We start from the raw sequence: 288358 nt of genomic DNA on the forward strand, positions 1-288358 counted from the left end.
TGTCGTAAAAGTAAAATTGGTGTCTTTTTTGCAACCAAATATATAAATCACGAGAGGTATTTGTCAAGCTTAAAACTCGATTGCTGCGAAAAGCCTCTTTTGGGCTTAAAAACCTGAAAGTTTAAATTGGATCACAGGCTCACGAGATATTTTAGAAGCATAATAAATGTTTAATTTATTCACAAAGGTATGTTATTTTGTTACTTGTAATACACTTGTCGCAAAGGTCTGCTTTTAAATTTCAGCACTTTATTTACAGAAAAATGAAAGCTCATAATTTATTTTCTGCACTTAAGCCGAACTCATCTGTTATGGTTGCCACGGACGCATAACTAATTATAATAAGTGTGAACTGAAGAAGGAAATTTTATTGCAATTCTTCACGTGTTTCAACGAAAGAAACAATTCAAACTAAGTATTTAAGTCTAACAACTTGATAGAAACAGTAAAAAAGATTTAGCTAAACGCGGTGGTGTTGGTCGAGCTTTATTAGCGGCGTGAGTTCGAGCCAACTCTGCGACTGGCGATCCTGGCTCGGCAGCGAGCGCTCCGAGCTCAGTCCCTCCACAGACGTCGCCTCGGACACCCTCTACGAGCGCTACGCCGCCGCTACGCGCTACGACACTCGTCGGGTTGAATTACTAAAAACTTTTACCTAATTTGGTATTGGATAAAATGTAAATAGTGCCGTTTGTGAGTAGTGATTAGTTCAGTTCAGTTTAAGTTCAGTTATATGTGAAATAAATAAACATGTTGTTCGTAAATTTACGTACCGTGTTGAAGATTACAACGATTCATCTGTTGCTGCGAGGTACTATTTTATTTTTTTAATAAAGCGAAAAAATAATGTGAGGCATGTCTGTGCCTTTTGTTTCTTTAGGATATATATTTTTTTAATTTTCGTGTTTTATAAATAAATATTGATTACAATTAATTTATTAATTGTAAAATATTTAATTTGTGAACTGAATACATATTATTTTTAGCTTAAGTAATATATGTTTTATGGTAATTTTGTTCTATTTTTTTGTGAAAGGAATAAATAACGAAAGAAAAAAAAGAAAGAAAAGATGGTCAAAGTTATTTTACTAGACATACTGATACTTGTATTTTTTAAAGACATCTCTAATATTGACTACTTTATGTCGGGTTTTGTTCAAGTATTATATTAATTAATCTAATCTCTCATAATCTTCTTAAATGTATATGAAGTCTTGGTGGACTTCATTAATCCTTGATTTGCATGGTAGGTGACGGTGACATCCTTACAGTGGGTTGCTAATCGTGCATTTTCATTTTAAGAGATAACTCATTTTTTATGTAACTAATGCTTTTTGATGTAAGAAAAAATATAAAATAGAAAAAAAAATCACGTTTACAAATTACGTTTTACGACCAATCTTAGATTGTTGTAATACTTGAAAGTATTATATACAAGTTAAAATATAGAGATAGATGGGATAAATAAGTTAGGCACATCAGTTAAGACTCAGTATTTGTTCCGGCTTAGATAGCTAGGTGAGTGCGGTTCAAACCGATCAAAAGTTATACCGTAGCTTCAGACTTTAGTACTTTAGTAGGTATATTCAAATAACAAAGGTATCCATTGTTAGATGCAATAACATGTTGCAGTTGGTTTTAAAAATGTAACCAAATACAAGTAAGAAATAATGCAAAACGCTTGCATCCATGCATGAGATTTGGAAGGGACAACTTCATTAAAGCGAAAAATTAATATTAAAAAATATCTTAAAACAAGCGTATCAGTAATTTTGAGAAGTTGGTATTTAACTTGCAAGATTTTACTCGCACATGCACACGAACTGACAAGTTAATAAAGTTTGTAATAAATTTAACACGCATAGTCTTATGAGTATCAAGTTTTGCAGTGTCGAAAATCCATATAAGGTTTTGCCTAACCAAGAAACAAACTGAATTGCACAGTACACTGATATAAGTAACATTGCTAAATGGGTCGTAAAATCCAGCTAAATTATACACCACCGAATCTATCAAATTAATTTAACAATATTAGACGGGTCTTTATATAATAGTGCAGGAACAGTATCTAAAGAAAATTTGTATCCCTTTGAAGCAAAACAAAATAAACACTTACTAAAGTTTGCTAGTGATTCAGAAATCAAGCTTTATCAATTGAATTTTCGGTTGAATCGCAAAACTGAAACATTTCGATTGAATGATAAGGAACCCTACTGACAGCGTGGGTGTATCATGATCTTTCATTCTTCACAATTTTACATTTATTAACGTAAATAACTGATTTTCGGTCTGTCTCTAAGGACTCTCACAAATTAATAAATCTATTATTGTTAAGTTTTGTTACAGAAGGCATTTGATGATTTAAATAATCCTTACGTTTTTACAAAAATGAGTGTATTTGTTTACGTATTTGCCCATACATATCCTATCAGCGCTTCTAGCGGACTGTATCAGAACTGATTGGAAATGTATGGGAAATACGTACATAAATACAAAAACAGTCATTTTTGTAAAAAACCTAAAAACTCATACTAAAGGTACTGAAGGGAATGATAAAGATGAAAAATATGACATTTGTAAGATACTTCAGATTACCAATGCTGTTTTTGATGACTTTAATAATCATAATAATGATGTACCAAATGCATATTTACGGTACGTCAATTGCTCAGACTAGCTTAAGAATTGCGTGCAGTTCATATACAGCAGCTGAGATTGACAGTATGCGTCACCGCATACTGTCAATTCGCTATTCGCCATTTCGCCATTCGCTTGTAGTTGTGTGGACAACTACAAGCGAATGGCGCCCACATGCAGTCTATCAGCGAGAGCCCTAAGGGTTAATTTTCAGAACCATTTAACAGATTTACACCCATGATTAAAAATCAATCCAACATTTGCTTACCAGAGACCGAAATTTTACAATTATTAGGAACGGGTCAAAGTCGGCATTTTCACACAAAGATTTTCCCGTATATATCTTCCTTATAAACATGATATCCTTATATACGTAATGTTATAATAAGTGTATTGTTGGATATTTCGACATGAGCAAAATTCAAGTAATTTGCAGCAGCGTACCAACGACCATATTTCATATTCAATAGCGCATTTTAGATTTTAGGCCTATTTATAATATACTCGTATTATGATTTTAAAATATGATTTTATTATTAGGATATTATATAATTTGAACCAATTAAATGACAAAACTCTCTTAAAACATATGGTTTATATGCTAATTTATATATACTATATTTTGTAAAGTATAGCTGGCACGAGGTATTCTGAAAGCAGAGTTTTTTGTACATATATGCGACAAATTGAAAATTGAAACCATTTTTAACAGACTTCATAAAAGCAGGTTATATATATTCCTTGTATTTATTTTATACATTTTATTCTCTGTATAAAAAGCGAACAAATATGTATGTTAGTTGAAATTTTTTATAGGTACAGTCCGCTCCAGTAGTATTATAGATGAACATATTAAGGTTTTAAAAATACCTGTACACCCAAACGTTCATAAGTAGCTGAACACAATTAGCACTATAATTAGATGAACGTCGTAAAGTTTCAAATGTAGATGGAATACAGTGTCAAAAGTAGCTGAACAATGACATATCATATTAGTGACGTTAGCCATTTTGCAAATACGTTGTTCAGCTAATTTTGACGCGTTAGTTTTCATCTAATTTTGACGCTATATGATGTTCCTCTTATTATGATGCTAGGGAAGTTCAGCTATTTATGAACCCTTGGATGTAAAGGAATTTTTGAAACATTGATCTGTTCATCTACTTTTGAAGCCGATTGTATATATTTTGGGAATATATTACAATAGGCTCACTCAATTGGATAGATTTCCGCGGCTGTGCTCACCTGACAAGTACGATTAAATTAGCACACCGACTACGGTTTGCTAATTTCAGAATTGCAATGCGTTAAATATTCAACTAAATTATATGAAAGAATGGCTGGAAACGACAGGTTTGCATGCATCACGGCGCATGTGGGGCAGTGGTTATCATACTCGTTTGTAGTACAGTGTTCCCGGTTCGATTCTGGGGTAGACACCTAAGTTGTCAATTTTTATTTGAAGGTGGTAAACCCGTTTGTGGTTCGACTCCGGCGGCACCACCGCCACAACTATCTCTGTCTCATAACAGCAGCGTTAAGCGCTGCTGTGTTCTGTTTGAAGGATGTGGTAATGGAGATATACTTTTCCGAGGCATTCCAGCTTAGTCCTCAGGGGTAGCGGCGCATCTGCGGCCGACCTCAGGTAGGAATATCTAATCGTATCTGTGGTTGATTACAGATGTCCATGGGCAGTAACCACTTACCATCATGTGGACTGCATGCTCGTCTGCTACTCTATTATATAAAATATCTAATGAACTATAATATGTATGTAGACAGACATGTTAATTTTTTAAAGAGTGTTTTACTGTGGTCTGTAATTTATGTATTTGTGTGCGATATAATATGTCAAAGATACATAATTTATCCAGTTTTTAAAAATATAACCTTTAAAATGTTATACAGAATCTTTATATAATTTTATTGCGGCTTTTGTAAATGATCTTATATTTTTTGAATTATTTTGATCGTTATTTTTATGTCAAATAAATATTTTATTTTATTAAAGGTTTTAAAAGGCATTTGAACTTTAAATTCTAGCGTATATTTAAATGTTTGTGTTTGGAATACATTTTAAAAGAGTAATAAAAGCTTAATCACATAATCTCTCTGAATAGTAAATTGATGATTCAATTTTATCTCTATCTAGATTACGCGTTTGTAAAATTCAATTCAATGGTTTATTCAAATAATTCACTTGCTAAACGGTGAAGGAAAACATCGTGAGGAAATCTGCATACATGAGAGATTTAAAAAAAAAAAGTCTCAAAGGTATGTGAAGTCTACCAATACGCACTTGGCCAGCGCGGTAGACTATGGCCTAATCCTTCTCATTCTGAGAGGAGACCCGTGCCCAGCAGTGGGACAATAATGGGTTGTTGAAGACGAAGATTCAAATTTATTTGAATCTTCTTCTTCAACAGTAATTCAAATAAATAAGGTGTATACAGAAATAAAGCGGTTATGTTTCCACTCTTTGCTTTATGTGTCTATTCACACGTATAACCACAGCAGCGACAATATGTCGGCGGTCAGTGGTTACGTATGAATAGCATCGCGACAGCTTCGTGTAGCTGAGTTGTGGTACCTAAATAATCAGCCAACAACATTTTCATATATTTTTAATAATTGTTATTATAGCACCCGCTGGAAATAATGAAGCAAGTGATAATTTGAACTGTACCTATTACGTTTCAATAGATAAAGCGAAAAATATCGAGAAATAGCATTTTATTTTAGCTTTTTTATTTTTTTTGTATGTTGTTATAGCGGCCACCTTTATGGATACTCTGTAAAAAAAATTGTCTATCTATTACGTTTTAGGACATAGAGCCTTGTGACAGACGGACAGACGGCCAGACGGACAGTAATAGGGTTCCGTTTTTACGATTTGGGTACGGAACCCTAAAATGTGTTCTTGCGATGTTGCTTTATGGTTGCGATGGGGTCACTTTCGTCCGCACTGTTTTGGGAAGAAAGAATGTTGTCCGCGAAACATAACTATGCACTATAGCTTATACAATGTGGCACACGCCCACGCTCGTCGTTTGGTACATGTGAATAGAGACTAAACTTTACAAATAAAATTACATTTACATTACATTTGATAGAGTTATCAATAAGGACATCAACAGCGGATATTTTCATATTATTTTAGTACCAGAGGATTGCTGATAACATTACTATAATGTGTGTGATTTTAATTATATCTATACAAATAAATAAAATTGAAGCGTCTGTTTGTAATGTCATAGTAACAGTTTTTTTCACTAAATGTATATGCAAGTATATATATCATGATAATAAAAACAAACAAATATAAAATTTTCGTCTATGTCTCTCTTTCCACCCGCCTGTCGGCTTGTTTGTTCTGGCTAATTTCCGAATCGGCTAGACTGATTTTGACGGGATTTTCACTGATAGTTAGCTGATTCTATAAAGAGTGCTTTTAGGAAAATAATTATAATTCCGCGCAAAAAAATTAAAATCTCCAAAAGCCATGAAAATATTATTACAAACGCGGATGAAACCGTGGTACACAACACGTTCTAACATAATAATGATAAACTACTAGCCCGTCGTATAATGTACGAAGTTCGAGCGTCATTAAAATATAGTAAAAATATTCGCGATGAATAGATAACTTTTCTTTGGTGTTCCCTTTCAATTGGCTATTAAGCTTTATAAATTACGAGTTATTTGAAAATAGGAAAGACGAGGTTTAGTTGGCTAAGCTGTATTTAATTTTCTATTTCGGTCTATCCTGAAGCGCTAAGCGCTGCTGTGCTTTGATTTGGTGTGATAAAAGAGAGATAGTTGGTCGAGACGTTTTAACTTAGTCCGCAGGGCAGGGGCAGCAGGGACAGCTACACATGTGTGGCTGACCTCAGGTAGTGAAGGAATCTTATCTGGGGTTTATTTTGTCCATGGGCGGCAGTAGCCACTTACTACTCGTATTAGAAAGACTGCATACTCGTTTGCTACTTCTTTTAAAAAAATAGAAAAAGGTATGTTGCCTTCGAAATAAAAATGTCTCAATTTCTTTTAAGCCACTTACGTACAAAATGGCAATTTTAAATCGGATAAAACGTAAAATACATTAACGACATGGCAAAAATATTCGCCTCAGTCAGTTTCGGATGTTTGTGTGGCGTACGCTTTGTTATGCCTTTCCACAACTTTTCCAATTTGATTTGGTTGGCTTCTGGTTCGCAGTACTGTCGATCCCCTTAACAAATTACCTGAACTTTCGAGCGGATAGAATTTTTGAACGAACTAACTTTGAGATTACGATTCTATTAAAACGAAGCTCTACAAACTTGTTTGTGAAAACAGTGAAAAATTTCAGCAAATATGATTATGGTTTTGTTGAAAGGAGTATTTCTGAGTTCTTTTTATTTGACGGTGGAGGGTAGAGTTTTTCGAGCGTATGTATGTATGTCTCATTCTTTGACATGCCCTGCAGCCCAAACGGCTTGACCGATTTTAATATTAGTTGACAGGAAATCCTCTAAAATGAGGGTATATTTTAAAGCAGTTTTTTGTTATTTTTAACACGCTTTTATTAGCTTCGGTTGTATGTATGTATGTACGTAACAGTAACGGAATCTTTGAACCCGATTTCTATCCACTTTGAACGTTCAGTTTAATTCAAAATTTTGAAAAATTATCAAAAACCGATGACAATACACGATTTTAATAATTTCGTACCATTGTCCTTATCAACATCCTCAGGATTAACGAATTTCGAGGCGAGAGAAAGCGCCTTAGGGAGAGTTCAGGCAAAGTTACTAGATTGATTTTTAGTTTTGAAAAATAATAATGTTATTTCCCTATAAATCAAATGTACTGACACATATCTATAATGCCATCTTGTAGAATGATTTTTAGGGTTCCGTACTCAAAGGATAACAAGAAACCCTCCGCTGTCTGTTCGTGAGTCACAGGGCTTTATCTCTTAAACCGTAATAGATAGACACTTGATTTTTTACAGACGATGCATAATTATGGTCGCTATAACAACAAATACTAAAAATTAATTAAATAAATATAGTTTAAAAAAATAAAAAAACACGCTTTTATGATAAAATCAACTAAAAAGTAGAAAATTTGAATATAGGAATCAATTAAGGAACAGTAAATTTTATAATTGTGAAAAAAGCGTGGAGTGCTCCACTTATCAATTTTTGAAAAGCACCCCACACACAAGCGTGTTTTTTAGTTTTTTAAACTATATTTATATAAGTAACTATTTACATTATGTAATAGTAAAATAGATAGAAAATTTTATTACCAAATAACAAGAAATTATTAAAGCTAAAATATATACAAAACATTTCTAATTAACAATAAATACAATCAAGAGTAAAAAAGATAAAATCATAAATAAAATAAACCATCTAAAATTGCCGTGTGAGGCATGGTTCCCAAAACGCTGGCGGCGTTTCCTTGTTGAACGGCAAGGCTTAGCCTTTGAGCAAAGTAGCCGCCAGCTTTTTGGTCCCCGGAAGCAGTTACAAGCTTGGTCGACATATCTGACATGAATTTTTTCATGTCAGATGACCATGGACCCATTGTCTCTATTGCAAGCGCCGCAAACAAATAATTGTCTAATAAATTATTATATTTACGGCGCTTGAGAGTCTGGGCATGGTCGGCTGCGGCCCCCGCACACACAGATGTATTGCTTACGTGCGATGGGGCCAAGGTGTCTACGCACGTCGCGTCCCATACCAGGGGTCGTCCGAGACTCCATGGAACTAGAGTGATTCCATCGGGTCTCTTGCCATCGTCTCTAAAAAGGCCTGGAGGTTCTAACGTCGCAGGTATAGAGACGGTAGCAAGTGCCCGACGAATCAAACTGTTAAACTATTACTAAATAAATCAATTTGAAATAATATTTGATACTTTCATTTATTACTTTTTATTCAGATTTATTACTCAGTCCATTTTTTTATTTGCAGTCTTTTAGTAGACTTTAGCTGGTGCAGTGTTTATTTCTCAGCCGTGATAGATTACATCGCTTCTGAACAAATGGTCTCCTAAGTCTAATTCAAGTATTTTTCTTTAGCATCTTGCCAACTTGTCTGAAAAATGTGTCGGTTTTTCTAGAAATTGCATACATAATATATCATAAGTAATTATTTCGAAAAAGGGAATATAAAAAGGAGTCTCCTTTGGCATTAATTTTTTATATGACATTTAGAAATTGGTGAGCAATTTTCTAAAGAACTTTCCAATTTATTTAGCTTTGTATTACATTTTTTTCCCGCTGTTATACTCGTATTACTCACTATTTCAAATATTATTTAAACAAGATGCTGGATTAAAATTCGGCATAAAGGTCCCCAGGGCCCTGTTTCGACTTTTATTTGACTAGTCACAAAACAAATATTTACCTATATTAAAAAGAAAAAGAAAACAAAAGTACATATGGGATTTTATTTCATTAGTTAGATCTATATTTAACTGGCATAATTATTGTCAACTTCATTAGAATAAAATTTATGATTTAGTTTGTTTTACTCCCAATAAAGTCAGAAAGTTAATGTTCTCCGCTGATGTTTTATTTACTTTTTTGTGGGCCGAATCTATGCCCAAAAGGCCTTGCGTAGCTCAATACGTTCATATTGTACATCCAAGACACAAAACTTATTAAAGTAGATTAACATTGTACCGTCAAGCAAGTCTTCCTGCTTTTCACACGGGTCTCATAGGCATATTTTTCGCGTAAACGAATTTTTATCTTTAGATTGCGTACAAAAATATATTGCTTAAATGAATTCCGTCGACACTATCTTAAAGCCTCAGAGTGCCATTTGTTTAAACCCTAAGGCGAGCAGAGCAGTAAAAATCCCGTATAATGGCTTCATATCTGCTGGGAGTAATGATAAAGAAAAGTAATTTTAAGTAAAATACGCTGACACCATAAATATTACGTGGATGAGTTGTGTATTCAAGTGACAGGCTTATCTACTCGTTACGAATATAATACGTGTATATAATCTGAAATTAGCTTATAGATAACGATTTAATTTTAACTATAATAAAATATATATTTTATGATACATGATGATGATACACATATTATGAACAAAACCCCTTAAGGGGCGAAAGAGGTGAAAAGCTAACATTAGGTAGGTATATAATATTCCAGTAGTCCCGGGACTAGAATAGGGCTACGGTATATCTTGCTGTTATAAGAGGCGACTAAAAGGGGGCTTCTGGGGTTGCGGGCAGCAACAGTGGAAGCTTGAACCGTCCAGCAAGCGACCCCGGAAAGAACGGCGGTATGTGTTCGCATACCGTTGTAAACACGAGATCTGCGGGAGGGCCGTAAATTTCTCCTCCAGGTCAGCGCCCGACAGGGGCATTGCGTTTGGAGGACTCAGGTTGTGTTCGGTCGGAGATCCCGGAGCTCTCCACCAAACGCCGAGGACGGCCACCGGAAGGGTTTTAGTGCGGTAAAAATCCCACATTACCCTCAGATTTGACCGTCACTTGCATACGAAGTAACAAGGTAAATTAAATAAAGTTATTGTAAAAAATCTAATAGAAGGTAAAAGGTAAAAACCTTTATAATATGGAAAAAAGCAAACAGATATCTGTGGAAATTCGTAATTAATGAGATTCCAAATAACAATGTATTATTTCGCGTATTTTTATTTCCCAGTATCGACTCATAAATAACTGCAAACGAGCAATTATTTTACAAGCCCAGCTTGATAATGTCCCATTGCATTTTTAAAATGGCTAAAGTAGCTAGAAATAACATGATATAAATATATTCCAGTATCATATCTTGCCTCATTACAATACATGACGACCCACGAGGCTGGGCAGTCACCATACAGGTACATACCAGCCAATAGCTTTTCAGGATTCGTAGTTCATCATCAACCCATCACTGTCCCACTGCTGGGTACGGGTGTCCTCTCATAATGAGGATTAGGAATTAATCCTATCTGGGGTTGATTACAGATGTCCAGGGGCGGAAGTAGCTACCTACCATCAGGTGGACATGCAGTCCACCTGATAGTAGGTAGGTACTTCCGTCTGCTACTCCTATATTATAAAAAATAGTTCTCAGGAGTGGTAACACACCTGTGGTCTGCCGCATGTGGGTTCTACATGGTCACAGATGTCAATAGGCGGCAATGGCTACTTACTATCAATTTACTTACGTTAGAGACTCGTTATATACGTGGTAAATAGTTATTCGAATTGAGAGTAACTTATACATATGTACATTAGAAATGATTCTTTGTATAATATACTAGCTGACCTGGCAAACTTTGTACCGCCTCAAAATCTATTTATCAAATATATTTCATATAAAATATAGCCTATATTACTCGTGGATAATGTAGCTTTCGAAAGGTGAAAGAATTTTTAAAATCGGTCCAGTAGTTTTTGAGCCTATTCCTTACAACCAAACAAACAAACAAAGTTTTCATCTTTATAATATTAGTGTAGATTAGAAGAAACGCCATGAAATTATTTAAAAACAGCCTATAAATCAAGAACCTTTACTTCTCTAAATAAATTAACAGAATAACAACTAAACACAAATAAGTTATATTACTACAAATGTGGCAGAGTTATGTTCTTACAACGATCAAAAAACAACTAACCAGTAGGTGATCTACGGCGCTTTTTTATGTAAGCACGATTAGTTTTATGTAGCACGATCAGTATACATTCGTTTTATAAAACCATTTTCTATTCTTCACCCGTGGTTTTTAACAATACAATCACTCAGACAGGTAAAATGTTATGGTGACTCAGAAAAAAAGATTGTTTAAAAAACCTGATTTATCCCTTAAAATAAGGAATTCTATGGATTGACATAAACACGCGGAAACGCTACTTTGCCACTTAATGACTTGATCCGCTGTTAGCCGGTAATTGACAGACTGAGTGCAATTTTCTCGAGAAACGACAAGGAAAACTGTTCTTTTCTTTTCTTAAGCAATTAACAAGTAATTCATGACTATGTACATAAGAAATGTACATAGTCTTGTTACATAAGGAATGTACGTAGTCTTGTATAAAGGAGACATTGTAAGTAAAACGTATCTTTTATTTTATTTTTGTATTTATTTTTCTGTAAAGTATTTATACATAATATTTTATTTGTAAGAAGGGTGTATAGCACTGCGGTATCGACACAAAGTTGAGCAATTTTGGGTGCGCTCGGAATTGGGATGGGTGACCGTGAGTGGCAAAATTTTATGCGTGAAATCTACGATGCCCGTCAGCACCGTAGGAAATTAACGATTTAGGAGGTCTAAATAGTATAAATAGAGTATAAATGTTAGACGATTTCGAAACACTCAAAATTGGTGGCCACTAATATGCGATGCGAACCTTTACACTTATACCCTAAGGAGCAGCGTGGTCAAGTACACTTCAGACCATCTCTACTTTCGGGAAGAGTCCTGCCCAGCAGTGAGATATAAAAAACTGCAGTCAGCCATGTTACTAAGAGTAACGTGAGAAATTGGTTAAATGCATGTTTCAAATAATTATGTAAAATTCTACATCACAAACAAAACACGGAACATTGCGTGTTTTCAATTGATGTTTAGTTTATGGCAGGAGCAAGTCGGCTGGGCAACGTAATTAATTCAAACTGTTTTTTTATACTATAGGAGCAGACGAGCATGCAATCTAACTGATGGTAAGTGGCTACTGCCGCTCATATCTGTAATCCACCCCAGATAGGATTAGATATTCGTACCTGAGATCGGCCACAGATGCGCTGCTACCCCTAAGGACTAAGCTGGAACGCCTCGGAAAAGTATGTCTCCCTTAAGACACCCTTTAAAACAGAACATAGCAGCGCTTAACGCTGCTGTTATGAGGCAGAAGTAGGTGTGGCGGTGGTGCCGCCGGAGTCGAACCACAAAGGGTTCTACCACCATCAAACGTATTTAGTTAACATTGATTCATATTATTTCTTTTGCATCTTTATTATCGTTAAGCTTTGTTCTTGTACAATATTATGTATTATAGATATGAGTGTACTGGACAGGACTAAATATAACAAAATTGATGGCAGAAAAAAAAAACGCTTTCTACACTCACAGCCCCACACTAGGATTCCCTGTATCGTGGGTGCTATGGACACACACAGAGACAAATACACAAACACCCAGACCCAGAAACAGAAATCTAAATTCATCATTTAGAAATCTGTCTTGGCCGGGGATCGAACCCGGGACCCTCTGCGCGTCAGACCGGCATGGTGACCGCTCCGCCACGCGGGTCGTCAAGAAATCATCAATCATCTCCAACAACTTCTTACTGTTGTTTACGTATGAACCTTTTTCAGAAAAGTAGAAGAAATATTTGTGGTTCGACTACAGCGCCAAAGATACAACTAGATGCAATGTCTTTACTTTGATGCAGATACAGTTTAGTGAGATTGTGACACGTGAGATATAAAATTGGCAGTGATAGCCTAGTGGTTAAGAAACTCGGCCCCTCGATCGAGGGGTCCGAGGTTCAAATCCCAGGCCCGCACCTCTGATTTTTCAAAGTTATGTGCGTATTAGAAATTAATTATCACTTGCTAAACGGTGAAGGAAAACATCGTGAGGAAACCCGACTGCATACCCGAGAGATTAATAAAAAAAATCTCGAAGGTATGTGAAGTCTACCAATACGCACTTGGCCAGCGCGGTGGACTATGGCCTAATCCTTCTCATTATGAGAGGTGACCCGTGCCCAGCAGTGGGACAGTAATGGGTTGTTGATGAGATATAAAATTATCTCAATGATAGACCTTTTTTAAACCCATTGCGGAGGGTAAATTTTTTTGAGAGTATGTATGTATGTATGTCTCATTCTTTAGATTATCGTATTTTTAATAACATATGAGTTTTGGTTGGATTCGCCTCAATTGTGACATTTTTTTCTAGCAGTCTGGTTTGGTTTTTGTAATAAATATCTTTGTCCTACACATTTTGTATAGTATTTTGAAGAACTAAAAGTAAATCTCATACTCGAATATTTGAGTACATTGACGAATCGTTTTTATTATTCATCATGGTTATCAGGTTATCACAGTAAAACATCCGTATTTCGAACAAACAACGCATTTTCGTCAGTACGCAGTCCAGCGAAGCCGGCTTTCAGAGCTAATGCGACGCAGTTGTGAGGGGGTTCTGTAAGGGATTGTCTCATAATAAATGTATGGGTGTCCAAACACTCCTTTTCATAAAAGTAGAAGAAATCTTTGTGGTTCGACTGAGGCACAATATTAGTATAGATTTCGAACAAACAACGCATTTTCGTCAGTACGCAGTCCATCGAACCCGACTTTCAGAGCTGCGCAGTTGTGAGGGGGTTCTGTAAGGGATTGTCTCTTGATTAATCCACGAACACGCTCTACATTGTCTCATTCAATAAATGTATGAGTATACTGGAAAGATACATATAACAAAATTGATGGGAGAAGAAATCATCAATCATCCTCAACAACTCATTACTGCTGTCTAAGTATGAACCTTTTTCAGAAAAGTAGAAGAAAACTTTGTGGTTCGACTACAGCACCACAGATACAACTAGACGTAATGTCTTTATTTTGATTCGTGTACAATTTAGTCATTAGATTAGTTAGATTAAGAGAGATTAGTTAGATCTCAATAATAGTTCTTTTTTCCCGACTGCGAAGGGCAATGTTTTCGAGCGCATGTATGTACAAATTTTGTATGTACGTATGGTACGTATCTTTGGTACACCTTTCAGCCCATATAACTTGACGGATTGTAACATACAGTACCCTTACCATGAGTTTTTATGTTTTGACAAATATCACTGTTTGTTATTTGGTATTTGTTTACGTATTTGCCATACAAATTCCAATCAGCGCCCCAAGCGGATATTATCAGAACTATAGAGTCAGTAATGTAAAAAAATGTCTAAATTGACAACATGTCGCTTTATGTTTTGTCTCTCTTTTTTGCGAGCATGTGAGGCAGACAAAAAGACTTGAGCACTTACTTATTGTTACATTTACTCAGTCTACTGAAGCAAACGGAACAGAATAATGGATTGAGTAAACGTAACGTAAAATTGTGGGATGTTTTTAAAACTCATGGTAAGGGTACAGGTGTCGTTGGATACCTCTAAGTTGTAGAAGTGACACAGGCCACAGGCTAATCTTAGTGAAGCAGTCTGGTATTGTTTTTGAAATAACCTTACACCAAAATAATAATTCAGTATCTTGAAGAACGAAAAGTAGATCTTCTACACACATATGTCGGTAGAAGCATTGGTAAATTGTTTTTATTAACGTATATCGTCAGGTTATCACGGAAATAAGGATGTTTTATTAAACATCCTTATTTCGAATAAACAATTTCGCATTTTCGTCAGTACGCGGTCCACCCGAATCCTGCTAATGCGACGCAGTTGTCTGAGGGTATTCTGTAAGGGATTGTCTCTTGATTAATCCCACGAACACGCTCTACATTGTCTCATTCAATAAACTGGGTAATAGAACAAGGAAATTGTCTTTGCAAATTGTGCTTTATGCAATTATCGATGGAAGCTTTGTTGGTATGGATATATGTTAGTATGTATGTATGTTAAGAACTACGTGATTCTATTTTGAAATAGGAACAGTATGAGTATACGTGCGTTAAATTAATTTTAACAAAACGCTGTACTCCGTTTTTGTATTACTCAATATTAAAGAAATGAGAAGATTACTAATAACTACCTAGGATATCTATTATCACATCTTAAAAATATTATACAATGTTTTTATTAACGTTACAATAAAGTTAAATTGTTGGTAAAGCCAAAATGCTAATATCCTATTAGAAGTAAATGTAATTATTTTATATTTTTTAGAGCCTGAAGAAAGCGTTTATTTATATTTTTTTAAACCGCGTATTTGTAATATACTATTGTTCTCAAGCTAATAGACATTAACGTAATATTTTTAAAATCTAGTCGTTAAAAGTCGAACTTCCTCCTTTTGCAAAGTCAGTAATTACGTTAAGACCGATCTATTTCAATTAAAAAACGTAGATACGACCGCACTGTCACTTGCTCATGTCGCAGGGGCAATCCACTTATTCTCAATCGATATTGGGATACACTTTCATGGAATTGTTCCAATTTTTAGATTGAGATAGCCCATTTCTGTGTTAGTTTGCGTATCAGAAGAACCAGGACAAATCTCTGATTAGAAACCTTGTGGAGTTTTCAGAATTCGGAATACTGTTGTTAATGGTGAAACAAATAATTTATCTGCTTAGAGTAGTGTTCGTGTCTTTGAGTCGTTATACTATATCACCAGCTTTTTGGTAGGTCGATCTACATTGCTCCTAGTTTATCTTTCAATATAATCCATATTATTTGATATCTATTTCTCCTTATTCGCATTATGTCGTATATGACGTCTTCATCCTTAGCCTTTTTTGCCATCTCATTGTTTTGGGTCGGCGAATTTAACAATCTGCCAATTTCTTCCCAGGTTTTACATATCATTGACATTTTTATAAACAGGCTTGATAGCACTGCAAGAGTGTGACACATAATTCCAATTCTGGATACTTATTACTCAATATTCAGCAATTCATACTTATTAATAAGCAATTATTTATTTTTCTTCTTTTGAGAAATTGTCAAATTGCGGTTTTTGGTGAGCTAAATTGACGGGTTAATGGTAACCGGATAGATAAAATCATTTTCTCTTCACCAGCTACTCGTAGCTCGCTTGCAATTAAGCGCTCGCCTTACTTAGCACAGACAACAACGTATTTTTCGCCGGATAACGCCGGAGATATTGGACTGTCAAAGCAAATGAGGGGCAGTCGCTTCCTCCGGCCATTCATTAATAGACAGGGATTGCTCCGTGATTAATTTTCCTTTAATAGTAGGTAAAATTAACGGGTAAATGGTAACCGCATTGATAAAATCATTTCTTTTCTCTCTACTAGCTATTCGTAGCTCGCTTGTCATCAAGCACTCTCCTTACTTAGCACAGACTACAACGTATTTTTCGCCGGATAACGCCGGAGATATTGGACTGTCAAAGCGAATGCGGGGCAGTCGCTTCCTCCGGCCATTCCCTAATAGACAAGGATTGCTCCGTGATTAATTTGCCTTTAATGGCGAGGGTGCCAGTTGCCACGGGGCCATTGTGCCATCAGTAAATTGTCTTGAGTAAATTTGATAATGCGTAACGTCGATGTGACAGATGTTTGCAATTGTAAACTTTGGAAGCTTATCGTCAAAGAGCTATATAGGGCTATAGCGAATAAAACTTTCACCCAGCTTCACAATCCGTTTGTAATAACCAAATCTTTACGATTTTTGCCAAAGATCAAAATTGACAATTTCTAGAAAACAGAAGTTGTTAAATGTTTATATGTTGGTGGGAAAAAATTGAACGGGCGTGAAACCGCTTCTAAATAATTGATGTTTGATATAATATGAATCACCTTACTGACTGACTTACTACCAATTGGTAATAACTTGTGGATGACACTTTTTTCCATGTCCTGACCGGATATTCATACTACATAGATGAATGCGCTATGCTTACAAAAATGAAAACATTTTTTACACAAATATTACATATAATTACAATTACAATATCATTGAGACCTTGTCGGAAAGCAATATTTATTAATAAGTTGAACATATTTTTACGGGTAAGGAATAGTTACTAACTATAGTTGTTTAAATAGTACCTATAACTATACCCTTAGTATGAGTTTTTACGTTTTGACAAACATGACTGTTTTTATATTTGTTTACGTATTTCCCATACAGTTCCAATTAGTTCTAATACAGTCCGCAAGGGGCGCTGATTGGAAATGTATGAGCAAATACATAAACAAATACTAAAACAGCCATTTTTTTAAAAACGTAAAACCTTATTACTTTAAAACGTATTACTAAGGGTACTGATATTCTTTGGTATATATTTAACTGGAACTCTCGACCTCATTAAAAAGTGCATTAGGTTGTCGTCTCATATCTATTGAGTCAATAAGCTTTAGAGCTTTTTAAAAGCGTCTAATGGCTATGCTTTTCACATGTTGCACGAAGGATTAAGAAAATAATTCATAAAACTTCTTATAAAGTTCTCTCTTCACTTATCATCAGGTGGATTTCCTGATCGTTTTATAGTTCAAAGAAGAGATATCCTTACTTGAATAGATTGCTAAAAGAAAATTTCGGAGTTTACTGTAAATAGGAAAAGGCAAAAGAACAGAACCTTTTATCCTACTGAGGAGGAAAATGTTTTTCGATCGTATGTTTTATTCTTTGGCCCTACAACCCTACGGTCGTTTGTCCACCGCACCGTCACCGAGCCGATACCGAGAACGAGATTTTAATATGTCGTGGGCGATAGCTTCTCCACCGCGACCGATATCGGCGGTTTAGTTGGTTCCAGCTGTCACGCGTATGACGGCAATGTATGAACAAGTTCAAGACCACAAAATCAAAGTTCAGACCGTCAAAATCTCGGTGCCGATCTAGCGGTCGCGCCCATCTACTCGAAATATCGGCGACCAGTGTGACGGTGCTGTGAACGAACAGCCTAAGGGTTTGTTGGATTTTAACACATGAGGTGTCGATGGATTTGTGGTAAATAGGCTATATTTGAGAGTTTTTTGTCTTTTATAATAATTCTCCAGTTCTATTTTTATTTTCAAATGGCTATTGACGAGTTAGCTAACTAGCGTAGCTATTGAGCTTTTGGGTACATAAAAATTTCTCAAACTTTTAATAACGAACACGGTCGAATTTCGACCTTCTATTGTAAATTTTTTCATACTGACATAGTAACTTTTTTTACAATGAATTTGAAGGTCGTAGAACCCTTTGTGGTTTGACTCCGGCGGCACCACCGCCACACCTATTTCTGCTTAATAACAGCAGTGTTAGGCGCTGCTGTGTTCCATTTTGAAGGGTGTGGAAAGGGAGACATACTTTTCCGAGGCGTTCTAGCTTAGTCCTCAGGGGTAGCGGCGCATCTGTGGCCAATCTCAAGTAGGTAGGTATATCTAATCCTATTAGGTGTTGATTACAGATGTCTACGGGCGGTAATAGCCACTAACCATCAGGTGGACTGCACGCTCATCTGCTACTCCTATATTATAAAAAAACAAATGTAGGAGTAGCAGTCGAGCATACAGTCCACAGATGGTAAGTGGATACTGCCGCCCTTGGACATTTATAATCAACGATAAGCGGGTTTTTTAATTTCTTTTGCATGGATCGTGGTCACGGCGGTATAGTAAAATGTCTCAGATCCGCGACAATTACATACATAATACATACAATTTTAGTCTAAATTCATACATCTATAATCAACCCTAGAAAGGATAAGATTCTTACCTAAGGTCGGCCACAGATTCGCCGCTATTTCTGAGGGCTAACCTGAACGCCTCAGAAAAGTATGTGTTCCTTACCACACCCTTCAAACCAGAGCACAGCAGCGTTTAACACGGTTGTTAGTAGGTAGAAATATTACTCCGTGCATATTAATATTCTATCGCGTATCTCAACACCAACAGTACGTGACTAACTCTCGGTAGCCAGGCTTTGCTTCCACTATGTTCGTGTAACTCTATATTTTTATTTATTTTCTATTTAACATTGCTTTCAAGGGTGCCATTATGAAGTTTTGTATGGTTTGAATTTCCGGCTCTTATGTGTTCTGTGGTATGAATGTACGGCAGTTTCGTTTATCGCTGTTAGAGTGAAGAGTTAGAGTAGCATCTTCTATAAATTTATTCTTTTCAATGTATTTATTCCCCATAGATTAGTAAAGATTACTCACTCCTAACAAGAAAATGTAACCAGTGTTGAGAATTGAAATAGTTTCATAAAAAAGTTTTGCCACGTCTCCGTGCTGAAATATCCCTAAAATATTTGAAATAATTATTTATTTATTATGTAAATTACGCAGTATTAGTTATTTATTCGTAAATTTTCTCTAAAAATGTTTTTATTTGTCAAGAATTCAAAAAAATAACTTACTAATAAGCCGTATGTGGCTTCATTCAATTTCAAGGCGGCGAAGTATCTTTACTAATCTATGTTATTCCCATAATTCAAGTCAATAACATAACTATAGTTGTGATTACGGCATATCCTTACGGTGAACTTAAGACCAATGTAGGCGTGTATATAATATTAAATGCGATAGTTAATAAGTCTATGTCATGTTTATGTGATAGCGAAACATCTTCCGAAGCCATTTTAGTTTCTTTTTTTGACATTCAGAGTTCTGTATGAATCAATTTTCAATAAACGAAATTCGATTTCTTTCAATCAGACTCAAATGTAAGAAAGGACAAAGGGCATATTTTATACCGGAAAAGGTAAGTATCTCAGGGGAATGTATTTCATATAAGTAAAAAGAGAATGTAAAAAAATACAAATTGGCTCCAAGCAGTTCTAACAGTATATAGTATTTTTGATATGTATACTGTACCCTTAGTATGAGTTTTTACGTTTTTGCAAAAATTACTGTTTTGATATTTGTTTACGTATTTGCCCATACATTTCTAATCAGCGCCCCTAGCGGATTGTATTAGAACTGATTGGAATAGTATGGGAAATACGTAAAGAAGGGAGACAGACTTTTCCGAGGGGTTCCAGCTTAGTCCTCAGGGGTAGCGGCGCTTCTGTGACCGATCTCAGGTAGGATCTAATCTATATGGACGGCAGTAGCCACTTACCATCAGGTGGACTGCATGCTCGTCTGCTACTCCTAAATTATAAAAAAAAGAAATAAAAACAAAAACAGTCATTTTTGTAAAAACGTAAAAACTCATACTAAGGGTACTGATTACTGGTATAGTAATAGTAGGTCGTGGTATTTGAAAGGAGGTTATCTATAAATAAATAGGCAGAGAAAATAGTTCAGTACCTTAATCTTTTTATGTTCTATTTTGGTCACTTTGACGGGCTTTACGCTTTAGGCTTGCCACCCGTTACTAACTATCGCGTGGGAGACAGTTGTTAAAGCCACAATCGTGTGGCTTAATTTGTTGCTTGAGCGGCCGATCAACGACATATTCGATTATATTGAAAAATCTTTCAACTGTTAATTGTCTACGGGTCTTTTTAAATGCATTTTTTTTATAATATAGGAGTAGCAGACGAGCATGCAGTCCACCTGATGGTAAGTGGCTACTGCCGCCCATGGACATCTGTAATCAAACCTAGATAGGATTAGATATTCCTACCTGAGGTCGGCCACAGATGCGCCGCTACCCCTGAGGACTAAGCTGGAACGCCTCGGAAAAGTCTTTGTCTCCCTTACCACAATCTTCAAACCGGGACACAGCAGCGCCGAACACTGAGGAACGCCTCGGAAAAGTCTCTGTCTCCCTTACCACACCCTTCAAACCGGAACACAGCAGCGCCTAACACTGCTGTTATTAAGTAGAAATAGGTGTGGCGGTGGTGCCACTGGAGTCGTACCACAAAGGGTTCTACCACCTTCAAAATGCATAGCATATGCTAGTAAATAGTTGTTTGTGGTGTAAACTATTTAAGCGCTAAACTTACAAGTTAGTCAAGCGATAGTAGCAAGTACATACGGCAAAAACATCTTCTATGATTATGGTTAAATTTCAACTACTAAGTGAGTGTTACCATTATTTTATCAATTATGATAACACCACATAATTATCTATATTTCCTAGTGTATAATCTACTTAAGGGGGCGTAATATGCCGGATATATCAATTGTGCTCCACATTATAAATAGGCTGATAAAAAAATGGATGGATTAAATATTTCCTTTCATGGTAAAATGTTGGAATAATTTATTACGATTCTATTTTTTACTGTTGTTTCTATTGAGGTTTTGAGCCGTTTTGTATTTTTTCTTGGTGACTTTTTAGAAGGCTAATATAAGAGCGACTGTTTGTGTCGCCTTGCTACATCGGTGACTGTGGCCGACGGTCGACAGCGGCCACTGGGTACGGGTTGCTACATTCAGCAACGGTAAACGAATATCGTCGTCTGTCTGTGTGTCTGTGTCTGTGTGTGTGCGTGTATGTGTCTGTGTGTCTGTGTATGTGTATTGGTCGTCAATTGCTGACGACAGTAGGCGACAGTCGAAAATAGTCGCTATCGACGGACGGTCGCCAGCGTAGGCTGTCGCTGTACATGACTAGCACAAATAAAATAAAAAAAAAAAAACGTGTGGCACTCGGAGACTGCGCGGTAAACCTATTGCATAGCATTTTTATCAACTTATGCAATTACAATTATATATTTATTTTATTTATGCAGTATGCAAAAAGTCATTAACACGTCAACTGGCGTGTGCGCCCCGGGGCGCACAGATCGCTACTAAAAAGTATCACCGCTGTGCCGGTCGGGGGTGTTAGGTTTTTTTCGTTACGGAATTACTGGATTCGGTCTCCACGCTCAAGGCCTGCGATAGAAGCTATGCAATAGCTTAAAAAAATGTCAGTCGATGGTTTCTATGTCCGAAAATTATAAAGTGTACTTATATATTCGAAATTAGTGTTAATAATTTCAACAAGTAGTCTTAGCCCAGTTGTCTTAATCCAAGCGGCATTCTGCGAAGTTGGTTACACGTGTCTATGGGCGGCATTGGTTACTTACCATCATAGACTCGTCGGCGACATCACTCTTATAAATAAAGCTCGTTTACTCTTCGTGTATCACAGGTCGCCTCGCAACTCCTAATGATATTGATAGGAGCAGCTATTCAAACGGCGATTGAATCTACTTCAGATCTTTTTAATGCCTCTTAATACCGAAGGTTATTTGCGCAACAAACTAGCAAATTCAATTTGCCTCAAGTTTCAAACACTTTTTCTTTGGAATCAACTTAATTTGTTGTTTCATTCTATTTAGACGCGTCAAATAAAATTATCATTCGCTTTATTCGATTCAATTATTTATTCAAGAAAATAGCAGTACCTAAAGCAAGCATGTGAAATAAATAATTCAAAATAATTATATTTAATTAATTATATGTACAGTAATATTAAAATGTTCAATAATGCAAACTGTGGAACATACGTTATGCAATTGTCTGGGGATTATTTATTGCGTAAAATGACCTTATTTCAAAAATATATGAGAATGAATTTAATTCACGTATTTAATAAAATTTTACACGAGCTCTGAATTTATTATTTTGGAATAAGTACCTACCAGAAATTCGTTTTACCAGAAATATCAATTACGATTCCTTGTTAGGCTTCTTATGTTTTTTCACATTGGCCACGTAATAAAATGATACCTTATTCGTCGAATTTTTATTTTCATGTATTTATTAAACTAAATGAGTAAATAGCAATAGTATATCCTAGAATCCTTGGCATTTATAGTAACGAATAAAAAATGAGTCAGATTAAATGGGTCCCTACGTAACCTTAAAGGTCAAGTTTAATCTTCGAGGATAAAGGGATTATACATTGTATAGTCCTCATGCCTCGGGGAATATGAACATTTCGTAGGGAATTTAAGTTAACCCACTTCGCTTGTAATTAACATAACATAATTTAAGCACGACTGGATATTTGAATAAAATTATTAGGTAGTATTTCAAATTGTTTGTTCAGGTTCTTGACATATGTGTTGGAACCTAAATAAACGGGATTTATGTGTGTGTGAAATGTGGACGGTAGAGCGCACTTGAATACGGGAGCGAGTGAAACTTTTGATATTGTTCATTACAGAATTGCAACTCTTTTAATTATTACAAGCTTTTATTTAATTTACTTTGTTCGTTCTTGCAACAGGATTTTATGCACTCCCATGAAGTGGGTCTTCAGAGAAGAACATGAAAAACAAAATTAAAACTTTTTTCAAAAGTTTTTTTTTAATATAAATTTCTTCCATTGCTGGGTACGTGTATCTTCCCTCACAACCGGGAAAGGCCTGTAGCGTATTATATCACGCAGTTCCAAAACTGGTAGAAAGTGGTTAATGACTGTAACGGATGTTTACAAAACTTTAGCAAACGAACTTGCAATCTACCTAATGGTAAGTGGCTACTGCCGCCCATGGGAATTTAGGATCAACATCAAGTAAGATTATATTCTTACCTGAGGTCAGCCACAGACGCGTTACTATCACTGCGTCTTAAGTTGGATTGTATTGGATAAGTATGTCTGACTGACTATACCTTTCAAATCAGCACTTACGCCCACTATTATAAGATTCATTAAACTTTGTACAACAATAAAACTTTACACAAGCCGCGGGGCTCCGCGCGCTCATGTATTGAATATTTGACAGATATGGGCATTCATAGACAAGATAAACGTTCAGAATTTTGAAACTTCTTGACTAGTTGAAGAACAAACTTTCGGTGCTTCAAGTCCACTAAGTTAGGCAAGGTACCCTTAACTATGCTATAATTAGAGAACTTAGCGAGCTTAGAAACAACAGTTAAGTACATAATATTGTTGGATAAGATACTCTCAGTAAACAAATACAGAGGTATGGCAATAGTTTATAGTCTAAAGTATCGAGATATTATATTGGTTATTCATTATTTCATAGTATGCTTTTCGAAGGCAGTAGGCCGCCGGCTGTTTTACGCATCTATACTAATATTATAAAGAGGAAAACTTTGTTTGTTTGTTTGATTGTAATGAATAGGCTCAAAAACTACTGGACCGATTTTAAAAATTCTTTCACCATTCGAAAGCTACATTATCCACGAGTAACATAGGCTATATTTTATATGAAATATATTTGATAAATACATTTTGAGGCGGTACAAAGTTTGCCGGGCCAGCTAGTAATAAATAAGTTAAGTAATTAAGGTTCGAAATTCTGCCAATGGCTTGCTGTGGGCGCTGGTACCGTCCCGTGCCGGTCACGTGCCGTGCCGTGTTCGTCTCGTCTCAATGAAGAAGTCTCAATAAAGTAAAATAATTAGTTTCTCTTTAACTGAATAACATGTCAATATTAGTAGCAGAGCAAAAACGTTACCTAAACTTATTGATAGTAACTATTTATTGATAGATGTAAAGAGACGTTACATAGAGTATATAAAAAGATACAAATAATCCCGTATTGAATTTACCACGGTGACGGTCCATGCTCGAGAATTCGAGGTAGAGAGATCAATAAGGAAATAGTCGCAAATAAAGTCGTAAATATCGAGACCCGCTTTATATAGGAAACAATTTTAGGGATGATTAGGTTTTATTTTATTTCGTTTGGTAAATCAACAATTTGGTGTATTTAGGTTTTTTGGTTATGTTTGTTATTATACACTTTTTATTTTTATAGATTTAGACAGAATACTTGGAGGTCGAATGTGACTTCTATCAAATGTAGTGGTTAGTACCTATGCTTGTGTAAAAAAACGATTTCTACACTTGTATCACCTATAGTCCGATTCATAATTAGGTGTCCAAAATGTAAACAAAGGTGTTGACCTATCAAGAAAATATGTTTCAAATGGTAGTTTCTTATTTTTGACAATATTAAATTAGTTCGACGATAATAAAATAATAAACTAAATAAATTAAAATCAATTCACATTTTCCAATATTCATATTAAACCAATTTCATTTCATATAGTAATAATAATAAAAACAAGGTTTATGGTAGAAAAATTAAATTGTGATTATGGTAACACAATCGGGATGCAAAACATTTTTTGTGACGCCATTTTTAAGTTTCGTAGTTGATATTATTCATTTTCGTGATCGTGGTCGAACTCGAATGTTTTCTAGTTTTCATAGCGCGTTTTTTAAATTGTGTGCAGTAATTAAGTATTTGTTTTTTGTTGACTTTGTGAAAATTTTCGTTTCTTGTTAATTTGTTAGGGCTTGCAATACCTGTAATCGTATTTTGACATGACATTTCTTTCTTTACATTTTGGACACCTAATTATGAAACGGACTATAAATTCCTTGTGCCGTGTTTGTTGTGACAATCCCAAAATACAATAATAAAATACATAATAGTAATGTCAATTAATCATTTTATATATATGACAAATGAAAAAATACTTGCTTCTACAAAACAAAACTAATGAGGCAATAATGACGTATAATTGGACGCCTTTCTACATCATTCAGTTTATACTGAATGTTATTATTAACATTTATTTAGGAGACACAATGTGGCTTGACGCCTAAACAACTTCGTTATGGTATTAGATATCACAATAACGAAATCATTTTAATCACTTGTTTGTGAAGGATTTTTGTGACATTTATATAGATAGTGTATGAAAGTTACCTAGATATAAGGTTTCTACGAAATCCTAACGCTATTCCCAGAAACTAATTAGATACAGATCCAATTAGGTTGGTCATTTAGGATTACATATTATGAAGGATAAATAGTAACAGCGGCCCAAGGTTCAAATCCCAGGCACCAGGGAATGTTCGCATTCGAAATACAAGCTAAAATTCGTAATAACTTGCTAAAAAGGTGAAGGAAAACATCGTGAGGGAACTTCTTCTCGCATTCATTAAAAAAATCTGAAATGTGTGTGAAGCCTGCCAATATGCACTTCCTACCCCTGTGGATTATGGCCTAAATCCTTCTTATTTTTAGAGGAAGCCCGTGCCCTGGTGGGGCAGTAAAGGGTTGACGACAATGTGAAAAATTCCTCCCTGTGAGATGTTATAGTGGTATGTGTTCTTCATCGTTTCGAGTAGAAATATTAAAATATTGCTTTTACTTTTATATGTCCCGTGATATGTAACATTACAAGTGACATAACATAGATCTAGAGGGAAGATTTTAGTCCAATGGACCGTATCTATTCGCGGTATTACGATGTCCTGAGGAAGCAATTAATGACATGAATAACAAAACACGAGGAATTTATATAATTACTTCTTTCTAGGTACTGTCTGCCTGCGAGATGTGTACATGGTGGTGCCGGAGGCTGTGGAGCGAGGGTCCAAGGTGGTGATGAAGTGCATGTACGACCTGGAGAACGAGGAGTTGTACCAGGTGAAGTGGTACCGCGGGGACCGGGAGTTCTGCAGATACGCACCCAGAGATGTCCCGCCGCTCAGACTCTTCCCTATTAAGGGGATTGATGTTGTTGTAAGTATTTAAAGCATACTTTTAATATTAAAATTGATGAAATAACAAAGAATGGAATGGAATGGAATTTACCCAATGGCATGTGACCATTGACTGTCGCCTATGGAAATTTGTAATCAATAATTTTGCCACGCTTTTATTAGATAGACTTCTATGTATGTAGGTATGTATGTAACGGAAACTTCGAACTCGAGTTTTATCTACTTTGAACGGTCACTTTGATTCAAAATGTTGAACAATTATCAAAAACTGGAGACAATACACGATTATAATAATTTTGTCCTATTGTCCTTATCGGGATCATCAGGATTAACAATTTTTGAGGTGGTATTCGGGCGCCTTAGAGAAAGTGGCAAAGTTAGTGCACGATAGATTTCAACAATTATAATTTTTTAGTTTGATTAACTATAAAATTGTGGTTTTTAGTGCTTTTTTAATAATAGTACGTATTTGTATATATGAAAAAACTACGATGAACAGTCGTATTAAGTAAGGTACGATTCAGTTTTTGTGTGCTGCGTATGTCCATTCGCTTTCAAATATGTTTTAATACTGAGCTGATTAGTGTTTACGAATAGTTGGACAAATACAGTGTTCTTATTCTAATTTATATATGAATAGTGAATGATGAAATTAATATTTAACAATACGGTTATATATATATTATTGATATAGGTTCTCTATTTAAGCTTAAAAGCTTTGAAGTCCTTAGACCCGAAGATGGTGTAATATTAGTATTCGTGATGTCAGATGTCGATTTTAGCTAAGGATAGAGCGATATTACGTTCTATAGCTAAAGATTTTAATACATTGAAACAAAATATAAGCTAAGTATTAAATTTGTAAAGTAATACTTTAAATCATTGTGACCTACTTATAAGTATTGCCTAACGAGTTCCACGAAGCTCAAACTTCTGATTTAGGTACTAATGAAAATTGAATCATTAATTTAAGATTGCCACTGTGTGTATTAATCGGAATTGATGTGTTTCCGATATACCGGTGCAAAGCTACACATATTCGGTGTTGCCAGATGTGTCGAAAAAAAAACACGTTTGAGGGTTAAACATAGACGTAGAATTTTTTCGCTACGCTAACTGCCAATAAAGAAATGCGGTGCCTTGTGTATGTGTGCGTGGGTGTTCGTGCGCATTCTTCTACAAATTAGTGCCTTGTTTGTTTAAATTATATGCGAGAAATTGTTTTAATACTATTTTTGCATTTTGTTTGAAACATTGAAAAAAAACCTTTTTTAACGCCTACCTGCTTTTCGAAAATTGATAAGTGTAGCACTCCACGCTTTTTGCACAGTTATACAATTTACTGTTCCTTAATTGATTCCTAGATTGAAAATTATTTTCTACTTTTTAGTTGATTTTATCATAAAAGCGTGTTTTTTAGTTTTTTGAACTATATTTATTTTTTGTTTACGACGGGGAAACCTTCAAAAGGTACCCATTGTCGTGGGAGCGACACGGGGTTAAGTGGGATTTTCACCGCACGAAAACCCCCTCGGTGGTCATCCTCAGCGCTGCGAGGAGGACTCCGGGATCTCCAACGGAACGCAACCGGAGTCGCTTGCTGGACGGTTCGAGCTCCCAGTCTTGCTGCCCGCAAACCCGAAAGCCCCCTTTTTGTTTTAGCCCCGTAGCCCTATTTTGATCCCGGTACTAAAGGGACCAATGAAAAAAAACCTAGGAAATCAACCTACTTTCTGACAATTCTCAAATCACATAAAATAATCATAGTCTTAATCAAAGTTAATGAAGCAGTCCACGTATTTTTTGTACAGGAATTTATCATACCATGATACTTAAATACGGTGTATTTACACAAATTACTCCTTTGAATTGGGTAAAAGTAGCACTAACATTTAGCAGTCCGAATTATTAAACAATATCATAAAATAGGTCAATATTAACGTGAAAGTCTACCACTCGGGGTTCATCAATATTCTGTGAAATTATAGCGAAATATTCCAATATGGTAGGGAATCTAAATTGTGGCGAGACTAAGAGAAATTTTGCAATAGGTGTTGTAATTTCATTTTGCGCAAAGAATTTTTTCACCAAACAAAGCGAAAGAAATGCCGAATGGGTCATGGAAATGTGATGTAAATTTGGTCCCCTATTACAGTCCAGCGCGTTAGTAATGTTATATTTAAAGGTGGTTTTATTTTACCACCGTATGTCACATGTGGCGCACTATCGCTACATTACACCGATTTATTTATATTGAAGGTGCCACCCAAGGTGAACCCTTTGTGCCACAACTATTTCTGCCTAATAACAGCAATGTTAAGCGCTGTTGTGTTTCAGTTTGAAGGTTGTGGTAAGGGAGACATACTTTTCCGAAGCGTTCCAGCTTAGTCCTCAGGTGTAGCGGCGCATCGGTGGCTTACCTCTAGTAGGAATATCTAGTCCTATCTGGGGTTGATTGCAAATGTCCATAAAACAGTATTGGTCGCGTAACATTGGCAACTTCCATAGTATAAAAACGTCGTAACACGTTATCCGCTGACGATGAAACGCGTATCTTATAACGATCTAATATCCGGCACCTGGTATTGGAAATGACTGTGAAAAATTGGAAGTTTTTTGCTTAATAACGTATAGGTAGCTGCGTCTGACAGCTCTTTGTTCAATCAATCTGTGTTATGCTCCTTTGATGTTATTAAAAGTTCCGATCTAACGCTCAAGAATTAACTATACATTTCTTTGGAGAAATTCCCGTGGTGTTTTAATGGAAATTGGCAGGATAGAAATATAGTCGGAGATGAAATACAGACGACGAAAAATATATCAACATTGACTCGACCCTTTATAAGTTCGAATATAATGTACATAATTAAGTCATTTAATTTATTAATAATGCTATGTTTATATAAATTTATTTAATGACAATTTGATAATTTTATAATTAATACTCGCTGACCCGGCAAACGTTGTGTTGCCATATAAATAAAAAAATGTTAAGGGTGAACAACCCTTATCACTTTGGGGTATGAAAAATAGATAGTAGCTAATTCTCAGACCTACTGAATATGCATATAAAATTTGGTGAAAATCGGTAAAACCGTTTCGGAAGAGAACGGTAACAAACATTGTGACATGAGAATTTTATATATAAGATTATGGTAATATTTTGCATACATCTAGAGGTGGGACATAGAGGACAAATTTGTTATAACAACTGTGTTTACCTATATTCATGTAAATAAATGATTTGATTTGATTTGGTAGCGCCAAATAAGCCCCAGACAATGAACAAACCAGACACGGGTTGTAAGACAAACATATAATATTTTCTATACCATGTGTATTTCTAACATAATCGTATCGTACCGCTCGGATGCCGGCAGACCGAACTGCGTGGGCAAAATATTTATTTAATATCCGGGCACGGACTGTTTGCCGGGTGTCTGCTTTTAACGGCTTTGCGCGCATTACTTTGACAGAGAAGCGTAGCGTGCTGAGGATATAGGGGGCAGCCCGGTATAGGCAGCACTTTTTGGGTGGCAAAATCTTACAAAATATAGTATTTTTAGAAAGGCCTTTCAATTTCTAACTTATGACCTCGCGAGGATATATGGTAGTTCCAACATTTTACAAATAGATGAAAGTTTTTCGCTGACTTATTTCGATATACCATGGAATCCTATATCTCTTATTACAAAAAGTATATTTTGTTCGCAACCGTGCAACTGCAACCAAAAAGTCGGAACGAACCCACGTTATATTATAGTAATGTAGCCTGCAGATCATTTTTGTATGCGATAAATAAGTTCTGGATATGTCCGAAAATTCTCTGTAATTGTAAGGTTCTCAAATTGATACTATAGTAGGATGATATAACTATTAAATTCAATTATTTCTGATTTAAAGCCATACACAGTAAGGGTTTCTCGTGAAATGAATATTATTCAGGTCCACTTTTCGTTAAGCTCATGCGAAATCGATACCGAACATACTGCGGTGTAGGAAATGTACGAATTTCTGAACGAAACTATGGACTTTTGCGAGCAGAGTATATATCTCTTAGTTTTTTTTATCTAATCCAATTCACAAGTTTTTTTTTTATTTATTTATAATATAGGAGTAGCAGACGAGCATGCAGTCCACCTGATGGTAAGTGGCTACTGCCGCCCATTTGTAGTCAACCCCAGATAGGATTAGATATTCCTACCTGAGGTCGGCCACAGATGCGCCGCTACCCCTGAGGACTAAGCTGGAACGCCTCCGAAAAGTCTGTCTCCCTTACAAACCTTCAAACCGGAACACAGCAGCGCCTAACACTGCTGTTATTAGGTAGAAATAGGTGTGGCCGTGGTGCCGCCGGAGTCGAACCGCAAAGGGTTCTACCACATTTAAAGTTAAAAAGTTCTTCTTTGTTTGTTTGTTTCTCTATATTGGGTTAATTTTAGTATTAAAGGAACATGTATTGATTCGGTTCTACAACTTAAAACAAGTCTGTAATTTCGTTTTTGATCTCGTGTGTAAAAACAAAATTCCGATATGCCAGCCAGATTTGCGAGAAATAAATAACATAAAAATCTAAACTATTTAAAACGCATATGAGGTTTTCATCTCGGGGAGCAAGAGACTAATTCGTCAATGAATCTTTTAAATACGTTCATGTAAGGTTACCCAAGGGCAAAGTGGACCTTTGTGTATATAAGGATTATCTTAAGACTTACCTATCTACATAATATACACTTTCTTTCAATAATATATAATGAACATATTATTAGGAAAATTAGTTAGGAAATAATTTAAAAACAACGTATTAGGAAAACTTGTCAAGAATTTATTAATTAAAAACAAACGTTTATAAACCGAGAACATTTTACTTCACAACTTTACAAAGTTAACAAAATAACAATTAAGCATACAAATTATAGATTCGACAACAAAAGTGGCAGAGTAACGTTCTTTACAATAGTCGGAAAATAACTGCCTAGAAAGCGATCTACAATGCCCTTTTATACGCCCCTTTTTACTGAATACCCTCATTTTAAGATTACATTTTCTATCTTCTGTTGACGTTCCTAACACGGCCTCTCCTGACGGTGTGGCGTCCTCGACACACTCTTCTCATGCACCTGTAGACGTCTCGTAGATCCAGGAACTGCCTCGTACGCGTGCAGTAGAGGCACAGGCGCGTTGACTGTCCTGACTGAAGTAGCAGACGGAGCTGTTGCCACGGCTAGACAAGGTGGTGTAGCGTCGTCTTCAATGTCAAACTCTGTAGATGAAAGAACGATATAAAGAAAACTGACAGAATTCAACCTTCTTAATCTAATCTTACCGATACAAAGTACGCCAGAGGAACTTTGATTCGGTAATACAACTGTTTCTGATGGCGAGGCATCCTCAACCGCTTCATCACCCAACAGCGGCATGCCTCGACCAGCTGCATTCAGAGGATTAGATTGTTCACCTTCTGTAATTGAACAGACACATTTAAGGTTTCATACTTATTTGTGTGTAATGTCCTCAGATCGTTGTTTTTGAGAAAGTAATTAGAAACAAAAATTCAGAACCCTCATTACAGATGCAAGCGTGCACTCAAGCATCAGCAATAAGTAATTCAATATGAAATTTTGAAAAGAGATATAACAAAGATCTAGGATGAATGTCGTGCATATGTCTCAAACTGCGCAATTCAAAGCACAAGCATGACACCTTTACAATGGCTAGCCCGTTCAGAAAACGTTCTAACAAAGTAGCACGCTGTATTCCCAATGCTCACCGATACAATGACCATTAGCAACACATCGCTTTTGCGGTAGGAGAAGCAAAATCCGGCCGAATCCACCTCAGCCTCACCGCAAAGGATGGTAAAGTAAAGCATAAAGATGCTCACCTCTATGCAGGCCACGGCAAAAAGTTTATTCTTTAAGTCAATAAAATTGGACATAGTAATGTCTAAACTCAGCGGATATAAAACAAACAGATACGAGTACCAATCACCCGGGGCAGTTCCTGTCTACGGAGTGCACCCTCATGACTCGTTAGGGGTCTACGAATGAGACATAACTTTGCATGTGTGAATCGGTACCCATAAAAGGTTGTTCCAACCCAAACTAATAATAAAAACAAAATGTTTGCCACACGAACGTCACACACACCGTGACTCATCACAGGTGTCCGTGGGTTCACTCTGCGTGTACAGTTGCACACAGCTCCAGGACCACATGTCTGAGCGACTCCAAGACAGCGTCCGAGCACACAAAGCAAAACACAGCATTCGCTAGGGTATGTTTCATATGCACCCGCAGAGTGAACTTTACTTACGAACAAAGTCCTACACATTGTGTAGTTGAGTACACTAACTAATACGTTTACCATTATTTTTCTTATTATTTCCAACTTGCTATAAATATTACACAGTTTGTTACACTTTGTTACATGTTCAATAGAACCGCGGTAAATGTGCTAAATACTAAAAATGTCTTATTACAAGCTCAGCCAATATCGTCACGCTGTCGTCACTATTATAGCCCTAACACTCGGTACCCAGGCATTACATGGACTTAGTCCACAGAGGCCGCAGCGGGTCTTACACTGTATCCTTCCAAGTACCACAACCCGTCCCGGACAGTACCCAGGCATTACATGGTCTTAGTCCACAGAGGCCGCAGCGGGTCTTACACTGTATCATTCCAAGCACCAAAACCCGTCCTGCAACACAGTACCCAGGCATTACATGATCTTGGTCAACAGAGGCCACAGCGGGTCTTACACCTGTATCTTCCAAGTATCAAAACCCGTCCTGCAACACAGTACCCAGGCATTACATGATCTCGGTCAACAGAGGCCACGGCGGGTCTTACACCTGTATCTTCCAAGTATCAAAACCCGTCCTGTAACAGTACCCAGGCATTACATGGTATTGGTCAACAGAGGCCACGGCGGGTCTTACACTGTTTCTTCCAAGTACCAAAACCCGTCCTGTACGCACGATACCCAGGCATTACATGATTTTGGTCAACAGAGGCCACGGCGGGTCTTACACTGTGTCTTCCAAGAATCATAACCCGTCCCGTGATTGAAGTGACAGTACCCAGGCATTACGTGGGATATAGTCACCTCGAAAGCATAACAATCTTTCGAAGAGTCTTCTATACCAATCCACAACCCGTTGTTGACCTCCAGGCATTACATGAATGATCTTGGTCCTCTCGAAGTCGCGTTAGGCCTTACACGCTCCGTCTTACCAAGTCATTACAAAACCCGTATATATTGAGCTGATAGCAAACATGGTAACGAGTACGAATAATACTTGACAGAACAAATTTATTTGCACATTGTAACCAAAGTGTAACAATAATAAAATTGTAATTTAATTGAACTCACCCAGGTTCAAATTCAAATCATCCATTTTCTTACCAAGGACCAATTTAAATTCCATTTGATGTACCCTTAATGCCAGTATCGCATGGTAGACTATGCAGCACACGTTAGCACCAGCAGTGCTCGCACCGCACGGCATCGCCCGCACTGAATAACAGCGCCCGGCAACGCCTAGTAGCGCCCACAGCACGCTGCGGAGCCCGCAGAGCACGGCGGCGCCCGCACAGCGCGGCAGCGCCCGCAGACCGCAGTGACGCCCGCACAGCACAGTGGCGCCCGATAAGAGCGGCAGCGCCCGCAGAGCGCAGCACCCGCAGAGAGCCGCACCGCCCGCAGAGTGCAGCACCCGCAGAGCGCAGCAGCGCCCGCAGAGCGCAGCAACCGCAGAGAACAGCGGCGCCCGCAGAGAACGGCAGCGCCCATAGCACACAGCTGCCCAACACCATACGACGACACGCACAAGTCAGCACTGGGCTCATGCGTCAGTATTTCACCTGTACACTGAGAATAATTATTTACAACACAGTATACGTAACATGACGTAGTGCAGTGAATTTAATAAAAGTTTCATCATCATCGCTCGGCTAAACCTGACCCCGATTTACGTACATGTTAAGTCAAGGTACAGTTTTCCATCATTAGCCTTCAACGTCTTCGATCTTGTAAACTTAACTACATAGGTACATATAGGCAAAAGAGACTAAAATTAATGAGAATTCCGCGTACGGTAACTAAATTAAAATAAACGCCAAGAATATCTACGAACGAGCTATTAGCAAAATCCAAATCTAATAATTTAATAATTTTAAACGATTAAATAATTTGAGTACAAATGTTTTGAACGATTTCTAGTCATCCACTAGTTTCTCTAAACAATTTCTTTAACAACTACACAGATTGTTATTTATAAAACCAAATGAATAAAGGACTTAAAAATGTTTAAAAGATACTAACAATTTTAAAATCTTTGGTACCATTGATATACCTAATGCCAAAGGTATCTACAAGAAAGTTAATATTTTGTCTGTCTGTCACATAAACATAAAATGTTTTAAAAGTCCAACACTAAATATTAGCAATTAACTCTGAAATTAAAAGTAATAAGAAAATATTGGTTTGATCTTACCAAATTGCCAATCGTGTCTAACTTGCCAGCAATAATCTCCACCTTAGGCTCCACTAGATGCCCGAGCATTCCACCAGCAGTGAACAGACTCGAGCCGCGCCACGGTTGCCACGGTGGTGATGCACATGGTTGACGCAATATGTTCCTTTGCCGCAAGCCGCTTTTATAACGCTAAAACCTCACCAATATCGCCTCTGGAGTACAGCCACAATACTCACGACTTCCGTTGTTATTTTACCGATACACGTGGTCTGCCACTCTTCTTGCTTACTTATTTAATTATTAAGAACAAACATACAAGGGGGTGGATCAGAACGTGGGGCGGATACAATCCCACTTCTGATATTAGGAAAATTAGTTAGGAAATAATTTAAAAACAACGTATTAGGAAAACTTGTCAAGAATTTATTAATTAAAAACAAACGTTTATGAACCGAGAACATTTTACTTCACAACTTTACAAAGTTAACAAAATAACAATTAAGCATACAAATTATAGATTCGACAACAAAAGTGGCAGAGTAACGTTCTTTACAATAGTCGGAAAATAACTGCCTAGAAAGCGATCTACAATGCCCTTTTATACGCCCCTTTTTACTGAATACCCTCATTTTAAGATTACATTTTCTATCTTCTGTTGACGTTCCTAACAATATATATTATTTAGTCTATCTACATAAAAGCAATGACAAGACACAAAATACCTTAGAAAATTCTTTAGATCTTATAAGTTTCAAATAAAGTTGTACAAAACTGAATATTTTCTCAGTCCGAATGCATTCGCCGTCACATATCACTGATGTCGTGAAGCTGATAGGCAGAATACTCTGGCACTTAGACGTTTCAATTTAGACCTCAGTCGTGCCAGTCTATTTCTAGCTGACTCTAGATAGAACCATTTTATGACGTCACATATACACGACCGTACTAGAACACTAAGTATTTTAGAAATGTTTGCTAGTTGCGGTACGGTTGCGGTTGTACTCGTATGTACAAGTTCCGTCATTTTGAAAATTTTTGTTTCGGTGAACATTTATAAAATATGTGTCAAACGATACCCTAGTTATTACTAGATTAGTTTTCAGTGGTGAAATATCGTAAGCGATATACTTTCTGGAATTTTATTTAGTGATTCATGACCCATCAAAGAAAATAGTGATAGGTATCTATTTTTAGTATTCTTCACTTTCTACAGTTTCAGAATCAAAAAGTACTTAAATCCATACTGGTTCTATCACCTCACAATAACACTTTTCATATTTATGTCACAGTGGCCGGGAATCGAATCTAGAACCCGTGGCAATCAAGAAATAAAAATCACATATAAGTATTTTTATTATTTACTCAAACGGTCGTAAAATATTAATTGGCCAGAATATAATGGGAAACTTTTCCTGGAAATTTTACGGCAGCGTACCGTGTCAATCAACTTCGGACAATAAATAATTGATGATCGATTGAACCTGAATGTTGAATGTTTTAACTTAATTGAACATGAACTTTTTTACTGCTACCTTACTGTGATTTGTTTTTAAAAATCTATATAAGAATTAAAGTTTTCTTTATGTTGTGGTTGCGACGACACAAGCGACTCGTAGCCGCTTCACATCAACGACAGGTCCTCAACTGTCGCAGATTTGTTGCCTGTCGTCAGCTATTATCGATGAAAACCAACGATTGTCGCCGTCTGTCGTCAACGACCGTCGACTGACTGTTGCCGATTGTTGACGCATGTCGTCAACGACCGTTACTCATCTTCTCGACTCATCTTCTCGATCGTCACTGCCTGTTGTCACCGATATGTACAGTCGCTCGTATGTTAGTAAGTTCTCTAAGATGAAAAAATTAAGCGAGTATCAGAGTTTAGTTAATTTACTTTACTATACTTTATAGTAGAGGTGCGCATTATATATCACTGTAGTGAAAAGAGAGAGATATATCTTTTCAACTCAGTGATATATATCACTCTTTTAGCTCAGTAACTCACTTTAGCTCAGTAGCTCTGTAGAGATATAAGCGACATTTTATATCAGTATATCAGAGAATCAGATTAAAATGTTTAGACAACATTTTTGATTCCTATAATTAATACAAAACTGGCAAGAAATTATATATAAATTTCACAGCCAATACTATTTGTATATCCCTATTTTCATATTCTTAGCAAAGAAAAAAGATTTTAATTAGTGTTTAAGACGTAATGCATTTGACTCGAATCAGACTCTCTCAGTCAGTCGCTCATTTGACACATAACTCACTCGCGAGCGAGTATAAAACTGTTGAGTTGAAGAAGATCTTATATCCGGAATCGTATGGACCTATGAACTCAACCATGTGACGCGGATATAAAGATAAAATTCAAATTCGTCGGAGTTGATGAGTGATTAGCTCTTTGGTGAAGATATATATCTTTTATATCACTCACTTGCGAGCTACTCAAGTCTACTTTATAGTTGAATATGAGGATTATTTGTGTCTCTGATTTAAATAGTGGAGCAGTGGTGCTTAGATCTAGTTGAAGGTTGAATCTTGATGTGTTTCAACATATTCCACAAGTAGGTATAATGTATACTATCGTCTTCCGCAACCACATTGTTAAATCCTAATTCTTATAACATATTTTTGCGTCCAAATTGCGATCTGTACCCTTACCATAAGTTTTCAAAACATCCCACAATTTTACGTTACGTTAACTCAATCCATTATTCAGTTCCGATTGCTTCAGTAGACTGAGCAAACGTAACAATAAGTAAGTGCTCAAGTCTTTTTGTCTGCCTCACATGTTCGAAAAAAAAGAGACAAAACATACAGCGCCATTTTGTCAATTTAAACATTGAAATTTAATGTTTACTGACACATAGTTCTGATACAATCCGCTAGGGGCGCTGATTGGAATTTGTATAGACAAATACGTAAACAAATCCCAAAATAGTCATATTGGTCAAAACATAATAACTCATGGTAAAGGTACTTATTACGGCAAAATCGCCGTAGCTTCCTTAACCGTAGCGGCTACATACCGAGTTTTGAAATAAACCAAAAAGTTGCGACTGAAAATCGCGCCACGAGTTCTCACTCTAAGTCGGGCCTAATAACAATATGAAACCTTATAAGTAGCTCCTTTCACACATCTTGAGGTTGTACGTTGCTCACAAAATTTAATTATCTCGCCATAATGGAGCAGTAACAGGTTCATAACGTGTATTAACTGTTAAGTTAATGTCACAAGGTTATTAACAAGCGGGGTTTGTGTAATTAACAATAAAGGTTCTTAACAGGACAGTCCTCCGAGATAGACAACCTCCAGTTGGAAAGAAAGCACTGGCCCATAGCCCAGTGGTTGGGAAACTCGGCCTCTTTATCGACAGGTCCGAGGTTCAAATCCCAGACACGCACCGCTGATTTTTCAAAGTTATGTGCGTATTAGAAATTAATTGTGAGTTGCTTAAATGGTGAAGGAAAACATCGCGAGGAAATCTGCATACCTGAAAAATCTTTAAAAAAAAGTTTTCAAATTTATGTTAAGTCTACCAATTCGCTCTTGGCCAGCGCGTTGGACTATGGCCTAATCATTTTCATTCTAAGAGGAGACCCGTGCCCAGCAGTGGGACAGTAATAAGTTGATGATGATGATGAAAAGGAAAGGCAGCTTAAAAAGAAGAAGATGATGATATGTACGTTCTTAATGAAGGCAGATAGCCTAGGAATTGAAACTCGGTCGAAAAGTGCTAGGTTTAGGTCAATATGACGCATATCTAATAACAGCAGTGATAGGCGCTGCTGTGTGTGGCCCGTTTTGAAGGGTGTGGTAAGGGAGACATACTTTTCCGAGGCGTTCCAGCGTAGTCTTCAAGGGTGGCGGCGCATCTGTGGCTGATCTCAGGTAAGCATATCTAATCCTATCTAGGGTTGATTACAGATGTCCATGGGCGGCAGTAGCTACATACCAACAGGTGGACTGTATGCTCGTCTGCTACTCCTATATTATAAAAAATAATTGAAATTGATTAACTTGTTTTAACGATAAAGGAAAACATCGTGCAGAAACTTTACCTAAGAGATATTTTAAAAGAAGTTCTCAAAGACGTGTGACCGTGAAAGCCACCAATTCAACTTGGCCATAACGGTCTCTAACTAACTCTCACTTTCAGACCTTTTTTTTTTTTTCTTTACGAGAGGGAAGCCTTCAAATAGTACCCTATGCCGTGGGAGCGGCACGGGGTTATGTGGGATTCTTACCGCACTAAAACCCCCCCAGTTCCTCGGCGCTGTGTAGAGGACTCCGGGATCTCCAAAGGAACGCAACCGGAGTCCTCTTAGCGGGTTGCCCCATCGGGCTCTGCCCAGGTGAGCTTGACGCTCGCCACACCGTCTGGTGGGCACGACGGTATGCGACCACACATACCGCCGTCCTTCCCGGGGTCACTAGCCGGGCGGTTCGACCTCCCACTCTTGCCGCCCGCAACCTCGGAACCCCCTTTTAGTCGCCTCTGACGACAGGCAGGGGATACCGTAGCCCTATTCTGGTCCCGGAACTACAGGGACATTCAGACGACGACCTAAATTACGTTAAATATAATTGTGAGCTACGTTATGGTATACTTTGCATCCGGGGTAATAAAATAAAAGCATTCATAATATTTTTCAGGCAATCAATTCAGTTTAATTTCATGAATACTGCGTTCACGTTTGCTCATTACGATTGAGTTTGCGTACGAACTTCTATTGTTCGCTGAAGTAATATGAATGTTCTCGATAAATTCGTTTCGAAAATATTAAATAAAGCGTATTTACTATGAATAATAATGTAGGATTTTTGTTTCCGTATTTCGTAGAAGTCGGTATAAGTATGTCCGGTTATTTTGTTTTAATTTAGCTTTAAAAATGTATTAAGCGCGTAATTGGAATAAATACCTATAGAGATTCATTAAATTTTGCAAATACTAATTATATGTATTTTAGTATGATTATAATACTAGTTTTTAAAGCCATCGTTAAGCGTTGTGATCTATGAAGTCTAATCATGATTCAGTTCACGAGGTGCGAGAGTCCAGGAGTAGGTATTATCGGCACCAATTGCTACGACAAAAGTGATTACGAAAGACAAAATACTTTAACCCTATTTACAGGTACTATTTTCCTTTCTTATTCGTAGTATAAAAGGCGAATTTAATGCTAGAAGAATTGTCTACTAACTTAAATTTGAACCTAAACAGAAGACATGAGGGGCGGCATTTACGTAAATATATGCTGTATATTAAAATATACTTCTTAGTGTATTTTTTACCTTTAATTTAATCTTGGCTACTATTTGACATAATAATCATTATCATAATCTTTATTGTGTCATGTTAAATTTAGATTTTTTTGTTAAACTCTATCGAGAAAAGACCAACCATCGTTTTCTTTTTTTTTAATTTTGAAGAAGCAAAAAATCAGTCGATCATACAGTCCATCTGATGTTAAGTGTTCAGTGCCGTTCATGAACATCTGTATTTTGTACCCTTACCATGAGTTTTTACGTTTTGACAAATATGATTGTTGTGGTATTTGCTTACGTATTTGCCGATACTATTTCCAATCACCGCCCCTGGCGGATTATATCAGAACTTGGAAATTGTATAGGCCAATACGTACCCTACTGGACAGGGGTTCTACCTAAAGCCTTGAAGCCAACAAATGGATTTAGTACAAAGATGGTAGGCTCATGTATAAATCAGCTGGCATCCATGCCCTGCCACGGACAGGTATGAACTATGGTATGGTAATGGTTCTACCATCTTTCAAATTAATTTCTCTGAATTTCTAATCTACCTCAATATTTACATATTACATCTGAATTTATGTATATTTCTACAAATACAATACGAGTTTATCTCCAAACTTCGCGTCTTCTGAAACTGATTAAACAGTTAGACGTTTCATTCTAAAAACTTTTGTCATTTGCACAGGAAGTAGTGTAGTTACAAAGTTTATTCGTGTATTCAGTTTGCACAAAGTTTTCTCAATATATTTGTTGAGCGTCGATACAAATGTAATGTTTATTTAGGAACTGGAAATAAACTGGAAAATTAGTAGCAATTCGTAAATCTATATCTCGAAAAAGATACACAGATAGATAAGGTATTTTCTGAATTGAAGTACAAGTCAATATAGATTATAAAGTGAACACACACAAACATACAATTGAAAATTGACACATGTATATTAACAAGTAATATATAAATTAAAGTTACAGTAGTAATAAATGTTGTGATAACATCCGATTGAAATAACTACGATTAAAATCTTTCCGATAAGTCATTGTAATATAATTGTGATCAGGCACGGGACATATAAAGGCAAAATTCTAATATTCCTGCCCGGTGCATTTATGAACAATGAAGAACAAGCCTGTGTTATATCAAGTTTGTTTTAACTTGATCCAAGTAGACGTTGCATTAAGTCAACTTGCGTATCAAGAGGGGGGGTCATAGGGGGCTCAAGACTTCCCCCGTGAAATATACTCTGTAAAAAAATCATGTGTCTATCTATTACGTCTCAAGAGATAGAGTCATGTGACGAATGATTCTTAGTAATAGGGTTTCGTTTTTACCTTTTCGATACGGAACCCTAAAAAATCCAATGAATGTCTTATTAAGTTAAATAAGTTTATTTTATTTTATTTTAAAGTTGTTCAGGGTAAATTCTACCACTGCGACGGGCGACTAGTATGAAATGAGTAGTATGCAACATTAACCGAGCTGCAGGATAAGCTACGTTCAGTGGGAAATGTCTGTTTAATTTTAGTGACACTGAGAAAATATTAGAAGAGCTCTTACAATATATTACCGGGACGTGGTTTGGATATAAACGTCGGTCGCTCGAACTAAATTATGGGGAAAATTTAAAAGTGTTATTTTTTCATTTCAGTGTTCTTTTTTATAAACGGCATAATTATGCGAATGTAATTTTGTTCATTAGACAATCTCTTAGGTAATCTGCCGCCTACGGCAAACTACTTCGTCAGCCTACGGCGATAGACTAGTTAGCGTTATAATTAACCCCGTTATTACTAATCAATCTATCCATTGTTTACCGACTAAAGATCGAAATTTGACCATGTATAGATAGAGAAGTTACTGTTTAGCCACGGGCCTGAGTTTATTGACAAGTGATACGATTTTTGGACGCCCTTCAATTATTCCGAACTGTACCTTTAGTATGAGTTTTTACGTTAGTTCGAAAATGGTCACTATTTACGTTTTCTTTCATACGGTGCCCCCGTATACCGTACCGGAACTAAAATACGGCAGTATAAGTTGAAAAAACGGAACAATATAACAGTATATGCATTGTATTGATATTTACAAACGTAAGAACTCATACTAAGGGTACTGCGCATCGCTGTCGCTTGTCGCTTGTCCATGTGGCACGCTTCATACATTTCTATACATTTGTTTAAGCTTGTCGCCCCGCTCGCCGCTGTCTTTCATCGCGACGAGTCCGTGGCTGAGCGGTTAGTACTATACAACTAACCAACCCTTGATATTTTTTTTACCTTGTAATAATAGTGATTTAAGTTTTGAAGTGAAAACATCTTTAGCGGCGTTGTGCACTTTTTGTGATGGGTAAAAGATGTTAAACTCGCGATCACGTGTCCTGATCGAAAATTCGTAAGACGGCAAAGCAAACTGCAAAAGCCAAGAATCATCCGGAGTCAGCATAGAAAAATATTTCAATGGGGTCAGTTTCATTTTTTATTATGTTTTATCATTCAGGTTAGGTTTCGAAAGGTTTCACTACTGCCGGCACTACCGGAGTGCAACCCGTTTTTTTGTTATAATTTTTAGTGACAAATACACGTTGTGTTGTATTGTAATGTAGTCAAAAAAGATAAGTCACAAGAGATAGGTATACACGACAGAAAATCGTTTCAACTTTGCGATCTAGTTCGCCAGCTCCAGACTATCTGCCACTTTAATTATAATCTGTGTTTATAATGTTCTAACTTTGTGTCCATGTTACAGATTTATGCGTCGGAGCATGTATTTTTCCCTGAAGTTTAATTATAATGCTTGCACCACGCCGCGGCAACTTTCTGAGTCATAATAAATTATTTAAATGCGACTATAATGTCGCTGTGTAAAAGCTAAGGTAGAAACTTTGTAAAGCTAACATTTTGTTTTAGCTGTTTTCATTCATGGCGCAGAGCTATTTTTAGGGTTCCGTATCTAAAAGGTAAGAACGGAACCCTATTACTAAGCCTTCGCTGTCACAGGGCTCTTATCTTTTTAACTGTAATAGACACTTGACCTTTTTTACAGAGTATGTACGGTGCCCGTAAATTTTCACGTTCGTAAATTATCACAATGTAGTTACTTCAATGACTGCTACAATAACAAATAGGTACTAAAACAAAAAAATGAGACTTTTGGTGTACGGAACCCTCCGTGTGACAGTACTTGCACTTGGCCAATTATATTAATTTAACGAAGTTTTCTAACGCGACTTGCGGCAACAGTAGAAATCGTCACTCTGCTTGACTTTTTTCTCTCCCTACCTCTTTCTATTATAAAGGCGCGTGTGTGAGAATAGAGCAGATAAGAATCGTGCGGGGCTGGTTTTATAACTTCAATAGAAATAAGTTCTTCAATTCGCCTTCACCTGAAGTTAAAAAAGATTTAAATAAAAAACATTGAAATACTTATCATTCAGTAAGGCAATACTTATTATTTTACAGGTAAATATAGTTATTATTTTACAGGTAAAATACTAAATAAATTCATGACTTTCACAAAAGGTAACTAGAATTCATAGAAATGTTTTAATATTTATGACTTTCATACCCTTGTTTCGTGAGACACCTGTAACTAACGTAAGTAAAAAAATTACATTCCTTTGCTTTTCCTAGAATTTGTGAAAACCTAGAGCACACTATCATGAATTTCCAGTAAAAGTTTGTATTAGCGCAGTAACCAATCTGAATATTTTTTTTTATATATTTGAGCCTAACGATAAAGCAGACGTGCTACCTGATGGAAAGTAGTCAACGTCGCCTATGAACATTTGCAACACCAGGGGAGTCGCCAATGCAACGCCGGCGTTGAAGGAGAGCTCTTTTTGCACCTTTTTTGAAGAGCCCCATGTCATAGCGCTCTGGGAATACCTCAGGAGGAAGTTCACTCCAAATCTTGTTCCACAATCGTATTCTCTATGTATAAACACTATTTACATTATACATACATTGTTCTACACTAGGATTATTATATGTATGTATCAAGAGTACATAGATTTAAGAACATAAGGGATTAAGAAATAGATTTCTTATTATTTTTTTAGATTTACACTGATCGGGAATCGAACTCGCGGTTATTGCGATAACGTTTATCGAAAATATATTCGACATTTCAGCTAAGCACTTTATTATATTAAAGGATCACTGTATCTTAAATAAAATTGAATTTCTACTTAATACGCTGCTACCCAGAGATATCTATCTAATTTTCACCTACCAAAGGAAACAATGTGTGAATTTATAGTAGTTTTTTTGTAGAGACAACACCTCAGATAGATTAGTTTATTTAATAACAGGCGTAAGATGACTCTGCAACCATTATGACAGTCTTAAGATGAAAACATAAGTATCTCAAGCACTCGCTATTATGCCGAGAACTCTTCATTTTAATAAACCTTTATGGTCATTATGATCTACCTTAATGACCATTAAGACTCATTTTGCATCACGTATCATACATAGACATTAGTTAAGAAGTCTTAGGGTGTTTTCGCAATCGCGATTTTTTAACATTTCCAAAACGGCGACCTTTTAAGCCTATGAAGACCTTATTGTAAGAGAAAATAAATTAATTTTAGTATTATATTATAATATACTATATAGGCATTTTCAGTAAAAAATAGAAAGCGGCTACTGCTGTTCCATGGACATCTGTAATTATCCTCAGATAAGATCAGAGTCATATTTGAGGTTGGCACACTCACTCGCGTTGCTAGCCCTGAGGATTACGTTGCAACACCTATATATTATCTTACTAAAACCTTTAAACTAGAACACAGCAGGCGACAGTAGTGTCTTCGAAGACAAGCAACAGAATATTCCACCACCTTTTAATTATATTTTACAAATTATTATTCTGTACAACGTTTACTAAGTTCTAATTCTAATGGAATATAAAATGTCATGGAGCTTAAATATATCAATTATCTGACGATGCTGATATTTGGCATGACGAATGCAATATAACGGCACAATTGACACTTGATAACAATAAAATATTGTCAGGTATTTAGGTAGTTAGTAGGATGTCATGTCAATTGTATCTTTTTATTGTTCGCTTAGTTTCGCTTCCTAAGTGTTATCGGTACAACTATAGAATATAGTATGTTGTGTAAATTATCTCGGACTATTAGTAAATGTCGCTAAAGGATTTCTTTTTTCCCTGGTTCTTTTATATTCAAATATTTATTATAGTCATCTGACTAGTTATAGGGGACATAGGGAGGGCCAGAATCAGGGGCGGAATCGCAGTCGGCGAGAAACGAAATTGGTTGAAATGGTCCTCCTACTTGAATATTTTTTCTCACCTTATGCTAAGGTTCTCTCGTTCGAAAATATATTATGTATGGTAAGTGTGGGGTGGCTTAGGGCAGACCCTCGAAACTTTTATCTTGTATACGCTCGCCAGTAATAATAATAATAATAAACATTTATTTCAGACAATATAGACAAAGATACAAAAGTATAATTTAATACAGAGGTCCATATCATATATACCTTACAGACTAACATACGTACTAATATATATTTATAACAAAATCACGTATTTGCGGCGACGTGAGACGCGGGTCTGGTGACTTCCGGGGGTGCTCTCCTTCCGCGGTACTTCCGGAACACAACTCCCTTCGGCCACAGGTCCTCTTTTAGGAAATAGGTCTCTTTTAGTAATATAAATAAGGTTTTAGTTAAGGCTCTACACAAAAAACAGTTTCCACAATTACACTATAACTACTTTTAGTGAGTACTAGCTGTGCCCCGCCGTTTTACTCGCGTTAATAAAAGTCTACCAATTGTATATACGAACAGACATGATATATATTCTATGTTAAGTCGGAAAATGCTCCAGAATTTTTGAGTTTATTAATAACAAACGCACAAAACGCAACACTTTCTTCTTTATGATATAAGTGTAGATACAAAAAAGAAGGTGCTTAGTAACTTCTAATTTAAACTAAGCAAATTTCAAAGTTATATTTCTCGAGACACGTTAGGATACTTAATACGGAGGCTGTGCTCTCGTAGTCAATATTATCACTCGCAAAGTAAACGCGTCATGCAATTAAACTTTCTTGGAACCTAAACACGTTACTATGTGTTTACTTTTCAAGTTTTTCATTAATTTACAGTCAACGAAGATCGTTGTTACTCACGAATAAGTTGGATACTACATCAGTTTATGTATTGAGTCTGTCAGTCTCTATTGTTCTTACTCTTTCTCCCATGCATGTGTATTTGTGGGTACGTACATGTGTATGCGTGCAAATGTGCGTGCATACGTGCGTGTAGGCGTGTTTGCGAGCGTGTTTGTGTGTATTCCTTTAAATGATTTTGTTTTCATTTATTTATATTGTTATATAAGGCAAAGATAAGCTAGAGGGTATCGCTGTTTCAGTTAAACTACAGTGTTAACTTAACGTGACTAGCGTTTGGTGTACCTGACGTGGTAATATTATAATATTATTATTAACCATCGCGAGTCAAATCATCTTTACACGACTACCTCATAAAAATATTTTACTTTATACACTCATTGCCCCACACTAGATTTCCTTGTGTCGTGGTTGCTATGTATATATAAAGGAATACACAAACACCCAGACCCGGAACAAAAATATAAATTTGTGATTCAGAACTTACCGAGTATTGAACCCGGCACCCACTACTCGTCATACCGGTAACTGCTCCACAGGGGTCGTCAATACTGGTTATAGTACCCATCTATATCCATTAATACACAACGAAAACAGAGAAAAACAGTTTTTTTTGATGAGGATGCAGTCTAAAAGCCACGGAAAGTTATCTATTTTATTTGTATATAAGTATTATTACGTTTATTTATTTATTTATGACTTGTACCAACAAATTTAAAATTAATACATCTTATTGAATAGGTTAACAATTACATCTTGGTGTCACCTCAATAAAAGGTACAAATCACAATTCACGGCACAATAACGAAAACAATACACGAGCCTAAAGTGAAAATTATATGTACAATAAATAATTATAGTTTAAAAACTAAAAATCACGCTAAAATCACACATGGAAAATCGTTAATCCTGATGCCTGACGATCCTGATGAGGAGAATGGGATAAAATTATTAAAATCGTGTATTGTCATCGGTTCTTGAAATTGTTCAAAATTTTAAATTAATCGGACCGTTCAAAGTGGGTAAAAATCGAGTTCAAAGATTCCGTTACATACATACATAATTAGACACAACCCAATCTAATAAAAGCGTGGTAATTATAGTCGTAATTACGAATTTTATAGTAGGTAATAGGCGCTCTAAAAATAAAATATTAAATCTAAGTTTAAAGCAATCTGCCGGAACGAATGTTCCACTCAAGTCCTTTATGAAATTGTTTATTTTTGTTTGTGAAAGAGAATTAAAAAGAGCACTTATTCGTTTAAACGGAACTCGTTTTACTTTAGAACTTTTTAACGTTTGCGTGTATAATAACTTTGCATTCGTAAACACATTTGTTTTCGAGTAAGAGATTGTGTTAAGGGATTTGTTGTAGCGCCGACGATAATCGATAAGCGAGTAGAAAGGGCACATAAATATTGTATGTTAAGTAACCCAGTTTTTTGGTGCTGTACGGAAAGTATTACTATGTCGCTATTTGTTTAGGTGTCTCACAGACCCAGCTTTAAAGGGTGACTTTCTGAATCTAGATAGCCCGTTTACACTGGTACACGCAATGACAGACCTTTTTTTTGTTCTCGAGGGGGAAACCTTCACAAGGTACCCGACGACGTGGGTGCGACGCCGGGTTATGTCGGATTTTTTCATTAACAACCCATTACTGTCCCACTGCTGGGCACTGGTCTCCTCTCATAATGAGATGGATTAGGCCATAGTCCACCGCGCTGGCCAAGTGCGTATTGGTAGACTTTACATACCTTTGAGATTTTTTTTATAAATCTCACAGGTATGTAGGTTTCCTCAGAATGTTTTCCTTCACCGTTTAGCAAGTGATAATTAATTTCTAATACGCACATAACTTTGAAAAATCAGAGGTGCGTGCCTGGGATTTGAACCTCGGATCCCTCGACCGAGAGGCCGAGTTTCTTAACCACTAGGCTATCACTGTTACGGATTTTTTCGGATTTTTTACCACACCAAAACGCCCCCGGGGGCCCCCTCTCCCGTACACCTGGTGTTTACGACGGCAAGCGACCACAAATGCCGCCGTCTTTCCCGGGGTTGCTTGCCGGGCAGTTTGAGCTCCCACTCTTGCACCCGGAAGTCCCCTTTTAGTTGCCTCTTACGACAGGTAGGGGATACCGTAGCCCTATTCTAGGAACCCGGAACTACAGGGACAACCCAATGATAGACCTAGCAATTTTGCGGACATTTGACGGTACGCCGGATTTAGTATAATTTCATTTCCCCGCACTCAAACAAAATCCCACCATTGTATCGTATTTGTGACACTATTTTTAAGGTTTTAGAACCATTTGTGGTTCGACTCCGGCGGCACCACCGCCACACCTATTTCTGCCTCATAACAGCAGCTGTGTTCTGATTTGAAGAGTGTGGTAAAGGAAACTTGTCCGAGGCGTTGCAGCTTAGTCCTCAGGGGTAGCGGTGCAACTTTTGTCGTCCTTAGGAATATCTAGCCCTTTCTGGGGTTGTTTACAGATGTCCATGATTGGCATTAGCCACTTACCATCTGGACAGCATGCTCGTCTGCTACTCCTATATTATAAAAGAAACATCGCTGACAGTTGCTCGCTTACGGTGAAACAAGGTAATGCACACACAAAAGCAAGCCGTAACGTTACATTTTGAGTTTTGTTTCAACCTCGCGTTTCGCAACAAAGCTGATATGCGGTTAATTTTGAAAAGCTGATTACATTCCACTCGAAATAGTTCATAATTGTGTAAAATGAATATGTTACTAATTTGACGTAACACGAACACTTTAGAACATGACTAGTAGTCGACAATGTTATTCGTAATTAATGTACCCATATTTTGTGCGGATAATTTAAAAAAGTGTGGAAAGTGTTGACAGCTAATTAAGGTTATAATAAAAATTGATATGGTAACTCAAACCTAAAATTAACAATAAATACATTATAAATTACTATATGACTGAATGTAATTAGATTCTTCCCGACGTGGAATTACAAAACCAACAAACACCTTGTCCTTTTCTACTACAAACAATTAGTCCCTTTTCTACTTGATCAAGAATGAAACTTGAGCCCTGCAAAATAAATAGAATACTGTTTATCCCACAATTACAGTTGAATTAAAACAATAAGCAATCTACGGCATATATAAGGTCAATGTTATAATTAATATACGAGTAGTTCTTCTGAATAATATACTAACAAAAATTGTAATTGTATAAAGTTATATCGTTTTGTAAGTGGGGAGACCTTTGGAACTTCCTATTGGAACTGTGAGTGCCGAAATTGAATGCTTCCGTGGTCTCGACGGCCTTGGGTTTCGCAATACTGACGTAACTCCATCTTGTCATCTTGAAGGTGGTAAAACCCTTTGTCGTTCGATTCCACCGGCACCACGGACACACCTATTTCTGTCTAATAACGGCATTGTTAAGCGCTGCTGCTGAAGTGTTCTGGTTTGAAGGATGTGGTAAGGGAGACATATTTTCCGAGGTGTTCGAGCTTAGTCCTCAGGGATGGCGGCGCATCTGTGGACATCCTCAAGTAGGAATATCTGATCTTATCTAGGGTTGATCGCAGATGTCCATGGGAGGCAGTAGCCAATTATCATCAGGTGGACTGCATGCTCGTCTGTTACTCCTCTATCATAAAAAAAGCAAAAATCACAACTGTTTGGTCAGACGCATTAAATATTACTTAACTCAGTTAATGGATCTCCTTATCTCTTATAACAGGTTACAGCTGTTTGGCCTCATACAACGGCAATGCTAATAAGCTTTATGTAGACCATTGCATGTTTAAGCCGTAAATACGATTTAATGGTACTTTCTAGCAAAGCAAGCGTAGAAGGCTGTATAGGAATATATAGGGGATTGGTATGAAAGTTTCTGCGGTTAACGTGTAGCTACTTGCTTTAACCACTTTCAGAGCACACAAGCCGGCTTCGCAAAACGAAAAGTTAGCCGGAAACAGGTTTTGAACTTTTTGAAAATTTCATAGAATTAAAAATAAATTATAACGTAAATAATATGTTTTGTTTGTGTGAACTGGTTTTGTATTTTTATAGTTAGTTATTGTGGATGTTGTTGGTGCCAATAGTCCTTTACAACACTTCCTACCTTCAAACTAGTCTGTCTAGGTATAGTATTCCCATAATAAATATCCTAGAACAATCAAACCTAAACCAAAAATTTAAATTAATTTAAATGTCTATCTGACTAGGAATTGAACCTTGATCCTTTTGCATAGAAAGCCGGTTGGTCTATAAAATCAGAGGAAAAATAATAACAACGTAGTAACATTCCTATTATTACCGTATTTTCGCGATTTAAATTGATATTAAATTTAAATATAAACCTAAATATAGACTTGGAATTCAAATAAATAATCAGTATTTTATTAAACGAGAACTGATTATTAGCGGACCTGTGAAGTTTGTGAAATTTATTCAGATTTTCTTAGAAGTCTTAGACGACTCCTTACAATTCTTTTTATTATACTGTTTTGAATTAAATAATGTGGTAGGTAACTATCTTTTTAAAACTATGAATATAATTTTAAAAGTAATTCGTGATATATAAAATGCTACTCTTTTTGAATGCAATTCATATGATGGTAAGTGGTCACTGCCGCCCATGGACATCTGTAATCCCAGATAAAATTAGATTCGTACTTGTGGTCGGCCACAAACACAAACAAGTTCCAACTCCTGAAGATTAAGTTGGAACATTTTGAAAATGTATGTCTTTCTTACCACAAAACTCAGCAACGCCTAACACTCGTTAACCACAAAGGGTTCTAATTAAATATGAGAAAGTATAATTATATTTACAACCATAGAAGGAACAATGTATTCATTAAAGTATTAGTTACGGTTCGCTGGATAGCACTCGTACGTGTAAGGTCAAACATACAAAACTTTTGTGGTTAGATAGTTTAAACTTTACCAACTTGTCTGACGGGGAACTGTAGAATTTAGGATATTTTACCATTAATATAAGTAGTAAATGATGGTTAGTTTTTAGTTAAATGTGGAGGGTAATTAGTTTAGTAAGTAAAGAGGAAAAATGCCTTTGCCTTACAAAAGTATTCATATGTAAAAAATCTGTAAAATCAGCCTTATAGGGCAAAAATTCTCACTGACTGAGTAAATGTTTTTCGAGAGTATGTAAGAATGCACGTCTTTTTAACGCGGGTGAAACCGCGAGCAGTGTTACTTCTAAAATATAAGTAGCCTAAGTTACTCCTTATTACATCAGCTACCTGCCAAAAAGAGTCCCGTCAAAATTAGTCCAGCCATTTCACAGATTATCCGGAACAAACAGAAGGACAGACAAAAATTGTAAACCATGTGATTTTGGTGTATGTACCGTAATCCGTATGTATATTCATATGCATGGAGTAAAAAGCGGTTATTTCAATATTAAAAACAGACACTCAAATCTTATGCATATGTATAGATTAAAAATAATTTCTTAGTTTCATGCAATATTTCGCATATAAGCTTGGAAATGTATACCAGCAATTTGAAAATTACACACGGTAATTTCAATTTATAAAGTTGAACTCGCTTCTAAGCTCTGTGTGGCACAAGTGTTACAAGTAGAATAACAGGCGGTTCGCGTGTGTTATCAGGTTTGTAACTTGTAGGGAAGTGTTCCAATGGTGCCTTGCCACGTTATATTTTACATATACCTAAGTATATACTTGACTAGTAATAGCAGTGACAGCCTAGTGGTTAAGGAACCCGGCCTTTTGATCGAGGGTGCGAGGTCCCAGACCTTCAATTCTTCAATTTTTCAAAGTTATGTGCTTATTAGAAATTAATTATCCAAGTGATTTCTAATACGGTCTAATACGTTCTTAAAAGGTGAAGGGAAAATTCGTGAGGAAGCCTGCATATTTGAGAAAACTTAAATAATAATAAAGTTTTCAAAGGTATGTGAAGTCTACCAATACGCATTTGGCCAGCGCGGTGGACTATGCCTAATCCATCTCATTTTGAGAGGAGATCCGTGTCCAGCAGTGGGACAATAATGGCTTGACGACATTCCTCCGTAACTCCCCGATAACATACTAAATACTACTTAGGTCTTCCTTACGAAGTTTAGTGTTTGTTAAATCTAAACATTACTTACAATAAGTCGGTACCCACAGGCATGAACGCTTCATTAATTACCTCTCATCCTCTTTGTAAAGCGTAGAAAAAATAAAATAAACTATATTTTACTAGACACGGTACTGATTTTATTTTACGAAGAAATATTATTCAATCCAATTAACTGGAAATTACTGGAATAGTATATTTAGTTTAGATAAAGAAATTATAAAGGAAATAAAGGTTGAATTGTTTTACGTTCCACTAAGGCTGAGTGCGTACTGGCTACTATAATTTGAACAACAGATTGAGCGGTTAACGTCTGTTGTCAACAATCAATATATGCAATCTTTTCGAAATCGAAATTTAACCAAATACCACATTGCAAAAGATCGCAATTCCACAGATCGATGACCTTGTATAATTTCTATTATTGGTAGACAAAACATTGGGTCGATTATTTATTTTTGTAAGTGGTTAATGCGACTGTCAAAATTTTTTCGGCGGCCATTTTGTCATATAAGCTACTAAAGTCGTCGAGCAACGTTTGGCAGTCGTATGACATTGACTGTGGACATATTTTTCGAATAAAATGAAATATGAGCTTGTCCGTCGCTCAAACTACAAATTAGACAGCCCAGTGGTAGCGGATTAAGAGACTACTCTGTAGCCTATGCAACTATCGCTCGCGCAATATCACCAAGTGGGCGACCAGCCTAACTTGAGAATTAATAGAGGCATTCATTAGAATAAAGTAAATACACAATAGAAAACTCGACGGTACTGCCTCTTAAGATTCAACTGAAACAATACTTATAATTACTTTTTCTGTTATGTTGCGTACAGATGAACGTAATTGTTTTGTTTAGTGTTTAAATTAATGTAAAGATTAAATACGTTTTAGGTATACTCGAGTAATCATAATTTCTTTTCTTGGGACTAAATTATAAAACGTGTAACTTTCATTTGGAATTCAGCCTCTCTAGTCTTTCTTATCTAGGGGTCTGAGATTTCTAAGTTATATGCGTATTAGAAAAAATAGATTGATAATTGTCACTTCTTGTAGAAGCGAAATAAAATATTATGAGAATTGGCACGTGTAAGAGTTGTTTAAAAAATCAATGATATACCTATATATAATTCTGAAACTTAACAAGGATTGGGTCTTCTGAATCACGCTATCGACATTTTCTCACTGCACTGCACGCCCGCTCCCCGGGCATGATCACCTAGCCCGGTGGGAGTTCTCCCGATCCCTAAATTGCCTATTTACCTAATTGGTATATAAGCATATTACGTATTCAGTTCAAAATATTCCATTCATTTTAATTTTCATTTAAGTGATTGTTAATTATAAGTTTAAATATTAATGAAGATTTACATTAAATTATGTAATTGTTATAAAAATGTTTTAACTACCCAAGTAATAATTTACACGAAGCCATTGAATACAAATTAATGAAGCTTCAGACTTGTTTCACAAAAAGCCTAGAATGTAAATTTACTAAATGACCAACGAGGTTGCTCGTAAAAGTTTTAAAATGAATTGTAAATGCGAAAGCTTCACAAATGAATTAACTAGAAATCTTTACGTGGCTGTAGAGAACAGACAGATATTTACTAGTAATATCTTTGGTGAAGCGATGAGAGATAATTAAGCATAATTATTTAGAGTACTCAGGTATTATAAAATAATACCGTTCAATTTCATTAATGAAAATTTTAAACAATGTATTAAACAAAGAACGGAATTGATTTAGTTTCTGAAGTTTACGCAATTTTAAATTTAATATTGCACAATCTACAGTTTGAACAGCCCTTAATCTTTTTAACGCTAAAAGAAAACATCTTTTTAAAAGTAAGAAATATTGTCATCTTGTACCGGTAACAAGGTCTTGTATTTTTGCAAGACTAACTGAAAGTTAGTGTTTAAATTAGTGTGAAACGTGCTCGGTAAGGCACTCTTCCGCCTGAAAACGCTAACTTGACGAAAAACTACCTGAAACGTTTGTAAAGTTGATGCTTGTTATTGCAGGAGCTCTGAAAAAATATTTTAATAGTGTTTTCAGAAGCAGAAAAGTCAGAACGATAGTAACGATACTAAACGATACATACTATAAATCGATATCGTTTGTGTTTGGATAATTTCGTAATTACCTTTTAAAATATCGATACTTTGGATTTTAATCATCCTTACTAATATTATAAATCCGAAAGTAATTCTGTCTGTCTGTCTGTTTGTCTCGTCTTCAGGCCTGAACCACTGAACCCATTTTAATGAAATGTTGTACAAAGATAGTCTGAAACCCGAGAAAGGACGTAGGATAGTTTTTATCCCGGAAATCTCACGGGAACTAGGGATGGCGATCTAAGATCGATTATTCGGAGAATCGATCTTTTGGACCAAAAAGTCTATTATTTTAATCGATGTTAGTAAGGATTGAATCGTACACTATGCATTTTTTTCATGAGCCCACGAAGGTTTCGGAGTTGGTACGAACAATTTTCCCTAGATGACGCCACTGTCATTCCAATGAAGGTACGAATTTTCAGTTTTATGAGTTATATTATTTTCTTTTAAACGCGGGCGATGCCGCGGGCAAGAACTACTATGGAAATAAAACCGATATATATTTAAATATTTTTGCATGCGTATCTTGCCATCGAAATACAAGAAGTTTTTCACTCTTTAAAGAGGTCTAACAGTAGTACATCCTCGGCCGAAACATACTTGTTTTACCACCTTTTAACATGTATCTATCACTACCTCTGAGGACTATTAAAACTCGTGATAGCGTCGCTACGTTATAAACGCAATGATGAACAATTCATATTACTTTATTCACAATTTAAGGTGGTCGAATTTTATGTGGTTCGACTCCAGCGGCACCACGGCCACACCTATTTCTGCCTCATAACAGCAGTGTTAAGCACTGCTGTATTGTGGTTTGAAGGGTGTGGTAAGGGAGACATACTTTCCCAAGGCGTTCCAACTTAGCTGCAGCTAGCAGCGGCGCATCTTTGGCCGACCTCAAGTAGGGTTATGTAATTTTATCTGGGGTTGATTACAGTCCGTGGGCGGCAATAGCGTAATCCCTCAAGTGGGCTGCATTGTGGTCTGCTACTTCTATATTATTCTATTAAAAAGTGATGGGCAGATCAAAATTCCAAAAATACCTAAACACCCAAACGTTCATAAGTAGTTAAACACGTCTAGTATCATAATTAGATGAACATCGTAAAGCGTCAAAGTTAGATGAACACTAATGCGACAAAAGTAGCTGAATACAGTATGTGCAAAACTCACTCACTCTTCATTTTCGTCACTCTTACTTTTGACATTGTAGTCTTCACATATTGTTGAAACATTACGACGTTTGTGTGGTAAGGGAGACAGACTTTTCCGAGGCGTTCCAGCTTAGTCCTCAGGGGAAGCGGCGCATCTGTGGCCGACCTCAGGTAGGAATATCTAATCCTATCTGGGGTTGATTACAAATTTCCATGGGCGGCAGTAGCCACTTACCATCAGGTGGACTGCATGCTCGTCTGCTACTCTTATATTTAAAAAAAAACCTTCATCTAATTATGGTGCTAGTTGTGTTCAGCTACTTCATCTACTTTTGGAGCTGAATGTACATGAAATAATTTCGAGGAAATAGCACTAGTTCGATTCAAAATGGTTAAGTGGTACAATTAGGGGTACAAAAGTTTTCATAAATGGGTTTTGTGCAATTCCCAAATATTTGCCTGATAGCAACGATGTTTGCGCTATGTTGAATGACTAACAAATGACGCCTCATTTCATTGGCACACATTAGGATTTCTATTATACGGTGGACACAGACAAAAGTTATAATTGTGAAAATAGTTTAAGGCCAATTCATTTCCACGAAGTGTTTCAACCTATTTTTCGAAGGGCGTCCTTTTCGACGTCATCAAGCTATTACTGTCCAATGGTTGGTACGGGTCTCCTCTCAGAATGAGAAGGGTTTAGGGTATAGGTCACCGCGCAGGCCAAGTACCTATCGGTGGACTTTTAAGAATTCAAAGGTGTGTAGATTTTCTAACGAAGTTTTCCTTTTCGTATAGTAAATGATATTGATTACTAAGACGAACATAATGTCGAAAAAACAGAGATGCGTATCTGGGTCATAGATTAGTAAAGATAGCTCACTCCTAACAAGAAAATGTACCTAGTTTTGAGAATTGAAATAGTTGCGTAAAAAAGTTTTACCACGTCTAAGTTCTAAAATGTCCCTAAAATATTTGAAATTATTATTATAAATTATTTATTTTTTATGTAAATTACGCAGTATTAGTTATTTATTCGTAAATTTTCTCTAAAAATGTCTTTAATTGTCAAGAATTCAAATAAAGAACTTCCTAAAATAAGCCGTTTGTGGCTTCATTCAATTTCAAGGCGGCGAAGTATCTTTACTAATCTATGATCTGGGTATAGTCCGCGCCAAACTGCTAGTCCGCTCTGAAGTTGTTGCGAGCAGGTGTAGTCATACAATTTGCTATGGCGACGCCATTCATTTCTATATTCTGAGCGGACTAGCAGTTTTACGCTAACTATACGAGCCTCGAATCCTCTGACGGAGATGCCGATGCCGAGTTTCAACTACTAGGCTATCACTGCCATTCGTAACTCGTTTATTTACATTTAATTTGCGCCTGTACTGATATATAAATCATTATTAAATATTACACACGACTGGGCAGTACTTTAAACGAAGATTTAGCGTCCAAAGGCTGAAAGTAAACAAGCATAAGTAAACAGGCTCGCAATATAAGCAAAATGTAGAGTTGTAGTCTCAGGCGCCAGAAGCCAAACAAACCCTTGAATAAGGGACTTGCTGCACCATAATGTTGCGAGCGAACGAGATGAAGCGGATTCGATAAAAATAATAAGACTAGCAAGATGCGGAACCAAAATAAAAATAAAGGGTTCTAAGCGTAGAAGACACGCTTTCTACACTCATAGTCCCACACTAGGATTGCCGTTGTCGTGGGTGTCATGGCCGCGCCCAGATCCAGAAATATAAATCTAAATTCATCATTTAGATATGTTTTTTTTATAATATGAGAGTAGCAGACGAGCATGCAGTCCACCTGATGGTAAGTGGCTACTGCCGCCCATGGACATCCGTAATCAACCCCAGATAGGATTAGATATTCCTACCTGAGGTCGGCCACAGATGCGCCGCTACCCCTGAGGACTAAGCTGGAACGCCTCGGAAAAGTATATCTCCCTTACCACACCTTTCAAAACGGAACACAGCAGCGCCTAACACTGCTGTTATTAGGCAGAAATACGCCACACCTATTTGGTGCCGCCGGAGTCGAACCACAAAGGGTTCTACCACCTTCAAACATATCCTAGACATGTGTTTCTTATCCTAGACTGATATGGAGTTGATTACAGATTTCCATGGGCAGTGATGGTCGTTTGCCGTCATTGTGAAAATTTGAACGATTACGGTTCAATCGATAAAGTGAAAAACACCGAAACATTGCGCTTTCTACTAGTGCGCTCTCTAATAGTGACCCTAATTCATTTTATTTTATTTTTAGTATTTGTTACAGCGTCCATTAAAATTATTTTGTGAAAATTTCAAGTGTTTATCTATTACGGTTCTAGAGATAGAGCCCTGTGACAGACAGCGGAGGCTTTGTAATAGGGTTCCGTTTTTAGTCTTTGGGTACAGAACCCTAAAAACTTATTAAGGCCACTTACTTGTTTTATAACATTGTAAGTAAGCTATTTTTGATATATTCTTTGAGATATTGATGACTAAAAGGCAGTTAAAAATAGATTAAGACAAAGCAGATTTTAAAGAGTAGACAGGAATAAGTAACGACATCTTTCATGAAAACATTTTCACAAAGTAGTTGGTAACGAGTTTATTCCTTATTTAGATATACTTAAATAAAATTTTACGGTATATTTTATTTATGGATCAAAATATTTCGTGTGACAAAAGAAACTTAAACCTTTGTGGCCATCAGTTGGCGTTTTTCACAATTTCACATTTCAGACGTGACGCCAATATGTGAGTTACGGCTCTGCCAGACGAACTTGTAATGGCATCGGCAAATTGCGTTTTGGCTATTACATGATGCTGGATGCAGTGATAACTTTTGCCTTTTGCCACTTCAATTGCGGTATTGGAAACACACTTTTTCGTGTCTCAGAAACGTGTGAGGGGTGTAGTGTTGTTCTAAGTAAAATTTTTGAAAAGATCCTTTTACACCAAATGTTGCTACATTTTAAAGTAAATAATCTTTTACACCAAAGTGGTCAATTGACGCTGGTGGTCAATTGCTGCGACATATTTTTGATTGTTGGGAACAAGCACATGATGCTATAGGTATATTTTGTGACTTGTCTAAAGCTTTTGATTGTGTTGATTATAAAACCTTATTGTTAAAATTACAATATATTCAGGGAAATTCTCTAAAGTTGATAAATTATTATTTAAACAATAGAGTACAACGAGTGCAAGTAAATGGAACATTATCAGCAGGCTCTTATATTAAAATAGGTGTTCCTCAGGGCTCCATCCTAGGTCCACTTCTTTTTATAGTTTATATCAATGATTTGCCATATGTAGTAAAGGATTTATCTGAGGTTGTTTTGTTTGCTGATGACACTTCCTTAGTGTTTAGGTTAAAACGACAATCACAGGTTACCAACGTCATGAATGAAACTCTTTGCTTGATTCAGAACTGGTTTGATGCAAATAACCTACTCCTAAATTCTAATAAAACTAAATATATGTATTAAATTTATGCTACCAAATGTAAGGAGTACGGGGATGAATGTCGCTCTAAATGGTTCTCACCATTCTCACTTTGCAATCTCTCAATGAAACTGTTTTCTTGGGGATAACCATTGATTCGAAACTCCAGTGGGGTCCTCACATCTCTGCTTTGCACATTCCAGAAGATTTAGTACTGCAGCTTTTGCAGTCAGAAGAATTAAACAGTTAACTGACATCCCCACTGCCAGGCTTGTCTATTTCAGTTACTTTCACAACATTATGTCTTATGGCATTCTGCTGTGGGGTAGTGCTGCTGACATAGACTCTATATTTACTATTAAAAAAAGAGCAATAAGGTCAATATATAGTCTGCGACGTGGTGAGTCGCTAAGAGAACTGTTTCCCACTATTAATATATTGACGGTACATAGTCAATACATCTATGAAAATATTATGTATATAAGAAAACACACCGATATGTTTGAAAAAAATAGTAACCACCAAACCACCACAACTTTAATACTAGAAATAGAAATAAATTAGCAATTCATAAACATAGATTATGCAAGGTGGCTAGATCTTTCATGGGTAACTGTATTCGCTACTACAATAAAATACCTGACCACATTTTGAATCTCACAGAAAAAAAATTCAAACATGTCGTTAAACAAACGCTGTGTAAAAAAGCGTACTATAAACTAAATGATTATTTGACTGACAAAACGGTGTGGTCTGAAGTAGTTCCAGCTCCACATGTACCATAAGGTTAAGTTTAACATTGTAAAAAACATTTTTTTTATAAGATGTGTGTTATGGAGTTTCTTTCGCCGCTTCTTCTTCATAACGAAACACCTTGTGAAGTGGTGGTAGTTGTATTGACATTCAAAAAGTGCTCTGTAAAGAACCTATTTCGAATAAAAAAAAAATGATTTGATTTGATTTGATTTGATAACAGCAATTAGCGTCAGGCAAGCAGTTAATTTGTCAATTGCTAAATATCAAATTAATTGAAAAATTAAATTTCACAGACCTACATTACGCATTTTAATGTAGAAATATTAATTAAGTGACCCGGCAAACAATGTTGCCTTATAAATTAAAAAAATGTTAAGGGTGAACAATCCTTATCACTTAGGGGTATGAAAAATAGATAGTAGCCGATTTTCAGACCTACTGAAAATGCATATAAAATTTGGTGAAAATCGGTAAAGCCGTTTCAGAGGAGTACGGTAAGTAACATTGTGACACGAGAATTTTGTAAATAAGATTTCAAAATTATTGTAATTGTCCAACCTATATGAACATAAAATTGTCTTTAAATATAATACGTTTAATAGTTTGTGTATACGCAAATGATTGAATCGATATGTATTTTATATACAGGGAGTTTATAAAATGATACGAGTATAAAATTTAAGAAAATATTTAGGATTTCTCTTAAAATAAAAAGTATAAGTATGTGAGAGCCCGTGAGCGAGGAAAGCGAAAAAAGATAAGTACACGATATTATAAGCTCTTTCTATACTAGTATTTTAATACACTAAAAAGATAGGAAAATGTAGCATAAATTAGTATAAATGGGGTCTGAGTGCTTGCTTAACTGAAAATAGTATGTAACTTGAGTATGTGCAGTGAGTAAAAGTATATGAATTAATAATGCTATAGTGTAGGTATGTAATTATATAAAAATATTTATTTCTAAGCGTACTCGTACTCTTATTTACATTAAATTAAAAATAAAGGAAATAATCCTCTCATAAAGAGGATATTATTATTTGTTTGCAATGCTACTCGTATTTGTTTGCGCTGATGAATGAAAGGGCTCTTTCATAAAGATTTTCAAGTTTAGATATGATTACACAATGATTTAATTTAAATTAAAATGAAACCAATTAACAAATAAAATATATATCAAATTAAAATAATAATAATCAAAAAACATGTAATCAACAATACAATTAGGGTTCTTGCATGATATTTTTTAATTCGTGGAATAAACATAAACGGAGCAGCCTAGTGAATTGCTCAGTGATACGAAAACATTTAATTTCCTTTAGTTTGTCAACGTAAATTTTCCTGAATATTTCCGAATAGAGCAGGTAAAAATTCCGGGTCATATTCCTGAAAGTTTTCAAAATATATTACTATTTATATTCAATGTAGAAGAAGCAAACGAGCATGTAGACCATCTGACGATAAGTGGCTATTGAGATTTATGGAATTCTATAATCAATCCGAGATAAAATCAGATTCTGAAACCTACATGAGGTCGGGTATAGATGCGTTGTTCACCCTGAGGATTGTTGGAACATCTCAGATGAGCATCTCCTTCACCATCCAACCAAAATGTGTTCTGCAGTAAAGATGATTTTGAAGGTTGTAGAACCCTCTGTGGTTCTACAACCACATCTGCACCTATTTCTGCCTATTAACAGTAGTGTTAAGCGCTGCTGTGTTCTGGTTTGCAGGGTGTAGTAAGGGAGACATACTTTTCGAGGCATTTCAACTTAGGCTTACCTTTAGGGGTAGCGGCGAAACTCTGGCCGACTTTAGGTAAAAATCTAATCTTATTTGGGATTATCGGCAGTAGCCACTTACCATCAGGTGGACTGCATGCTCGTCTGCTACGCTTATATAATATAAAAATAGATGATTATATGGATTCTGACTGGCGTATAAAGCTTTATATCTACATACTTGTTAAGTAGGTGAGTGAATACGGCTCCGAAACCGAGTAGTTTTAAGTATCCAAATGTACTTGGTGAAATAATATTGGAGAACGTCTTCGACCTAGCTTATTTGGCATAAAGCCAGGATTGGCTGAAACCTGAGCTCAGTCTTCGTATAAAATATATGGATATTCATAGAAATTCGGAACCAGAAATATATGATAACGAGAAGTATGTTTTAAGATGTTTTTACGAGTACATAAGCTTTTTATACCGCCGTTTTATGATTCGTTGAAATATTTATTAATTTCTATTCCAAATTACCGACCTATGTTTGGATGTAGTTGTAGATATCGGTATATCTGTAAAAATACGGTTATTTTTATACGTTTGCGTCGGTGACTGATGTACAAATAACACAAAAAGGCGAAGTAATATTTTACGGGAATAAATATCATAATTTTTTACGTTTCTGAAAAATAGTAACATTCCTCTATTGGAATGTAATATGTATTTATGTTTGTATCATGTCATGATTTCAGTCAGATATTCATGACATTATCTTCACGTTTTTTTCTATTTATTATTGTTTTATATGCCCCCCCCCTGGAACAGGGTAACGTTCATAAAGTTTGAAGACCGCTCAACCATCATCTTATTGCATACATAGAAAAATCTCATTTGTTCAACTAATTCAAAAATGTGTGTACGTCTCATCATCATCATCAACCCATTTCTGTCCCACTGCTGGGCACGGGTCTCCTCTCAGAATGAGAAGGATTAGGCCATAGTCCACCGCGCTGGCCAAGTGCGAATTGGTAGACTTCACATACTTTTAAGATTTTTTTTTATAAATCTCTTAGGTATGCAGGTTTCCTCATGATGTTTTCCTTCACCGTTTAAGCAAGTGATAATTAAATTCTAATACGCGCATAAATTTGAAAATCAGAGGTGCGTGCCTGGGATTTGAACCTCGGACCCCTCGATCGAAAGGCCGCGCTTCTTAACCACTAGGCTATCACTGCTTTTACGTGTACGTCTATCTAAGTTCATCAATCTATAATTGATCTGCTTGGTATACTACAACTGTTATGAAGATAATGTCGTAAGGCTATAAACATATCAGGGCAAGTTAGTTGTATGCATTTTGTGACACAGAATGGACACTAGTCCATAATGCATCTTTTACGAGCCAAGCTAGTATAGTAGTGTCGCTGCGACCAGCCATGAGCCCCAGGGGACCTTGCTCTTAGTGAAGCGACAACGAGGTCGTATAACGCTTAACTGCTTTAGTATAAGCAAATAAACAGAGATGGAGATATATAAACAAAGAGGAGGGAGTTGTAGACTCGTGGTTGAAACTTGACCTCTCAATCGGGACGTCCGAGGTTCAAATTTTATGTACCTCTTACTTTTGAAAGTTATATTTTCATTAGAAGTTATCAATTGCTGTAAAAGAAAATATCATGAGGAAACCCTTAAGAATAAGGATTCAGACAAAGTCAGTACACTTTGCTTTACATTAATAATGTAAGTGAATAGGTCCTTACTTTCAGATAAATAACTTTGAGAGCTCTTTTTAAAAGCATGTACAAAATGTGTATACATTTATTATTCTGGAGTTTTAGTTTAGTTTTATACGAAAAAAGTAACACGTAGCAGAAAAAATATATTTAATCGGATTGGAAGTATCTAATAGAATTTACATAAGCCGTTAAATACGTTCATTTGACAATTGTATGAAATTTAAGAATTTCAGAGTAAATTTTTATGCGAACATTCATAAAGTAAGTAAAAATATTATTCAAAAGTTGTATAAATATTTCCCACACGGCGAATAAGTATTACCGCCCGAAAATTTTATGTTGGTAATACGAGGCCCCATAATGAGGTCTTTGTGGCACACGCAATACAATACAGTGCGGCGATGGTCACATGAGCCCCACACGAGCCCCTCGAGATTCCAGGGCTCACCGAGGCGATAATGAGGCCGCATATAATGAACTTGCCCCTTTAATATAACAATGTGTGTAATTCGCATAAACATGTGCTTGTAGCCTTATTATTATTTGTCCCAAGTTCCAAGTTAGGGCTGTTACTGAATTTAAAATAGAAATAGATAAGATATATAAAATATTAAATCATATTGTAAACCGATACAATATGATACAACACAATACTTTACGATATGATGAAAAACAACTAAAAATAATATGCTTTCTCATAAAATGAAAAGGTATCATTTTTATTTTATTTCTATCAGTCCTTTGAATTAGTGAAAACAAAAATAGAGAAATATTATTATGTCCATATATGTATATATTTATGCATAATTGTATGTGATGATAAGAGTACATAGTTCTTCCATAAAATAATTTTGTTAACATAAATTACTTAAATTTATGAGATGGCCGAATATATTATTTTATAGTACCAAAACTCGTGTTGACAGTTTAATGAGGTAACTTTGTACAATAACATGCAATGTGAGGTCATATATGACTCCCAAGACACTCGAGTTGGACTCAAGGAGGCAACAATAACGTCGCGTATAACGAACCTTCCGCTTTATTACACGAGAAATATTACGGTCTCAAGACGGTAGTCTGTAATGAGGTATTTGAGGCACACGTGTGGTTCAAATTCACTCTTTACGAAATATGTGTCGCTTTGAAAGCTTATTAATTATATTGCATTTTTTAAGAAGGACTGTAGCCGAAATTTGTTTTGGATAATAATTGCCTCACACGTTCGTATTTTCAGTCCGATTGACAGTATTATGAGGTGTAAAATGTAAGGTCGTAAAGGGGCTAATAATATAGAGCTATTAAAGTCCAAATACGGAGCCATGATGGTGATTTTACTACACAGTAGGGGATAATACAGTGCGAAATTCGGTCACAGATAAAATTCCCTAACCTTTTTTCCAAAGTAATAATTATAATCAAACTTCTTGACCTTTGCTTTTCTTGGCCGTTATTACTCTCGGCCGTTGTTACTCTAGGCCATATTATTTTTTTGCCATTCTTGGCCATAGATTAGTAAAGATTACTCACTCCTAACAAGAAAATGTACCCAGTTTTGAGAATTGAAATAGTTGCGTAAAAATGTTTTGCCACGTCTCCGTGCTAAAATGTCCCTAAAATATTTGAAATAATTATTTATTTATTATGTGAATTACGCAGTATTACTTATTTATTCGTAAATTTTCCCTAAAAATGTTTTTATTTGTCAAGAATTCAAAGAAAGAACTTACTAATAAGCCGTTTGTGGCTTCATTCAATTTCAAGGCGGCGAAGTATCTTTATTAATCTATGTTCTTGGCCTTTACTCTTTTGTTTAGAAAATTATTGTTAAATTTTGAACTTTTGTAGGCGTAAAATTGGTTAAGATTGATTATTATAAATGGGCTTAAGTGACATTATGAGGTTGCTTATATCAAACATCATATACAGTCCTTAAAAATCAAAACTGACTGTAATATATAACAATGGTTTACAACACCTATAAATAAGAGGCGTCTATTGTTTCCTTGGCGTCTAGTGTTCCGTCTTGTATTCCTTGTGGTTAGCAACGCATTAGTGGCCGAATAGGACTCTAATTTTATCTGGGGGTTGCTTACAATAGGTATAGTGTTAGACTAGTGGTTAAAATTGGCCTCACAATTCATCATCATCAACCCATTACTGTCCCACTATTGGGCATGGGTGTCCTCTCATAATGAGAAGGATTAGGCCATAGCCCACCACGCTGGCCAAGTGCGTATTGATAGACTTCACATGCCTTTCGAGTTTTTTTTTGTAAATCTCTCAGATATGCAGGTTTCCTAACGATGTTTTTCTTCACCGTTTTAGTAAGTGATAAATAATTTCGAAAAATCAGAGGTGCGTGCCTGGGATTTGAACCTCGGACCCCTCGATTGAGAGGCCGAGTTTCTTAACAGAAATTACAACTCATATTAGAAATTAAACATTTGCTATAACAGACAAATACATTATGAGTAAAAAAACGCCTTAATGTTCTTTAAAAAAGTTTAAAATAATTATAAAAAGTTTATGTGTTGAACCTTTCAAGAAACTTCAATGAGGTCGGTTATAATGCACACCTTGTCACATTGTTACAGTGAAAATTACGAAATGAAATTACACATGAAGCCCTCGAGGCTTTGAACTTAGTTAAGCGACAATGAGGTCGCTTATAATACGTAGCTGCTTTTTACGGTGAAAATCAAGCAAGAAAATACGACATAAACCTTCCAGGAATACATTTAGTGAGGTTGTAATGAGGAACTTATCATTATAGTAAATAAAAAAAATATTAAAGTACTTTTTATGTTATTATGGGTCGGAATGTATGTTTACACAAACACCCCGACTCAAAACAATTTGAATTCATCATTTAGATATCGAAATGGTACGTACAGTTTTAATTTTCATCAAATTTGGTCTCATGATTTCTTTCAACATTTTCCGTCATTTCTTATAGTTTTGGATTTGACCATCTACGCACACTTGAAAAATTCATATATTTATACTTGAATTTATCTGGTTAGAAGCAACTTCATTAACTATGAAGATCCTCAGCCTCATGCGCATAGAGTTCTGGATTCGATTCTCGGATGAACTTAGATTTCTAATCTTTCCCTGAGTTCTCTATCTGTGTGTATTCATAGTATCCACATTCAAATGTAGGGCTATGCGAATTGATGATTGAAAACGTGATTAATATTTATAAACGTATCATAGGATTACAAGGGATGGAACAACAAAAATTCCCAATTCCCGAACTGCTTTTGTACCAAATGTTTTAATGTTTCCGGGTACATAGGGATTTAAACAAGGTAAAACCCATTTACCGCTCACCGGTCCTCATACAGAATTCCGAACGGAAATCCCAAATAGAACAAACTCGTTCGCGTTGTGGGAACGTGTGTATTTGTTACGTACTTTTTATTTGATTTTGCAATCCAAAACGTGTTGCACATGTACATGTAGTGTTTGAGTTCTTTTACAAGCTTTTATTTGGGTTTCATGGAACTTGGCCCCTTAGGAGACTAATTTTAAAAATCACTTGTTATTGCTTATACACAGTGTTTCAAAAAGTGATAAATATTTTTCATACTGATTATAAGATTACTACTTATATACTAATTCATATATAACATCTATTCATATATAAATCTTATAATCATTACATTGATTATAAGGGTCAGGAAAGCAGAAATTACCGGTACTGTTGGTGAACTGGTGTTAAACTGCTTTGGGTTCAATGATTTAATGTTTTTCCCGGTACACAGGGATTTAAACAAAGTAAAACCCATTTACCGCTCATCGGTCCTCATACAGAATTCCGAACGGAAATCCCAAATAGAACAAACTCGATCGCGTTGTGGGAACGTGTGTATTTGTTACGTACTTTTTATTTAATTTTGCAATCCGAAACGTGTTGCACATGTATAGTGTTTTGAGTTCTTTTACAAGCTTTTATTTTGGATTTAGGGAACTTGGCCCCTTAGGGGAATAATTTTAAAAATCATGGTCACCTCATATTTAATGCCATATCTTTACAAATTGAAATCTATCTACCAAAGGGCGCAAATCAAGGCGCCTCTGATTTTCAGAAATTATGTGCATAATAGAATATATTTGTACTTGCTGAAGAACACAGATGAAATAAAAACTACATAGCCTAAAAGTTTTTTAAAAAAGTTATTAAAGGCGAGTAATGTTTTCCAATTCGCACTTGGCCAGTGCGGTGGATTATGGCCGGCTCCTACTATGAGTCGAGATTCGTATCCAAAACAGAAACAAACAAACGTATTACACGTTGTAGAAGATGAAACAAAAAAATCATACATTTACAAACCCATTTTAGGAACTACCTATATTTAAATCAAAATACTACAGCGTGAACACTGAAACTACAAGATAGAAATACTCTCAGGCATAGCGTTCCTTCAGCCGAGCCACAATTTGCCGTTTATTACCTTCCATTTGATACGTCGACTTTTGTTCGTGATTTCTGAGAAATTAGCGTTCTTGTAAGTTTTGCGAGTAATTCGGCAATTTCAATACAAAATCTTTGTACCTATAATGTTACTTTGAAACTAGCTAAAGTTTCCTTGGTATCCATTAAACAATGTTGAGTTATAGTCCGTCATTGGGTTACTGAGCTCAATAAGACTAACGATAGATCCTGGTTAATTAATGGACTCGGTAATTAGTGAATTACCAAGTCTGTGACATCGTGATAAATTTGTGGCTACCGTTGCCAGCTACAGTGAAAGGAATTCAACCATAATAATTTGTGCCATTTATTCTGCTCTTTCATTTTGTATTTTAGTGTTGAATTGTCAATGTTTTACGTTTATATAAAATCTATATTTATACTAATTGTGCCTCCGGTTTCATCTGCATAAAAATATGACATATTTTGCATATACCTAATCTAAACTATACATACATATTTCTTCAACATTTTCATATTTTTTTTTCAACATATTTACTGATTGTACTCGTAACTGACAATTACACAGTCCATTCAATACAAATAGTTAATATTTTAGTTCATATCTAAAAAGCTAAGTATTTATACACAGGGGCAACTCCTTCTTTTTTGGCACAAACAAGACTTGACATGGAGTAACTTCTGCTCGCATCTCTGGGCAGGGGCGCTAAAATACTAACTTAACCTACTTGCGTGCAGAAACTCGCAACGACCCAAGGGTCTCCGATCGGTTTGAACTTACTGTATGCCAGGCAACATAGTATCCCTTTGAATGGTTTACCAGTCTTATGATGGTGAATGTTCCGAGGAACTATTTTGAAGGTGGTAGAATGCTTTGTGTGACGGTTCGAAGGATGTGGTACTTGATCGGGCATTCCAACATATTCCTCTGGAGTATAAAGCAAGCCGACCTCAAATAGGACTCATCTGGAGTTGATTATATTCATGGGCGGCAGTAGCCACTTATCATCAGGTGGACTGTAAGCTCGTTTGCTACTTGTTATCAAAAAGGGACCTATGTTTAGCAGAAAATAATGTAATGAGTTGCATTTAACTTATATAACGAGAGGAAGCGAGCAGAGCTGCGGGCAAAAACTAAGTTACCGTTAAATTGGGTGTTTAACAAAAGTAATTTTGCAGGTGTCAGAACTCTTTCTGCAGGCTGACTGAAGGTATAACGTTTAAACGCAAAAGAACTAATTTCATTCTGACTGTAGACATTGGCACATTAAAGTTGATAAATAGATTTTATTTTCAAATAGGTTTAAATTTTTTTGTAAATATACTTAGTGATAGGGTAAAGAGGGCGAACACACATTATCGCAAGTGCCGACTACTATAGTAAATATGTAAAATACAATATACTTTATAATATTAATAGATATTATATTTAACAATATTACGTTATAAGAATAAAATATGAGAAAAAATATTTCACAATTTAAACGAGTCATACGAAATCGTACGCTAACTCCTTCAAAGTGTTTGGTCTTGCAAAAGAGTGAGACTTACATACATATCCACATATACTCGAAAAACATTACCCTCAGTCGGCTACAAACAATCAAAACATACTCCAATGTTATGTAGCATTATAACGTAATTTAGCATTGTTATGTAGATAGGCTATTTTACAAGGTTCACCAGTTTTGGTTGTTATTATGCTATATAGTCCGTTAATTCGCTACAATAACATTTAGTTTACACATAAATTACACCCAATTGTTCTTGTAAGCAGCAATAATTTTGCGGTAATTGCTCTATCTAGACTTGTAAAGCCCCTTAGGCTGACAATATGTTGTCCCTGTAGCTCCGGGACCAGAATTGTGCTACGGTATCCTCTGCCTGTCGTAAGAGGCGACTAAAAGGAGGCTTACGGGGTTGCGGACGGTAAGAGTGGGAGCTCAAACCGCCCGGTCCTGGGAAGGACAGCGGTATGTGTGGTCGCATACCGTCGTGCACACCAGACGGTGTGGCGAGCGTCAAGCTCACCTGGGCGGAGCCCGACGGGGCACCGCGCTAAGAGGACTCCGGTTGCGTTCCGTTGGAGATCTCGGAGTCCTCTAAGCAGCGCCGAGGACGGCCACCGGGTGGTTTTAGTGCGGTAAGAGTCCCACATAACCCTGTGTCGCTCCCACGGCACCGGGTACCTATTGAAGGTTTCCCCTTCGTTAAAAAAAAAGGCTGACAATATGCTTGTATTGCGATATTTGGATGGAATTAAATTAAATTACTTGGAATAAAAATGAATGAATGTTCCGAGTATGCTTGCAGTCCATCATATGGTAAGTGGTCACTTCCGCTGATGGAATTAGGATTAGTAACTTTATAGAATGGAGATCCTTCCCAAAGCCGATTACAGATTTGTTCATTTTATTATGTAACGGGTACTCACGATATGCGTTTTTTTTATTTCTTGAATTTGCTGTTAATTCAATCCAGTTGCATAGATCGTGGTAGAGATGCGTTGACTGAGGACTAAAATGGTCATCTCATATATAAGTCCACTGGGTTCCACACCTTTCCACCGAACCATGCGATATGCTTCTGTGCTAGAAATAGTTGTGGATGTTCAACCATATTGGTTTTAACATCTTTCAAAAGGTCATAAGTGTGTGCCACGCCAACGAGTCGCAGCTCTTCTATATTGCAATATTGATGTTGAATTTAAATTATTTGCTCATTATTTTATATCTATTCACCAAGCTAGCTTAACGTACCTATTTTGTTTAAAAGGACGCTTCGTAAAGCGCCTCTTTGAACAAAATATTTTCAAAAAAATAAAACTAAAGTAAGTACAACAGTACTTTTATGTGTCATGTAAAATTAAATATTTCGGCCGCCCTAGGCAGTCGTCTAGTCAGCCTTAATGGACGGCTCTATATTCATGAATTAATTATTTTATTTGTAAGTATATTTAAAGCAAACAAAATATTTTAAATGAAAACAGAAATGTGAAACAGTTTTTTTAGTGGACATTGTATAATTTGAGTGCTCTTTACCGTCGCTTACTGTCACTTTATTGGCGGGTGCCTTTATATTTATTTATTACTAGCTGTGCCCCGCGGTTTCACCGTTAAAAAGAAATCTAACAATATATTTATGACTAAAGTTCTAAAATATAAGCAGCCTAAGTTACTTCTTATTACATCAGCTACCTATCAATAAAAGTCACGTCAAAATCGGTTCAGCCATTTCAGAGATTTGCCGGAATAAACAGACAGACAAAAATTGAAAAAAATGTTATTTCGGTGTATGTACCGTATGTATATTCATATGCATGTAGTAATAAGCGGTTATTTCAATATTAAAAACAGACACTACAGACAATTTTATTTAGGTATAAGTATAGACGTCAGCTAACGAAAATTACATAGGACCATCTGACTGCGATTAGTAACTACCCCCCTTTTTTGTATGCGAGGGGGAAACCTTCAAAAGGTACCTGGTGCTGTGGGAGCGACACAGGGTTATGTGGTGCTCTTACCGCATTAAAACCCTACTGGTGGCCGTCCTTGGCGCTACGTAAAGAGCGCTTCAAAGGAACGCAACCGAAATCCTCTTAGCGCTTTGCCCTGTCAGGCTCCGCCCAGGTGAGCAACGCTCGCCACACCGTCTGACGATTACGACGGTGTGAGACCACGCATACCGTCGTCCAACCGGGTTCGCTGGTTCAAGCTCCCACTCTTGCCACTTGCAATTCGGAATCCCCCCTTTTAGTCGCCTCTTACGGCAGGCAGGGGATACCGGAGCCCTATTCTGGTACCGAAACTACAGTGATATAGTAACTACCCCCTAAAGACGTGATCACCTTGACGTCAAAATCAAATCAAATCAAACATCTTTATTTGCCAAATAAGGTACAAAACTCTGGTGAATTCTGTCCTAAGATACAAGAATCCTCTTATTTTACCATTTCAGCGTGTAAATATGGTTATAAACTTAATTAAATAATAATGGAGTCTAATGGAGGTCTAACTGTCGCCTGGCCAAAATTTTGGCTAATCCATCCTCGATATATTTCTTAACATAAAATAGCTTTCATCCATTAAACGGATAGGTGAAGGACATGTCTAATTTGAATCTTAGACCTGTCGGATCCTCTTCATTTACGTCTAATTATTACAAAGGTGCTATATTAAATTATAGGCTATCTCAGTATGTTTACACAGCTTATGATAATGGTTCTAGATCTGGGAATCGTTGTCTAGACCGTTGGGTATGCAAACACATTTGTAAAGGTTGTCAAAAGTAATATCTGCAATGGTAGTAGACGGGACCCGAAGCCGAGTACGGATGGCGAATCGTAGAATCGATCTTTTTGACGAAATAAGTCGATTATTGTATTCGATATTTTATCGTACACAATGGAAATAAGATTTTTTCTAAGTTGATAAATACAGTTGTTAAATACATGTTTCGGTGATGGATAGGTATTTCAGTGATCGTTTGGTCTTGATGACCTTTTTTCGCTAGCTTTGCTCCTAAGTAGATCGAAAGTCGATTTTTGGAGAATCGATCCTTTAGGCCTCGATTTTTTGGTAATCGATTTATCACACTTCGATTCGAATCGATTCGAGAATCCAAATTTTTCGGAAAGAATCGCCATCCCTAGAGCCGAGCCGGCGCCGTATCTACATGTATTATCTAGATTCTAGAACTTTATGTATTGCACTCGCGTATTGCATTCTGAGTATTGCGGGCGACCATTTTCTTAAAGGACTTTTAAGAAAATGGATTCTAAGAGCTTGCATTTTTAAAAAAGATATGTTGCTGCTGCTGCATGTTCTTAATAGAATTTTTATTTACAAGTAATAAACAAGTTATAAATATAACGCTTTCTACACTCACAGCTCCACACTAGAATTCCCTGTGTCGTGGGTGCCATGGACACACACATAGACAAATACACAAACACCCAGACCCAGAAACAGAAATCTAAATTCATCATTCAGACATCTGTCTGGCCGGGGATCGAACCCGGGACCCTTTGCGCGTCAGACCGGTATGGTGGCCGCTCCGCCACGCGGGTTGTCAAATTTATTTATTACGTTTACATTAACATTTAAAAGTGACATTTACATTATACTATTTATGCAAAACATATTTACGCTATATGTTATAACTATAATTACACAAAAATACATATTAATAACAATAATTACCTTAATAGAAGTAAACGATCTTATGTAAGTGATTAGACCTATTCTGGATAGGTTCTGGTTGGTAGTATATTATAGCCTAGCAATTAATATAAAATAAAATACATAATATTAAAAATAAAAATCCGGCTGCTTAAAATGCCGTATGTCACTCAAACAATTTAGACCAATCTAACGAAACCTCACATGTTGAAAACCGTCAAGTTATTTGGGCTACAGGGCGTGCCAAAGAATGAGACACACATACCCTTGAAAAACATTACTCTCCACGGGTAAAAAACTTACGTAAAATGGAGACATCTTAATGTATGACTTTGAGTTTGTAAAGAAAAAGAGACGGGTAGCTAGGGCAATTGGGTTGCGAGGGTGGTTTCCCCGGCCATTTCTCGAGGGGTAAGGACCTTTCGGAATATTTATATTATCGTATAATAAAATAGTATTTGGGGTAATATGATAACATTAATTTTACTCCGCTATTTAGTAAGAGGGGTTAGTGAAAAGATCGATATGCCAAAAAAAAAACTGTTGTTTTGTACAAGTGTAATACCATATAAATGTTACAACAAAACTAGGTGGCCTATTTCGGCCTTACAAGAGTGTAAGCTGTATTCTAGTTTAAAGAGTTTGGTAAAACGAATATGCTACGTTCAACTTAGTCCTCAGGGGTACCGATGCATGCATGATCGATCTCAGGAATAAATTATAGCTGTATTTTTGTTTCCCGCTGTCTATAAATAAAAATGTGGTAGTTTGTATGAGTGACAAGGGTTTATGCCTTCACCGTAGTTACCAAAGGAAAATCGGTAGGTACACTTCACAAACAAACTAGAACTTTGTTTAAAGGCGTGATTTTTTTTTCACTGCTAAATGAAGTATAATTGATTTATAATAGGCACATAACTTGTGCGATCCAGCTCGAAAGCCAGACCGTATTTTGTAGGTATGCGGGCACGGCCACGCAATCCTAAGGGGATATAAGTGGACTGTATGGTGTATGACTGTTAGAGGTATGAACCAATCCTCGTCTCAGCAGATGAGTAGAAAAACCACCAACCTTGCCTTCCAAGTGGATCTGCGGACTCGAATCGTGTCGGGGGTGATGCGCACGACGCTGTCACGGGGCTCAAGAAAGCAAGCATGGCCTGATCTTCCTGAGGAGTAGGCTCTGCAAAGCACACGCGGTAGCACGGCTATTCCACGTGGAAAACAGGAGCGAGAGGGCAGGTACAGAACGTCTGTAGGCTCTCGCCGAGCGCACGACGATGACTGGTCGCCCAAAGCGACATTGATAAGACAACTCTGGTGGATATTTGCATCTACCCACCTACAGTTGACAAGGTTTGAATATAACTTTTTAAAATAAGGGATGCGTGGGATCCGGCCTCATCCTATCCCTAATAGATTATAGGTGTATTTTGTCACACATATTTATAATGTGTGTGTTGCTCGCTGATTTTTGTGAAGCACTTTTATCTTAGGTGTGTGAAATCCCACAGATGCTACCTCTGAATAATAAATGAGCCTTATAAATGTTGAAAGTATTTTGCAGACAGTTTTCAATATTAACAAATCTATTTCAATGTTTTCCATTGGTGCTCGTTCAAAGTTTAAAGATGTTCATGTTTTAGTAAAAACGTGTCGCGTACGACTTAACACTAATTATATAGTAATAAGTTGTTGTGAAAAATACGTTTTTCACAACAACTTGAATTGATTGATGTTTTATCAATCAATTCAAGGGGGTTTCAATGTAAAGCGAGATGAAAAATTTTGTGTATAAACCTACATCCCTATTTTTGTCTGTATTGTCAAGTCACTGTGCTGACAAGTGCAGACTTCAAACACCTAAGCATATTAAATACCTCTCAGACGTCTCATAGATTTAATTACAATGTTTCCCTTTTCCGTTATTCATTAATCGGTCATAATTAATTCCGAGCGGGAGACATGGTCGGTTTACAGCGTAACTTAAGTCTGCAACCCCACTGTCACATTGAGGGCACTCCGGTTGATGGCGCGACGATCTCCGATGAGTGCCGCGTGGCCAAATAGCACGTTCTCGGCTAATGCACTTTACTCATGGAATATTGTATAGTGTTTATTTTGAAGCTTTACTTTTGGGGCATTTGGGAAATTGGAATGGGAATATTCGAGATTCTGTTAGTGTGGAGTTGCTAAAAAGTTTTTGAAGGAAATCTGAACAATGTCCGCTCTACAATCAACCTACCTAAATTTTGCCTCTTAAATATTGTCACTACAAAAAAGTATTAAAAGTAAAACCTATTGCATGTCAGCATCGCTAACAAGCACTTAACGAGAATTTTGAAGGTATGGCCACTGCCGTTCACGGAAAGGGTTACCATCTAGTAAAATACAAAAGCCGGACTGGGCGTTGTATTAGGCTGGACATTTTGGCTTCAAAATATACTTTATGCTCTGTCAATATCTTATTTGACTTCTGTAAGTCCTGACACGGTGGTTTGGTATCTCCGCCTTCATTCAAACTCATAATGTAGACGTTATGTATATGCATACCACGTTGACCAAAAAGTCTACTAAAAATAGGGCAATTTTATACATAAATATTTCACCGGACAGTACCGTAAAACCTGACAGATGGCAACCCTATACATGGACATCCGATACGAATAGTATCGAGGTCGAATACATAAGCGGTACCGTTCCTGAGAACTAAGTTCAAAGGCCTTATTTGAGGTTGGAGTTCGCTGCCCATAAACTTAGTTTAACGGAAAAAAATAATCTCAGTAAACGTATATGTAGAAACTTTGCCGTTTGGGTTATACGGCCTGTCAAGGTATCATTCATACATACGTACACACATACACTCATATATATACACATACACACATACATAGGCTAGATAAACGTTATTCTCCGTAATCGGGCCATAAATCAATTCTTAGCCTCTAAAAGAGAAAAAGCTGATTTACTTTCTCTAGTATTTAAGTACCTTGTAGTTGCTAAGGAAGGAACTTTCACATTTACATTTCGATACTTATGATAATCTAATCTGCAACCCTTAGCTGCTCGGTTGGCTCTCCGCCAAGTCTTGACACTGTAGGAGCCCTTCGCGAGATCTAATAGCTGACTAGGCGAGTGTTTTGTGGGAAAAAGGAACACATTTTCTCAAACTGGAACGCATGCATTTGCTTTTGTGGGTCAAATTTATTTTTTGTTACTATATACTACATGGTTTTTATAGTTACAAATTCGTCTGAGGCACTTACTACATGTTTCTTGTATGTTTTAAATGGATATGAATAGATTATTAGTGGACATTTTAGGGTCCCGCACCCAATCGGTAAAATCGGGACCCTACTAACCCTACTAAGCCTCAGTTTGTGTGACCGTGTGTCACAGGACTCTATCTACTAAACTATCTATAAATCTATAAAATTTTACAGTGTGTATTACTATTTTCCTACTATTAGCCTCTATAATAACAAATACTAGAATTAAAATTAAAATAAAGTTCCGTGTATCAACAAAAATCTGCTATTTTTGGGGTTTTTCGGTCTATCTATCGAATTGCAATAGGCAGACACTTTGAATGTTTCACAAAGGATGCACTTCCATAACAGCTGCGATTATATGAAAGACAAGCTGAGCCGGCAAACTTTGTACTGCCTCAAAATCTATTTATCAAATATATTTCATATAAAATATACCCTATGTTACTCGTGGATAATGTAGCATTCGAATGGTGAAAAAATTTTAAAATCGGTCCATTAGTTTTTGAGCCTATTCATTACAACCAAACAAACAAACAAAGTTTTCCTCTTTATAATATTAGTGTAGAAAAATAAAAAGGGTGATACGGAACCCTCCCTGCCAAGGGGCGGGAGTGACCACTTACCATCGGGTGGATTGTAAGCTTGTTTGCTATTGTAAAAATGTATTCCTTAAACTTAGGGCTAATGTCCTCACTCTTAGGATCTAAAAATGTCAATAACTTCTGGCACATTGCCAGTCAAGAAACTCCTTGATCGGCAGGTACTGCCAAAACGACGGAATTGTTTTGTCAAACTGCAAAACAGTGTACTTTGAAATTATTTTAAAACCTTCCTATCTTTAGAGTCAGAACTAACGGAGCGTTTCTGTATCCGCGGCGGACGGGGAATAGCTATTTTATTTTAAAACTCACGAGATTTTGGATTTTGTGAGGTTACGTAGTCCCTGTGTTTACGGAGGCACCCGCGAACTCAGTGGAAGACGATCGCAAAGGGGATGGAAATTGATCAATATATATATTTTTTAAATAAGAGGAGCAGACGAGCATGCAGCCCATCTGATGGTAAGTGGCTACTGACGCCCATGGACATTTGCAATCGACTCCAGGTAAGATTAGACTTCTACCTGAGGTCGACCACAGATGCGCCCCTGAGGACTAAGTTGATATGCCTCGGAAAAGTATGTTTCCCTTACCACACTCTTCAAACCAGAACAAAGCACCTTTAAACACTTACCCTTAACCACAGAGGGTTCTCCGACTTCAAATTGCCCAATCTTACAGCGAAAAATGTGCACGTAAATAAATCGCGCCGTGGCCACAACATTGTTCTCGCATGCTGCGGTTTTACGTCCGTTGCGGCGGCGGAAAAAAAACGCTCCGCGAGTTCTCTCCCTAAAGATGTCAATACCTATTGGCGCACAGCCAAGTTACTTGTTCACTATACGCATCGGTGGCAAAATTGTAAAGCGATGGAGTTACATTAAACGCGAAAAATGTAAGGGATATACTTTGTCTTTATTTTAGTTATATCTGTTATAAAAGAAATAGAATATTGTGCAATCCATGGAACAGAAAAAACAAGGTGCAATCTATTTAATTGTAAGTGATAAATGCTGTTCTTGAAAATCGAATAGCAGACTCATGAACATCAGTAATCAACCCCAGATAGAATTAGCTATTTCTACCTAAGGTCAGCCCCAGATGCGTCGCTACTCTTGAGGATTGAAACTTGAACGCCTCGGAAAAGTATGTGTCCCTTGCCACACCCTTCACACTAGAACAAAACAGCGTTTAACACTGCTGTTCCAGTGCCACTGTGCCAGAAAAAGGTATGGCGGTGGTGCCGCCGGAATCGAACCACAAAGAGTTCAACCACCTTCTTTTTTATAACATAGGAGTAGCGTACGATCACGCAGTCCATCAGATGGTAAGTGGTTACTGCCGCCTATGACCATTTGACAACGCTTAACTGTTGTTAATAGATAGAAATAGGTGTGGCGGTGTTGCCGCCGGAGTCAAATCACAAAGAGTTACCACCTTCGTAAGAACACCTCGTAAATGTATCTTTAACCCACACTGTTATTATAATCTTTATATATATATTTCTTATGTGCGTGTGTATGTCTCTGAACTCCTCCTAAATTACTGGACCGATTTAGATGAAATTTGTTGTGTGTGTTCAAGGGGACTTGAGAATGGTTTAGATTCAGAATTTAGTCCGTGGGAAAAGGTTTTTTTATTAATTTTTAATTCGTAAGTACTCGTAGTTGTTGATTTTGGAATGTTTCACATTGGATTCGACAGACTTCGCTACCATCGCAATTTCAAATATTCTATCTATTTTTCAAACCCGTAAGTGATAAGGGTTGTTCACCCTTAACATTTTTTTTATTTATATGGCAACACAACGTTTGCCGGGTCAGCTAGTACCTGTATAGATTTTTAGTCATATTACTCAATTAATGTCATTCGCATCATCGAGCTATTCACTATAGATATTGATAGGTAGGTAGGTTTGGTAGGTGGTAGAACCTTTTATGGTTCGACTCCGGCGGCACCACCGCCACACCTATTTCTACCTAATAACAGCAGTGTTAGGCGCTGCTGTGTTCCAGTTTGAAGGGTGTGGTAAGGGAGACATACTTTTCCGAGTCGTTCCAGCTTAGTCCTCAGGTGTAGCGGCGCATCTGTGGCCGACCTCAGGTAGGAATATCTAATCCTATCTGGGGTTGATTACAGATGTCCATGGGCGGCAGTAGCCACTTACCATCAGGTGGACTGCATGCTCGTCTGCTCCCCTTATATTATAAAAAAAAGGCAGGAGCTGTCGCTATCGTGGGCGTGTGACATTGCTGTCTGGTGGGTATAAGTAACATGTATCATGTTACATGTTCCTTGAATATGTAATATGGTCTTTCGACAGAATATAATATTTATGAAAAATAAATTGAAGATTCATTGAAGTAGCAGTCTCCATGAGTGGTCAGATAACTAAAGAGTAATTCATAGGATCCTTATAAAGGTTTCTGTCTTATTAGATAACACCAAAACATTATTATAATGGAAAATAACATTATTATTTTCAAAACTAAAAATCACTCTATAACAGTTATTGAAACTAAAAAGCTAATAAAAACAATAATTGTTGCAATCTAGTAACTTTGCGATGATCTTTGTCCAAGGCACTCGAACAATCTTTCCTCGAAAATCGTTAATCCTGAGGATGTTGATAAGGACAATGGTACAAAATTATTAAAATCGTGTATTGTCACCGGTTTTTGATAATTCTTTAAAATTTTGAATTAAACTGAACGTTCAAAGTGGATAGAAATCGGGTTCAAAGATTGGAAGTTGGGGTTTTTAGTTACATACATACATACATACATACAACTCAAGCTAATAAAAGCGTGTTAAAACCCGGCAAAGCGGTAACATCGCTGCACGAACTACGAAGGAATGTACCTTTTTAAAAATGTCGTCATATAATTGTTCATGTCATAAAATTAATCTATTGCCCAAATTTCATAGTTAAAACTTCAGTAGTTTAGGATTTGCGAATATTAGTTAATCGGAGGTTAAGTAAATATTCTTTCCTTTTTCCCATAAAAACATAAATGTAGAAAAATGCAATTCGCAACATTGGACTTTTACCTCAAAAAGTTTCGAGACAGAATTGCATAATATACGTTTATAGATGTTGAAATACAAGTAAACGTTATCCCAAAGTCCCAGTCATTGAAATCAATAAGTATACGACGGCAGTACGACAACGCGTTCTGTATGGTAATTTTTGCCATTACCCCCTCCCTAACGGCTCACTAGAGCTTGCAAGTTTTTATGGCTATCGAATTCTACCAACTTTTGTGTCAGCGAAAAAGCAATGTTGTAACTGAAGACTTTACGATAAGTATATATTAAAATTGAAAATTTTGTGTGCATTTAGTGGAATTCGAGGGACACTGACCGATGGTTCTCTGATTTTGCGATGTGTGATGAACTCCTGCATGAATTATAAGTGAGAAAACTTCATGAGAAATAAATATAGTGAAAGCCAAAAACCTCCATATTGTTCTTGTGTGAAAGAATGTATCCTGCGTAGTATACTTATCCGCTTTTGGGCAGCAAGTTTAAGTGAATCTATTTAACTGTTGTAACTTGGCATAATAATTATTGCTTCATGGTGAAGGAAAACATAGCGAAGAATCACCTTGAGAGTTCTTAAAAGAAAGTTCATAACGGTGTGTGAAGTCTATCAATCATACTTACCCAGTGCCTTGGACGTTAACAGCAATGGATGGACAATATACACGTAACATTTTATGTCTCCAAGGTTATGTTTGCAAATTTTGCGATCGACTGTACTATCAACACTGAACAAACACACCAAACAGCTTTGTGGTAGGCGTGACTGAATCAACAAACGTAGCGTAGCTTTTTAATTTCCAAATGTCTCCATACATCAGTGACGTTATTTTCTTTGTAGAACCGGGTCACGGACGAAGGTTTTATGCGAACTGGGACCGGGAATGCGGCGAAGAAATTGATGACTTCATACTACAGCTAATTTGCTAACGAAATTTGTTACAATGAAAGTAATATGCTATTTATAAAATAGTCGATTTTGGGTTTAGAGGAATTTATATGATTTTTATGTATTAAAGTATAAGATTGTAACCTGCTGCTGACATGTCACTGTAGCCTCATACCAGCAGCGCTTAATACTGCTGTTATATGACAGACATAGGGTTGACGGTGGTGTCGGAATCGAACAACAAAGGCTCCTACCACCATTATATCTTTAATCATTAGTAATTTGAGGTTGAATGGGGATCAATACCGCGAGCAATTTATTTAAACATAATAAAATAAAGGAATACATAACAATAAATATTCGTAAGTAGTGCTCGTAAAATAAAACAAAGTCAATAAGGTTTTAACTTAATGGTTATAGTCGATTCGAATGGAACGTCTTTGTACGAAGTCAGTTAATTCAGCCAATATTGAGAGCTGGCGAGGTATTCGAGATATTTTATATATCTCACTTGTAATTTGCTTATAAATTGAATATGCTAAAACATGCGACAAAGCATCAGTATAGCTTGAGGTATTGAAGCTTATCATAAATACAGTACATCATAATTAACACAACTAATTAAAAAGAAAAAAAAATGTTTCTTTATGTTTTACATTTTTTCCCTATTTAGCTCCCGAAGACAGACTGCATTTTTATTTTAATATTAATAAACGAACAGCACGAACGACATCGCTAATTTCAACTGCATGCAGTTAAGTGCGGTTGTAACAGACTGCACGTTGGCCATGCGTATACTTTAGCAGTTTAGGAGAAAATTACATACTAATCGAAAGTAGAAGCCTATAAAATATGCAAACGTTAGGTTGACTATTTTTACTAAAAGGGAGCTTCCGGGGTTGCAGGCGGCATGAGTGGGAGCTTGAACCGTCTAGCTAGCAACCCTGGGAAGGACGACTGTATGTGTGGTCGCTTCTCGTCGTAAAACACCATGGTGTCGTAAAACAGATGGTGTGGGAATAGCGAAAATTGCTCCCCCAGGGCAGAGCTTGATCGGGGCATCGCGCTTGGAGGACTCCGGTTGTGTTTCGTCGGAGATCCCAGAGTTCTCCACCAAGCGTTGAGAACGTTCACCGGGGGGGTATTAGTGCCGTAAACATCCCACAAAACCCGGCGTCACTCCCACGTCGTCGGTTACCTTTTGAAGGTTTCCCCTTCGTAAACAAAAAAAAAAGTAGGCAAACTTGTTTACCTGTCTATACCCGCTTACCCAAGGGTTGAGACAGGAAAAGAATAGTCAATCTAACATTTGCATATTCTATAGGCTTCATACTTTCAAGTGGTATGAAATTTGTCTATAAATCAGACCAGATAAATGATTAAGATTTTTTTTAATAGTAAAAAAATCGTCTACCCATTTGCAATATAATTATCGACATATTTAACTCGACTTAAAATACTTTTCATCCATTATCCAGCTCGGTGAAGGTCGTCTTATATCGGGATCTTAGACCATAAGCGCTTCGTTCTGTATTTAAAATGTGTGTCATTTAAGATCACACAGTCACGCAGGTCACACACATACTGACACAAGGTAGCAACGCATTTCTTGACCTTGGGGAGCATTTCAGCTCAATCTGTTGTTGAGTATAATAATTAATAACCAATTGTTTAAGGTTAGCATCAACTAAACTCCCGTCAAATTGATTTGTAGTAACGATTGTCTGAACTACAAAGATCCCTTCACAAGAAAAGGGTTGACAGTTTATTAATAGCTGGATTTTGAAGGGACGGTGTGAATATTAAAACTTATTTCAATTTATGTACGCAGAATTAATTTTCAAGGACAATGGACAATATACGACTGAAATATGAGCAATGAACTTTGTGCATGCTGCATTATGGGTTTTAAAGGATGACTCTTCAGTTAAATTCTTATCGTGATTCTTACACTTAGTCACCTCAACTCAACTTATATGGTATTTTTGTCCAGTGTGGATTTTGGGATGTGCTTGAAGATTGCCTTGTGCCGCAAACCTTTTACTGAAAAAATATAAACAAGTTTTTTAAGCAATACTATAAATTTTGAAGGTGGTAGAATCCTCTGTGGTTCGACTCGTTCATGGGCGGCAATATCTACTCACCATCAAGTGGAGTACTCATCTGGTGCTCTTCAATTATATAAAAAGGAATATTTAACAGATAAACGTGGAATTTTAAGCAAAACATACATTTTACTATACAAACATAAATAACGTACATTTTACTTGTATTTTGTGCAACTATATTCGTGCGCGGCTACGCCTTTTCTAGGTTTTCTTAGCGCTAATATCCTTAGCCTTACATTTTTGGAAAATATAAAGATTGTTTTGAGTTTCAAGACCCAGAGGTTTATCGGTTTGATAAAACAAGTAATACTAAATTAATTCCTAACATAACATCGTCGATGGTAAAGTATGGCCTGGGATTACAAGCTCCAAAATTAAAATGATATTCTTTTTTTAGGTACATACTTTGCTATGTAATTTCTTTACTTCTAATATATATCTGCTTGTTTTTTTTTATAATATAGGAGTAGCAGACAAGCATGCAGTTCACCTGATGGTAAGTAGCTACTGCCGCCCATGGACATCTGTAATCAACCCCAGATAGGATTAGATATTCCTACCTGAGGTCGGCCACAGATGCGCCGCTACGCCTGAGGACTAAGCTGTAACGCCTCGGAAAAGTATATCTCCCTTACCACACCCTTCAAACCGGAACACAGCAGTGCCTAACACTGCTGTTATTAGGTAGAAATAGGTGTGGCGGTGGTGCCGCCGGAGTCGAACCATAAAGGGTTCTACCACCTTCGAAAACTCCTTTTTTATTGTTTACTCCTTTTTTATGCGAACTCGGTACCTTCTGTGTGTGAAAACGGTATGGGGACTGCTCTACCACACAAAATATACAAAAAATACTTAACCTTTATATAAATATATCTAGAAGTTTCCCAGACTGACAGGTCAGCTGTGGTGGGCATCGAAGCCTTAATGTGTTGACGTATTAATGAGATGAACTCGTGTATCCAAATTAATTACAAATAGTCTGTGGTTAGCCCGTAATAACAAAGGGGTATTGTTGAGCCAAACTGTCAACCCTCGCCTAAAGATTAATCAGTTTGTCATGTCTGAACAGGTGGTTGTAAATGAAGATTAGAGGGTATTAGGGTTAAGGAGGGTTGCTAGTAAAATTGGTAACTTGTCTATTATTTACCCTAAGTACAAAAGGTTATGTAAATATGTATTTGGTAAATTCAGTAATAGATCGATGATGATGAATAATGAATATGATGATCATCGATCTATCATTGTCCCACTGATTGGCACTGGTCTCCTCTTAGTATGGTAAGGATTCCAAGGGAAATTTGGTTAAATTTGACCACTTTTTTCTAACGCGTTTTAAATGTAAATTTTATGTATTTATTGTTAAGTCCGTCATATCCTTGCCGCTACCCCCGCGGTAGAGATAAATCCATGCATAGTTTATCTACAAAAAAAAAACTGACCAAGAACGAGTCGGACTCGACGGTTTTGGGGGTCATGACCCTTATAACCCCCCTCCCCCCCTGGACCCCGCCTGTATTGACAGTAGTTCCATACAGATCGTACGAAAACAATCATTGATTGATGGAGTAATTATGATTAGTACTTTTTGTATAGACCTCTAATGATAAAGAATATTTATTTTAATCAAGAACGAGGAACTACCAACATTTGAATATAAAAGGTTTGAAACCAATATACGTTATGAATTCTAGGAATCTGATTGAATATTTTATTACAGGATCTTGTGTAATAATAGATATAGAATTACGAATAGGCATACTTCAAACAATGTCAAAAAGGGACCGGGTAACCCCCGTATTGTGGCACCCTTCGCCCTATAGACCAATGACCTCTAAGGGAGCATTTTGGAACATTATTAGCTCGCAGGACAAATGGAATATTTTAGGTAATATTACAATTGTTAACGTTTCAATTGGGAGACGAATTTTCGAGTTGACAACCTGATGGGTAGAAAATTCATTATATAGAATTTAATATCGCGGACAGATGACTGCAAATTATGAATGGAGTAGAAATCTCAAACTTTGTGTCAACTAGAGTTTGATGGTAATGTTCATGTGTACATAACTTTAAAACTTAGAACTAGCGTTCTTCTTTATGCTTGGATTTTTTTTGTTTTTTTTTATACGAGTAACAGACGAGTATGCAGTCCACCTGATGGTAGGTAAGTGGTTACTGTCACCTATGGACATCTGTAAGCAACCCAGATAGGATTAGATATTCACACTTGAGGTCGACTACACAAGCCCCTACCGCTGAAGACTAAGCTGGAGCGCCTCGGAAAAGTATGTCTCCCTTACCACACCAAAAATAAATAGAAAAGTCTTATTTCCCAAACATAACAACATTCTATAAAATTGTGATGATCGCATCAAATTACGTGTAATATATCAACTTTTTAAGTGACAAAATTAGTTATTCAAATCCAAAATATTTATAATACAAAAGCCTTACTTTATTCACTTTATTACGAATGAACATTATTAGAAATTCATAAAGGTGTCTTGTCGCGCATTAGTGAATAACTTTATGATCTTTAATACCCAGTGAAATTTAAATTTGCGAGTCTGGAAGTTCGGTCATTTCTTTTGAAGTGAAAAATACATCCATCAAAGTTTGTTAAGGGAGGTTAAAGGATACTTTGTTCTTGCTAAATTAGGTATATTACCGTTGTACTAAGTTCCTTCAACTTGGAAGTGTTACGGCCTATTTTACTAAATTGGCCTTTTTATTGTGTTCTGGCTAGACATGGGTCTTCCACAACGTGGAGGGTTGGTGCGTAACGCAATCATGCTTATTTAATGTGGATTTGTGAAGGAGGCACAGACTAGTGGCTAAATCATGTTGAATTATTTTTTTGCGCTCTGACGAGTAGATGGAAAACGGGGCTGTGGAGAGGGAGGAGAAAAAATGCATCCAAGCACTTATAGGCCGCGACGACGGTACCTGCGTCGTGTGGGGCTAGTAAAGGACCTCCTGAAGGGAGTACCAACCCACTAAAAACTCCTTTAAAAGCTTCGTCCAAGGGCACCGTACAGCCGACATCGGATGGCGACCTCTCGTTGTGGAACGAGAGGTGGGATCATGTCGAATGTTTTCAACCGCTTATATGGTCACCAAGAAGGTTTTACGATTATTATCCAATTACAACACCAGGGATCGATAGGTTGGCGTGTTCTTTAATGTATAGAAACGCACATGAAATTTGACCACTAACGGTCACCCATCCAATTACCGACCGCGTCCGATGTTGCTTAACTTTGGAAATAGATTGACATCTATACTTGCCGCGGGGTTCGATTCCAGGAGCAAGCAAGCCTTGTTTATTATATTTACCGTATACAAAGTTCCCTTTTAACCTTATTATAAGGGACACTTTCGTCACCGAACCATTACAGTTCCACTAGAGAGCACAAATCCTTATTGTGTGAGAAGGGTTTAATGCTAACTGTGGTGCACATATTCGGACCATAAAATTTAAGTTTCCAACAAAAACTGTTCACGAGTGTACCAAGTGTGAGTTAATGTTAAAAATTTAGATAAATATTTTTTCTAAATAGTTTTATTCGAGTTAAAGTTTCCCATTTGAGTCCATATTGCATTTAATCTGCACACGTCTGCGATATTCAATATCTAAATATATATAACTCAAAGGTGACTGACTGACGTAGTGATCTATCAACGCACAGCCCAAGCCACTGGACGGATCGGGCTGAAATTTGGCATGCAGGTAGATGTTATGACGTAGGCATCCGCTAAGAAAGGATTTTGATCAATTCTACCCCCAAGGGGATAAAATAGGGGATGAAACATTACTTCGTAACGCGAGCGAAACCGCGGGCAAAAGCTCGTATGAATATATAAACAAATATTATTATGTCTGTCGGTGTCTGACACGTCACGTGACTGACGCGCTGAATGTAGTTGTAAATGAACCCTTATCTGTTTGTTAGGAGGTACAGCATACATTGTATGGCCAAGTGAATATTGTGTGGCTATCGACAAACAAATTAATTCACTAGATTTGGCTCCCGCCTGTATACTAATTATGTCTAACATAACATGTGTTGAATATAACTCAGAGTTACTTACTAGTACTAAGATGTAAATTAAATGATAGATATAGATATCTTACCAGTATGATAGATATGTATTTAATGATAGGATAATAATGTAAGGTAGTTAATATACGGACGAGTACAAGCGAAGTCGCTGACGACAGGTGGCGACGGTCGGCGACAGTCGCCGCTGACTACTCTCTATCTTCGTCGATTGTCGTTATGTTTCCTGCAACCGCCGGCTATATACGAAGCCGTAATCGACACAAAATGTCGCGAGCTGTCACCGGCGATCGTATTTTGTTGTCGATCGCAAATAACTGTCGTCGCCTTGTCGTAAGCGACAGTCGTCAATGCGTGCTTTTACTTGTTTATTATAGTAGCGCCAAGATGAAGTAGAGACATATAGGCAATTAAATTATATTGAATACAACTCATCAATATGTAGTTAGTAAAGTAATTTTGAAGATTGATTATGAAACACTATTTGGGAAACAAGCAATGTTTTGAGCAAATATATATACTAGTATAGATACTCTCACACCGAGAATATAGATCAATCAATCGACTAATGGCTAGAAACTGATCCAGAATAATTGTCACACGTGTACCGTATGTCCAATTTAGGCATGTGTAGTCCACAGTGCGGAATGCTTAGCCTCATTGAGCATTGGCTTTGAAAAAAGCTTCGAAAATTTGAGAGGCCGAATTCAAAATAAATGTCTATGACAGTTTGAATTTTCACATCAAATGAATTGCCGCCTGGTAGCCTGAATTTCAATGGAAATCGGTTTTCGATATATGTAGAGTAGCTTGATGACGAATTTATTATCATCATCATCAACAACCTATTCCTGTCCCACTGCTGGGCACGGGTCTCCTGTCAGAATGAGAAGGATTAGACCATAATCCACCACGCTTACCTAGTGCAAATTGATAGACTTCACATACCTTTGAAAACTTTTTTTTAAGATTCCTCAGGTATGCTGATTTCCTCGCAATGTTTTCAGTCACCGTATAAGCAAGTGGTAAATAATTTCCAAAAAAAAGGTCCGAGATTCAAATCTCAGGCACGCAGCCTGGGATTTGAATCTCGGACCCCTCGAACAAAAGGCCGAATTTCTTATCCATTAAGCTATCACTACGACTTTATCACCGAATATATACAGAGATCGATGCGATCCTATCGGTGGTGTTTAGAGCCGACATAATTAATTGACAGATAACTAAGTAAACTAAACATGTAATTATCGTTGTGTCAGGAAACACCAGTTATTAACCAAATGAGACCGTTTTCAAAGGCTTTGTCGAAAGCTTATTGAGGTATTATGCGTTTGACATTGCATATGCTTTGTCAGCGCCAATCCTTGCACTGCAGAAATATTATTTAATGTCTACGCTGAAATTGTGACTGATATAATTATATATTTAGTAAGTGTACGATTGAGTGATGCGATAATATCCGACGACTATTAGGCGCGAAGACCGTTAGGTAAATTATATTTGTAGTTTATAGAAATAGTTTATACTACCAGGATTTGACAAAAATCTTTCGTGGAATGGTAGTTAGGAGTGTCAACGCGTCTGTGATCGATTTTAATTTAAAGGTAGTTAATTGGAAGGTGGTAGACGGTTCGACTCCAGCGGCACCTCCGCCACACCTACTTCTGCCTTTTAACAGTAGTATTAAGATAAGGGAAATATACTTTTCTGAGGGGTTCCAGCGTGGCTCTCAGGGGTAACGGCTCATCTGTGGCCGACCTTAGCTAGGTATCTAATTCTATCTAAGATTTATTACAGATGTCCATGGGCGGCATTCGCCACTTACCATAAGGTGTACTGCATGGTCATCTGCTACTTTCATATTATATAAAAAAACTTTGTATCATGGATACTATCTATACAAATTATCGATATTGAATAACATTTTCGAAATAAATCTGAGTACATTGAATTTTTCATATGATTATTTCCGTTTCTGTTGAACTGTTAGCTCTATTATGACTATTTCCGTTTCTGTTGAACTGTTAGCTCCAGAATAACTTGCTGGAAGTTGAAAGTGCGAAATCAGGACGGATGAGTGTTATTTTAATCTTGGAGTCGGGATGAATCAACTAATTTTATAATGCTCGGTAGTGGTTGAAAGAACGGCTTTACGAATATAGACATGGAAAGACAATGTTAGTAGGTTTGTAATAAAAAGGTAGATGAATAGGTGTCATCGTATGCCCATCGTAGACCCATTACTGTCTCACTGCTGACCACTGCTTCCTCTTAAGACGAGAGGGCTTAACGCAATTCCACCGCGCTGGCCAAATAAGAAATAATTCATACATTTTTCGTATTCATTTCGTTGTTTTATTGGCCTTCATATCTGTCAGAAGAGTCTTCAGAGATCTTTCAGAAGAGTTTCTTTAACCGATGTGCAAGTAATAATTCATTTGTAACATGTCATAACTATGCAGAGATTAATGTCTAGTATTCGTTTCTCGCACCCCCCGATTGTGATACCAAGTTTCAGCCACTAGGCTATTACTGTTACTAATATATTTTATTTTCACGATACGATTATGATTACGAGTCCTTCATTTTATTAGCTTTGTGGAAATCGTCAGTCGCTCGAAATAGAACAAGTGTCTAAAGCACTTCATATAATCTTCATATAAAATGTCGGAACGGAATTGTTCTGAAAACAATGAGGAGTGGGAATATAAGAACAGTACAACTTCGTAGTCAGAATTCATTCATTCCTGAAATTAGGTCACATATGCCCCATCTAGACATTTCAAGATTACTTGACACTTGCATATGTATTATTTAAAACTTTTTGGTATTCTGTTTTGTATAGACAATTGTAGTTTTTAAAACTATTTTTTGTGGCGACCTCCCGCTACACGTCAAAAGATGGCGCTAGGAGTATTCTGAATCACGCTATCGAAGTTTTCTAAACATCTTGCATATATACACGCTCCGAATTGAGACTGTCGGAGCATGTCCACTCCTCGGGCATGATCACCTAGCCCAGCGGGAGATTTCCCTTTGCCAAATTTTTAATCTACGTGTTGGTATAAGGCCACGGTGAAGGGTTTAGAGAGTGGTAAAACTCTTTTTGTCTATTTCTTACTAATAAAAGTAAGAAATAGACAGTGGTAAGGGTAATATGGCAAGGGAGATATACCTCTTAGAAATATGATTACTTTTATTTATTAGTGTTAACATTTTTTTGAATGGATATTTATCAACGTTATCCAATTGTGGACTTACTACTTATTAGACATGAGTCTCTCTTTAGATTGAGAAGATTTTAGGCCGTAGGCAGACCAACTAAATTTGATTACCATCGAATAGTCATGTTTGTTGGCCGTATAATTTAGACCTCCAGTTTGAGTAGGATTTTTATACTCTCGATGTTTGATGTCGAAAATAAGTTATTTTACACCTAATTTGTAATTTTACATATGTCACATTAGACAACCTATTAAACCCGCGTGACTAAGATTTTTTTAAATCAAAACTTCTTTAGCAGCGTTGTGCACGTTTTGTGATGGGTAAAAAATGTTAAACTCGCGTTAGGATCACGTGTCCTTGTCCCTGTAGTACCGGGACCAGAATAGGGCTACGGTATCCTCTGCCTGTCGTAAGAGGCTACTAAAAGGGGGCTTCCGGGGTTGCGGACGGCAAGAGTGGGAGCTCAAACAGCCCGGCCAGCGATCCCGGGAAGGACGGCGGTATGTTTCTCCCTCGTTACCAAAAAAAAGGATCACGTGTCCTGATCTAAAATTCGTAAGACAAAGCAAACCGCCAATCAATGCAATGTCATCCGGTGTCAGCATAGAAAAAATATGCCAATGGTGTCAATTTCATTTTTAGTTATATTTTATTATTTAGATTAGGTTAGGAAAGTTTTCACTTCTGCCGGCACTACCGGAGTGCAATCTATTGATTTTTTTATCTGCATAACTGCGATTCTGGGTTTTGTAATAAATAATCAAGAAATATAGTAACTTGTCTTTCTTGTGAAGTGCCCTTACAAAAGGTTACGGAGGAAGTGAGGTAATTAAAACATCCGGCAATATCAAAAGTAATTATGGCGAAAATAACAAAATTGTAGCTTCATTAATTAATGTAATTAATGTTAAATATCCTGTGCTTCATTATGTTATTAAGTTTAGAAACGAAAACCATTTTGCTCATATGATTTTGATACCGATATTTTGATAGGTGTAGGATTTTTCTATCCTTTTATTTTTTATTTTATTAAAACGTTCTGTTGTTAAACTGTTATTTATTTTTAAAATGTGTAAAAACTCCTTACGTCCTTACAGGTTTTGAGTTATTAACTTTCATAAAATATAGCGAATCAGCACAATTGCTGAGTAATACTGATTGTTATTATAATCTTATATATAAAATTCTAGTGTCAAAATGTTAGTTACCGTACTCCTCTGAAACGGCTTTATCAACAAATTTTATATGTATATTCAGTAGGTCTGAGAATCGGCTACTATCTATTTTTCATACCACTAAGTGATAAGGGTTATTTAAAAACTAGCAAAATAGGTGATCGGTTATACCGACTACAGTCAGAAGTATTATAGTATATATTATAATTGATTAAGAATATAGCAGCATTTAACAATTTTATAAAGCGCCAATAGAACTTGTGATAAACCATGAAAAGTTCTATGACTTTTTACATTTAAGCAAAGAAAGAAAAAGAGTAAATCCTCCCCATAGAGAGAAAAATTACTAACCTGCGAAACATTTATGGCTAGAGATGGGCAAAGAACCCGGTTTAAACCCTGTGCAGGGTTTAAACCCAATAAATACCCGTTTATTTCCTCCCACTGGGTATTTATCTGGGTGTTTATAAAATGAGTTAATAAAATCTACACAAAGCTTTTAAAATAGTTCAAATGTTTATTTAATAGATATACTATAGGTTTTTACTGTATTTCTAATGTTTTTACATTTTTAAATATAACATTTTTAGGGGTTCATCTATTTTTATTACATTTTTAATTATTATTTGTTTGACGAAACAAATATCGCACAACTAAAACAAATAAATATACCTCTCGTATACTATTGCACAGGTGGTGCGGGAATATGGGCATATAATGTAAAATGTAATTCTTACGTAATATCTTAATAATTATAGCTTTAAGAAAAAATATATAAACATTATTTTATAGAAAATTTTAAGTGCTACAACTTTGGTCCAAGGTACTTTTCGATAAAATTTACCGTTTTCGAGAAAAATCCAGAAAGCCGAAAATTTTGACGTTTGACCCCGAATAAGTGCCGACACACACATCGATGAGGACTTTTAGAACTCTACTTGTGATGGTAAACCCAAGGTCTCTACGGAAATTTAGCTTTATGTTATTTGATTACTATTTTTATGTCTAAATTGACCGGACTATAAAAACTCCTCTATCAAAATGTTTCAATGTCATTTTCTGTAAATTAATTAGAAAAAAGTTAAAAAAAGTCTTCCCAAAGTTTAATCTATTATTGTTATTATCGTTGTTATTTTTGGTTTAACGACAAAAAGTTATAGAACTAAAATTATAGATAAATCAATTTGAAACCATAATTGTTCTTACTAAATTTCTGTGCGACGAATAGTTTGCCTGGTAGAGCGTAAAAACGCTTAGTGCCCCTTTTTTCAAGATGGCGGCCGAGGGACAACAGTTGGGACTCCACAAATTAGGATTTAACTGTACACTAAGCCCTTTACACTAATCATTGACATCTATAAAATAAAATCGGGTCTTCGAAAATTGCAACCCAAATGTAACACATCCGAATGGACTATAACATGACTATAACAGCGTAGTTAAATGAAATATGTGCTTTTAGAGCGCATATTTAGTGAATTGTTTACAATATTATTTTAAAAATGATATTACACGAAGAAAATAAAAATATGAATGACAATAGTTTACACCCGCTGTTTGGGTGTTTATTTGGGTTTAAACCCTATTTCACCCAAAATACCCGGTTTAAACCCGTATCCACCCATTGGGTTTAAACCCTCTGCCCATCTCTATTTATGGCTTCAGCGATAAAAGAAAGTCATAACTTTAATTTAAAATTACATATTCAGAATTTATGCTCTCATTTCATAGGTGTCTTATTCAGGCTTACGTTTTAATATAAAATATCAAAAGAAGTAATTTATTTCAAAGACTAGCCTTTGTCCGTGGTCTTGTCCACATAACATGTACATTTTCTTTTTAAACGACCTCCGAGTCTAGTTTTTCGAGTGTTTTTAGTACATACATATATTTAATGTATGTTTCATTCTTTAGCATGCCCTGCAGCCCAAAAGCTTGACGGATTAACATATTAAGTGTCGTTGGATCGGTCTATATTGTAGGAGTGACATAGATAGCCTATGTTTATAGCAGTAGGTTTTGCTTTTATAATTATTCTTTAGTTAGAAGCTATTCTTAAGTTGTGGGAGTGAAAACCTAATTGTTGAAAATCGTCCTGTCGGTCGTGAATCTGAGGTGTGTGAATCACAAGCACGCACCTCTGATTTTTCAAATATATGTGCCTATTAATAAATTATCACTTGCTATAACGGTGAAGAAAAAGATCTTGAGGAAACGTAAATACATAAGCGATCTTTAAAATATGATCTCAAAAGTATGTGAAATCAGCTGGCCAGCGCGCCGGACAGTATCCTAATCCTTCTCATTCTGATAGACGATGCCTAGCAGTGGGGCAGTATTAGGTTGAAGACATGAAGCTTTAATTAACTTGCCTTGTTAGTTTGTATGTATGTGGGGATCATATATTGCAACTGGATTTTATGCCACCTAACTCTAACTGATTCAGCTTAAATTTTGCGTACATGTTTGGTTTGGATGGTATTAGCTGTGTGTCAACATTCAAAATCAAATATGTCGGTCGCCTGAAAATAGCAGACATTTTATCTTACATTTTAGGACCTGTTTACTAATATCCCCACTTCAAACAAGATCCGTAGTTTTCGAGGTAAATGCAGACCTACAAATATACATATAATTGTATAAATATTTTTTTAATACAGTACCTCAGTTGAAATCATTTAAAAGGCTCATAATCATCATCATCATCTACCTATTAGGTACACTCCGACTGCTGGACACGGGTCTCCTCTCAGATTGAGAACGATGGGGCCATAGTGCATCGCGCTAGCCAATTGCGGGTTGGTAGACTTCTCGTACCTTTGAAAACATTTTTTTTTTAATTTCTCAGATATGCAGATTTCACGATGATTCCTTTAGTGATGATTTCCTTCAGTGATAGTTAATTTCTAATACGCACATAACTTAGAGAAATCAGAGGTGTGTGCCTGCGATTTGAATCTCAGACCCCTCGATCAAGAGGCCGAGTTTCTTAACCTTTAGGCTATCACTGCTTTTTGTACATGGTATAAAAGAGGCGTTGGCATCATTTTCTTCCTTACAAATATCTCTCGAATCCGTGATCTTATTTCTATCGACAACTTCTGCCGTACTTGTACCTTCCTTAGAACCAGGGTAGCTGACAATAGGTAAACTATTGAAGTTCCGAAACACAACCCTCTTTATTTTTTGACTTGCCGAAGTTAAGGGTACGAATACGGTTCACTTGTAATCCCTAGTCAGTAAGTTCGAGAGCAGTGCCGTCGACAACAACAATAAAAAGTTATTAAGTGCTTCGATAACTTTTTAGTTTGATACGGGTTATTTGCGGAAGTGTTATTTTTGACTTTTTATTTGCTTATACATATAGTATAGTACAAAGGGTGGTAGTAAACAGTACCCTCAGTAGGAGATTTTACGTTTTTACAAAAATGACTGTTTTTGTATTTGTTTACGTATTTCCCATACGTTTTCAATCAGTTCTGATACAGTCCGCTAGGGGCGCTGAAAAGGTAAAAACTCATACTAAGGGTACAGGTGGTCCGCATTCAAACGGGACTTTGTTGCACTAAAAAGAACATGGATAGGTTACCTAAGTCGTTAACAGATACTTAAGTTTCATTATGATTATGTGTATCGTGTTTTATTTTTTAAGAATGACATATGAAACATATTTTTACTAATTTTGTGTTATGGGGCTTCTATCTAAGGATAGAAACACCTATGCCATGCTAAGGCATTGTCATGGTGGGGTCTGTATAGGCAGGTATCTATCCTCAAAGAAGAAGGTCCGCAAGAAGTCAATTTCCCCGAAATCTGTAATTATTAAGTGAATTAAAGAAATTCTTAATGTACTACAAAAGATTAAATATGTCATGGATAGGAATTAACTATGGTTTCAAAATTGAGAGGCCCTTTTAAAAAGGGAGGCATCTATCTGGATTTTACCCTAAACCAAAAAGATTTTTACACATGTGATTTTTTTGCAAATAATGTTTAATATTCTGCCGATATTGAATCTGCAGATAGGTCTTACTATGCTGGGTCACGAGTTATGAGCCTGCGCTGAAAGTTAATAACCGCATTCTATCTGTATGCCAGAATCTTGGCGTTTTACTAGGTCTGAATCTATTGATTTTTAGGTATTTTGCTTTGTAATTTGTTTAAGATGGAACTTAATAAGATAATGTTACAATTGACTGAGAGATGTACGCTCAGCGTCAGCTGAAAGCAGTCATAGCCTAGTAGTTACCTCTTTACGGTCTAAGCTTAAAATTCTAGGTAAGTTAAGCGCGTATTAGAAATTATATAACACTTGTTTAAACGGTGAAGAAAAACATCGTGAGGAAACCTATGCGCCGGAGAGTACTTCAAAAACTTCTCAAGGGAGTGTAAGGTTTACTAATCCACACTTGACCACTGTGGTGGACCATAGGCTAAATTCCTCTCACTATTAGATGAGAATCGTGTCCACAATTCTGAGAGTAATATATCGACGATAACAAAGATGCGTCATCGATTTAAAATCAATCAAAAAATATTGATATAAAAAATGTCGTAGATATTCGAGGAACATTCTCGTTTGTTAATACTTTTCGCATTGAGAAGAGACGTCACATGTAGTAACTTTCTTTTGAAGAAGAAATACTTCTCAATGCGACTAGATTTCACTGGAATATTTTGCGTTCTAACTTTTTGTTGCTCAGATGTACTAAGGGTATTGTAAATGCTACAGACTTTTGCACAAAGGGTTTAGTGTTTTATTCTTCACTTGGGTGATATCAACACAGCCTACATAGTAGCTGCATGAGGTAATTGCGGGCGGCATTCGGTCCTCTGAGATTGGTCAGCGAATAAAAGTCGTTAAGTAGACACATAAACAATGTCTGAAATTTGACAGGGAATAAAGGCCATCAAGAATACATTTTCTTTATAATCGGAAGTAACGGAGACGAAACGATCGCGAGGTTAGTTTGTAGGAAAGTCCGCGGGCCGCATGGAGAAGGTCGCGGGCCGCATCCGGCCCGCGGGCCGTTACCGATTGCTCTTTATGAGGTTATTTTGCAAAATTACAAGTACCTTTGGATCCACCATTCAGTGTAAGGTTTCGCTATTTAAATTCAGGTCGAAGTCGTGACGTCTCATACTCCTTTGTTACTGCGTTCTGAAATGCGATAGGTACACATTCGTGTAACTAAATTGAGGTCACCCACATTTCTAATCGCAACATTTTTCGCAAGATGACGTAATACGAGTGATTTAGATTGAAAGATTGGCGCACTACTTTACTTTTCTAAGATTGAAATCGTAATTGATACGAAAATGCAGGGTATATTTTTATTTGAAGTAACGTATTGCTTTAGACTGTGACGTGAGCAAAACCTCTCGTATTAGGTTCTAGGTTTTGCCTGTGACTTCGTTCACGTTATAGTAACATTTCGATTTGAGATATTTAAGTTAATAGTTGAGTAAACAACTATTAACTTAGTTAATGTTATGATACCCTTAGTAGCGTATATAGAGAAAATCTTGTAGTGTAAAATTATATTGGTTCCATCTTTCCTGTCACGCAACAGAATATATTTATGATCTGTTTTTTTACATGGGATTATAAATTAACACACTTATTATGCTTATGCCTATTACTTTTTAGAAAAGACATCTACACACTCGCTTCCCGTATGCTATACCTACAATGTAAGGGTGGTTACACACACGCGGCGGTTCCAGTATATTGTCTTTTTCATACCTAGTTCCATTTGTTTCATGAGCCATGAAACGTTTTATACTTGGGGCACCGTTGGCATATACCGAAACTTTACACATTACACATTTATTCCTTGTTATAGCTCGTTTACGCGTTCATTTTACAAAGTGGACTTAGGTTTGGTAGCTTTTACACGATATACAATTTTGTTTACTTAAAACACTTTATGAAGGCATTATGGAATTTTATTTAAGTAGATTAGACTGTTTATGGGTGAGGATTTTTTTGTATTTGTCTGTGTATGTGTCAGTGGCACCCATGACACAAGGGATCTTGGGTAGGGCTGTGATTGTAGAAAGCGTTTTCTTTTGCTGTGTTCCGCGTCGTACGGGAGACATATTTATACTATACCGTCCCAGATTTTGTGGGAGGAGCGAACGCTCCCCAGGCAGAGCTCGATCCGGGCATCGCGCTTGGAGGACTCCGGTTGTGTTCCGTCGGAGGTCCCGGAGTTCTCCAACAAGCGCTGAGGACGGCCACCGGGGGGGGTTTTAGTGCGGTAAAAATCCCACATAACCCGGCGTCGCTCCCACGACCTCGGGTACCTTTTGAAGGTTTCCCTCTCGAAAAGAAAAAAATGCATTAATAATGCATAATGCATTGTATTTGTGGTACTTTGAGTTCTGGAGTATCGATTACAGATGTCCATGGGCGGGATTAATTCTTTCCATCACATGGATTGTACCTTGATAGTTGCATTGCACCCTGAACCCTTTATTGTATTTGACATGATATTTTCTTTATCTTTGAATTTTTCAAATAAATAGAATAATCGATGAAAAGACTTATTTTTACGTTACGTGGGCTCCGAGCAAAACTTTAGTCGAACAAGTTAGCCGTCATTGACAATGTTCTTCGTTCCTTTCAATACCCGTGCCCGGTGGCTTCTGAATAAAAATAGATATCTTACAAAACAAGATTTTAAGCATTATTTAACCCAGTAAGGAGTTTGTGTTTTTTGAAACTTTGGAACGGGTATTTCATTGTTTGTAACAAGAAAGTCAGACTGATTTTTATATTGTTTGCATAAAATTCGCTGGTTTTCCAAACAATTTAACTCTCTTAGGGGTGGAATAAACAGTCAAAATATCCTTCCTTAATAGGTGTCTACAGTGTAAACAGAACGTATTGAGCAAATTTCATGTTTCTAGGTTCCGTAGTTTAGACTCCTTGATGTCATTAGGCAGGACAAGTCATCTTTTACCGACTTCCCAAAGGAAAGAGATTACTTATATAAATTTTCTGAAGAAGACGAAGTGTCTATGTGATCCATGTTAACCTAAACTTCTCTTCTAAACATAATATTTTAAGGTTTTCAAACACACAGCGCTGGACAAATACGGTCTGGTACATTTCATACACCTACATTTTAGAATAATATGGAGAACTTGAATTAGCGATGTTTTCATGTATTGAGAATTAATTCAAATTCAGAAGTTTGTATGAAATTGAAACACAAGTCATGCTATTATAATTATATTATTTCATTAATTTGTACGAGTAATGTACGTGTGCGTATTATTCAGTTGAATGTACGACGTGACGAATCAGCTGTTATTAGCATTGTAATAATTTTATATTTGCGAGTATTGAAAATAATTTTACTTTTGCATACCAACAAATAAATATAAAATATTATTACTTTTGATAAGATCTCGTAGATATGCCTTAGATAAATATATATAATAGCAAACATAACATAAGCGCAAATGTTGTTGCAAGATAAGTTTTTTTTTAATTTATTTCCGTAGCCAGGAATCGAGTTCATTTTGGAACAATACACACCCTGTATTATCGTGCTATCAAATAGTGTTGATATACCGAATTTGAGAGATTGGCTCCAAACTTCTTATATTCTTACCCTAAGACTGTTTATCCACTGCACTATCACCGAGCCGATACCGAGAACGCGATTATTTCGGGCCGATTTTAATTATGTCGTGACGGCGATAGTTTGTCCACTGCGACCGATATCGGCGGATTATTTTGTTCCAGCTGTCACTCGTGTGACGGCTGTATATGGACAAGTTCCAATGTGTTTTACATTGCCAGCACATCGGCCCGTCAAAAACTCGATGCCGATTTAGCTGTCACGCCGATCTACTCGGAATATCGGCGGCCGGGTTGACGGTGCTCGGGTGACGGACGTGCGGTGGACAAGCTGCTATAGTAAATGTATGTCCGCTACTTCGGCGCCGTCATTAATTATCGGTATCGGCTCGGTATCGATGGTTGGAGGACAAACAGCGTTAGAGCTACCTAAATATATCTTGTAAACTGTCTTTTTAAAATCAATTTCAAATTTATTCCGCCAACAAACCAGACAGATTGTCATTTGAATTGCTTGTATCTGTTTGTAAAATGTCAAAAGTATATACATTATCATGAACTTATGTGTATATACTTATACTGTACGATCATAGATATCGCATATTTCTTATCTCACTTGATAGTTATTTACTTAACTCCGTTTCCGTGTTTCGAAGGGAATATAAAGCTGTTGGATCTATATAATATTATATACTTATGATAATACAGCAGCTGTTAAGCCTTCCGGCGGTTTCAAACTTCGGACTATCGACCATTAAGGCGTTATTCTATCTCAAGGCTACCTATAATTACAGAGAAATGGCTGTTAATAAAAGCAAAGGCTTTTTATTTTAATAATGATTGGTGATTACTGAATATTGGCGATGCAGGCTGGCATTAGGGAAATAGGTTTTTATATTTTTTGTATTTAAAAGGCATAGGTATATGTATATTTCACTTCTATAAAGGAGCGCTGTTTTTCTTTAAAACCTTAAATAAAACTTTATAAATCTGTCTAGTTCGATAAGCCTTTGCCCTTTGCAACGCTGCTAGCCGCCAGTGCCCTTAGTATGAGTTTCACGTTTTTACAAAAATGACTGTTTTTGTATTAGTTTACGTATTTGCCCATATATTTTCCAATCAGGGTTCCTAGCGGACTGTATCACAATTACTCGTATATATACAACAAATTCAAATTCAACTTCGTAAATAAATATAACACTAAATAAGTAAATTGTAACGTTGGGTCGAGAATGGGTAATTAAGGGTTGCAAGAATACGAAGCTTAAGTGTAATTAACCACGAAATCCCGCCCCTTCCTCACGTGAAGGCAATTAACGTATCGTTGACTCTATTTTTAGTTGTTTGGTATAGTAGGAACAAACAATCGGCCATTAAAATAATATAGAAAAACAAACATACAATTTTCCATACAGTATTTTTAATAATACTCACAAACGACGTATTATTGTCATTAAAGTAATATATTATTTGTGCACAATTTACTTTTGATATTCCTGAATAATAAATAACAATACATCATTATATAATTCCATATTCGCAATATGGAAAATTCAGCATTTACGTAATAATAATGATGTGTAATTATTGTGTATTCGTCCGTTGAAAATAAGACACGTAATTTAAATATTTGAGCAGAATAAATGGAATTTTGAATTAAGTTATATCGTAACGACCATGATAATATATTTTGAAGGTAGTAGAACTCTCTGTTCGACTCCGGCGGTACCACCGCCACACCTATTTCTGCCTAGTAACAGCGGTGTATAGCGCTGCCGTGTTTTGGTTTTAAGGGTGTGGTAAAAGAGACATACTTTCTGAGGCGTTCCAGCTCAGTCCTCAGGAGTAGTGACGCATCAGTTGCCGACCTCAGGTAGAAATCTAACCTTATATGGGGTTGATTAAAAATGACCCTGGGCGACAGTTATCATCATAGATAGACTGTCCGTCTGGTACTCCTTAATTATTATTTTATAAAAAAAACGTATTTTTTTATAATATAAGAGTAGCAGACGAGCATGCAGTCCACCTGATGGTAAGTGGCTACTGCCGCCCATGGACATATTTAATCAACCCCAGATAGGATTAGGTATTCCTACCTGAGGTCGCCCACAGATGCGCTGCTACCCCTGAGGACTAAGCTGGAACGCCTCGGAAAAGTCTGTCTCCCTTACCACACCCTTCAAACCGGAACACAGCAGCGCCTAACACTGTTGTTATTAGGTAGAAATAGGTGTGGCGGTGTTGCCGCCGGAGTCTAACCACAAAAGGGTTCTACCACCTTTAAAATTTATGTATTTATGTAGCAAACGAGCATACGGCGTAAAAAGTCATATTCGCATTTACTATATTAAATCCATAAAGAACAGGGCTTCTTAGTCTACCTTAAGTCAATTAAAGATGGGTTGACCGCTCTTAATCTTTCTCTAAGTCTAAACCGCTCTCACTTAGAGAGGAGACCCGTGTCCAGCAATAAGTAGACGAACATTGTTTACGATTTGTTGCTTAAAAGAAACGAAAGACATAATTAAGGGCGTATACTCGTTCTAAATATTACGTGTACTTAAACAATGGTTACGGGCACAAAGTACTTAGGCCTCCGAGGCATGAGATGGAAACCCAAATGTACCTGCTACACTGGGTATAAGCCCTTCCTTCATTATTTACACGTTAACTATTTACTTAGCAATTTTCCTTTGATATGTATTGCGAATTTGTGGTACCAAAATACAAGTTTACGATGGGAATTGATAGGTTATTCTTTTCAAGAGAAACAAATCCAAATAGTGTACAAATGAAAATCTTGTGTACTCTTCTAGAGTTCAAATTATCTGTATATCAAATTTAATCACTATCGGCCCAGCGCTTTGACACTGAAAACACATAACACAGAGTTATTTTCGTGTTTCTATATTAGTATGGATCAATTATCAATATCAATTTCGATGTAACGATGTATCGATTTCTGCTTATTAACAGCAGTGTTAAGCGCTGTGTTCTGGTTTGAAGGGTGCAAGGGAGACATACTTTTCCGAAGCATTCCTGTTTAGTATTCAGGGGTAGCGGCGCATCTGTGGCTGACCTCAGGGCGGAATCTAATCTTATCTGGGGTTGACTACAAATGTCCATGGGCGGCAGTAGCCACTTACCATCAGGTGGACTGAATAATACTGCTCGTCTGCTATTCTTATACTATAAAAAAATACGTGTGGCACTCGGAGACTGCCGCGGTAAAGCTATTGCATAGCATTTTTTATGCTATGAAAACGCTCAGAAGGAATTCCAGAAATACAATATATTCTTCCATAATCATCAACATTTACATTAATACATCTTTATCCACTATTTTATCATATCTCCATTATATAAGACATTGCAAATATCAGCTGACATTTCATAACTCCAAGCAAGACTGAACATTCTAAAATATAAAATAGAAAAGTATTTAATAAGTGACATAAAGTATTAACAACCAGCAATATAAATGGATCAATGCGATGTGCCTGTGACATTTGGCCGAATGTTACAGGTACAATCGCATTTTTCATTAATAAATGCACTTTGTTTATTCATATTTAAAACACTTTGTACACAATTTATTTGTACCATAAATAGATAGATAGATAGATAGATTATTTATTTCAAGAACTTAAGCAACAACAACAAATTATAACACACAATAAACAATGAAATCCAAAAATACACAAATGGAAAATCATAATGGCGTTTTGATTTTGTGCTGTCAAGTCTGTCAGTTGTAATTGTACGTTTAAAAATAACAAACACTCTTTTACGTTATTTTTAACCGACTTCCAAAAAGGAGGAGGTTACTCAATTCGACCGTATATATTTTTTTTTATTATGTTTGTTCGGCGATTTTTTCACGATGCCGCGACCGATCGACATGATTCATACACCATTGTACGCGGCTAGTTTCACAGGGGGTCCCATTTCGAGGAAATTTGAAAATTTTCGCCAGTTTTCCCGGGAAATTGGAAAAACCCGATTTCTTACTTTTCTTTTCCGATATAAACTTCAATAACTCGAGTATTTCTTAACCAATTTCAATTTTCTTTTTTTCATATGAAAGGGTGTTTTGTTGCGGTACTTTCCTACTATAACATTAGTATGCTCTGATGATTAGAACTTAAGTAATGGGGTGGAACTCATCATCACTACCCCTGCTTTTTACATATTTTATGACAACTTACCTTCTGCTCACTCAATTCTCATGAAACTTTAAATGAACATTGAGTATCTAGATTAACATGATATGATGGAAAATTCGACCTTCAACTCTTCAACCCTGGTAATGCAGAAGTGCCTCCTGCCTCAACCATACAAGTAAGGCATTTGGAACTTATGGATATTTAATAAGGTTGATAGGTAGAGATATATGATGGAAAATTTGGCCTTCAACTCTTCAACTCTGATAATGCAGAGGTGCCTCCTGCCTAAACCATACAAGTTAGGCTTTTGGAGCTTACGAATATATGATAAGGTCTTTGAGTAGAGTTGAACTTCAATTCTTCAATCTTTATGATGCAGAGGTGCCTCCAATGTAAAGTATATAGATTAGACATTTGTTGTAATGAAGTTGGTAGACAGAGATATATGATGAAAAATTTGACCTTCAACTCCTTAGATCTGATGATGCAGAGAGGTGCCTCCAGCCTAAACCACATGAATAAGCCATTTAGTGCTTTCACACATATTTTACAGGTCCTAAGCAGGTACATGTAATGAAAAAATGACCTTCAACTCTTTCACTCTGATAATGCTGGCGTGCTTCCCAGTTAAACCTAACCTAACCTAGCAAACAATATAGAATTGCATGTAGCCTCGCCTATAGTGTTTCGTATTGAATTGGTTAGGTTATGTTGAAACATATAAGGTAATATAAAACTAAGCGAGCAGAGCGCGGAAGCGCCCTGCGAGCGGGTGGGTCCAATTCATATGAATTCAGACCTTACCTTTATTCATGATCACCTTTATACAATTTTACATAATATTAATACAAACATTAACATATCATCACTAAAAAGGGTGAAAAAAAAATTTTTAACAAAAAAATAAAACCGACTTCTACTCGTATGTCACTACAAAGTAAAAAATAATTGAAATAAGTGTTGCTTTAATACATATTTCTGAAGTCGGCGCTCATATTAGACACGCTGTTTACGCCATTATCAAACGAAATATATTGAGCGCCAACTTCAGAAATATGTATTAAAGCAACACTTATTTCAATTATTTTTTACTTTGTAGTGACATACGAGTAGAAGTCGGTTTTATTTTTTTGTTAAAATTTTTTTTATCAATCCAGAATTCAACATAGCTTATGTTGATAAAACATATTATTTGGATAATATGGTAATATAATTTTGAATTTTATAATGGGAATATAAAATATACTTCACGCAATTTTAAGATTTCTGCACGGATTATAAAAAAATGTGTATTACTGCCATCTGTGTTCAAGTTGACGAATTAAGGTTATCAAATAAAATAATCTCTTTTTCTTTTCTTCTTCTTTTTCGTCGTTTCTTCATTTCTGAAGGTCGTGCTCGTTCTGGTAAGCCTCTGTGGATGATCTGACGAGCTGCTTCCATGCTACCCTGTCTTCCGCTTGTCTGAGAGCAGTTGTAACTGGAAGTCTCATTATTTCTTTTATAGAATCCGACCATCGGCTAGGTGATCGGCCTCTAGGTCTTCTTCCATCTACCTTGCCCACCACAACCAGCTTTTCAAGGTTGTCTTGCTGTCTTCGTGCTATGTGGCCAAAGTAGGTCAGAATGCGTTGGTAGCATAGCGTGGATAACCTGGTTTTAATTTTAAGCTGTTGGAGAATCGACTTGTTGGTTCTTTTAGCCGTCCACGGTATTCGTAACATTCTCCTCCAGCACCACATTTCGAAGGCATCGATCTTCCTTCTGTCTATAGCTCGGATCGTCCAGGACTCAGATGCGTATAAGAACACCGAGAAGACCAAAGTCCGTACAATTCTTATTTTGGTGGCATTGGACACATTTCTGCTCCTCCAGATCTTTGTGAGCTTACTCATTGCATCTTTGGCCATTTGAGTTCGTCGGCGTATCTCCTTTTCACATCCTCCCTGGTTGCTGATCATGGATCCAAGGTAGACAAACTCCTTTACCGTCTGCAGGTTTGATAAAAGGCCAGTCTGTGAAAGCTGCCCAGCTCTATCGACGAACATGACTTTGGTCTTCGCCCTGTTAATCGACAGCCCCACCAGCTTGCTCTCGATCTCCACTTTCCGAAACAAATCGGCCATCTCATCCTCTGATGCCGCAAATAGTGCGGTGTCATCTGCATATCTCAGGTTGCTGATCTTTTTGCCACCAATTGTGATGCCTCCATCCCAGCCATCCAATGCTCTTCTCATGATGTACTCTCCGTAGATGTTAAAAAGGAGAGGAGATAGAATACATCCCTGGCGCACTCCTTTTTCTGGTTTCAGGGGTCCCGAGATCACATCATTAATCCTGATCATCGATTCACCATCTTCGTACAGGCTTGCGATCAATGCTGTCAGATGTGTGGGAACTCCCATTTCCTGCAGGATGCGCCATAGGCAGTCCCATCGTACACAATCAAAAGCCTTTGTGTAATCAATGAAACAGATAAGCATCGGCACGTTGAACTCTCGACTCTTCTCTATCATCTGTCGCACATTCACTATTTGCTCTCTTGTGCCGCGACCTTTGACAAAGCCAGCTTGTTCACATGGTATTTGCCATTGCAGATAAGATTGCAGTCGCCCATTGATTACATGAAGCATTACCTTGCTGGCGTGAGATATGAGAGCCACTGTTCGGTAATTTGCGCACGATTTTGTAGATCCCTTCTTATGTATCGGAACTAATACGGACTGTTTCCAATCCGTTGGCCATTTGCCTGTACGCCACACTTGGTTACACAAATCTAGCAGAAGTTTCTCACCTATATCACCGAGGCATTTTAGCTCTTCAGCGAATATTGTGTCGACGCCGGCTGATTTGTTGTTCCTAAGTTTCCTTAAAGCATTTTGTACCTCGGATTTCAATATATCAGGTTCCAAGTGGTTCTGCTCGATCAATATATTTGCGCGTTCCCAGCTCCTGTTGTCAGCGTATAAACCTTCGCAGTAAGATCTCCACCTCTCAGTAACCAGATCTATCTCCGATATAAGGTTCCCATCTGCGTCATCAATGGTCCAGGTTTTTGGCCTTACGTCCCGGATGATATTTTTCACTTTTAAAAACAAGTCCCTTGTGTGCAGGTGTTGTGCGTGATTCTCAATATCCTGACAGATGGAGTTCAGGTATTGATTATAGTCTCTTCGACACAAGCGTTGTATTCGAGCTGAAAGCAGTTTGTAATCTTCGTGTACGGCGTCAGTTTTGCCTGCAAGTAGTGCCTTTCTTTCTTTTATGGCCTTCCATGTTTCTTCTGTGATCCATGCATTCCTCGGTGTGTCCGAGTTTACAGTCCGTATTTCGTTTCGTGCTGAGAGAATTAGGTCTTTGACTGCTGTCCAGTTCGTGTCTATGTTATCGTTAAGATTCAGAGAAATCTCAGCTATCTTTCTCTCAAAGCACTCTCTAAAACTAGGCAGGTCTCTTGGGTTCGGCCTTCTCTGAGGCCTTATAGTTGTTCTGTGACACCGTTTCAGTTTTACAATCATTTCTGCCATCAAGAGTTTGTGGTCACTTCCGCAATCAGCTCCCGGGTATGTTTTGGTGTTACGAATACAGGATCTCCATCGCTTATCAATTGCAATGTAGTCGATTTGGTTTCTACATCGGTCACCGGGCATTATCCAAGTATATAGCCTCCTTGGGTGGTTTTCGAAGCATGTATTCATGATCGTGAGGGAGTTCTCAGTGCAGAATTGAAGCCACATCTCACCTCTGTCATTTCTCTCTCCTAAACCAAATTTTCCCACTACATCTCTTAAGTGGTCATCGAAACTTGTAGACCCAACCTTAGCATTTAAGTCACCCATCAGCACCGTTATTTCTCTCTTAGGAAAGCTTTTAAGTGTATCTTCGAGGTTTTGGTAGAACACGTCAATTTCATTTTCTGGCGATGCGGCTGTTGGTGCATATACTACTATTAGGTTCATGCGACATGGCTTCGTGTTTATTTTCATCGTAATGATGCGGTCGCTCACGGGGTTGTATCCCAAAATAGACTTGTTGATACGGGGTGATAAAGACAGAGCCGCTCCGTTTCTGCTTTCCTTTTCTGGGCCGGAGAAATAGAGTGTGTGACCGAACGGTGTGCTATGGAATCCCGATCCTCTCATGTGGGTTTCTGTGAGACCTAGTATATCGGCATTATGCTCCAGTTGTTCTCTTTCTATGATTTCCAACTTGCCCGGTTGGATCATTCCTCTCACGTTCCATGTCCCCAATTTAATTTTCTTGCGCAGTTGTGGTTGCGTTACATGATGTGAGGTATTCGCGCCAGTAACATTCACTCCACACTGAGCCTGGCGTGTCACTGCAGTGAGGCCAGTAGCATACTTCACACCATGCGACCTGGACTCGACATGGCGCCGGGTGGTAGCCGGATCGCATGCCATCGTTCCATCCTTTTCTTGACTTATCATTACGGGTTTCTTGGGACAAAATAGTGCAGTGGTCTCCCGTTGCCTTCTGCACCGCAGTGGTGTTAGTGTTTTGTTCAGAGCGTCCTGCTGCCAACGCCCGACAGTCCGGATTGAGTGACTTAGTCCGGACCCCCTTCTCCCATCTGCTTATCGACCTATATCTCCACCGGGGTTGGTTACCACAATCTTGACATAGGTTACTCGATGTAACAGGGTCCACCGCGAGTAGGATGGGAGTGGAGTTGGTGAGGAGAGGCTAAGTGACTATTCTTGATTTGTAGTCATGTGTTGCGCATCACTCACCCTTGAACCCCAATAAAATAATAAGGAATGTAAAATAATACTTTATTCAATTATATCCATATTTTTCTATTGACAGTCAACAACTCGGTTGCCTGGAGACTTGATATCCAACAGTCCTCCACCGCTATTTTCACTTACACCACCAGGGGCGCCGGCAGCATTTGGTCAAGGTGACGGCGCACCAGTATGCCATTTTCAGTTCTGACTTCATAATGGAGTCTACCTAATCTTCGGATGACGACTCCGAACTCCCATTTAACTCTTGGGTTGGTGTAACTGCGGACTTGTACCTTATCACCTTGTCCGAACTCCTGCGTTGGCGGTGCATTGTAATGTAATCTGGATAGTGGGGCGGATTTCTTAAATAAGGCATGCATATAGGTTCTTACCTCTCTGCCGAACATTAACTGATAAGGTGATAACTCTTTTGTATTAGGTGTACGTCTCAAGCGTGCCTTAACAGTTTATCAAATAAACTTCCGCTCTTGCTGATATAAAAGAACATTCAGGTATTAGCCGATTATTTTCTTTTTGTACATTCAAAAATTTAAATTTTAGCTTTGTATATATTTCTTCAAATTCGTACCTGTATTTTATTTCCTCTTCTAAATTTTCTTCTTCTGTAAGCCATTCAATTTTTTCTTGAATCGCGTAGAATTTGTTCAAATTTTCTTGTAAAGAATTCAGTCGTATATTTATTTCTTCAATGTAAATTTTTTCTATTCCCGAAATGTAATTTTCGGTTCGTTTCATTAACCCACGTAATGTGGCTCCTATTTCCTTATTGTTTTTTAGTTCATTCGACATCTCGTCGCCAATATCAAATAAAATAATAAGGAATGTAAAATAATACTTTATTCAATTATATCTATATTTTTCTATTGACAGTCAACAACTCGGTTGCCTGGAGACTTGATAGTTGGATATCAAGTCTCCAGGTAACCGAGTTGTTGAAAGGTGTTACTTTTTTTTTTTTTTTTTTATAATATAAGAGTAGCAGACGAGCATGCAGTCCACCTGATGGTAAGTGGCTACTGCCGCCCATGGACATCTGTAATCAACCCCAGATAGGATTAGATATTCCTACCTGAGGTCGGCCACAGATGCGCCGCTACCCCTGAGGACTAAGCTGGAACGCCTCGGAAAAGTCTGTCTCCCTTACCACACCCTTCAAACCGGAACACAGCAGCGCTTAACACTGCTGTTATTAGGTAGAAATAGGTGTGGCGGTGGTGCCGCCGGAGTCGAACCACAAAGGGTTCTACCACCTTTATTACTTATTTTCGTTACGGAATTTCTCGATTCGGTCGCCGCGCTCAAAGCCCGCGATAAAAGCTATGCAATAGCTTAAAAACTTGTTGGAGGCGTAACGCATTTTGTAGATGACCTCAGATAGAATTCCAAATTCTATTCGTCGTTGATTATAGATGTCTACAAGCGGTAGTGGCAATTTACTATCAGTTTAACAGCATGATCGCCTGTTACATCTATATTATAAATCCATCGCTTGTTCTGAGCTCAACACCGAAACGCAATATTTCTTTCTCAACACTAACAATAACTATTTTCTGACACCAAATAAAGCCTAGTGACACAGATGGACGGAGTGAGAATAGTAACTTTTTGATTAGACAACTTCTATCCAAGTCTTATTGGGCAGTGGGCAAATTTGTTTTCTCTGTTTAATTTCGATGAGTGAGAATCATCCCAGATGGGCTTTACTTCTTGCAACCTTATTATTACAAGCTTTTAAACTTGCTTTATTTGTTCACATGTACGAGTATGTGAGGTTCAAATGTTGCAATTTAATTTGAAACCAGTGAATACCGATCGATTGAGCTGGTATTTTGCATACTCGTGTGCGTTTGGTTTAGATGACAATGACATTTTTTATTCAGATGTAGATTAATTACGGATGGTGGTAGAACCCTTTGTGTTTCGACTCCGGCGGCACCACCGCCACACCTATTTCTACCTAATAATAGCAGTGTTGGGCGCTGCTGTGTTCCGTTTTGAAGGGTGTGGTAGGGGAGACAAACTTCCGAGGCGTTCCAGCTAAGTCCTCAAGGGTAGCGGCGCATCTGTGGCCGACCTCAGGTAGGAATATCTAATCCTATCTGGGGTTGATTACTGATGTCCATGGGCGGCAGTAGCCACTTATCATCAGGTGGACTGCATGCTCGTCTGCTACTCCCATATTATAAAAACAAAAATTAAGAATTGCTGAGTACAAAAATATATTGGGGTTTTGGTATCGAACATATTTTAGAACACTCGCTTTATTACGAACATACTAACTTACTTTAAATTAGTATATAGACAATATATTTTACTTATCGATAATATCTTACGATTTTGCCCTATAGAATTAAACTCGCAAGTGGAACCACAGCACATTTGAAACTTTAAGAAAAATTCAGATGATTTATGTATAATAAAAATAATAAATAGACATGCTTACACTCTGTAGTATTTTCAACAGGAGGGTTGTTCTATAAGCAGACGTGATCCATCTTCAGAGAGATCAACGTTTATACAATGTAACGTGAGCTCCTAATTCAGTTAGATTAGTATACGTAACGCAACATAACAACAGTGTTGAGAACTGCTGTGTTCTCGTTAGAAGGTTCTGGGCAACTTCAGGTAGGAGTGTAGGACTTTAATTCTATCTCGCGATGATTGTTTGACCATGGGTAGTAGTACCCACTTACATTGCATAGTTGTTTGGTGGATTGCATATTTGTTTGCTTTCATAAATTATTAAAGAACCTTTGTTATCATACCTGATGATCGGCATTGCTACTACACTATCAGTTTGGTTTTAGCTTTCTTTAAAAAAAAACTAAAGAAGAAAATTTTGCTAGCGTGATTTAGACTCGTTTGGCGCTATCTGAATTATGGAAAATCCCCAAATTCTTACTACTCTAAGTTTATACCGATTTGCATAGAATACAGACACAACAAGATGACAGATATCAGTGGTAACCTATTGGTTTGAAAATAAAACAGAGATAGCTTACTGATTTGAAAATCGGGCTTATAATACATGTTCAGAATCTCAGCCACGCATTCTCAAAGTTCTGCGTGTTAAAAATTAAAAACGTTCTGAGACAACCTACACGCCTAAACGCTGTTTGTCCACCGCACCGTCATCGAGCCGATACTGAGAACGAGATTTTGGGGCCGATTTTAATATGTCATGAACGCGATAGTTTGTCCACCGCGACCGATATCGGTGGTTTATTTTGACGGACGTGTGGTGGACAAGCGACTATAGCAAATGTATGTACGCTACTTCGGCGCCGTCATTAATTATCGGTATCGGCTCGGTGACGGTGCCGGTGGACAAACAGCGTAGAGGTCATAAGCGTCTAGAATAGAAGCCTAATTTTAATCTAGGATTTCACTTATAATTACAATAAATTCAACTCCCTCAAGATAATAACAATAAATTAAAATTTTCTTTTAAATAAGGTTTGTAAAGGTTACCCATATTTTTTAATGGGGTTTTTAAATTAATTCATTTAGTGAAGTGACTTGTTTACAGTTTCCTACTAAAATCGTAAAAAGGGCAGTTCGGAGTAACTCAAACAGAAAAGTTGTAGACTTACAAAGATCCCTCATTAGACATTTATACATTCCTTTGAAAGGATTCCTTTATTAGGTATCTGATTCGTAATGGTATTTTCTACTTAGTTTTAACTTAAAAGCTAAAAGCTAAGCATGATTTAAAGATAACCTTGTATCTTGACCGTCGTCTGAATAACATTTCAATTTCTCTTAACTTACTTTTGATAAATAAATTATGATAACACAAACGAAAGCGACATGTGCCTTTTGATTCCATGACGGTGCGTAATGTTTTTTGAGCCTATATATGTTCTGGTTGGGTTTTAATTCTTCCTTACATTATTTATACCCCCTTCCCTTCCTGGCCCCCGAATTATTGTGTGTCCGCGAGCCTCGGCATTATTTAACACTTAAGTGTTCCTTCACTTAAGTTCTGTGCCAACAATCTTAACAAAAAAACGTTTCTTTTGCAGTTAGATGAAACAGACACGCAGACACTAACGATTCGGTCGGCCACGCGAACTATGAACGGCCGGTACACGTGCGAAGTGTCAGCTGACGCCCCATCCTTCCTCACGGCCCAGGTCCACGCATCCATGTACGTCGTAGGTGAGTAACACATTAATATTGGTAAGACACAAACGTGCCAGAGTTGAAGATCCTGTCAGCCACGCGCACTATGAACGGCCGGTACACGTGCGAAGTGTCAGCTGACGCCCCATCCTTCCTCACGGCCCAAGTCCACGCATCCATGTACATCGTAGGTGAGTAACATATTAATATTGGTAAGACACAAACGTGCCAGAGTTGATGATCCGGTCAGCCACGCGCACCATGAACGGCCGGTATATCTGCGAAGTGTCAGCTGACACCCCATCCTTCCTCACGGCGCAGGTCCACGCTTCCATGTACGTTGTAGGTGAGTAACACATTAATTTAGGTGAGAGAGATAATCGTGCCAGAGCTGATGATCCGGTCAGCCACGCGCACCATGAACGGCCGGTACACTTGATAATCAAGATAATTGGGACGTTTTAACCACTAAGAAACAAACATACAAAAGCTGGTCTTGCTGAATGCATAAACAGCTATAAAACCTGGGAAAACTAGAGTGCTTCAAATTTGGCTATATTATAACATAAACCTCTGTCTTGTAACACTTACCAAATAACAAATTAACTCGTTAATTTGATAAGGATAATCAGATAGTTAACTTGACATGCTAGATGAACTGAAAGAGAAATTTAGCTAGCAGTAGACATCACTTCTAATGCTGCTATACTTAGGAATATGTAAGCGACGCCGCGGTGCCTCCAAATTAACTACTGACAAGTGATATAAAACTAAACCATTTGAATTTACATTTTCAACAGATTTACCGAAAGTCGATCCGGAAATATACGGCATGCAGCTGTTCTACAGGCCGGGCATGAAGCTAAAAGTGGAGTGTGTCAGCTACAATTCTCAGCCGCCCGCGAACCTATCCTTCTTCGTTAACAACGAACCGGTAAGCCTATTTTAGTCTGAAACACGATAAGAATTTCGGCAACCTAAATCCTGAGTGCGAGATGCATAAAACTAGTCAAATTTTGTTTATGAATATGGAATATGGAGGTATTAATTCTTATTTGGTCGTTCTATGACGGTTAGAAGTAATTAGTTAATACGAGTAATAGCTAAAGGAGCCTAATAAAAATACTCATACAGATTATAGTTTTAATTGACGTCTCTATTTTCCCATACGAATTTTTCATTTTTGGAATTTTTCAAATAAAAGTTACGAATGTTAAAACTCCCAAAAATGTAATTGGCAATTAGTACTCCTGTACTATATTATAATTTATATAATATAGCGACGGCGTGGGTTATGCTTCGTGTGATATCTCCCTTAAAGTCATACAATTTTTACCTACAAAATTTTATCTTTAGGCAATGCGAACTATCTCAATAATAATAACAGTTTATACATAAGATTACTATAGAAAAGGTAGTAATAAAGATAATAAACGAATATGGACGGGTAGTTAGTTTTCATTGTAGCAATAACGATTATAGTTTCGAGATACCTTCGGGACCGAACTGACTATTTCTGATAACAAAATCGTATGAAATAATTGATGGTTAATACTAACGAACGTAGGATTACAGTAGGATTCAGGTCTACCCAGCTGTAATAACAATACAAGTCCCAAAGGTCCTAAAATATTATATTAAATATCGTACCATAGATGGAGTTACGTAATACACTTCTTTTTTTTTTGTTTACGAGGGGGAAACCTTCAAAAGGTACCCGGCGCCGTGGGAGTGACGCAGGGTTATGTGGGATTTTTACCGCACTAAAACCCCCCCGGTGGCCGTCCTCAGCGCTGAGTAGAGGGCTCCGGGATCTCCAAAGGAACGCAACCGGAGTCCTCTTAGCGCGTTGCCCCTCGGGCTCTGCCCAGGTGAGCTTGACGCTCGCCACACCATCTGGTGCGTACGACCCTTCCCGGGGTCGCTTACCGGGCGGTTTGAGCTCCCACTCTTGCCGCCCGCAACACCGGAAGCCCCCTTTTAGTCGCCTCTTACGACAGGCAGGGGATACCGTAGCCCTATTCTGGTCCCGAAACTACAGGGACAACGTAATAGACTTCTAATAGCATTTTTCTACTACATCAGTCAAATATGTAGATCATTAGTAAAACTACTTCAATTCCACGATTCAAGCAGGTTTTATCACACCATTTTAAAAAAGTTTTTAAAATCAAACTTTTTCGTATTCTTCTCTATTTGAGAATTTCTCCTGACTCTCTCCGGGTTGAACTATAATGGTTTTAGCAACTTTCAAAATGATCACCGTCGTTTATGTACCTTGAAGCGACTATGAGGAGACCTGTCGAAGGTCTATAATAAATAAATAAACGCTTTCTACACTCACAGCCCCACACTAGGATTCCGTGTGTCGTGGGTGCTATGAAAACACACATAGACAAATACACAAACACCCAGACCCAGGAACAGAAATCTAAATTCATCATGTAGATATCTGTTTGGCCGGGGATCGAACCCGGGACCCTTCGCGCGGCAGACCGGCATGGTGACCGCTCCACCACGCGGGTCGTCGCTATCGTCCATCTTCTATATACATAATATTAGCACGGACTTATTCTCTAACCTACCATAAACTACACATAATATCAGCTCTGACATATTACATAAGTCACCAAGTTAAAAATGAGAGAGGTAGTAATATAATACTTCCAAAAAAGGGTCACATTCAGATCTAGCTACGAAATGCAATTACTTAGTCACTGTAGGTTTCTACGAAAATGTATCTGAGAAGCATGAGAGCATACTCCACATCTATTTGTGGAGAGGCATTGTGTGAGGGTTTCACATTGTACTGCACGTTTTTGGCAAATTCGATTTAAAAAACACAGTGAGAGAGATCTTCATACGGTACATTTTCGCTAAAAAAAATAGTTTACATATGTATTTTTTTATTACATAGGAGTAGCAGACGAGCATGCAGTCCACCTGATGGTAAGTGGCTACTGCCGCTCATGGATATCTGTAATAAACCCCAAATAGGATTACATATTCCTACCTTAGGTCGGCCACAGATGCGCCGCTACCATTGGTGACTAAGCTGGAAAGCCTCGGAAAAGTACGTCTCCCATACCACACCCTTCCAATTAGAACACAGCAGCGCTCAACACTGCTGTTATGAGGCAGAAATAGGTGTGGCGGTGGTGCTTCAGGAGTCGAACCACAAAGGGTTGTAGAACTCTTTGTGGTTCAAATCGACCTTTTCGACCTTTGACCTTACCTTACCTTAGTTCGCTGGCTCATGCCGTAACCTATGTCCAATATGAAAAATGAGCTCCTCATTATCTTCTGGGAACTTGGTTAAGACGTCTCTTTGTTTCATAGAATAGGGATTTATTACTAAACCTACTGTAATGTGACGTTGGTGCCGCAGTTACCACAGACTTCTACCACCTATATTTAGAACACCATTAATCGCATCGGTGTAAACAAATGTTCATTAAGGCGAACCGCCTACAGGAAATGCTTGTACATTTCTCCACATAAATTAAGATCAAGAAGTAAGATTTTGCAACAACATTTTATATTTTAAACATGCCTTTTAATTAAACTTGTATTTTATGCATTGTGCACACTGACGCAGTGACAAATGTACGTGGGCTTTTTATATTATAAAAAATCTAAATGTTTTTTATGCAATGGTAGGAGCAAATAAACCTTGTCTTACGTTATTTGAAAATGGTAAAGTAGTAATCGAGTATGCAGGTCATCTGGTGGTAAGTAGCAACTACAGCTCCTGGGATATGATTGACAAACAGGATTCCTTAGGTAGGAATCCTGTTAGTCTCTGTTGTTCCGGGACTAGAATAGGGCTACGGTATCCCCTGCCTATCGTAAGAGGCGACTAAAAGGGGGCTTCTGGGGTTGCGGGCGGCAAGAGTGGGATCGCGAACCGTCCAGTAAGCGACCCCGGGAAGGACGGCGGTATGTGTGGTCGCATACCGTCGTGAACACCAGATGGGGCATCGCGCTTGGAGGACTCCCGGAGATCCCGGAGTTCTCCAACAAGCGTTAAAGACGGTCATTTGGGGGGTTTAGTGCGGTAAAAATCCCACATAACCCGGCGTCGCTCCTACGACGTCGGGTACCTTTTGAAGGTGCCCCCCTCGTTAAGAAAAAAATAAAAAAAGGTAGGAATCCTGTTTGGGTTGGATCGGTTACATGTGCTTTATGTTACCCCATAAGACTAAGTTGGAACACCTTGTATAATCTAGTCCAAGAATAATTACAGAAGTCCATGGGCTTAGCTACTTAAAGTTAGGTGGACTTCATGCTCGTATGCTACTGCGTCAATTCGTAATTATATCTGTACCGTGTAAGATACTTTTTAAATGAAGTCTTCTTTAAAACTCATTTTATACTATTGGTAGTTAAATGCTGCTAAAGTCAAGTTTTAAAGATATTATTTTTTGTAGTACAAAATATACAGACAGTGTCCTGACTGAACGAAAAGTATTCTCCCACTGTTTCTCGTTTTGATTAAAACCTGTCAAACATCAAATGAATAATGGCTGGGGTGCCCAGAAAATATATTGACAAAAACCTTTTTCACATATAGTAAAGGCACTGTGTATTTTTTGTTATTTTTTACCATGTTTCTATTCGTTTTTGGAAAAACGCTCTCAAGGGTAATACCAAACCATATATGCATGCTGTAAATAATGTTTTATAGTTTCATATAATAATTCATGGTTAAGTTGGTTTCTTTGTTTTTACCACGCTCTTATTAGCTTGGGTTGTATCTATATATGTAACGGAATCTTTGAACCCAATTTTTAACCAATTTAAACGGTCCGATTAATTTAAAATTTTTAACAATTATCAAGAACCGATGTCAATACATGATTTTAATAATTTTATCCCATTCTCCTCATCAGGATCGTCAGGATTAACGATTTTCCTTGTGCGATATTGGCGTGGTTTTTATCTTTTAAACTATACAACTTTTAAATTATAACAGTAATATTGTTTCTTAAATGTTATGTCACGTTATGTTGAATTATGTTTTAAGCAAGTTGTATTTGCATCGAGAAAAACATTTACTTTCTTCGTTTACATATATTATTATGGTGCTATACTTGTTGTGATTATGTAATCCCATACAATAACCAATAAAAATAATTAATTATAACATAATAACAGCAGTAATCCGCTAATGTGATAATATAAAGATTAAAAACAGCACAGCGTAACAATTACATTATAATTTATTTCATTTTCATTCAATGTGAAAATATAATTGCATTTACGGTGGTCGTCGTTTCATTTCTGAAAGGAGTGCATTGAAAGGAACAATGCATTCATAATGGGATTGAGACCAACGAAGCATTGAATAAAGGAGGCGTAGCTATGGCAACACATGGGAATTTCCACGGGGATTAAGATATGGAGATGACGTGACCAACATACGTTAAAAGAAAATGAACATAAAAATATTACAATGTATTTAACGGGAGAAGGGAGAAATACTTATCCGAGGCGTTGCAACTTAGTCTTCAGAGGTAGCTACGCATCTGTGGCCAGTCTCAGTAGGAATCTAATCTTATCTGGGGTTGATAACAGATGTATGCGGTAGTAGCAATTACCATCTGGTGGACTGCACGCTCGTTTGCTATATCTTTAAAAAAAAAAACAACTGATAAATTTACCTTTCGCTAAATATTTAAGTACGTGGCCTCTTTATTTCGCCAACAAATTTCAAAAATTTTTAATTTTGTGAATTTCCTTTGGGGATTAAGACATGAAAACGAGACGTGACCAACATACATAGAAAGATGAAATGAAATCAGCCAAGTGTGAGTCTATCGCGCGTGGCGGGTTCCGTATCCCCTTGAAATAATAAACACTATAGAATAGTTTATTAAATGTCGAAATAAACCGATTTTCTTTCGTATTTTGGTATTCAAACTTATTTTTCATTATTGACATTTTTTATTTTATTATTTGTTGTTATAGCGGTCAAAAAATTTGTAAGAAAATATTTTTTTATCCATGACGGTTGTAGTGGTAGAGACCTGCTCAAACGGCTGGAACTCTTTAACTTTAAAATCATTATTAAAGTGGTAATAGGATGTATTTAATGGTGTACATTTGTAACAACAGTATAAAAAAAATATTTAGCTCTAATAAAATTAGATGACGCGATTTATTTTGTATGACTAATTGTAGCTCATTCCTCAGGCACACCATCGGAACGTATGGAAACGCGTCAGCAGCGTCGAGAACGGCAGCTTCTGGAACTCATACAGCACCATACAGTTCGTCGTTCAGAAACATCACTTCGTTCGTCACAAACTTAAGGTGAGCTCTTTTTATTTTTTAGCGTATGTATGATGTATGTATGTCTTATTTTTTAGCGCACTCTACAGCTCAAGGGCTTGACGGATTTTAATAAATGAAAGGTTACCACTAATTAAGGTATTAACGAAGGGTAGTAAATAGATTATTCCAAAAATATATACAGAGTGAAATTTTCAACTGATCCTGGATGGCAAAATACGATACTATTTGGATTAGCGAAAAGTGTTAAGAGGAAATGCCTACTTTGATAAAAAATGAAATGGCATTATAAGTTTTTTAACAAGTCCTTTTCTATGACCGTGAATCGAATGAGTTCGTTTTGAAAAAAAAACACACCTGCATAATTCCAGCATCAGATACTATTGCTTATAATTATCAAATTTTCTAAAGGAAAAGGCTCATTTTGAAGGATATTATTTTATTTCATACGGTATTAACTGTACTTTATTACATTTCTCAAGATGTCCTCGTCATCGTATATGTTTAAAGTCGTTAAGTCGTTTGGGCTGCAGAGTGTACCACATAATTAAACAAACGTACACTTGAAAAACATTACCCTCCTTTGTGCAGCGGCTTAAATAATTTTAGTTGTACCAATGAAGTAAAGTGTAAAAAAATATAATTCCATGCATAAACAAAATGTTATGTAAGAGGGTCATAATCAAGAAAGTCACAACTTCAGATATTACTAACTTCAGTGTCTGTTGCAGCTTCATTTTGAACTTCGTAAGCCACCAACGTGTTTACTGGGTGGTTTAACTTTGAACTTCAGTTTAATACAGACTGTCAACCTTATGTAAGAATTATATTTATGGTCTAAGATCCCAATATAGGTCGATCTTCACCGAGCTGGTTAATGGATGAAACGTTTTTTTATATAAAATTTAATATGTCAAAAAATTTATTGCAAATAGGTTGATTACAAAATTTTAGTCCAGAGTCCAGAGTATGTTTAAAAATTTAATTTTCTTATACATTTCACTGGTTGTTTATAGACAAATTACAATTACAATTACAACATATCAATAGAAAGTATGAAGCCTATAAAATGTTTAAATTTAATTTATATAGTACCGCGTGACTTCGTTCGCGTTAACTTTACTTTAAGTAGGTAATATGGACAGTCGAAGAAAAAAATGGTTTGCATAAAAACTTTCTCCACGAAAGGACCCTTCGATATGCCAAATGGCATGGCGATCAGTCATATTATATTGGAGTTACAGGAATGAAATGTATAGATAGATGAACCGCATACATTTAGGCTTACCACGCATCGGCCACTTTTTCTTAAACGATAGTTGCTAAAGCTACGATTTTGCCGCTTAAGCTATTGAATAGTTGCTTTAGCCGCTGCCGCTCGGACGTCTATAAGTTGCTTGAACGACCGACGACCGGCAAACGTTTGTTTTTTTTATTCTAAAAATCTGTCAGCTATCGATGGCCTATACATCTGTACAGATCCATAAAATATGAAATAGTCGCCGAACAACGTTTGACAGTCGCGTTAACCACTCGCAAAGCTACCAGTTGCTCAAGCGATAGTGCCAATGGGAAAACGACTTTAAAAGTGAACTCGGGATATAATTTACAAACGCATTCGATTGTAAACAATGTGACTTTGACCGGTGAGCCATGTATAGTAGAGTTCTGTGTTTTACACAAAAAATTCAGCTGAAAAATGGTCGACATGGTTTTATTGTTAAAAAATTTTCGACTGAATTCTTTTGAGTATAAAGTCTGACAATCCGTTTGTCAGTATAGTTCAAATGCACCAAAGTATGTTATTTGGAACTATGTAGTAAAGCCAAAAAAGTCGATGGGTAAATAGAGGACGGGAACGGGACCAAACGCGAATTGGACCAATACATTATAAAAATCTTTACTCAAAATGAGGACGAGGAAATGTATATTCCATCTAGTAGGTTTTTTTTGTTTACGAGGGGGAAACCTCCAAAAGGTACCCGATGTCGTGGGGGCGACACAGGGTTATGTGGGACTCCTACCGCACTAAAACCCCCCGGTGACCGTCCTAGGCGCTGCGTAAAGAACTCCGGGATGTCTAAAGGAAGGCAACCGGAGTCCTCTTAGCGTGTTGCCACGTCGGGCTCCACCTAGGTGAGCATGACGCTCGTCACAACGTCTGGTGTACACGACGATATACGACCATACATACCGCTGTCGTTCCCGGGGTCGCTGGCTGGGTTCGAGCTCCCCGGTTTGGTCCCGAAACATTAAGGCTCTAGTAGGGCTAATGAACTTCAAATAAGTTTTAGAATATTATTTAGACAACAGTACAGCAGGTTGCCTTAATGTTTCCAAGATTAATGCTAGTGATATTTTTTTTTGAAAAATTACGGCGGCAAATTGTCGATACATGATGTCGAACCGAGAACTTTGAAATTCATGTTACTACGTATAAGACTTTTTGAAATGTAATAAATGTTTTAATGGTTAAGGCAATATGATAATATTGTGTTAATCAATTATTTATCAATAAAATTGAACAGCTATTTAACCAGTACAGCTGTTACATCTTTCAATTTTCCCGCGGCAGAATTGTGTTTGTGTCTCGATGAGAGCGACCCTTTATTACAGGCCATTTAAAGACTGATTTACGCTGAGACAAGGTACAAACCTTGTAGGGCACCGCTCCTATTTAGGGGACACCGCTACTTAGGTTATTTTCACACAGTTCAAAAATAGGTAAAAATATAATAAATTCAATGTATTTGTGATTTCGACCAATCATCAAAATTGTAAATATTTTGTTCAAAGTAGATTCTGTTTACAATACTTTTTGCAGCTAAGCAAATAATGAGTTATAGATTCAGTGTATTTTTTTTATTAGAGAAAGATATTTTTTGGAAAAGTCGGCATACTTTCTACACTCACAGCCCCCATTCCCTGTGTTGTGGCTGCTATGAACATAGATAAATAGCCAAACACCCAGACCCAGAAATAGAAACCTAAATTCATCATTTAGATATTTGTTTGGCCGGGAATCGAACCCGGGACTCTCTGCGCGTCAGATCAGTGTGGTGATCAGCGCTTCGCCACGCGGGTCGTCATTGTTATTAGATAAGAAACGACAGCTCTCCCTTAGGCTGATTACTGAAATATAGGCACTCCTGAGAAATAAAGTGGTTGTCTCATATTTATGTCAATCGGTACGTACAACCTTCTACCGAAACTTAAGAATTGTCTCAACTAGAATTATGTATTTTGGTACCACCCCGGTCGATTCATACTAGTTACATCATCATACTAGTTTCATACTAGTTACACTCTCAGAACGAGAAGGATTAGGCCATAGTCCATCGAGCTGGCCATGTGCGTAATCACGTACTCACGGTAGACTTCACGTACATTTGAAAACTCTTTTTTAAAGATATCTCAGGTATGCAGATTTCCTCACGATGTTTTCCTTCACAATTTAAGCAAGAGATAACTAATTTCTAATACGCACAGAACTTTGAAAAAACAGCCTGGGATTTGAACCTCGGTCCCCCCGATCTAGAGTTTCTTAACTACTAGGCTATCACTGTTTACACATTTCATTATACCGCTGATTTCAAATTCTTTTAAAGGATATTCAAAGTATTTTTGACATAATATGTTTATTTACTGCCATTTTAAGATACGTTAATCGATTTATACTGGTTCTATCATATTTTTCAATTTCCACCTTCGGTTTTAAAGGTTGTTCAAAGTATTTTTGACAGGTATGCTTACTCACTGCTATTTTAAGATATTTTATTCTTTGTAAATGGAATAGAGTGCTGCTTCGAAGTCGAGAGCAATATTTCCCATTTTCAACAAATATTGCGGGTTTGAGCTCTCAGCGCTTTTGTATAAACACGTAACACGTATGAGCTGTCTCACAGCATTGAAATCAGTTGTTTATTTATTTATTACTTGAAATTAATAAATTGTAAATATAAGTAAAAATAAATAGTAGATTTGTAAACGGAATAAAGTAATGCTTTCGAAGTCGAGAGCAATATTTCCCATTTTCAACAAATATTGCGGGTCTGAGCTCTCAGCGCTGTCGTGTAAACACGTATGAGCTGTCTCACAGCATTGCATTCAGTTGTTTATTTATTTATTTCGCGAAGTTCTACTTCTTTAGGTGCATTATAGAAGAGAGAAAAGGGAACATCCGAATAAATTATATATGTCAAATAAATAAATAGTAAATGAGTTGACTAAAAAAATCAATCCAGAATAAACCATATTCTCTTTTTTTGTCGACTCATTTGCAATATATTTATTGACATATTTATTTGGTATAAAATATTTTTCATCCATGCAGCAGCAGGGCAGAGCAGCAGAGCAGGTTAGCTCGGTGAAACTCGTCCTATATTGGGATCATAGTTGCCATCACCAATAGTTTGCTTTTAATTTTTTTGTTAATATACATTATTTTTTTGTTTTTAGTGATTTCAAAACCAAGCAAAACAAGCATTCTTTAAAATATATTTGTATCGAAAGCAGTTGTTTTTTCTGACGTATTAAAATTTCAGTTGAAAAGAGCAAACAGAATTGTGTATAATTGGATCCATTTCAATGTTTTATCATAAGTTGTGGGAAATTGTACACGTGAGATATCCGTATTGATTTTGAAAACCTTATTATGTATGGATTTTCTCAGTATCTTTGTTCCAGGATTTTCCTCACAATAATTTATTAATACTATTATCCATATTCCGAGTATTTATATTTATAAATATGACTGCAATATACAGTTTAATGTAGAAGTAAACAAGCGTGCAGTCCACTTGAAGGTAAGTGGCTATTACCCTCCGTGGACATTAGTAATCAATCCAGATAAGTTTGTTCTTCCCGAGGTCGGCCACAAACATATTGCTACTGAAATGTAAGAACTGCTTCACGCTAGTAATGGGAAGGACGGTGGTACCTCTTCCATCAAGCGATACTCGCCCTACCACTAATTATGGCCTGATGGTAAGTGATCACTGACGGTCACTGGCATCTGTGTTCAACCTACGATAAAATCCTCCTACTTTAAGCCACCCACACATATTGGAATGCGTCAGATATCACATGTGTGTCTGTCACAAATGTATTTGTCTCTTACTAATTACTTACCGTTAAATTATAATTCATACTCTGTAAGTAAACTGTATCAACGAATCTTGGTGACTTTACATTTTTACATTTTATTATAGAAAACTTTTACTATATTCCTAAAGTTGACCTTTCAATTTTTGATATATCTTCCTATCTGACTAGAAGTGATAGTCTTGGCACGAGGGCCACAAAGCGAATGGCCGTAACTTCCAATTTATTGTATTACTTATACGTTCGATAATAAAGTTGTGAGAGTGTCTTTTCCCCGACAGCTTTATGTGTTCAGTGGCATATTTCTAGGAAATAATATTTATAGCGATATTTTAGTTTAGCCGTCTGTATCTAGTGTGGTGTTTTCTAAGAAAAACACTCACTCTCTTTATTGTACGATACCTGGAGGACGAAGATAAATATACATAGGGATTAAATCTATATATTCATCTCTAATTCTCTAATTAATCATTCTCTAATTTAATTTCATTTTTATGATTAAGCCCACTTTCTTAGGTTGTGGAAAAACGTTTTTCTATGAATATATTAATTAACTGTAACCACACAGTAAAGCGCTATTCAGTGACTAATAAAAGTAAACTTATATATTATGTATCTGTATCAGAGTCCGTTAGAGTTCTGCTGTCGGTAAACTAGGTCGTCTGCTGAGGGCAGCAGACATTCCTGTGTTTACATCAAGTCAACTGCCAGCTTCGGCGAGCAAAGTCGAGTGACTTTAACATTTGCCGAAAGTGCTATTGGCTACTGACAGGGAAGACAATCCGATCGTCGTTTTTCGTTTAATAACGATAGACCATCGACGGTCGATGTTCGACTGTGAACTCAAGCGTCAAAAGTCACGATAGACCATCGAGGGTCGATGTTCGACTGTGAACTCAAGCGTCAAAAGTCACGATAGACCATCGACGGTCGATATTCGACTGTGAACTCAAGCGTCAAAAGACACCATAGACCATCGACGGTCGATTTTCAGCTGTGAACTCAAGCGTCAAAAGTCACGGTAGACACTCGACGCTCGATGTTCGACTGTGAACTCAAGTGTCAAAAGTTTAGCAAACAAAAGTTTACACTGGATTTGTAGTAGCCAGCGAATTCACCTGAACACCTCACCAGGTGTTCCTCATTTACCAATGAATACACAAATACTTAGATTTGTACATTTAACTGACATCACGAATTAAATTATAAAAAAAAACATTTATAATACATACATAAAAAATATATAACAAAACCATCCCATTAATACAAGTGTACATACCTACTTGAAATTTTAAAACATCATTTAAATTAATATTTAAATATCTTATTCCAATTTATTAGAATAGTATGAAATATTTTCATACAGATTTAAATATTAAATATGTTATTAAATTGAAATTACTGAGAGTCATTTGTTCGTTTCAAAATGTTCAACAATTTTATAATTAGCATAATTGCCTACAATTAATACATGCTATATTTTAATGAATATTCGAAGTCGGCTTATTACTGCCAAGCTAGGATTCAACACGGGTCTCTTGTCAGAATAAGAGGGGGTTTTAAGCCATAATCCTATATGTTGGTCACGTGCAGGGTGCAGACAAAAATGTCTAAGTTTTTCAAAATAAAATAATTGAAAGACTCTTAGGTGTGCGTGCTTTATGATGTTTTCCTTCACATTTGAAAAATCAGAGGTCCGTATATACCTTACATTTCACCATCCGGCCCCGTTTGAAAGGCCGAGTTTCAAACCACTATCACTGTTTATTATTATATTTAAATTCCACTTAATTTGATACTGTCGGAAAATAACACAATTAAAAATAAGAGCAATATATTTAATAATTTATGAATAGCAATATCATTCATCCATCCATCCATAATTTCTCCGAGTAAAACCTAATTGATTTAAATAAGTCTAAAAGTGGAACTAATTTAGAACGTCTAACATGACTGGAGTTACAAATGAACAAATTAGTGCCATTAAATTTAATACACAGCAATCTTCCTCAAAGTCTCAATCATGTTTTATATTTTAACAATTTGTTTGCAAAACGGGAAAATATGAGAGTCATCACTTTCAGACACAATGCATAATGTGATCCGCCCTTATCCCTTATCCGTAAATGGCGTACGTCGGTCTTACTTTCCTTACTTTATTATTCTGATGCGAACAATGACATGGCAGCGCTGTCAGATAACCCTGACGTACTCAAGGACAAGCGATAAGTCATATTAGTTAATAACAGGGTAGATTATTCATATAAACATAATATAATTGACATAGATTTGTACAATATTGCTGTGGGATAATGCTGCTAGCATAGATGTCATTTTTATACTACAAAAACATGCAATTAGAGCCATTTATGGTCTTCGCCCCGTGAGTCCTTACGAGAACTGTTTAAATCTATAAATGTTTTGACAGTGCCTAGTCAATATATTTATGAAAATATCTTATATGCTCCCAAAAAATATTATTCTTTGGAAAAATATATAATAGGCATAGTCATAATACTAGAAATAAAGATAAACTGGCCATACCTCAATTTAGATTAAGCACGGTGTGTAATTCTTTTATGGGGAACTGTATTTGTTTCTACAATAAAATAGCAAAAGACATTATCGATCTATCCGAGAAAAGGTTTAAATGTATTATAAAATTAACTTTATGTAAAAAAAGCTTATTATAATGCAAATCAGTACTTAAATGATAAATCCGCATGGTATGACAACTCCAGCTCCAACATCAATAATTAATTATATGTACCACTATGTAAAATTGTATATTATTTACCTTTTAAAAGACGCAAATATGCACACGTATGGAGTTTCTTGCGCCGCTTCTTCTCCATAGCGAAATACCTTCTGAAGCGGTGGTTGTTTGTTGAGTTTTAAAAAGTATTCTATATGAATCAATTTTGAATAAATGAGATTTGAATTTGAATTTGAATAAGGTTGCTAGGCTTTTTACCTCAAACTATAACCGTTGAAACAACTGTTTAAGGTGGTAGAATCTTTCGGGGTTCGACTCCGCATGTATTATTGTCACATATATTTTTGTCTTCAAACAGTAGTATAACGCCTTTGTTGGTTTGAAGAGTGTAGCTAGGAAGATGCATGCTCATTTAATACATTTATGTTATAAAAATAGTATTGCCGATGCCACTAACTCATTGCATCCTTTTGAGCCAGATACTTTGAGGATAGTGGCTCACGCTATCTCCCAACACCTCGGATTTTTTCCACTTTTAACTCACTTATTGAAGCTTTGCATTTAAGTATCTTTGCGAATTTATAACTTAAACTGAGTGGTTAAGTTCTCAGAAATAAATTGGTTTTATTTTATTTATTAAATTTTCGATTTAACTTTGAAATAAGTAGTTTTTGTGTAGGTTATCATTAATTTAATAATTAATATTAATCGGCGAATACTACAATACGGTAATTGAATTAATAATAAATGGCTTGAATAATAATTAATAGTAAATGCATGTAAGCGGATAGTGTTTAAAGTAAGCGTTATAAAATCGATTATTGGGTAACCACAAATGGCATATATTCACGGCGATTCTTCAAAGTGGATATCATTCAGTCGGCTGTGTAATCTATCGCTCGTTATTAATAATAATCAATCTATTCAAATTGATCGACATTCATATAATTAATTTAATAATAAATGGTGTTGACAAAAACAAAGCAGTGAGCTGAATGTGAGTAAATTAATGTAAGCGGATTGTAAGTGAATTTTAAGCGAGCGTAAAACCGAAGCGAATCGTAAATCATCTGCAACATTTCCAGTGAGCGTCATAGATCCGATTATTGGGTGACCACAAATGGCATATATTCCCGGCGATTCTTCGAAGTGCATATTATGCAGTTAGTCGCGTAATATATCTCTCTTTATTAATAATTGATCTAAACCAATTGATGGACGTTCATATAATGAAATTAATAATAAATGATGTTAATGAAAATAAAGCAGTGTGATGCTGAATGTGAGTATATTAATGTAAGCGGATTGTAAGTGAATTTTAAGCGAGCGTAAAACCGAAGCGAATCGTAAATCATCTGCAACATTTCCAGTGAGCGTCATAGATCCGATTATTGGGTGACCACAAATGGCATATATTCCCGGCGATTCTTCGAAGTGCATATTATGCAGTTGGTCGCGTAATATATCGCTCTTTATTAACAATTGATCTACATCAATTGATGGACGTTCATATAATGAAATTAATAATAAATGGTTTAATTAAAATAAAGCGTTGAGGTGTTGAATATGATTGTAAATGAATGTAATCGGATTGTAAGTGAATTTTAAGCGAGCGTAAAACCGTATTGTAAACGATCAACAACATTTCCAGTGAGAGAACCGATTATTGGCTGACCACAATTGGCATATATTCACCGCAATTCTTCTAAAGGGACATTATGCAGACAGCTGTGTAATGTAGCTTATTAATATTTAATTGATTAAAATGTAGCCTACCAATGATTGACAATCATATAATTAAATAATAATAAATGATTTTAATGAACAAAAGGGTCGTGGTACTGAATGTGATTGTCAAAGCATGTAAGCGGATAGTGTTTCAAGTAAGCGTTATAACTTCGATTATTAGGTGAACACAAATGGCATATATTCACCGCAATTCTTCTAAAGGGACATTATGCAGACAGCTGTGTAATGTAGCTTATTAATATTTAATTGATTAAAATGTAGCCTACCAATGATTGACAATCATATAATTAAATAATAATAAATGATTTTAATGAACTAAAGCGTCGTTGTACTGAATGTGATTGTCAAAGCATGTAAGCGGATAGTGTTTCAAGTAGGCGTTATAAATTCGCGTATTAGGTGAACACAAATGGCATATATTCACCGCAATTCTTCGAAGTGGACAATATGCAGTCAGCTGTGTAATGTAGCGCTCGTTATTAATATTTAATCGATCTGAATTTTACTTATTATTAATTGATCGGCATTTATGTGTGATTGTAAATAAATGTAAGCGAATATTGTTTCAGGTAAGCGTTATAGATCCGATTGGGTGACCAGAAATGGCAAATGATCACGGCGATTTTCCGAAGTGTATATTATGCAGTCGGCTGTGTAATCTATCGCTCGTTATTAATAAATAAAGTATCCAAATGTTGCCTATGAAAGTTCGACATTTAACAATTTCTAGTATGTGGAAATTATATACATAGTTCGAATAAAATAATTATACATAGTTTAAAAACTAAACACCACGCTAAAATCGCACAAGAAAATCGTTAATCCTGATTCCTGATGATCCTGATGAGGAGAATGGGATAACATTATTAAAATCGTGTATTGTCATCGGTGCTTGATAATTGTTCAAAATTTTAAATTAATCGGACTTTTCAAAGTGGGTAAAAATCGAGTTCAAAGATTCCGTTACATAGATACATACATACAACCCAAGCTAATAAAAGCGTGGTAATAAAGAACGTAGTATATGTGTATATCTTTACTTACAGTTTAATATTTAATGATAACTAGCATATTCTAGAAACAAATATCAGCTCTTTTCTTTGATCAGCTGTATCGATTCCGACAGGACCTACAGAAATATTTAGGGCTTAAGTGGTCCGACAAGGGCTATAAAGGTTTTAGGGCTATAAAGTCCGACACTTTACGTGCACATCTCATTAACAATGTAGGTTTATTGTGGGAAATACTTGTATCTTTTCTGGTCATGTCACTGGAAAATACAGAACTTTGAACTTCATATTGAAGTACTGAAAATGCTATTTAGCATTAAGTCCGCCTTTTGTACCACACTGTTTTTAACATGGTTAATAAAGAGTAAATAAATAAAACTGAGAACGTTCTTAAAAACTGAGGTAATTTTACCTTTTACTAATTTTGATAACAATATGTTTTGTTCACAGATAAGATGCACGTCCATCATATACAACATCTACATCCGGAGCTACGAGAAGTGTTCTCTGGAGGAGATCATCCACACCACTCCGGAGAGCTTCCCGGAAATACGGCACGCGGTTGCCTTTCCCAGACATCGTACGGTTGGCACAAGTAGGTTTCTTAATACTAAGGAAATGTGTTTCACCGCAATCACATTTATCTTTAGGGAGGTTTCATATAAGCGACAGTGAGCAAATGTTAAGATATTGAGATAGTTCTTCTATCTCACAAAGTCCGTTCGGGTTCCGTAGATGTCATCGTAAATTAAACGCTAGCTTTCATTCTTCGGCCCTGAAACAAAAAAAAATAAATAATTTATGAGACAATATCCCTGTAAACTAATATACATGAATTATTTATTATGACTTCTTGAGATAGAAGAACTATACCAGTGAGCGTCTGCCGTCAGTGACCCGCGAACGATAAGGCTGCGATTATCGGCGATGGTTGCTCATTACACGTGGCGACAATCGGCGACGATCGTCGAAATAAACTGTCGTTCGTGTATAATCACCCTTACGATTTGATATACTAGCAACGTAACATATACAATTTAAGATTATTGAACTACCTATATGAAAATAAACGCATCATCTGCGACATCTCGTTTGTTACTCCAGAAATATTTTAAATATTTTTTTGGTTTTTAACATAGTTTTCTTTCTTTCCAGATGCTACAAAATTTCGAAGTAACGCCTCACTCGCTTTCTCAGGAATCTTCTGCAATATCAACATTCTAATAATACAATTTGTTTTAAGATAAATTAATGGTCCAATGTTTAGCTAGTTATATTATTATAATAATATTAAATTAAATAAATATGTTGTACTGAATGGGGTGTATAGTATAGTATAAGATTCTGGTGTTTCTATGACTGAAAAATTCTTCTCTATATTTGCAATGTTGATACTTTGTAGTTGTGCCAATCCGAATTTATGTGTTTCATTAAATGAAATACACAAATTGACAAAGGTTTATTTTCTTTTATTTATTGATTTAATAGTAGCAGCCGCGACGCACGGGGTTAAATAAAACATGATGTTCATATAACTGAAAATGTGTACCTTAATTGGTATGATAGTGGCGCCATCTGTCGGAAATTGGTCGTACCAACTCAGAAACTTTCGTGGGATGATGCACAACAACTTTGCTAAAGATCATCACATGATCAAATGCATAGTTTACCTACGATTCTATAAAGGGCATACAAACAAACATTCACTTTTATTTATAAAGATGTAAGCGAATAATTATGAATACACACATTTCTAATATTTGATTAACCATATCTATCTTTACATTTACTAATTTATCAATTCATTTAATTACTGCCAAAGATCGTAAGTTGCTAATTCTAATGGTTTTAGTTGTCAACTTTCGATCTTTGGTAGAAAAAACATTGGATAGATTGATTATTGATTATAGGCATAAACATATAACACAAAGTATCGTTTCTAAAAATTTAATATTTTATTTGGTTTTCTCTGACTGTATCTATTTATACTATTTATCTAAAAAGATTATCCCTATACCTTCTATCGTTTGCTTGTTTTTAAATACCAAGTACCCTATTAAGTATTGAACAAAACCCAACACAATACCTTCTTACAATCTTCTATATAATTAAAAGTAGAAACTGGAAATTTTCCGACAAGTTAGAACAACAAAACAAATGAAATCGAACACTTTAATTAGTATTAAGAGCTTGTTGCGCTGTGGGGCATAATTATGTTACAATTATTGTTATTGAAGTTTATAATTATGTTTTACTATTTGAAAAACTACAATACACATAACAACATATTTTATCTAGGTAAACACACACATCAGCAATGCGGTGAGGGTGGTAGAACCCCAGTGGCGGCCCTACTAAAAATTTTAGGTAGTCCGACATCTCAAGGTAGCGGTCCCTAGGTCCTGGCGACGTTTTTTTTAGCTTGCAACTTCTCAGGCCTTCAAGTTCCTGTCACCTTATAGTTACACCACTGAATATGTACATTGCAGCCGAGTAGCTTAAGTAGTCGTTCAATTAACAGCCTAGCCTCTTTACTAAACGGCGCCCCTCGTGTGACGGCGTCCGATGTAGTCGAATCGCTCACCTAGGACCGCAATAGGACCGCCTCTGCAGAAGCGCTGCGTGGTTCGACCACCTTTCTGCCTACTAATAAGCGCCGCCGTATTCTGCCGTAAGCAGAACTCTAATCCTATCTGAGGTTGTTTATAGATGCCCATGGGCGATAGTTGCCGCTTAGTATCATGTAGATTGCATGCTTATTTTCAATATCTACATATCCAAAAAAATCTGCCACTAATTTCGAAAAGCCTGCTACGTGAAGTTGGCGAACATGTAATTTACTTTTTAACCAGAAAATACATAACGACTTCAAACATCGCTGCTATAAGACAAAAAATTGGAACAGCAGTCGCAACCATGCATTCCTGTCATCGCTAAATCTTGGTTACCTATCACAAAAACATGATATAATTTAAGTTTATATTATTTACCTATCAATATTCTTCAATGTATGAGCGTTTCTGTGAAAATAATACGAAGTTTATTATGAATTACCAACGAACACGCGCTTCGCACGGGTAATATGAAGATATGTCCAAAACATCTACATTTTTTACCTTACTAATAACCTTCACTGTCTGTCCGTCTGTCACAGGGCTCTATCTCTAGAACCGTAATAGATAGACACTTGATTTTTTATAGGATATGTATATAAGTTACTTTAACAACAAATACTAAACTGCTATAATATATATAAAAACTGCTAGTCCGCTCTGAACATAGAAAAGAATCGCGTCGCCATAGCAAATTGTATGACTATATATACTTGGCCAATTATTTCTGTCAGTGTACTGATATATGTCAACCTGTTGCATTAAGCTTGTAGATTACATTAATGAACAATAACTGTCATAATTCAGGCAATTTACACAAAACCTTAATGGAATACACATCTAGACCTTCCTCATGAATCACTCTATATCATTATTATCAGACAGACAGAGGCATGGGACTTTATTTTATAATATTAATAGATAACAATGCGACACTTGAATGAAACATTACGTGTGTTCATGTAGCTATTATTTCATTAATTTAATAGATCTGTTACTTTAAAACACATTGAATGTTAATACCTTATCATCTAACGAGCTTTTGCCTTCGGCTTCGCTCGCGCTACGAAGTAATATTTTCATCCCCTATTTTATCTCCTTGGGGGTAGAATTGATCAAAATCCTTTCTTAACGGATGCCTACGTTTTAACATCTACCTGCATACCAAATTTCAGCCCGATCCGTCTAGTGGTTTGGGCTGTGCGTTGATAGATCACTATGTCAGTCAGTCACCTTTGAGTTATATACATATATTTAGATAATAATAATAAGGTCTACGGAATCTAATTTTGTTAATTAGGTAACTGTAAAAAATTACTAAAAAGGCATTACAAAAAAGGAAAAGAGTAATACTTACTTATTATGAAAAAAAAGACAAGCCCTCTGAGTTCCTTACCGGATCTTTTCAGAGATCGCGTTCGTGCCCAGGAGTAGTTTAAGAATAAATATTATAACTGACAATTCGTAAGTAAATTTATTTCATTTGTATGTTCTGATATAGAGCCCAGTACTTTCTTCGTGACATTAATAAAGTGATTACTACACTGCGTGTTTTAAATAGTTATGTTAATAATATTTATTAATGTAAGGATCTTTACTTAGATTAATATACTTGTAACCAGATGCTACAGTCATCGTGACAGACGCCGTGAAAGACAATGGGTAAGACTCGAAGTGTACATCGTAGTCAGAACGTTAATTAGTCTAAGTTACTTACTAGGAATAACTTCAAACAACTCGATGTAGTCAAACGCACAATAATAATTAAATAATAACAAGGTTAGCTACTTCCTGTCTCTATTTTAAAGTATTTTACAACAGCAAAATATACGATGACGACTCGCATACGATCTGACGCGCAGTGGGTCCCGGGTTCGATCCCTGGCCAGACAGACATCTAAATGAAACATTCAGGTTTCTGTTTCTGGGTCTGGGTCTGGGTGTTTGTGTATTTGTCTCTGTGTGTGTCCATAGCACCCACGGTACCGGGAATCGTATGTGGGGGCTAAGAGTGTAGAAAGCATTTTATTCATTTATTTATACTTTTTTTTATGTGTTATAGAAGTCCCGAACGAGCATGCAATCCACGTGATGTTAAGTGGCAACTGCTACCTATGGGCATTTTGTAATCAACCCCAGATAACATTCGATTCCAACCTGAAGGCGATCGCAGATGCGTTAAACTTAAGGGCTATTTTCACCTCATATAAATAAGCTCTTGCCTCTTACTACACTCATCAAATCAGAACACACTATCAGTACTACCAGGTGTTAACCAATCTCCAATCGCAGGTCTACTGGCAGAGATTTTTTTATAAATAACCACTGCCAGTTGGGTATTGATATTTTTGTGTGCATAAATAGATAATAAAACTAGAGTTTAGCGATAACGATAGTTGTTAAGATTAAAACTACTTCGCAACAATACGCTACAAATATGTATGATGGTATATATTTTTTAAACCATGCGGTATGTACCACAATCCCTCCCACAAAGGATGCGTGCAGATGCAAAAAGTTAAAAATATACACCACCATACATACCACCACCAACACGTGTTATCACATCCACGGCCACATCGGTGGTATCCGACCACGAAGGTTTTGGTGTTTGTGTAATCGTCTTTGTGTGTATTCATAGCACCCACGATACATGGAATCCTAGTGTGGGGCTATGTGTGTAGAAATGTATATATTAGGTACTATGTATGCTCAGAGTAGGTACAGCTTTACTCAATACCTTAACCCTCATTCCGTTCCTCGTAGCATACACGTGTTAAGAGCAATTTAAAGCTGCTTGTCTCAAACACCGTCTAAAACGCATTATGTGGTACCACATCCCGAGGCACTTGCGCTAAATGCACGCCTCGAACTGAAATACACGGAGAAACTGCAAATAACCTTTCACATATGAGTGGAAAGCGGCATCGAGTTCTTAATGGGTACGTTTATAGGCTTGTTGAGTTTACCTTACGCAAGGATTTCATTGTTAAGAACCTATTATTGTACTGTCGGTTTCGGTTAGGTGTCATGATAAATTAGTTGGACTTAGGGAGGTAGAGTCCACGCCAAACTTCTAGTCCGCTCTGAAGTTGTTGCGCGCAGGTGTAGTCAGAGAGCCAATGGGATCGAACACAACTACAAGCATATACTCCGTAGCAACAGTAAGGGCACATTAACGTAGCTATGTACACGTGGGCAAGAGCGGGCAACGGACGGGTGCCGGGAGGTTCCTGCGCTGTCTTCGTCCCGCTAATATCTACAATTTGCTGTTGCGACGCGACTCGTTTCTAATATTCAGAGCGGACTAGAAGTTTGGCGCGGACTCTAACATACGAGCGATAATAAGCTAATAGTCACCGACTGTCGCTAACAGTTTGTAACTAAAGGGGCGACGTCCGACTGCAATCAGCGGTCACCACCGACGGCTCACAGTAGTCGTCACCGACCGCCGGCATCTGTTGCTACCTGTCAGCTACTGCTGCGGACCGTCGATCCCAGGCCAGAGTCCATAGCCAATGTTTTTACGCAAATATAAATCTTTACCAAATGATATCAGATATAGAATTCAATTTTTTAAAATCTTGGAAATATTAAGTACACTACATTACATTTGGAATTTGAAAAGGTTCTTAAAAACCGGAAAATCGCGAGTGAATTGTTGGTAAGTAATAAACGATCATCACATTAGTATACATAGAACCTTTATGACGAAAAAATGATGAATGAAAGCGAGTCATTTCTTTCAATATCGAACAAGAAATTGAAATAATATTATGAAAGTGTAATGAATAAGTGAAGTGGAATCAATCGGACAGAGAAACTGCTTTTATTAAATCAAATATTGGATTAATACCTTTTACCTTCGTTGTAAATTGCCTTATTTTTTTACAATCTTTTTTAACTTCCCTTGTTACTTTGTATGTGTCTGAGGGTTACATATTGCACCTGAAATTTAAATTAACCTCGATTGTGCTGAAATTTTGCATACATATTTGATTTGGATGACGATGCATGATTAGCATCGTGACGTCGTTAGTGACGTCATTCTAAGAACAATGTATCCCCATGAAATGGGTTACACATGAAAAAATGTGAGGACGAAAACAAAATGACGTTGTTTAAAACCTTGTTTTTTTTCAGATTTGAGTTTAGTTGTACTATTTGTATGCCAGAGCAAACGAAGACGCTATTATAGTACTTATTCTGTTTTGCGACCCTTTCGGTGTGGATTTTTTTAAGCGCTATCCCGAAGTTTAGTTCATTGGTTCACAACAATGCACACAAAATTGCTCCGTTTACAAAACCGGCCTACATTTTCCGAACTACACTGCATAGATTCTTTATTATTTGAGAACTCACGGAGCCTTATTCTTCCACCTCCGCACGGAAGTGGCAGAGGATACTTTTGAAGGTTTTGAAAGTTACACCTATCATTTAGCAAAATGTTTATATTCTACGCGTGCGTTGTTGAAATAATTCGCCAAGTACGAGTCGAAGTCTTAGTAAAAGGGTTCCGTTTTTACCCTTTGGGTACGGAAACCTAAAAATCATTTTTGCGTCCGAACGCCTAAAGAACGCCGAAAGAAAAACGCTACGTGAATTCTAAGCCTTAGCGTGTTCATTATGTAAGTTCATTTTAGAAACAGTTATTCTATTGAGAAAATATTCTTTTAAAATATTATTATCCTATTAATATTACAAATTAAGACTGGTATTTCTAATTTAATCTTGAAGATTGTCGCAACGTAACAACTACTGAGGGCCAAAATTTTATTAAATTCCTTCTATTGTACCTCCTGCAGTCTTTATAACTCCGGGATCCGTGAACCTCACGGCCCTTATGCTATTGTGTAAGGCAACAGAAAAAAATAAGACTTTAATTAAGTCATTGTTTCTAGTTTCATTGTCATGATCTTCTAAAAACTTTGTCAGAGGTGTGTGAAGATTACCAATTCGCGTGGACTTTGGCCTAAATCTTCTTCGAGTGGAAATCCGTGCTCAACTGTGGGATAAATGAGTTGACGAAGATGCTAAATTTTTGTTCCAATGCTTAGTTCCAGAATAAGGCCTTAGGACGTAGCTTACGCCTAAGAGTTCTCTCAGCAAAAGTGTTCGAAGGTATCAGGATTTTACCAGTCTGTATTTGGCTAGCTTGGGGCACTCTGCGAGGAATAGTACGGTAGTAAATTTCCGACGACATCCATGTCCAGCTATGCCCTATTATAGGGCTGTAATTTATTTCTACCTAATAACAGCAGTGTTATGCGCTGCTGTGTTCTGTTTGGAAGGGTGTGGTAAGAGAGACAGATTTTTCCGAGGCGTTCCAGCTTAGTCCTCAGGGGTAGCGGCGCATCTGTGGCCGACCTCAGGTAGGAATATCTCGATCCTATCTGCGGTTGATTACAGATGTCCATGGGCGGCAGTAGCCAGTTAACATCAAGTGGACTGCATGCTCTTTTGCTACTGCTATATTATAAAAATAATAATAAGGTGTAGCGGTAATTCCTGAGTAGAAGCATGAGCGGTTTTACGAGTACCTTACACTTATTAAAAAAAAAAACAATTATGTACGGAACGCTATTACGCAAGCTCAAGTCGCTCTACGATTTTAATATTAGCCTACGAAGAGCGGAAAATATCTCGAGTTTACTTTATTTAATTAAGTTAATTAAAGTTACAGTAGTTAGTTCCAGTTAGATATGTTTCACTTTTAAATGTGTCTTTTCTTATATTCTGTCCTCTCATTTAAATGCATGCTCTGAACACGTTCAAAGGCTCTGTAAAAATATAAAAAGACTTGTTGAAGAATATAGAACGAATTTTGTAGCTCCGATCACAAAATAAAAGTTTGTTCAGTTTTAAGTTTAATTTATTGGAAAAATCTAAGAATTTCATATTGTGTAAAATATTTTAATTTGTCAAATAAATTTTATCGTGCTTACTTTGTTCTACTACTTGGAAATATTTAAAATCTATACTTGAGCATAAAAATATAAATAGTGCAAAATATGCAATTTTTATAAGATCGTATTATTTTTATATGTGGTCACTTCCATCCATGGACATCTGAAACCATCATCAATAGGACTAAATTGCAATCTCACATGGATAGAAGACCAAAGGCTGCTGCTTTAAGCATGTAACTCACTCAAGAAATTGCCCAGGTAAGGAGTGGTCTCTCAAGGTCCGTAGACATTGCGCCACGAGGTGAAGTCACGCTGCAGCATAGGACGACAGCTATTCTTCATGTAGCAGACAGATTACACTTGAAGCCGCGCCTATGAGCGTCGGAAAGGGGTGCAAGAGGGTGTTACAAATATTAAAGTTTGACATTGTTCCTGTTGTTATTCAAATGGTTTGAAACTCAATCAAAATTTCAATCAATTCTTATTTAAAGATAAAAATACATAATTAAATCCACTAACCTAAGAGTCCATATTGTTCTCCAAGATATGTAAGATTTTTTACAGCCACTTCGCTAATATCGTGGAATATGTGTTAAATCCTCAATGTGAAGAACCCGTGCCCAACGGTGGGAGGTTAAAGATGATCTAAAGGTGGCAGAATCCTTTGTGGTTCGTGTCCGGCGGCACACCTATTTCTGCCTAACAACAGCAGTGTTAAGCACAGCTGTGATCTGCAAGCTCGTCTGCTAGTCCTATATTATAAAAAATATAGGTCAAAACGACAGGTCCTACGTAAACTGGTGCAAGTGCGTTTTCACAACTTTACACTAGAGCGATTTGAATGTTTTAATGCGTGTAACTTTAACATTATTCACATATAATGCAGTTTCTTTTCAAAAGGATTTAGTTATACCATTTTAAAATTTTAACTATGTACGTTGAATAATGTTAGAACACACTTTACACGCATTAGAACATTCAAATCACTCAACTGTAAAGTTGTGAAAACGCACTTGCACCAGTTTACGTAGGACCCGTCGAAAAGATGTCCCAATTTTCAAAATGGCCGACCGTATTGTAGCATTGTTAGGCAGCACCTGCATAAATATCGGAAATTGCAAAGGCAATAAAACCGCCGTGATAAAACATGAAAAAGAAAACTTTATTCATACGGGTAAACTCGTGGCTAGCTCCAATAGGGTTGTCACACGAGTCTCTATTTTTATTGGATTGTTTAGTGAGATGCTTTTCTTAGACTTATAGTGGTTTAACTAATGTAGGCTATAAACATTTATTATAAAGCACCTTATTTTCTAAAAAATATCACGAGTGATTCTCTGATGGTTCTATACCAAATACGAATATGTTCTTTGCAACCAAACCAAATCCTTAGCTTTAAGTCTAACATAATAAACTACTTATTAAATTGTGTAAGCTAACTTTAATAACCCTTAATATATATTTTTAATAATACACGTGACTACGACGACTGACGGCTGTCGGAAAAAAATACAAAAAAAAAATACATTAGATCTTTTTTTTCATCTGGCAACCCTAACCATGTGAATAAAAAGACACCGATTGTAAACGGTTGGTTAACACACTCTCCGCACTGTATAAATTCGCTGAGTAAGTTTCTCGCTATATGTACCATTTGTAATATAGAGTTTTAGGTCGCTGGTTGATCCGAAATATAATTTGGAATCCTTGTGCGCTAGAAACAATAATGTAGGTGAATAAATGTATAAATACCGTAGAGTGGTGCGGTGCTTCCTTCGGCGACCGATCGACCGTGATGCACACACACTCGCGACTCTCAAATAGGTCCCCAGGACCCCGTAATAAATATAAATTATATTATACGTCCCGTGACGAAATCTGAATACCGACTGTCCGTACAATGTGTGTTATGACAGAAACGTCAACCTTTTAAATTTTGAATTTACTCCTTTTATTTCTAATCAGTATTTCGACCAGTTCTAAATACTGAACATGTAATAAATTCGGGTTTTACGACGATTTCGATTTCCCTTCCTACGAATATATTTTTATATTTTTTTTTATAAAATAGTCGTATTTTTAATATTTTGAGACGCAAAAATCTTCTATTTTGATTTTTCATTTATGCGTTGGTAGATAAAAATAACAGCAACCGCTATCACCGTTATTTTTAATTAGATGCCTAGTTTGACTTGCGGATTATATCGAAAGTGATTTAATTCTTTAAGAGATTTTTTTCACTTTTAAACACACTTTTTATATTACAAGCAGACACTTCAAATTAATTTTCTGTATCGATGCTATAGAGCGTCCTGTCAACTTGATGTTAAGACCACTGAAGCCAAGTTCAAACGAGCAAGGCGCCCCGAGCGAGTCATTAATTAGCGGCATTTATTATTAATTAAAATACTTTATTGAATAGCAAAGAGTGGGATGTCTAGTGGTTTGAAATGTTTTGCACACTTGAAGCCCGAGTTTTCAATCTCAGGTATACAGTAGGGGTACAATCGTGGATTTTCGGAAATTATGAGCACTTTGTAAATAAATGACTACTTATTTCCTTTAGCGGTGAAATCCGTACTCGACCAGCGCAATAGTCTTTTACTTATTTATTTATTTGCACGATAACAGCAGTACACACAATTCTTTCTATAAGTATTACACTACTGGTATTAGACACGTGTGCATGCCAATTATAGGTGTGCGCAACTTTTACAGTTTTTGCAACAGACATACAATATAAATTTAATAGCAAACAAAGTACATTTAGAAATGAAATGAGAGTGATACAGGTAGAGAATGCTAATTTGTTGATCGAAGGTGTTCAATTATTCTTTTTTTGAGTGTTGTTGTTCGGTCGTGATTATGTCAATATCTGCTACTTTAGAGCAGATTTTGTTGTATTCAAAGCAGATACGAGCAAGTGGGGAATGTTTTAGAACGTTTGTCCTGCTTATGGGGATATGGAAGGGTTTGGTGATAGCATATCTAGTGATACTTATGTATTTATCACTCACATAAACATAGTGGGCAGAAATGAATAGGTAATTATTGTAGTAATTGGCGAGGCGAGGCACTTAGATATATGACACGTTCTAGCTTTGTCCTCAAGGCTAGAAACGCGCAGGTTACTTTATATCCTTTGAATTACTTGACAATTGACATTTTCTTTTTATTACTTAGTATAACATTGTTTGAACCGTGTGTTGTTATATTATACCACAATTATGCTGGTTGTCAAACCTGAGGTACAATATTCAATATTTACTATTTTTTGACAACTAAAGGTCGAAATGTAACTATTATTGCGTGCAAAATGGACAAATTTAGAATTTTGGCAGGCTAAAATTGCTAACACTGATTGTTTCAATTTAGATATGCCATGAAACGTAGATAGATGTTGTAATATACGTAGGTATGTGAACAGACTAATTCTATTTGAGGTTAAGTATACGTGTCCATTTGTGGTGACCACTTAGGATTACTTAAGCATAGCATACACTTACATATGTACGGTTCATGTTTATAGATGTCCTGAATGCATGAGAATTCCAATCCCAACTCGGGGAAATCATCCCGAAGAAACTTGCATATCTGAGAGATCTTATGTGGAAAGTGGGATAAAATTATTTAAATTACGAACAGACAGCGGAGGATTCCGGTTTACCCTTTGATTACTAATTATTAAAATCGTGTATTGTCATCAGTTCTTGATAATAGTTCAAAATTTTAAATTAATCGAACCGTTCAAAGTGGGTAAAAATCGAGTTTCAAGATTCCGTTACATACATACCTAGATACAACCCATGCTAATAAAAGCGTGTTAAAAATAGTTTCACATATTTTCTATCTTGTGAGATGCAATATCTCAAAATATTCTTAAAATATTAAATCCTCAACGGATACTACTTACACGTGAATGGTTTAAAATTACACAAATTCGATGACTTGGAAAATGTATTTCATACGTTGCTCATTCAATTTCACTCGGCAATTTAAATTATGACCAATCATCGTATTATTTAAAATCATTTTCGGTCAGTTATTGGAACATTTTGGTAAAGTTTCAACATTGATTTATTTTCCATATTATACCTAAAAATTAGGCCTCTATTGTGTTTGTAAGACTCCTACATATTTGGACTTCGGTAACATAAATGGCTGCAATTTTAGAATGGTCACAAAAAGTATCAATAAGGGATGATTCATTTGTGGATAAATCGACAGTTTGGTGTATAACCATACGATAAAAACATATATATTATAGTACACACTGTTATAGTGTACAAAGATAAGCAGTTCTCAAGAAAAAAATAACTTTGTAGTGATAATGTTTGGCTAGTCAGGCTTCGATCCTCGGTCAGCCAGGCACTTAAATGATCAATGTAGATTTATATTCTAGGTACTTATATATATATTTTTTATAATATAGGAGTAGCAGACGAGCATGCAGTCCATCCGATGGTAAGTGGCTACTGCCGTCCATGGACATCTGTAATCAAACCCAGATAGGATTAGATATTCCTACCTGAGGTCGGCCACAGATGCGCCGCTACCCCTGAGGACTAAGCTGGAACGCCTCGGAAAAATCTGTCTCCCTTACCACACCCTTCAAACCGGAACACAGCAGCGCTTAACACTGCTGTTATTAGGTAGAAATAGGTGTGGCGGTGGTGCCGCCGGAGTCGAACCACAAAGGGTTCTACCACCTCCAATTTATTTTATGTGTGTCCATTGAACCTAAGACAGGGTAGTTTTAGTTATAGGTATAACCAATTTATTAGTGGTATATCGATGGGTATAACAGAGTACAAAGCGTATTTAAAACACAAGGCTTACAGAATAGAATACAATGTTTGAATAGAACAGGGTTTATATTGATTGGACGGAGAAATTTATTTAGAAGGTAAAATTATTACTGAAACCAAGTTGCTTTTGACGTATTATAGATTTCTAATACTGATTATCAGAACTAAAGCAATTGTACTAAGTGGTTTACTGTATTATTTATAAAGGGGAATATCGCTACATTATTTATTGAGTCAGTTATTCCAATATAAGTAAAATTAAATGTGAAAATTTGGTATCGACCTCAAAATACAACTACAACTAAAAATACAACTACGACCTAATATTAAAGAACTCTATCCTTTGTAATTTGTCTCGATTGGGACGTCTATAAAATTAAATCTATATATTTACAAAATCCGTTGTAAAAAACCATGTATCAGCACAAAACTAAAATCTAAAATTTCGTAGATAGCCCATATAAGTAGTTTATATGTATATCGATACAAAGGAGGTAAGTAAGCACAGCGATACGGAAATTCTACCCCGATTTAAGGGGTACCCTACCCGTTTGTATGAAAGTATGTCCGTCTATTTTGAAGCTAGACACATGTTTTAAAATTTTGGTTAATTATAAAAATTGTAGTGTTTAATCGTTTTTGGAAACTTCATACATTAGGGTTAGAGAAAAAATGATTATAATCGTAGTCTGCGCACATAAAATCACGTGCAAAAACTAGTTATAAAACAAGTAATTAATTAAAAAATCAAAAAACCCGACTGCACTATAAAGCTAAAGTCGAATTTCCAAAAACTGTGAAATAGGCGTTTTATTATTTTTATCCAGAAAGCCAAATACATAGTTTTATAGAAGGTATCTGCTTAAAAATCAAAAGATCTTCAAACAATATTATGCTGTTTTATTTGCTCATTTACGCTATATAAATACCCTATGAGTAAATTTCGAGCACTCTAAAGTACAGCGGTTTTCCTTTGCGTTTATCTTTATCACAGCAGCACTACTCATTTAGTCAGACAGTCATCTCAATATGTTTTATATATGTATATATTATGTAATGTATGTGTAATATCTTTTAAGTTCCTTTATTTTGATACCCTACTCGATAGGTTTGGATTTTTTTTTTAAAACGTGTTACTATTTCGCAAAAAAATATCCACCATTTACGATCTATAAAAGATCTATCCGGTGGTTATATTACCTCGTTGGGGTAGAATTTCATTATTTTTATCGAACAAGCCTGATACAACATTTTAAGTGTTTGCTTCAAAATTGACGGTTGTTCAAATGAACTTTTAACCCTTATTTTACCCTCTACGGGGTTGAATTTTCGGGAGGGGATGAGGAGGTGTGTTCTTGTTCCTACTCAGAAAGCCAAATACTAAATTTTATAGTAGTTGCTTCAAAATTAAAGGATTTCAAAAAAACTGTTTTTCCCTATTTTACCCTCTTAGGGGCGGAATTTCCAAAAAGCTTTTCTTAGTATTTATTTACGCTATATAGCAAACTCATGTGCAAAATTTCAGAACTCCAAGTTGAGCGATTTTGGCTGTACGTTGATTTCTGAAAAATGAAAAAGTCATTTAATTAGTCAGTCAGTCAGCCATCTTGCTGTTTTATACATATACAAATATATTTTTATAATCTACGTTTAATTTACTTTCATTTCATATCCCACTCGATAGGTTCGGTTAACTTTATTTTTTAAATTTGTTACTATTTCGCGCCAAAAATTCACCCTTTTGATTTTTTTTTTCTAACACCTATCTAAGGACACTCGGGTTATTGAGACGAATGTAATGACACATTAACTGTCGAAATTTATCCAGCCGTTTGTAAGATCGGATCAAATAAAGAAAGACAAACATACAAGATACGCGCGAAAAACATAACCCTTCCTTGGCAGTCGGGTAAATAAGAAGTGACATAAAAAATAGTAGTACTTTTCTATGTATGGATCGAAATTATGCTGCTTCGATGAAATGGAAAATGATTTCGAGGCCAATTTTATTCGATGAGTTAAATTGAAAATTGGTCGGTATTTACGTTTTTATTTATTTGACCACAACTATTTTCATGTCGCATGGCTGGGAATGGCACGATTATTTATTATTTTAGTTTCTAATATTATTAAATTCATCTAAATTAAATAAATGCTAAATAATATAATACATATAAAATAGTAATTAAATAATTGTAATCGATATTTGTTAATTTAAAGTTTAGGAGTGATTGCGTCGAAATAGTAAAATAAAATAAAACAGAAAAAGTCTTATTATGTATATTTTTGGAAGATCTTGTTACTAGCTTTTATTTTGATATATTGTTATTGTAAAAATAAATTCGCCCTCACCCCCAGCATTTTATGCATACGCTATATAAAAAAATAGGTTGCCTTCCTATGATCCTGTATAATAAGAAAGCGTTGGAAATTTACAAACAGATGACTATAAATTATATTTCAAAATTGAATTATGGAAAAAGAAACCGTAATAACTCATGTGAACCTAAGTTTTATTTTATTTGTGTTTATTTATCGAACAAACAAACGGCACATTTGTTGATTCTTATCTACAGATATGCAATAAATGGCAAACAAGCAAAGCAAAGCAACAAATACTGGCGAAGATCGAGACGGAGTCCAGAAAGGTTCCGTATAAGCATGAGACTTTTGTATTTCCTTTATCAAGATTGAGAAAAAACGGCGCAGAACATTGAAAGAATGTTTCTTCTACGGGAACGTTAAGTTAAGTTTCTACTTTATTTATTTTTTATTATTTGTTGGCGTGATAGACAATTTGTAAAAATTGCGATATGGTATGGCGAAATGTAACCATAATTATAAGGCTGTTATTTGTGAAAATAACCGTCTACTTATTGTCATTCAAACGATGTGCCGAAAAAAGTTGAAAATATTTGTAGTATTATTTGTTGTATTTGTAGTATTCTTTGTTAGTAGTTATAGCAATAAGGACAAAAAACCGAGTGTATATTACGGATCAAAGGACATCCCTGTGACAGAGGGTCTGACAATGGAGCCTTAGTACCTAAAAGGGGTTAACCGCTTAGGGTACGGAACCCTAAAAAAGTGTTAGTCGTTCTAGGAATAATAAAAATAAACACCAACTTCAGTGCTCGCGAGAAGCGTTATTGCGTATTTGAAAAAACATTTACATACTGTATTGAAAAAACCATAATGTTTACCGTTTAAATAACTCTTATAAGAAAATAAAAGCACATTTATTTAAGGTTATTTATTAACCTGTTGAATCAGCAATTGAGCATACAACACACTTGATATTAAGTGGTTACAGCAGACTATGGAAATCTTTTTATAAAATGTAAGTTGTTTGAGTTTGCAGTCAACCTGATGGCAAATGGTCACTGTTCAAATTAAACAGATATTCATTGATATTGATATATGTATATGGTCAAATTAAACAAATATTCACTGCTACTCAGAACTGAAAAAGCCTAGAAAAATTGTATTTACCTTAAAACACCAATCCTAGTAGAACCTGTAGCTCTGTGAAAAGGCGATACAAAGGTTGCCACCACCACAAGAGTGCCTCAAAGATTTTTCACCAATTTTTAAATTTTAAAAAGTCAATATTACAATATTTTTAACACGCGTTTATTAGCTTGGGTTGTATGTATGTATGTATGTAACAAAGTAATGGAATCTTTGAACCCGATTTCTATCCACTTTACACATTCAGTTTAATTCAAAATTTGAAGAATTGTCAAAAACCGATGACAATACACGATTTTAATAATTAATAATCAAAGGGTAAAACGGAATACTCTGCTGTCTGTTCGTGTATCACAGGACTCTATCTCTTAAACCATAACAGATAGACACTTGATTTTTTTACAGGGGATGCATAATGGTAGCAGCTATAACAACAAACACTAAAAATTAATAAAATAAATATAGTTCAAAAAACTAACAAACACGCTTTAACTACTACTACTTTTTAGTTGATTTTATCATAAAAGCGTGTTTTTTAGTTTTTGAACTATATTTATTCATTCTTATGCTGTGTACTACGACATGGTAGTCAGATAGTAGTACATGGTATTATAAAGCTGGCAGGTGGCCTATTGCTCTCGATGGCATGGACTTGCTAACTTCTCCGATAAACAACACCTGCGCCTAATGGATAGATACCTTTCGACTTATCATGAGACTAATGACTACGGGTTGAGGAAATATAAACATATAAATAAAATATATAGCAGTAATAAATAAGATACTAAAATAGTAATAGTAAAACCTGACTTCTTAAAAGTAATAAAAATTGAAACAGGAAGCAAGTTCTATAATAATAAAATTAATACAGCAAATATAAATTAATATTACAAATAAGTAAACATATATGAGTAGGTATATTTAGTAGTTATCAAACCATTGATGTAGGCAGTGATAGCCTAGTGGTTAAGAAACTCGGCTTCTTGATCGAGGGGTCCGAGGTTCAAATCCCAGGCACGTACCTCTGATCTTTCAAAGTTACGAGTATGTGCGTATTAGAAATTAATTATCACTTGCCTAAACGGTGAAGGGAAACATCGTGAGGAAACCTGCATACTTTTCGCCCAATTCGCACTTGGCCAGCGCGGTGGACTATGGCCTAATCCTTCTCATTCTGAGAGGAGACCCGTGCTCAGCAGTGGGACAGTAATGGGTTGATGATGATGTAATTTTTAGAGCTGAGGTTTGAATACCTCGGACCCCGGATGAGAGGAGTTATAAACATTGTGCTATCATTGCTTGCTAATAAATAATAATGAAATTAAACCTTATGAAATATTATAATATGCAGATTATAAGTATATTATCTTTAGGCTATTTTCTGTACCTTTACCTTTATGTGGTAACAGTCATAATACAACAACGGAAAGGACAAAGCTAGTTATATTATAAGACACGACTGATCAATGGTGCTAGCAACGGAATGGGCTCGCAAACTTGGCTCATAAACAACACCTGACCCTAATTGGGTAGGCCTCCGCTTGTTATGGATTTGGGGAATCGGCAGTCTTGTGGAAATGGTACTCTTCAATGATCTCTCATTTAGACGAACTGAATGGAATACTTAAGAGTGATAACTTAGTGGTTGAAGCTTAGTATTTCTATCGTATCTGGAGTTCGATAAGCACCTCGGATTTTTAAAAGTTATGAGAAGTTGAATATTACTTGCGATAAGGGTGAAAGAAAACATCAAGAGGAAAAGGCCTGACCTTTAAATAAGCCTTAATAATTTCCATCATTTTCATTTTCATCATCAATACATGCCATGATTCGAAAATGAAGGAGATTTTCTTTGTTCATTGGCAATAAAGACTTGTAATAAATGACTGTTTTCGCCGGCAAAGAAAATTTCGATTACTTTTCGGTATTATTAATATATTTGAAAATAAATATAGGTCAAAAAACTAAAAAACACGCTTTTATGATAAAATCAACTAAAAAGTAGAAAATAATTTTCAATCTAGGAATCAATTAAGGAACAGTAAATTGTATAATTGTAAAAAAAGCGTGGAGTGCTCCACTTATCAATTTGAGAACAGCACCCCACACTTTTTCCACAATTATACAATTTACTGTTCCTTAATTGATTCCTAGATTGAAAATTATTTTCTACTTTTTAGTTGATTTTATCACAAAAGCGTGTTTTTTGAACTATATTTATTTTATTAATTTTTAGTATTTGTTGTTATAGCAACCATCATTATACATCGTCTGTAAAAAAATCAAGTGTCTATCTATTACGGTTTAAGAGATAAAGCCCTGTGACACGAACGAACAGACAGCGGAGGGTTTCCTTTTATCCTTTGAGTACGGAATTCTAAAAATCATTGTAAAAGATGGCATTATTGATATGTTTCAGTACATTTGAGTTATAGGGAAATAACATTATTATTTTTCATAGCTAAAAATCAATCTAGTAACTTTGCCTGTACGCTCCATAAGGCGCTTTCTCTCGCCTCGAAAATCGTTAATCCTGAGTATATTGATAAGGACAATGGTACAAAATTATTAAAATCGTGTATTGTCATCGGTTTTTGATAATTTTTTAAAATTGTGAATTAAACTGAACGTTCAAAGTGGATAGAAATCGGGTTCAAAGATTCCGTTACTGTTACGTACATACATACATACAAACATACAACCCAAGCTAATAAAAGCGTGTTAAAAACAGTCGTTGTGCCGATATTCTAATGTTGTACAATTGATGCGGAAGTTCCGCATACGCGGATGCGGAAGGCTGATGCGGAGCTCCGTTACGTAGCCTTGACATAATTTATTACCAAGCTATCATATTTTCCCATCAATAATATTTTCCGGTAATTTTCTTCGTGATATTATATTCGCCGTCAATATGGCACCGGCAATATTGAAAAACATGAATTTCCTTCACGGGCGCTATTCCTAGGTTATCAACAAGTATTATGTTTGCCCGAAATCTAATTTACCATGATTGATTATATTATGGATCGTAACAATATTATGTTGATCTTATGTAATAGAGGTGACCTAAATCAACACAATATCAGTTTTATGTTAATCACTGTTTTTATTAGCGTTAATATCCACAATATGAGTTGGTATAGTTTGGTTACGTCATTGGGTAATATTAATGTGTTATATCAAAATATACTTATCTGTGGATTATTTGGGGCATCAAAATATAATTATAATTACAACATATGCCCGTTATTATTAAACAATCCAATGTTGGCTTATCAAGATCGAAATTTGTCAATTTCTAGTAGACTGGAATTGTCAACCTAAAGCAGTTCTTGCATTCTGGTAGAAGTGTGCGGATGCCGATTGATATAGGCGATATATATGAGGCGACTAATTTAGTCCTTCAGATTAGTCTCTTTTCTATGTGGAGACGCTTACAGATTGGGAGGTAGTGGTCGTGCATCAGATGCACTGTAGTGGGGTCCGAGAATCTCAGGCACATTTGATTTTCAAAAGCTATGTGCGTATTACAAATTAATTATCAATTGCTTTAACGGTGAAGGAATAACGTGAGAAAACCTTCATACCTGAGAGAATAAAAAACTGTCAAAAGTATGTAATATGGAATATGGCCTTATTCGTCTCACTCTGAGAGGAAAACGGTGCTCAGCAGTGGGACAGTAATGTGATTTTGTTGATGATGATGATGTATACGTTAGATATACAAGCTCCTTACAAATTAATGTTTATCACTAAGTGTATGAGAGCATAATATTGCGCTGGTATACATGTTAATATTTTAGTAGGTTTCTAATTTAGGCTACTTAAAACACACAAAAGCCTTATTAATGTAGTATTAAGCGTAGGTTTTAAATATTTTAGTGGATACCAGTAAGTCTTCGTATAATTAACCATATATTAAATTTACCAGCTCCATTTTAAATTCTGTAATAAGAGCATAGTAACTATAAGGCTAATAATTAATTAATTATTTATTTAGCCAACATTTTGCCTACTAATGATCGAAAATTGACCATTATAGTAGGCAGAATTTGTCAAATTTCGATAAGCAATAATTAGATAGATTGATTATGAATAACAGACGTTAATCGGTAAGTTATTCTTATAATATTTTTACAAGATTTTTTTTTAACTTGCTGAGTTAGTTCATATGTATGTGAAGGTCAAATTTTGAAACGGAGTTAAACCTAAAATGATTGAGCTGAGTTTTGTTTGAATGACAGTGCATAATTAGTTTAGTGAAATCATACATAATCGCCCCAAGAGCTTTGATCAATTGTTTTACGCAATTGTTTTTGATACAGGTATCAAATGAGAGTTTTCTGCGAAGGATATAAAAAACGAAATGGAAATTACTTAAAAGCGTGCTTTTAATATAAATTTATTTCCCGGTCTATTATACAGTTTTATGCCGCATACGCACGATTGGCGTTTGTATCCAAACCTTTACAAACGTTTGGTCGGATCAAAAGCTATACTACAAGCGCTTGAAAATCTAAACAAAGTCAAACGTTTATCCACACGCTTGTATTCGTATTTGTTGGCATGCGTGTGGACGCGGCATTATAGTTTGATGATATTAATCCTCATCAAGTATTTCGTGTTTACTGTAAGCCGTTCCTGTATGAGATGAAGTTCCTCATAAAACAAGCAACATTGTATTTATTTTAAGGCTTTAAGACTTTGAAGACCTCGTGTGGTAGGTCTTTATTATTTTTCTTTGAGAAAATATAAGTGAAAAATATATATTTTTCTATTTTAACGGGTCTTTGTTCCTAGGGATTATTTTCTAAAAGTTAGATCTCGGAATAATGTGTGATATTAAAATTACTCACGAATAGAAGGTTTAATGAGCTAAAAACTTCTAAAGATAAGAATTGTGACGTTATGCGGACCTTGTGCGAACTATAAGGTCCGTATAAATATAATAATTTGTTCGACTTGCGGGGGAACTACCGTGCCCCCAATTACTTAAAGGTGTTAAGTAATATAAAATCACTCTACCAAAATAAGAATCGTATTCAAAGAGGTAGGTAATTGTGCACTATGGGGTCATTTGAAAGTTCGTGGGTTCGATGATCGAATTAAGGACCTTTGATTTTTCAAAGTTACATTAATTGTTACTATTGCTTTAACGGTGTAGGGAAACATCAGGAGGCACTTGGCCAGCGCGGTGGACTATAGCCTAATCCTTCTTGCTCTGAAAGGAGACCATGCTCAGCAATACGAAAATAATAGGATGGTTAAATATAGGGTCGCTATGAATATCCGTAGTCCGTAGGCAACAGGGACAACTTAGTATCAGTTGGGCTTGTATGTTTGTTTGTTGCTTTCATCGTATTAAAAACAATATTGGTGACTAGCTGGACCCCGCAAACGTTGTGTTGCCATATAAATATAAAAAAAATAATTAACTTTTATCATAACTTTTTCAATTAGGAATGACTGAGAGTGTTATAAACGTAGGAGTAGACAAATATAATCAGAAAGCTTCGAACTGCTAAGGTATCGGGAGTTACACGTGTTATTGTGAGTCAACCATAAAAGATAGACATATGCTGTCGTGGGATATTTTTTATATAATTTTAAGGAGAACATTTCCGTCATACGTCATTTCTGTGTAGCTTTAACCATTAAAGTTTCAAACGCGATGAAAGCTTAAAAAATGGAGTAACTTCTCCCGTTTTCCCAACATTTCCCATCACTGCTCTGCTCCTATTTATATGTAGCGTGATGAAAAGTATACTATAACCAGATTAGGAGTATGAAAAATAATTGTATCAACTTTCGTCAAAATCCGTCGAGTAGTTTTTGTTTCCATAACGGTTATACGGACAGACAGACGAACAGACAGACAGACCGACAGACAGACAAAAATTTTACTGATTGCATTTTTGGCACCAGTATCGATCCCTAATCACCTCCTGATAGTTATTTTAGAAATATATTTCATGTACAGAATTGACCTCTCTACAGATTTATTATAAGTATAGAAGATAATATTAAGGAGAATACAAAGCTTCTAAATCAAGTGGTCATTAATTTTAATAAGTATATTCAGTACTATGACATATATGTATATGTGTTCAGGACTTCTTGGCAATTTAATTAAGAATTCCTTGTAAATGGCCCCGTGAACATGCCATAGCTTTGTGAAATAAAGAGACAATTGCAAGAATTTTATTAGAGAGACACTACGGAAGTTCTATTTAAATTGTGACTGGTTTAATGTAGCAGCCATTTACATTACGAGTATTTGATCAAGTTAATTAAGAGGATCAACGTCAGTGCACATAATATACGTCGTCTACCCATTATTGTCGCATTGATGAGCTCGGGTCTCTTCTAAGAGTAAACTAAAATTAAAATAACTAGGTAAAAGTCTCTTCTGTATGCTGCGCTACAAGTAATGTATTTTTTATACTAAAGTGTTAACTCCAAATTGTTCTTAACATACCCTGACACGATAGCTATGCGCTGAATTGGCATTGAAACTGACAATATTTACAATTTAGATATTAATAAAGGAAAGGAAGAACATAGTAAAATAAACGAATGATAATAACGCTATGAGTAATAATATGTCCGCTACGCTACGTTGCAAGTAATATATCCTGTATGCTACAGAATTTACACAATATTGTTCATACAATGCACGGGTATGATAAGCTCTGCGCTGACCTAGCATTAAAGATGACCGTCTGTGCAATATAGTTATTACAAAAGGGAAGTAAGTACATAGTGAAATAAGCGAGTGACAGTAATATCTCCTTTACGCTACATCACGAATAATATATTCTGTACGCTACGGAATTTACACGATATTATTATTACAATGTATGGGTTTAATACGCTCGGCGGAATTGGAATTGAATAAGAATTGGAATTGATATTAACTGTATGTGCAATTTAGTTATTAACAAATGAAGGTGAACCCATAGTAAAATTAATAATATAATTAATTAATGAGTGATAATAATATCTCGGTAACGAAGTATTGTTCTTACTGAGTGCGGGTGTACAATACGCTCAACGCTGAATTCACATTGACGCTGACGGTTTATGCAATATGTATTTATTATTATTTTTATAATATAGGAGTAGCAGACGAGCATGCAGCCCACCTGATGGTAAGTGGCTACTGCCGCCCATGGACATATGTAATCAACCCAAGATAGGATTATATATTCTTACCTGAGGTCGGTCACAGATGCGCCGCTACCCCTGAGGACTAAGCTGGAACGCCTCGTAAACGTATGTCTCCCTTACCACACCCTTCAAAACGGAACACAGCAGCGCTCAACACTGCTGTTAGTAGGCAGAAATAGGAGTGGCGGTAGTGCCGTCGGAGTCGAACCACAAAGGGTTCTATCACCTTCAAATTATTATTAAAGGACCGTTGATATGTAAGTGAAATAAACGAGTAATATTAATATCTTCTGTAAGCTATACTATGAATAATATATCCGCTACACTACGCTACGAATAGTATATTCAGTGCGCAACAGAATTTACATGATATTTTTCTTACAATGTACCTACGGGTTTGATAAGCTCTGCGCTGACAAAGCATTGAAGATGACAGTTTCAGTATTATAGTTATACAAAGGAAAGATAAGCGAGTGATAGTAATATCTCTTCTAAGCTACACTACAAATAATATATTCTGTACGCTACGGAATATACACTGTATTGTTTTTACCGTATGCGAGTATGATACGCTCAGCGATGTATTGGCATTGCTAACCTTGTGTGCAATTTAATTATTATTAGAGGTAGGTAAGCACATAAGTGAAACAAATGAGTGATAATAATATTTCCTCTACGCTACGATATGCATAATATCATGCGCTACAGAATTTACACGGTATTGTTCTTACGAGTACGATGTACGAATACGGCATGATCAGCGATGAAATGGTATTGAAGATCGTACATGCAATTCATTACATTAGGATTTGAATAAATTATTATTTTTATATTTCTCCTTTAATAAATATAAATGCATCTCTCGTTGTCGGTAAGACAAAAATCAAAGACCCCTTGCAGAAAAATGTTTGCCAATCCAGCCCCTACAGTTTCGCCGAACGATATATTAAATTAAAGCAATTTATAAGTCGGATTACAGCCCGCACCCTCGCTTCGAGCCGCAATGCGACGTGCGAGGGTGTTGCAAAATCAGGGGAAGGCATTATCGACGTGGCAGACCAACAGCGAAAAACGATAAGCGAGCAACTTTGCGCGATAAGATAAAATATGAAAAATATTGTTAATTTACGAAAATATACTAAAAAAGCTTAATGCCTGTCAAATATACAACGATATACGAAGTTCCAAACTATAAGACTATAACAGTATTGTTATATTCCGTCCGCAGTCTCTGTTAAGTTTCGACGTAACAAATTACATAAATTGAGAATATGTAAGCGTTTTTGACGAAAAGTATTCACTACATTAGTAGCCAAGAAGTATAGAAGTAAATTGACACGTTTTCATAAAATATTTAGTATACTAACTAAATGTTCGGAATGTTGAATGTGATAATTAAAAGTCGTTAGTTGCTATACTTCGACAGCCAAATAATGCCCGCTGCCATCAATACATTCGCGTATCAATATATTTTCCATGAATATATAATGTATTAATTTAAGATTAAAACTACTTCGCAACAATCCGCTACAAATATGTATGATGGTATATATTTTAAACCATGCAGTATGTTTAACTTAACTTAGCGATTAACCATCGTGGAGTCAACTTACCCTGATGATGCTCCGTTTTGGAGCGAAACACGTGTTGGTGGTGGTATGTATGGTGGTGTATATTTTTATTTTTTTCCATCTGCATGCATCCTTTGAGGGAGGGAGGGTGGTACATACTGCATGGTTTAAAATATATACCATCATACATATTTGTAGCGGATTGTTGCGAAGTAGTTTTAATCTTAAATTAATAGCATGGATTTCCGCAAAGTAACGCCTGATACAATTAACTAATATATAATGTAGTTAACTGGCAACTAAATGGACTATCCGGTTGTGTTTCAAGGACGCTCGTTTTGGTTGAACTTATTTCAATTTGAAATAGATCCAATTTATTAAGCCCATTTCTATACCTCGTTGTAGTGACGCAGTATGTTTATTTCAATGAAACAGGATCAAAGTGCACTTAAAAGTGGTTGCACTTCTTAAGAAATCCTTCAACCCATTGATTGTTATCTCAATAGTAAATAGGAGGTCCATTTGAAGGTGAATAGAGATGCACAGACAGAGTACCTTCAATAAATATGTATCAGTAGCATTACCATGAGTTGGCATAGAAACGCCACTATAGAAATGGTAAATAGAAAACTATTGTCATTTTGCTAGTGAATAACATAACTACTATCGTTACGGTATTTCTTGACAACGTCTGTCAAATTAATGACTCATGGGACCGAATTTGTATGGCAATAGATCATAATGACATTCGCTAGCGATTTGATTTCGATAGGTTTTTTACGTATCGAGTTACGTCACTACGGATTTTAGTTCTACGAGTAACCACCAGAGGCGCTGTACATTTTTTCATACATTTATTTTACGCAGTCGCTAGCGAGTAATACTTTTGTAAACTCATGGTAGTCCTACAGATATCGTAATATGTCTACCATACTTACCGTTTTTTATTTTATTTTAAGAACTATTGAAACCATTTAAAGATATTACAGTATTTTTCATTATTTGCAACACTATTTTTAAAATCAAGCGTGAAATCGCGTATCGCCCTTCCCTTGTATTACAACAAGACCTTTACTTCCAAAACAACATCACAAATGTACAAAGTCAGCTAAAGTTAAAAATTATTTCTCAAGCTCGGCCCCTTTATTTACGAGAGAAATTTTAAGAATTTGTAATCCTCCATTTCAGGTATTACTTAAAGGGATATAATATAGGGATTTAAGTAGCAAAGATTTATTTAGAAATTACGAGTTTTGTTTTGATGTGATAATTAATACGCTAAAGTATTTCAAGTTGCGAAGAAGTGAAAGTCATACGGGTCTGCCATCATTTTTAATTTGATTCTTTGTCACACAGATAACTATGTGATACAAATTTTCTTTCTAATAGTCAGTTATAGTCTAGTGGTCGAAACTTGGCCTGTCAACCAGAGAGAGTCGAAGTTCAATCAATTATTTACTTTGACATTTTTTTTGCTTTCCAGAATTTAATTCTTTTAAGCGATACTATCCAGTGGCGTAGTCAAAAAGGTGTGATTTTTTCAAAAAATCAACTCGTTCGATTCCCAGCTAAGAAAATTTTTAACATTAAATAAACATTTTAAAATGAAATTATGTAACTTAAATTTTCACTAATCCTTTTAGTTTCGGATTTGATCTGGCCATCCATGCACACTTGATTTTATCTGATCATACGCTGATTATTGTTTTTGTATGTTTACTATTACTAAGCTAATTAACGTAAAATACTTAAAGAATTTCTTCAACTATCACTAATATCACCAGTAAGTAGCAGTTTTTTTAAGCACGAGAAGCTTAAAATGTCCAGAAAAGCTTCGGAAACTCAACAGTCTTAACGTAACGTTATTTCCACCATCTTAGGACTTATGCAAGGAAGCGAAAAGTATAAAAAATATAAAATTCCTGCTGTATAAAAACTCGGGGCCGTCGCGGAGTAGGTTTTATTATAAAAAATCTGATCTTTAAAGATAGTATTGAATAATTTATATTTCAACTTGAACTGCAGTTGACTATATTCCAGAATTATACGAAAACCTTTTTTAAGATTACCTTACCTTTGACTTCCTACTACCTTACTTCTTAATAAGTCCTAAGCACTGGTGGTTTAGTCTAGAAATTCCGGATTGAAAGGGGGTTTCCAGGTACGAAATCTTGATTTTTGTGACGCGTAACATCCTCAGCTTATTGTCCCACTGCTGGGCACGGTTCATTTCTCACAGGTTTAGGCTATACAGCATCCAGCTGGCCAAATTTGATTTGGTCTACTACACCCATAGATTAGTAAAGATTACTCACTCCTAACAAGAAAATGTACCCAGTTTTGAGAATTGAAATAGTTGCGTAAAAAAGTTTTTCCACGTCTCCGCGCTAAACTGTCCCTAAAATATTTGAAATAATTATTTATTTATCATGTAAATTCATGTTAATTACGCAGTATTAGTTATTTATTCGTAAATTTTCTCTAAAAATGTTTTTATTTGTCAAGAATTCAAAAAAAGAACTTACGATAATAAGCCATTTGTGGCTTCATTCAATTTCAAGGCGGCGAAGTATCTTTACTAATCTATGACTACACCCTAGAGACCTTTTTTTGAGAAGCCTCAGGGGTTCAAGTTTCCTCGCGATAAGATTATAATAATATTGATTGATAATTTACTTCTAATACGTACTAACTTTGAAAAACCAGAGGTCTGGGATTCGAACCCCGAACTCCCCGATTACCGGTTAAGTTTCAACTGTGCTTTCAATACTGACGTACATAAAATAAAAATTATTATTCTACGAAAATACTATAATAATAACATTAATTCCCCTATTTATAATATCAGGTATTTCGCTGGAAAAGCAAAGACTAATTTGTATAGGTACTTGTAAATTAGGCATTCGATCAATTAGCGTTGATTGCGGTTTTGGTGGTTATGTTTAATTAGGTTATTTCATTAATGAACTTGTATTAAAATTTTAATCTACATAATGTTTGTTGTAAGGCTGACCGCACATTGGCGTATCGCTCGTGGTAGTAAGATTAAGGAAGGAACACACTAGCGACATTAAGAGACGACAACACGATGCTTGTTTTGTCGTTGGTTGCTAACACCAGGAAGCGGCTGTTAGCGGTAGTGGCTCGTATGTAAGCTGCCTAACATTTTGGCACTTGAGCTATAAAACATTTCTTAAGCCGCTCTCAATCGGATTTTGAAAGGTGGTGGCTCTACCACCTGTACCCTTACCATGAGTTTTTAAGTTTTGACTAATATGACTGTTTTGGTCAATCATATTTGTCAAAACGTAAAAACTCATGGTAAGGGTACTGGTTTGTTCGGGGAATGAATGTTAGACGGTCCGAACGCCGCCTAATTTACATATGAGGTGCCACAGTTAAGGACTTTTAGTTTTGGGTCTGTGATCGGTTTCAGACAAATCAGAAGTAAGTTAGCCTAAGAATTAATAAAGTTGTACATGTCAATTAACCTATTTTAAGAGAAGTTAAGTATTAATTATGTGCGTACGTGACTGAGGCTATTGTTGTTGGCATAACATACTCGTATATTTTATTTGATAATGTTTTGCTCTATAAAACTTATTTTTTATCGTAATGGCATAATTAATGTATTACTACACTCAAATAACCTTTTTTTTGGTGTACGAGGGGAAACCTTCAAAAGGTACCCGACGATTTCCCCAAGGTGGTCATCCTCAGCGTTTGTTGGAGAACCGGGATCTCCGAGGGAACACAACCGGAGTCCTCCAAGCGCGATGCCCCGATCGGGCTCTGCCCTGGGGGGAGCACTTTTGGCTCCTCCCATACCATCTGGTGTTTACGACGGTATGCGACCACACATACCGTCGTCCTTCCCGGGGTTGCTTGCTGGACGGTTCGAGATACCACTCTTGCCGCCCGCAACCCCGAAAGCCCCCTTTTAGTCGCCTCTTACGACAGGCACACCGACGGGGACACCGTAGCCCTATTCTATTTCCGAGACTACAGGGACAACACTCAAAGAACCTGTCATACATTAACGTCTAAAACAGGATACTCTTATCTTAAATCTTTAATAATAATTGATCTACTTACATTTAAACGTACTTGCCGATAAAGAAATTCGAAATCACTTTAGTCTGTAAATTATCTTTAATCTATTCAGAGATTCAATTTATTCTTTGATCCCTCACGAGTCAATTTCCTTTGATTACCGATCCGCTAATTTATAAAATTGACGAGAATTTCCTTACAACACTATTAAAATCTGATCACAAAAGCTTTACCATGGTTATATGGCAAAAATGGGTGGTGGTGCCACTGTAGTCCAACTACGCCAAGTTTTAACTTTTGTAACGGTTTATTGAGTTAAAGAGGTAATACTCTTATATGAATGACGTCATGTCTACGTCGACGACAGTCACTGACGTGTGTTGCCAGCGACTACCACAAACTGATCGGTCATTAGTCGCCGCCTGTCGATAGCATCCCACCACCGAACACAGTCGCCTACATCAAGCAGCGATTGTCGACTATTGCCGCCGATGGACGATCAGGCAGCCCATCGATCACTACCAATTGCCGCCGGCAGCGATCGCCGGCGACAGTCGCCATTACAAACTCACTTGTCTATTTTAGCTTTACTAAGTTAGTTAGTTTCAAAGTTATGTGCGTATTAGAAACTAATTATCACTTGCTAAAAACGGTGAAGGAAAAACATCGTGAGGAAACCTGCATACCTGAGAGAATTATAAAATAAAAAAAAAATCTCAAAGGTATGTGAAGTCTACCAATACGCACTTGGCCAGCGCGGTGGACTATGGACTAATCCTTCTCATTCTGAGAGGAGACCCGTGTCCAGCAGTGAGCAGATATGGGTTGATGATGAAGTTAGTTAGTTTAGTGTCGCCCATGTGTTACGTTCCTTATACTAGTGGGCTAAATCCGGAACTTTTTAAACTGCCAGACGCGACCGATAATGCTTAACGGCTAAAGTGAAACGTGAGCTTAACCGCCACTTAACGCTCGAGAATACCTTTTATAAACGCTTCATACCTCGATTTATCCATTGATTAGCCGCTTAGTACTACTTTACGTATAGATTTTTATACTATAGTGACAATGACCCATGTGTTTTAGGAAATATAATTAATAATGTATACGTAGTAGTTAATTAGAACTCGCAGGGCACCGTGGTTATTATACTGTAGACGAAGGTAAGGTAACGTAGAACTTGGAATCTTTCGTGGTTCGACTCTGAAGGCACTCCCGCACGTCACACTTATTTCTGTAATTCAATGCAGTAAAAGCAGTGTTAGCCACTGTTGTGTTCTGGTTTGAAGGTTGAGGTAATTGTGATATACTTATCCAAGGTGTTCCTACTTGGTCCTCAGGACTAACAACGCACCGGCGGCCGATCTCAGGTAGGACTGTTATCTTATCTGACGTTGATTACAAGTCCATGGGCGGCATAGCCACTGAGGTACTATTAGATGGAATGCATGTTAGTTTGCTGCTACAGGAGACATTAGACTGTAGTGAGTTAAGACGAGCTCGGTTGTCACTTTCATCATAAAAACAAACGGCTGACGCATATGATGCACGGTTCGAAATTCGTATTAAAACAATGATTCAGCTAAAAGAGACATATTCGAGTGTTACGGAGATGAGTCACGGATTCTGGCGCCGTCTGGGCGTTTCGGAAACAATAGGTTTGGTATTAAACGCCCACAGAGGAATATTTACAATCCCACTATGAAAGATAAGCGAGAATCAATGTTTTCACTAAAGAACTACGTAAATTCGTTGTAATTCATGAAGAAGATGAGAAGAAGATGAGAAGAGAATTAAAGGTGGTAGAACACTTTGTGGTTCGACTCCGATAATATACCGCCACACCTATTTCTACCTGATAACAGCAGTGTTAAACGCTGCTGTGTTCTGGTCTGAAGGGTGTGGTAAGGGAGTCATACTTTTCCGAGGCGTTCCAGCTTAATCCTCAGGGGTAGCGGTGCATCTGTAGCCGACCTCAGGTGGGAATATCCAATCCTACTTGGCGTTGATTACAGATGTCCATGGGCGGCAGTAGCCACTTACCATCAAGTGAACTACATGTTTGTCTGCTACTATTATATTAAAAAATAAATAAAGAACTACGTAAAATCGTTGTAATTCGTGGAACTCCGTAGTATAATAAGACTTATTTGCGCAGAAAAGGTAGACCCTGTTATAACTTTCGTCCAATTAGCCGGATTGTGAGGCTTTATTATAAGTAATCCTCAATTCAATCCTTCATTCAAACCGATACGTTGCAGCTTATAGCAAAAAATCATACAAATACGTTCAATTATAGATTTCTACTTTGATAACATAAATAAAATAGCGGATTCTGCCGATGTTGTTCTGATACAAAAAAAAACTCGACATCAGCGCCAACTATCGGTCCAAAAGTATTATTTTTTAAATGGTAGACCCCTTTGTAGTTCGACTCTGGCCGCGCCACTGCCAAAACTATTTCTGCTTAACAACAGCAGTGTTAAGCGCTGCTGTGTTCTGGTTTGAAGGTGTGATAAGGGAGACATACTTTTCCGAGGCGTTCCAGCTATTTCCTCTCCTCAGGGGTAATGGCACATCTGTGACCAACTTCAGGTAGGTATCTAATCCTATCTGGGGCTAATTACAGATATCCATGGGCGGCAGTAGCCACTTATCATCAGGTGGATTGTAAGCTCGTCTGCTATATTATAAAAAAATATTACATAAGTAGCGAATTCTATCGATGTTGTCCTGATACAAAAAGACCCGATATCAGCGCCAACTATCGATTCAACAGTATTATAAATGTAGTAGTATTATAAATGTATTAACAAAGGAGTAGAACCATTACGGTACCCTGGGTTAGACGGCGGTACCGTCGTGAACACCAGATGGTGTGGTGAGTTTCAAGCTCACCTGGGCGGAGCCCGACGGGGCAACGCGCCAAGTGGACTCCGCTTGCGTTCCGTTGGAGATCCCGCAGTCCTCTACGTAGCGCCGAGGACAGCCACCGGGGGGGTTTTAGTGCGGTAAGAATCCCACATAACCCCATGCCACTCCCACGGCTTAGGGTAACTTTTGAAGGTTTCCCCCTCGTAAACAAAAAAAAAAGAACCATTACGGTTCGAGGTATCATCGTTACACCCATTTCTAGTGCGAAGCCGTGTTTCGGAAGGGTGTGCACTGTGCATGTCGGCTGACTAACATATGAGGTGATCAAAGATCATCTTAGTCGTCGAATGAACAGTTATAGCCCCATTTCACGAGTATATATAGGTATTTACAGATATCCGTGGGTAGATTGTATGCTTGCTACTTCGAAATTAAATTAATTATAAAAGTCCAGTAAAACATTGAATCGCTTTTTCTCCGAAAAGCCTTTTCCAGATTATAATTTGATGAGATTTCTCATATTCGTTATATCCGTGTTCTACATATATTTTGTAGATTATATTATTTACCCAATTCAAGTCAGTTTTGTATGTATTACGTTCAATGTGCGAAAATATGAGATAAGCTTGTAGGAAGTCGTGGCCGGAAGAGTGGGAGCGAAATCACCGACATATTTGTACCTTTTTTGGGTGAATTGGCCTTTAGGGTAAAAAATCTACGCGTTCAGGACGTTGCCTGTTTTGGGCAACAGATTACGTGGTTGAAGGTATGTTGATGTCTTTAATGGGTCGTTACTAGAGATGGGCAGAGGGTTTAAACCCAATGGGTGGATACGGGTTTAAACCGGGTATTTTGGGTAAAATAGGGTTTAAACCCAAATAAACACCCAAACAGCGGGTGTAAACTATTGTCATTCATATTTTTATTTTCTTCGTGTAATATCATTTTTAAAATAATATTGTAAACAATTCACTAAATGTGCACTCTAAACGCCCATATTTCATTTAACTACGCTGTTATAGTCCATTCGGATGTGTTACATTTGGGTTGCAATTTTCGAAGACCCAATTTTATTTTATAGATGTCAATGATTAGTGTAAAGGGCTTAGTGTACAGTTAAATCCTAATTTGTGGAGTCCCAACTGTTGTCCCTCGGCCGCCATCTTGAAAGAAGGGGCACAAAGCGTTTTTACGCTCTACCAGGCAAACTATTTGTCGCACAGAAATTTAGTAAGAACAATTATGGTTTCAAATTGATTTATCTATAATTTTAGTTCTATAACTTTTTGTCATTAAACCAAAAATAACATAGATAATAACAATAATAGATTAAACTTTGGGAAGACTTTTTTTTAACTTTTTTCTACTTAATTTACAGAAAATGACATTGAAACATTTTGATAGAGGAGTTTTTATAGTCCGGTCAATTTAGACATAAAAATAGTAATCAAATAACATAAAGCTACATTTCCGTAGAGACCTTGTGTTTACCATCACAAGTAAAGTTCCAAAAGTCCTCATCGATGTGTGTGTTGGCACTTATTCGGGGTCAAACGTCAAAATTTTCGGGTTTCTGGATTTTTCTCGATAACGGTAAATTTTATCGAAAAGTACCTTGGACCAAAGTTGTAGCACTTAAAATTTTCTATAAAACAAATGTTTATATTTTTTTTCTTAAAGCTATAATTATTAAGATATTTCGTAAGAATTACATTTTACATTATATGCCCATAATCCCACACCACCTGTGCAATAGTATACGAGAGGTATATTTATTTGTTTTAGTTGTGCGCTATTTGTTTCGTCAAACAAATAATAATTAAAAAGGTAATAAAAATAGATGAACCCCTAAAAATCTAATATTTAAAAATGTAAAAACATTAGAAATACAGTAAAAACCTATAGTATATCTATTAAATAAACATTTGAACTATTTTAAAAGCTTTGTGTAGATTTTATTAACTCATTTTATAAACACCCAAATAAATACCCAGTGGGAGGAAATAAACGGGTATTTATTGGGTTTAAACCCTGCACAGGGTTTAAACCGGGTTCTTTGCCCATCTCTAGTCGTTACTTCTTGAGATTTTATTTTTTGGTGTAAATTGTGTCTCTACAATATAAAGCCACTTTATTTCGAAGTTAACTTTTAATTTCACTAATGGCACGAATTTTCTTAGAAGAGTAGGATATGCAGACCATACTGGCCAAGAACTTTGGTATAGATTCCACACACCTTACTGGGTCTATGATTTTTTTTTAGTTTTAGTTGAAGTAAGAAACCCGCATGCATTTAGCTAAATGAATTAAATTAATTAAGTTACCATTTAAAATCCGTGAAACTTCTGGTGGTAATTTGTTACTCAAATAAAACCTGTTATTCCTGTGACAGACGTATGGGTTATTTTTTGCGAATTACTTTACTATATGATCGAAAATTAAATAGACCATTTGTGTCAACTTAAGATAGCTTAACTTGCACTGCTATTGGATCCTCTCTTCCCTAAAATAAAGTTATAATTAAGTCTGTAACCCACTTATTTAAGTTACTTAAAGTGTGTGTGTATTCTTCAACTACATAAAAATACCCATATCATAAAAAAATATCAATACTCTGTAAAAGTTTCAAGTGTATATCTATTACGGTTCAGGAGATAGAGCCCTGTGACAGACGGACAAAAATATATGTGACTGTGGCGTTCTTCGTTTCCAAGTAAGGTTGGCCGAGGATTAATTGAAAACGATTTGTTTGTGTTTAAACGTTGTCTAACACATAGCTCGGGCTGTTGCAAATATTTCACATTTTGAGTGACGTCAGCGATTTGTTGGGTTAAACATTGAGCGCCATTCGTTGGCTGGCCATCGGTGTTGTTTTTTGAAATTGAGTAACAGTATTTATGGGTCGATGGTCAGAATTTTGGCTTCCAATTTTTGCTTCTGAAAGGTCACCATACCGGACTGACACGCAGAGTGTCCCGGGTTCGATCCCCGGCCAGACAAAATTCTGAATGAGTATTAAGATTTCTGTTCTGGGTCTGGGTGTTTGTGTATTCGTCTTTGTGTGTGTCCATGGTGTCCACGTCACAGGGAATCCTAGTGCGGGGTTAAGAGTGTAGCAAGCGTCTTTTTTTAATAGAGGCTTAGGTTCGATCTCAGGTAGACTTATCGATGGCATGTTCGTATAAAATGTATGTTAATTTAAACTTTTACAGTAAATAAATAACGTATAGCTCCTGATAATGTGTGGTAGACTATTTATTTTTCTACTGGATTGAAATCCCAACCGTATAGACATCTAAATGTTGAATTTACATTCCTGTTCGGAATTTAGGAAAAAAGGAATATGTGAGTACAATACATATGTCGCATGCTTGTGGCAAAACTCGGCATTTCATAAAATATCTAACCAATACATATACGCCATATGAAAAATGCAATCTCGATGACATGACGTCCGTCATGCAATCTCAGTCTGAGTTTTGAATTGTTTAAGTCAAATTATAATTTTTATATCAACACCTGCAATGGAGTAGGTAATTGTAACTGCCTAGTTACAATTTGTTTACTGACTCCAAACTTTCCAACAATTCATTTATCAGATATTTGATGAGACGTCTTAGTTAACTAAGTTATATTACTTTTTAATCCAGGAAGGGTGTTATCTATTCGTTATATATAATTTTAAGCTATATTTAAATTAAAATTATAATTACCTAGATTTCTACAAAGTGCCTGAAGTTACCCTTCAACTGCGACATTAACATTACGTAGTCGCACGTGTTTTCATTTCAACTTTTTACCCTTTCGTAAAATTCAGTTTACATATGCGTTGGGAAGTAAAATTCAAAGAACTCATCCGTGAACGCAAATAAATCCTAAATAAACAGAACCAGTAACGCTATATTATGACGTCAAACGGAAGATTTCGATTAATTAAATAAAACATAAATTAAGGTACAAAAAAGTTGCGATCAAACAAACCGAAATTTTAAATGAAAAATATACTTCGTGGAAATTTAAAAATGTTATTATATAATTTAACTTTACTAATGAAACGAATTGAGTTCTCTGTAATTTCGAAATACGTCTATTTGGTTGGCAGATAAAATTTTAAATATCATTGTGGTATCGTTCATGTAAGTGTTTCACATATTTATATGGGCTACAAAAAAGTAAGGGTCGCCAACCCATTACTGTCCCACTGCTGGGCACGGGTCTCCTCTCAAAGTGAGTTGGCTCTAGGTCATAGTCCACAATGCTGGTCAAGAGCGAATTTCTTCACACATCCTTGAGTAAATTTCTTAGAACTCTCAGGCGGCAGGTTTCCTAACGATGTTTTCATTCATCGTTTAAAGTAATTAAGATCTAATACGCACTTAATTTGAAAAGTCCGAGATGCGTTCCTAGAATTTGACTGAGACTCCCCAAGAGGTCGACGCTCTATCCATTAGGCTATCACAGACTAAAATTGAAGTACATTTCATTCATAATAACAAATATTTGTATATATGTAAATTTTGTAAATAGGTTGTTTTATATTTACCTATAGTTTATTTCATTATATTTAATTTTCTATAAGTTTTATTATAATTGTAAATATTTTTCAGTTAATCAAAATTGTTCACTTCATAATAACAAAGTTTTATAAAATGAAAAATTATAAATACAAACAAATCTTTTGTTATTTTAATCAATGAATTGTTACGACGAAATGACATCACCCTAAATACATTTTATGGCCTACAAAAAGCAGAATGGTTTCACGAGGATCTAAAAAATGTAGTTAAACGGCCATAAAGAGTCGTAAAATGAATATATTTACTGAGTTTTGCTTGCCAAAGCAGTTTCTGCTTGAAATTAACTTAGAACAATGCTGTTTGTATCTTCAAAAAAGTAAATGTAAATGATTTTTAAACGACCATTAAGTATATATCGTTGTTGATTTTATATAAGCATTATATTCATTGAAAATCATAATCATCTAATTTTTTTTAGAGTCTTATTGTAGTTATGCGTGGAGATCCGGTCAAAGAAACTAAATAAAAATAAGTAAAGTCGAAGCATAGTTTAAGTACGTAACGTATGTAATGCTTCGATCACTAATAAGAACATGTAATGTGACAAAATTTTGTTTGATATTACATATCGCCACAGACTTCCTATGTATTATTGTATATAAAATTAATCCCACAGATAATATGCAGCTGTTATATTTTGAGCGCAGCTAGCGGGCATGATATTCTGAATTTCATTACTGAAAACAAGAGTTATTGTTTACATGCCTTTGAATTATTGTAATCGCGGTAAATTATTATAAGCTACATAGTTCAGAAAGGTCCGAATCCCATTTAAATTGTGGTGTTGGAAAAACTGGTGCAAAGATTTTTCTATATTAAATTAAAATGTACGTACGTATTGTAAATTTTGTAGATGGTAGATATAAGATTATTGTCCCTGTAGTTCCGGGACCAGAATAAGGCTACGGTATTTTGGCCCCGGCTTGTCTTAAGAGGCGACTATAAGGGGGTTTCCAGGGTTGCGGATCGCAAAAGTGGGAGCTCGAATCGCCCGGCCAGCGACCCAGGGATGGACGGCGGTATGTGTGATCGCATACCGTCTACGCAGCCGCTCTATAGTCCTCTACGCAGCGCCGAGGATGGCTCCTGGGGGCTTTTAGTGCGGTAAGAGTCCCACATAATCCTGACTCGCTCTCACGGCACCGGGTACCTTTTGAAGGTTTCCCCTTCGTTAACAACAAAATATAAGATTATTAAAACGGACAAACATGCATACTCAGGTATACGTATATGAGTATACAATAGTATACATGCATATATCTGTTGGTACGTAAGTGGCTAGTATCACCCATAAACAGCCGTAATCAACCCCAGACAAGATAAGATAATTGAAGGTCGTAGAACCTTTTGTGGTTCGACTCCGGCGGCACCACCGCTACACCTATTTCTACCCAATAACGGCAGTGTTAGACGCTGCTGTGTTCCGGTTTGAAGGGTGTGGTAAGGGAGACATACTTTTCCGAGGCGTTCCAGCTTAGTCCTCAGGGGTAGCGGCGCATCTGTGGCCGATGTCAGGTAGGAATATCTAATCCTATTTGGGGTTGATTACAGATGTCCATGGGCGGCGGTAGCCACTTACCATCAAGTGGACTGCATGCTCGTCTGTTACTCCTATATTATAAAAAAAAAGATAAGAGTCATACATGAGGTCAGTCACAGGCTACCTCTAAGAACTAACTTGAAAGTTTTCCGATAAGTGAGTGAGTCTCCTTTAACACACTCTTCAAACCGACACTCTACATCGCTTAATACTGTTATTATTAGGCAGAAATAAGTATGACGGTGTGCCACCGGAGACAAACCACAAAGAGTTCTGCGTGGTCTGTTCACTTTCTAAAAACATACAAGATATCTTTCTTTTAAATAGCACCTCATTACAATTTTGAACAAGATATTAAATTTATAATGAACAAGTTACTGAATGTACAGTTATTTAAATTATAATACGAATGTAGAATTTCAGGTTTAATTTGATGCTGGTTTTGTCATTTATTACGTATTTGAACACTAGAGTACTTATAAGTACTTACATGCAGACACTACTGGTACTGGAACTACATTTGTACCATTATTACCGATTTTGGAGTAGATCGCGGCATAAAAGCCTCCCTGAATACGAAACAACGCTTTGTTATCGAATTGCACCAAAATGTGTTTGTCGGAACTTGGAATATCTTTGAAACGCGTGAAATTGCGATGTCTGCTTCTGAATGGCACTAAATCGTGGAGAAGTACGTACCAAGGATCTTTCATAATAAAATTGTGGAATATTTTAGTCTTGTGACTCAGTAAAGCGGTGATAGCCTGTGGTTAGAAACTCGGCTTTAAGGTCGGGGGATCGGAGGCTTGAATCAAGGCACCTCTAATTTTTCAAGTTATGTACGTATTAAAAATTAATTATCACTTGCTTAAACGGTAAACATAAACTTTGTGAGGAAACTTGCCTAAAAGTTTGGGGATTACAACCCTAAAATATCCTAATTAAAATGAATAATTATCAAAAGTTTAATGTACGGAATACAGAGTTTAATTCAATTTTGTAAAGAAAATAGAAGTTATATGTTACCATGATGTAGGTACCATTAACCATCTTATTACAACTTTACTTGCCAGCGGCATATGAGCATGTACAAATTCATTCCCCTGTTTGTCAATCACCGACTGGGGCTTAGCGACAAGCGACGCGACCAGCGACGCGATTTTTGGATAGAACTAAGATGAAATGTCTGATATGGAACGGCTTAAGGAAAATACCCCTTACCATACCCTTCAAACTAGAATACACCAGCATGTGGGAGAATGCTTCATTTCATATATATAAATATTCCGTTTTTAAAATCACATGATATTAATTTCGAACTACCGCTCCGTATTAACAATTGGCTACCTGTATCATGGTATAAAAAAGGGGCGCGCAACTGTCAACAGATCAGAAGTTGTCCAATAGTGGGCACGGCACGGTGGTGCTCTGAACTGTTTGGTGTTTTGCTTAGGTGTTATTGTTACTATGGTGGCATTAACGCTTATTCATTTAATTATTTTAACTATATTTTTATAAATATTGGTTAAATTAGTTGAATCGAAATACCATTGTAGATCTACCTACCGGCGCGCCCACATCAGAATCGGGATAGGATACGCCCTTTTATTACGTAATAGTTTTAAAGTAACGGTAACAGAAGATAATCAACCGCGTGTATAGGAAGTGTTCTACTGAAGAATTTATCGTGGCTGTACTCCTGACGACAGTTTGGGACGCGCAATGGAGGCGATATTGACAAGGCCTTCGACATTGGAGGAGCTGTGTGTGAAACACATGATGAAACCGGTTGCGTGAGTAACGTGTACGGTTTGTCTAAATATTGTAATAATTTTATGTGCATTATTTTAGCAAGCGTGTGAAAGCAACCGCAAGCTTGGGTACCGCAAGCTTGGGTATGAAAATTGAGGAGGTGGAAGGTGGTTAGCATTGTCCATGTTAACCGTCTTCGTAATTAAGACTCATTGGCGCCGAGACTCATTGGCGAACGATTGGCGCTCCGGTATGATCAAACCAATGGTTTTTATATTTTCAATTTTGCTATTTGAAAGTTGTTAAAGATTATAAGAATCACTAATATGAAAATATTTGGTTATGCGCGAAAAAATTAACAATCACACTCGTAGGTACCGACATTTTTTTAGAAATGTTTTGGAAATACAAACAAATCTTTTGTTATTTTAATCAATGAATTGTTACGACGAAATGACATCACCCTAAATACATTTTATGGCCTACAAAAAGCAGAATGGTTTCACGAGGATCTAAAAAATGTAGTTAAACGGCCATAAAGAGTCGTAAAATGAATATATTTACTGAGTTTTGCTTGCCAAAGCAGTTTCTGCTTGAAATTAACTTAGAACAATGCTGTTTGTATCTTCAAAAAAGTAAATGTAAATGATTTTTAAACGACCATTAAGTATATATCGTTGTTGATTTTATATAAGCATTATATTCATTGAAAATCATAATCATCTAATTTTTTTTAGAGTCTTATTGTAGTTATGCGTGGAGATCCGGTCAAAGAAACTAAATAAAAATAAGTAAAGTCGAAGCATAGTTTAAGTACGTAACGTATGTAATGCTTCGATCACTAATAAGAACATGTAATGTGACAAAATTTTGTTTGATATTACATATCGCCACAGACTTCCTATGTATTATTGTATATAAAATTAATCCCACAGATAATATGCAGCTGTTATATTTTGAGCGCAGCTAGCGGGCATGATATTCTGAATTTCATTACTGAAAACAAGAGTTATTGTTTACATGCCTTTGAATTATTGTAATCGCGGTAAATTATTATAAGCTACATAGTTCAGAAAGGTCCGAATCCCATTTAAATTGTGGTGTTGGAAAAACTGGTGCAAAGATTTTTCTATATTAAATTAAAATGTACGTACGTATTGTAAATTTTGTAGATGGTAGATATAAGATTATTGTCCCTGTAGTTCCGGGACCAGAATAAGGCTACGGTATTTTGGCCCCGGCTTGTCTTAAGAGGCGACTATAAGGGGGTTTCCAGGGTTGCGGATCGCAAAAGTGGGAGCTCGAATCGCCCGGCCAGCGACCCAGGGATGGACGGCGGTATGTGTGATCGCATACCGTCTACGCAGCCGCTCTATAGTCCTCTACGCAGCGCCGAGGATGGCTCCTGGGGGCTTTTAGTGCGGTAAGAGTCCCACATAATCCTGACTCGCTCTCACGGCACCGGGTACCTTTTGAAGGTTTCCCCTTCGTTAACAACAAAATATAAGATTATTAAAACGGACAAACATGCATACTCAGGTATACGTATATGAGTATACAATAGTATACATGCATATATCTGTTGGTACGTAAGTGGCTAGTATCACCCATAAACAGCCGTAATCAACCCCAGACAAGATAAGATAATTGAAGGTCGTAGAACCTTTTGTGGTTCGACTCCGGCGGCACCACCGCTACACCTATTTCTACCCAATAACGGCAGTGTTAGACGCTGCTGTGTTCCGGTTTGAAGGGTGTGGTAAGGGAGACATACTTTTCCGAGGCGTTCCAGCTTAGTCCTCAGGGGTAGCGGCGCATCTGTGGCCGATGTCAGGTAGGAATATCTAATCCTATTTGGGGTTGATTACAGATGTCCATGGGCGGCGGTAGCCACTTACCATCAAGTGGACTGCATGCTCGTCTGTTACTCCTATATTATAAAAAAAAAGATAAGAGTCATACATGAGGTCAGTCACAGGCTACCTCTAAGAACTAACTTGAAAGTTTTCCGATAAGTGAGTGAGTCTCCTTTAACACACTCTTCAAACCGACACTCTACATCGCTTAATACTGTTATTATTAGGCAGAAATAAGTATGACGGTGTGCCACCGGAGACAAACCACAAAGAGTTCTGCGTGGTCTGTTCACTTTCTAAAAACATACAAGATATCTTTCTTTTAAATAGCACCTCATTACAATTTTGAACAAGATATTAAATTTATAATGAACAAGTTACTGAATGTACAGTTATTTAAATTATAATACGAATGTAGAATTTCAGGTTTAATTTGATGCTGGTTTTGTCATTTATTACGTATTTGAACACTAGAGTACTTATAAGTACTTACATGCAGACACTACTGGTACTGGAACTACATTTGTACCATTATTACCGATTTTGGAGTAGATCGCGGCATAAAAGCCTCCCTGAATACGAAACAACGCTTTGTTATCGAATTGCACCAAAATGTGTTTGTCGGAACTTGGAATATCTTTGAAACGCGTGAAATTGCGATGTCTGCTTCTGAATGGCACTAAATCGTGGAGAAGTACGTACCAAGGATCTTTCATAATAAAATTGTGGAATATTTTAGTCTTGTGACTCAGTAAAGCGGTGATAGCCTGTGGTTAGAAACTCGGCTTTAAGGTCGGGGGATCGGAGGCTTGAATCAAGGCACCTCTAATTTTTCAAGTTATGTACGTATTAAAAATTAATTATCACTTGCTTAAACGGTAAACATAAACTTTGTGAGGAAACTTGCCTAAAAGTTTGGGGATTACAACCCTAAAATATCCTAATTAAAATGAATAATTATCAAAAGTTTAATGTACGGAATACAGAGTTTAATTCAATTTTGTAAAGAAAATAGAAGTTATATGTTACCATGATGTAGGTACCATTAACCATCTTATTACAACTTTACTTGCCAGCGGCATATGAGCATGTACAAATTCATTCCCCTGTTTGTCAATCACCGACTGGGGCTTAGCGACAAGCGACGCGACCAGCGACGCGATTTTTGGATAGAACTAAGATGAAATGTCTGATATGGAACGGCTTAAGGAAAATACCCCTTACCATACCCTTCAAACTAGAATACACCAGCATGTGGGAGAATGCTTCATTTCATATATATAAATATTCCGTTTTTAAAATCACATGATATTAATTTCGAACTACCGCTCCGTATTAACAATTGGCTACCTGTATCATGGTATAAAAAAGGGGCGCGCAACTGTCAACAGATCAGAAGTTGTCCAATAGTGGGCACGGCACGGTGGTGCTCTGAACTGTTTGGTGTTTTGCTTAGGTGTTATTGTTACTATGGTGGCATTAACGCTTATTCATTTAATTATTTTAACTATATTTTTATAAATATTGGTTAAATTAGTTGAATCGAAATACCATTGTAGATCTACCTACCGGCGCGCCCACATCAGAATCGGGATAGGATACGCCCTTTTATTACGTAATAGTTTTAAAGTAACGGTAACAGAAGATAATCAACCGCGTGTATAGGAAGTGTTCTACTGAAGAATTTATCGTGGCTGTACTCCTGACGACAGTTTGGGACGCGCAATGGAGGCGATATTGACAAGGCCTTCGACATTGGAGGAGCTGTGTGTGAAACACATGATGAAACCGGTTGCGTGAGTAACGTGTACGGTTTGTCTAAATATTGTAATAATTTTATGTGCATTATTTTAGCAAGCGTGTGAAAGCAACCGCAAGCTTGGGTACCGCAAGCTTGGGTATGAAAATTGAGGAGGTGGAAGGTGGTTAGCATTGTCCATGTTAACCGTCTTCGTAATTAAGACTCATTGGCGCCGAGACTCATTGGCGAACGATTGGCGCTCCGGTATGATCAAACCAATGGTTTTTATATTTTCAATTTTGCTATTTGAAAGTTGTTAAAGATTATAAGAATCACTAATATGAAAATATTTGGTTATGCGCGAAAAAATTAACAATCACACTCGTAGGTACCGACATTTTTTTAGAAATGTTTTGGGTTTTTAAAATCTTCGAGTAATTTCTACTATGCTTTTCACAGTTTCGTTGCTTATATCAACTCTTTAGAGTCGATGCTTGCTTATGCTAAATAAGTAAATGAATAACGATCATATTGTTTTAAATGATTGCGCTGCAAAAAATATTTTACGATTGTGAATACAAGTTCTGATATCTACCCTTTTGTATGTACCTATTCGTTGTAATGCACTTAACATTCTTAATAAACTCCCAGTCTTAAAACTAGTCACAATGAAGATTATTATTGAAGTAAAAGGTTTGATAAATCAGGTAGCATACTTTTTGCTATCGCAATTCCATGGCCCGTGAATTTCGTAAGTTTTATTTCTAGTTTCACCTGGAACACCGTGATAGTGAGATATGTATTGTGCTCATTGAAAGGTGTACTCTCAACCAGCGCTTGTCATTTTTAGTAGGGTGCTATCTAATAATATTTACCTAGCGCTTGTTCCCAGAATCTGTAACTAAAATGAAAGCTGCTTATTGGGGGTTTTGTAACAACACTTGACTTGTGATGGCCGTAGACGTGGACCAAAATTGAATGAAAATGTAACATTTAGATTCTGGTGGTGAGTCAGTAAGTTGTTTATCGGTAAGCGACTTTGTGCTCTTACAAATTTGTGTATTTAAAGTTATTGGTTATTGGTTATTGGTTTATAAAGGTTACAAGTTGCGAAGGATACATTAAGGTAAAGCTGAAGAAAAGGAGTTTGGTAACGTTCGCATCACCCCAAATGGTGTATTGGACTATGCAAAAAACAAAAAAAGGTGAATTAAGTTATAATTTATTAATAAACATTTAGTCTTCTGTGTTTTTAACATTGTTTTGTGACATAATGTGTAACTATTACTTGCTATTCACTTTAAAATTGCAGAAATAAAGAGAATCGAAGCTTAGCTGACTGTAGAAAAAAAAAAAAACAGTTACTATAATGGTGCAAAGCTGTAAGCATTTTGATCGGTCAAATGTGTTTAAAGGTTTAATTTAATAAAGACAATTCATCAGCCTCGCTCGGAGTCGATCAAGTATTTTTAATAATAACTTAAAGTTTGAACTTGTTTTACAGTAGTTTAAATTGTTATTGTATCTTCTTTCTTATTTTGTGTCATAGTAAATAATACCTTTCGAGATGACGTACATCACGATCCTAGACTTTACGTGTGATATTATATTATGTTGGTACCTTTAGTGAATACTTTAACAGTGGTAAGTCAACTATACCATCATGTAATCTAGCTAACAATCTAAACGTTTTAATTATTCATTGACATAAGGAGTTTATTGTTATTTTATTTAGTTTTGTAACTGTGTAGATGACGACATTACGTCTAGATATACGGCTGTGGATATAACAAATTCAGAATATTCACGCACGCAATGTTTATATTATACGAAACAATTCGGCGTGTTTTTCTCCTATTCATAATTTTGTCGTCGTTACACTCAAGCAGATAAAGGTTATAAAGGTGGTAGAAACTTTTATGGTCCGGCAATACCAATACCATACAGCAGTGTTAGGCTCTGCTGTGTTGAAGATATTGATGGGCCTCAGTAGCCACTTACCATCAGGTGGACTGCATGCTTGTCTGCTACTTCTAAAATTTGGTTTAAAGTTTTTGTGTGTGAGCGAATATTATATATAAATCAATACGGGACGAAATAACGGTATTTGTAGGTATACTTATTATTCAAATGGTTAATTACAATAACTTTTGGAAGTTATTCACAATTTCTGGTGATAACAGATACTTAACGTATGTGTTATATTAAATTGAAGTAGGTAATTCTATTATTATCAGATATTGTATTGGAACTCGCGGTTCATACCAGAAAATATTCGTTATTATTTTGTGTTCATACTGTTTCGACCGCTGTTTGTTATTCTACTAATTAAAATGTATATCTTTGCAGATTTATAAGTCAAAGTCAGGTTCGGACGAGCAATTATATACCTACTGCAAGTTCTGATAAAATTCGAAAAATCGAATACTGCAAAAAGAAAAAGAGACAAGAGTACATACACTACTGTCAAATTGGACTCTGCAATGTGTGATCATTATTGTGTGGTAAAGACTTTGTTTGCAGCAATGCCTATCGCACAAACGAAGGTAATTGTAAAATTCAAGGTAAAAGTAAAATGATATAAGGTAAATAATATAATGAAGGTAGGATGACTCCAATAACTTTTTACGCTTAATGACCTGGTTTTCGTTGTAATGTAACTGTGGACTTCAGAGTGTTATTTCGTTGGCATTTAACGTCATCACATGAACGGTACGAACTATAGCTCATGTTATGGTAAGGCAATAGTATTTTAATTATTTTATTAAGAATAACGACCACGGAGTACTTGCTGCTCTGATATTTTCTTTACTGTATGTAAAGTTGACATTAAAACTGTTTTGAACGTGACAATTCACTTTATTATTATTTTCACACATTTGTGTTGTAGACGTCAGGTTTTTCGGTTTGAAATTAACTTTTACTTTTTTATTTTTATGCTTGTTACAGCTTATTTGTTTACAGTTCTAAATAAGAAAAGCACTCGTGCATGGTTTTGAGCAGGTCTCGAATAGTTTCTTATAAAATTCTGTCATAGTCAAATGAGCTAACTTAAAAGGCATTAATGATTTTCAAGAAATCCTGTCTGAGATAGTCAGACACATTATAACAAATTCGGTAAAGGAAGACATCGTGAAGAACTACACATCGGGAAATATATTCTCAAGGGTATCTGGAGTCTACCCAGTATACGTTTGGCGATGCAGAAGACTATGCCATAGATTTAAGCGAGCCAAACGAAAAGATCTGTAGATTTTACTCTCAAACCATGAACGAAACGCGGAGCTCTCTCGTTATATCGTATATAATTATTGACTATACATATAATGTAATGTGTTTTCAGACTACGAGAACATGTGCTATGGAAAGTAAACTATTTGAACATGTCAGATGACTGTGAACCCTGTGAAGCAATGACAGTATCGACAGTCAAAAATCTGGTAAAAACTTTGTGTTTCTCTTGAGTACCTGCGAACTTTGGAACGGTATGTGGATTGTAAGTTCTGTGTTATCGGGATTGTCTTGCATATCGATGATTGTCTGGCCAACAGTCACGTTTATGTTTGATAATAACCCGAGTGCCATGTGATTTGGCAATTCTTTTCAGATAATAATCAATTACGTACGTAAGCTATGTGACTTAGCGAATTTATGATGTCATGGGACTTGACATCAGCCATGTGATTTGGCAATTCTTTTCAGATAATAATCAATTACGTACGTAAGCTATATGACTTAGCGAATTTATGATGTCATGGGACTTGACATCAGCCATGTGATTTGGCAATTCTTTTCAGATAATAATCAATTACGTACGTAAGCTATGTGACTTAGCGAATTTATGATGTCATGGGACTTGACATCAGCCATGTGATTTGGCAATTCTTTTCAGATAATAATCAATTACGTACGTAAGCTATGTGACTTAGCGAATTTATGATGTCATGGGACTTGACATCAGCCATGTGATTTGGCAATTCTTTTCAGATAATAATCAATTACGTACGTAAGCTATATGACTTAGCGAATTTATGATGTCATGGGACTTGACATCAGCCATGTGATTTGGCAATTCTTTTCAGATAATAATCAATTACGTACGTAAGCTATGTGACTTAGCGAATTTATGATGTCATGGGACTTGACATCAGCCATGTGATTTGGCAATTCTTTTCAGATAATAATCAATTACGTACGTAAGCTATGTGACTTAGCGAATTTATGATGTCATGGGACTTGACATCAGCCATGTGATTTGGCAATTCTTTTCAGATAATAATCAATTACGTACGTAAGCTATGTGACTTAGCGAATTTATGATGTCATGTGACTTGACATTAGCCATGTGATTTGGCAATTCTTTTCAGGAAATAATCAATTATGTACGTACGCTATGTGACTTAAGCGAATTTATGATGTCATGTGACTTGACATCAGCCATGTGATTTGGCAATTCTTTTCAGATAATATTCAATTACGTACGTAAGCTATGTGACTTAGCGAATTTATGATGTCATGGGACTTGACATCAGCCATGTGATTTGGCAATTCTTTTCAGATAATAATCAATTACGTACGTAAGCTATGTGACTTAGCGAATTTATGATGTCATGTGACTTGACATTAGCCATGTGATTTGGCAATTCTTTTCAGGAAATAATCAATTATGTACGTACGCTATGTGACTTAAGCGAATTTATGATGTCATGTGACTTGACATCAGCCATGTGATTTGGCAGTTCTTTTCATGTGACACGACCATTTATTTACGCTATTAGACACCGGTTATGGGGTTAACCAATTAAAGTTACGTGTTTTGTGTACCATGAGATTTGGCTTCTGTGGTTAAAATTGAGATTATATTATCGGCGAATCTAAAGTAGTTTATCCACTTCTTTAATATTATTGAATTTGATTTTTTTAAACTTTTGTTCGCGAGCCGTAACGGCTGCTCGTCAGAATGGCCGTGTGGGAGAATGCTTCATTTCATATATATAAATATTCCGTTTTTAAAATCACATGATATTAATTTCGAACTACCGCTCCGTATTAACAATTGGCTACCTGTATCATGGTATAAAAAAGGGGCGCGCAACTGTCAACAGATCAGAAGTTGTCCAATAGTGGGCACGGCACGGTGGTGCTCTGAACTGTTTGGTGTTTTGCTTAGGTGTTATTGTTACTATGGTGGCATTAACGCTTATTCATTTAATTATTTTAACTATATTTTTATAAATATTGGTTAAATTAGTTGAATCGAAATACCATTGTAGATCTACCTACCGGCGCGCCCACAAGCACACAACAAATTAGCCACGTATAGTCAGCTCCAAAATTAGATGAACATATTTAGGTTTCAAAAACCTATATACCTATATATTTTTATCTACTTTTGAAACTTTACGACGTCCATGTATTTACGGCGCTAGTTGTGTTTAGTTATGAACGCTTGGGTGTATAGGTATTTTTGAAATCTTCACCTGCCCATCTAATATATAAAATTCTCGTGTCACAGTTTTTGTTACCATACTCCTCCGAAACGGCTTGACCGATTTTGATGAAATTTTTTGTGCTTATCCGGTATTTATGAGAATCGGCCAACATCTATTTTTCATACCCCTAAGTGATAAGGGTTGTTCACCCTTAACATTTTTTTATTTATATGGCAACACAACGTTTGCCGGGTCAGCTAGTCTACTTATAGAACTGACTAGACTGTACTTGTAATTAGCGACTTCATTTGTTCCGGACCGCGCACCACTATCACTTGTTACTAGTCCACGTAGTATTATTCTTCATACATTTCTATACATTTGTTCTTTAAACTGATAGATAGAAGTGGATAGAAGTGGAGAATACCAGATAGAAGTGGATTTTGCTTAAAAAAAAGACATTGAAGGCAAATATTATGTTACATAGCTATGGGTTAGTTTATTATAACTATAATGCAATTACCATAGATAAGTATAGATATCTCACCGCCTTGTAATTGAAGGAAACCATTAAATGGCTAAAACGGCTGAGAGTTCTGTCAGCCATTTAATTACTGTTATGCAGAACAATACTGACGTGCACAGTTGCAATCGCAGTGGTGCAAGAACACGAAATCGAAGAAAAAGTGCGGAGAAATATAGTTTCATTCGTAAATGATTTAAAAACTAATTTCTTTTAATATTTTTAAAACACGAAAATAGATGACAGTAACAATTTCAATTGTCAAAACTGGTTACATTTTCTTGTCAGGATGAGTAATCTTTACTAATCTATGGCAATTGATAAGTGATAAAAGCAGTGATAGCCTAGTGGTTAAGTAACTCGGCCTCTCGATCAAAGGTCAGAGGTTCAAATCCCAGGTACGTACGTCTAATTTTTCGAAGTTATGTGAGTATTAGAAGTTATTTTTCACTTGCTTAAGACTGTGAAGTCGACCAATTCGCACTTGGCCAGCACGGCGGACTATGGCCTTATCGTTCTCATCCTGAGAGGATACCCGTGCCAAGCAGTGGGCAGTAATGGGTAAATGATAATCCTTCCTTCCTTCCATAAGTCTGTCTGTCTGGTTGTCTCTTCTTCACGCCTAAACCACTGAACCGATTTTAATGAAATTTTGTACAAAGATAGTCTGAGACCCGAGAAAGGATATAGGGTAGTTTTTAACCCGGAAATCCCACGGGAACTAGAGATGGCGATCTAAGATCGAATAATCGGAGAATCGATCTTTTGGACAAAAAAATATCGATTATTTTAATCGATATTAGTATGCATTGAATCGTCAACTATGCATTTGATCAAGTGATGATCTTTAGCAAAGTTGTTGTCCATGAGCCCACGAGGGTTTCAGAGTTGATTCGACCAATTTTCGCCATTTTCAGTTTTATGTATTTTAGTATGTCATATTATTTTCTTTTAAACGCGGGCGAATATAAGTACTAATTAATGCTTCAATAATTAATGTTTGCTACTTTAAGTACTACTGATATGATCTTATTAAAGTTAGTAGTTCTTCAACTTCGATAGCACGAACAGAATGCAGCCGCATTATAACTTGCCCCTAAATCAGCGTAAGATAACACGGTAGCCGGAAATCGCTTAAAATAACCTCAAGCCCGGAGCCAAAACTCATTTGCCTGAATCTTGGAACTTCCTCTTTGTTACCGAGTATTAAGTTCGTGAAAGCAATGTATTCCTGGTTAAGTCATTAATATTCTTACACGTCCACATTATCGCTAATATGGTCACGTATGTCGTCGTCAACCCATTACTGTCACCCACTGCTGTGCTCAAATCTTTTATAATTTAGGAGTAGCAGCCGAGCATGTAGTCCACGTGATGGTAAGTGGCTACTGCCATCTATTTGTAAAAACCTGTACCGTTGTTTTAGCAAGTTATTTGCGTATCAGAATTAAAATATCACACGATTGAACGGCAAAAGAATGTCGTGAGGAATCTTACACACCTAAAAATTAAAAAAAAATCATAGGTATGTGTAAATCTATGAATTCGCACTCGGAAAGCGTTGTCGGCTGTGCTCTTACCCCGTCTCAGTCTGAGAAGAGACCTATACCAATACCCAGCGATAGGACAATAATGTGTTCCCTCCTTAATGCAAGGGGGACGTTTACGGGAATTTTTGATCATCTCAACCTAACTAGTGATATATATTTTTTTATAATATAGCAGACGCTTACAGTCCACCTAATGGTAAGTGGCTATTACCGCCCATGGACATCTGTATTCAACCCTACATAGGGTTAGATATTCCTACTTGAGGTCGGCCACAGATGCGCCGCTACTCCTGAGGACTAAGCTGGAATGCCTCGGAAAAGTCTGTGTCCCTTCCACACCATTCAAACCGGAACATAGCAGCGCCTAACACTGCTGTTATTAGGTAGAAACAAGTGTGGCAATGGTGCCGCCGGAGTCGAACTACAAAGGGTTCTACCACGTTCTATTACCATATAATATAATTCCCAAACTTCGGTTACCATTGTGTTTCATTGCTTTGTGCTCATTATTCAATTATTCAAAGTTTTCTTACTTCTAAAGAAGTTTTGTGAACTAGTTTTCACCAGACTTTCCCTGAGCTTTAATGTGTATAATTTCCCGTGAGGTTCTTTTAGTAGAATTGTACCTTATGGGTAATACCGTGGTAAATTAACATAATGTTAATTAGCTAAAATCATTATTAACAAAAATTAGAAATAAAAATGGAACTCAAATAAAAGAAACATTGATTTTGTAATCAAAAGTAACTGTTGCAATTTTATATATTATAGTATGTAATTTATAATGGCAAAGATTACAAACCATGCTATGCACAAAAATGTTACACTTGTAAGGTTTTTATTTAATTACAATATCATTATTATTTAAAAACATTAAAATAAATATATTTAATTTATTAAAGGCAGTAAGTTAGTGAAATATAATTTAAATGAAACTAACAAACAACAAACAGTTCATCATGATGCTAAATGTGTATTAATTACTTTTTAGTAATTTATGAATAATGATTTTGTATATTTACGTATTTTCATAAAATCATCGAATACTAAAATGGTATTGCATGTCATTAATTTAGTAAACAAGCTAATGGGACAGATTGCAACAAATAATTTTAGTAATTTAACTTCAGGAAAACAATAGATTGCTATAATATTAAAAACATTTACGCCCATTATGATATCGTATCACTTAATAATGTGATACTTATTGATATAGGTGAGAGAAAAATGACAATACAATATTCTTCCTTCTTACAAGAAACAAATATTTCTCGTATTACGTCATGTTACATGGACGCATTCGAGTCCAGCATAGAAACAATACAGACCGGTATCTTATTACAATAGCCAATATAATAATTAAAGTTCCCAAAAATATAGCAATAATCCCTAGAAATAATCTAATGGATCTTTAAATAGAAGTAAGTAAATAGTTGATTTTAGTCCTCTTTAGAATCCCCATTCAAAACTTGAAGAAGTGTCGAGTTTGTGGGCAACCATTCACAGCTTGTGTGATGAGAAGAACACACCTGCAAATAAGATGAATATGTACATAAATATATACATAAATTATCAAAAACAATAGTTCTACATATAGTTAACCGTAAGGGAAGGTTCGATTTGTTTGTATGAATGACGTAAATATAGTTCATTCTGCCTATTAAATACTAGCTGACCCGGCAAACTTTGTACCGCCTTAAAATCTTTTTATAAAATATATTCATAAAATATAAACTATGTTACTCGTAGATGATGTAGCTTTCGAATGGTGAAAGAATTTTTAAAATCGGTCCAGTAGGTTTTGAGCCTATTCATTACAACCAAACAAACAAATAAACAAAGTTTTCCTCTTTATGATATTAGTGTAGATTATAAAATATGTTTATTTTGCAACAATTTGGAAATCGAATGTGTGCCTGAACTCTGAATAGACCCTATTTCTGTAGATATAAAATCGTATGATGAATGAAACCTATCGATTTCAATTTTTATATACTTTGACCTTTTATACTTAGGGGTCGGCGTTCAAATCTGAGGCATCTTCGCAATTCTTCGAAGGAACCCTTTTCTTTGCGAGAGGGGGGAGCCTTACCCAAAAGTGGGGCAGTAAAGGATTGTTGTTGTTATTGTTGCAAATTCTTAAATTTCCAGTTTTGACATATTAAGGAATAAACGTTGTTTTCTTTCTTTTTCTCCTTTTTTGGTTTCTTTGATTCTTTTATTTTTTTCTATACCAATATTATAAAGATTATAATTATTATAACTTTGTTTGTTTCTTTGATTGTAATGAATAGGCTCAAAAACTACTGGTCCGATTTTAAAAAGTGTTTCACCATTCGAAAGCTGCATTATCCACGAGTAATAGAATAAATAGATTTTGAGGCTGTACAAATTTTGCCGGGTTAGCTGACTCGGAAAAAAATATTATAAATTGGCTTTAACAAGATAAACTGCTTCATCAGTATCATTCTAATATACTTCGCTTATTCCTGAACGCTTAATCAAGGGCTAATAATAGGTACACTAAGCTATTCCTCTGCTCTTCGTCTTTTTACTAAAATCCATCGGACAAATTGCTATCGGTGAATGATTTTCAACGAAAGCTTTTAACGAAGCTTTTATAACCGGGTATTTTTAGAATGTAGGAATTATGCATTTCGGTGTCCATAATTGTTATGATTTTCAGTAGCTGGTAGATCAATGGTGTATATTTCTGCTTTAGTAGCAGTTTTAAGATTGCAAAACTTTACCTGATTTAAGTACACTCCTTAGGACATATTCTTATGGATATTGCTGCCATAAAGCAAAATTGTAGCGCAACTATATTCTGATTTCCAAAGTATATAACTTAAGGTTTTCTAATAAAAAGATGTGCTGAAATTTTGATGACAGGAGAGGAGAATGCATGTTTGTCCAATTTACTGTTATGATAAAAGATATATTAACTTTTAAAAATACACTTTCTACCCTCACAATTCCACACCATGCTATTGTGTCATGGGTGCTATAGACACACATATAAAGTGAATACATGTGTTTTTTGTCTGGGTGTTTATTCAGACTCAGAATAGATGTACAAATCCTTGGGATTGAACCCAGAACCCTTTGTGCGTTAGACCGATGTGGTGACTGCATCGCCACGCGGGTCTTCAATCCTACGATGTTTAATTCTACTTGTATTTGTGTAAAAATATCCGCCGCTCTGTAAAAATATTCTCAAAGCTATACATTAAACTTCCATGTTACACGTAAAGGTTATATTTCCGCTTGAAAGGTTAATCATTCCAGGACAAAATATAAATGTTGGAAAGGACATTGCTGAGGTAGAAACACAGACAACGTTTTGTTTACGTCATGCTATAATTTTCTATTCGAACATCTCAAAGCGAATTCGTTAGTTATTTATTAAAATTGAGTTTCTTGGGAGTTTCTTTGTTTTCACGGAGGTCTTCTAAATATTTTGGAATTAAAAGTTATGTAAGCAACACCGTATGGGTATCTTCAGATTTCTCATCTATCATAAGGTATCTGCGATACGTATTCGTAAGGCCATGGAGATAAACACACATTTTTTTGTAAACGCTTTTATAATTAAATCTCCTGAAGACATTCCGTCGAGTACGTGGAGTATGTGCTCATCGGTCTGAGTCTACTATCGAACTGCCAGTAAATCTAACCGGCCGCCCTTCCAATTGTTCAATATTCCTTAAGAAAGGGTAGTGATAGACATCTGCGACATTAGGATGATTTTTATGATATCTCGCCATCTTATTTAAATGTTATTTAGTTTACTTACTCTGCAGCGACAGTCGTCAGCAGCGACGAAATGGAAGAGCTCAGTGCCAGGTACCACACCGGGGTCGCAGTGACGCAAGCGCACGGATAGAAGACGCCGGGAACCGAACATGCAAACTGGGTGATGGGACTTCTTAAATGGAAACTCCCAGTCTGCTATCTGAGGATTTTTATATTTTATTTTTTTAGAACATAGGAGTAGAAGGTGAGCACTCAACCTGATGATGAGTGGCTTCTGCCGCTCATGTTATGTGTAATCGACCCCAGATAAGATTAGATTCCTACTTAAGGTCAGCCACAGATGTGCCGTTACCCTTAAGTTGTTACGTTAAGTTACGATTAAGTTGGAATGCTTCGGAAGAGTATGACTTTATTACCTAACCTTCAAACCAGAACACAACAGCGCCCAACATTGCTGCTATTAGACACAAAAAGGTGTGGCAGCGGTTCTGCCAGAATCAAACCACAGAGGTTTCTACCACCTTCAAAAGGAAAAGCGTCCGTATACAACAAAAGTATTTAAAGGTGTTCCAACTCATTGGTTCGCCTGAAGTAGCACTAACCACGGTGCACCGTAGTGCTGTCATGTTTAGGTTTAAGGGATTTAATAAAAAATATTTAAAAAATACAACCGACTTCTACGTCACTACAAAGTAAAAATAATTGAAATAAATGTTGGTTTAGTACATAGTACTGAAGTCGGTCAAAGTCAATATATTTCATTGGATAACAGCGTAAACAGCGTGTCCACATGAGCGCCGACGTCATATAACTTAATTTTACTAAATATAGGTACAGTCGAATTGAGAAACCTCCTCCTTTTTTAAGACGGTTAAATACAAGAATAATATAAGTTCCACTTATCAATTTCGGGTAAGAATCTGTTTTACTTAAAATTTCAAACTTTTATAAATAAATATTACGCTGTCATCATAAAATAATCATGAATGCTGTCGCGGTAATTCGCATATATAATCAGAGTTAGTTTGATTAATTATGAATTCCATTACACAGGCAGTATTAATTTAATATAAAATAATTAAATTAAGCGAAATTCTGTAGCTTCTAATGTAATAAGCATTATTCCATATAATGGTATCCACTCTATTGGTAATATTGGTATGTTGACGTTAAATAGAGGATCATAAAGAGTTGAAATTCCGGTACTCAATTTGCTCTCTCTATGAAATCTGAATGTGATATTATACGGGAATTTGGACCAGTTTATATTTGACATATTGATGCTCATTAATAATAATAAATTGGACCAGTTTATATTTGACATAGTGACGCTCATTATTAATAATAAATTGGACCAGTTTATATTTGACATATTGATGCTCATTAATAATAATAAATTGGACCAGTTTATATTTGACATAGTGACGCTCATTATTAATAATAAATTGGACCAGTTTATATTTGACATAGTGACGCTCATTATTAATAATAAATTGGACCAGTTTATATTTGACATAGTGACGCTCATTATTAATAATAAATTGGACCAGTTTATATTTGACATAGTGACGCTCATTATTAATAATAAATTGGACCAGTTTATATTTGACATAGTGACGCTCATTATTAATAATAAATTGGACCAGTTTATATTTGACATATTGATGCTCATTAATAATAATAAATTGGACCAGTTTATATTTGACATAGTGACGCTCATTATTAATAATAAATTGGACCAGTTTATATTTGACATAGTGACTCTCATTATTAATAATAAATTGGACCTGTTTATATTTGACATATTGATGCTCATTAATAATAATAAATTGGACCAGTTTATATTTGACATAGTGACTCTCATTATTAATAATAAATTGGACCAGTTTATATTTGACATATTGATGCTCATTAATAATAATAAATTGGACCAGTTTATATTTGACATAGTGACTCTCATTATTAATAATAAATTGGACCAGTTTATATTTGACATATTGATGCTCATTAATAATAATAAATTGGACCAGTTTATATTTGACATAGTGACTCTCATTATTAATAATAAATTGGACCAGTTTATATTTGACATATTGATGCTCATTAATAATAATAAATTGGACCAGTTTATATTTGACATAGTGACGCTCATTATTAATAATAAATTGGACCAGTTTATATTTGACATATTGATGCTCATTAATAATAATAAATTGGACCAGTTTATCTTTGACATAGTGACGCTCATTATTAATAATAAATTGGACCAGTTTATATTTGACATAGTGACACTCATTATTAATAATAAATCTTTCCTTGCCAAAGATCGAAATTTGACAATGTCTAGTATGAATAACTAATAATAAAGGTTTGGATAGAGGAAGTATATTGTAACGCCTTTTGCATTGCTTATTATATCCTGTGGCAAAATTGTTTCGAAATTGTAGATAACAAATAGTTTTTGAGACAGAGGCTTAAGTGACAAGAACATTTGTCGCTCAAACGATAGTAACTAACGTGCAGAGAGCCTTATTCCACTCACGCTACACTAGCGCTTTTTACACTTACAGCACCAACCTAGGATTTCCTGTATCGTGGGTGCTATGGACACACACAGAAACCTAAATTCATAATTTAGATTTCTGTCTGGCCGGGGATCGAACCCGAGACCCTCTGCACGTCAGACCGGTATAGTGACCGCTCTGCCACGCGCGTCGTCAATTCCGTTCCTAAGTAATTTATTCACTAAACTCAATTAATCGAATACCTCGCTGGAGTCGCATCTGCCACCGCAGGTCGGAACTTTGACGGCATCCCAACACTTCAGGCCGTTCTCGTCGGATTGCTCGGCCCGTGCCAAGTGCACTAACTTGGAGCACGAGCCGATTTCGGTCGCCGACACCATTCCGAACAGAAGAAGAATGCAGTGAGCTTTGAGACCTTCCATACCTGCAGGGAATACAATTATTTTTATATAATTTTGAGTAGATGTAGGACCAATATAGGTTAACTTGAGTGGTCATGTTTATTAGGAAATGTCTATAGGCGACGGAGACTGCTTTCCACCTGGTTGTTCGTCTGCCTTATCGTTAGATAGGTGCTTTTATTAGGAAAAAATATTTATTACTTATTAGCAAATTTGGTGTATACCTTTGTTTATAATTTAGGTTTAGATATATTATCAATCCATGACCAATGGTCCATTTATATTTGCAGACATGGTACGTGTCAATTACCATACGTGGTAAAAAACATTATAATATCGGTCTATATGTGTTGTTACTTTGAACGAATTTATATTATTCATACAAAAATATTTCATAGAAAAATATATTTTTGCCCAATACAACACGTTCAAAGTTTCTAAATATAAATTGGGGCTTAAAGATATAGTACTTTGATTCGATTTGGAAGAGAAATATTCGAAAGGTCAACTTAAGTCAGTCATAATAAGACCCTTGGTCGCTATACTAGGCGACTCCGAGATTACAAGAGGTAGTACTTTCGTAGTATAGCTTGTGGACAACCTCTTATACTTTTTAGACTTATTCATTCCACTAGAACTGACGTTAAGAAATAAGACTTAAAAATGAACATTCTAGGAGTAATCCTACAAGTAATAAGTTGTTCTGTATAAAATGGATGCCTACAGACGGGGTTCGCGAAATAAAGTTCTGAAATTAAACCTAACAATTAGACCATTTCATTATCATGAAACTCTAATTTATTGTAAATTAATAAGTGATTAATTTATGTTTTATTTGTATACTGTAAATAAAGTTAGATAAATTACTTTCTCAAAAAAAAGACCTCTTATAACTATTAATCTTGTATTTTGAAATAGGCTCTATTTCATTAACCGAACTATTATAAACATAAAGAGCGCACTGCCTTAATACAATAATCTGAGAAAAAAAACGCTTTTTACACTCACAGCCCACACTAGGATTCCCTGTGTCGTGGGTACCATGGACACACACATAGACAAATACACAAACACCCAGACCCAGAAACAGAAATCTAAATTCATCATTTAGATGCCTGTCTGGCCGAGGATCGAACCCGGGACCCTCAGCGCGTCAGACCGATATGGTGATTGCTCCGCCACGCGGGTCGTCAAGAAAAATAAGTCGATATAAATGATTTTTAAATGTTCAATTACACAAGACTTTCATCCTATGCGGTATTCGGTATTATATGTATGTATTGTATGATTAAAATAAATAATAACATATTTTCATTCAGTCTCGTGTACGCATATCCACCAATTGTTAACCCATCTCCTTTTAAAGGTCTGCTGGAAGATATTTCATTAGGAATAAGCAGTACCTTTGCACTAAATTTTATTTATAAGTCTTTTGTATCAATTATCTTTGTGTGCAAAAATAAATAAATAAATAAAAAATAAATAAGACTGTCTCAGGTAGTTACTATTATTATTAATTTAATATCACTCTTACATAAATATCGAAAGACATAAAGGCGCTCATTTCTTAGCTTTAAGCTAGACAGAAATAATTACGATCACCTTTCTTTGACCCAAATACGTAATCTGTCATACATGACGTAATGAAATATACGTAACACATTAATTCAAGCAATTTCATAAGATCTGTATAAGTAGAGCTGTCTCATACATTCATGTCATGTTTGTAAGTTTCGTGGAATGAGTCGTGTAAGGAAAAATGAACAGTTTTTTTTATAATACGAGAGTAGCATACAAGCATACAGTACACCTGATAGTAATAGTAAGTGGCTAGTGCCGCCCATGGACATAAGTAATCAACTCCAGATAGAATTACGAGTAGATATTTCTACCTGAAGTCGGTCACAGATGCGCCACTACCCCTGAGGATTAAGATGACACGCCTCGGAAAAGTATATCTTCCTTACCACACCTGAGTTAATGGTTTTGTAAAAAAACAAAGATTCACTGAACACAGACACTTTAAACACATGCAATGTAGATATCGTAGGATGATGATTAATAAGGATTTTAATGTGAATGAAGCTACTATGGATGGTTGGATGAGGTTATGAAGGACAAATGAAGTTGTTCTTAGCTCAAGATTCTGTAAAACTAACAAGGGTTCGCTTTACATACACAAACAAACACGTTATTGAGTTCACTTGTGAATGATGCAAGTACGAATACTTCAAATCAAATATACTTACTACAAACGCTTTCTACACTCACAGCCCCACACTAGGATTCCCTGTATCGTAGGTGCCATGTACACACACAGAGACAAATACACAAACACCCAGACCCAGAAACAGAAATCTAAATTCATCATTTAAATTTCTGTCTGGCCGGGGATCGAACCCGGGACCCTCTGCGCGTCAGACCGGTATGGTGACCGCTCCACCACGCGGGTCGTCAAATACAACACATAGATTTGTAGAATTAAAAGGCTTATTCATATTAATAAATATGTCTTTTAGAAATTAATGAAATTGCGGCGTAATTCTACACTACTTTGCATTATTAATCAAATAGAAAAAAACTTTTAAAACTTTTGATATCAAAGGAAGTCGGTTTCCTATGATTTTTTACTTAACTATTTTGCTGTAATTTATCCGCGTTTTTTAATTATTTTGTTTTTTATTATCAAGAAGACGTATTGACCAATAGGACATTAGATGAACATTAATTGGATATTAAGCAAATATTAAGCAATTCATATTAAGCAATATATTATTATCTACGTCTCTATAAATTTTGGGAATCGTTATATTACCGACAAGACATCTAGACGCTACTTGTAACCTTCTTACCGTCTCTTCTCAGTAGAAGTTGCGATCCGATCCGGTTGTAGTTTAAGAAAAAAATTGTAACTGACAATTTGTAAGTGCCGCCGTTGGCCTATACAAAATAAATATATTTCATTTCAACCATATAATTTATCCTAATACCTTTTTTGTGCGAGAAACAAATTTTCATTTCATTTAATTTCATTTCAGACGTACGGCTGTGCATCCACCAAATTCAGGCAATGCACGCAATTTCAGGGACGCACGCAATCTGTATACTTCATGAAACGTTACAGCGTGTTTTCGCTCCATCATGACTTTGATTCACTCAGGTATGGAATTTGATACGTAAATCTATACTAGTTGTTCAGTATTTAGAACTGGTCGAAATACTGATTAATAAAAAGTAAATTCAAAATTTGAAATGTTGACGTTTCTGTCATAACACACGGAAGATACATATAGTCGGCATTCGGAATTCGTCACGGGACGTATATAGTATATACTTATTACGAAGGTCCTGAGGACCTATTCGGGAGTGAGTGTTGTGCATCAAGGACGACCGGTCGCCGAAGAGAGCAGTGCACCACTCATCGGTATATATATTGTATTCACCTAAACTATCGTTACTAGCACACAAGGATAAAAATTTCATTTCGGTTTAAACCAGCGACCTAAAACTCATACACTAGTATTTATCTTACACGAAATATATTTGACCTTGTCTTTTACTGAAAGTCTTATATTTGTATTGATAATATTCTGTGTTGCCGATCTTGAAAGATATTTAATTACCTAAATAGTTTATCAAAGGCATTCAAATATAAAGTCTATTTATATAAACTAATCCAAATATCAGTCAAAGAGAATTTATGTTATGATTTGATTAGTTGTAGAGCAATATGATACGACTAAGGTACCTTCAGTATATCTAGCCTGAAGGGGTTATGTGTATTGGTGGAAGAATTGGCGTGTGTGTGGCTAATAAAATCAAATTAAATCAAATCATTTTTATTAATTCAAAATAGGTTCTTTACAGAGCACTTTTTGAATATCAATACAACTACCACCGCTTCACAAGGTGTTTCGTTATCGAGAAGAAGCGGCGAAAAAAACTCCATAACACACATGTTTTTTAAAAAGTGAATGTTTTATACGATGGCTAACTTAACCTAATGGTACATGTAGAGCTGGAGTTACTTCAGGCCACACCGTTTTATCAGTCAAATAATCACTCAGCCTACAGTACGCTTTTTACATAGAGCTTGTTTAACGACAAATTTAATTTTTTGTGTGATTCAAAATGTGGTCGGGTATTTTATTGTAGTAGCGAATACCAAGATTTAGCCACCTTACATAATCTATAATAATATAGATTACTAATAAATGAAGCAACCGGCCTAAGAGCCTTAGGAATGGCAACGAATTAGGAATTAGGAATGGAGACGATCATAGATCCTGGTGGTGATGTCCTGTTACTGTCAGGTGGAACGCAAACTAGTTTTCTACTTCTTATAATAAAAATGTTATATGTGTTATTGCTTAACTGATGCTTAATAATTATTTTAATATCATAATGCAACGAGTCGATCGAGGTAAACATGTCGCTGGACTTAAGATATCGTTTTGATTCCAGCTTGAAGAATAGGATTTTACTATAACCTAAATTTACAAATTACCTAAATTACCTAGATTTTAGTATACCCTAACCGCACCTAAAGGTTGCCTGGAAAAAAACGCTGGTAAGCGATAAGATCGCCTTTTGTATTATTTGTTAAATTAGTTATTTATTTTTATATGGTGCTAATTAATACGCTTATTATTGAAGTTTACGTCCATGTAATTTTATTTTAAAAAACTGTAGGATATTATTTAAAATAGTATTATTTCAAAATAAAAATTAAGTTAAAATATTTGAAACTAAAAGCAAAGTAAACAGATATCTAAGATGATACAACGTTACAATTTCGTATCGTACACAAGATTTATATAATGTTGCAATTTGTGACACAAGATGTGCTGTCGGATGCAGAATGTCACGAGTTGTGAAGGCAGCATTACGAAAAAGAAGACAAATTTGTGCCAATTTCACGGTTTTGCGGTCTATTTCTATGTGAGTATTCTTTTTAGTCTATCAGAAAGCCGATTCAGAGAAGGGTAATGTTTTTTGAGGGTATATATGTATCTCATACTTTGGCACGGTCAAGAGGCTTGTCGGTTTTTAACATATATGAGGTTTTTTTTATAATATAGGAGTAGCAGACGAACATGCAGTCCACCTGATGGTAAGTGGCTACTGTCGCCCATGGACATCTGTAATCATCAATCCGATGCGCCGCTACCCCTGAGGACTAAGCTGGAACGCCTCGGCAAAGTCTGTCTCCCTTACCACACCCTTCAAAACGGAACACAGCAGCGCCTAACACTGCTGTTATTAGGCAGAAATAGGTGTGACGGTGGTGCCGCCGGAGTCGAACCACAAAGGGTTCTACCACCTTCAAAAAATGGTGTCGATGGATTCGTCTGAATCGTAGGAGTGACATGAGCTTAATAGCTTAAAATAAAAATATAATTATTTTTAAACAGTAGGGATTCATTTTTTAAGTAAATAGTAATTATGTTTATTATTATTATCCTATGATACTGTCGCATGCAATAAGTATGGTGTTCCCCGATATATTAATACCATTAGGAAATGGATGTCAATGTATATTCGTAATCAATACTAAATTGAATTGAGGTTCTATGCGACGTTGGTCAGATACGTTGAAGCATTTGAAAACTTGACACCACTCTTATGGGTGGCAGTGACCACTTGCAACTTATAGTCTGATTCAAAATTAGGTGTCCAAAATGTAAACAAAGAAATGTCACTGTCAAAATTAACAAGAAACAAAAACTTTGACAAACTCAACAAAAAACGAAAATTTAACAAATATACACAATTTAACAAACGCGTTATGTAAACGACAAAATATTCGAGATCGATCACAATCACGAAAATGAAAATAATATCAGTTATGAAACTTAAAAATGACAGCACAAGAAATGTCTTGGATTCCGATTGTGTTACCATTATCACATTTTAATTTTCTACCATAAACTTTGTTTTTATTATTATAACTGTATGGAACGAAATTGAGGTGATATAAATATTAGAAAATGTGAATTAATCTTAATTTATTTAGATTATTATTTTATTATTGTTGTATTAAGGTAAAGTCACCTATTTCCGCGGTATTTTCACTAAAACTAGAAAGAGCGTCAGATATTAAGCATTTGCTACGGCTTAATAAGGAATTAGATAATTTTATCAGAAGCTTTATTATCTGTACTCTTGAAATAAACTCGACATTTTACGATTAAATATTGATTTAAATGTGTATTTTAAATAAATATGAACCAAGGCAGAAAACCCTAATTCCGATGTAAAAATCCTTATTCCGATGTATTTGGTTCCTAATTCCGAGTATACAAAATAAGGGAGTGAAAGAGACTGCGACGAACGACTGCTATGGTGTATAAAAATAAATGTTATTTATTGAATTTAGTTTCAATTTCGATTCAATTTTTTTTATTAGTTAAAGAGTAGCTTTATCAAAATTGTTCTTAGCTATGATTAAAGGGAAGCTGCCGAAATAAACATTTTTTATAGTATAGTTTCTTGATTGGTTAATTTTACTAATGTATATCATGTTTTTTTTTTAAAACTGCAGTCAATTCGTGTATCTGCAATGCAATTTTGGACATTCTTCTTCGTGTACTTTACTAAGGTTTATTATCGTACACCATAAATAATAATAATATGGAATACCGTCATGAGGTTTATAGAATTATTTCATTTTAAATAATTTAATCAAATGAAAACGTCGTAAAATGTTCTAGTTCTTATTTAATTATCCGTTATAATCGTATAACAATGTTATTTCGTCATTAATTAGGATTAAGCGAATTACGGATACAAACAATAGAAATGTTCTTAAAAACCGATGAAAACTTTAAACACCCTTTATAGTATTTTTCGGTTATGCCGCGGATTAATGTGCCCATATAACCTAATTCCGACTTATATACATCGGAATAGCGTTTCATAACTAAAAATCACGTTTCCAAATTCCGATTATTAAATAATAAAAGACTTTTACACAATTTAGAGACAGAAACATGCTTTATTCAAATATGTACATAATAATATACAATACTTGTTCAATATAACATCCATATCTGGATGAACTTCATTTTGTCTCCTTAGTTGTCCCATAGAAGAAATTAGGAAAGTACATAAATAGGTCATCTTTGATATTATATAATTAGGTAATGCAGTACAATGCAGTACCACGGAAAATGATTTCGATATTAATTGAGTATTAAATTTGTCAAATCCGAAGCAATACGTGCTTATTCATAAAAACAACTACATAAATTTAAATTAAAAACAAGTCTATGAAATTGCTATTCCGTGGTATACCTCAGTTTTAGGGACAGCCCAAAATATTTGGCACCTAACGCCGCTGTATTTTTAAACTTATTTTTACTCTTATCTGTTAACAAATGAGCACAAAATTTAAATGTTATCGATTTCATATATATTCAATATAATGTTTTCATCGAAACACTATCACACACATGCAAATTTACTGAAAAAATCACTATTTGCGAAATCGTGACATTCACGTGCAAAAGGCCCAAAATGTATGAAGCATGCGTTTGATGGAGGCACTAATGCAAAACTATGCGATTATTCAAAAAAACCATACACATAATACTATTACGATAGCCATATGACAATGGAGTGATAAATTATCTATTAAATAACATACCTTTTATTAAAAATGAGTTGGTAAATAGTTTATAAAAGCCGTTTTTTTAAATACCACGGAATATGGTGCCAGTTTCAGAACCCCTCGGCATTAGGTGACTTTACCTTACTTTAATATCGACAAAAATAAGAAACTACCATTTCTTACGTATTTTCTTGATAGGTCAACAACTTTGTTTACATTTTGGACACCTTATTATGAATCAGTCTATAGACTGCTTGCTCCTTTGCAACTTCTATCATACAAATATATATGTAAACGCCAATGTCTTTGAATTTTAATATACACCAGTTACAAAACGCTGTCCTATGCAGTCATGAGTTAGTGAGTTTTACCGCAGGACTGAATTTCATCGCAGTGTCACGTAAAGTAAGACAAATGTGTGCTTAACTCACGTTCAACGAAAATTTAGAAATATTCTAGAGTATGCAGTATATTAACTATATTGTTTTAGTAATTTGTTTAAGGATTACAGAATACCTATGTACGTACGAGTAAATGTTATTATGATAATATTATGATGATATAACAAATGAATTATGTGTATGTTGCCATGAAATCATGGCTGATGGAGCCGAAACGCCCTCAAGTGGAGGCCAGGACAAGGGAAAGGGAAAGTTGGGAGTACCATGGACCGACAACTTGGTCAAAATATCAGGCCGCCATTGCTTGAGGGTGGCAAATGTTGATCAATAGAAAGAGAAGGGCCTTTTAAGTTTTGGGAATTATTTAATTGACTAACGACTGTTATTAATAAATCAATCTATTCTTTGCTACTGCTTGCTGCTACTTTGCTTATTCTTGCCTACTACAGGCGTACTGCGTAAGCCTTAATATACAAAAAATACAGCAGATTTTAAAGAAAACAGTAATACGTAGAAACTATAAAACGTAGTCAATACCACATAATCTCTGGTGCAGTCTAATGAATAAGTACATTAATCCTAAGCCTTCATCCCAGAAAGTGAGTAATGAGAAAACTGAATAGAACTATCCGTTTGTCGACACTTTAAAGCGTTTTTCCGACATTTACCGCAAAGAAGAATATTAGAATACTGCTTCGCTAATGTTTTGTAAAAGACGTATGCGACTGTTCTGTGTATTGCTGACATCAATTTTAAGCGTGTGAGAATTTTAGTACAAGCAAAATGAGTCTTAGATGGTTTTAAGATTCCGTATAAACCAATAATTCTAATATCATCACACCTGTGTATAATGTACATGAGTCTATCTATTTAGCCGTCCCAAACCTTAATGTTTTCCCAATCTACTGTCCCGATTGAGCATAGAACATAGAACATTGTGTACCTACCCAAGTTTTGTTGAAAGAAAGACGGGAACTTTTTATGCGGGATCGAAGGTGCGTCTACCAATCCGCACTTTGCGGAAGTAATGAACTATTTTGCCTAAAATATTTACATTGCTGTTGGCGGAATAAAAGTTGATTATAATATATTTTAGCACTAGATATAACTAATATGTTTTGCTAATCTTACTTACAAAAATTAACATTTGGTAAAGCAAAGTTGGCTATTATAAAAAGTTTTCTTTGACACTTGTAGTTGATCGAAGCGTATCAATACATTTTATGCCAATTTGTTACGTAAAAACTGTCCCATACAGTTAAATAACAAGAAAATCACAGTTTTTATATAGCGAGAAGAAAATTGTCCAAAGTTTGAGAACTTTATATTTTATAATAAAGAAATATTGTGACAAAAATGTTTAAGCGGCGATAAATAACTTAAGGCGTACAAAAAGCCTTGTACCGCACTCCGTGAAAAATTGTGTAAGAATTTAAGAATGTATCACTGTGGATTATAAGCAAACTTCAAGGCGAGGCTTGCTTAAGATATCCTATAAAAATGCACAACAAAGATTAAGAGTTGGTGAGACTTAAGCTTCTTAACGTTTAAACGTGCTTAGCGACGTGTCTTTGTTTTGATCCCCGTACATTAGAGGGTTCATTTATATCTTTTGAAGGTGGTAGAACACTTTGTGGTTTAACTCCGGCGGCACCACCGCCACACCTATTTCTGCCTAATAACAGCAGTGTTAGGCGCTCCTGTGTTCCGTTTTGAAGGGTGTGGTAAGGGAGACGGACTTTTCCGAGGCGTTCCAGCTTAGTCCTCAGGGGTAGCGGCGCATCTGTGGCCGACCTCAGGTAGGAATATATAGTCTGGGGTTGATTACAAATGTCCATGGGCGGCAATAGCCACTTACCATCAGGTAGACTGCATGCTTGTCTGCTACTCCTATATTTTAAAAAAAATCTACATACTTAGAACGTGTCAAATGCGCGCCATGACAGACAGGAATATTCTCCTATACAATGTGTATAAAAATGTACGGTGTGGGTGTCTTCATAATGATTTTCTTCGCCGTTAAAGCAAGTGATAAGTAATTTTTAATACGTAATTAGGTACATAATAAAAGAGGTGTTTGTGTTTAAGAGGACATATTCGACATCCTTAATTAACTCCCGATTAAAAATTCATACTTTGTATATACAAACTCAAACATTACTCGTATATACGAGTACATATAAATTGCATATGCATATTAAAATATGGTGCTCTACAGTGTACAATCTGTACCCTTACCAGGAGTTTTTACGTTTCGACAAATATGACTGTTTTGGTATTTGTTTACGTATTGGCCCATACGATTTCCTAGTTCTGACATAATCCGCTAGGGGCGCTGATTGGAATTTGTATAGGCAAATACGTAAACAAATACCAAAACAGTCATATTTGTCGAAACGTAAAACCTCCTGGTAAGGGTACTGATCACAAATTGTCTACATCCCTAGAGATTTTATTAAAATCTCAGCTCCGATAATTATAATAGCTTTTGCCAATCTGAATACTGCAATACGAAATTTCAAATTAAACATTAGGAATTGACGGAAATATTAATGGATCTAGAACCGCATAATCGAGAACAAAGATAGGAAAAGATAGAAATGGCAAAACGGTCCACAATTAAGTTGGACAAGAAAATCCAAAATGAGGAAAATTTTCTTTTCATATTACTTCAACGTCAGATAATCACCGATTGCTATTTTTCTTTTCGTTATTTCTGTAAAGATGTCCAGGTGAGTTGTATAATATTTACAGGAAACCAATATAAATGAGAGGAAAATATCTCTTTCAACAGATTCTCGTTTACGTACCTATTGATTGAGGGAAAAAGATTAGAACATTGTTAATGTTCGCTTAAAATTATAAGATTAAAATTATATATAGTATACTTAAGTAAACAAAAAGTAATAATATAAAACGTTAAGAATTTTCAGACGAGACACATTGATATCGGGCACTGATCTCTTCTCGGTTAGGCGGATCAAATTAGAGTTAATAGTGTCCTTATTTTTTTCTTTCCGAGGGGGAAACCTTCAAAACGTACCCGACGACGTGGGGGCGACGCCGGGTTATGTGGGATTTTTACCGCTCTAAAACCCCCCCGGTGGCCTCAGCACTTATTGGAGAACTTCGGTATCTCCGACGGAGACAACCGGAGTCCTCCAAGCGCGATGCCCGGATCGGGCTCTGCCCTGGGAGAGCGTTCGCTCCCTTAACATCTGGTGATTACGACGGTATGCGACCACACGTACCGCCGTCCTTCTCAGGGTAGCATACTAAACGGTTCGAGCTCCCACTTTTGCCGCCCGCAACCCCGGAAGCCCCCTTTTAGTCGCCTCTTACGACAAGCAGGGGATACCGTAGCCCTATCCTGGTCCCGGAACTACAGGGACAAGTGTCTACATACCTGCAAATACTCTAATAAAACTATTAGGTATGATACCGTATACATTTTTTCACCATTAAAGCATATTCTAAATGATTTCCATGTTCTTGATTTAAGCTCCGAATATAATTAGTCACCGAGTTGATTCCATTGAGTTATCTTTAGATTTATACCTTTATGAGTTGGTTTCGAAGTTAGATCGTATTAGTTTTATTATGTTCTCAACCTATTCTCCACGTAAAATATTCTTTGGAACGAAACATCCAAAGTTTTATCTCACATTTTGCTCGTGACATGTTCAGAAATTTTAAGACACACGTGTTTAAACTTAAACGGAACATTTTTTATCAAACTTTTTTTATATTTATTTCATATAATACAGAAGTAGTAAACTAGCATGTAGTCCACCTCGTGGTAGATGACTGCCACGAATGGACTTCTGTGATCAACCCCAAATAGGATTAGATCCCTATCGGAGGTTGGCCACAAGTCCGTTGCTACCCCTAAAGACTGGACTAAGTTGGAACGCTTCGGATAGGTATTTCTCTCTTATCACACCCTTCAAAGCAGAAAACAGCATCTTAATACAATTATTATTAGGTAGAAAAAGGTGTGACAGTGGTGCCTCCGGAGGCGACCCACAAAGGGTTCTATCACTTTCAAAAGTAATATTAACTAGGAAATCACGTAATATATGACTTACCTTTGGACAAGTGCAGCTTTTGACGACTAGAATGGAACTGGTGATATCTAACAATTTACAGAGCTCGCCTGTACCCTTTTCAACTGTAATGTTTTCCCCATGAGTACGCTATACGATTATCCCTTTCGGTCGTTTAACATGTAATGTACAGCGATAGCCGCTCCTATCAATAAAAAGGCCGTAAAATAAAACAGAAATGAAAGAGACTTGTTTGTCACTCATATATATGTAAATTTTGGTTTTATGACGAATTTTAACAGTTACGAGATTTTCCGTGAACTGGATTCCTTTTATTTGGGGTTTTATGGCTGTGAAGTCAACGTAAGATATTTTATTAAAATATATGTAATATTCAAAAGTATTAAATTATTTCAACATATTTTATTAAAATATATGCAATGTTCAAAAGTATTAAATTATTTCAACATATTTTATTAAAATATATGCAATGTTCTAAAGTATTAAATTATTTCAAGGAAGAGATTATTGGGAGATTTCCTCTAGTAGCAATCATTTCCTTTGACTTCTGTGCGCAAAGGACAGACAAAAAGACAATCTTGCAACACAAGTCCTGTAGCATTTACAATTCACTTGCGAATAATTTACAAGGAACAGTAAATAGTCTTGCTTAGCTCAATAACCATTGCTATGTTTGATTGTGTGCTTTCATGGATAAGGAAATGGGAGACCTGAACAAAAATTGAAATTACTATACAAATTTGGCTAGGTGACTGTCTAATCCAAACCATACACAACATTGTAAAGATTAAATTCCACGTTTTGTTCTCCAGTGGGTATTCGCGGATAATGGAGAAGGTATGAAAAAAACATCACCTACTGAAATATTCACCAAATCTACAATACACATGTACAATTCGTATAAGAATAATTTAGTAGGGGAATGAGATACTGTTATTTTTGATCATGTAACATAACGTACGATGGATAACATGTGCCGGTATTTTTTTGTAATAGAAAGTTTCTTCTGTTCGAATAACATTGGATTGAATTATTTATATCAGTGATCCGATACAAAGAAAACGTAGCAAAGCGATTAAGAGCTAATAGAATCTTTTGAGCTTTAAGTCGGTACACGAATTCTTCTTTTCTTTCGGTGAAGATATTTGTTTGATAAACACGCTTTGTCATTTTTTCTGCATAAATATTATTGGACAATCCTTATAATTGTCATCGTCTGTATTGCTGATTTTCAGACCAAAATCTAAATGATATATTGGTTATTATGTATTTGGGACCAGAACATCATTGTGCGTATTGATATTCATATTGTCATATGTTATTTAAGATTTGAAGGTGGTAGAACCCTTTGTGGTTCGACTCCGGCGGCACCACCGCCACACCTATTTCTACCTAATAACAGCAGTGTTAAGCGCTGCTGTGTTCCGGTTTGGAGGGTGTGGTAAGGGAGACAGACTTTTCCGAGGCGTTCCAGCTTAGTCCTCAGGGGTAGCGGCGCATCTGTGGCTGACCTCAGGTAGGAATATCTAATTCTATCTGGGGTTGATTACAGATGTCCATGAGCGGCAGTAGCCACTTACCATCAGGTGGACTGCATGCTCGTCTGCTACTCTTATATTATATATAAAAAAAAAAAAAAAAAAAAGACGGAAAATACAGATAGAAAATGGGTGTGTACACGTGTTTGTATAAAACTTAATTCCCAATTTCATATATCCTTTTAAAATGAAATTGATTATATTAATTTAATTGAAGTTCATTTCACACATACATTTTATTTGCAATTGCTTTAAGGTCTCCTAGTAAAAATACGTTAACACGAATTTTGTATAAAATTGTATGCCGTCAATCCCTTTTACAATCTCCGTTTATACTTCACATACGTGTATGTTTCAGTGCTGGCTTTGAATTATTAATTATCATTTCCACGTTTCAGTTTAAAATAGGTCAATCTGCATTAAGCGACAGGATAGTCGCGAATGCCTCTCTGTTATGACTTTTATTTTACTGTGAGGTGAACTAATAGAGCGCCAAAAGCACAGATCAGTACCTTTAGTATGAGTTTTTACGTTTTTACAAAAATGACAGTTTTTATATTTGTTTACGTATTTGGCCACGAATTTCCAATCAGCGCCCCCAGTGGACTGTATCAGAACTGATACATTCTAAAAATTATAGTTTGGCAAAGGGAGATGTCCCTAGGCTAGGCGATCTGCCCGGGGAACGGTCGTTCTCTAGCTCTCAATTCGGAGTTTCTATATAAACGAGATGTTGAGAAAACTTCGATAACGTGATTTAGAATACTCGTGGCGCCATCTCTTGACAAATAGCGGGAAGTGGTGACAATAGCGCTAAATGTATCTTGATAACTATATCAATATGAGTATTTTTTCAAGATTTATTATCTTATATATAAAATTCTCGTGTCACAATGTTAGTTACCGTACTCCTCCGAAAGGGCTTTACTGATTTTCACCAAATTTTATATGCTTATTCAGTAGGTCTGAGAATCGGCTACTATCTATTTTTCATACCGCTTAGTGATAACGGTTGTTCACCCTTAACATTTTTTTATTTATATGGCAACACAATGTTTGCCGGGTCAGCTAGTTAATGCATAAATTTTGAATCTTCCCGCTACACTAAGTTAATGATACGAGTAGTCATAGTAAACATTTTATGTGACGACTATAATGTCTTAGGATTGAAAGGCTTATGTACGACTTATACCATTGTTTCGGAAGTTTATCCGTGTAATCAAAGAAAGGAGTTCTCTTAAGACCTCCTTCAAGGCAGTAAGCCGATTAAGTGCTATAAATGGGAGAGCACTTAGAATTTCGCACGGAATTTTTACATTTCTTAGGTGACTGATGACTCCTTTTTGCGGGTTTTGAGAACTAGTCCAAGGATTCCGCAGAACACAAATAAAAGAGATCGCAATGAGATCGCGAAATCCCCTGCGGGTTTCAGCTATCTTAAGGATGGCTCTAAGTCTTTCATATTCAAAAGTAGGACACAGTAATGCACGAAACTGCAGTGGATACTGTGCAAACACAAAGCAGAATTCAGAAATGAAGTTACATAGTTTTGTTTGGCGAAAATAGCGCGACGCGAAGACATTGGTGAAATATTAATATTTAAATTTGAATCATAACTTGGCGTGGGTTTGTTTTTCCGTAGTTTGGATAAAATGCGACATATTAATATTTTAAGTGCAATAAATGAGAAGTGTATTTTTATGTATTCTCTGTGAGAAATGGAGGCGTAAAAAACTCAAACTATACCAGTTTACAATTTTAGTTCAGTAAGCAATTAAAGTAGGTAAGTGAATATGAAATTTGGCCGTCTTAAGGTACGGTCTTGGTATCTATGACTCGTATTTTTTAATTTCTAAACATACTAGCTGACCCGGCAAACGTTGTGATGCCATATAAATAAAAATAAATTAATGGTGAACAATCCTTATCACTTAGGGGTATGAAAAATAGATAGTAGCCGATTCTCAGACCTACTGAATATGCATAAAATTTGGTGAAAATCTGTCAAGCCATTTCGAACGAGTACGGTAACTAACATTGTGACACGAGAATATTATATACCTATAAGATAACATATTGCCAGTGGCGGACCACCCCATTAGCACGCTAGAGCATATTGATAAATAAACGTTCATCCACCTTGAAAGTTCTCAATAAATTACTATATAGTACCATGACCAATTAAAACTTAGGCAGTGTAAGCCCTGTGTTCTAAAAGGAGTTATCGAATTGTACAGTCATTAACTCATGATGAATATTTGTTTTGAAGAAGTAGTAAATGACCTTGCAGTTCATCTGATGGCAAGTAGTCCCTATCCGAGAGATCTGTAACCAAATCCATATTGAACTTCCTAATGCTACGAAATTGACGACCCGCGTGGTGGAGCGGCCATCATACCGGTCTGACGCGCAAAGGGTCCCGGGTTCGATCCCCGGCCAGACAGATATCTAAATGATGAATTTAGATTTCTGTTTCTGGGTTTGGGTGTTTGTGTATTTGTCTATGTGTGTGTCCATGGCACCCACGACATAGGGAATCTTAGTGTAGGACTGTGAGTGTAGAAAGCGTTTAATGTGGCGATGGTTACACGCAACTCGTAAAGCACTTTTTTTTTCACCTTTCAAACCTTTTACATTCATAAATGAAGCACATCTTAACAGAAAATGCGTAAATAAGTAGGAACTTAGGTATAAAAGATTTCGCACATAAAAGATTCTTCTTCTTTTAGGGCTTAGTGATAATTATCGCCCAATGAAGCGAGACTGCAAACTGTTCTCACAAAGAATTATTAAGCAGTTAATGAGCTAGTTATATTTTGCCTAAGATGAGTAAAATACACAGAATCATCATCGATCCTTTACTGCCCACTGCTGGGCACGGGTCTCCTCTCAGAATGAGAAGGATTAGGCCATAGTCGACCACGCTGGGCAAGTGCGTATTGGTAGACTTCTCATACCTTTGGAATGTTTTTTAAATTCTCAGGTACGCATGTTTCCTTATGATGTTTCCCTTCACCGTTTAGGCAAGTGATAAATAACTTCTAATAGGTGGTACGCACACAAATACATAGATTGCTCACCATTTGACAAGAAAGTGTAACCAGTTTTGAGAAATGAAATTGTTCCGTAAATAAAATGTTGGCACGTCTCCGTTATACAATAGGATATTGTATAACGGAGACGTGCCAACATTTTAAATGTTCGAAATATTTATTTCTTACATAAATTACATAGTATTAGTTATTTAAACGTAAATTTCCTCTAAAAATGTTTTTTATTTGTAAACAATTCAATCAATAAAGGATAAATTCATCATTTTGTGGCTTCATACAATTTCAAGGTGGTGAAATATCTTTCTATTTGTCTTATCAAAGAATTATACTAATTCCACTTCCGCGAAAAGACTCCGTAGTACGTTAGTGGGCTCTTAATTAATTTTATAATCTTGCGCAATTTTAAGTGCAGTTTCTAGTAGCCTAAGTAGAATTAGCGAGGAAAGGGAGACTTATATGAGGCGTTTCAACTTAGTCCTTAAAGGGAGCGTCACATCTCTAGCTGATTCAGATTCAAATTATATCTAGGGTTGATTATAGATATCCATAAGTGACTGTGGCCACCGCTTCGGACTTAATGTTTATGCATATACTATGATATGTTACCATTTTTACACGTGAATAAGGCAAGCAAGCAATCAATATAGAATACCATATTAAAATACTATATTACACTTTTTACCTCTTAATTATAATTCTTTTATCCGCTTTAAAGCATTTTCTTAATGACTTTACAACGTAGGTTCATTAACGCAATTTCTTTCTTTACGTAACCATGAAAATATAAAATGCTTCTACAGTATGTAGGCAATAATACATACTAAATGTATATACGTTGAACATTTGAAAACGGGTTTAGGTAACGGGACTAAAGTGAATAGTGCAACTTTCTTCACCAGGCGATAACGTGACCTATGCACTTCCATGCATTACCAACTAGATGCTTACGTGAGCTCAAATAGGTTAATAATATATGCATATCACGTTCTTAACTTTACTCGAACGGTTTTATGTAACATTTAAGTGCAAACCTGCATACCTGAGAAATCTTACAAAAAAAGTTTTAATTCGCACTTGGCTAGCGCGGTGGACTATGGCCTAATCCTTCTCATACTGAGAGGAGACCCGTGCCCAGCTGTGGGTCTGGGGAGGTACCACTGACACATCTATTTCTAGCGTAAAGTAATTTATGCCTTTTGGTGGTTCCAGCTGACTTAATGACATGAGTGTCAACGTATCTGTGGTCGCATAACCGGATAGATATATACCTAAGGTTGAGTTTAGATTTACTTTTTGGGTCTGAATGATTGCCTATTCGTTTGTACCTATCACAAAGCAAAGATCTAGCACACATCTATTCCATACCAAACATAGATAGGGCAGAGAGACTAACACCAGTTTAATGCTTCGATGCCTCCTTGTGGCATCGATGTATCGTGCTCTGTCAAGCTTAGAACGATACGACACTTGGTCAACTTCACGTTAGTATGCCGGCTGGTTGATCGCCACAAGAAGATTCTAAATTTTTGTACATACATACGTAGACACCAATTAAGAGGAATTAATTAAAATTGAAGGGACTGTATGTGAATTTAAAATAATCGTAATTTGTAGAAAGTATGAATAAAAAAGGAAAATAATATTGTCGCGGAATTGAGATATTTTAATATTGTAACGAGCACTCACGGTACACGGGGATTAATTTCTTTTTGCCGCTATTTCAAACCAGCTGCGTGAATCATGGAAAAAAAGGGTTTTTTGTCTGGTTACTATTTGTTTTTTTTTGGTTCTTCTATATTATATGTATTATCTTTCAAATTATCTCCTTTTACGGCAATTTGTAGTAAAAGTAAAAGAAACTCTATTAAGAGTTTCTTTTACTTTTTTCACACTATTTAACTTAGAAACATATATACAGAACTAATTGTCGTTTGAACTACTGTTTAACATTATTAAAGATACATAAGACTTTGTGTTACTTTACTTTAAAACTTCATCTGATTTTGGTGAAGAATTTTTAACGGAAATTCTTTGTTCTTTACTTCTATTCATTATTCGATGAATAACTCCCTTTCACGCTGCGGTGATCGAGTGCTTGCCTATTATAAAAGGTATGGGTTGCATAATTTTACTTTTAAGAACAGCTCAAAATCATTTTCCATATAAAATCTGATTTAAATGCATATTTTATTTGATAAGGAGTACATGGTTTTGTAAATGCAGTATATGTTTTTATATAATAGATAACAGGTTATTAGATAGTTGGAAAGGTGGTACAGTATGGTTTGAATGGGTAGGTACCATCGATACGCAAGTTTCACAATTAGCAGTTTTCATGTAAGAGTATGGATGGTGACTAAAATAAATTTGAAAAGAAATAGGTGGGGCGGCACTATCGCCACACCTACTTCTGCCTTTTTTTTGACGTGGCAGCGACGCCGGGTTATGTGGGGTTTTTACCGCACTAAAACCCCCCGGTGGCCGTCCTCAGCGCTTGGTGGAGAACTCCGGGATCTCCAACGGAACGTAATAGGAGCCTATTCTGCTAAATAACAGTTATGTTAAATACTGCTGTGTTCTGGTTGGAAGGTTATGGTAAGGAAGGCACATATCTGAGGCATTCCAGCTTAGGTCTCAGGGGCAGCGGCGCATTTGTTGGCGACCTCAGGTAGGGATTTAATGTTATCTGGGGTTCATTACAGATGTCCATGGGCAGTATCCATCCTCGTCTGCTACCCTTATATTATAAAACATAAATAATGTTTAAGTTAGTAATGTAATGTTTAACTACTTACTACACTTTGTAGATATTACCAACAGCTATGTAAATAAAATGTAACATTTGCATAAAGATTAAGTTTTGACATAATATGACAGAGTATGTAGTAGGACTTAAAACTATATAAATATTTCTTTACAACAATACGTCTTTACAATATAGGTTTCGCAAAATAATGTTCAGTATATTATTTTACCTTGAACATAAATTGGCTCTTGTTATTTGTCTTTGTTTATAAATATCACCCACGCGTGTGTTATATAATGCGTCGGGATGCAGCAGCCAGGATACAGAAAGACCGAATTACTTATATATACGTATTTAATCAAAACAGAATGTTACATGTTTTGGATTAAATCTAACCTAAATTAAAACTAACTATCCTAAGTGGTACTTGCTGGGGCAATGTTAGCGCCCAGAGTGAATTCCCACGTTCGGGACTATACAGTGGATACGGAGCGGTGGTGCGGAGTCAGCGTTCCCACGGCACAGCGGCGGTGCAGGATCGGGTGTCTTCTTGATAATTTTGTTTAAGGCGAACTTCTAACTATGGTGATTAAGGCCAATATATAACACGTGGGTTTGCGTTTAGTCTAACCACCTATTTATATACACTTACGTATAAACTACGGTAAGTATAGATTACAGTAACTACAGGCTACAGTGACTACGGACTAAAGTGGCAATACCAGTACCCTTACTATGAATATTTATGTTTTTAGAAAAATGACTGTTTTGGTTTTTGTTTACGTATTTCCCAAATCAGTCCTGATACAATCCGCTAGGGGCGCTGATTGGAAATGTATGGACAAATACGTAATCAAATACCAAAACAGTCATTTTTGTAAAAACGTAAAAACTCATATAGTACTAAGGGTACAAAGGCAGCGTAAGGCGTGGGCGACAAAAAAAGGATCGCCGGAATGAACCCATCACTGAAATCTATGTGACATTTGTAATTTGGTAAAATCAAATCAACGTTTTAGATTAGGGGCCTCCGTTCCACTTTCCGCCCCGGGCCTACAGCGACCTTAGTCCGCCACTGTTTACATTGTATTATGGTAGAGGGCACCGCAAAATATATTTTGCCCACATAAAATTTAGGTCTTACATCGCCACTAGGCTATCTGTATCCACATGAGGGAAGAGACAAGGGGCTGCAATGTTTACTTATCATCATCATCAATCTATTACTGTCTCACTGCTGGGCACGGGTCTACTCTCAGAGTGAGAAGGTATCTTTGAAAACTTTTTTTTAAGATTTCTCAGGTATGCAGGTTTCCTCACGATGTTTTCCTTCACCGTTTAAGGAAGTGATAATTAACTATTAATACGCATAAAACTTCGAAAAATCAGAGATTGACCCCTCGAGCGAGAGGTCGAGTTTCTTAACCACTAGGCTATCATTGCCTTCTTGCACACAATCATGACAACGGCTAATCAGTTTTCTTGACAATTTTATTGAAATGATCGCGGCACTAAAAGAGAGGCATTAAAAACTTAGGAGAGATCTAAGATAAGTGTTCATATAACTAGGTGTTCATATATGGGGCATATGTAGACAGGGACACAAGTGTTCATATAACTAAGTGTTCATATATTGGGCATATGTAGACAGGGACACAAGTGTTCATATAACTAAGTGTTCATATATGGAGCATATGTAGACATGAACACTACCGGAAACTCGTTAAGATACAAGATTAAACGTTAGCCGGATGGTGTGAAGGTTGTCAAGGATATTAGTTAGGTAATTACCTACTTTTTCCGCGATTTGTCAACGATATCGCTTAATTGCTTTTCTACGAATGAAACTAATAGGACATGTTCAATAATAGACATTGATATGTTAGATCTGTGATATCTTAAGTTATTACATAAGTGATATCTTCGTTATCTCATACAGGAAGTCTATGATTCGCAACATGTACTTCAGTTTTTTTTAAGCAACGTATGTATTAGAAATTATTACTAACCTTATTCGTGGAAGACGACTCTGTGAGGAAAATAACTTTTTCAATAAAAATAATTACAATTGGCATTAAAAAATAATTGGCCAAGTGCAAGGAAAAAAATCAAGTGGTATGGTTTAGGAGATAGAGCCCTTTGACAGACGTACAGACAAACAGACAGCGGAGACTAAGTTATAGGGTTCCGTTTTTACCCTTTGGGTACGGAACCCTAAAAATATTAATTTGTAGTTGCAAAGGAATATTCAGTCCATTAACATTTCTTGATTTGTAGCTTTGAAACAACGACCGTATAGCCCATAGATTGTAAGTGGTTACTGCGATGGGCATCTCTAATCTATTTCAAATAGGATTGGAATTTGGAATCCTACCTGACGTCAGAGACGTCTGCTACAGAGGCGTTGCCATCTCTTAGTATTCAATTGAAATGTCCCGTGTAAGTGTAGCGCCTGACTATCCCTCTTAAGCCGGAATACAGCAGCTTTGCACCATTGTCACGAGGCAGAAATACATTTGGCAGTGGAGCTGACATTGTTCAAGTTGTCATGTAAATTTCTACAACCTTTTTGAAGTAGGTAAGCTTTTGTAAGTTAAGTTTTAAATTAAGTCAGTGTATCATTCATCCCTTATTTTGGCACGCATGACAAAAATAATGAGTGATTTTTTTACAAATCCGGCAAGTCAAATCGACACATAAAGTTGACTAGTAAATGCAACCGATGACTTTGTAATTCTTTGTGTTGTAATCGGTTCAATTGCTTACTAAAAAAATAATAAATGATAGTTTCAAAAACCAGGTTAAAATCGCACAAGAAAAATCGTTAATAATAAAAATCGTGTATTGTCATCGGTTCTTGATAAGTGTTCAATTCAAAATTTGAAATAATATGACCGTTCAAAGTTGGTGAAAATCGAGTTCAAAGATTCCATTTACATATTCAGATACATACATACAGACCAAGCTAATAAAAGCGTGATAAAAACTGGGTATTTATTCAAAAGACTCAACCTCCTAGCGCGTCTACATAAGTGTACATACAGCCTTTTTAAGAACTCCAATACAATACCTAGACCCTTACTATGAGTTTTCAAAACATCCCACAATATTACGTTACGTTTACTCGATCCATTATTCTGTTCCGTTTGCTTCAGTAGACTGAGTAAACGTAACAATAAATAAGTGCTCAAGTCTTTTTGTCTGCCTCACATGTTCGCCAAAAAGGGAGACAAACATAAATACGCCATTTTGTCAATTTAGACATTTAATGTTACGTTACTGACACTATAGTTCTGATACAATCCGCTAGGGGCACTGATTGGAATTTGTATGGGAAAATACGTTAACAAATACCAAAACAGTCATATTTGTCAAAACGTAAAACTCATGGTAAAGGTACTGTTTATTTGCTATGTAATGTTCAAAAGCTCTTATGTGTAGTAACTACGCAGTTTTGATACAATCTTCACTAATGAGTGGGTAGATTGAGAAAGGTGTAGGTGTATCACCTCGAGAATCAACCTACTCAATCACTTAACAGTAATCAGTAATCATAACCTAACTTTACAGTAATTATAGCTGTTATATATAACTTGGTTGATCTATGGCATATATTAAATAAACTTGGTTAAAATATTGTGGAATAAATGTATATTTATTGATACATACAAGAACCAAAGTGCATTTTAAAGGTGGTAGAACTATTAGTGGTTCGACTCCGACACCGCCACACCTATTTCTGCCTCATAACAGCAGTGTTAAACGCTGCTATGTTGTGGTTTGAAGGGTGTGGTAGGAGAAACTTTTTCGAGGTATTTCAGCTTAGTCCTCAGGAATAGCGGCGGGTTGATTACAGATGCCCATGGACGGCAGTAGCTTACCAGGTGGACTACATGCTTGTCTGCAACTCTAACATTATAAAAAAAACACTCTAGTAGGTATATCGACAATATGTTTTCCAAAATTTTCATGAACATAAATTACCTACACGTATGAAACTGAGGTCCCTAGTGCAATATAACATAGGTGTGTAAAAACGTTTTTCAGTGTTGAGTGGTCCTTTACACCTTCGTATGGAACTGTATTTTTCAAACCAATGAATAAAAAATCTCGCGGTGGATTAAAACAAGTTCGCTGGGACCGTGTGAACTGCAGGGTGGCTACCAAACGAAACGAAAACTCCGGTTGAACTAATTGTCTCTGTAAATATATTTACGTTTCGATCAATTTCAATCAATGTTTTTAACTTATTTATAAATCTGTTCTATTTGCCTTGATAAATAAGTTTCATTAAGGTATAGTTGATATACTGATTTTGAATTCATTACAATTTAGTTACTTATTTAGTTTTCTAGCTAACGCTGCTTAACAGCAGTTCTGGCGTTTGGATTAAAAGGGGGTAGAACCCTTTGTAGTTTGACTCCGGCGGCACCACCGCCACACCTATTTCTGCCTCTTAACAGCAGCGTTAAGCGCTGCATGAGTGAGAGAATGCTTCATAACAGCAGCTTCGTTAAGCGCTGCTGTTATGAAGCATTCTCTCACTCATCACTCCCTCTCCCTTACCACACCCTTCAAACCAGAACACTGTGTTCTGGTTTGAAGGGTGACATACTTTTGAGGTATTCCAGTTTAGTCCTCAGGGGTAGCGGCGCATCTGTGGCTCACCTCAGGCAGGAATATCTTATCCTATCTGAGGTTGATTACAGATATCCATGGGCGGCAGTACCTATTTACCATCAGGTGGACTGCATACTCGTCTGTTACGCCTATATTATAAAAAAATGGTAACAAGTCGTGAATAAAACTTTTATTTTCATGCCCGGTCCATTCTTACTTTTGTTAGATCTAGTTTATTCTCGGTATGTCCTCAGAGAACAAAATAGATATTGTGTACTATTAAATACATATACGAGTACATTACATAGATACATTATAGAATAGATAGTACATAGATATTATAAACAAAAGAAGTGATTGAACTGTAAACAAAAATATTTTCAATGTTGCCATTCATTTATCCACAGGGCCTTTGCACTATTCGCTATTTAAATTTATGAATCCATGAATGGTAGTTCGTTCATATGAAAATAAAATGGTCGAATAAGCATCATGAATATTTTGTAAGCCTGTTTTATTGCACGGCAACTAGCTAGCGCCCGGCAAAAACACTCGTCAGGACGAAACAATCTGTGAAATGTATGAAAAATGTATTTGTCAGCTAAAAACGTCTATGAGATTTGTAAAAGTTTGTAAAATTCATCCAGCAGCAGTGATAGGCTAGTGGGTAAGAAACTCAGCATCTTGATCTAGGAAGCCGAGATTCAAATCCCAGACCTCAGATATTTCAAAGTTATGTGCGTATTAGAAATTAATTATCAGGATAGGAACCTGCATACTTACTTGAGAAATAAAAAAAAAACAACTTTTTAGACTGGGGGCCTCATTTACTCCGCAACTTATGTATATATGTTTGTATGTATGAATGTATATATTATGACCATTTCGATAGTACGCGATAACAGCCGCAACTGCTATATGTATTGTACGTGTATATTTCTATATTTGATATTGGTTAATAGTATATGTAGGTGCAGATACACCTCTCTGAAAATAATACTTGCGACGCCCATGGCACTCGAGTTCGTTTATCATAGCTAGTAAATGTTGATAATCCTGCAACACTTTGAATCCACCATTCCTTACCAAATTTCCCTTTGGGAGACTAGTAACTTTAGCTCAAAGCTCTACTGGATACTACTAAAGTTTGATCAGAAGGATAAATGGACAAAACGTAGTTAGTGAAATTTATTGCTAAAAGTACCTTTGACTACCCGCGTGGCGGAGTGGTCACCATACCAGCCTGACGCGCAAAGGGTTTCGGGTTTGATCCCTTGCCAGACAGACATCCGAATGATGGATTATATATCTGTTCTGGGTCTGGGTGTTTGTGTATTCGCCTGTGTGTCGATGGCACCCACGATACATGGAATTGGCCCCACGATACATGGCGTCCTTAGTGTAAACTAGATATATATTTGTGCGCCTAGTTTGTCCCTAAGGAATAAGTATCTATTTTCGTTTATCTATTCATGTTTTTAAGGTTGATCAATAGCGAAAGTTGCGCAGGCAACTATCTTGTTGCTTGTGCTACTGAGCAGTAGGTACTATCCGCTATCGCTCGGGCGTCTTGGTTGAGCGACCGACGAGCGCTCGAGCGATACATAAGTGTATGATTTTATTCAAAAAACTGTCCTGTGTGCATCAGATCTTTGCCTCACTGCGGAGGGTAATGTTTTTTGAACGTATGTATGTTTGCATGTCTGATTCTTTGACACATCCTACAACCCAAACGGCTTGACGGATTTCAATATATGAGGTGTCTTTTTAAATCTAATCTACGTTTAAAATCTTATATATCAAATTCTCGTGTCAAAGTGTTAGTTACCGAACTCTTCAGAAACGGCTTTTCCGATTTTCACCAAATTTTACATGCATATTCAGTAGGTGTGAGTATCGGCTTCTATCTACTACTATTTTTCATACCCCTAAGTGATAAGGTTTGTTCACCCTTAACATTTTTTTAATTTATATGGCAACACAACGTTTGCCGGCTCAGCTAGTTCTTCTATATTTTTAAGCAGTCGGGTTTTTGTTTTAATAATTCTCTTGTTATCTTTGTATTAAAGAGTATAATTTTACATTTTATGAAGTTATCTAACCAGATTACAATTGTAAACATAAGACGGGAGCGCCTTCCCTCCTGCCTTTCCATGCCCGCAGGTTAATCTCGTCTCTTCTGACGTACGTTTATCAAACTAACTTTGGAAATATTGATTAAGTAAAGCTTGAATCTGATGTTACTTTGGATTTGACGCCGGAGACAGCATAGTCAAACCTATTTCCTTCTGATAGTAATGATAAGCGCTGACAACAGAACACAGAAGTCTGAAGCATGTGGTAAAAAAGAAGACGAAGCGTTCCGACTTAGTCTTCAATTATTTTAAAGATTTAGAGCTAGAGTCCGCATCCATTTGCGATACTTCGATTAATTAACCCAATGTAAAGAAACTTGTAAAAACATATTTCTCAAGGGTGGTAGAGCATCTGTGAAGTGGTCGACTACAGATGCGTAGGTACGAGTGGGATTCTAATCTAGTCTGGGGTTGTTCTAGTCTAGTCTGGGGTTGATTACTAATATTCATAGGCAGTCACTTACCATCAGGTGGACTGCCAACTCGTTTGCTATTTTATTACAAAAATCCATTCTGTTTTACCATAAATTGGTTGCCACTTGCTTAATTGATTCTGGGTAAAAATATTTTGGAAAACAAAGGCTCTTTTTTCATTTTCGCAAAATACCAGTGAACTAGCTTTAAACTGCTATATAAAGTAACGTTGTTTATTTGCCTTTGTTTTTTATTAATAAAAGCAAAACCCTGTCAGTTTCGTGAAATATGGAGATGGAAAATGGCTTTGCAGCACTGAATTGTTTGGCAAATACTCGTATGTGCGACGTGTGTATATCGTTATTCTTTTCTGTCAATAGTCCATCACGTTCGTGCGGATTAGGTGAGATACCTACATCTTTGAGAAAATTAATTAAATACAGGCGCAGTCTCAGGGGGTCACAGGGGTCATGACCCCCCTTCCCCCCGCAAAACGTCATGTCCGACTCGCACTTAGCTAGATTTTTTCTTGGGGGAACCCTGCAGGGGTTCCTTTCTGTCGCGGGGGTAGCGGAGAGGATATGCCGAACTTTACAATAAATACTAGAAAATACATTTAAAACGTTAACGCGTTTTAGTAAAAGTGGTATATTTTAACCAAATTTCCCTGTGACCCCTCCCACTGATCTTTAGATTCCAAGCTCTATTCAGCCATATTAATGCTTAATATCTTTGTCGCCTTTTTGAACGAATGCTTCATATTATTTCCTACTATGTATATACATATTATTATACGTCTTGTAAATATAATTAGCAATTTGTGATTCGTGATAAGGTGTAATTTGTGATAAGGTGAACAAACAGTGATGGCAGTGATAGCCTAGTGGTTAAGAAACTCAGTCTCTCGGTCGAGACCTCTGATTTTTCAAAGTTATGTGCGTATTAGAAATTAATTATCACTTGCTAAACGGTGAAGGAAAACATCGTGAGGAAACCTGCATACCTGAGAGATTTATAAAAAAAATCTCAAAGGTATGTGAAGTCTACCAATACGCACTTGGCCAGGGCGGTGGACTATGGCCTAATCCTTCTCATTATGAGAAGAGACCCGTGCCCAGCAGTGGGACATTAATGGGTTGATGATGATGATGATGATGAACAAACAGTGCCAGTCGGTAATAATCACTTAATGCCTGACATATGCGCTAGATTTAACGTTTTTGTCAACTTCTTGTTCTCTAGCTGGGCATAGGTCTCTTCTCAGAGGGAGAGGAGTTAAGGCATGGCTTATCCTAAGTACCGCGCTGAAGCTGAAGCATAAAGTGTGAATTGGTAGATTTCACACATCATTGGGAACTTTTTTTAGAACTCTCAGGTGTTTGACTTACCTGCCTTGATGTTTTCATTCGCCGTTATAACAAGTGATTATTTATTTGTAATACATTTAATTTTGAAATCTTAAATGCGCGTTCTTGGGATTCCCATTTGGGATTGATAGCTGTTTCGTTGTATAAAGTTCTATCAAAACAGTAAATAAGATATGATTAGGTATACAAAATCAAAATCTATATCTAACTTTCTTTAATTGACTGAAACTTAACTAATGGTTCTGTAACAGGTATTGTATTAAGTCTATCAGAAGCTTCGCTTTGAAGACACACATCGGATATTTGTTTCTGCAGTGTTCTTCTTTTCTGTAGAGCCTCCCAAACTGGTACGCCTTTTTGAAAACATCTAGAGACGACTTATCTTCTTCCCGAGGTTCCAATCTGAAATTTAAATGTAATCAGTTTATTTATGTGATATATTTATACAGAGTGAATTCAAAATATAGGGAAATGATGAGAAAATTCTCAAAGGAGTCGCTGGGTTGATTTTCATTTTTTTTTTATAATGCATGATGACTGCATGGTCGTCTGCTACTCCTATATTATTAAAAAATATATATGTAGTTGTAGTAGTAAACGAGCCTGCAGACCTGCAGGCCACCTGGTGGTAAGTGGCCACTGCCGCGCATGGACATCTTTTAACAATCTAAGATAAGATAAAGAGTCTGAGGTAGGCACAGATGCGTTGGTACCCTTGATAACTAAGTTTTAACGCCTCGGATAAGTATGTTGCCGTTACCACACCCATCAAACCAGTACAAAAAACACTGAACACTAGTAATGCTATTATTAGGCAGAATTATGTATGTTTATGTGTATGTATGTATATTTTTTGTAAGTTTGTTAATTAATTCTTATTTAATTAAACAACCGAACATATATATAACCAACTGCTCATTTTTTTCCTAAAGTCGCGAGTATTCACTAGTATAGTCACAATCTTTTACTCTATGCCACGAGGCGACCTTAAGAAAATATATTATACTAGGGCATGTTTAATTTCAAGATTACCGTGAACCATGCCAAAGACCATTACTTGTTATACGATATTACTCTCTAGAGATGTTTTATGGAGTTCATATCTTTTGTTTTATACTTGGTAATATTTTAGCGACTGTAGATGGTACTGTTTTTAAGTGTATGCTTGTTTGTTTGTCTGTATGTATGTCTCATTCTTTGACACGACTTAAAGTCCAAACGGCTTGACGGATTTAAAGAGGTGTTTTTTTTATAAAAAAAAAAAACAAAATACCGTAACTGGGTTCGTCTGAATTATGGGAGTAATACAGGCTATATTTTAGCAGTTGTTTTTTTGTTTTTATTATTATATTGATTAAGAAAAATATTTTCTCCATCAGAAAAATAGAGGGTAACGATTTATTTTTGGATATACACATAAATAATCATTTTAATTACGCGAGTGTAATTGATTAGGTAAGTCAAAAACCAATGTAACATTATTACATTGTAATTATCAAAACTAATTCCAGGTTTGGTTTAAAAATCTGTATACCTATTTCAAATTTAAAAAAATGCAAATTCTATTATATATTCATACTCTTTCTATTTGATTACTCTCTGTATTCACTCTTACTAAGTTTTCTATTAAAATACACCAAAATTGAGAACGTACTTTTATAAAAGACAAATCCTTTTCATTTTAATTAAACCAATCATCCGAAATTTAGATTTATTCTTATCTTTGTACAACGATTACAGTTTCTTTTAGATTCAAATTTACATTTCAGATTACGTTGAAACAAATCCACAGAAACTTTATTGTTCGTACTATTAGTCCAATGGAGCTTAATGTAGCACACATCGTCTCTGATTTACAATTCTAATGTACAACAAACAGCGATAAAGATTACTAGAACAAAACTGAATGTACACAATGTGCCTACATGGATAATGAAGTTGCGAAATATAATACAACGCTGACCGTTTTAGGATTACGGGATTTGTACATTTTAGGACAACGTAATTGTATCGTCATTTGCATGGCTCTTGTTTCAGTGCATTGTTCATTAATCCCACATCATGGAGCGATTTACATAATAGATCCAGATTGCTCCGCGTACGAAATTGCTAGTGTGATATTTTATACGGGTACACGTCAAATTTTGCTCTGACAAATTATTCAGTGTGCGTGAATTATTATGGTCAAATTTTGTGTTTATAATAAATGGGACATTGAGTCGTTTTTTTTAAAGACTGAATTTGCGTATGCGTATGTGTTGCACCCTATGGTATGTGTTCACTGCTTTCCATGATCATCTGTAATCAACTTCATATAGCACAAGGGTTCTACTTAAGCAAATCACAGATCCTTGCAACTCCTGAGACGTAATATGGTCACCTCATATGTAAGGTAGCCGGCAACAACATTCCCCACCGAAACAAAAGAACTGTGTAACCGTAGGAGTAGGTTTAGCGTGTTACACATCAGAACTCTTTTCGAACTACCAAAACAAACTAATTGTTATCTCATAAGTACCGTTTTTATATAAAAGCTACTTTTTCTTCGCGTGTGCACAATGGACAGGTTTGTGTTTAAATCCGCACGCGCGTATTACACACACGCGTGTCAGAAGTATTGGGAGATTCGGTAAATGAAAATACGTCTTTGCCTAGAGGCTCTCAGTACAGAACTCCTTTATTCAACAAATCTTACTACTCAGACCTTAATCCATATGTAGCTCTATAGCTATGCTCTCTATATCAATACATAAATTTGTTTATAAAGTCGCCTGGCTCGCCGTTAGGCTAACACGGCCCTCCTGCCCATGCTTCGCTCTCGAAGCATTCTTTTTATGTACCTGAAATTAAACTCATATTAGCAAGCTTTCAATATCTTCTAATATCCATGCCCTGAAACTTAATTGATTGGCATGATTTTATCTCTATTTCCCATTGAAGTTATCATTTAATTTACTTTAAATTCTTAGAAATCCAGTGTCCGCTTATTTATTTTATTAGGTTCTTGTGGCATCTCTGATCCACAAGCTTTTTAATTTATATTATATCTGCGGTTCACCCCCAGTTGTTTAAATTCATCAACTTTACATTTACATTTTTTTTTGTAGTCTTTGGGCAGTTATATTTGCGTTTGTTGTTTTTGGTAATTTACTCATACCTTAAACTTCTTTTTTTTTGTTTCTTCAATACTTTTACCTGTGCGGTCTTAGCACACCCACATTTAAGTAGGCTGCTCGCGCCAAATTTTATTTCGTCATTTTACATGACTTGCGGTCCTAGCACACCCACCGTTTAGGTAGGCTGCTCGCGCTATGCGGTCCTAGCACACCCACCATTTAGGTAGGCTGCTCGCGCTATGCGGTCCTAGCACACCCACCATTTAGGTAGGCTGCTCGCGCTATGCGGTCCTAGCACACCCACCATTTAGGTAGGCTGCTCGCGCCATGCGGTCCTAGCACGCCCACCATTTAGGTAGGCTGCTCGCGCTATGCGGTCCTAGCACACCCACCATTTAGGTAGGCTGCTCGCGCCATGCGGTCCTAGCACACCCACCATTTAGGTAGGCTGCTCGCGCCATGCGGTCCTAGCACACCCACCATTTAGGTAGGTTGCTCGCGCCATTTGCGGTCCTAGCATACCCCCATTTAGGTAGGTTGCTCGCGCCATTTGCGGTCCTAGCATACCCCCATTTAGGTAGGTTGCTCGCGCCAGTTGCGGTCCTAGCATACCCCCATTTAGGTAGGTTGCTCGCGCCATTTGCGGTCCTAGCATACCCCCATTTAGGTAGGTTGCTCGCGCCAGTTGCGGTCCTAGCATACCCCTATTTAGGTGGGTTGCTCGCGCTATTTTTTTTTATTTTTTTTTATTTTGTCATTTTATGACCCTTGCTTTTTCCAAATTCATGTTGTTCTTTTTATTTGTGATACATTTTGACATTCCAATTTGTGTTGCCGACCAGGGATATCACATTTCAATTATTAATATTTGCAACTGTTTTTTGACATCCCAATTTCTAGTAATATTTCCGGGGCTATCACATCTCAATTTATAGTAATATTTCCCAAAGTAACATTTCCAACAAGGGCTAACACGGCCATTTTTATTTATCAAAACCTGAAAATGATCCTGCAAATAATATGTTAAATTAGTTACCTACTCTACCTAGTCTTTTTTTTACTACGTAGGAATCATTGCCATTGGTTTTTTTTTTTACTTTGTTGTATTTGACACTATATCTTTTTTTTCTGTTTTTATACTTAACTATATATATCACTCATTTTAACATTAATTATTTTTTTGTAATCTAATATATAAAATTCTCGTGTCACAGTTTTCGTTGCTATACTCCTCCGAAACGGCTTGACCGATTTTGATGAAATTTTTTGTGCTTATCCGGTATCTATGAGAATCGGCCAACATCTATTTTTCATCCCCCTAAATGATAAGGGTTGTATACGGGTCAGCTAGTATAATATATTATTTTTTTTCGAACAACATATTTTTCCCGCTTGACCATTCTGACCTTTATCACTTAAATTCATTTATAAAAGCTAGAGTCATTGTTACTTATACTTTTGAACGTTTTTAATACTTATTTGCCTCATTATCTGTATGATTCAATTTTACTTAGTCGACTTATAGAAGCTAAACAGGTATTTTTACTTTAAAACACCGATTTTTTAAATTAAATCTGTGAGTTTATATTATATACTATTCGGCCAAAAAGTTTCACTATTTGGCTCTTTTAACTCTTTTAACATATATATTTTTTTTTATTCAATCGTTATCATATTTTATAGGCACAAGTACCATTATCTAAGGCTGGGGCGATTAACTAATTGTCGTATGAGAAATGTCATCTATATCAATGAAGTTTAAATTTTAAAGAATTTGTAAGTTATGTAACTTAATACGTTTTTTTTTAATTTGTTAGCCATACCCAGCCACGCTGGCCAAATGCGGACTCGTATTAATACTTCGCACACCGTTGTACCTTTGTGTACTTTATAAATGATTCTTATGTCCTCAAGATGAGTCCGTTCACAGTACGTATGTACTTTATTGTTACTGTTATAACGAATCTTCTATCTTCTTTAAATTTTCAATTCTTTTATATCTTTCAATATACAGTATATAATTGTTTTGCACTGTCCCTTTACTCATAATTTTGTATTTATTATATGGGTCCTTCTTGCATAAAATTTATAGTCATTATTTTGATTATCGCTTTTCTTCTGTATCGATTGCATTGTAGCCATCATTAATAATTGCCTTCATAACTGATAATTTACTTTGCAGTTTTCTTGTAATTGTAAAATGCTGACCTTATTTTTTTGCCTTCATAACTAGTAATTTACATTGTAGTTTTCTCGTAGTTGTCAAACGCAGAAAATAAGTTCATCTTTTTTTTTATTAACTCCTTTCCCATTTTATTTCACGATCTCGGAGCTCTATGTAGGGATTTGTTTACGTTAATTTTATAACTTCTCATTATTCGTACGTTGTAAGTTGTAACCATTATTTCAATATTACTGGTAATAATTTTCGTAGTTGTTATATCGATGGTCTTCTTCAATATCTTAATTCAATAGTTTATTCAATAGTTGATCTTCAAAAACTATGTTATTTTTTTTACAGTCTCACATTTAGATTTTGCTTATTCTTGTCGTAATTAATAACATTTCACTGTAGTCATTTACAACAATTATCATTATTTACAATAATTGTGTAATATATTTATCATGAGCTTCACATTTAAGCTATTTTTAAGTCCTTATACATGTCCATCGAAGACGAGATAATTTTCAATAGTAATAGTGCCACTTAAAATTCTTAAGTTGTAAGATAATTAAATCTTCGTGAAATGCCCATCAGGCTCTCACTTACTGTTTTATTTATTGTTGTTGAAGTATAACACTTCTTTGTGTAATTTATACATTTAGTCATTGAGTTTTTCACCACAATATTTTTATTATTGTAATTCCTCCATTTAACTGTTGAATTACTCCTCAGCGATTCACTTTTTTTTGTTATACTTTCGACTATTGTTTTTATGATATTATTTTTCTACCAACACTCGCAGTAAAAGTTACAGGATGCGGCTCACTTATTGATTCGTTCATTGATGAGTTTTCAAATTATCACTATTAACTTAATTGTATTTTCTTTCTGCATTTTCTGTATTTTCTTCTGTACTGTTTCACTTTTCTTAAAATATATAGTTTTTCGACTTATAATTTCAGGTCACAGGTCACAATAGTCTATTTGTAATTTTTGTAACAGTTTGTCCGCGATAACTTCATTTATTGAAATTCATTTCACCGTTTTCACTTATCGAACATTAATTTATTGCGGCGTGAGTTAACTATCGAACTAGTCGAATCAATCCCACTTCTGATGTCAGAAGTATTGGGAGATTCGGTAAATGAAAATACGTCTTTGCCTAGAGGCTCTCAGTACAGAACTCCTTTATTCAACAAATCTTACTACTCAGACCTTAATCCATATGTAGCTCTATAGCTATGCTCTCTATATCAATACATAAATTTGTTTATAAAGTCGCCTGGCTCGCCGTTAGGCTAACACGCGCATACTCGTATATCTATGCTTACAAATCGTTTCAAATGCACACGCACACGATTCACGAAGACTGCAGCGAGTTAATTTTTGTGAGTGTGTGAAACGCGCGTGCGGGTGTAAACACGCGCGACATAAAAAGCATCCTAAACCTATAGCGGGCAAAGGTATCTACCCCTATAAACTTCGGCGAGATAAAAAACGATAAGTAGTATTTCTTCAAGGAAGGAAGGAAGTAGGTATTCAAGGATCCGTTTTATAATAGAAGATAGTCCGAAGATAATCTAGATTATATATAACAACCACAATCAACTATTCATAATAATATAATCTCTAATGTTCTAAGCTTCAAAGGTTTAGCGGCAACTTTATAGTAGATATACTCTGTTCATAGAATTAATCATAAAAATACATATTATATCTTTTAAAATATCATTCAATTAAAAAGCTTTAAATGTTGTCCCGTAACCAACATCCCAATTACTTAGTATAATGATTAAACAGTTATTTACATATGTAAAGTGATATCCTGTTAATGGAATAAATTGATAGCGCTCTCGAACTGTCAATAGTGAGCACATTCGTGTAATTAATCCACTTTAAATATAAAGTAAGATACTATCATTTTCCATATATCAGATCTGGTTGCATATCATCATTAACCCATTACTGTTTCATTGCTGGGCACGGGTCTCCTCTCAGAATAAGAAGGATTAGGCCATAGTCCACCGCGCTGGCCAAGTGCCAATTGGTAGACATGTAAGCAAGCAAGCAAATGATAATTAGCATCTAATACGCACATGACTCGGAGCCCTCGATCAAGAGGCCGAGTTTCTTAACCACTAAGCTATTTGCTAGGTGCTGGTTGCATATATATATATATATATATATATATATATATATATATATATATATATATATATATATATAAGGACGTGGAACCAGTTTGCTTGGACTGGAGAGATACTGACACTACATCGATTTCTAGTGTGAAACAGTTGCGTTTCGATAGAAGGGTGGGGATGGGGCATTTTTTTACATCGCTCGGTCTTCGCAGTTTTTTGGAGTGACAAATTTGAGATCGGTTCGATTCGGTCGATTGAGAGGTAGAACCTATTTGTATAGAGTTGATCCATGTGCAACAATGACCACTTCAGGTGGATTTCAAACTCGTTTTCTACTCCGACCTTATATAGTAAGTCCAAGCAGACATATTATATATTATATAATAAGCAGACATATTATATATTATATATTATATATTATATATTATATATTATATATTATATATTATATAATATGTCTGCTTGCTTCCATTCCACACAATATCGCATACGTATGGCAAAATATCTTCGTATTTAGCGTATATACCCTCAGACCAAATAATAAAGTTATTCAAACAAAATATTGGAGCATACGAAATTCGGCCGATTTACGTAGAATACTCGAATTACGCACATACAATATAAATCAAGCCGATTGCTTTTACTACAAAACAGAATTTCAGATGAGTCGTTATATTGTTCTACGATATTAAATAGTGGAAAATAATTTAAATTCCATTCTCTCACTAAGGGCTTTTACACACTAGCGTTTCTTCATTGGGCTTTTATGGACATAGACGCAGCGCAGATGCTTGTAGTTGTCGTTTTGGTATTATCATTAACAAAATGATTACATACGCATTAACATTATTGTTAGATTTGCATTTGGAATCCTTTTTGGAATTTTCAATCAGGTTAAAGTGATTATTTTTTGCTATTTCTAGAACATAAACATATAGAACATAATACTTGAAATAATGCCTTTTTTTACTTCTAAGTCCAAAGCCATTGATTACAACTTGTACATTTTACGAAGCAATTACTGCTATTAAAGGATTTGTTAGGTGCCAGTGAACGTGCGCTAGCATCGCGTACACGACGTTGTTGTGGCGTTTGCGCATGCCTTCCCTAAAAAAACGGTAGTATGTAAGGGCCCTATGTGGTCTGCGTATAATTTGATACTCGTAGGTATCATAGCAAATGCTCATATGCGCAATATTAACCAATCTGATTTAGTGTTCAAAATGTTCTAAATAAGTACTGGTTGTGCTTTATTAGATACAATATTGCGGAAGGTATTTATTATATCTTTTTTTTAGTTTGAAAATATATATCTCATTTTTTTTTTATTTTTTTATAATAAAGAAGTAGCAGACGAGCATGCAGTCCACCTGATGGTAAGTGGCTACTGCCGCCCATGGACATCTGTAATCAACCCCAGATAGGATTAGATATTCCTACCTGAGGTCAGCGACAGATGCGCCGCTACCCCTGAGGACTAAACTGGAACGCCTCGGAAAAGTCTGTCTCCCTTACCACACCCTTCAAATCGGAACACAGCAGCGCTTAACACTGCTGTTATTAGGTAGAAATAGGTGTGGCGGTGGTGCCGCCGGAGTCGAACCACAAAGGGTTCTACCACCTTCAAAATTAAATTTAACAAGACTATAATTAAATATATTTTTAAATTTATTGATTACAGAGGCATTTTTAGTTTCTCTCGACTAAGCGGGTTATTATTAATCAATCTTTCTAATGTTTTGTCTACGAGAGATCGAAATTTGGCAATTTTTCTATGAAAGTGCTGACGTGTATTTGAATATAGTAATCACGAAAAAACGATAAGGTTTTATTTACCACCTCTTCACGCTATGTAAAATTAATATCTAATTCTTCGACCAAAAACATAGTTCCGATTTCTTTACTATACAAAAATAGTAGGTACATTTATAAGCCAAGCGGCGATGGCAATGCAAATATTGAAATGCTTTTTTACTCCCAATGTATCCGTGCTGCCAATACAAAGAGACTGAATACGTGTGACTTTTTCGAACGTTGCACATGTTTCCACGTCAAAAGATTTTGAGTCGTTTTTATAAAGGCTAACTGGAGCTTTTTTGTAAGATTGGTGTAGTAAGCGAGATGGCCACCTGATCGTATTTCCTACTTTTTAGGGTTCCGTACCCAAAGGGTAAAAACGGAAACCTATTACTAAGACTGCTGTCTGTCCGTCTATCCGGATTTCACAAGGCTCTATCTCTGAAACCGTAATAGACACTTGAATTTTTTACCGATTGTGTATAATGGTGGCCGCTATAACAACAAATAAAAATAAAATATCTTGAAAATAAATAGGGATCGCCAAACAAAATTTTTTCAAGTTTTCTAGCTTTATCTATTGACGTGATAGGTAGACAGTTTAAATCTTCCAACTGCATTTACTTATGACATGAAAATTCTGGTGGTACGAAACCTCCATGTTCGAGTTCAACTCGCACTTGGCCAATTATTATCCAATTTTTTATTGATATAAAACTGGTTTCTTGCTAAGAAAATCGGTCGAACAGCAAGAAAGAACAATGCTTTCGATTATGATACCGTATAACTTATTTAAATATAGATAAAATACTAACAACTTTTAACACACTCATGGAACCGACTTTAACTAGGTAACAAGTTAAAAACGTGTATCATAATAATGTACATAAAACTTTACTGAAACATATTTAAATAAGCTGTTGGAGTCAGATTTGATTAACAAGTTTTACCTTGTTAGTACCAAACTTAGATTACAGTATTACACACGTCACAGCGCGTCGTGAATAAAGTTCGTTGGAATTTTGAAACAAATTGTAATTTCATTTAAGTTAACAAAAAGTAATATAAGCTATTTATATATATATTATACACGCATGGAAGTATCGCGTATTTGTATGTGTGTTTACCTAAATAAAATACCGCTTCTATACATAGATTAGTAAAGTTTTGACAATTCGAATTGTTACCGTCATCTATTTTCGTGTTTGAAAACTATTAAAAGATTTAGTGTTTAGACAATTTACGAATAAAACGATAGTTCTCCGTACTTGTTCTCCGATTTTTGCACCACTTAACTGCACATGTGGGCATTGTACCGCGTAAATTACACCATGACAGTCAGAGATGTATGGGAAAACAGCCCGTCATGTTACGTATGTGTCTGCCATTTGTGGCTTCTTTCAATTACAAGTTGGTGAGATATTTTTACTAATCTATGCTTCTATACCGTTAGGGCGCTTTACCTGTCGCGCGTCTTTACGCCCGCACGCGCGTCTCATCCGCACGCATAAATTAACTCGCGGAAGTCTCTTCGGAACCGGTGTGTGTACGTGAAATGATAGGATACGTGCGTGCAAGTTTAACGCGCGTGCGGACGTAAGCATGGTCTATAGGCCCTAAGATGCCGTGTCGTCTTTTATAAGTCATTAGTTTTTGCCCGGAGCTATGCCCCGAGGGTCTGGTTTACCATACTAAAGAGTACACTATGATTGTGCTGATTGTGAATATTAAGCATCTTAAGTCTCTTCTATATTAAACATCTATATAATATTGAAAAATTAAAAATTAAATTATTTTTTTTTAGATAAATTCAGCGATATTGGTCTAGAGGTAAATTTTTCTAAATGTGAACTTTTCGTTTCAGATACAAAATCTTTAAATGAAAAAATATATATTATTGAACGATTTAAAACTTTGGCTCCTAATATCAAAATTTTAGATAAGAATTCTTTACATCTCCTAGGCTCACCAATATTTCCTGAGTCAATACCTTCATTTATCCAAAATCATATTCAAAATTATAATGAATCTTCAGATCGTTTACTTAAAATTAATTCACAAATGGCTCTTTTCATTATTCGTTTTTGCTTATTTGTCCCTAAATTTACATATCATTTGAGAAGTACACCCCTTTGGAAATTTAATGATATTTGTTTAAAATTAGATGACATCATAATGAAAACTTTTTCATCGGTTCTAAATTGTAATATGAATGAACGCGCTTGGACCCAGGCCTCATTGCCCATTAGGCATGGAGGCTTGGGTATACGTAAAATTTCTAGTGTTGCTCTACCAGCTTTTTTATCTTCAGTCCATAAAACCCAAAATTTTACATCTAACGTTTTGTCCAAAATTTTTGAGGAACCAATGATTACATTTATGGATGAAGCTAAAGATGCTTGGTTACAGGCTGGACCAAATCTAAAATTTCCGGTTCATCTAAATTTACAAAAACTTTGGGACGAACCTCTCTGCATACTTGTACGAAATCAACTTCTCGATTCTGCACATGATATTGCAGAGAGGGCTCGTCTCCTTGCTGTAGCAGAGCGAGAATCGGGATTTTGGCTGCAGGCATATCCTTCGGGTAATTTAGGTACACTTTTAGATAACTTAACGTTATCAATTTGTACATGTTTGCGCCTGGGGGTGAAGACCGTTGAACGCCATCGCTGTCATTGCGGCGCTGACGTCGATGTGTTTGGACACCATGGACTTTCTTGTCAGCGCAGTGCTGGTCGCTTATCGCGTCACGCTTCCATCAACGATGTCATTCGTCGGGCTTTTGTCACCGTCAACGTGCCGGCTTGTTTAGAGCCGAATGGTCTCGCACGTGACGATGGCAAGCGGCCCGATGGTATGACGTTAATACCCTGGAAGGGGGGGAGGATGCTAGTGTGGGACGCTACGTGTGTCGACACACTGGCTCCTTCTCACCTCCAGGCGTCTTCCTCTGGCGCGGGGGCGGCGGCTACAGCTGCTGAAGGCACCGAACGTCGTAAATATATTAGTTTATGCAATAACTATATATTTGTGGCGTTTGGTGTTGAAACTTTGGGTCCATGGGGTCCGGATGCTTGGCAGCTGTTTAAACAGCTGTCAACTCGTTTGGTTGACGTCTCTGGGGACCCGAGAGCTGGCATACATTTCGCTCAAAGGATTGCTATAGCAATTCAGAGAGGAAATGCTGCCAGCGTCTTGGGAACCTTGCCCAAAGACAGTGATGGTGACAATTTGTTATGGTAGTGTTTTTGTTTTTATATTTTTGTTTTTCATTTTTTGTGTTTAATTTATTTCTTTTAATTTTCTGTAAGTTTGATTATAATTGTAAATATTTTTCAGTTAAAAAAAAAATATTGAAAAATTGGCTAATAAGAGCTTAGTATTAGAATGTATGAACATTTTATTGTCTTAAAAATTAATCTTTACTTTTAGTTTCTGATTTAATGTACACACCTATTTTGGTTTGCATATTTCCCTTTGCTGTTTGGTAACGAAACACTTAAATTATTATCCTACAAACAATAAAGAGGCCACAAACCACAGGCAAATGGAAATACTACCTACATAATAAAGTATTGTCGAACGAATGCAATCCGGATGAAACAGAGGCGACTAAATTCGAATAAATTCATTTGATTGCGGTATTTCGAACGAATGAAGTCATTATCATATTAAGTTACCAGTATGGTCGAATAACATTAAGCCACAAATTAATAAGTTTTTAAGTTATAACTTAATAAGTCTTTTTTTTATAATATTAAACTAGCAACCAAACACCCAGTCAACTTGATGATCATCAATCAGCCCCAGATAAGATTAGATTCCTACCTGAAGTTGGCCTCAAATTCTAGTTAGAAAGTCCGGGATAAGTATATAGTAAGTAAGTCTCCCTTACCACACCCTTCAAAACGGAACATAACAGCGCTTAACTGCCGTTATAGGCCTCAAAACATAAAAAGAACTATCTTCAAATTTTTGACATGCAGATTTGGGATCCAACCCTGTTGCAAACGTCTTTACAGATGGTAGACCTTGTATTATTCGACTGGGGATGTACATAAGCACATCTAATTTAAGCATAAATCAGTCTTTTTTTATAACATTGGAGTAGTAGACGAGCATGCAGTCCACCTGATGGTAAGTGGATACTACCGCCCATGGACATCTGTAATCAACCCCAGATAGGATTAGATATTCCTACCTGAGGTTGGTCACAGATGCGCCGCTAACTTTGAGGACTAAGTTGGAATGCCTCGGAAAAGTCGGTCTCCCTTACCACACCCTTCAAAACGGAACACAGCAGCTCCTAACACTGCTGTTATTAGGTAGTAATAGGTGTGGCGATGGTGCCGCCGGAGTCGAACCACAAAGGGTTCTACCACCTTCAAAAGTCTTTAGGTTTTAGTGAAAGCGTGTGAATATCACCTGATTTATATATTTATTGATATATGAGGTCATGACTATTTTAGCCTCCAAGAGTGGCAACGCATCTACGGGTGTGACAAGGCAGGCACTAATGCGCTCCTACTTAGTACGAAAATACTTTGCTTTTGCGGCCGACTTCAAAGAGTACTCTAAAGTTATTCAAGGTCCATGTTCTGTACTTATCGCTAAAATAAATGACTTACGTAAGCATAAATATGAATCCTCTCCCAACCTCACTGTCAGGCGCTTCTACACCGAGGTCACAATACAACAACCTTGCACATTGTATTGGGTCGTATTGTAGCACCTTCCTCCACCTCACATGTGGTTTCTGAAAAGAACATTTCCAATAAATATAAACGCTCTATGTATCTTTAGTATCGGTTCTGAAGACTAAGTTGGAGCGCCACAAGTATTCATATCATACCTGGCAACCAGAATAAAGTAGCTTAACAATGCAATAATAAATCAGACGAGCATGTAGTCCACCTGATGGTAAGTGGCTACTGCCGCCCAAGGACATTTGCAACCAACCCCAGGTAAGATAAGATTCCTACCTGAGGTCGGCCACAGATGCGCCGCTATCCTTGAGGACTAAGCTGGAATGCTTCGAAAAAGTATGTCTTCCTTACCACACCCTTCAAACCAAAACACAGCAGAGCTAAACACTGCTGTTTTAGGCAGAAACAGGTGTAGCGGTTATGCCGCCGGAGTTGAACCGCAGAGAATTCTACCACCTTTAAAAGTTCCAAAGCCAAACTTATAATTGGGTGAAACAGTTCTTGCAATTCGGTAGATGCTGCCTGACTTACATAAATCAATTATCTAAGTATTCAGGAGTGGTTACGCAAATTTCATTAGTTAAAATTCCTGGTCTATATGGACTTGGTTAGTGATGGCCATTAGACCGCAGTCCCAAGTCTTACATACAGATGGACTGCATACACGCTTACTTTATTAACTTTTTGAAAAAAAAAAGTTGCAAATACAGCAGTGGTTCACAGTACTTGTATTACTCAGACGAGACCTGCATAGACTGTTCCAGCTTAAAATTTTTAGCTTCAAAAAGTGGATTAGTGAGAATATTATACCTTCATAATTACATTTTACTTGAAGCATTACTACGTATTCCTAATTATTTGGTACTTTAGCGTGCACTAGAATTTTTAAATTAAGTAATTCACGTTAGAGATACCTTAAAAATCAGGCTATTCATAGTAATTACACAGAATAGCTGTAAATGGTCCATTGCAGCGTCATAAAGAGAACCCGATGGAAAGGTAATGATCATGTCCCAACCAAATGACAGGAGGGTCAGTGCTTTAGAAATTTCAATGGGTGATCACTGCAAAAGAATTTCAGTACAATCGCTTATAGATTACAGCCAGTTATGAATTTTGAAAATTGGTCAAGTGTGAGTTGGACTTGAACACGAATGCCTTACCACCGTTTGACGTTTCTAGTTGTTGTCGTTATCAAATAGTAGTGTAGTGTTTATAAATCAAGTTAAAATAACGAAAAACACCCAAAAACATATTTTTGCATTCTGGGCCCTGGAACACGCAACCCTAAAAATTGTTGAGATATTTACTCCATCCATGATACACCTTGCCATTTTGACCTTATTTTTTCTACATTACCAATTCAAAAGGTAACCTAGTTAAATCATTTCTTAGTAATTAGAGCGTGTGTTATAGGTAGAAGAAAATAAATAAATGTCTAGTGTTACAAGGTATTACTTTGGTTTCCTAAAATATTTTATGACTAGGTTGTAATATTTTTCATTTTATTACTTGTCATTGTGTTGTGCATAATTGCGATATCATTATACAAAGAAAATAGGTTGTTAAAAAGCAGCTAGAACTTATGAAAAAAAAGTCGAAGACGAGTAATTTTACGACCCCTAGGAGGTTAAAATGGGGAAGTACACAATTAGTGTGAAAATTTAAGGAATTTATATTAATTAGTCCGCCCAGTGGCCGAAGTTATAATAATAATCTTCAATTTTTTTAATCGATAATACTATTTTTTCTATTATTATTTAATTTAATTACCAAATAAAAATAGTTAGACAATAGTTGCCACACAAAAGAGATAATTGTACTAAACTATTGTAGAACATTCGTCTATTAATATTTATTAATACGTTAGCGTATTAAAAATTAATTATCACTTGCTAAAAACGGTGAAGGAAAACATCGTGAGGCAACCTGCATATCTGAGAGACTTATTAAAAAAAAAAAACTTAAAGGTATGTGAAGTCAACCAATACGCACTTGGCCAGCGCGGTGGACTTTGGCCTAATCCTTCTCATTCTGAGAGGAGACCCATGCCCAGCAGTGGGACAGTAATGGGTTGATGATGATGAATATGTTAGCAAATAGCAATGTAGTTAATTTTCTAATAAAACTTTTGGTTTAAATACTCCAAAAAAAAATAGGCTAGATCTAAAGTTCCGGAACACTCCCGACCCAAAATTAAAAATACGAGTATTAGCTGGTTCTTTCACAGTCAGACCCAGTAATTTACTATCAGAAGTAACTTATCAAAATTATATCTATGAAATTGTCTAATAATGATTAATTGGTTTAATGTTCGAAAGATATCTAATACCCGTTCATTAATTACAGCCATTAATTAAACGCTGATAGTAATCTTAAGCGTTGTATTAATATTAGGAAGATAATGAAAAGTAATTCCATTGGGTAAGAGGCTTTATGGTAGTAAAATTTTGGAAATTATCTGCGTATTATATTGGTTACTGCTAAACTATGAATTTAAGAAAATGATTTTAATGCCTACTCACAACCTTCCTGGTTTCATATATGTATACACAGACACAACAAAATAAGATTATATTCAGAAATATCCTAGAATAATTCTAGATTCGTTTATACTCCACAATGGGAATTGAAACAATTTTGAAACACACACAGTATCCAATCGACACAACTATCAAGAGGAGGTTAAACCTTCTGGATTAGTTTACATTGTTAGTAAAAGTGAGTTAAAAACTATGAACTGAACCCTTTATGTTCTCTTTTCAGACAAAATCGGGTTTCACTCCATTAGGACTACCATGAGTTTACAAAAGTATTACTCGCTAGCGACTGCGTAAAATAAATGTATGAAAAATTGTACAGCGCCTCTGGTGGTTACTCGTAGAACTAAAATCCGTAGTGATGTAACTCGATACGTAAAAAACCTATCGAAATCAAATCGCTAGCGAATGTCATTATGATCTATTGCCATACAAATTCGGTCCCATGAGTCATTAATTTGACAGACGTTGTCAAGAAATACCGTAACGATAGTAGTTATGTTATTCACTAGCAAAATGACAATAGTTTTCTATTTACCATTTCTATAGTGGCGTTTCTATGCCAACTCATGGTAATGCTACAGTAGTAAATACCGTAAATACCATAGTAAATTAACAAGTATATATATTGTTTAGTTTTAATTTATTTCGATATCTTAGCGAGAATATGCCAGGTATTAACGTGTAACGATAAACTTTTAAACAATAGTTTTAACAAAATAATTTAAAGTTTTGCATGATACAAGAACAAAATAAATACAAAGGTATAATATTATGTATATACGTACGTATAATATTTTGAACCCATACGCTACTTAAAGACGTAACTAATTAAACTTGTGTACTCTGTAAATAAGGCATTTCTGACGACAGGGAGGATAAAATAACATGACGTAAGCCAACTAAGGTTTATTTACTATGCACATAGCGTTCAAATTGAAGTTAGCTTTGCAAACATGTATGTAGAGAAAGTCCACTGTAGATGGACATGACTTACGGTAGGGTTGCCATGTGTTTGTCTTTGTGGGGATTTGTCGGTTCTTTGTTTATTAGGAAGGATTTTTAAACAGTTTTCATAAGAAATTCAAACACTTTTTACCACGCTTTTATTAGGTTGACCTGTATGTATGTAACGGAATCTTTGAACTCGATTTTTACTTCCTTTGAACGGTCCGATTAATTTAAAATTTTGAACTATTATAAAGAACCGATGACAATACACGACTTTAATAATTTTATCCCATTTTTCTCATTAGGATCGTAAGGAATCAGAATTAACGATTTTCCTTGTGCGATTTTTGCGTGGTTTTTAGTTTTTAAACTATAATTATTATAGTGAAAACAACTACGCGAATACTATAATAAAAAACAGAAAACTTAAAAGTGTTCATTAGCTGTATTTCTGAGTGTTATAGTACCATTATAATATAAGTAATGTTGGGGGCATTTTCGTAATCAAGACGCTGTTCTCGAGACTCGAATAATCCCTTCCCTGTCATTTGCAATGCCGTAAGATTTGAGAGGTTACGAATCGCCACAACGATATATTCGTCAACCCATTTCTGGCACACTGCTGGGAACGTCTCTTATTAAAGTAAAGGGATAAGACTTTTGACCCCTACGCTGGCCTTCATACGCCTTTGAGAACTTTTTGCTTTTGTTACTCACAAGTTTATGTTTCTCTCACGTTACACCAAGATCGTTAATTAATTTAACGCTCATAAAGTAGCTAGACTGACACCGAGGCTATCATTGCATTTTATTTTACACACACACAACGATCTAAATTTCACCTAAATGCCAGAGATTTTCAAAGATTACCGTCGACAATTTAGGAGATGGAGCCAAACTTACGACCCCGATAACCTGCCAACTCTTAAATAAATACGCCAGTCGGGTATGGAAGGATGAAGTGTGCAAACAAGTATTTTTTTATATTACACTACCTTTTGCCCGTGATTTTGTCCGCATTCAATGTCAAATGTTGCCTACATATGGCTTTGTCACAAAAAATGGAACTAGAATGTGTTTGTTTTTGTGTTCAATGTTAAACACTCGTATATCAAGGGATGATTTAAAAATATATTTCTTGTGTATATGTATTTACTTATCTAGTTTCGTCGAAATTAAATGAATGGTTTTAACGTAATAAGTGGTTTTGTTAGATTCTTCTAAATTATGAGTGACATAGGCAATATTTTTTTGCAGTCGATTGTTTTGTTGTTATCAGACGATATTGTTAGCAGACGAGCATGCAGTCAACCTCATGGTAAGTGGCTACTGCCGCCCATGAACAACTGTAATCAACACCAGATAATATTAGATATTCCTACCTGAGGTCGGCCACAGATGCGCCGCTACCCCTGAGGACTAAGCTGGAACGCCTCGGAAAAGTGTATCATGTAAATAGTGTTGTAACAATAACATATACAATAGCATCATGCGTCTCCCTCAATTCTATTACATAAAATCCAGTTTCATAGATATCTACGTAAACCTTAACTACGGCCTCTAAACCCAAACTAAAACAGACATTTGTCAGTCACAGTTTAGTCGCAAAAGCTATTGCCCTGGGAATCGAAACGAAAAGCCGGCTGCACCGTTCTCAACTTGATATATTAGTTAATAAATAACTACTACTGAACGTTTGTAAGACACCCTTACGGACGTTTTGAATCAATAAATAAATCAATCTCAATTTTTTTCCTACGAAATGTTTGATCATTTTTGCCTACTAGAAATTCACAATGATCTGAATTTTAATGTATCTTTTATCTAAGTAAATGCCGATATTGCTTTTGTCAAGTTCGAAGTTTAAAAAAAAATAGATGTATTAAGTGTATTATTGCATAGGTAGAAATTGTCAAATTCCGATCTGTGGTAGGCAAAACACTGGATAGATTAATTATTACTAACGGGCGTTGGGGAGCAAATACAGGAAGCGACAATCGAGCCGAGCTGGCTACCACGGCCGACTGTCGACAGCGACCGAACCCGGCAACTTTATGTGGAGACAGCGACAGCCGACTTCCGTTGCCAACGGTAGAGACTGTCGCGTCTTGACGCCTCCGCCGTCAACAGTCGCTCGTCTGTTACCTGCCTAATTACATTTTGTTAGTTTAGGCAGATTAGGAGCAGTTAGCAGTAGAATACGGAATGTACCCGTTTGCATTAGGTAATTGAAGCATAACATTAATTGTGATTAGACGCTCTTGGAATAGTTCTATCTAAGATCGATTATAGATGCATCGCTGCTCTGAGGACTAAGTTAAGAGCTAATTATCATTACATTGTTATTGTAAGGGCGATATAACTGTAGTGTGCGTAGTGAAAGATTTTGCTCTTTGATTTGGTCTACCTTCGTTGTCGTCAACCCATTGTTGTCCCACTGCTGGGCACGGGTCTCCTCTCAGAATGAGAAGGATTAGGCCATAGTCCACCGCGCTGGCTATATGCGACTTAGCAAATTGCACACACGTCAGAGATTTTTTTAAACTCTCAAGCGTGCAGTTTTCATAACAATATTTTCCTTCACTGTTATAGCAAGTGTAAATAAATTTCTTATGCACACGTATTAACGTCGAAAATTCACAGGTGTCTTGGATTCGAATCTGTGACTCCTTGATTGAGAAGCGAGATCAGTTGGTGCGCAATGATACCCAATAGCGGCCATCATCATCATCATTACTGTCCCACTGCTGGGCACGAGCTCCTCTCAGAATGAGAAGGAGTAGGCCATAGTTCACCGCGCTGGCCAAGTGCGTATTGGTAGACTTCACATACCTTTGAGATTTTTTTTTTATAAATCTCTCAGGTATGCAGGTTTCCTCGCGATGTTTTCCTTCACCGTTTAAACAAGTGATAATTAATTTTATAATACTCACATCACGAAGAGGCCAAGTTTCTTAACCATTATGCTATCACTGTTTATTCGTCACCAAATTCCTGATCAATACTCTCGGCAAAGCTTAGGTCAGTCGTCAGTCGTCACGCTGGTCTTGGTTATTCATGAATTGTAAACATGAATAATATTCACATGCTGACGCCTATTCTCTATGCATGTTCTGTCTTCGCTGGGATTAACCCGTAGATAATAGTTAGAGTAGTATGTGCTTTCAACCTATTAATTGCCCTTTGTGCCTTTGCAACGAAGTTCAAACCTAAAGGGATGGAATTCTGGTTGGTATTTCGTTGTATGTGTCTATTTAGAAAGATTTGGGGCTTGATTGGTCATCTTGAACCTCTCTCAAGTTTGTTTTGATGGGAGTAATATTAGATTTATTGTAGTGATATTTCTTGGGACTTGGTAACTACTTTACTGGGCATAATAAGATAAAATGCATACATTTTATACATATGTAAATGAGCTGTATCCTACGGTTTCACTCGAGTTTAAAAGTGTCAATACTCGGGATTTTTTTCGCGCGGTACCTTAATACTTTTCCTAAAAAAAAAGTAGCCTAAGGTCCCTCCAAAATACACAACCATACAAACCGGCAGACAGACAGAAAGACAAACAAAAATTTCAATAATGTTTTTTTTTATTATAAGTACTGTATTTAATCTCACATGCATTTAGTTAAAAACTATTATTTTGACGTTACAACTATAATAGTAGTCAGAAACTAGGCCTTCCAATCACGGTCCGAGGTTCGAATTCTACACGAGCACCTCTAATTGTAAATTTAATTTATCAGCATATCATCATATTAAAAAATAATTTTCTTGTGCATAAACAGCGAAGGAAAGCATTTTGAGGAAAACTTCATGCCTATAAGCTTAAAAATCTTAATGGTGTGTCTAGATATAGCAGTGGTCCTATTATACTGGTAACACTTAAGATAAACTTAAAATTTAAGTACTTTACATATCTGGTACAAAACAAATATTACGTCATCAGTAGAAATTACTTCATAAATGTACACTTACGTAATAACCGCCATTTATTTAAAGAGAAAAATAAGTGGTAAAAGGATTAACCCACTTAGTCCTTCAAGTCGTTAGGATTTCCCGTTACTTTCGAGAAGATAAGATAAAAATCAATTTCCGTATATGTTCTTAACATATGACAGGTTTAACAAGATGTGGTTTAAGTAAAAGTTATAACCTACCTCATATTAAACGAGTAACATGCGATAAAAATCTTGTAGAAAATCCGCAATCACTCATCACGGCTAATTAGAAATCTCTTGATCCGATGTACACAAAATTTCTTTTTTGTTATTCGCATTTTTTAATACATGTAAGAAGGAAACCAGTATTTAATGTGCAAGATGATAACTACCTACTACCAACCGACATTTGCAATCAACGTCAGATAAGGTTTAAATTTGACTTGGCTACAGATTTTTTTTATAATATAGATAATAGTAGCAGACGAGCATGCAGTCCACCTGATGGTAAGAGGCTACCGCCGCCCATGAACATCTGTAATCAACCCCAGATAGGATTAGATACATGACCTGAGGTCGGCCACAGATGCGCCGCAACCCCTGAGGACTAATCTGGAACGCCTCGGTAAAGTATGTATTTCTTACACCCTTCAAAGAAGAACACAGCAACGCCTAACGCTGCTGTTATTAGGCAGAAATAGGTGTGGTGCTGGTGCCGCCGGAGTCGAACCACAAAGGGTTCTATCACCTTGAAATGCTACCACTGAGGACTAAGTAGTAATAATTTACACTTTCTGTCTCTTACCATACGTGAGACATAAATTTCTTCGAATGCCTCTAACAATAGAAAATCAATGGAACACGAAATAATACTATTTGCATTATTTTGCATAACCTAATTAAGTACGTACAGTAGAAAATAATACTCCCTATTATATGAAAGATTTAAAACTGTTTGCAGCATCTTTGAACAGTAGGTATCTATAGTTTCTATAATATTAAATTTCCTCATTAAGTTAGTTAGGAACTACTAAAGAAAACTTGGCAGTCCTTTTGTAGATAACTCAATTTCCTTAAGCTTTTCGAGAAAACTTAATTACAAAACAAACTTGAGTACTTATTTTTCCCTTTCTTTTAGTTCGTTTTAGTTTGCATATCATTAAATAAATCGACTGCTACTTATTGCCCAAAGCTGGGCTTGTTATGCTAGTGTATAGTACAATGATATTTATAGTAATCACTTATTTTTACCTTATAACAGTAGTGTTAAGCGCTGCTGTGTTTTGGTTTAAAGAGTGTGTGAACTTGTTTTTTGTGTGATAAGGGAGACATACTTTTCCGAGGCGTTCCAGCTTAGTCTTCAGGAGTAGCGGCGCATCTGTGGCCGACCTCAGGTGGCCAATATCTAATCCTTTCTGGGGTTGGTTACAGATGTCCATGGGCGGCAGTAGCTACTTACCATCAGGTTGACTGTATTATAAAAAACAAAACTTTCAGTCGTGCATGTTTCCTTAAAATGTTTTATTCACCGCTTAAGCAAGTGATTATTAATTTCCAATCAGCACTTAGCTTTCAAAAATCACAAGTTTCTGGGATTTGAACCTCGGACCCCGAATGAGAGGCCGCGTTGCTTAACCACTACACCATCACTGCTTTTTTGTATGTACCTTATTAACAGATTTAATCTGATTGCCGTAATTAAATATGCGGGCATTTTTACTGAATTTAATCTCCTTGTAGCCAACGTTTATTGGAAGTTGACTGTTAATTAAAGCAATTAAGGAAAAGTTAATATTAACTTAACAAATTTAATACAGACGAGTTTCCTCAGTTAGCTTTTTTTTAAATTAAATTCTTGTATTAACCTTCTGTCTGTCCATATCAATAATATTGCTTTAGACAGACTTTACTTAGACATGATATTTCACTTTAGTTAATTGGTATAGTCAATTATCTGTCATTGGAAACCGATAGAAACCAATACGGATTAGAGTCAAATATAATAATATGTTAATAGGCCTACCAATAACTACTTACTATGAGGCCGATCGCATACTTGTTGGCTAAGTTTTAATAAAAAAATGTACTAAAAAGTGAACGCTGAAATGATGACTTTAAGAAGTCATCCAGAACCGACAAGGCTTATAGAGTTCAAATCAATGAGATTAGTCGCAAGTGTGGGACAATATGTGTTGTGGAATCGAATTTAATTGTTAAACAGAAAACCTAATATTCGTTCTAAGCTCTGTAACGTTTTTTATGTCCCACTGCTGGGCGCGGGTCTCTCCTTACAACCAGGGAAGACTGTCTCCGACAAGGTTTAATGCCAACTAGCTAATGATTGATACTCGTATGTCTTGGTAGGAAGAAGGTATTAAATTTAACCAATAGCGGTCATCCAAACCGACTTATATTTTGTTCTGTACATCCTAAAAATAATCAAAAAATATGGATGTAGTCATGTGCGCTACGTATAAGCTCTTACCTAAAATGTAACATACTATAAATCTTATTTGTATAAAACTGTAAATATAATACTTACATATTGATGATGACTACTGACGTCTCTTTTAAAGAGAAGTCTCAGTAACTTTGGTGCGGTGATGGCTTGGTAATCTTGGACTAGGATGTGGATGCCGTACAGGACTCCTATGAGCAGTGCCAGGAGAATTATGAGCCTGAAAAAATGTATTGAGTCATTAATTTATTACTCTCAATATTGTGTATTATTGTTTATGATAGTGAAATAGCAAACGAGAATTTCTGCTTCTGCACAAAAGATTCTCCCATTTTTAGGGTTCCGTATCCAAAGGTTAAGAACGGAACCCTATTACTAAGCCGCCGCTATCTACCTGTCTGTCACAGGGCTCTATCTCTTGAACCATAATAGATAGAATCTTTATTTTTTGTAGCTGTCGCTTTATTTTGTGCCGGTGGTCGCTATAATATAACAACAAATACCTACTAAAAATAAAATCTTGAAATTAAAATATTTTTCACTTTGTGTATTAAACCGTAATAGATAAATAGTTTAAATTTTCATAAGGCATTTACTCTATAGCTGCTATGATATGAAATACTAAAAAAAATGAAAATTTGGCGGTATGGAACCCTCCATTTGCGAGATGGTTCGCACTTGGCCAGTTATTACTATGGGTTTGATTTGATAGTGTTTGGGTTTCATTTGACAGATTTGACGGTCTTATGTTCCCAAATATATTTACTTTCTCAATAAATGAAGCTTCAACTCAAATAATACTATTTCAACTCTAGCATTTCGAATTTCAACTGCCAGGTGAGTTGGTAATTATTAATAGAGGAACACACAAATTTTCCGCAATGCCGAATTGTCGAAAACATTGCCGGCAGCCGTATACATATTGTCAGATTTAATCATAGATTTAGACATAACATTACCTCCATTTCGTTTATTTTAATTAAGAAATGTTTTAAAAAGAAACCACAGCATAGAATAGTCATGATTGTTTTAAAACTGTTAGACTTACAGCGTAGACGATTTGACGCTGGAAAATTAAAATCTTTCTTTATAAGAAAACTGCTGAATGGACCTCAATTTTGAAAGTTGAATTGGTTCAAAACACTGCAAGATTTTAATTGACTATCGATTTGAAGAGCGACCTCGCGTGTAATTGTTTCAATTCACGAAGACACGTTCAGAGCGGAATTTAAATTCTCTTTAAGACCCCATTTATATCTACGGACAATGGATCAACAGATAAAATTATCTTTTTCAAACAATTTTTTATAGGCCTGCGTGTGTCGAGTTTTCGGAAGATAGAAATACATTCGTACACATCGGCATACACAAACATATACACATTGGCATCATAAAAGTTGTCAGATTTCGATTACAATTGCAAAAGATGGCAAATATAAAGAATATTGATATTTTTGTATATATAACTTAACAGTAGTACACGAGCCTGTAATCCACCTGATGGTGAGTGGCTACTGCCGCCCATGGACATCTGTAATCAACCCCAGATAAGATTAGATTCCTACCTGAGATCGTCCACAGATGCGCCGGCGTAGTGAGGACTAAGCTGTAATGCCTAGGATAAATATGTCTCCCTTACCACACCCATTAAACCAGAACACAGCAGCGTTTAACACTGCTGCTGTTAGGAAGAAATAGGTGTGGCGGTGGTGCCGCCGGAGTCGAACCACAGAGGGCTCTACCACATTCAGCTGTTATCTGTTAACTTTGAACGGAGAAATTAGTTTATCTTTTATATGTTTTATGTAGGTACGTATTTAGCTTTTTGGAATGACTTTTACGATTTAGATAACAGTTTGTATTTAGTTAATGCTTCTCTATGTTTATCTAAATAGGTTTAAGAACCTAGTTTAGGTTCATACAGATGTTATTGTAATGTACCTAATTAAGTCTTTAAAAGGTATAATCATATATATAAAATTCTCGTGTCACAGTGTTAGTTCCGTACTCCTCCGAAACGGCTTTGCCGATTTTCACCAAATTTTATATGCATATTCAGAATCGGCTACTATTTATTTTTCATACGTCTAAGTGATAAGGGTGCACCCTTAACATTTTTTTATTTATATGGCAACACAACGTTTGCCGGGTCAGCTAGTAAAGTTATAAATTATATAAGAATAATTGTTTTAATACGAGTTAAATTAATGAATTATCGTTCAATTAACTGATCTAATTCCAGCAAATTTTAACGGTTTCGTTTATTAAGCACACATACTAATACATGCATGCTTACAGGAAAAAAATAATGGTACATGTATGAAAATCTGTTACATTTTAATCCAATATCGTTGCTATGTTCAACACTTTTGCTCATTAAGGTATTTAACGGATATATATAACAGGGGATATACTGGATTATATCGGCACCTAAACTTTTCCAATAAGCTGCGAATTATTCCAATTTGGCTCTTCGCTAAGGGTACAAAAGCATAAAGTTTTCACAAAACATGTTATTAAATGTTATTATATAATTATAAGTTGTTGGATACCTTTACACTTTGGTGTAATTTGGCGTAGGTGTATGTGAATAAATTCTCAGAAATTATAAACGTAAATCGAGAGTTGAAATGAAAAAATACGATTTCTACACTCAGATTCACACTTGGATTCCCTGTGTCGTGGGTATCGTGAACACACACAAAGATAAATACATAAATACCCAAACCGGGAACAGGTATTAATCTACTAAATTCATCATTCAGATATCTGGCCGGGAATCGAACCCAGAACTCTTTGTGCGTCAGACCGGTATGGTAACCGATCCATCACGCGGGTCATCAATTGTAACGCATTCTACTCCTACTACCCCGAATTAAAAACAATTTTTGCACTAACTACCTTTCCCGCTGCCTAGTGTATCACCCTAATGTAGGTGCAGAGGCAGTCAGTTGTTTTGGGTAAAGATTCACTACCTCTACATCTATTTCTGCATGTACACTAGTGTTAAACTGTTAAGCGCTGCTGTGTTCTGGTGTGAAGGCTGTGGTAAGGGAGACTTATCTTAATGCTTATCCAAAGCGTTCCAACTTAGTCCTCAAGGGTCATATCACCTCTTTCTCCGACCGTAAGTAGGAATCTAATGTTATCTGGGGTTGATTATAGATGTCCATGAGTGGCAGTAGCCATTTTATTAGTTGAACTTATGTTCCTTTGCTAATTTAATAAAATATAACTAAAAGTAAAATAAAATATTTAATAACTTTTATGCACAAAAAACTCACTTTATTCCCATTACTGGCGGTTTATCCACACACAACGCTGGCAACACTGACTAGCAACTAAATTTGAACTCTCCGCTCTGCATATCCTTTTCGAGTTCGTCACGTTGTTACACGACCAACCGGGATAGGTATTTAAATATGCAGCAATTAAACGCGACTGCATTATTCTCAAACGGAGCGTGTAATGCGGCTGTTTGTGGGAGGAAAGTGGCTCCGTGTGGAGTCTACAACGGGTTAGTTGTTTGATTTCCGCTATAGATTATGTATGAACAGAGGTGACAATATAAACTGCTTTCGAGTTATCTTATGATTATGATTATAACATATTTATTATATTATGATTTGACTTCTCTAATACTCCTTATTGACAATCAATCTATCTAATTTTTTACAGCCAAAATTGAACTTTTCTAGTATAAAAATATTTCAACGTTTGTTATGAAATGTTTCGTATCTTTGGATTGAAAATATTGGAGAGATTAAATATTAATAACGGACGTATATACAGTCTATGTATACATCGGTTAAAGCTTACAGTAAAAGCAGTTTCCCCAGTACCCTAGTTTTCTAACAAAAACATATTTTCCTCGCAGCTTTTGGACAAACAATAAAGATAAAACATTGAGAAAAGAAATAAAAATAAAGTGGCGTGTACATGAAAAATTCTTCGCGAAAAGCCGTTTGAAATAAAATTCTCTTCTGTTCTTTTCTATTCCGCTATTGTCTATTGTAGGTCATGCTGTAGTGGGTAAATAGAGAATTTGGATGTATGGAGCTTAGAAATAAGTCCTATACCGTTTTGTTGTCTTGCTTGTTGTTTTAGGGTACGTGCATACTAACGTTTTCCATCATCGGCTTTGGTGAAAAACTCTAACGCTGAGCTTAAAGGTATTTGCAGTTCAAACGCTATAACGCTGCGTGTACGTGACTAGCGGAGCATTATATATAATGACCGCCTACGCTAAAAACGCTAGTCTGTAGCAGACCGTAGATGTGAAGGAATGTGTTGAATGTTTAGGAACCCGAAAATGCGCAAATAAGTCGCATATGCCGTTCCGAAATATAGCAAACTAGCTTTTGCCCGCGGCTTCGCCCGCTTTAAAAGAAAATAATATAACATACTAACATACATATAGCTGAAAATTCGTACCTTCAACTTTGCTAAAGATCATCACTTGATCAAATGCATAGTTTACGATTCAATCCTTACTAATATCGATTAAAATAATCGATGTTTTGGGTCCAAACGATCGATTCTATGATTAATCGATCTTAGATCGCCATCCCTAATTCCCGTGGGATTTCCGGGATAAAAACTATCATATGTCCTTTCTCGGGTCTCAGACTTTCTTTGTACAAAATTTCATTAAAATCGGCTCAGTGCTTTGGGCGTGAAGAAGAGACAACCAGACAGACAGACAGAGTTACTTTCGGATTTATAATATTAGTAAGGATTTAAGAAGGTCGTCTCACGAGTGGCAACGTATCTGTACTCCATTTTATATGGGTTGGTTACAAATATCTTTAGGCAGCGGTGATCACTTACCATCAGGTGGACTGCATTACTACTTTTATCTTATAAAATAGACTGTTTCATAAAAATATAACACTGTACAGTAACCTAATCTATTTTTATCGCAAGTTTCTGAAACAATATTCTATATCTCTTCGATATTCTTGACCTTTGACTTTAATTAGCGGCTTTATTGCGTATTTCTTCTAATATTAGTTATCTAGTATGATACCTAAATGCTAGGAATAAAATTACTGGCAAATAATTAAATTTAGTTATGTATACACATCGCGTATAACTTTGTATAAACCAGCTGCTTGCGAATATAAATTGCTTAATAAAGTTAAGCAATGTCAGGCGCGGTCAGTAATTGGATGGGTGACCGTCAGTGGCATTTTATGCCTGTTTATATGATCAGGAGGTCACGTTAAGCCCTTAGTTAGGGTTGTTATAGTTGGATATCAATGATTTAATATTATTGGAAACAGTATCTCGAGGACATAGCTACGGCTAGACTGAGTTGTGGTTGAAATTCGACGCATATCAATCTTGGGGTTTAAGGTTCGATTCTAGACTCTATTATTCCTTTTAAGTTATGTGGGTATTAGAAAGTAATTATCGCTTATTATGGCGTAGAAGGAAAACGTCATGCGGAAACGTGGGTTTCTAAAAAGTTTCTAACAGTGTCAGCGGTGTGGTCTTATGGCTTACATTCCTCTCACTTTCAGAAAAAACCCATGCCCAGAGGGACAATAGAATAAAGTCACCTCAGTTATATTCTGTTTTGAAAGGCATGACAAACAGACTTACAGGATGCGTTGCAACGTAATTTTAGCAGGGTGATATCAAGTTTGCAGGTGGTAGAAGCCTGTAGTTCGATGCCGGAACCACCGCTGCACCTATTTCTGTTAAATAACAGCAGTGTTAAACGCTGCAATATTCTGGTTTGAAGGGTGTGGTATGGGAGACATACTTTTCCGAAGTGTTCCAGCTTAGTCCTCAGCGGTAGCGGCGTATCTACGGCCTTCCTGAGAAGGAATCTAATCTTATCTGTGGTTAATTACAGATGCCCATGGGCGGCAGTAGTCACTTACTTTCAGGTGAAATGTATGTTCATCTGCTACTCTTATATTATAAAAATCAAGTTATGGTTTATTTGGATTTTGTAACGAGCAACAGAAGTACTATATCAGTTCTAAAAAACATAAATAATAATATCGTATATCTGTCGTTATTGGAGGCCGGGAATGTTCACAATGTTCCCGATCCCGACATCTTTATTACTCCTTATTTATTGGGGCGAAATAACTGGGATAATAAACTTATAGTCACTATAGTCCCTATATGAACTAAATAATGTTTTTATAATAAAAATCGGTAGTTTTCTTATTTACTTTTAATAGTTTTTACGATCTACAGAAATATTATACTCGATTGTTTAAAAATAAAGCCTATTCCATCCTTGCTTTTTAAAATCGAATAACACCATAACACATACATACATACATACATACATGCATACAAACATAAATATCCGCTCGAAAAACATGACGCTCTACAGACGGGCAAACGAGCGTAGGTCACCATACATTTAGATGCTTCGATCACCTTAAGAAGACATCAGGGATCAGTGCGATTTTGAAAGCACGTACCAGTTGAACTGGTACCAACTTGGATGGATGGATGGATCTACTGAGAAATCTTCATTAAGTTAATGCCGGCTGACGTACATACTCGTACGAGTTGACGTCAGTCTTCATGAGTCGTGACTCGTGACGCATCTGTGGTCCGCTTATAAAGTTGGTTACAATCCAGTAGCAGTAAACACTAATCCAAAATTTAAAAAAATATATCGACGGTGGTAGATCTCTCTGGTTTGACTCCAGCGACATCACCACTACACCTATTTCTGCCTAATAACAGCAGTGTTACGCGTTATGTTCTGATTTAAAGGGTGTGGTAAGGGAGACATACTTTTCAGCTTAGTCCTCAGTGGTAGCGGCAAATCTGTGGGCAACCTTAGGAGACTTATCTTATGTGACGTTGATTACAGATGTCCATGGACGGCAGTAGCCACTTACCATCAGGTGGACTACATGCTAATTTGCTACTCCTATATGACATATAAAAAAAAAGTATTTCTCCTCGTTTGCTATATCAACATAAAAAAAATGAAATATAAAAAAAAATGTATCCTCAAGTAGTATAACTACAGCCGCTTCTGCGTTCTTAGTCTTTGCCAATCCCTGGAACTACAAGAGTAGTTGCGTAAAGCGTTACACAAATGTTGCTTATCTCATATAGAGATGTACAATTTGCGTGCAGTGACACTACAGTTGAAATAATAGGTACTCACTCTACCGGTTTAAAGTGTAATAATACATGTAATAATAATAAATTATATTAATAATGTCTTGTTGTGTCGGTCAATGTGACGAGTTTTATTAGCGCATAGCGACGAGCGATATTTGAGGTATTTTCGTACATATACGAGTATGATAGACTATTCAATATTCGAAGGATAGAAAAACAATATTTGAAGGTGATAAAACATTTTGCGAGTCGACACCGGAGGTTCACCGCCACGCCTGTTTCTGCTTAATTATAGCAGTGTTCAGCGCCACTATGTTCCGATTTTAAGGGTGTGGTAAGGAATACGTACTTACTCGTATCTGAGACGTTTTTACATATTCCCTAGGACTAGCAATGCATCTGTGGCCAACGTCAAGTAGGAACTTAATCTTATCTCGATTTGATTATAAATGTCAATGGGCGGCAGTGGCCACTTACCATCAGGTGGACTGCATGCTCGTTTGCTATTTCTACATTAAAAAAAAATAGAAAAGGGCAACACGTGGGTACGTTTCCAAGTTTTGGCACTTTTAACTTTTATGCAAAGTCTTTTCTTTGGATGGAGCTTTACTGTTACATCCACAATTTTGCAATATTTTTCGTTGTCTTACGCATTTTCGTTTAAATATTTCGCAACAGAAAAATATTATGATATTCGAAATAAAATTGAAGAATTTGCTGTTACAATAAAATAATTTCTCTGAAAGATTTTATGATTGTACAAAAAATAAGTACTTATTTTCACTATTATAAAATATTCAATTTATTTTATCCACTTATCGCTTATCAAATATTTTCGAACAAATTGTAAAATATTCCTTGATGTAAAATGATTTTCTCGTATATTTTATTTTTTCCTACTGAGACAAGTTGTGCCTGTGGCTTTGTTCGTGTGGATTCCTAGAACAACATCAATTATACAAAGCCTTCTATTAAGCTTACAGAGAACACCGGTAAAGTGAAATTCTCCGCTCCCCATAGATGTCAATTACGTCATGCAATGTTAGGGAAATTACTTTTGAATTTAAATTGAAATAACTTGTGATAAAAAAGATTGATTGATTAAATAAAATGAAGACTAAATGTTAAGCCAAGGACTATGAATATTTCTAATGCAATATATTCAATTTAGTGGTGTGTGTGTGTGTGTGTGGTATGTACGATTTCAATGTCATAGATAAACTAGACAAAAAAACTGAAAGTAATGAACTTAAAATGCAGTTGCAAGATAAATCTTAAGTTCACTAACGAACTTAAGATTTATCTTGAGATGTGCCGTTAGCAAGTTAAAACCCGCACACGCTACTACCACTTTCTTACGGATTAAAATATGATTACATATAAACGTTAAGACAAAAGATTACAATAATCGCTTGTCCCTTTGACAAAAAGAGGTCTAAGTGGACAATGAACATAATATGTTTATTAGCAAAACTCGTTGTAGTATGTTCTACTGTGAGGAGAGAAATGAAATGGAATGAAAAGAAATAAAACGAAAAGAAATGAATTGAAACGAAATTGAACGAAACAAGTTCAGATGGGACTGTTGTTTTGGTGACAAATGTCCTTTGACTGCAGTGGTCAATTAACATCAGGTGAAATTTTAGTCAATTTGTTATTTTTACTTTGTACGTCTCGCGTGGCGCAATTAAATTGATTTAATATGAGGTAGTCTCGGGTTCGATTTCCCGTCCAGGCAGACATAAAAAATAGAATTCTTTCCGTGATATTACTTATATTTGCTAGTTTTGTATAACACAGTGTTATTGTTTAACAAAGACAAAATATAATGAGGAGTTTCAGGGGACATTGTCAAGAATTCCACGCAAAAGTGTTTTTGCATGAAATCTCGGATTGATTGATTTGATTTAAATTTCAGAACGTCCTATTACCAATAGGTAATAAGTTGTTGATTACACTTTTACTCTACATGTCCATTTATATTTCATTCAAGTCTATTCGTAATTTATTGCTACATTTTTTTGGTAAAGTTATGGGAGTAGAAAATATTATTTTTTTATTTCGAAACTCGTACTTTGATGTGTATCTATAATGTACCCGGATGTACGGATGTATGTGTAATTGTGTATGATGTATACACTACCTTCGATATTATCCGGAACTGTTGTAGTATCCTTAATTAATACCGGCTTCTAATTATGCGGTTGGTCAAATTCGCGGAAGGCATTAGCTAATTCAATTAATGTTAGTACTAACCTGTAGCTATGTTTACTTTAAAATATAAATAACATAACATTACAGTCTAATTATAGATATTTTAGTAATATATGAGTTATTAATATCGAAGTTAACTTCGAGAAGTTTAAATTAGATTTAATGATTATGAGTAAAATATTTCCTTTTACAAAAATAAAGGATACAATAGATTGAAGTGTAAAAAATAAGCTTTTAAAAGGTTGTAGAACTATTAGACTAGAAGAATCGGGATTTACTAAAGCATTATTTTGTTTTGGTAAGTATGGTAAAGTAGAGCTTATATGCACTCATACTTAGTCCGTAGGAGTTGTAATGCTGTTTCTGTAGTTCCGGGACCAGAGTACAGATACGGTATCCCCTTGTTGTAAGAGGAGACTAAAAGGGGGCTTCCGGGGTTGCGGGTGGCAAGAGTGGAAGCTAGAACCGCTTGGAAAGGACGGCGGTATGTGCAGCCGTATATCGTTGTACGCAAAAGATGGTGTGGCGAGCTTCATGCTCACCAGGGCGGAGTTCGACGGGTTAATGCTCATAGAGGACTCCGATTGCGTTCCTTTGGAGATCCTGGAGTCCTCAACGCAGTGTCGAGGGCAGTTGAGGGTTTCAGTGTGATAGGAATCCCACATAACCCGGTGTCGCTTCCAAGGCACCGGGTACCTTTTGAAGGTTTCCCCCTCATGAACAAAAAGACAAACTAGCAACGCATCTGTAACCGGCCCAAAGTAGTGGGTACTCTAATCGTATATAATAATAATAATATTCTTTATTGTACCCAAAAGAAGAACACATAACAAAACATACAATTTTAGACGATACTAAAGGCGGTCTTATCGCTAAAACAGCGATCTCTTCCAGACAACCTTAGGATGAGGAGTTAAAGGAGGGATGACTAAAAATAATAGGGAGGGATATTCGTATATATGGTCATTTATCCATTATTTGGTCCATGGTCGGACGTTGCTAACCTTAATTTAAAATAACCACGTAAAGAAATGCTGACAACTAACTCCATTTGGATATTTTTAGAAGTACCAACGGATAAAAAAAATAGATTGGTCAACAAAGGTTTGCTTATAAAGTTTTCCACAATAGTCTGTACTAACAGTACATACATTGCTTTGAAAACAAACAATGTGGGGCTAAAAATATAGTGGAATCTAAACAACGTGTGATAGGACATAAAAAACATAGTGTAGCGAATGTGACGCTTTTATTTACGGACATATTTTCAGTGGGTGCCGTATGTCATATCCTCGTCATCGATCCACTACTATCCCACTGCTGGGATCGGTTGTCCTCTCAGAATGAGAGTGGCATAGGCCATAGTATACTACGCTGTTCAAGTGCGAATTGGTAGACAACACGAGAACTTTTGTAAAGAACTCTTTGGCGTGCACGTTTTTTTTACATTGTTTTTCATCAATGTTTAAGCAAGTCATAATTAGTTAAGAAAAATCTGTGGGACAGTAAGGTGATGTGAAGCACTAGGCTATCACTGACCCTATCATAATCATTAAACTTTATTTTTTCTTGAACCGCACTATATATAGTCTTGTAATTGAGTTTTCAATTGATTTATTTTGGGCGTCCGTATGGCGTCCCAAATAAAAATAATTAAATGAAGTACTAATGACATTGAAAGTCCTCGTATATGCATTTCTGCTGTTAATTAAAATCAGAGTTTAAACCGGTTTACAATGGTATTACATAACTCAAAGGATCCTATACCTATTCTCAATTAGTTCCGCTTCATACCATTTATTAGAGCTACAAAGCACATACAGCTTATGCTATCGTAAAAAAGCTACGGGCCGTCCACTCGATTATGAAAAGCTTTTAAGCCGGCTTAAAGCTTAACTTTTCGATTGAAATCGTTACCGCTACCGGCGCTGACTAATAATAACACCTTTTCTAAGAGCCTTTTATCCTGCAGTATAAGTTAATTAATTTACGGAACACTTGAGCAGTAAAATAATTTAAATATCAATTTGGACGAGTATAGGAAAATGATACACTAATGGTAAGAATTAGCTTTACATAAAAAATGAGTTTTTTTTTTGTAAAAAAAAATGTAAAGCGATTGAACCTTGCAAAAAATAATTTATTTTAAGACTCATTTCAATAGCTGTTTGAGTAAGAAAATTAATATAGTAATGGTAAGAATTAGCTTTTCATAAAAACTGTGTTTTTTGTAGACAATGTAACGCGAGTAGACATTGCTAAAATAAGTAAATTTTAAAATTCAATTACAATAATTAATGTCTCATCTAGTATTAAGCGCCACCTAACGTCTTCGTAGGTAAATAAGTAAAGAGGAAAACATCAGTGCCATTTGTAGGAAAGTTACATAGATGGAGTTTATTGTTCATTCATTTAATTTTGTATTTAATTTAAATTAAATGTACAACAATATTGTTGTTATTCATAATATGGTTAGTATAAAAAGTCTGGAATTCTTTGTAAATTTAACCGTGGTAGATAAACTAAGGAAGATTAGAGAAAACGCCATCTTTCGCCAACTCGTAGAATCATAAAGAAAGCTTATTCACTCTCTTCTGTGTGCTTGAGATAATTCTTCTCCTGTCACATAGATGGCGTTGGTATGCGAAAACATAGTTATGACTATTTTTTAGGTTTACCACGATTTCCTTTTTAATATTTTTTTAATGAAGTTTCGTTCTTCAAATGAAATTATTACTTATTAAATCAAGTCTTAATTTTCTATTTTCTTTACGATTTTCAAATGCTTAATCACACTTAACTAGGACTAGGACAAAGATGACTATCCTTAAGTTGTGCATTATAATTAGTGTTTAAAATATTAAAATCTCAGATGAAAATTCATTTAACCCTTTACACCCGAGATGATATGAGCGTGAGTTTCACTTTAAAAAAATTCCCACGCGATAGCTTCTTATTTTTCGAAACGCAACCGATGCCGATCGATCGTGAGGAGAGTATCGCACGTGCTACCGGCTAAGTGAGCGGGGTGCAGGCGGTCAGTTGTGCTAGGGACTCGTCCAAAGATGGCAGATTGTTTCGACCCGCGCACTGTCACAGGTATGTAATTATTTTTGGTATTAAATGTTTAGTATCTGTTATTAATTATTGCTTATTTAAAAGTTAAAAGAACACTTAATACGTGGACTTTATTAGTTTATTCGATTAACTTGCAATTTAGATACAATTAAGTTGCAAATTTCAACTGTTACGATCGTGTGCCTTCGGTTGTTGGTGCAGAATAACGTTTGATGAAAATGCTTTTATTGCTATTACCAGTTATGTGTATGTTTCGTCAATAACAATTTTGTTTGTTTAAATTTTAGGGGTACATTCAAATGACGATCAGATTTTGCTCGTGCGGGGTGAGGAGAATTATATCGGACATTGAAGATCTTCATGAAAGTGAAGAGCTTCAACCAAATAGATTAGAAGAGTTTCAATTTAAAGAATTGTGCCCTGAAACAGATCCAGAAGCACATGCAGACCCTCAAATAGAAACTGACCTAGAATTGGATCTGGAACTTGAGCCTGAACCTCAACCATCTACTTCAAAATCATCCCTAGAAATTTCTCGCCGCCGAGCATCTTCAAGTCCAACACATCGAAAAATAGCTTGGAAAAGAATACGTTTTCTGTCTTGAAAAGGTATATACATCCCTAGCAACATCTCCAGTAAAGTTTCCAAAGAAATATTCATCTTAATATTTGAATTGTGAGGCTCTTGATATGTAACCAGATGTACAAATTTATATTATCTAAGAAGAACCGGTCGAAAACTTAATTTAATTGCAATAGATATGGCTAAAGTTTTCTCCATCTGCATTATCATTGGATGTATTCCCTAGCCAAGAATACCTACGCCTTGGAGACCTGGATTGAAGACGGAGGCAATAACAGAAGACAGAAGAATGTTGATTTTCATAGAATTACGTAGTTTAGGTTTCATTGCCAAGACAGATTTTTTATAAAGACTGATGAAAATAAAGACAGTGATGTTAAATATCTCCAAATTGTTTTAATTTTCTAATATTTTTTGATAAAAAACTATTTTTTTTTGCAATTTTCACGATCGTGAGTGTGACAGTTCCCACCGGAGACTCACGATCGTGCGGGTCGATTTCTGGATTAAGTATAAACTCTGGATTTTTTTTTGTATTTTTTGTGGATCCCTTAAGCTATATAAAAAGCCGTAATAAACGTTTTGAAACGGAAATTGCGAAAAAAAATCTTCGGGTGTAAAGGGTTAATGTTGATAAATAAATTGGATTTTTGGCATTGACTTTCCTGGAATTTTCCAATATTTTTTATTGAATATTAAAGTAAGTGCGTGATATTTATTCCAGAATAATTTCTTCAGTCTAATCGTGGTTAATCCAAGGATTATTCTAGTCTCCAATTAAGATAGAGAAATGTCTTTCGCCGACAAAAGTTTAGGGTGCCTTCAACCCTGGAGCAATTAAGATCAAATCTAATTAATGGCATTGCCTTATTTAATGTAGACTACGGTCTAGATCTATATATTTGTAGGGTATGTATTAAAACAATAAACTTTACATAACATATACATTTGCAGGTGGTGGCAACCTCTTCGGATTTCGACATGTCACGCGATGGACAGTGGCCATTGCCGCTCATGAACTGAAACTCTGTAATCCATCCCTAATAGTATTAGTAGAAGTTTTACCTGAGGTCACTCACCGATGCGTTGCTACCTGTGAGAATGAAGTTGGAATGGAATTGATATCTATCTGGGATTCGAATCCTGTTCCTCCTATAGGAGATGTTAAATTTCAAAGCACTAGACCAGCGGTCGGCAACCCTATTCTTAGGACCCGCGGGTCTTTCTATACCCTCACCTTGCGGCTCGTGGCCCTTACTATAATTTATATTCCTCTAACTTTATTCTTTGTTGTTCGCCCACAAATTTCAGGGACGATTTGTGTTTCTAAGTGATTTTTTTTCAGCGTCAACATTTTAGAGATTGCTTTTGTACGCGACTCGGCATTACTATGAACTTCTTGCCAAGGTTATCAACCGCTGCAATAAACTATACTACCCATATTATTAAAAATATGCGAAAGACAAAGAATCCCAACATCACACGTGGTATCCCTGTCATAGAAGTTACATAAATCTGTTTTGTAATTATCTGCACTACCCAAACTCCTGATCACAGTGAGGGCTGGCTATTAATATGTAATTTGTAATGTAATGCCCCAAGTGGGTAAGTGTTTGGACCTCAGCCTATTGAATTGTTTATTAACTGTATTCCTAACTCTACCTTCGTTTAATGAGTATATGTGTGTAATGTAAAGGAAAATGTGTATCTCTTTTAAATATAACCTATCTAGGTATATAAGAGTCACCTAACGCTCCTTACTACAAATGAATTTATCCAATGCTTGGCCTATCAAAAATATTTGCCATCTGCCTATTAGAAATAGTCTTTTTTTTTAAATAGTATTATAGGAGTTGCTGGTATTTTCAACTGCCTTTAGACGTCTATATCAACCTCAGATACAATTAATGTCCTACCTGATGTTGACTCTAGAGACATTTGTTACCCCTGAAAATTGAAAACACCTGGTATGTCTCTCTTACCACACCCCTCAAACTACAACACAGTAGTTAGTTTTATCTAGCTCACGAAATACGAATTCACGTCGGAAAAGACAGAATCCACATTTGGACAGTTCCGTGTGGGCAAAGCCTGTTATTAGGCGCTCCGTTAATGGCGGCACGCAACGCGCCTGATCGCTCTTAATCTGTAATTTGTTAACGTAATGGCCGAAACGGGATGAATGCCACAGACCACTAATAAACATTCTGGACCAGTGAATTGTTTATCAACAGTTGTGTTCGTACATTCGGAAGGATAATCAAAGACCATTAATAAACTCTGACTATGAAGGATTCTTGCTATTGAAGTATTCAAACTTTCTCTTCGGAGCCGATGGGCGTAATAACATTTTTTTGATAGATTGAGTATTAATAATGAACATATGTAAGTCTCCCTTACGGCACTCTTCAAACCAGAGTATAGTAACTAGTTATATCTGGATCAGTTCACAAAATCCGAGTTTACGTCCAAATACCGAATACGAAAAAGACCAAATCCACATTTGGGCAGTTCCGTGTGGGCAAAATTTGTTATTAGGCATTAACAAAATTTTGGTAGATTGAGTATTAATAAAAGACATATGTGTGTCTCCCTTACCGCACCTTTCAAACAAAAGTACAGTAAGTAGTTATATCTAGATCAGCTCACTTAATCCAAGTTTACGTCGGAAAAGACCAAATCCACATTTGGGCAGTTCCGTGTGGGCAAAATTTGTTATTAGGCATTAACAAAATTTTGGTAGATTGAGTATTAATAAAAGACATATGTGTGTCTCCCTTACCGCACCTTTCAAACAAAAGTACAGTAAGTAGTTATATCTAGATCAGCTCACTTAATCCAAGTTTACGTCGGAAAAGACCAAATCCACATTTGGGCAGTTCCGTGTGGGCAAAGCTTGTTATTAGGCGCTCCGTTAATGGCGGCACGCAACGCGCCTGATCGCTCTTAATCTGTAATTTGTTAACGTAATGGCCGAAACGGGATGAATGCCACAGACCACTAATAAACATTTTGGACCACGTAAACAGACCAGTGAATTGTATATCAACAGTTGTTTTGGTAAAATCGGAAGGAATGACTACCAATAACATTGACCGTGAAGGATTTTTATCACCGAGTAATCTAAAATCCATTTCAGAGCCTAATTGTGTAACAATATTTTTTCTGTTTCATCAGCGTTTAAAAACACTGCCTTTAATAATTTTAGCGTTATATTGCCTAAATTTTCCTCAATGTCAGATCTTTCATCACTACGTAAAAATAATTAAATTCAAACTACAATCTCATACTTCCAGAGATCACGTTACATTACGTTGCGTCAGGTTACGTTCAAACAAAAATAGATTAATTAGAATAAATAAAAAATATAATAAATGGTATTAAGAATAGAGTATACATTGTAAGGGTTATGAAAAGAATACGAAAGTAAATTCGGAAGGTAAAGCAAGTAGACGGCAAAGACAAAGGGACATTACAGGTAAAGTTTTGGGGCACAGAAGAAGCTAATGTTCGCGCTGACCAATCGGAAAATGGTTCCTTTTCCGAATCCCTTTAGTTCCAAAGTCCTCCAAAATAGCCCTCTGGCCGCAGATGGCGTTTAAATCTCGAAAACAATCGTTAAGACGGACGAATTAATGATAGGGCCTCAACTTTGAAACAGCCTGGGATCGGATCGCGACCTACTTGTTAACACTTCTCTGGCTTATTTTAGAAGTCAATTGGCTGAAAAGATTGAAGGATTACCGATAAGCAATTTAATCGGTTTGTAAATTATTACTCCTACGGGAAAAACAAACAATAATCCATAAATAAATTATGAAGCCACCAGAATAATCGAGATTTTTTTTATAAGTATATCTAATGATAAGACAGATGGGCTACCACCTGTACCTGGCTGGTGAAAAGCAATAACCGTCGACTATGGTTATTTGCAACACAATCGGAGTTGTCAATGTATAACCAACTTTGAACGAGTGCTCTTTTTACCCCCTTCTTGAAGAGCCCTACCTCAAATAATTTTATCTAATTTTGCAACTTTTTGGGTACTAACCAATTGCATTTTTTCATATTATTACCACTTAAAACGGCATTATTGATTGTTTTGTTTGTTTGTGGATCAAACGTTAATATTGCGTGATTGTAGCATTATTTTCTTTTCAGAGTAGTTTAGTTTGATACATTTGAGCGCAGATCCGTCCAATAGTTGCTAGGTATATCCAATTATCTACACTTTAGTACTCGCCAAAAGAAAACGGAAAAAGATGGAAACGAGAATTGCTAGGAAATAAAACTACCTACATAGATATTTACTGGAATAGCGGAAATGTTATTCTACATAGATATACTAACGAGTTAATTTTATGGCCTTTATGTTATTTTAGTAAGTATTTTTTACTTAAGTTGTTCTTATTATGAAATTCATATCTGATGATGAAGATGAGATCTACTGATATTTAATGTTAGATAAATTACTGGTAAGTAGGTACGTTTAAAGTGTAAATATAAAAGTAATATAATTTCTACCACTTTTTTTTTTCTCGAAACCTTCAAAAGGTACCCGGTGCCGTGGGAGCGACACGGGGTTATGTGGGATTTTTAACCGCACTAAACCCCCCCCGGTGGCCGTCCTCAGCGCTGCGTAGAGGACTCCAGGATCTCCAAAGGAATACAACCGGAGTCCTCGCAGCGCACTGCCCCGTCGTGCTCCGCCCAGACTGAGATTGAATTACCACATCGTCCGATCTACACGACAGTTTGCGACCACACATACCGCCGTCCTTCCCGAGGTCGTTGGCCGGGCGATTCGAGCTCCCACTCGTAGCGCCCGCAACCCTGAAAGCCTCTTTTAGTCGCCTGTTACGACAAGGAGGAGATACTGTAGCCCTATTCTGATCCCGGGACAATAATTTTGTACCCCTGGGTAGATTTTAACTTACACAGTTCTATCAATTTTTAATCAACTTCTGTATCAAAAAAGATCGAAATTTGTCAATTTCTAGTACGCATTAATTTTCCACTAAAAACAAAACCAAGAACGGGAGTCTAATTGCACCATTTTGATTTTTATCTCGCCAAGTCGCCAAAAATATAAGAAAGTTATTGCAAAATTGAAGGTAATTTGCATCTTAGATGATATAGACATACTAGTTATTCAACTAATAGAAAGATAATTCAATCTGAATAATTCGAGCCTTGGTTTTCTATTTAACACTGAATTTCATTTCGAAAGTGAACGAATGCACGGAGAGGATAGACGGTCTGACTTCGACGATAAGGCGAGTTCAATTTTATTACACGAACTAGTGAAATCTTGGACAAGTTCGAATAGGGCAAGCATGCAAGCATCGAAAACGACATGATGTCGATTCTTTATAGATGTTTAACGACTGCTTCTAAAAGTTTTAGATGACGAGACTTAATCCACCCAAATTACAAATGATCTACCAATCAAGGAGGAATTAAATTACTGATATGATTGAGATAAATGATATCAAAATAAATTCATCGCAGGATGAATTGATGATGATTAACTGCGAGAGCAACTAGTAAGGAAATGATAAAGAAAATCAGTATCGTTATTACATTTGACGACCAACAATACAATTAATCTTGTTGAAAACTGGTTCCTCTTGGATATTCAGTTATAAATGGCGTTCATAAACTTGCTGGTGAATAACAATTATTGATGTGAGGGTTTGGTTTCAAAGATATCATCACTCAGTTCTAGTGTGAAGCCTTGCGCTTTTGTGGAAAGGTATGGATGCCGGCTGACTTATATATGAATCGATAAATGTTATGATGATTTTTATCAATAATCAATCCATTAGCATGTATTACAGTATGGGATAGCATAGATGTTGTGCCTGTTCTTTGGTAGGCATAAATTTTTAGACAAATTCGTCGCTTGATTCTTCGCTTTTTATTTTCACGATAGACTATTGCTTGTTATACGAGAAAAAGTCATCAAATTTAGCAGAATCGCAACTCCACAAAATTGTTAGAGTTAGCGCTTGTCCTTCAGAACCAGCGGCTGTGAGAGAAAGTTAGTGCTTGCAACAAGTAGTGACTGCGCCGCGTGCCAAGCGCTCAATGCTAATAGACCGAACTTGGCACCGGCTCTGGTTGCATAACTAATTGCATGTTGATCCAATATTTCAATGTCACACAAGTTCAAGCCTCGTTGGATTGGTTAGTGTTCGGACTTTGCGTTTAGTTCGGATTGGTTTATTTAAATGTATGGAGTATTTGTGTACGTGCGTTTCTTTTCTGCAAGAAAGGACTAAGTAAGCTTTTCATCTCGCGCGTGTTTATGCCTGTACGCTCCGCACTTGCACGCATGTAATTTACTTACTAATATTAAAATCACATCACACTAATTCACGTATAGAGACATAATTGCTCATGACTTATTTTGCAAATTACTTATTTCTTTTCTAACTTTTTGAGGCCCTGAAGAGCATTACTTTTAAATAACAGTAATGGTTCTGATGCTTTAAAATATACTTGCGCCATACACAATCCTTTTTGGGAGCGAAAAATAAGCTTAAGATTGTTGCCTTAACCCTAAATCATGCAATGTTTTAGTCAATATAAAAAGCCTCAACCATTCTCTGACTAAATATAGGCACATGATCTTTTCTACCCTTGTTGTTGTCTCTTTGTCTATTTTCTTTTCTCTATCTATATCTGTTTTCGGGTAAGTCTAGTATCTAGCTGATGTTCTATCTGGTTCTACAATATTGACTTTTCATTTTACTGTTCACCTTTCATTTCATTAATATCTTTTCATAACAATAAAATTTACGCAAAGGCGAACGTAAAACACAATTAAAACCGCCGTGGTATTTCTTTGAAAACAATGCCTGATTAAGAAATGAGGTTGTTATAATTTGCACTGGCACAAAGGCGGGCGCCTGCATCTTGGTAATTATATTTTCTCATAGCCTTAAATGCTTTTGATTTTGTGATTTCCTACATCTTAAAGCGTTGTTGATTTAATTAGTCAATGTTTGTATGACGTCATTGCTTTGTGGTTCTTTATTATTGATTTGTTAGACACTTTTTTCTTTATAATATAGGAGTAGCATGCAGTCCATTGATGGTAAGTGACTACAGCCGTCCATGGACATCTTTAATCAACCGTAGATAGGATTAAATTCCTACCTGAGATCGGCCACCGACGCGCCACTACCTCTAAGGACTAAGGTGGAACGCCTTGGAAAAGTATGTGTCCCTTATCGCACCCTTCAAACCAGAGCAGAACAGCGCTTAATACTTTCGTTAATAGGCAGAAATAGATGTGCCGGTGGTGAACAATACACACTCATACATTTCATTTAAATTGGTTGGATATGATTCGAAGTACGTATGAAGTTCAAACGAGACTTTATTTCACTCTTCCAAATTAACAGCCAAGTTTTATTATTAAGCTCGAATATTTTCTCGGATTATTTAGTGCGCTATTCGAAAATATTTAAAAATATGTGAATTTCTAACACATCCATTACATCAGAATACTTCAAAGTCGTTATAAAATTTTCCATCACCAGGATTTATCTTCCATATCCCAATGTTTTCCCGGATATTACAGTGAGGTGAGGTGAGCGTCCCATAAGTCGCGACTCGAAAGTACCAATTCTTAACCGTCTCCGAAGGATTTTTCAATTTGTAGCGTGCATGTAACTTGAGAGGTACTTCTTGCTCTATATTATTTTATCATTGAATACTCGTGTCTGTTTTTATTTTTATGAAACTGTAGCGTGTTTTTTTATTCGCTTTAATATTAAATTTTCTCAGTACTTTTTACGCACCTCTGATTCTTGAAAGTTATGTGCGTATTGGAAATTTATTATCACTCGCTGAAATGTTGAAGAAAAACATCCAAAATGTGTATGAAGCGTACTTATCACTTGGCCAGTGTACAATGGACAATACTTAAACCTTTCTAACATCCCATGCCCAGCAGTGGGACAGTAATAGCTTGACAATGGCAACTACGTATAAACACATGCATCTAAGAACTAGCAGAGTTCAGTAGTTTACGAAAAGCCCTATAGCTCACCTACGAGTAAATTTATTCGCTTAATCGGTATGCAGACGGAGACACGGGAGGACACTAGCTAATCATAAGTGTATGCAACATTAGTTATAGCATTAACTCGGAGCCTTCGATAAATTATCCCATAATATTAGCGGATTTAGATCTAATACATCTAATGACAATGCACCTGCATTCTATGAGAGCTATATATAGTTTGCTTCTATGTGATCATTATCCCAGACAATCAAAATCAAAAATCATTAACGAAAGCAGCTTAACATAATTAAATTAAGAAATATTTTACCCGTAATGTGAAAAATAAACTATAATTACGTAAAGCAATAATAGCCTAGTGGTTTAAAATTAGTCCTTTCAATCTGGAGTCCAAGGGTCCAATCCTAGAGGCACATGTCAGAATTTTTAATGTTCAGTGCGTAAAAGTAAGGGAAAATATCGCGTGGAAACCTATACGCCTGTTAGTAAAAAAATATTCTCAAAGGTGTTTGAAGACTACTAATCCGCACTTGTCCAGAGTGATGGACTATTTCCTACAAGCCTCTGACTCTGAGAGGAATTCCGTGCCTAGTGAGATAGTAATAAACACCACCGTGACATCTTTTCCACCCTTCCTTCTAACGTATTGTTAAGGGCTGCGGTGTTTAGTAACGAAGCAATTGGTAATGCGTATGTCTTCGTGTGTGTGTCTACATTTCCAAATGTATCCACAGGAGTAGCAACTCGTTTGTGACCACTTCTTGACTTGATCTCATCCATTACCATAAGTTGCTTCAACTACAAAGTTATTACGTCATTCGACTATTCAGTTTCAAAACACAAGTTACAGGATACAGATTAGTCATAACTAACGGATGTGTGTTTGTTTACAAAGTGAATTAGTGTTGTGAGTTGTTAATGCATCGCAAACTTGTTTCTCGTTCTATGTAATTTCGTATGCAGTTTGTGCTTGTAGATAACAGTATTCTGGAGCGAAACGTGCATACCGTCGCGGGTATACCGTAATCGATCGACAAAGTTAAGGAACATTAGGCGCGGTGGATAGTTGATCGGGTGGTCGCTGGTGGAAAGTTCATGTGCATTCCCATGCTTTAGAGAATTAAGCCGTTGGTTCCAGATGTTATCAATGGCTCGTTGTCCAATCATTAGCTTTACTGGATTATCGGTTTCCTCTCAGAATGACAAGTCTTAGTTATTTCATAATGTCATAGTCTACATCGCTGACTAAGTGATTTATTCTAATACGACACATAACTTTGAAAAATCAGAGGTGCGTCACGGGGATTTGGACCTATAACTTTTAGTTCCGGACTTTCAGCTACTATGGTGGTTCGCAGATCCAGGGAATCCAGGAGATAGTGGCTAATTTTTCTTGCAAAGATATCCATTTACCTTGATCATCAAGTTACTTAGTCTAGCGCGTCAGGAAATTCCTTTTCGAAATTTACGAAACTAAGCAAACCTCTTTAACTCTAAAATTTCGCGTAAGTTACTTTGATGCAGCGGACGAAGCGGTAATTTTTCAGCTGAAAGCGCTTTAGGGTTATGCCGGGGCTAGGTTCCCAATGAAAATCGTGTCACGCTCTCCAAAAGCGATTTTAAAACTGATGTCGCATCGCTTGAACTCAAATTTAAGTTAAATTTGCACGTTAGTATTTATGTATGTATTTAGGTATATTTCCCTATTAGTGCCTAATAACAGCAATGTTAAGCACTGCTGCGTTCTGCGTGAAGGGAGTAGTACGGGAGACACTTATTCAAGGCGATCAAACTTAGCCCACAGGGGTAGCATCGCTCCTGCGGCCAACCTTAGGTAAGAATCTATTATTTCCTAGGTTGATTACAGATATTTAAGGGCGGCAGTAGCCACTTACCGTCAGGTGGACTGCATGCTCGTTGGATACTTTAACATTATAAAAATGTTAAAGTAAAGATGAAAAGTAATATACGACCATAATAGATGAATTAATTAATTTATTGCCTTGAACATTCTCCGTGAATTAGTGCGGCCTTCAACAAACTGTCATTTTTAGGCGTGCATATATTTTAACGAGAATTTCTAACTGATTGTCATAATAATTTTAGTAAATGAGGAATATTTTTGAGCTAGCAATCTTTCGCTTGTCAGGAATTTGACGACAATAAATTTAAGGCGTAGATCACAGCAGGGGCGAGGAAGGATAAGGAACAGACGTGGCCCTTTCGTTTACTTTCATTCACTTTGTAGCAGCGACCCTTATTGCTCGTTTTGTTCATTTCTGAAGTATCCACATACATATTTTCTGTATGGACTAAATCAATGTTTGATAATATTTATTGATACTTGGAGCAATGACGTATTTCATTCCGAAGAAAATTATTTTAAAAATCGAACTAGTCCAAGAATTATAAATGCAAAAAGGGCCGTCAGATATAGAAAGGTTTAAGTGTTAGGTTTAAGTGAAAGGTTTAAGCTATAAGTGTGTGCAAATGTAAGTTTGTGTGTGCTTCATAATATTTGTCTTAAATAATGTTATTTAACATCAAAAATGAAAGTTACGATTCGATTTGCGAGTACATACTAACCGTGTCATTTCGGCAGATTGTACATTGGTGTCTTCTTTACTCTTGCTGACGGTTCTCAGAGACCACTAACACTAATAATTATTACCTTTAATAATAGCGAAAAAAATTAAGTAGAAAATACGAAAACAAAAGTTAACTTCAAAGCAAAACGAAACTGCGATATTTTGCATTCGTAATGTAAACAATAAAACTGTGCAACAACGAATCCAAGTTGATGCCCTTCTAAAACAATTAATATGATTTATGATGGAAATAAAAACCCTCGGAGCCATTCAGCAGAATTTTTGCGTAAGCAATAGTCCGACCTTCATAATAAAATTTGATATATTTTGCTTTGAATTCCGCAAAGGAAGAAGGGTCGTGCTGTAATATTGTTAAGGGGTGAGTAAAATAATACGGGCTTTTGTGATATTCTGGGGAAGAACCTGTTTCTCACAAATCTACATTTTTATAGAAGTTGAAAATGAAGATCTATTTTATATTTCATGGTCAGTGCCATCTAAATCTGTTATTATCATCACTATTATTACATTACCATGCTGCTTTTATTGACTAAATGTAAAAGACCTGAGGACTAAGCCTTGGAAAAGTATGTCTCCGTTACCACATCGTCCAAACCAGAACACAGCGCTTGACACTGTTATTAGGCAGAGATAAGTGTGGCGGTGGTGTCGTCGGAGTCGAAAGGGTTCTACCACCATCAAAGTCCATAACATGTGCATATAACTGATTTTGTTAGGCAAAATCGTCAAGCTGTGTTTTCTATCCTGAACACTAAAATAATCGTCTTAACCCTTTACACCCGAGATGATATGAGCGTGAGTTTCACTTTAAAAAAATTCCCACGTGATAGCTTCTTATTTTTCGAAACGCAACCGATGCCGATCGATCGTGAGGAGAGTATCGCACGTGATACCGGCTAAGTGAGCGGGGTGCAGGCGGTCAGTTGTGCTAGGGACTCGTCCAAAGATGGCAGATTTTTTCGACCCGCGCACTGTCACAGGTATATAATTATTTTTGGTATTAAATGTTAAGTATCTATTATTAATTATTGCTAATTTAAAAGCTAAAAGAACACTAAATACGTGGACTTTAGTAGTTTATTCGATTAACTTACAATTTAGATACAATTAGGTTGCAAATCTCAACTGTTACGATCGTGTGCCTACGGGTGTTGGTGCAGAATAACGTTTGATGAAAATGCTTTTATTGCTATTACCAGTTATGTGTAAGTTTCGTCAATAACAATTTTGTTTGTTTCAATTTTAGGGGTACATTTAAATGACGATCAGATTTTGCCAGTGCGGGTGAGGAGAAATATATCGGACATTGAAGATCTTCATGAAAGTGAAGAGCTTCAACCAAATAGATTAGAAGAGTTTCAATTTGAAGACTTGTGCCTTGAAACAGATCCAGAAGCACATGCAGACCCTCAAATAGAAACTAACCTAGAATTGGATCTGGAACTTGAGCCTGAACCTCAACCATCTACTTCAAAATCATCCCTAGAAATTTCTCGCCGCCGAGCATCTTCACGTCCAACACATCGAAAAATAGCTTGGAAAAGAATACGTTTTCTGTCTTGAAGAGGTCTATACATCCCTACCAACATCTCTAGTAAAGTTTACAAAGAAATATTTGTATTAATATTTTAATTGTGAGGCTCTTGACATGTAACCAGATGCACAAATTTATATTATCCAAGAAGAACCGGTCGAAAACTTAATTTAATTGCAATAGATATGGCTAAAGTTTTCTCTATCTGCATTATCATTGGATGTATTCCCTAGCCAAGAATACCTACGCCTTGGAGACCTGGATTGAAGACGGAGGCAATAACGGAAGAAAGAAGAATGTTGATTTTCATAGAATTACGTAGTTTAGGTTTCATTGCCAAGACAGATTTTTTATAAAGACTAATGAAAATAAAGACAGTGATGTTAAATATCTCCAAATTGTTTTAATTTTGTAATATTTTTTGATAAAAACTATTTTTTTTTTGCAATTTTCACGATCGTGAGTGTGATAGTTCCCACCGGAGACTCACGATCGTGCGGGTCGATTTCTGGATTAAGTATAAACTCTGGATTTTTTTTCCTATTTTTTGTGGATCCCTTAAGCTATATAAAAAACCGTAATAAACGTTTTGAATCGGAAATTGCGAAAAAAAATCTTCGGGTGTAAAGGGTTAAAGACTTTTAATTCTGAGAGGAAACTCATTCATATCAAATTAACATTTACACGTGATACTGAAAAAATACCGTCGCCTTTTAAAATAGATTTTGATAAGCTACTTCATTTTATGCTTCATCGAACGCGCATTACACTGAATATCACAGATCAAAAGTTCAATCATTCATCCCTATCACAGATTTTTTGCATCGTTTTGCTCGATTCATCTCTACGCTTCGACATTTTTTCTGCTAGTTTTTGCACCCATTTCACCCCTATTAGCTGACGTAATTTTTCCCATACGTCTAGGTAATTAGCCGTGTTGTCGCCGCCCCAGCGCCCTCTCACGGTGATGCGAGCCGCGTTATTATAATTATATTCCACTCCAGAAGCCACTATCATTTTTGCTCACTGATATTTACGAAGCGTATATTTAGAAGCCACCTTTACAAAATGAGGCTAAAAGCTTTATCCATTTTGGATTTTATAGTGTCCGTCACTAAAATTTATTTAAATTTTGTATATACACGTAGTGATTCGATATCTTCCCCAATGCTTCATTACATTCTGAGCGCTGATTTCCTGCTACTAGTCAAGAAATGGCGCCACGAGTATTCTGAATCACGCTGTTGAAGTTTTCTCAACATCTTACATATATACAAGTTTCGCCGCTCCCCGGGCATGATCGCCTATCCCGGTGGGAGATCCCCCTTTGCCAAAAGCACTTTATCCAGAAATATGAGTAAAGCTATCAGGGCTTTACAGAATTACAAGCGCCTCTAAGTTGCGTGTGTTTATAAGTTGCAAGCGCTTCTCAGAGTTGTGCGCGCTTCCTACATTTATGAGCGCTTCACAAAGAAATGGTAACTACACATGAGTGGATTACGATTATGAGTGCGGACAGAGTCCTGAGTGGCTTACAGTGTTTTATGGAGCTATGAACGCTAATTCAATCATTTTAACTGATTTCAAAAAGGCGGTTACGTATTCGGCCCAAATATGTCCGCGATGTTTCCAAAAAACTTCTGATCCGAGTTAGATAAGGTTTTCGTTATTATCTATACTGCAAAACTACAGTTTACTATGTGCACCAATACTAAAAAAAATTGGCTATGGCTTATCGGCGAATATGGTTATAGCTTCGCCTCAGTGATCTTTTCAGCACAGGTGATCACACGTTAGAGGCAAGTTTAGTTTACGGAATAATGTCGCCTCTTGCCCACTGACATTTATTCACAGACTATATAAGGGTAACCTTTAGCGGAAAATACTGACACCTCTATACAGGGCAATGTGTTTAATATATCAACACGGTGCTATAATTTGAGCAACAAAGTCTTTGATATTTTATTGAACAATTAACTAGTACCTACTTTGAAAATTGATTATGTTATTTTACGGAGTTGAAATGCGTTTTGTCGACATGAAGGAAGAGTGTGGATGCTGGTAAACTAACGCATCTCAGATTTTTCAAAGTTATGTGCATAATAGAAAATAATTATCACCTGATTTAATGGTGAACCGGTCTGACGCGCTGAGGGTTCCGGGTTCGATCCCTATCGATCGAGATAGATATATGAATGATGAATTTAGGTATCTGTTCTGGGTCTAGGTGTCTGTGTATTCGTCTTTGTGTGTGTCTACGGCACTCATTACACAGGGAATCCTAGTGTGGGGCTGTGAGTGTAGAAAGCATTATTATTTTATTACTAGCACTTCGTTATAAAAACATACTGTATAAAAATCGACACGTTTAAACCATAAAACGTGTCACAAACTAGTCATAATTTGCGTCAAGTTCGAAGCACGCCTGTTTTAAGACATAAATATGAAGGAGGCTGTAAATCAACCGGCTTCATAATTCCCCCAGTGCGAGTCGTTTCACTCTCCGTACTCCGCACCTGAGTCTGTACCCTTGTCTTTCTACCTATAGACATTTTCTTAACAAAAGGAAAACAGATTTGAATATATCATAGCTGATGTACAGATCTTTTTAGTATAGCAAAAGCTGTACTGTTTTTTCTGAGTGTATTGCGTGGTTGAATTTATGATTAGTTCTTAAATTGTTGGTATTTTACTTAAATATATTTTCTGTTATGAATATATTTTGGAAAATGAAAGATGTTCGCAAGTGTAGCATTTTTATAAAAAGCTACACTTGCGAACATACTACATACTTCGAGAAACATCTATCCTGTTTCATATAATCATCTATAGTGAATGAAAATATGTCTCTTAATTTTATCTATAACTAATTAAACCACCAATAAGTATAAACAGGTGTTACAAAAGCAGCGCTGTTGACCCGCGATTAACTTAAAGGGAAAATGGCTTATAAGGTTCGATTGTACTGTAGTTTTAAGACTAGGTATAGATAGACATAGATTAGAGTTTGTATAAAACATTTTTTAATTCAAATTTTTATATCGTATCAAAATACTATCAATCTATTTAAATAAAAGTCATTTGTATAGTTTCCGTAGTATCTTTCATCAAGCATCTCCAGGAAACAAGAAAAAATCATAAAGACTAATGTGTAAAACATTTATGTCGATCGACCTATATAACTAAGACGTGCACCGAATGTCCGCCGTTTCATAATTCCGTTCTGCAAGAGTTGCCTCACTCGCCTAATTCCGGGCGCACCTGAGCCGGATTCCGTAGCAAGATACATCTTCATCTACAAAAACGGCTTTGTTTTTATATAATGGAGGAAACGGATTAAATTATATTGTGTTTTTATGTTACACGGTAGCAAATGTTTTGGTTTGTAGCCACTTGTGGGTTTAAATAAAATTTTATCTGAAGGCGGTAGAACGCTACGACAGGTAACACCGCAATTTTTGCCTAATAACTTGTTTTAACCACTTCTTTGTTCCTGTTTGGAGAAAGACATACTTATACCAAGAATTCCTATTTAGTCAACAGGAGTAACAAGGCACAGGTTGGACTATATTTAGGCTGATTACATATGTCGATATATGAATAAAACTTGGTGAACCTGGACATGAACATTGCGTCTTAAGCACCATGTCATACGGAAAGGGGCGTGTAGACATGGATGGCGATGTTTAGCGGCTGGCTGCTAACAGACTGATTGCAACAGACGGGAGCCCTTACAGCAACATACGGGAAACCTTACGTTACGTTTTTAGTGCGGTTAGCGCTTAGTTGTGCTCATGGTGTGTGAGTTTACCTCTAAATTTATAAGCCCTAATGCAACAAAATTTTGTCATTTAATTACTGAGCCTCAGTAGTTAGCACTATCATTAAAAACATTGTCCCTGGAAATAATCTAGGACCAAATTCCTATTTCTGAATATGATCACGTGACAATAATATACAAGCAAAATTTCAGATTTATCGGTTACCGGGAAGGGGATAAAATTAAACTTGCAAAATTTGACCCATACACACATTCATGCATACTTCCAGTTAGATACAAGCTTGGGAAAAGCCTAAAAATAATAATATAAGCGCTAAAAATAAATCTTCTATATTGTTTAGAGAGACACGTGCCTAAAAGTATTATTATAATTGATCGACGACTTTGATATTCCAATCAACCCACTTTACCATATTGCCATAACAAATATTCAACATTAACAATATGTTCAAAGCAGTCATCCTTATTCAGCAACATATGAGATTCTGAGCTGCTCTCAACAAAATGATCAACCTTTTGTGTGAAATGTACGAGAGATGTATTGTGCTTAGACACAATGTTACGTTCGCATTTGCCGATATTTTGTCAGAATAGGCGCTTTCTGTCGAAGGAAATAATATTGCAGTTTGAATGGGTGAATTCAATCACGTTACGTTTCGTTTTCAGTAGTTGAATTATTTTGGTTTATGTTGAATTCGTTGTCATAACTTTGGAAAATCATCGGCCTACAAATCGGGGCTCATCTCTGGTTTTTCAACGGCTTTCTACGGAACTGAGAGTTCTTAAAAACTTTTCCTTCCTTCCTTACCCACCGAAGGTAGAGGACTTCTCCGGCCCTTTTGCTTTGTAAGAAATCATGTTTCCAGCTGTGGGACAGTAATTAGATGATAAGTCACTAAACAGATATCTAAATTCCTCACTTAAATGTCTGTCTGGGTATTGAACCCATCCATCATCACCATCTGCACGACATAGCTACCCTTACAACTCGTCGTTAAACTTGTCGCTGATTGTTGAAGTATAACAAATTACGATAAAACCTAAGTCAGCAAGAACGAGCTATCGATCACGTAATGACGGTTACGTGGCCTGACACCCGTTTTGTGGATTTTGGCTGGCTGCCAAACAGCTGATATTGCGTTCAACAGGTCAGTGCTCACAAACACGTAGGCTACGGGCTTATCATTACCATTTTTACAAAAAGACAGGTCATCTGATTGCGAGACGACGGGTCACCGTGGAACTCCGCTTTAGAAGTTTGGAAAGTAGTACGAAATTATTTTGGTTCCTTTCTATGTGAGAGATTTAAAGTTCTTTTAGTGGAAGGACTTATAACAATAACGTTAAGGCCCTGTGTTCTAGTTACAAGGTTGACATATGTATTTTAGGGAGTCCTACAGCCTCTAATTGGGAAGTGCATGAGTGTGCAAATCATTTGTACTTAGGAAAAAGTTCTAAACATTAAAAAATACTTTATTTGACACTGTTTGAACTATTGTCTATAAATACATATTTACTTTCCATTCTAAAGGAAGTTGTTACCCGTCAGATTCCCGCAACACCTATCAGCTTTACCTTAAAATATTTTCAGAAAAATATTTCATATTTGAACTGAGAGCAAGTTAAGCTTTGGTCGAAAATAGCAAGGTGCGCCAAAGACCAGAACGTGGTTGGTCATGACTTCGTAGAATTATGTAAAACAAGCAACCGTTTGGGCGGTGGCCAAAGGCATGATGAGCTCTACAGGTCAACAGATTATAGTGGGGATTACTTTAACAAACAATTTGGGAGCGTTAACATTGAGTTAAACTGTTATTGTTGGGAATGAACTGAGTAATTAAGTTAGTTCACACTTACTTGTGGTACTTGGTGTTGGTGATTACTGTTAAACAAGGTTTAGTTTGAGGATATGTAATCCTTAATATTATTTGAATGATTAAATTTCGAGAAATTTTAATTTATTGTAGAGTTCAAAGTATCTAGTTGAATTAAAAAATACTTCAGTAAAATGTTTATATATTAGACGTTTTTAGGCAGGTGATTTCTTAATCTTTTGTTGTTTATTTGTGTTTTGAGAAAAAACATTACCCTAATAACTTTAGTATTTCCAAAATATAAAGTTAGTAGGGTCGACTTTATGTGTCACCAAATTGAAAGTTTTCTACATTTTCAACCATAGATATTTTATCCTACTGATGTAGGTAATATATCTATGTTTTCAACACTAAATAATAATAAATATGACGTTTTGTTTATGTTAAAAATTTCTTCAATAATGTCCAGACTTTTGGAAATCAGTTTAAATAGACCAAATGCTTGGACAAAAATACTCACCTTTCTTAGCGCATAAAAAGTTACTTAAAAAACTTCAAATACTTACTTACGCAAATATATTTTCGAGGTGAAAATTGGAGCTCTTAAATCAATCAATTATGGGCCAAAAGGTGTTCAAACTAATCCTATATTAAAGGTCTCCTGATTTAATAAAAGAACACGAATTTGTTAATGGATTCCACTTACCTCCATTTTATTACGAAGAGTATTTTTTGAGAAATTATAATAGAGTGAGATTCAAATGCTTCCAATTGGGAATATTTCTTTGTGGCATTACAATTTTATCAATATGTTTTATAGCTTTGAAATAGTAAACTGGACGGACTTTTTTTTCTTTTTTGGTAACGAGGGGGAAACCTTCAAAAGGTACCCTGTGCCCTGGGAGCGGCACGGGGTTATCTGGGATTCTTACCGCACTAAAACCCCCCGATGGCCGTCCTCTGCGCTGCGTAGAGGACTCCGGGATCTCCAGAGGAACGCAACCGAAGTCCTCTTAGCGCGTTGCCCCATAGGGCTCCTCCCAGGTGAGCGTGACGCTCGCCACACCGTCTGGTGTGCACAACGGTATGCGACCACACATACCGCCGTCCTTCCCGGGGTCGCTGGCCGGACGGTTTGAGCTCCCACTCTTACGACCCGCAACCCCGGAAGCCCCTTTTAGTCGCCTCTTACGACAGGCAGGAGATACCGTAGCCCTGTTCTGGTCCCGGAACTACAGGGACAAACTGGACGTACTGCTCATCTGATGGTAAATAGTCACTGAAGTCCGTAGACATCTATAACCACTACATATAGAGAGGATTCTTTAGAAATTCTACCTGAGGATTAAGATAGCCGCCTTATATGTATTCGCACCTCATAGGCTCCACAGCCTTCCACCAAAAGGTTCCTAGAAATGCTTCATACTGGAAATAGGTGTTCCGGTAGGTTTCCGGATCTAAAAATACTGGTTCTACCGTTAGAAATGTTATAATTGGGCAGAAATCAGCGTTCATGTGGTACCGTTTTTTAACTAAAATACAACACATAAATATCAGTACAAAGTAAGAACGTATTTAAATACTAGCTGACCCGGCAAACGTTGTGTTGCCATATAAATAAAAAAATGTTAAGGGTGAACAACCCTTATCACTTAGGGGTATGAAAAATAGCCGATTCTCACATCTACTGAGTATGCATATATTTTTTTTTGAAAATCGGTAAAGCCGTTCCGGAGGAGTACGGTAACTAACATTGTGACACGAGAATTTTATATTTATAAGACAATGTTATAATAGTAATGTATAGCAATCATAGCAATAGTTTTTATATGTAGACATAGTTTTCAATTTAAAATATTTGCATTTCATTCAAATTAATTAGTTATTTCCTTATATTGCATGCCTGTTGTACTAATAAGGTTATACAGTTTGTATTGAAATTAAGTTTATATACAGTTCAATTTCAATTGAGCTCTCCCGAGATCCTTATATTTCCTCATTCGGATTTTACGATGCCCGAGGGAAGAGGAAAGTGGCCACATTCACTAGCAACCACATACGTGGTTGTATCCGCCTATAAATACTTTATCAATTCCATTATGAAATACATCGTCCACGAATATAATATTTTATTTAAAGATTGAAGTAGCGAATGATGCAGTCCACCTGACACCTGTACCCTTACCATGAGTTTTCAAAACGGCCCACAATTTTACGTTACGTTTACTCAATCTATTATTCTGTTCCGTTTGCTTAGTAGACTGAGTAAACTTAACAATAAGTAAGTGCTCAAGTCTTTTTGTCTATCTCACATGTTCGCAAAAAATAAGAAACATAAAGCGCCATTTTGTCAATTTAGACATTTAATGTTACGTTACTGACACTATAGTTCTGATACAATCCGCTAAGGGCGCTGATTGGAAATTGTATGGGCAAATACGTAAACAAATACCAAAACAGTCATATTTGTCAAAACGTAAAAACTCATGGTAAGGGTAATGTAACCAATTTCATATAGAACCAATTTCATAACGGAAGTCGGCGACATCCACATCCTTTCACTGAACCGGAAGAACTGCTTTATGCTAATAATAGAAAGACAGTGGCACCTCCCTGATCAAAATGTACCAACCTTATTAGAATATTCTTAATGTTTTTTAAAATAACAGTTTTAATGTATGTTCCATTAATTTCAAAACCATGATATTAAATTTATTAAGGAAGTTCCATCCATCCATCCATCCATCCATCAGCCTTTTGAGGTCCACTGCTGGACATAGGCCTCCCCTAATTGGCGCCACTCTAACCGGTCCCGTGCCCTTTGAAGCCAGCGGTTTCCCGCGGTCTTCTTCAGGTCGTCGGTCCACCTGGTCGGGGGACGGCCTGTAATCCTTTTACCTACGCGTGGTCGCCACTCGAGGACCTTCCTTCCTTCCATTAAGGAAGTTAGTGATCCTTATCATACAAATTTATCTTAATAATATTCACAAATATTCTAAAGAATTGTGATATTTTTTTAAACATTATGTACGAGTATTTGGATGTTGCCAAGTAACAAGCAAACGGATAATATATAAAACAAAAAACCACGAAACAACAAAATAAAGCAAGATATACCAAATGGTCCGTGTAATAAGCGTGTTGGTCTCGTCCATAAATCTTTTTGATATTTTAATAACATTATCATCAAAAGGCGGCATTGAGCTCTGACGTAATTATCCAGCCCCCGGCATAATTCTGTAACCATTTGTCATGGAACGTTGAATGTTCTTTCTAATCGGAGAAGAATTCGTCCAGGATGTCTGAACCTTTGACAAATTAAATTGGCCTTTCAGAGCATAACTGTAATTGGACGATATCTGTCTGAGAATCTCATTTTTAACTAAGTTCTAAAAAGAGGGGAACTTTTCGGCATTTATTTTTAATTAGCCAATCATAATTAGTGTTGCTATTGAATATAAGTCACGAATGGAAGAATGAAAGAGTTGCAGGTTTTGCCTCAGTCATCTGATTTCTTTATTCATTATAATCCATGGAAATTTAAATAAACGCCTCATATAAGTATGTCTCTACAAGCGATTCTGGGGAACGTGGTAGAACCCTTTGACGTTCGGTCCAATGCTCACACAAGGCATTCCAGCTTAGTCCTTAAGGAAAGAAACGTATCAGTACCCGAACTAAGGTCGTAATTTAAGTCTATCTGGGGTTTATAATAATATAATACGTCATTAGTCAGCAATGAACACATACTATCAAGTTGACTGCGTTTGACTGATTTTCTACATTTATATTGAAAAAAAAAACATGCGAATGTTCTTTATATCGTCGTCTTCTTCACACTTTGTCCTTAAACTAGTTTCTATATACAAGAAGGCGTTAGATTTCTCGCGGGAACTTCGTACGCTCGTAACTATTGATCTTAGTTTCACTACCATCACGTACTTCTGATAGAAGTGCCTCATAAAGTTGTGAATCACAGAAATACATCTATCTAAATGTATAGGCTCCACAAGGACTATTGAGTAAATCTTAACAAATATTATAAACGCGAATTTGAGTTTGTTTCTTCGTTTGTTTGTTTGTTTTTTCTTTCACTTTCGCGTCTTAATTACATAACCGATTGTCATGAATTAATTTTTGAGACACGTTGTCACTAGTTCAGAAAGGACATAGGGTGCATTTTGTTCCCAAAAAGGAAAAAAATTGTGTCTTGCTCTCATCAGCGTCTTTGATGGGCTTGAGGTAGAACTCGTTCTCTAAGGAGTGGTCGCAGATGCTTAAAGGCAGCAATAACCTCTTGCCACCAGGTGAAATGCTCGTTGGAAACTTCATTTTTTTATAAAATAGGAGTAGCAGACGACCATGCATTCCATCTGATGGTAAGTGACTACTGCCGCCCATGGACATCTGTAATCAACCCCAGATAGGATTAGATATCCCTACCTAAGGTCGGCCACAGATGTACCGCTACCACTGAGAATTAAGCTGGAACGCCTCGGACAATGTCTCCCTTACCACAACCTTAAAATCAGAACACAGCAGCGCTTAACATTGCTGTTATTAGGCAGAAATAGTGCGGCGGTGGTACCGACGGAGTCGAAACACAAAGGGTTCTATGACCGTCATATTATAAACAAAATTAAAATAATGTCGTAAGGTGTAAATGTCACATTTCATTCAAGCTATGATATATCTAATTTTAAATTTAACATCGTTTCGCTAACACCTGCCATTTCCTTACAATTCATATCCGCAACTCTAGCGTGCAAGTGAAACTTTTTGTTCGAAAATTCACTCTAAAACTAGCCTATTTTCAACTGTTCGTGCAACTCTCACGTTCGTACCTCGTCTGATATGTCCGATTTTAGTTGCCTAACTGGATTTACTTTTTATTTCAGGTTAACAAAAATCATAATACTTACTGCAATATTTAATATTTAATTTGTAATTCGTTATTAGAATAATGATGATGAGTAGGCTACAAGTGTTCTATATGTTACTTACATAACATATTAAGGTATCCAGCTAGATTATTGTTCCAAAAAAGGTTTTTAAATGTGGAAATAAACAGTATTAAAAAATCTAGAGTATAGAATATTTTAATGGGTGTTCGCGGCAGTCCGAATCCGGTTATAATCATAGGATTTATGATTAAGTTTTTAATATTTTTAACTAACCGAAACACCCGGAATTAAAAATATGGCTACTATCGGTGGAGCAACTGGTAGCAACTGACGCAACATTTACTAGGAAGTTATGCGACTGTCAAATGTTGCTCGGCGACTATTTAGTACGGTGAGCGTAGATAATCGACTGTTGACAGATTCTTTGAATAAAATCAAACATGTATCGCCAGCTGGTCACTAACAACAACTTTGAAGGTGGTAGAACACTTTGTGGTTCGACTCCGGCGGCACCACCGCCTCACTTATTTCTACCTAATAACAGCAGTGTTAGGCGCTGCTGTGTTCCGGTTTGAAAGGTGTGGTAAGGGAGACAGACTTTTCCGAGGCGTTCCAGCTTAGTCGTTAGGGGTAGCGGAGCATCTGTGGCCAACCTTAGGTAGGAATATCTAATCCTATCTGGGGTTTATTACAGATGTCCATGGGCGGCAGTAGCCACTTACCATCAGGTGGACTGCATGCTCGTCTGCTATTCTAGATTATAAAAAAAAAACAACAATTGGACGCCCGTGCTTAAGATTATCTCGTCGCTAAAGTTACGGAGCAGTCGCTGAATCCGCTTCCCGACAAATCTAATCGCCAAGGTATTATCTAATCCGACAATTTGATAATTAGATTAACTGATTGAAATTCTATTTTAAGTCAGTGTCGATGTACTTTACATATTTAGATTTTAAGATGATGATATTTTAAAAAGTACACATCTACTTGTTACTATAATTATAAGTATCTAAAAATAGTAGCTGGAGTGTAGCATATGAAATCGAAACATAATATAATCAACGATGTACTGAAAATAGAATCGTGACATTTGTATAATAGGTTCCTTTAATGACTATTAAGAAGGGATTAAAAAAACAGTGATAGCCTAGTGGTTAAGAAACTTGGCCTCTCGATCGAGGGGTCCGAGGTTCGAATCCCCAGGCACGCACCTCTGATTTTTTCAAAATTATGTGCTTATTAGAAATTAAGTGATAATCACTTGCTTAAACGGTGAAGGAAAACATCGTGAGGAAACCTGCATACCTGTGAGATTTATAAAAAAATCTCAGAAGTATATGAAGTTCACCAATACGCACTTGGCAAGCGTAGCGAACTATGGCATAATCCTTCTCATTTTGAGAGGAGACCCGTGCCCAGCAGTAGGACAATAATGGGTTGATGATGATGAAGAAGGGATTTGTTGATATTCAACTCCTAAGGCGGTTAAATATGTGATAAAATTTTGTTTCAAATCCATCAATTTAAAAGCAAGCTTCAAAATTTCGTTTATTTAAGTTATCAACCTTAAGGGGATAAAATAGGGGTTTAAAGTTTGTATTTCATTATGTAATGATATACGTGTACTAAGTCCTTGGGAATAGCTAGTAATAGATACAGCATTAACTTTGTGAATTGAACCAAAATGTCTTCCTAACTTATTCCGTACAACGTCGCAAAGTTACATTTAGAATATAGGAATTAGGATCTTAGCTTCAATACGAATGGGGAACTAACAAAAGCTCTGCGGTGGATAAAAGACATTGAGCTTTAGTGCTTTCAGTCGGCATCAAAGGGGCGGTATTGGGGTTGAGGTCCAAATTAGGGATGACGATCTGAGATCGATTAATCGAAGAATCGATCTTTTGGGCCAAAAAATCAATTATTTTAATCAATCTTTTATCCAAAAAAATCGAAAGTCGATGTTTTCGAAGTTGGTTAAATGTTTATGGACATTTTTTTTTTATGACGAATACGTATTTCAGTGCTTGTGTGGTCCTGATGACCTTTTTATTTCACCAACTGTGCCCTTTTTAGCCGTAAAAGATAATAGATCGATTTTTTGAGAATCGATTCTTTCGGCCTCGATTTTTTTGGGGAATCGATTCTTTGGGCCTCGATTCGAATCGAATCAAGAATCGATCTTTTTAGGAATTTTTATCCTAGAAAATCGAAAGTTGATGTTTTCGCAGTTGGTTAAATGTGTTATTGACATTTTTTTTTTGATAACGAATACGTATTTCAGTGCTTGTGTGGTCCTGATGACCTTTTTATTTCACCATCTGTGCCCTTTTTAGCCGAAAAAGATAAAAGATCGATTTTTTGAGAATCGATTCTTTCATCCTCGATTTTTTTGGGGAATCGATTCTTTGGGCCTCGATTCGAATCGAATCAAGAATCGATCTTTTTAGGAACGAATCGCCATCCCTAGTCCAAATCCCTGGCCCGAGAGGCTTTATTCGGTCTAATTTAATTACACCCTCTGATGACCTCATCATCGCCCCTCCGACCTTTGTTTTATTTAAAGTGTGGGACCGACGTGACATTGAAAAATTGACATCGACATACCCTCACGAATTTAGAACGACCCACCTTTCCGATTTTAGACTGAAACATAGACTTAGATAGAACATTCAACTCTGCTTTTTGTAAAAATATATGTGTGTGGTCGAGAGACTTTTATAACTTTTCTATAACATGAAGTAAACGAGGTTGCAGTTCATTATCATCATCATCAACCCGTTACTGTCCCACTGCTGGGCACGGGTCTCATAATAAGAAGGATTAGGCCATAGTCCACTGCGCTGGCCAAGTGCGTATGGGTAGACTTCACATACCTTTGAGATTTCTTTTTGATAAATCTCTTAGGTATGCAGGTTTCCTCACGATGTCTTCCTGCACCGTTTAAGCAAGTGATAATGAATTTGTAATACACACATCATTTTGAAAAATCAGAGGTGTGTGCCTGAGATTTGGTCCTCGGACCCCTCGATCGAGAGGCCGAGTTTCTTAACCACTAGGCTATCACTGCTTGCAGGTTGCAGTTCACCTGAATGTAAGTCGTCAGTGCTACTCATGGACATAGTTGACCAATTCCATATAGAACATAAACCGATCACACATGTGTTGCTATTCTTGAGGATAAGGATGTTAGTTTCATATAAAAGTCTTTTAGACACATACAATATGGGTTGTATTTAGAATGGAACGAAGAGAAAGAGAAGTCGCAATTTCATTTTTTTCCTTTTCACTTACTGTATGCTATGTTGATTGCAAAAACTATAAGTATTATAAGACGCTTTAGTCGATTATCAGTCTAAAATAATACTCCTTCATTGTTAAGCTCAATTAAGTATTAGATGAAGTATGAATATGGGCCCATTTCGGCTCTAAATTGGGCAATTAATCATAATCAACCGGTTACAATCTGATTCATGCAATTACGAAAGTTGAGATTAATTTTAATAGATTTATAAGTTTATATAATTTATTCTTAACTTATTTTTTTAATCGAAGAACTGAAGTGAAGAACGTTACTCCTTTGAAAAATACAATTATCAAATTAAATCATTAAAAAGGCTAAAGAAAACCTACCAATTTCATTAAATCTGCGACTTGATCACTATAAAATATCTAAAATAAACACGCTTTTCAATTACACAACAGATATTTTATCTCCAACCGTACGAAATAAATAAGGATGAGTTATAAATATTAGATAAAAGAATTATATCCGTAACTCGGATCAAATTAAAGCAGGCAAACCGCAATAATACGCTTTATGACGCCTCTTAACCCACAGATATCTACGAGCTTCGGTTTGTAGCTGTGCTCTTATATTTCAGCAGTGCCATTCATTGTTTGTGAATATTTTAATTATATTTTTATTTATACAGATGCATTAAAGTGTGTCAGTGTAAAACAGTGATAGCCTAGTGGTTAAGAAACTCGGCCTCTCGATCGAGGGGTCCGAGGTTAAAATCCCAGGCATGCCTCTGATTTTCCAAAGTTATATACGTATTAGAAATTAATTATCACTTGCTAAACAGTGAAGGAAAACATTGTGAGGAAACCTGCATGTCTGAGAGATTTATTAAAAAAAATCTCAAAGGTATGTGAAGTCTACCAATACGCACTTGGCCAGCGCGGTGGACTAAGGTCTAATCCTTCTCATTCTGAGAGGAGACCCGTGCCCAGCAGTGGGACGTTAATGGGTTGATGATCATGATGATGATGATGATACTAGTTTGGTGCCCCACTTAAGAATAAATTTTACATCATGTTCTAACTATTTTCAGTAATGTTTGCTATCAAATGTCTGTCTTGTAAAAATACATTTTGGTAAAAAAATACACTTAAAATTCTTCCAGCCACTTTAACAACACACTTGTGTGTGTATATGTGAAATTGTACATCTCAAATATTTGTAACTGTTACATACATTTTGGAAAGTAAATCTAATAACTTAATAGATATTTGTGTCTAATAACAGTAGTGTTAACCGTTGCTGTTCTGATTTGAAGGCTGTGGTAAGGGAGACACTTTTATTCTAAGGGGTAGCAACGCATCTGCGGTACGACCTCAGATGGTAATCTAATCATCTCTAAGTAGGTGTCCATGGGCGGCATTATCCACTTATAGTCTACGCCAAACTGATAGTCCGCTCTGAAGTTGTTGCGAGCAAGTGCAGTCATACGATTTGCTATAGCGACGCGATTCATTTCTATATTCAGAGCGGACTAGCAGTTTTACGCGGACTTACCACGGTGGACTGCATACTTCTATATTATATAAAATAATACATTATCTACATACTCATGCTTATCGTCAAATCAGTTTCGTGCAACAATAACAAACACACACATATTTTATTTAAACAAGAATTGTCTAAAGCTAAGGCTTTATACTTAAAGGGTTTCAAGGCTGTATCATGCAATATTCTCTCACGTGCCGTTTCCCCGTGCCATTCTTAATTAAATTTCTCCTCATCTACTTATAAGATGCTTAAGACTTGATTACTTACATTAATGTTGTACACCGTTACCTTGTTAGCTTCGAGATTGCAAATATTTTAAATAAAATACACGATTTAAGTTATAATTCACTACCTGACCCGACAAAGTTAGTACCACCGCAAAATCTATATATCAAATATATTTCATAAAAAATATAGCCTATGTTATTCGTAGATAATGTAACTTTCGAATGGTGAAAGAATTTTTAAAATTGGTCGAGTAGTTTTTGAGCCTATTCATTACAACCAAACAAAGTTTTTCTCTTTATAATATTAGTGTAGATTAACATAATCAATCCATTACTGGGCACCATCTATGGTTCAACTCCAACGGCACCACCGCGACTCCTATTTCTGCTAATAACAGCAGTGTTAGGCACTTCTGTGTTATAGTATGAAGGGTATGTTTTTCCGAGGTATTTCAGCTTAATCCTCAGGGTAACGCCGCATCTGTGGCCGACAGAGACAGGAATCTAATCTTATCTGGGATTGATTATAGCTACCCATGGGCGGCGTTAACCACCTATCAGGTGGACGGCAAGCCCGTTTCCTACTTCAATTTTACAAGAAATCTATAATCCACACATCAGCATCAAGAATGGTAGAACGGTGGTTGATTCGACGAGATCGTAAACCGAGCTCAGCAAATACGATTAAGAAAACGGAAAAGGCACCACTACACAAATTTAATGCGTACACATCTCGACAAATAGAGTAAAGTAATACCTTTCGAATTAAATTAAACTCGGCGGAGTACGTATTTACTGTTGGTATAAATTGCCTTTCGTATGCTTACGTTTCACACATAGAGAGCCTATATGTGTATGTATTAGAGTTAAGCTTGTACTAGTGTGAAACTAATCTTTCTGCGTGTGTATGTGACTAATTGTTGTCTGTGTTTGTGTGTCTATTATGTTCTATGATAAATCATTGTGGTACAATTCGTTCTATTTAGTAGTTTTAAAGGTGGATAGAATTGGTAGCCCTTTTAACTGCTGAACCCTGTTGGAGCGTCACCATCTGATGCAGGTTCCGGATCAGTCAAATACAGAGTTCCAGGTTCGATATCATTCAAGCATATGTCAGCAGATATCTTTGATAAGTAAAATAGAAAAAAAGTATTTTTCCCGCCTTCAAATTGCATGAAGCCACAAAATGATTTATCATTTATTTTTCAAATGCTTGCCAAATAAAAACATTTTTAGTAGTAGTAATCAATCTATGTATTTTAATCATCTAAGCCAGAAGTGTAGAAAGCATCAGTCAGATGAGTGAAACAAAAAAGTAAGGAGTTTTCTTTCCAATTAAATGAAAACTGACCTATTACTTACCGTATGTATCCTATCTGTATTCCTGCTAATACCCGGATTAGGGATAAATCGATCCTACGGTTGTGAATTTCTGTTTTCGTCCTTTGTTAACGCAACTATAGCAGACTTTTGTATTTCTTTGCCAAAAATATGTTTAATTAACAAAATTGGTATGTAGATTAAAAAAACTCATCCTCTTGATCGCAGGGTCTGAGATTCAAAATCCAAGGCACGTTCCTCTGATTTATAAAGTTATGTGAGTATTAGAAATTGATAAGCACTTGCTTAAACGGTGAAGGAAAACGTCGTAAGGAAACCTGCACTGAGAAATCTAAGAAATATCTTTTGAATAATATGTGAAGTCCACCAATACGCACTTGGTCAGCACGGTGGACTATGGCCTAATCCTTTTTATTCTGAGAGGAGACCTGTGCCCAGCAGTGGGAGAATAATAGGTTGATGATAATGATTTAAATAAGTTTTTCACCGTCATTGTTAAATCAATTGACACTTTATTCTACAGTGTAAATATATAATTTTGATAATTCATGCGTGGCTAAGATTTGTATGTCGGATCTTACGAGCAAGTATAAATTCCTACCACTGTCAATGATATATGAATTTCAATATACAGTATAGACACACTAATAAATTTAAATAAGAGTGGATTTACAATGTACGTTCCTACGCCTAATACCCAGATTAGTGATAAATCAAGCCAACGGTTGCGAACTCCTGCCCCGTCCTTCGTTAACGCAGTCTTGTCATGAATTTATAAACCTTTTCCGTTGGTTTAGGTGATCGGAAATAGGTAGGCAGGTTATTTACGTTTACTTACAAACCCTACGTATATTAGTTGTAAGGGTCTGCCCGAATAATTCGGTAAACAGTTATTTTTGCTTATTAACGATAATTATTCAATTTTCTACTCAATGCTGAACTATTGCTTTGTTGAATGATTAAAGAGGATTTTTCCTCTCTTTCTTTTTTTTCTTCTAATAAGATTAGCATTTATTTTTAAATGCTAATCTTATTATAATTAGATCTTGCTAATCTTATTATTTATTTTTAAATGTTAATCTTATTAGAAATCTTAATCTTATTTTTATTATCTTATTAGTCTTCGTGATCTTTTTGTGATTTCACTATGGTATGATTCGTCGGGTGTTTTTAGCCTAATGGCTAGGTTGCCAATTTTTATTGAACAAAATATATACTCCTGATAAAGTATATATGAATAATTTATTATTGAAGAAAAATGCGCATATCTGACTTACAATAGTAGCATATTTGCCGCTGCTGATTTGATTTGCAGAGTGTGCTAAAGCAACGAGGTATAAGTTGTTCCAAATTAGTTCTAGAGGTCGGCTATGCTTCTGATGAATTTCAGTCGTTTTAACTCTAAGGAACTAAACCCAAGTGTCGAATATTACTGCTTATAAATAATAAATTACACTACGTAAAGCAGCCGAATGGCGATCGTAAACGAATCATAAAATTGAAATCAAAAAACGTAATTAATTTAAAAATCAACTCTGGAAGTAAAAATTAAATTACTAAGGATTTTATCGGAAGCCAACTTCCCGCTTCGAGACTAAAGGCATTCAAGTGAAATTATCTATGATCAAAGAGTTTTCAACTTTTATCGGGAACTATCTAAAAGTGTTTAAAATAAATTCTCTTTGGAGCGGCAACTTTTAGAAAAATCCAACTTACGAAGTATTGCAGTTCTGTAAGTAACCTAGAAACTAGAAGTAAAATCATATTGAAACAAATAAAATCCTTAAAGGTTAAAAGTAGCAAGGGAGCATTTTAGTCCTCAGGAATTTGTGAGTTTGTTACAGATGTTCATGGAGGACAGTGATAACTTACCATCAGAAGTAAACGTATGCTTGATTTAATTTTCAACCTTACAAAATAGTCATAATAATCATCTATTATAGAATATTATTATTGTCCATCACTCGCGGAAGCAACTTGACGCTCAATAGGCGTCCGGCGCACTTCCACAGCTACCGACGTTACACTAACATGCGACGTTTAATTTCCGCAGCTGCACGGATTGTTCAACACGAGTTCTCGTCAATACTTTGGCCTTTTACTAGTTTTCACGTTTCTGTATAGATATGGCAATGAATGAGTTATTTTGCAAGCATTAATGTTTCTTAGCTACAATTTTTAACATATAATAGCGCTATATAACTAACCCGTTCAAGAATACTGTGTTTTGGATAAAAGTAGCAACTCAAAAACAAACAAAAGGCGCTCTAAATTAGTCTTCATCGATTTTTCATGGGATTGACCTTTAGACTGTGTATCTATTTGTAGACCGTATTTGGCAGATAGCACGTATAACATGCATGACTTATGGAATTGACTATGTATATTACACATTGTTTGCATTCGCTATAGGAAGCAACTCGACGCTCAATATGGCGTCCGGCGCACTTCCACAGCTACCGACGTTCCACTAACACGCGACGTTTAATTTCCGCAGCTGCACGGATTGTTCAAAACGAGTTCTCGTAAGTACATTGGCCTATTACTAGTTTTAATGTTTCTGTGTTGATGGCAATGGATGAATTATTTTACAAGCACTAATGTTTCTTACTTTCAATTTTCAACATTTACCAGCGCTATACGAATATAACTATTCCGTACAAGAATACTGTGTTTTTTTATAAAAGTGGCGACTCAAAAACAAACAAAAGGCGTTCTAAATTAGTCTCCATCGATTTTTCATCGGATCGACGTTCAGATTGTGCTTCTATTTTTAGTCCGTATATGGCAGAAAACACTTATAACCTGCAGAAGCTTATGAAAGTAACTATATACTACACTTATGTATCATTATAACAACTTTATTGTCCATCACTAGCGGAAGCAACTTGACGCTCAATATGGCGTCCGGCGCACTTCCACAGCTACCGACGTTCCACTAACATGCGACGTTTAATTTCCGCAGCTGCACGGATTGTTCAACACGAGTTCTCGTCAATACAGTGGCGTATACAAGCGTTTTACTAGTTTTAATGTTTCTACTTGTAAAAATTGAAAATTTATAAAGTCTTCGACACTAATTGACCGATCGCCAGGAAAGTTTTTGTTTTATGGAGAAAGTAATAAAGCCAAAATACTGCTGTTGAAAGAAATAAATAGGAAGTGTCACCGTAGTCTAATCAAAAAGTTCTATGTTTATTGTTCTACTTTTAAATACCGAGCATCTGTGATGGTCTTAAGTTCCTTAGTACCACGTACAAAAATTCTACTATTTGGAATAGAAACGTATATATAGGGTAAATGTAGACAAGCAAAAGCCCGGGTTAACCGAGATTTCGGGTCATCTGCCAAATGTAATATACACACGTTCCGCACCTAACCCACTTTGGATATTCAACTTGTGGTCGACCTTCCTCTGCGATATGTGGTCGTGGTAAGTGTCGTTATTTTTAAAATCGAATGCATAATGGTTAAATTAAAACATACTTAAAAGTATTGATTACTTTTTTAATACTTTAATTTTCGTATAATCATTTCTGTGTACCATATTAATGGTAAAACATGCATTTTTACTGATTCTAAAGTGCAACTTGCCCGGGCGGCACTTTTAAGTGCGGCATAACGTTAAAAAAGTGAAGCTGTTTTTCTGTGACATATTTGTTTCTTTGAAATCCACGTTACGCCTTTACGAATATGCATACCAATTAATAGATCCCCAAAAGTTTATTCACAAAAATATATAACATAACCTACCAATAGTTGCACAGATTAGTTATCCAATTCGATAACCGAATCATAACTTTGATTCAAACATACCACAAGCACTTGGCCTTAATTAAACCGGTCCAAACAATAGCTTGGTACTATCGATTAACGAAGTGAATTCTTGTCCTGGCCAATATCGTTCCGGATACCGTCAAACGGATGACTATTCGAGGAAGTTTCATTGCAGATAACTCGCTTAGGTGCGGTCATAAACGATTTACGGACTTGACCTATCGCAAGCCCAGAAACGAACGTAATAAGTTCAATGTAGATCCGAATATTTGGTAGAACTATTTTTACTACGCTTTTAAGCTATTGCATAGCTTTTATCGCGGGCTTTGAGCGCGGCGACCGAATCGAGAAATTCCGTAACGAAAATTAATAACACGTCTCGGTTGCCTGGAGACGATATCAAGTCTCCAGGCAACCGAGTTGTTGACTGTCAATAGAAAAATATGGATATAATTGAATAAAGTATTATTTTACATTCCTTATTATTTTATTTGATAACCTTAATTCATCAACTTGAACACAGATGGCAGTAATACACATTTTTTTATAATCCGTGCGGAAATCTTAAAATTGCGTGAAGTATATTTTATATTCCCATTATAAAATTCAAATTATATTACCATATTATCCAAATAATGTTTTATCAACATAAGCTATGTTGAATTCTGGATTGACAAAATAACGTAAAAGAGTGTTTGTAATTTTTAAACGTACAATTACAACTGACAGACTTGACAGTACAAAATCAAAACGCCATTATGATTTATGGTACAAATAATTTGTGTACAAAGTGTTTTAAATATGAATAAACAAAGTGCATTTATTAATGAAAAATGCGATGTACCTGTAACTTTCGGCCAAATGTTACAGGCATATCGCATTGATCCATTTATATTGCTGGTTGTTAATACTCTACGTCACTTATTAAATACTTTTCTATTTTATATTTTAGAATGTTCAGTCTTGCTTGGAGTTATGAAATGTCAGCTGATATTTGCAATGTCTTATATAATGGAGATATGATAAAATAGTGGATAAAGATGTATTAATGTAAATGTTAATGATTATGGAAGAATATATATTGTATTTCTAGAATTCCTTCTGAGCGTTTTCATAGCATAAAAAATGATATGCAATAGCTTTACCGCGGCAGTCTCCGAGTGCCACACGTATTTTTTTTAAGTATTTAACGGTTAACGTTTGATGGACCGTGAATGCACTGCAAGCGATTTTATTTAATTATTCGACAAGGTATACTAGAAATGTAATGCTAGTGTAACATACGAGTATTATTAAAACTATTACATAATAATAATACATAAATTAAAGTAAAATAAAAATAATAATAAGAACTAATACATAATAGAACAAACCGCCCATGTACACACGCACACGAGCTCGCACGCACGCTCTCACGTACATGCACACATTCATGCACGCACGCACTCATTCATGCACGTTAATGTTAATCTAATTTCACTTACTAAAATCATTAAACTAGAACGTAGCAAGCAATTTTTGCGATGTTGCAAATCAAGAAAACTTCTTCCACTTTGAAACTTCTAGTAAATATCTACCTGTTACAAGGAACTTAACGTTTTAAAATTATTTTGATGTCGTAGCATATGCCATCTAAGTTTTCTACGAGCTAGCAACAGCTACTAAAGTAACTTTGATTTGTTGTTAAAGTTGAACTAGGGAAGAGATTTTTATTTACGTAACTTTCGCTTCGTTTTTTACTATTTTTCAACAATTTATAAAAGTTCGATGGTGAGCTCTTGATTATGTTACTTTAAATATTTTGTTAAAAATTGTAACTTGATGATTAACATCGGTAATACACAGATTAACATGCTCTGTGCAAGTAACATTTATTTTAAAATCGTTTATTTAGTTATAAATATTTTTCCCTTAAGGTCAAATGAGTTTATTTTTATGTGCGAACTATAAATTTGGAAATTGCCAACCTAAACCCGATACCTAAACCAACGAAAGAAGTTTATAAATTCATGACGGGGCAACGTTAACGAAGGTCGAGCAGGGTACAACTGCGGGCACCTGTAGGGTTGATTTATCGCTAATCTGCGTATCTGTGGGGTAACGGACGTGACACGTTTGAAATGGCGGCGTGGCGTACACTTCGGGATACTTCCTGTTACATATTATTTTTATTATTAATAATCACTTAACGTGAAAAATACTACATGGAAATGACGAAAGTTTCCACCAATCTTTTAAAATGAAATACAACAATTCTAACGCGTGTAAATACTTGTATCTAATTATTTGCATGTACCCTTTATTTATTGACTTTGGGGTCGATTTTCCAATAAAATTACTCAATAAGTCAGTGACTATCTTTTCACGTTAGTATAGTAGAACATATAAGATTACTATTATTACAGACACATCACACTGATTCATTTATATACATCATAATTTCTGGTTCAAAATAATTTGCGTCACTTATAAAATACTTTTCTATTTTATATTTGTGAAATATTTAGTCTTAATAATGAGAGTGATAAATTAGTCGATAAAAATGTATTATTGCAAATGTAGATCGTTATGGAAGAATTTATTTTATTTCTGGAATCCCTTCTGAGCGTTTCATACTAGCAAGTACAGTCGTATACATCCGCCTTACCGGTCTGCGTTTAATTTAATATGAAACGAAATTACACGCTCTCTTTGTATTTGTTAGCATGTGTGCGATAGAATCACGTACGGCGCGTGAGTACCCAAACCTTGTTTCGTGCTAATGTAATGGTATGTACCTTACACTTAGAGGTATACAATTTAGGGGCGAATTTGGGTAAATTAAATGTGATAAAGATTTGGCGATGTCTGGATTGGATAAGGAGTTCTTTATGGTAATGTTAATGTGATTAGAACTTTCGGTCTTAGGATTCTACGTAAGGGTTACTTTAGAAAAGAATTTAAGGCCAAGCCATTCTGTGTTATTAGAGAAAAGTCGTGATAATGTGATTTCGTGGATTCCATGGACATATAAACACACAAATGTCTAAACTCCGAGTAGATATCTAATTAATCATTTAGATTTCTGTCTGGCCAGAGATCGAATTTGGGACTCTTTGCGTGTCAGACCGTTGTGGGAGATTCTACCATTTTGTATGTTAAGATATCATATTTATTTATTTTGAAAACTTACTGCATACCTAGTTACTACTAGGTAAGCTTACTATGATAGGTAAATGAATACGAAATTATATGCAAACATATAAAAATTGAAAACCAAAACAGTTCCGTATCTTTCTTCTATGTATCAACAAATTTCTTTTTGTCTGGTAGCTACGGATGAGTGTCAGGGATATCAATAAAAAATAAAAAGAATATGATAATGGTCAAATTTCTACCTTTGGCCGAACACAATGTTTCATTATAACAACCATACACCATCTTAAGAGATACCGCTTCCATTACAGCCCTTACACCGGTCACAGACATAACGTTTCTA

At 36.1% G+C, this 288358-nt stretch overlaps 4 protein-coding genes across 4 annotated transcripts; 2 read left to right on the top strand and 2 right to left on the bottom strand.

The window, feature by feature from the left end:
• The first annotated feature begins 573 nt into the window (after positions 1–573).
• Positions 574–130647, top strand: LOC140749704 (uncharacterized). Its single transcript, XM_073082836.1, has 7 exons — positions 574–811; positions 26495–26700; positions 112216–112351; positions 113116–113249; positions 118511–118630; positions 129638–129782; positions 130343–130647. The coding sequence occupies exons 1-7, from the start codon at positions 751–753 to the stop codon at positions 130432–130434; spliced, it is 894 nt and encodes a 297-aa protein (XP_072938937.1). The 5' UTR covers positions 574–750; the 3' UTR covers positions 130435–130647.
• A 51075-nt stretch (positions 130648–181722) lies between these two features.
• Positions 181723–187325, bottom strand: LOC140749765 (thyrostimulin beta-5 subunit). The gene is made up of 3 exons (XM_073082923.1): positions 187150–187325; positions 184423–184581; positions 181723–182155 (listed from the first exon to the last, which is right to left on the bottom strand). Exons 1-3 carry the CDS (start codon positions 187285–187287, stop codon positions 182066–182068), a joined length of 387 nt encoding a protein of 128 aa, XP_072939024.1. The 5' UTR covers positions 187288–187325; the 3' UTR covers positions 181723–182065.
• A 28135-nt stretch (positions 187326–215460) lies between these two features.
• On the bottom strand, positions 215461–242558 carry LOC140749846 (uncharacterized). The gene is made up of 4 exons (XM_073083061.1): positions 242363–242558; positions 239163–239298; positions 229111–229238; positions 215461–215663 (listed from the first exon to the last, which is right to left on the bottom strand). The coding sequence occupies exons 1-4, from the start codon at positions 242371–242373 to the stop codon at positions 215495–215497; spliced, it is 444 nt and encodes a 147-aa protein (XP_072939162.1). The 5' UTR covers positions 242374–242558; the 3' UTR covers positions 215461–215494.
• Positions 226541–228108, top strand: LOC140749596 (uncharacterized). The gene is made up of 2 exons (XM_073082703.1): positions 226541–227477; positions 228026–228108. Exons 1-2 carry the CDS (start codon positions 226541–226543, stop codon positions 228106–228108), a joined length of 1020 nt encoding a protein of 339 aa, XP_072938804.1.
• Positions 242559–288358: the final 45800 nt, after the last annotated feature.

Source organism: Epargyreus clarus, unplaced genomic scaffold, assembly GCF_041222505.1.
Source record: "Epargyreus clarus isolate Ecla_fem2 unplaced genomic scaffold, WU_Ecla_fem_2.2 ptg000018l, whole genome shotgun sequence".
Lineage (NCBI taxonomy): Eukaryota > Metazoa > Arthropoda > Insecta > Lepidoptera > Hesperiidae > Epargyreus > Epargyreus clarus.

What these genes read in the sequence shown, in the direction of transcription:
- LOC140749596 (XM_073082703.1), top strand. Translation starts at nt 226,541, where the DNA reads ATGGCTCTTTTCATTATTCGTTTTTGCTTATTTGTCCCTAAATTTACA. An exon ending in TGCTGAAGGCACCGAACGTC is followed by an intron (nt 227,478 to 228,025) that starts GTAAATATATTA and finishes CACAAACCACAG; the next exon opens with GCAAATGGAAATACTACCTA.
- LOC140749765 (XM_073082923.1), bottom strand. Translation starts at nt 187,287, where the DNA reads ATGGTGTCGGCGACCGAAATCGGCTCGTGCTCCAAGTTAGTGCACTTG. An exon ending in GCAGATGCGACTCCAGCGAG is followed by an intron (nt 184,582 to 187,149) that starts GTATTCGATTAA and finishes AAAAATCCTCAG; the next exon opens with ATAGCAGACTGGGAGTTTCC. An exon ending in CTGACGACTGTCGCTGCAGA is followed by an intron (nt 182,156 to 184,422) that starts GTAAGTAAACTA and finishes TCTTATTTGCAG; the next exon opens with GTGTGTTCTTCTCATCACAC.
- LOC140749846 (XM_073083061.1), bottom strand. An exon ending in TCAGTAGTCATCATCAATAT is followed by an intron (nt 229,239 to 239,162) that starts GTAAGTATTATA and finishes TGTTCTTTTCAG; the next exon opens with AAACCACATGTGAGGTGGAG. An exon ending in GGATTCATATTTATGCTTAC is followed by an intron (nt 215,664 to 229,110) that starts GTAAGTCATTTA and finishes TTTAAATTTCAG; the next exon opens with ATTGGAACCTCGGGAAGAAG.
- LOC140749704 (XM_073082836.1), top strand. Translation starts at nt 751, where the DNA reads ATGTTGTTCGTAAATTTACGTACCGTGTTGAAGATTACAACGATTCAT. An exon ending in CGCATCCATGTACGTCGTAG is followed by an intron (nt 112,352 to 113,115) that starts GTGAGTAACACA and finishes CATTTTCAACAG; the next exon opens with ATTTACCGAAAGTCGATCCG. An exon ending in ACATCGTACGGTTGGCACAA is followed by an intron (nt 129,783 to 130,342) that starts GTAGGTTTCTTA and finishes CTTTCTTTCCAG; the next exon opens with ATGCTACAAAATTTCGAAGT.